A 221,425-nucleotide genomic window follows, 5' to 3' on the forward strand; every position below is an offset into this window, starting at 1 on the left:
CGTGAGTACATTCAATACAGTGCTCAAATTATGGGGAGGGGGGAATGAAATCCCACAGAAAATTTCCACGAATGGAAGGTGGAAAATGATTTCTGTGGATTTCCTTAGGAGAAGCATTGGGGAGGGGAGCAATTTGTGCTTTAATGGGGGGGGGGGCAAGGAAGTCATAGATTCTGTCTATGGATACTATTGGTGGATCAAAGTCAGCTGAGGCAACTGGGGCTCCTAAGGTGTGACAAGACACACTGAGAGAATGGGCATACGGCCAAGCAAAATGCATAGAGGGAGAGCGGCAAGCAGAAATCCCTAAAGAGAAATCCCACCTGGGTTATAACATGAGCCAAGTAAACAAAGTAATGCCATACTGGAGACCAGACTTATATCTTTTCAGCCATGTAATCAGCCATAGAGAAACATGGTGGAGAGGTCTCTTTTATAGACCTAGTTGGGCCATATCATGCCCCTGAAAGGAAAAGGAGAATAAAAAGGAGGATGAGATTGGATTTATACCCTGCCCTTCACTTGGAGTCTCAGAGCAGCTCACAATCTCCTTTCCCTCCCCACAACAAACATCCTGTTGTGTCTGTTGTGGGGGGGGGGGGATGTAAATTATATGTGGACCCCAGACTGGAAGTTTTTCTGGCCATATAAAACTGGAATCCGCAGAAACAATCAGAAGAGATAAGGGGAGGCACCCCAGCTCCCTGTAATTTACCACTCAGCATAGGCAATTGATTTTCTTTCAGGTGCCAACACCTCTGCAAGTGGAACAGTGATCTATCTGTTTTATGTGTTTCTAAATTCCTTTGTGTGAAGGAAAGTATATTGATTATGCACAATTTCAAGGGACTTTCAGAGAACAAAATGTGTTTTATAAGTAGACTGTAGGTGGCAGGTTTGTGGGAGCCTTTAAGTATACCAATATACAGACCAGCACCTCAAAGACGTTGTGTCACTTTCATCGATCAGCGCATAGAGAAAAGATTGGCAAGATTCATGCTGGGTAAGCTAATTACACTTGCTTGAAATGGTTTTAGGCCCCTTGAAATCGCTGACTAATTGAAAATACCGTGTGGTGGCTGGAAAGGTCTCTTGTGCCCCAGACTTCAGTGGAATTCTGCCAGCTTAAACCCAAGTGCTTTTAACTTTATTGGTTTGTGGCTAAGGCAGGACAGAGTAGTGGTGTGACAGAAGTATGACCGCCGCAATAAGGAAATTTATGCCAACGCTGATACAAAGCTTTGTTTTTCTAGGGCTCCTCTCCTTGACTGGTACAAAATCAACTGGTGAAACATTCCTAATTGCTAAAGAAGTTTAAGCTTTAATTTCTGTCTTCCATGTAGCTGCTATAATACCACAAAAACCTTCAGAAAAAAGAACAGAAACCTTAAAAATCACAGAAATTCAGCCTATCAGTAACCGGGGGAAGATGGAATGGGGTATCTACTGAGTTTGGTAGATAAGATGCCCATCCTAAATATCAGGGTTTCAGCAGAACAAAGGAGGAACTCAACTGGGCACAAAAAAGGAAGAAGAAATGCTAAAGAAAGGAAACAATAAGCTATGAGTCCCATAATTAAAGGGAGATCTTGGCCCATGAATAAGTACTTAGGTCTCATGCTCCTCAAGTGAACTTAGCCATTCAAGGTGGCCTTTCCAGCAGGCACCTCAATGTAAGTGCAGCCTTTGGAATCAGCAGCGCTATAGCGGTCACCTGGAAAAGGAACCCATGGCTAGGGATGGAACATCAAACAAAATGTTGTCAGGGTACATAGAGTGGGCTCCAAGTGGGCTGTGAAACAAAGTACTTTGCAAACAACTAGTATATCACAGCTTAATATAAGAATTACACACTCCACAAACATTATATCAGTGCTTGACCGCACTCAGCAGTGCATTGAGTGGTTATGTTCACGCTGTTTAAAGGGAAAGCACCACAATCAACTTTTTAACCATTACTTCTAAGAAAAACATGCAAGTTTATCAGGTTTAAACAGCGGTTACTTCTGTGTACAACATGCAAGGTTTGTGGTATACTTGACCAATAAAGCCAACAGTCCTTGAATTAAACATAGGACAGAGGTCCCCAACCCCAATCATGGACCAGTACTGGGCCGTGGCCTGTTAGCAACCAGGCCATGAGTTGTATAATTATTTCATTATATACTAGAATGTAGTAATAATAATAAGAACACATTGGATTTATATCATGCCCTCCATTCCAAATTTCAGAGTCTCAGAGCGGCTCACAATCCCCTTTACCTTCCTCTCCCACAACAGACACCCTGTGAGGTGGATGGAGATGAGAGGGCTCTCCCCAGAAGCTGCCCTTTCAAGGACAACTCTGTGAGAACTATGACCAACCCAAGGCCGTTACAGCAGCTGCAAGTGGAGGAGTGGGAAATCAAACCTGGTTCTCCTAGGTAAGAGTCCGCACACTTAACCACCACACCAAACCAATAGAAATAAAGTACACAATTGTAACATCCCAAAACCATCGCCCCTCCCCGCTCCTGGTCTGTGGAAAACTTGTCTTCCACAAAACCAGTCCCTGGGGCCAAAAAGGTTGGGGACCTCTGGCTTAGAAGAATGAATTAAAAGCTTGGTACCCAGCTCTGCAAAACACCCTACAGACTATAAATTGCAGAAAGTCTCAGAACAACCAGCAAATTCCACAGAACAATCAGCACAGTCAACAACCATCTTCCTTATCTTCAAACCCCTTCCAACCCTCCCAGCAATTAACACAAAACAATGGTCACATTCAACAGCCAGTTTCCTTATCACTACCCTTCCAGGAAGCCCCACCAAACAATGGGCACATCCACAAACCATTTGCCCTTTCATCACACCCCCTCCAGCCTACAAATAGCAGCTCTCCAGCAGCCCTGTGCACTCAATGCACAGCAGCCAAGAAGGCCTGAGCGCCTGCTCCGGCTGCAACGCCACTGAGGATGTTCTCTGCAGCTGAGAACGAAATGTCTGGAAGGAAAACTTTCTCCAGTAGAACACGGCACTGATCACGAAAGATTCTACAAACCCTAAAAGCTTTTCTGTTGATTATCCATGTGTATAGATTCAGTGATGTGGTAACACATTTCCTAGGTTTCTATCTTTGTGTGTTTTGAAGGTCGCCTTCTTTGACCATGTGATTATGTGGCTTTTCACATTCACCAAAGGAGACCAGAATGGAATCAGCATTGTGCTGCCCTGGAGTAATCCAGGGCAGGGATGGGAGTTTCAAACACAGGATTTTAGTTCTGGTATGGTTCCATGTCTGAAGCAGGCCATTTTACACTGTTCGGTTTTTATCTCGCTTCTGGGAGCGCCGGCAGTTTTTGCGCCCTTTTTTTACTGGCCAGCGCGTGTTAGCAACATCTGTCTCACCAATCACTGTTGGTCTGATCTCCCGCCTAAACGTGCTGTCCTATGTGCCTCAGAGTCACCTAGAAACACATCACATTCTCCTGACTCCCATGTGGGCATGGAAGTGTTAGCAACAGGTGACAGACCAATGCCTGGTGCCCTGATCTCCAACTTGAACTGTGTATCCAATGGGGTACTTGTTACCAAGTGTCAACAGCAGCAGTCTCAGGTGTCTCAATAGAGCCCAGGCATTCCAATGGTGGTGCTGTCCCACTGTTTTGATATATTGTTATAGCGCTATAGTGCTCTTAGCCCGGCTCCCCCCCCCCCCCAAAAAAGGTGGAGAGCACACGCTGGCTAGCAAAAAAGGGCGTGAAAATGGCTGCCACTCCCACAATTGCTACAGGGCATATCATACAGCATCCCGTAGCAATTTCAACCCAGAAGGAGAGGTTGAAACTGGAAGGAACTGCTCTTTGTGAATAATGACTGAAGCACACCTCAGTGCCGGGACAGCTGCGGGACTGTCTAAAAAGGTAAAAGTGTTCCGGTAGCAGCCAGTTACTGAAACAGGTCTGTCTGAAATGAGAGCAGAAACTGGCCAGCTGCCATACTGGAATACATAGGCTGTGTGAAAAAGCCCTATGTCTCTGGAACCAAGGTTCATACCAATATAAGGAAATAAATTCTTCTAAGCCTACATGTAATTCAAGGACAGTTGTCTTTGTTGGTTGAGTATACTGCAAACCTTGCATGTTGTACACAGAAGTAATTGCTGTTTAAACCTGGCAAAGTCTGCATGTTTTTCTTAGAAGTAATTGTTCTTGAAAAGTTGATTGTGGTGCTTTCCCTTTAAACCCCGAGAACATAAATACTCAATACACTGCAGAGTGCAGTCAAGCACTGATATAATGTTCGTGGAGAGTGTGTAATTCTTATATTAAGCTGTGATATATTAGCTGTAATTATTGTTTGCAAAGTACTTTGTTCAGGGATTTTTTTTGTAGAAGAAGCCCAGCAGGAACTGATTTGCATATTAGGCCACACCCCTGATGCCAAGCCAGCCAGAACTGCATTCCTCTGTGTTCCTGCTCCAAAAAAAAAAAGCCCTGATTTTGTTTCATAGGTCGTTTTCGCACTCAACTCCCGGCGCAAAAGCCGCTCAAACGTAAACCTCCAAAAAGCAGTTTCCGGCGCAAAAGGCTTTTGCGACAGGAGTTTCCGGCGCAAAAGGCTGCTCCGCGGCATTTAGTGGGAAATCTGCGCAGATCCTGCGTGGTGAAGAGGGGGGTCGCGCCGGCTGGAGGTGAGTGCAAGAACGACCATAGTCTCCTCACATTTTGCTCCACCTTGGCTGTGTTTCCCTTGTTTAGTTGCCAAGCCTCCAAGTGGGACCTGGAAATATCCTGAGATTTACAATTTTCCTCCAGATTACAGAGATCAGGTCTCCTTGAGAAAATGGCAGCTTTGGACAGTGGACTGGACTCTATAACATTATACCCTGCTGAGCCCCTTCTTCTCCTCCTCCTCAGTCTGTACTCCCAAATATCCAGGAAGTTGGAACTTCCCAATTTGGAGTTGGCAGCCCCAGTCAGGGAAGTCGCTGTGGAGTTTTGTTGGAGCTCTGCATTACAGCAGGTTTTATTGCCAGCCTTGTTGACAAGGGGTTTTTTGAGCAGGAAAGCACAAGAATGCGGTTTTGGCTGGCTTGGCATCAGGGGTGTGACCTAAAATGCAAATGAGTTTCTGCTGGGTTTTTTCTACAAAAAAAAAGCCCTGCTTATTGATATAAACTTAAAGGGACATCAATATTCTTACCAAAACACAAGGTTTTAGGATGGGTATGTTCTTCCAGTTCCACTAGGCCTTTATTTCATTTCATTGCAAACTGTTAATGTTACTGCAGTCATTATTTATATAATGTTTTCCCTCCCCCACTCCTGTAGTTTGGTCTGTTGTTTTAACTACTATTTTTATTTAGATAAATCAGTGTGTAAAGGTCTGAGCCCCCCAGCCCACCCCCCACCCTATTTGGAAGAGAATGGTATTCCTCACATTGCCAAATACATTGTATCTGTAAAGACACGAGATAAGCAAAGGAGGAGTTTTAAACAGAGTAGGAAGGAATGTCTGTGCTGAGCAAATGGATCTTTGGCATAGAAAAAGTGCAAAGTGAGGTGATTTAGGGTTAAGGTTGCTAGCCTCTCAGTAAATACTGGTGGTTACTTTAAACCATTCTACTTTGGTGATTTTTCACACTGACGCCTGTATATTTATATATCCCCTGGAGAAAATGGCTGTTTTGAAGGGTGAACTCTATTTAGGGTTTCCAGGTCCAACCCAGGAAATATCTGGGGACTTTGGGTATGGAGCCAGGAGCAAAACTGTGACAAGCATGATTGAACTCCAAAGGGAGTTCTGGCTATCACATTCCTTTTAAATGCCTTCCTTCAATTGGAAATAATGGAGGATGGGGGCACCTTCTTTTGGGGCTCATAGAATTGGATCCCCTGGTCCAATCTTTTTGATTTTTAAAGGCTTTTTTTAGGAGAGGCATCAAAATTAGGGTTGCCAATCCACAGTTGGGGGCAAGAGATCCCCTGGTATGGAAGCCCGCCACCTGCTTCAGGGTTATCAGAAAGCTGGGGGCGGGTATTGAATGCTGGGCTCCCCATTATACTCTATGGAGACTGGTCCTCATATGGTATAATAGAGAATTGATTCATGGCTATCTGGAGCTCTGGGGGAGGGTTTTTTGAGGTACAGACACCAAATTTTCAGCATAGCGTCTGGTGCCTCTCCTCAAACCACCCACCCCCCCCCAACTTTCAAAAAGATTGGATCGGGGGTTCAATTCTATGAGCCCCCCACCCCACCCCAAGCTGTAAGGAATAATTACTTGGATGTGCTTCAGAATTGTGATCTTGCCATACCCTGAATGAGTTGTTAAAAGCTAGATAAAGCAACTGCCTCATTGCTGCAATGACTACCATCAAGATTATGAAGCTGTCTTCAAGACTATGTAATGCTACACATCTTGAGACTCTGTTTACTTGAGGACCAGGTGATAGTAAACTGGACATTGATTTGGGACTATAAATATTTACACCAAGGTTCTCTCTTGTTGTTCCAATTTGTTAGGGTATGTTTATGAGTGTGTAATTTGATGAGAGCGTGACATTATATTTGATATATAATAGCATTGGATTATAGCATTGGAAAAAGTGCAGAAGAGGGCAACTAGAATGATTACAGGTTTGGAACACTTTCCCTATGAAGAAAGGTTAAAACTCTTGGGGCTCTTTAGCTTGGAGAAACGTTGACTGCGGGGTGACATGATTTACAAGATTATGCATGGGATGAAGAAGGTAGAGAAAGAAGCCCTTTTCTCCCTTTCTCACAATACAAGAACTCGTGGGCATTCGATGAAATTGCTGAGCAGTCGGGTTAGAACGGATAAAAGGAGGTACTTCTTCACCCAAAGGGTGATTAATATGTGGAATTCACTGCCACAGGAGGTGGCGGCGGCTACAGGCATAGCCAGCTTCAAGAGGGGGTTAGATAAAAATATAGACAAAGGTCCATCAGTGGCTATTAGCCACAGTGTGTGTATATATGTGTGTGTGTATATGTGTGTGTGTGTGTGTGTGTATATATATATATATATATATATATATATATATATATATAAATAAAAATTTTGGCCACTGTGTGATACAGAGTGTTGGACTGGATGGGCCATTGGCCTGATCCAACATGGCTTCTCTTATGTTCTTATGATATATTTGTATAATTTTGGTGATACTGATTTGTTTGAGGCTGATTTTTCATGGATACTTGCGTTTATCTCCAGTCCCCAACTGGGGATTGACAGCCCTAATTGGATCCAAGAGACAAGTACATGCTTTAACCAAGCAGGATAATTGTGGATGACTTTGCAGCATCTTTAATCATTACAGTGCTGTTTCCACATTGGTTCAATTTCAAGGGACTTAGAGCAATGTCCAGCAAGTTTAAGCTTAAAATGAAGAGCAACATTCAGAGTACCAAATGCCTCTTTTCCTCTTGTGACAAATAATCTAGCCTTTTGGTTTTCTGCTACCAGGGCTTTGCTGCTACCTTCCACAACTTCCTAAAGTAAATGCCCTCCATAAGACTGTCACCACCCTTGCTCCTGTGTGGTAAAGCTTAGCGCACACATCCTCTTTTGCTGCCTTTGACCATTCTGTAAACAATTGAAATAGGTCAGCAAGAGTTTTAAAGCATCTGGGTTCAAATGCTGTATAATTAGGCTACACCTGAAGAGTACAAATAGGGTTGCCAAGTCCAATTTAAGAAATATCTGGGGACTTTGGGGGTGGAGCCAGGAGACTTTGGGGATGGAGCCAAGATCAAGGCTGTGACAAGCAGAATTGAACTTCAAAGGGAGTTCTGGCCATCACATTTAAAGGGACGGCACACCTTTTCAATTCCTTCCTTCCATAGGAAATCATGAAGCATAGGGGCACCTTCTTTTGGGGCTCATAGAATTGGACCCCCTGGTCCAATCTTTTTGAAACTTGGGGGGTATTTTGGGGAGAGGCACTAGATGCTATACGGAAAATTTGGTGCCTCTAGCCCAAAAAACAGCCCCCCCCCAGATACCCGCGGATCAATTCTCCATGATTTTCTATGGGAATAAATCTCCATAAGGAATAATAGAGTTCCCAGCAGACATTTCCCTCCCCTCCCCCTACTTTCTGATGACCCGGAAGCAGGGGATCCCCTGCCCCCACCTGGGGATTGGCAACCCTAAGTACAAATCAGACTGTGAGGAAGCAGGCAAGGCTTGAACTGGTGTACACATTTAAATGGGTCAATGTGTACAGATCATCTTAAATGCTTCTGTGTAAACGAGAAACATTTAAGGAGACTTTATATCTTTGAAGAACACCAAGTAATTTAACTTTGGAAAGAATTCTTTCTATTTAGATGTATCTTAGCTGGGAAAAGAGAAATCCCTACCACAAGGCCAAAAAAGGCTTCCTCAGGCCTAGCCAGCAGTATGTAACTTTCTATATGAAAATCAAGTAAGTTGTGGGCAGCTGCTGGAGCTCCTTGGTCATCAGAGGTGTGACAAGAAAGGCAATCCCATAGGACAGAGAAGAAGGCTTTGCACATTTTCCATCCTGAAGGTAATCCTCAAAGGCACTCATAAGCACATCACTATATGTCCCATCACTTGACAATTTCCAGTCAAAAATGTGAACTGCTTTAAACTAGACTACCATCATTAGCAAATTCTTCAATGGCCTTTGATGAGTAGTGCCTTATTATGCATGCATGCTATCATTTGATCTCTCTACAAAACAATCATGCATTTGTGAACTCAGCTGCTACCTAGGAGCCAGGATAGGTCTGCGCATGGAACAAGGCTACAGAGAAATAGAAATCCTTTTGTCTTTTAGATAGCGGAGATAAATTTGCATGAGACAAAAAGCACAGATGCACGGGCTTATTAGTCTTGCTTTGGTTTGTGGAGGGACTCTTCTGCAGCAGTTGGAAACCCTTTGGCTCATCCACCAGGTATTGTTTATTGCGGCCAGGCACTTCCAGAAACAGTCTGATCGTTTGCTGGCTGGCTGCTCCTGCTTCAGTGATTTCAGCCAGACTAATCCAACTTCCATGGTGAAGCAGAACTCAGACAAAAAGAAGCCATGGTTTAGTGGGCAAAGTTGCTGACGGAAGCTTACTGGTACTGTCTGCCCAGCAACAAGTTTATTTCCAATATACAGCAGCCTAATTTGCCCTTAGTGCATAGGGGAGGTAGATTTAATAACTGAACAGTAGCAGTAAACAGACTTAGGTGGTATGTCTTCTCGAAGGATTTGATAATCTGTGCAAATCACAATGTTAAAAAAAAAATAGCAAAATTATACAAAAATATATTTTTAAAAATAAATAATATAGTAATGCAAAGTAGTGCCAGTCCAGTTTTCCCTAGAAACAGTAGAAGGCAGACAGAGTGCCATGGTGTCTTTCCATATGGTTCTTGTCCAGACTTCCCTCACCTATTGGTGGGAGAGGGCAGAGTTGCGTTCTGAGGAGTACCAGCGTGACCTAATCGATCTCAGTGGACAAGTCTGACATCTGGATATGAACAAAAAGGGATGCTGGTGGGATCCCTGTGCCATCCTTGGAAAGAAGGTGAATGTGGCGGTATCCTGTATGGAAGAGAGAAATGAACAACATATGAGCTTGTTTTATACCGAGTCAGACTAGTAGACCATCTAGCACAGTAAGGCTGATTTTGACTTGCAATAGTACTCTTAGGGTGCGGTCACACGTACCATCAGTGACGACACAGCTCCGTCTGGCTGACGGATTAAATGTGTTCGTTCAGACAGCCACATCTGGCAACCGAGCATCATCCGGGCTCATCCAGACTTGCTACACATGAATGGCACATTAATTTGACAGTACATAAAGTCCGGCCCTTTTTCAAAACAGCGGCACAACATCGGCTTTTTGTTGTTTGGACAGCTCACGCGCGATACTGCCTCTCACCTTTTTTTTTAAAAGAAAGCCCCAGCAGACATGCGCATTGCCAGATCATCCGGGAATCTGAGGTGATGCTTCTGCTTCTCCAATCAACACAGGATCAGAGAGTGGGGGGGGGGACGTTATCTCACTATTCAGAACAGGAAATTTTTTTTTTTTTCAATGTGGAAGATTTCAAGATATAATTGTCACTGCCAATTTCTAGGAAAATAATTCCTGGCAGTTCCGTGGTTTGGATCAGCAATGTTAATTCTGGAAACTTTCGCCCTTCCCCCCTGCCTCTGAAGAAAGTTTTGATTTCCCAGCTCCAAACAGTTGGGCGCATGTTCAATGGACCCCCTCCCCTCCCAGAAATCACCATCTGATTACGCATGCTCCAAGAAAGGAGCGTGATAGTATTGGATGTCTGATCGCGCACAACAGAATGAATCGCATTCTTGGATGCTCGTCCGAACTGCCCTGCATCGATTCAATATTCAGCAGTTCAGATTTGAGCGCTATACACCCGCTTTTAATGGTAGGTGTGACCGCACCCTTAGTATTCTGACTAGGATCTTTCTCACCCTGCTCCATGAGATGAGAAGTAAGTAAATAAAGTTATTCTGAGGCTACCACATGCAAATAATGAGCTCCATTACCCTCCACTATCATACAAGCAGAGGAAATATTTTTACTTCTTTCTGTAAATTGCTTCCTGCCTGTTGTACCCAGCCCCTTTTTGAACTTCCATAAATTGTATTCTTCTGCCCATTTCATGCATGTTTGTCTGAGCAGTTTGCGCAATTGGGGATAGGACCACAAAACTCTGCAGCTTGACCTGGGAACCACAGTAATGGACAGGATTAAATTTCAATAGTGTGCTGACAGTCTAGATACCAAGAAAAGGAATAAAAATGAGGATGGAATCACACAAAGGTTTTTCATTGCACAAGATGACTTTTAGCCATGCCGGTGACTCAGGGCGTTTTCGCACAGAGCTTAACCCCGGAGCGACGTCCCTCTTCACCACGCAGCGTCTGCACGGATTTCGCACCAACGGCGCCGCAGAACCAGGAAGAGCCGCGAAGTGCTGAGCCTTTTGCGTCGCAAATGTAAACCGCTAAAAACCAGTTTACGTTAGCGACGCAAAAGCCGTGGCTCTTCCTGGTTCTGCGGAGCAGTTGGTGCGAAATCCGCACAGACGCTGCGCGGTGAAGAGGGACGTCACTCCGGCGTTAAGCTTTGTGCGAAAACGCCCACAGACTGCAGGTTGTACAAAGGGACCGGTCTGCTTTGGAATCATGAGCAAAATGGAGTGCAGCAGCAGCTCACTGTACATACGTATGTTGTACTGCCAGAGTAATTAACACAGCAATGGTATGCAATCTAATTAAAGAGTAGATAAAGGCTTATTTAAAAACTAACATACTTGATAGGAAAGAAGAAAGATAGAGATTGATTCCTACCAATATCTCTAGCTGAGAAAGAGAGTAGACTGAGGTGTGGAACTTCCAAGAAGAGGAAATTGCTCTAAGAATAGCAATCTAGAGTCAGACAAGGAATGACACTTAACAAGAGAGAGAAGGTCTCTCCTCACTGTCCTATCTAATTATTTTCTTGCTGTCCCCTTCAGGGTCTTTTTCTCTTCTCTCCACCAGACATTGTTTTTTTCCAACACTCCTTCTCAAGGTCGAGAGTACAAAGTCCACAAGATTAATCGTCTTACATTTTCTTCTCATTTTTCTTGAGAAAGTGGCTTGATGAGCGTGTCTGCAATCATCTCATCTGTCGGACAGTAGTCCAACTCAACAAGCCCTTCTTTTTGTATGTTCCTTATTAGGTGATGCTTCACATCCATGTTTTTAGTTCTTGAGTTGATCTCTGCCTGTTGAAGTTTTATGCATCCTTGTTTGTCTTCAAGGAGTTGTACTGGTTTGGGTTCCTCTGTCCTAAAGTCTTGTATTAGTTGCAGTATCCATTACAGTTGTCTGCACACTTTTGCTGCAGATACATATCCAGCTTCATTTGAGGATACAGCTACAGTTTCTTGCTTCCTGCTGCTCCAGCTGACTCCTGTGCCATAGAATAAGTGTCCACTGATTGACTATCTGTAGTAGAGTATCTCCTGTCCAGTCTGCATCCACGTATCCCACTAGTCTGGGATTGTCACTTGTAGGCGACTTTAGTTTCAAATGTGCAGTAACATGCAGGGATTTTGCAAGTCTTTTGATAGCATTCCAGTTGAACATATGAACATATGAAGCTGCCTTATACTGAATCAGGCCCTTGGTCCATCAAAGTCAGTATTGTCTTCTCAGACTGGCAGCGGCTCTCCAGGGTCTCAAGCTGAGGTTTTTCACACCTATTTGCCTGGACCCTTTTTTGGAGATGCCAGGGATTGAACCTGGGACCTTCTGCTTCCCAAGCAGATGCTCTGCCACTGAGCCACCATCCCTCCCTTTTGCTTGGCGATTCCATCTTTCTACATAACATGCCCACAGTTCTTTTAATATTTGGACGCATCAATGTGCTTATGCACAGAAGTCTTCCAATTGCTTGTTGTCAGGCAGAAGTTCACTACCTCTTTGCTGGTTCAGATAGTTCATTTCCATAGGAGTGTTTGCTGGCTTAGCTCCTTTCATATTCATGTAGACCAAAAATTCTAGGATTTCCTGCTTCTGGTTGATTAAGACAGCTTCCATCTTCCTTTCATTCTATTTGAATTCCAACATAGTAGATGATGTTTCCTAATAGTTTCACTTCTACTTCTTGATTCATCACAGTCCTCCTTGTAATCATAACATAAAATCAGGTGAGGGGTGGTGGCTCAGTGGTAGAGCATCTGCTTGGTAAGCAGAAGGTCCCAGGTTCAATCCCCGGCATCTCCAACTAAAAGGGTCCAGGCAAATAGGTGTGAAAAACCTCAGCTTGAGACCCTGGAGAGCCGCTGCCAGTCTGAGTAGACAATACTGACTTTGATGGACCGAGGGTCTGATTCAGTATAAGGCAGCTTCATATGTTCATATGTTCTACAGGTCATCCACATAAGTTAGACTGTAAGTCCATTTGTTGTCTCTATATCTTGAGTATAGGCAACATTCTGCCTCGACTTGCTCAAATCCTTCCTTGGTTAGCATTTTGATAATATTTCTCATTCCAACATATTGCAGCCTGTTTCAGTTCATATATGGTCTTTTGCATCTCACACACAAGTTGCTTGACTTTGAACTGTTCAAATCCTGGTGTTTGTTCTAGGGAAACATGCTTTTATTTCTCCATGTAGAAAAGCCGTCTTTATGTCCAGATGCTAAGCATATTCCTTGCGGCTGCTATGTTCAAGAGCATACTTATTGAAGCATGTCTTTATCATAGTGTTCTCCATACTTTTGAAAGTATCCTTTAGCAACCAATCTGGTTTTGTATCTTTGTGTTTCCCTTCCTGCATGGTTTTAAAGACCCACTTGCATCCTACTGCCCTCTTCCCTGGAGACAGTGCTGTAAGTGTCCATGTTTGGTTCTTGATCAGAGATTCAATCTTCTCTTCTGCAGCTTTTCTCCATTTTTTGCTTCTTTTGCAAGCATTCTTGCTATGTATTCCCATGTGGAAGGCTGTGGAAGGCTGAGGTATAGCTTCTGCCTTTGCTAGATAAGAAAGTCTTCTAGGTGTGTTTGATCTGGTTGCCCGTCTGATGCTGCAGCCCCTTCTGGCTCTTTAGGTTCTGCAGGTGCGTCATGTGTGTTGTCCATAGTGCACTGTTTCTGTTTGCTGTGTTTCATTTTTCTCTGTTGGTGTAGATTCACTGATATCTACTTTCTCCATGTTGCTTGATTTCTCCTTTTCACCAGTGTAGACCACACTGAAGATCTTGACTGTTCCTGAGTAAAGGATTCTTTATAGCTGATAAAAATGCCTTATTTTGCTGTAAGATCTATCTTGGTCTGCTTTTCTTAAGTCATGTAAGCGTAGGCCTTTGATCCAGGCTGGGTTTATGCTCATACCAGTTCAAACGGTATACTACTTGCACCTTTAGTAAGAAATCTGTTTTGCAGATTTGCAAGTAAGGTAGCAGTGTTGATTTCTTCTCCCCAGTACTTTTCAGGTAGCTCTGCCTCAAGGAGCATACATCTGCACATTTCAGTGAGAGAGCAATTTTTCCTTTCTGCTACACCATTCTGCTCTGGAGTGTATGGGACTGTAAAGTGATGCTCTATTCCTTGTTCAGTCATGTCTCATGTATGTCCCTCCATTATCAGTGCAGACTGCTAGTGGCTTTCTTTGAACTTGTTATTGACCACTGCCACATATGCTATCCAGCACTTCACTTTTCTTTTTAATTAGGTAGGTCACAGTGTATCATGAGTAGTCATCAACAGAGGTTAGTGCATATTTATTCCCACTAGGGGTTTGAGTTTTCAGTGGTCCACAAATATCACTGTGTATCTACTCTAGGTGTTGCTGTGTTAGGCTTGTATCATTACTTTTTACAGCTAGGTCTCATCCCCTTTGCTCTCACACAGCACACACACTTCTTTATGGCAGCACACTTGCTCATTTGTATACCTTTAGTTCAATTCTGGCTTTCAAGTCGACTAATTTCATCAACATCCCTGTGTCCCAATCACCTATGCTGTAGCCTGGATCAATCTTTGTGTTTGCATTCCTTTGCACAGCTTGCTTTGTATGAATGAACCTCAAGAGTGTCCAAATCCTAATTCACAATTCAAATTGCAATTAATTTTTGTCTCTGTCTGATAAATCATCTCTTTCCAAAAGATGCTGTCATTCCTTGCTTTGCTGGTGCTCTTTCAGAGATAAGATTGTTCTCTAGCTTTGGGGAATAAAGACAGTTTGTAGTGAGAACCTCTTTGGGTTTCTCCATTTGGAAGCAAGACTTATTTTGTCTTGCTTTTGCTCATCTAATGTTTTAAAAAATGCTTTATCAGCACATACTTTGGCCATGGTCCTGGAATCAATAAACCATATATCATTTTTATGGCTCCTGGTGATCATATAAAACATTTATTTATTGGCTGCTGCTTGATCTGAACTTCTTTGCCTTTTCCTCCAGTTTGGTGTAGTGGTTAAGTGTGCGGACTCTTATCTGGGAGAACTGGGTTTGATTCCCCACTCCTCCACTTGCACCTGCTAGCATGGCCTTGGGTCAGCCATAGCTCTGGCAGAGGTTGTCCTTGAAAGGGCAGCTGCTGTGAGAGCCCTCTCCAGCCCCACCCACCTCACAGGGTGTCTGTTGTGGGGGAGGAAGGTAAAGGAGATTGTTAGCCGCTCTGAGCCTCTGTCCTTGAAAGGACAGCTGCTGTGAGAGCCCTCTCCAGCCCCACCCACCTCACAGGGTGTCTGTTGTGGGGGAGGAAGGTAAAGGAGATTGTGAGCCGCTCTGAGACTCTTCGGAGTGGAGGGTGGGATATAAATCCAATATCTTCTTCTTCTTCTTCTCTGGGAAAGGTTTTTCTTTGGTTAACAGTAGAACAGTGGCCTCATTCCCGTAGAGGTGACAAATTTTCTCTCCTTTGTTATTTAAAATTGAAAGCCATTTGGCTAGTCTCTGGTCTCCTTAATACTCAATCATATTCCTCCTCAAGCTGATTGATAACACTTTGGAGCAACAAGTCATTCTTAAACTCGATTTGAGACACTGTATTTTCATATGATTCTGTCAGGCTGATTAAAATTAATACAAACGTATTCTCATCTGCAATTTCTTTTCATGAACTTCTTAATTGCTCAGCTAATTCCAACATCTTGTCAAGATGCTGCCGAAGATTCCCACATTCCTGTATCCTCATGCTAAATAAGCATTTCTGAAGATAAAGCTGATTCTTTAAGAAGGATTTTACTTGCAGTCTTTTGAACTCAGCCCAAACAGGTTTCACAGTTGGCATCTTTGTCTGTTAAACCAATGATGATAGCACCTCTTGCCTGGTCATATTTGGTGTTCCATGCAGTCTGCAGGAGGTCACCACCTTTGTTCCTTTGTTTTCACCTGCTCATGCCAAAAGTCTTTAATCAGAGATGCTATTAATCCAGGCCACCATAATCCCTGTTGGCAGAGTAATTAACACAACAGTGCACAACCTGATTAAAGAGTAAATAAAGGTTTATGTGGGAACTAACATACTTGATAGGAAAGGGGAGAGACAGAGATAGCTACATCTCTAGCTGACTAACTACATCTGTAGCTTTTCCCTACCTCTCTAGCTGAGAGAGAGAGTAAACTGACGGCTGAAACTTCGGGAAAGGAGGAAATTTCCCGAAGAGTAGCAGTATAGAGACAGACAAGGAATGACACTTAACAGAAGAGAGAAGGTGATGCCTTCGCTATTCCAATTGTCTTCTTGCTGTTCTCTTTAGGGTCTTCTCTTCTTTGTACACCAGACACTGGGTGCTTTCACATGGTGGATTTGCAAGTGGATTTTGCTATTGCTACACAGTAAAAATCCAGTCGCAAAGCATGTTATTTAGTGCGTGCAAACACACCCATTGTCTTTTCCAGTACTTTGAGGAGGAGCAAGTTCTGTTGGCTTTCACTGTTGTATAGGGCAGCACTACTGTCACCCTGTGTGCTGCCACTCAATGTGGCCAAGAAACTACATTCTTTTTCTGCAGGATATAGCTTACATATACCTTCTCATCCTAAACGAGTAACATTCCCTTTTGATGCCCACTGTCTTTTTAATTGCTTATGCTCACAGAAACAAACAGATACTTAGTTAATGGTGGAACAGTCTCAAAAGGCAATGTTGTGCTAGCCTTATGTAGCCATGGTGCTGAAATGAGACACTCACCTGGTTTGACGCTAGTAAGAGGAATTGTATACTGCCCCACGAAGTCATTCCGTGATGCCTTGTCATAGTCCTCCACCACAAAGCGCAGAAGTGCCAGCTCTGGTACCCTCACTTGGAAGTGAAGAGTCTCACCCCATTGTGGGTTGAACCCTGTCCAGAGCGGGGGGAGGAAGTCTGGTATGAATGTGGCAATCTCAGTATTTCCTTGTGGCTTCCCACAAGCTTCTTTCATATACCTTCTTCCATAGTACCAGTTTTTGGACTAGGGTTGCCTGAAGAAAAATGTCCTGTCAACAGAGGCATAATAGGATTTTGTTTGCCAGGTAATGTTATTCACTTCCATTGTCATGAAAAGCTTCAGCTTCTCATTTCCATGCATTTAGCCTCTCTTAAAAGGGCCAGGACATTTTCCTCCAGGCAGTCTTACCTAACCTTTTCCCTCCAATTTCACTTTCCAAAGAACAAGAGGGGGAATTGTGGGAAAATGGCTGTCAATTTGTAACATCAATACTTGAATGTCTGTTTCCGGTGCAGGTACTTAAAACATGGATATGACTTTGCGCAGGAGTCATGGTGCTCTTGGCCCAAGGGTCACAGCCTAGAGCCGGCAGAAAGATTTCCTGGCAGACAGAGAGAGAAGGAGGAATATTTTCATTTAGAAAGCTTCTCCCTTGCTTCTCTTGTTTATTTGTACTTTATTATGCTTTTATTTCTTTTGCTGGGAGCCACTTTGGTTCTCCATTTGTGGAGAAAAGCAGTGTACAAATGAATACAGTTACATTTCCCTGGATTGTGGTCAAGGCTTGGCCCAGATGGGAATTTAAAAGAACGGGCATTTAATTGTCTTTTAATTGCTCCAGCCCGTTTACCCTGTGCTTATTCCTTGGCCTCCACTACTCTAATTCTTGCCAAAAGCCTGAATTCTACAAAATTAAAATACGGTACTAAGGTGAAAATCAAGCAAGTTTAATAAATACAAAAATTATATTTCCTTAATTTAATTTCATGGTAGAACTTACTTTTTCTCCATGTAGATTTTGGATGTCTGTGGCACAAATTAAACCAGGAATTTTATTCATCTGTTACGGACAAACAATGTTCAGTTGGCTCATGAACTGCCACATTTGTTAGGCCAACTGATAATCCCATCAACTGTCACTCAGCCTAGCTGTCATATATGGCAACTAATAGCTTACCATTGTTTTCTATGTATTTGGTCTCCCGCTTGGCACTATCAGCAGGGATTCCATGTATCTCTACCCGCACCAGTGGATCCACGATGGAACCTTCTTTGCTATTGGGCACTTTGGGGAGCTGTTGTCCACTGATCACCTGAAGAAGAAGTAGTTCATATGAGTATGAAAGAGCAAACAAAACCCCATGTGCAAGAGCTGAAATGCATCCACAACACTACATTTTTATATCCTGTGCAATACTCCCTCTAAGCTATGGAGTCTTGAGAGCAAAAATTCTACTTTGTGATTTACTGGCATTAAAGTTGTGAGCTACTGCATGTTAATTTGCTCTGGGGCCATTTTTTTCTGAGCTAAGACAAAAATGTGTGAGCCAGAGGCTAAAAAATTGAGCTACCTCACGCTAACTCAGCTTAGAGGGAACACTGATCTTGTGCCGTGGAAAATGGTGGCTTGAAGCAAAAAAGGATGGACATGAAAGCTCATACCCTGCCACATTTTTTAGTCCTTGCTACTGGATTCTTGTTCTTTTCTACTGTTACAACACAAAGGAAGTGAAAAATCACTACTTATTTGCCCAGCATTTGAAGCTCAATTTACCTAATTGCATTAGGGTTTGTAGAATCTTTCGGGCTCAAGTGCCGTGTTCTACTGGAGAAAGTTTTCTTTCCAGACGTTTCGTTCTCAGGAAGGAAAACGTCTGGAAGGAAAACTTTCTCCAGTAGAATACGGCACTTGAGCCCGAAAGATTCTACAAACCCTAATGATGTTACCAGCCATGAAAACCTGAAATCTTTGATACCTAATTGCACTTCACCCAACTGCAGTGGAGAAAGACGCTTGAGTATCTGAAATGAAATGGGCATGTGGAAGGGACAGAATCTCCATTCTGTTCATTTCAGTGGAAGGACTCCCACTACAAATCATGCACAATTTCTAAGCAAGGACATAGATAAAGTGTTGAAGCAAGGTTCCATGTAAGGGACTCAGTTTTCTGTCATGCATAGTCTATTGGTCTTTAACATGAATAATTAGTACTGCATAAATACTTAATTGCATTTTTATATTGTAATTCATCCTGAGCCCTAGAAATAAAGTAGACAAAAATGGTTTTAAAAAAACCAGGAAGGGGCCAGCGTTTACTGGTAGAGGGGGATGGGACGGTGGCTCAGTGGTAGAGCATCTGCTTGGGAAGCAGAAGGTCCCAGGTTCAATCCCTGGCATCTCCAAAAAAGGGTCCAGGCAAATAGGTGTGAAAAACCTCAGCTTGAGACCCTGGAGGGCCGCTGCCAGTCTGAGAGGACAATACTGACTTTGATGGACCAAGGGTCTGATTCAGTATAAGGCAGCTTCATATGTTCATATGTTCACACATGGATGCTTCCAGTTCAGCAAGTGCAGTTTATGATATTTTAAAGTGGTGTACAACCTAATAAAATAATGTGAATATTATTAAGAATAAAATTAGTAAAAATAATCCACAGCAATTCAATAAAATAAAATTCAGTAAACAGCAGGGTATATAACAAAAGTAAGTATCAAGAAACCAACAATGAAATGCTAGTTTATATACCGGGTCCAGTACAAAGTGTTGGTCATCACCTTTAAAGCCTTATATGGCCGAGGACCCGCCTACCTGAGGGACCGTCTTTCCCCATATGAACCCCAGAGAGCACTGAGGTCAACCAGGAAAAATCTAATGACTATCCCTGGGCCGAAAGAGATCAAATTACAGAACACCAGAGCACGGGCCTTTTCAACCGCGGCCCCTGCCCTATGGAACCAGCTCCCTGAGGAGGTGCGGGCCCTGCGGAACCTTGACCAGTTCCGCAGGGCCTGCAAGACTACCCTCTTTAAACTTGCATATTCGGACTGCTGAAGAAGGCTGTTAATTAAGGATCTTATTCTAATTAAAGAGCCCGCCTGGCGGGGAGGGCGGGATATAAAAATAAAATATTATTATTATTATTATTATTATACCGCTGTGTAAACTGTATAGAATGTATAAACTGACAGAACTAGCGTCAAACACCATCGGCACTGTCAGACCAAGCTATTTTAATTGCATTGACTGGTTTTTAATGTTGTTAAACGTAAAGTTTTATATTGTTAAATTTAAAGGTTTTATTTATTATTGTATGTTTTATGAAATGCTGTTAGCCGCCCTGAGCCTGCCTAGGTGGGGAGGGCGGGATACAAATAAAATTTATTATTATTATATTATTATAGTTATAAAGGATAATTGTGGTAGAAAGTGCCGTCAAGTCAGAGTGAACTTATGGCAACCCTGTGGAGTTTTTGAGGCTTTTGGAGATGGTTTAGCCATTGGCTGCCTCTGTGTCACAACTCTGGTACTCCTTGGAGGTCTCCCCATCCAAATACTAGCCAGGGTCAACCCTGCTTAGCTCCCAAGATTTGATGAGATCAAGCCATCCTAAGCTATCCAGGTCAGGTCAGGATAATTGAGATGGGTTAAAAATTACTGGCATTTTCAGTATAATGGGCTCAGAGAGAGAGAGAGAGAGAGAGAGATCTCAGTGATTGGGCAACTTGGGCAACACTAAGCTAAAGGAATCAGTGATCTAATATAATGAAGCTTCAACATTTCAGAAAGTCATTCTTTGAACTCCCCAAGGTATGGTTAGAAAAAGCACAAGTGACCGGTTCATATTACCTGAATGGCTAAGCTCAGAACACTGTCACCCCTACTTCGGGGGTTTTCAGGGCTGAAGGCTGTCTCTGTACCCCTCATGAACCTTGGTTTCAACACATAGCCACAGTGGCCATTTTGACTGAACAGCCCATCATACAAATCCATCTCTGTACCAGCTGTCTGAAAATTCAAGGCCACTGAAAAAGGAGAAACAGGAATGTCTTTCAGACTGGAAACAATGGAGACAGAGATAAGAACAGAGATGCCGCTAGCCCTTCCATGCGAGGCCCAAACTACTCATTATAGGGAAACGTGTGACCATTGCAAACTCATATCTCTCAGGGTTGCCAACCTCCAGGTGGTGGCTGGAGATCCCTTGCTATTACAGCTGATCTTCAGGCAACATATATCAGTTCACCTGGAGAAAATGGCCACTTTGAAAGGTAGACTCCATGGCATTGTATCCCATTGAAGTCCTTCCCTTCCCCAAACCCTGTCCTATGTCTCCACCTCCAAAATCTCCAAGTATTTCCCAAACTGGACCTGGCAACCCTCCATAGTAACATGCAGCTAAAAAGAAATACAAGCATACATATACACACACAGATGTCACTGCATCAGCATTTCCCTATTCCCCATGCCATTTCACTGGTTGCTTCTTAAACCCATAGCCCAAACCCTAGCCCATTGGGGAGGGATGGTGGCTCAGTGGTAGAGCATCTGCTTGGGAAGCAGAAGGTCCCAGGTTCAATCCCTGGCATCTCCAAAAAAGGGTCCAGGCAAATAGGTGTGAAAAACCTCAGCTTGAGACCCTGGAGAGCCTCTGCCAGTCTGAGAAGACAATACTGACTTTGATGGACCAAGAGTCTGATTCAGTATAAGGCAGCTTCATATGTTCAACCCTGATTTCCATCATCCTGTGACACTGTTTGAATGCCGGTTTTATTTGTAAATCTGCGTGCAGCAAACTCAGCCATTTTGAAAGGGGAAACTTAACTTCTTCCGCAACTTTGGCCAGCCCAGGTTTTAGTTAGGGGAATGATAAAACGTAACCTGGCAATACTAACCAATCCCCTGAAGTTGGAGTTGGAGATGTAAGTTGGCAGTGCTCATGTGTAGTCAGTTGAGGATGACTGGAATCGTTGATATTTCCCCCAGTTTAGCATTAAGAGTCCTCCCACCAGAGATGCCCCACAAAAGGTCTGAGCAGGCCAAGTGAATTGCAGGATAGGACTTTGGAGGGATGGTGGCTCAGTGAAAGAGCATCTGCTTTTGAAGCAGAAGGTCCCAGGTTCAATCCCTGGCATCTCCAAAAAAGGGTCCAGGCAAATAGGTGTGAAAAGCCTCAGCTTGAGACCCTGGAGAGCCGCTGCCAGTCTGAGAAGACAATACTGACTTTGATGGACCAAGGGTCTGATTCAGTATAAGGCAGCTTCATATGTTCATATGTTCTGCTGTACAGGAGTTTGACAAAGTGACAAAGGGGCTTAATAAAAGTCGAGAATGACTTTTGTTCTTTAATCTCCCTGGCGTTTGCACCTCATGCATACCCATTTGGCACCCCACATTCCACATGTCCTGGGGGTTATAATTGGAGGAGTCGGCTCGGATTCCGCTGGGATAGATCCGTGTCAGCTGCCAGGCGTTATGGCGGACAAAGTCGTTCCCTGCAGGAAGCACAGCAACGGTTAGGAAACGGGGAGTGTCCTATGCAGTGAACTAGGTGGGAAGGCATTTAGGCTGGGACTCAAGAGGACTTTACATTAGAACTGTCGTTCAGGATTTTCCCAACAAAGGCCTAACCCCAAACCAAATTAAGATGAATAAAATGTCAATCCCCAGAGTGACCTGAATAAGAGAGATCACTTCTTCCTTACAGAGTAGGGTTTCCAGCTCTGGGTTGGGAATTTGGGAGGAAGTGCCTAGGGAGATGGGTGACCTCAGCACGGTATAATGCCACAGAGACCACTCACCCTTGAGGAATTGGTCTATTTAGTCTGAAGACCAGTTGTAATTCCAGGAGATCTCCAGGCCCCACCTGGAGGTTACAACAGTGGGAGATTCATGGGAAACAGGGTGTGAACAATGACAACACAACCGTTAATGGAATTAACTAACGAATTTTTTCTTTCTTTATACCAAAAATTATAACTTTTTCACAGAATATAATTACATAACGAAAATCCCCTTCAGAGTGACCACCATGACAGTTCAAAAATTCCACACCAATGATAAAGGCAAATGGACTACTCTAGAGTAATCAGAGTCTTTGTTTGCACTCATAACTTCCAGAGGAGACAAATGGATCACTCTCGAGTATGCGAAGTTAAAATGTATTGGGTTCGAAGCCTGAGGACACCAGGAGATAGTGAATTCAGCTCTTTAATAAGTGATTCCGCATAGTAAGGTAAAAACAGAACTGGCTAGCAGGGCTAGCAGATCCGGCCCAATTGGCACACTATCGGCCGGTCTCAAATTTGCCCTTTTTGGGCAAACTTATTGAGAGGGCAGTGGCGATGCAGCTACAGACTTTCCTGGAGGATGCTTCCGTCCTTGACCCATTTCAGTCCGGCTTTCGCCCGGGACATGGGACGGAGACGGTGCTGGTCGCCCTAGTAGATGACCTTCAACGGCATCTGGATCGGGGCGGCTCGGCGGTGCTGATGCTGTTAGACCTGTCGGCAGCGTTCAACACGGTCGACCATCAGCTACTGAAGGGCCGCCTCGCCGACGCAGGGATTCAGGGGTTGGCCTTACAGTGGCTCTCCTCTTTCCTGGAAGGTCGGGGACAAAGGGTCGCAGTTGGGGGGGAGCTGTCCCAGAGGTGCACACTCGACTGTGGTGTACCCCAAGGGGCGGTCCTCTCCCCGATGTTATTTAACATCTATATGCGGCCTCTTGCCCAGATTGCCCGAAGGCACGGGCTAGGGTGTCACCAGTACGCTGATGACACCCAGCTCTACCTACTGATGGACGGCCAGCCGACCTGCGCCCCAGAAAATCTAGATCAGGCATTACATGCCATGGCTGAGTGGCTCAGGCTGAGCGGGCTGAAGCTTAATCCTGCGAAGACAGAGGTCCTTTGCTTGGGCCGCCGCGGCCCGGGAGGGGGAATCCCCCTACCAGCCTTTGACAGTGTGCCGCTGGTAGCGGCGGACAGGGTCAGGAGCTTGGGGGTGCTATTGGAGCCATCCTTAAAGATGGAGGCTCAGATAGCAGCCGCTGCCAAGTCCGCGTTTTTTCACCTTAGGCGGGCAAGGCAGTTGGCCCCCTTCCTGGAGCGCGACGACCTAGCAACAGTGATCCATGCTACGGTCACCTCGAGGTTGGACTACTGTAATGCCCTCTACATGGGGCTGCCCCTGTCACGAACTCGGAAATTGCAGCTGGTGCAGAATGCCACGGCCCGGCTGTTACTGGGTCTCCCAAAGTGGGGACACATTCGGCCAGGTCTTCGGACCCTGCACTGGCTTCCAGTGATATACCGAGTCCGGTACAAGGTGCTGGTTATCACCTTTAAAGCCCTATATGGCTTGGGACCTGTCTACCTGAAGGACCGTCTTTCCCCGCATGTTCCCCAGAGAGTACTGAGGTCGGGAACACAAAATCTCCTTACTGTCCCTGGGCCGAAAGAAGCCCGCTTGAAATCCACCAGAGAAAGGGCTTTCTCTGTTATGGCCCCTACATGGTGGAATCAGCTGCCGGAAGAGGTGAGGGCCCTGCAGGACCTTGTTCAGTTCCGCAGGGCCTGTAAGACAACCCTCTTCTGGCTAGCCTATACCTAGCTTGAGAACTCAATGCAACTTGCCAGATTTCTTTTATATATATTTTGAATATTTATTAATATTTATGGTTTTATCTGTTTTATCTGTTTATTCCCTTATAAGTTTAAATATTGCTTAATTTTATGCTGGATCTATTGTTGGAAGCCGCCCTGAGCCACCCGTGGGAAGGTCGGGATATAAATTCTAAATAAATAAATTAACTCCACCCAAAAACCCATTAAACACAACTATTGGTTAACAGCTGGCCCAACAATCCATGATAGGCCACCTTCTTGCATCCTGGTGGCTATTGTTCTGGGGTCTCAAGCTCAGCCAAGTCTCTGCTGGCCCTAAGGCCAAACTCCAGTCCCAATACATAACACTCCTGATGAGGTAGCGACCCAGAAACTCTTGGAACTCCTCTGAAGTGAAGGCTGTTCCATTGTCTGTGACCATCGTGTCTGGGATGCCGTGTGTGCAGAAAATCCTATGGAGTGCTCGGATTGCCGCTCAAGAGGAGGTGGAAGTGACTGGGACTACCTCCAACCACTTGGTGTATGAGTCTACCAAAATAAAGAATATTTGCTCCTGGAAGGGGCCTGCAAAGTCCAAGTGCAACCAAGACCATGGGTTGCGGGTGGACTCCCAGTGTTGCACAGGGGCGTGGGGAGGTTCTGGCCAGGTTTCCTGGCAGACCTGGCATCGCTTGACTCAGACCTCAATCTCACTGTCTATCCGTGGCCACCACACATACCTCCAGGTGAGCGCTTTCATTTTAACAATGCCCAGGTGAGTCTCGTGCAGGGCTTCCAAACTTGTTGGCGCAGGGCAAAGGGAACCACCACCTGGCTGCCCCAGAGCAGGCATCCCTTGTGTGAAGAGAGTTCATCCCGGTGTGAGGAAAAAGCCATAAATTCTTGGGCAGGTAACGGCAAGTGACTGAGGGCGTTGGCATGCTCCATTGCTTTTCCAGGCCTGTGCTGCAGGAGTATTGGTAGCCTGCGAGAAAGATAGACCAGTGTAGGACCCGGGGCGAGAGCATCTGGGGGGTTTGCTGGTCAGGAGTGAGTAGACCCAACAAGGGCTTGTGGTCCGTGGCAATGGTGTACGGTCACCCGTAAAGGTAGTTGTGGAACTTTTTTACTCCCGCAATGATGGCCAGTACCTCTTTGTCAATTTGTGCATAGTTACGTTCAGCCAAATTAAGAGTGCGGGAGTAATAAGCCACTGGTACCTCCCTGCCGTCTGGGAGGTGATGGCGGAGGACCGCCCCCACGCCATACGGGGATGCGTCACAGACAAGGACTACTGACAAGGATTCATCAAACTGTGCCAGAATCTTGTTGGTCAGCAGTTCTTTGACGGCCCGGAATGCGGAGGCTTGCTTTTTACCCCAGACCCATGGAGCATTCTTGTCGAGAAGATGGTGCAGGGGTTCCGCAAACGTGGCTTTGAGGGGCAGGAATGAATGATAAAAGTTCAGGAGCCTCAAAAATGCTTGTAGCTCCTGTTTGGATTTGGGTTCCGAGGCATTGACTATGGCGCTGATTTTGCTGGAAGCTGGATGGATGCCCTCTTTGTCGACTAAGAATCCCAGAAACTCGACCTGCAAAACTCCCAGGAAACACTTTTCCCGCTTCACTTTTAGCCCAGCCGAGTCAAAACGTTGTAGGGCGGCGCAGAGACGGTTGATGAAGTCCTCTTCCGTTGGGGTGGTGATCAGAACATCATCAAAGAAGGGCTGGACCCCAGGGATACCTTTTAAGAGCGAGTCCATTAAGTTTTGGAAGATCTTTGGGGCCACACTGCTGGTCTCTGCTGGCCCTAAGGCCAAACTCCAATCCTAATACATAACAGAAGTCTTTTTTGCATTCACAGTTTCCAGACAACACAGTTCATATACAGGTTTTTTTCTGTATGGAGTTAAAGTACTCATGCGAAGATTAAATGGTTATTCTCATAATTTTTGTTGGACGCTTTATCTACCTGTGGCAGAGCCTGCCGGCTACAATAGAAAAAAGTACAATGAGAGAGGTCACTCTGTAAGACTAACAACACGTAGATTCCAGTAGAGTCAATGTATGCAGTCATGTTCCAATGTCATCAAATCCCATGAAAAAAAATATGTGAGCGACAGAACAGCCTGCTTCTGGTCCCTTCCTTGGACTGTAATATCCACACTTTGAAGGGGATTTTTGTATGTAATTGTATTCTGTGAAAATTCTATGGGAAAAGTTATAATTTTTGGTGTAAAGAAAGAAAACATTGGTTAGTTAATTCCGTTCATGGTTGTGTTATCATTGTTTACATCCACCAGGAGGTTGGTAACTGTACTACAGAGAGCATCAAGAAAATAAGTGACCGAAAAGGTTGTAGTGTTCACTGTCCGTGAAGAGAAAGAAACTGCAAGTTCTTTTCCACAAGCGCTGCTCTGCCCATGCTAATGGACCTACCTCTTGATCTCTGGGGGAATTTCATATGCCCAGCAGTGCCTACCCCATATTTCTTGCCTGCCAACTGTTCCTCTTTCTCAAGTTTCTCACCAGCCTCTCGGATGAGTTTGCGGGCCTTGGATTCTGTGAAGGATGACATCTCGTAGGGCTTGTAGTGGGTACGGGAATACTGGAAGCTAGAAAAGGGCACACTCTTGCAGTAGATAATACAATCTGAAAGCTCCTCAGAGAGGGACTGCTTGGATTTCTGTAAAGAATGTGATCTGTAAGTTATCTGTACATGTGCAGAGTCAAAGAAGAGAAGGAAGAAGGATACACTTATTATGGTGGGAGACTGGGAATGCTCTGAGATTGCTGGCTTACAGATCCCCTGATGAAACTTTGTGTGAAATATTTAGGGATCTTCGAGTGATACCAGGGCTTTTTTGTAGCAGGAACTCCTTTGCATATTAGGCTACACCCCCTTGATGTAGCTGGTCCTCCAAGAGCTTACAGGGCTCTCAGTACAGGGCCTACTGTAAGCTCTTGGAGGATTGGCTACATCAGGGGGGTGTAGCCGAACATGCAAAGGAGTTCCTGCTACAAAAAAAGAAGCCTTGAGTGATACATAATAAAATGCCTTTTCCCACTGCACTATTTTTTCCTCCTTCTTTGATTCATTCGTGCATCCCTCTTTTTTGCACTTCCATGTGTATGCACAAATGGAAGTAACTCCCACATGGGGTTATCCTCTCCTTTTTTTCCTGGCAAGGTTCTCTAGCGTTAACTGGCACATGGCTAATGAAAATTCAAAAAGGGAATTTTTCCTGGCTCAGATATATTGCATCTGTTGAATTTCTGTCTTTAAGGTAGCTGGTGATTTAGAGTGGTATTCCAATCAAATAAAATAAAACTGGCTCAAGATAGGTAACAGGAAAGACGCAACTTTTAGTTTCCTAGACAGAATTGGTGACTCCAAATACTTTAAATATTGTATATACTGGGTTATGAGCAAGTTTGTTCTGTCTTCACAAATGGGTTTTGGTGACCTCAGGAGAATCATCAGAGGTCATCCTTTACTTTAAACTACCATGTAGGTAGGAGTCTTCAGCGGCTATTCCTCAATTGGCATTATCTAGAAAAAGTCATCTGCCCAGGATATTCACATACCTTCTCTTTCTTTTTGGCTTCATTGCGCATTGTTTCCTCCTCTGCCTCTTCCTCCTCCTCCTCCTCCTCCTCCTCAGAATCCTCTCCTTCAGGAACCAGATTTGGCTGCCCGTTGAGAGAATCTTCCAGGCATCCAATCTTTTTCCCCTTCAGAATAATCTTGCCTCTCAGTTCCTGTGTAAGGACACAGAGCCAGTAGAAAGGCAGAAATTTTCAGCATGGGGAGATTTCCTTCTTTCCAACAACTCTGTCTCAGTCCAGCAGCCATTTTCTGGTGTGTTTGCCAGCAAAGCTACAACAGCCATGTCAATCCCTCTTCTGCTTCTAGCAAACATCCTTCTGAATCAGCATGCCTGATGCATTGAAACTAGATTGTCACTGTTCTAATGCCCCTATACAGATCTGTAGTATATCCGCATTTGGAATACTTTGTTCAGTTCTGGTTACTGTACCTCAAAAAGAATACTGCAGAATGGGAAAGAGGCAGAAAGGGGCAATTAAGATGACTAAGAGGTTGGAGCACCTACCTATGAGGAAAGTGTAAAGACAGTGGGACTTTCAAGATTAGAAACTGGGACTTTCAAGTTTAGAAAAAAAGATGACTAAGGGAGACATGGTAGAGATTTATAATATAATGCATTGTACATAGAGAATGGATAGGTTCAGAACAGATAAACGGAAAAAAAATTATTCAATTACTGATTAAAATATGGAATTCACTGCCAGAGAATGTAGAGATGGCTATAAGCACATATGGCTTTAAAAGGGGAATTAGATTCATGGAATGATCTGGAATGGTCTATCATTGGCTACTAGCCGTGGTGACTAAAGGAGCCTTCACATTTAGAGGCAGTATACATCTGAATACCAATGCCAGGAGGAAACACTGGGAAAGGCCTTTGTCTCTACGCCCTATTGTTGACCCTTCACTGCAGGACAACTGGTTGGGCACTGTGTGAGATAGGATGCTAAAGTAAGTGGACCACTGGTCTGAGCCAGGAGGGCTCTTCTTAAGTTTATATGTTCTCCATCTTTCACAACAAATTTATTTACCAAACTCCTTAGCTGCTGCCAATACATCTCTCTTCTGCCTTGACATCTCCAATGTAAACCAGTCCTTCCATTTTCTTCATTGTCTCCCTGAAGTTTTTATCAAACATTCACAGAACACAAAAAACTACTTTTGGACCTACCCTAATTTTTTTTTTACGGGTCTTAACCCTAGCTCCCCTCATTTTCCTTATCTTCTACAACTACCATTATTAAAGGTTCAGGCTGATCAAGGACATCAGGGAATACAAAAGCTGTTGAGTTGGGTCTGTCTCCTGTAATTGTGATTTGGCTACCTAAGCTTAGTCTGAGATAAATCCATAAACCACACTATATCTCTACCGCAGGTGAGGGCAGCTGCACAGGGACTCGTCCATCAATGGTGGTGATGAGGAGATGCACTCCCAGAATGCTTTTCAGCTGCTGTACCATAACTTCCTGCTGCTCTATGCTGCAGTGGTTCTCGATGGAGAGGATGATGGGGTAATCAGAAACCTGCAAGACAAAGCCCACAAGATGATTGAAGCAATGATGGTCCAAGAGGTGAACACAGAGTATAGGGACAGAAAGAAGGGAAAGACAATGCTGCAAAGGCCACTGAGAACTGTAGAACATTCCAGAAGTACTGTAAGTTGCTCTTACATCCATGATATATTGATGTGGAAGAGATAATGGGGGAGGGAATTGAGCCATTGCTAGGATGTGTCAAATCATAGTATCACTGCCAGTGGGAACAAAGGAAGATGGGAAGATGGAATGGGGTAGATCCTGTGATCTGTCAGCAGCAGGAAGTACTCTCAGATGTTTACTGTATTTCCCCCTTCCCCAAGAGCTATTTCCAACCCCAGAAAAGCATATTTTCTGGATTGCAGAAACCTAGCGATCAATAGCCACATGGACGTGGGACTGCAATGTGGAGAGGGAATAAATGGTCCCTTTTGCTTTTTCTGTCAGGGCAGTACCACAGGAGAGAGGAAATGATTTCACTCCCTTCCCCATTTCCACTGCAGCCTCACAACCCACACACAGTCCTGTGACTCCATTAAATGGCTGCAGGTGGGGTGGGAGAGCAGCAATGATATGCTATTCTTGTGTGTATGGATCACAGGATCCAACTAATTGTTGTGTCCCTAAGCTCAGCTACAGCTGAAGATGTGATTGCTGGGCAAATGGAAATATACTGGGGCAGTGCTAATGTATTACTTAGCTATAGTTAAAGGGTATGTAGGAGGGCTTGGGAAAATGTCTTAATCTTTAATTTAAGAAGTCCACTAATGTTATATGAATATGTGCACTAGCTGCTGTGGCTTCAAATATGACTGTGTCCTCTGCTGTATAGTGGTTAGAGTGTTGGGCTGTGAACTGAGAGACCTGGGTTCAAGTTCCCCCCTCCCCAGTGACCTTAGGTTCTGTTACCTCATATGACTGAGGTAAGGGTAGGGTTGTCAGCTCTGTGTTGGGAAATACATAGAAATTTTGGAGGTGGAGCCTGAGGAGGGTATGACAAAGGGCAACCAAGATGATTAGGAGTTTGGAGCACTTTCCCTATGAGGAAAGGCTGAAGAGTTATCCGGGATTTTTCAGTTTAGAAAAGAGATGACTAAGGTGGCATATGATATAGGTTTATAAAATTATGTATGGGGCGAAGAGGGCTGACAAAGAGAAATTTTTCTTCCCCTTTCAAAATACTAGAACTTGAGGGCATCCAATGAAGCTGATGGACAGCAGGTTCACACACTGTGCAAATACTACTTTACACAGTGTGTGAATAAAATGTGGAATGTCCTGTGAGAGGAGGTACTGATAGCCACAGGAATAAACAGAGGGTTAGATAGACTGATGGAGGATAAGTCTATCAATTGCTACTAGCCATAGTGACTGAGAACCTCTAGGCCTCTGAATCCCAGAAATTGGAGGCAACATCAGGGGAAGGCCTCAGCCTCTATGTTCTGTTGTTGGCTGTCCAGAGGAACTGGCTGAGACAGGATGCTGGACTAGACTATTGGTCTGATCCAGCAGGACCCTTCTTATTTCCTTAAGTATTTCTTCCATAACCCATTAAGCTGTGCAGTTAGATCCATGTGAGTACACAGGGCAGGGCTTTTTTAGTTGTGGTTCCCTATATCTGGAAGCATCGTTTAAGAAACTGTGCTTCAATTTGGCATTGCAGGCATTAGGGGAAATGACACCTTTTAGTTAATTACATTTAGGTAATGTCATCTTACAAAAAAGTCCACCTTCACCTGTTACCATATTGCTTTTTCATATATGATTTTTGTAAATTGGGTTGACACACGCACAAATACAGATCATTGAACCATAGGACCCCTAGACCATAATACAGTACTGAGTATGCTAGGGATGGACAAATTACTGTTTAGGGCCTACATCAAGCTCATGAGCAATTTTCATAGGCCTTTCAGCTACTTAAAATTTTTGTAGAACATCACATCAGCTCACTGGACTCCCTGCAAATTTTTAAGAAGATGAAGAAGAAGATATTGGATTTATATCCTGCCCTCCACTCCGAAGAGTCTCAGAGTGGCTCACAATCTCCTTTACCTTCCTCCCCCACAACAGACACCCTGTGAGGTGGGTGGGGCTGGAGAGGGCTCTCACAGCAGCTGCCCTTTCAAGGACAACCTCTGCCAGAGCTATGGCTGACCCAAGGCCATGCTAGCAGGTGCAAGTGGAGGAGTGGGGAATCAAACCCGGTTCTCCCAGATAAGAGTCTGCACACTTAACCACTACACCAAACTGGCTCTCCAGTTTTAAGTAGTTAAATGGCTGACAGCATTAAGATAGCAGCAGAATAGGAAAGAGGGCCGCAACTGGTGGGGCCTAGAGATCTCCTGGAATTAAACCTCATTTTTGGACTACAGAGATCAGTTCCCCTGGAGAAAAGAGATGCTTTGGAGGATGAACTCTATGGCATTGTACTCCACTAAAGTCTTTGTCCTCCCCAGGCTCCAGCCACAAATCTCCAGGAGTTTCCCAACCTGGAGCTGGCAACTCTACCACTCCACCGCCTGCTGGTGGCCAGGGGGGACCTTGCAAACCCTAGATTTGGGTCTCTACCCCAGCAGGGAGTAGCCTCTGCTGGTTCCCCCAACACCACCACTTTGCTCAAATGGGAATGCCAGATTTAGTTATTCATTTCTCATATGGCAGAGTTTCACACAGGAAGCATATCATAATATAAAACACAAAAATCAAGTGGATACAATGGGTATATAGACCAATCGAGCAATTCCTCTAAATACTAACGTCTAAATTTTCTATCCACTCAATTGCAACTGAGAGTTCAAAGAGCTCCATCACATCTCCCTGGAAAGTATGACACTCACATTCCTATGACAGATGGAAAATAGTTTGGTGGGCTTCACCACAGTCATGTTTGGGCCCTGGTATTTTGCCCCATTCAAGCAACAAGTCTGCACGACTGCCAAAGCCTGTTCATATTCTAATGGCTATCTTCCATACGTCATGTGGCAAGTCAAATCCTGCAGGCCTCTCGTTGGTGTTTACCAGGTTATAGATATCAGGTGAAGCTTATTGCATCCATGTTCACAGCCATTCATTCCCTAGATCAAAATTTTGGGATTGCAGGATTTGTGCTGCTCATATTGCCGGGTGTCGGGATCTTAGTCTGGATGGCCCCACATTAGCCATGTCTTTGTGGGTAGGCAACTCGCTGTTTTCTTCTCCTATAGTCATATCATGAAGAAGAGCATCTTCAGAGATGCAGGGCAGTGATGTGGCACAATCTGGGTAGCCAATAGGTTATAGAGTGAGTTTAGTGCATCTGTCGATGGTTCTCATTGTTGTATTGAGTTGGACATCAAGTTTGTGAACATGGGGCTGTTGAGCCACACTGAAGCACATATGGAAGGCATATTTCATGTCAGAAGTGACAAGGGACTGCTAATGCAAAAAAAACAAGAAGAACAGGCATGCAACTAGGAGCCCTCAGAAGTGGATGGAGATCCAGATGCAGCCCTCAGGCTAAAAATGTTGTGCAGCCCTGAGGCAGATGAATGATGGAAACCTTCTACTTCAGAGTTCCCCAACCCCCGCAACATGGAAGACCTCATTTCAGTAATGGGACCATCAAGGGTCACCTGTCCATGTTCCCTCTTGACTACATACATCTCCTACCTTTTGAAACTGTACAGCTTCCCCTTCATGCACACTCTGCCATTCCATCCTAGCGATCCCTCTTCTGTAACAGATGAAAACTACTTGTGCCTAGTGACAGAAGAGTCCAATCTACCTGGAAGGCGTATTTCTCAATAGTTGACACTACTTCTCGGAAAGGAATCTTGGAGGTGAAAGTGTGGCCATGGTAGACAATAGGCTCCCCAGTAGGCCCATCCCAGCAATCCACTTCTAGGCATCGGCAGCCACGCTTGAGAGCTCTGCAGGAGGGAGAAAGCAATCCATGAGTCCTTACTGCCTTCCCAACGTATGGGAAATATTTTCAGCTGCTATCCTATAACATGGGGATTGGTCTGTACGCTCACTGCTAAATTGTTTGAAGACAAAGACCCTAGCCTTATGTCACTTTTGCTCACCTGAAAAACAGCACTCACTAGATCTGGTAGCTCAAGCTCACCACAGTTCAGCTGCCTAATACTTTAAAAAAGGGAGATGAACTGTTGGCTAAGGTTGTATAAGAACAGAGCTTTCAGTTGGTCCTTCAGCTATAGGGTGAGTCCAGCTTTTCCACAGCTTTGGCAACCATGTATGCCAACAAATCAAATGCCAGGTCAGCTATCAGTTTTGCTCCTTTCCTGTGTTTTAAGTGGCATTTCAGAATTTCCTGGGTTTTTGTAGAAATGCAGCATCAAATGTCATGCCTTTATTTGTTCACTTCCAACATCAATTTAAAACGGAAACTGTTAAAAGTACAATTTTATAAAAGGAACAGGATTTGTAGTGTTAACGTCTACGAAAAATTAGACAGTTTTATTGCATCGTTTTCTAGTTCTGCAATCTGCTTTTATTGCTTGTGGTATGCTTTTTTTATTGCACAATTTAATTTTATCAGCACTGAGTCCCGGTGAGAAAAGTGGGCTATAAATGGAGTAAGTAAAGAAATTATACCAAGTGTTGCAGATTCGGTGTGACATCACAAGAAGTTAGCCTATCAGAACCCTGCACAGCCAGCTTTTAATTTATTTATTTTTTAAAAATTAAGACCTAAATCCCACTTTTCTAATTATAAACAGCAATTCAGGGGAGCACACAATAGCTTCTGCTTGAAAGTTGCAGAACTGTTTTTCAGACTGTGATAGATGGTGAATATGGTGAAGGTGCCTACAGCTCTGTCTTTTATTTGTATTCACCCTAAATGTGGGAAGCAATCAACATCGGTATCTTTATTATACTGTCATGGCAAGATCAGTGGCCATTTTTTCACGACAGAGGCTCTTGTGCCTTTAACACTTTCATGAGGGTGAGAAATACAACTGGAACATTTCCCCCCTTGTTCTGTCCATAAAAGAAAAGCAACATCAAAGATTTCAGGTTTTCACGGCTGGTAACATCATTGGGGTTTGTAGAATCTTTCGGGATCAAGTGCCGTGTTCTACTGGAGAAAGTTTTCCTTCCAGACGTTTCGTTCTCAGCTGCGGAGAACATCCTCAGTGGCGTTGCAGCCGGAGCAGGCGTTCAGACCTTCTTGGCTGCTGTGCATTGCTGCATGCACAGCAGCACGGCACTTGATCCCGAAAGATTCTACAAACCCTAAAAGCAACATCTGTTGAACTTCTCAACATTGTGCAGCTGTTAAAGTTGCAGGAGGTTCTATTGGGAAGGAGGTGGCATTCCTGACTGTTACTTCTGCCCTGCAAGCATCCTGGATAGGCATGGCCTTACAACTGCAGGACGGACTAGTGGGAAAATGCAGAAGGCTGAAGTAGCATGAAATGGCAGGTGTTTGTGGATTGCAGGGTTTGAATAGCCACCGAATACTGTATAAATGTGCCTTCACTTGCACAGTATTCTAGGCAATTCTGTGTTATGCCATGGGCAGAGGTATTTTGTCTCCTCACAGGGACTTTGAGGATGCAAGAAGGAAATTTGATCTTGACAAGGTCATAGGGTTGCCAAGTCCAATTCAAGAAATATCTGGGGACTTTGGGGGTGGAGCCAGGAGACTTTGGGGGTGGGGCCAGGAGACATGGGGGCAGAGCCAGGAGCAAGGGTGTGACAAGCATAATTGAACTCCAAGGGAGTTCTGGCTATCATATTTAAAGGGACGGCACACCTTTTAAAATGCCTTCCTTCCATAGAAAATAATGAAGGATAGGGGCACCTTCTTTTGGGGCTTGTAGAATTGGACCCCCTGGTCCAATACTTTTGAAACTTGGGGGGTATTTTGGGAAGAGGCACTAGATGCTATACTGAAAATATGGCACCTCTGCCTCAAAAAACAGCCCCCCCAGAGCCCCCAATACCCACGGATCAATTCCCCATCATTCCTTATGGGAATTATTCATGGAGGTGCATAATGGCTGTGGGGGTGGGGCTTCCCCCGCCAGCCAGCTGGCTGGGGAAGGGGGGAAGCCTGTAAAACCGGGGGATCCCCCGCTGGGACCTGAGGATTGGGAAGCCTACAAGGTCAGGCTTTTCAGTGAAATTGTCAGGCACAATAGTATGACTGAGATGAGAGGCAAAACTGTGGGAGGAAGAGGACAACTGAAATTAATTCCAAAGGCTAGGCAGATAAGGGCCGTGCAGGCACAGAAGCAGGGAACACGGTTGTCAGGGCTAAGGCACTAAAAAGGAGCTGGCAGAGCCAGCATCAGAGGAAAAAACGGCAAGAGCAAAGAAAGAAGAGGAATCCGTTAGTCTTAAACGGTATAAAAGATGCTTTGTTGCGCAAAGTCTGTTAAGAAAAAGTTTATATAAGGGCAGGAAAGGACAATGACTGTCATAGAGGTGGACCAAGGCAAAGATCTAGTATAACTACTTGGGCTCTGGGAAGCCTCTGCTCTCCAACAGAGAATCAAAAGCTCAGGGAGACAGTTCCAGATCAGTTCCCAGAAAGTCCATAATTTGAATCTACCTATGATTGATCACTCTGAAACTCTGGCATCCTTACCATGAGGTACCACGTGAACGTGTGAGCAAAACATTTTGAGGAAAGAGATTGTATTTCATTCTGTTGTGGGAGGGGAATAAGTAATTGCAGATTTACTTTGCCCTTCAATGGTGATACCTGATATATCCCTCAATGCTGCTCTGCCCTCGCAGTTGGTCTTCCAACAGGTATGTGTTGTGGGAGGAGGATATAAAGTAATGGCAGAGGGACTGCGACATGTCCTGGAAGACTTTCCTGTGCTCAGGGTTGAAGATGGAGCCATCTGGTGAGCAGAGGTACATGAGGAATCCATCTATGCTCAGGACGTGGCGAGCCTTAGCTGCAGGGAAAGAAGGCCAATGGAGAGAGAAAACAAAATCAAGGGAATGGGTCTCCAAGCAACAATGTGAAGAAAAGGGATAGGCCTTTGAACTGGACAGAGTCAGTGAATTCATCCAAGAAAACAGGATTGTTTATTTAACCAGGAGAAAAAAACAGGCAGGGCAGAAATTTCTGCTGGAAATAGATGTTCCAAGAATTATACATGTAGTAATAACTTTTTTAAGAGATCTAGTGAGACTAAACCAAACAGGAATCAAGTGGTACTTTAAAGACCAGTAATTTTTTTTGTGTGTGTGTTATCTTGGACTAGAAAGCTTCGTTAGATGCATAACATAGTTGCTCAGCTAGTAGACATGGTTATGGAAGGAAACCGTGGGGAGGGAATCTCACACATACTTTCTCCCACTATGAATAGCCGGAAGATTTACAACGCAATCCTAAGCAGAGTTTCACCCTTTTAAATCAAATTAAGTCAATGGATGATAAATCTTGAGTTTAAGGCTTAGAATGGTATGCCTTGAGTCTAAGCAAACAAGGTGGGCTATAAATGTTTTAGATAAACAGTCTCTAGCTAAGGATTGCACTGTCAGAGTTACATTGAGTAAAATCCTAGTGGTGCTCTTTAAAGATTCCAGCACTAGCCCTCGATGCTTGTCCAGGCTATGGACCAACAGTTCTCCCTTATCTCCCCCACCTGTTTCAGATGGCTCATATCTGTCAATCAGCTCCATGGCCAGCTCCTCAATGCCTTTGCTCTCCATCTGCTCCTGCTCCAAGAAGTCCACAAACTCCAGCAGTGTCAGTTTCTTGCCATCCTTGGAGTACTCCTGGAAGATCTTGAACACCTCATCTCGCTGAGTCAATGCTTTGTAGAATAGTACAAACTCCTCCCCTTCCAGTGTCCCTGTCTCGGATTTGTCGGCCATCTGCAAGGAATGGAGGGGGTCTCACTATTGAAGTCCTTGCACAGGAAGCAGAGCAGAGGAAATCAAACGAGTGATGTCAGGGATCTGGTGCTACCGACAGAGTCTCTTTGAAACCAGTTACTTCTACAACAGCACCACTATGGGCTATGCATTAATAGAAGTAACATGGTCCTTGCCCATTCAGTCAATATTAAACGGACACAATAGATGTTAGAGGAGGAAGAAAGGAAAAGGGCAGGGAGTGACTGTATAGTTGGCAAAAGCAAGAAAGATTCAAGAAAAGCTTTGTTAAAGAAGTGGGTCTTTGAGAAGGACATGAAGATTAGAGGAGTGGCGGTTTGATGACCAGAGAGGGGAAGCGTAGCATGAGAAACACAACAAAGCAAAGCAGAAGGAATAAGAGGAAGAAGGAGGCACTGTCCATTGCCATTCTGTCTGAATACAGTAGGCTTCCCAATCCCCACCAGGGTATTCCCCAGTTTTGCAGGCTCCTTCTTGCCCCCAGTCAGCTGGCTGTCTGGGGGAGCCCTGCCCCAGCCACCATGTGCCTTTCCACTTTGGAAGGCTAGAAGAAACTTAAGAGACTGCTTGTTTTTTGGAAGGTGTGTGTGCCTTTAAATCTGAAGGAGCCATGCTGAATGGGGGCAGGGCAAGCCAGCAGAACAACATGGCTGCTCCCAGTGAACTGCTAGAAAGGATGGGGAAACCAGCACAACAAATGATGGGTTGGTTCTACATTCCTTTCAGAAGTCATTTGCACAGTAAAATAGAGAGTAAAGAGTAAACTAGAACCTTTGGTTTCCCTATGTTAGTCTGAAGAACTTGGCTGAATATGCAGCAATGGTTACGTTCAACAACTCTGTGAGTAAATTGTCCCAGTAAGATCACAAAAGTGTGAGATTGCAAACTGTTTATTTTTGCTGCTTTGTGTGTGTGTGTGTGTGTTTGAGAGAGAGAGAGGACGTGCAGCTGCTGGGGGATGAGGAAATGTATTCAGGGGAACTGCAATGCTGTATTTTTATTTATTTGTTTTAGGGAATGTGAAAATCCCTGGTTCCGCCCCCGAAGTCCCCAGATATTTTCTGAGTTAAACTTGGCAACCCTAGAATACAGTCAGTCTTGTTCAATTGCTAGGAATTGCGGTGTTGGTCCCAAGTAATAAGACAGCAGTAGGTGAAATCATATCGGCTCAGGGTAGTGCTACCTGTTACATGATCCTTTGTACTGATGTGAATGATATCCTGTGTGGGTGACTGTGTGGGTGACTGTAACTTAAGGGGAAGACCAGCTAGACATGTGTATTCCATTTAGCTTTTTTGTTCTTGTATAATTTTCCAGCTGAAAATCCCCACCCCTAGGCCCCACTGCTTTTTGTCCTATTAGGGGAATTAGATATATTATATAGAAATTACCCTCAGAGGTAGTAGTAATAATAGTAGTAATTTTCAGTGGGAAAACGGAATAAGAGGAAAAGGTGAAATAGCTCCCTTTAGGGTTGCCAAGTCCAATTTAAGAAATATCTGGGGATTTTGGGGGTGGAGCCAGGAGACTTTGGGGGTGGAGCCAAGATCAAGGCTGTGACAAGCATCATTGAACTCCAAAGGGAGTTCTGGCCATCACATTTAAAGGGACGGCACACCTTTTCAATGCCTTCCTTCCATAGGAAATAATGAAGGATAGGGGCGCCTTCTTTTGGGACTCAGAATTGGACCCCCTGGAGCCCCAGATACCTGCAGATCAATTCTCCATGATTTTCTATGGGAATAAATCTCCAAAGGGAATAAGAGTTCCCAGCAGACATTTCCCTCCCCTCCCCCCGCTTTCTGACGACCCTGAAGCGGGGGGGGGGAGGGCCTCCAAACTGGGGGATCCCCTGCCCCCACCTGGGGATTGGCAACCCTAGCTCCCTTGTTGTCATACCCAGGCTTCCCTTTTAAATTGCAGCCCCAGGAGCTGCACTGCATATTTTTCAAATTAAAAATTAGTAAGAAGGATCACTGTGCAATGTGTCATTCTATCTTTAGGCTGATCCAGGTGGTAGTCATATTTAGCTTGTTATTGAACTCAAGATTTAGGGTTGCCAATCCCCAGGTGGGGGCAGGGGATCCCCCGGTTTGGAGGCCCTCCACCTGCTTTAGGGTAATCAGAAAGCGGGGGAGGGGAGGGGAGGGAAATGTCTGCTGGGTACTCATGATTCCCTATGGAGACTTATTCCCATAGAAAATAATGGAGAATTTATCCACGGGTATCTGGGGCTCTGGGGGCCCTGTTTTTTGAGGTAGAGGCACCAGATTTTCAGTATAGTATCCAGTGGCTCTCCTCAAAATACTCCCTAAGTTTCAAAAAGATTGGACCATGGGGTCCAATTCTATGAGCCCCCAAAGAAGGTGCCCCTATCCTTCATTATTTCCTATGGAAGGAAGGCATTTAAAAGATGTGCGGTCCCTTGAAATGTGATGACCAAAACTCCCTTTTGAGTTCAATTATGCTTGTCACAGCCTTGATCTTGGCCCCATCCCCAATGTCTCCTGGCTCCACCCCCAAAGTCTCCTGGCTCCACCCCCAAAGTCCCCAGATATTTCTTGAATTGGACTTGGCAACCCTATCAAGCTTAGAAAATTTCACATACAACACAGATTCTTATTATCAGTAATGAATGAAGGTTGAGCAGAGCCAAATCTTCCCTGTGACTGTAAATTTGAGTTTGGGCAGGCTAAGAGCCCACCTCACTCCAGATATTTTGAGGTTGCACTGAACCTTATTGTTGGCCAAGTTGGGGCAGGAGGCTGGCAGCCAGCTCATGCTGACCAGGAGTGGAGAGACGGAGGAGTGTGCCACACTCATTCACATCTACCCACTGGGCTCTCCTTCACCTCTCTCACAGAGGGAGAAGGTCCCGCAGAGAAGGCAGGGGAGCAGGGGGGACACAATAACATGTCAACGCTACCCAAGTGAGTGCACTGTGGATTTAACACTTAATACCAACAGTTGTGGAATTAGGGCCTGGACCGAGCCTCGGTCCCCCGCTAAACCGGTTACTGTAATTTCTATAGTAAATTAGCCTATATAACTGAATATTTGGCTCTGTTTCCCAGGATGTTTCAGGGCTCAGCTAGTGCTTTAGCCTTTGTAATACAGATTGCCCGGTTATAATTTTTTGCCTTAGAGGGCATTTATACCCAGGGCTGGCCCTGCCACTAGGCAAATCAGGCGATTGCCTAGGATGCCAGGGGCGCCAAACTGGCTGCCATCTGCATGACTATGAATACAGTCTCGCCGGGGGCATGCTGTGGCGGCTCCCTGGGATCCTGAGGCTGGATCTGGCCACTTTCCGCTTTGGCTGCACCGAAGCAGGCAGAGCATGTGCCTTCACTCAGCCCCGGCAGCGGCAAGGCCACCACCCACCAGGTGCAGGCTGGCTGGGGTGGAAAGGAAAGAAAAACAGCTGGCGATCAGTAAGCCTCTCTGCTCACAGGCCAGGTGACAGGTCAGAGCCAGTGTCTGGCCTACAGAAAGCGGCCATGGAGAGGGGGCAGCTGAGCAGAGCCGGCAAAAACCTCCTGTGCCTGAATTTTGAAGATTCACGTTGACCCCCGCCCCGAAGGTGTTGGCAGGGTCGGAGAGAGAGATGCCTGGCGCTAGGGGTTCTGCTGCCCCAGGCAGAACACCGCCCCCCACCGCCCAGGGCTCTAATCATGTGTGCAAAGCGTGTGCGGCACGATGATGACACCTGAAAGTGACATCATCGCAATGGCATGCTCTCCCAGCCCGCTCCTCGTCCAGCCCTCTCCCCTGCTTCAGAAGGAGCTGGCTGGGCAGCGGCCGCCCACGTGCTTCTTCTTTCATCTGAATCGGAACAAAGGAAGAAGCACGCGGCAGCTGCCCAGCCAGCTCCCTCTGAAGATGAGAACACTCGGTAGGGTTGCCAATCCTCAGGTGGGGGCAGGGGATCCCCTGGTTTGGAGGCCCTCCCCCCGCTTCAGGGTCGTCAGAAAGCGGGGGGAGGGGAGGGAAATGTCTGCTGGAAACTCTATTATTCCCTAGGGAGATTTATTCCCATAAAAAATAATGGAGAATTGATCCATGGGTATTTGGGGCTCTGGGGGAAGCTGTTATTTGAGGTAGAGGCACCAAATCTAGTGCCTCTCCCCAAAATACCCCCCAAGTTTCAAAAAGATTGGACCAGGGGGTCCAATTGTATGAGCCCCAAAAGAAGGTGCCCCTATCCTTTATTATTTCCCATGGAAGGAAGGAATTGAAAAGGTGTGCCGTCCCTTTAAATGTGATGGCCAGAACTCCCTTTGGAGTTCAATTATGCTTGTCACACCCTTGATCTTGGCTCCACCCCTAATGTCTCCTGGCTGCACCCCCAAAGTCCCCAGATATTTCTTAAATTGGACTTGGCAACCCTAACACTCGGCCTGCCCCTCACCCAGAAGGAGCTGGCTGGGCAGTGGCCGCCCATGTCCTTCTTCCTTCGTTACGAATCAGAACGAAGGAAGAAGCATGCGGCTGCTGCCCAGCCAGCTCCCTCAGCATGAGCAGAGAGGGGGTGCCTGCCCCCGAGCCGAGGTGGTATCCCAGGCAGCCGCCTACCTCGCCGACTCCCATGAGCTGGCTCAGACTTCAGCATCCTGGATTTCCAAGGCCCAACAAGAGTGGGAAATGTTTCAATTTCTATGGTGCTCAGGTTTGTTTGGTTTTTTTTTGGGGGGGGGGGAAGCATAAAAACAAACGACAGCCGTCTTTGCGGGGAGCATGAAAATACAAAGTCCACCTTAATTAGGGGAGCTAGTGGAAGGCCAAACTTCCCAATGAGAGCCAGGCTTGCTGAAAGGTGGGCAGATCTACTTAAGGGATTTCGGAGAGGCACTGCTTTCCCTGGGAACTGAGCCGTGCCAGGAGCAGGGCAGGGGGGCAGTGGGAGGGAGAGATGGGGAAAGCAGAGAAGGAAGAGGGAGCCAGAGAAGGAAGGAGAGAAAGAACTAGGGAAGGAAGAGAAAGGGAGAGATAAGGAGAGAGGAAAAGACAGAGAGGGGGAGGAAGAGAAAAGGAAAGAGAGAGGGGACGGAGGAAGAGGAGGGGAAGGCTTCCTAAACAGAATTGTTTAAATTAGCTTTTAACAACTAATGGAGAATGCAACCACTATGCCACAGCACTGAACAACACTACTGTATGCAGTGTCAAATACGAATTAATAATACTGATGCCATCTTGGATTTTAGGATTGAAACTGTATTGTATTCTATGTATATAATGAATTTTAATGATTTTTATTGTAATTTATTTTAATAGTATGTATCTTAATCTGTTGTGAGCCACTCTGAGCCTGACAGAGGAGGGTGGGATATATATATAGGGAGAGAGAAAGAGGGGTGGGGGAGACAGAGGGGCTGGGAAGTGGAGCTACTGTATAAATTAGTTTGCTTTGGGGGTATTTTCCTGAGCGAAGTCAAAAATGTTTGATCCGGAGGTGAAAAAGAACTGAGTTAACTTACACTAACTCAGCTTAGAGGAAACGCTACTGATAAATATTTTAAAGGTTTTATGTCTAAACAGGTTTTGTGTGCTGGAATTATTCAGTCTTAATATGAATGTACTCTTATGATTAATGGTCCTTGACTGCAAATAAACTTTCATTCATACTCCTAAATTCCCTAGCACCAGCATTCTGTCCACTGAGAGGATTTTGGACCCCTGACTGACTATTTTAAATGCCAGTGACAGTACAATCAATTGAAATTGTGGGGATATCACCACACAAGGGTTTGGTTTGTTCTTCTATCCCCCCTCCAGTAACTGACCAGGATAGTTTGGGATGGGGATATTTGTTCCATACTGTTGTGTCCCTTGCTCTCTTGTTTCGATAGAGCAGTAAGGTCATTTTCATAAATTGTACTTATATTTGCATTTGCTGTGTTTTGATTTTATTTAAAGGTTTACATTTATAAGAGGCAAATGAAAATCCATACATGTGTTACTTGTACATTCAATTTTTAAAAAGCTCTCTGACATTCACATTGGCATGTGACACATTTCACATTAAAAGAACCTTTATTTTTTTTTCATTACTTCTGAAAATGCCTTGAATTACAGCAAAAGTGCCTTGCTGTCTTTTAGCCCAACAGAAAAAACCAAATGGATTTGGGGTTTAATTTTAGCCACAGTTCCCCCCCGCCCATGCATCTGTTTTAATATCTATGCTCAGTCCTTGAACATGTGAACTAATATAAAGACACCAGTCAACACCTTGGGTGAGGATGAAAAAATTATTAAGATGTTTTAAATATTTTAGTTTAGGAATTAAGCATTGTATAGATTTAATTGAATGGAGGAGTGACAGGGAATCCCAATGAATTATGCTTTGAAGTGATCTACAGTTGTACTACATGGTGGGAAAAGGGATAGAATAACAATAAATTTTGAAGCAACTGTAATCTGTTAATTTGGTGGCTTGAAACCCCCCAAAGGTCTGAGCCATTGAATAGGAACATGCAAAACATTCCGATGGATAGAGGTCATGGCTAGATGGGTGGGAAACAGCCAGGTTTAGATAAAACAGACATGACAAATTGTGATTAATCTGGGCTGGGGAATAAATACAGCTTGCTGCTATGCTTTGAACATTCCCTTTATACTTCTCATCTCCCTTCTGTGCTCGTGGAGCCTGATTTTAAGACTTTTTGATTTGGTGATGCTCCAGTTCATCATGGTGTCCTAATATAAGTACATCTGTACTCGGACATTTATTTATACCCCAAACACCACAATTCTAAATCATAGTTTAATCTGTTTGGAATCCTGATTTGTAGAAAATAGGCTTCCCAACCCCCCACCATGGCGGGGGGATCCCCGAATTTGCAGCCTCTGCCCCCGCTCTCCAAAAATCCGGAAGCGGGGGGGGGGAGAAACGGCACAAATTTTGGTGCCACTCGCTCTGGGCCAGTGAGAGAAAAGAACATGCGTGTAGGCTTCCCAATCCCCAGGTCCCAGCCGGGGATGCCCCAATTTTACAGGATTTTCCCCACCCCCAGCCAGCTGGCCAGTGGTGGAAGCCCCACCCCCACAGTCATCATGTAGTTGTAGAGCTCCTGCAGGTTTAGAAACCTGCAAACTGATCCGTTTGTAAAATGTGTGCCTTTAAGGCTGCGCAGGAAACAGGAAACAGGAAGGGCTTCATTGGAAAGGGTCAGTAATAGTTTCCCTGGAGAACAGCCCCTCCCTTTCTTTTGCTTTCGTTTTCACAGCAAGTAGAGTTCTGCAGGAGGAAGATCTAGTAAGTATTTGTGTGTGTGAGAGAGGGAGGGGGCAGGTGATTCCCTGGTTTGGAGGCCCTCCCCCCTTTAGAAAGTGTGGGAGGGAGGGAAATGTCTACTGGGCACTCTATTATTCCCTATGGAGAACGATTCCCATAGGGAATAATAGGGAATTGATCCATGGGTATTGGGGGCTCTGGGGGGGCTATTTTTTTGAGATAGAGGCACCAAATTTTTAGTATGGCATCTAGTGCCTCTCCCCAAAATACCCCCCCCCCCAGTTTCAAAACGATTGGACCAGAGGGTCCAATTCTATGAGCCCCAAAAGATGGTGTTCCTATCCTTAATTATTTCCTATGGAAGAAAGGCATTTAGAAAGGTGTGCTGTCCCTTTAAATGTGATGGCCAAAACTCCCTTGGAGTTCAATTATGCTTGTCACACTCTTGTTCCTGGCTCCACCCCCAATGTCTCCTGGCTCCACCCCCAAAGTCTCCTGGGTCTGCCCCCAAAGTCCCCAGATTCTTCTTTAATTGGACTTGGCAACCCTAGTAGAAAATAAACAGACTCCAGTTTACTGAGGTTCCTTCAGTTAGAAGTCGCAAACTGGAGTTTCATCAAACCAGGAAGTTTTGGACCAAGTTCAGTGCATAAAAACAAATGGGAGGAGCAAGGGAAGCACATAAACATAACAAGAATCTATGCCCAAACTGAGTTTAATAGCAGCTTGGCATGATGTCAGCTGTAACTACTGCGGGAAGAAAGCGCAGTAGCGCTGTGGCTTCTGCACTCAAATTCACCTGAAAGAGCCGGTAAGCGTGGTTTTCATTCATATCCACATTCATCATCCTGAGCAAGTGCTGCACCTCTTTGAAGTTCATGCGTCCATCCTTGTCCTTATCAGCTTTTTGGAACCAATCACAGATCCATGTGCAGCGCAAAACATAAGTTAAGGAAAACAGATTTTTTTTTTTTTGAGCTGAGCATTAGAAATCTCTTCAGTTCAGCCGGTGCAGAACACCTTTTAGCAAGGGGGAAAAAAGTTCCACCACAAGATCATGACCACCAACAGACCTATCTAGGGACGTGCAAAAGCTCTTTGAGAAGTTATACTTTTGGTTTCCCTTAAAATTCTTTAGCTGGTTAACCCAAAGTTTCTTTGAACTTGGTTTTAGACAGATTTCAGAGCCAGCTCCAGCCTACCTAAAGTGCAGAAAGGGGGAAAAGAAAAAGGGTAAAGGCAGAAATTCTCAGCATGGTGGAAATAGTATCAATGGCTGTGAATACAAAAGACTTGGGATGCAGCAAAAATGTTCAGCTGATTTTCATCGTATTCAGAATGTCTGTCTGTCTGCATCTAAAAAAACTACAGAAGACTTTCCATTCTGTTAGCCTGGTGTTTCCAAGCCAAGATACCATAGGGCCCAGTGTCTTTTGCTGACTCCTTGAGATACACCAACATATTTGGACATGGTTTGTTGCATAAATTGAATTGAATCTGCAGAAGCCTTTCATTCAAGAGGCAAAATTTTACAGGAGATGAGCTTTCCCTTCCAACAACTTGTGAGTTTTTTTGGAAAAGGCAGCTCTTCATCTTGTGTCTTGCTGCAAATTTAGCAGTTCCTTTGTGAAAAATGTGAAGTAGTTTCATAAAGGGACTGTGCAGGCATAATAGACTGCTTTCAGTTTTGCTACAGTTCCAAAGGAATAATTCAGGAGGAGCACAACCTCAGGTCATAGATAATTGCTTATTTACATGTTCTAAGATAGCCAAAATCTAGTAGATAGGGGGTTTTTGTTGATAAATATTTTAAGCAGAAATATCTTTTGTATTGTTCCTGAAACAGAGTACCCTATAATCGATTCAGAAATCACATAAACCATTTTATGTTATTTAAGGTGCCATTTACAAAATGGAGAGCAGACACTATTCATATAGCATGGAATGATGGGCAAAATGGAAAAATCAGGGAAGATATGGCTGTGAAAATGAGAGTGTCATAAGGGGTCAAATTGGAAGCAATTAATGGAGCAGAGGAAGTTGTGGAGAAGAATGCTGTATACAGGGATAAATGAGGGTCGAGAGGGAGGGAAAGGTGTAAGGGGAACAACAATGCAACTGATATAAAGATGCTGTGACATGTGTTAATGTCGGAACATGTGTTTAATATATCTTTAACATCTGAACCATTTTTGTTGGAAGGGCACTGAAACAGAGAGTGAATAGTTAAGTGAAAGGATATTGATCTATCTTTTCCTTCTGATCCATATTTGTGACCACATCTACAAGGCGTCGCAGGCCTTGGATCCAACATTGAGCTTCTTCAGCTGTGCCAGCAATTAGGTCCAGGTTGCCACGACGCCCATGGAAGACGATGGTGAAACAGAGCTCAGGTGGGAATTCCTCAGCTAGACTCTGAAGTACCTCTGATTGGTGTCCCTCCCGCACAGTCTCCACATCACTCACTGAAACTAGGACATGGACCACCAAGCAGACTTCATGTAGAGCTTAATGTTACAGAATTATTCCCTTGCCCTCCCAGGCATGACAGATAGCTGGGGCATCATTACCTGTCTACTCATCGATCCACATTTACATCTACCTATTCAGCCTGCCTGCCTAGCCAACCATCTTATATCCAACTCTAAAACAAGAAGAAAGTTTCTGTGACAGTTGGGATTCCACAGAACATAATACACTAAAGAGAAGAGAAGCAATACTTTTGGTTGCGTTAATACTGGGAATAAGAAAAGTGTTGGAAAAGGAGATGTCTGGTGTACAAAGAAGAAGAAAATAAGACTCTACAGGGGGCATAAAAAGACAGATAGGCAGAGCCGGCATGCTCATTAGGCAACCTTAGGCAATTGCCTAGGGCAGCGGCCCTGGAGTGGGTGTTGAATTGGGTGCCGCCTGGGTGCAGGGAGGCCGCCCCTCCCTCCCAGGTGATCATCCAGGAGGACCCCAGGAGCAGCCACTACCCTCCCTGCCAGTGAAAGGCAATTCAGATTGCATGGGAAGAGAGGGGATGAACACCTCCCAGTGTGATTTAAAGAGCCCACCAACCAACTGGTCCGCAGGCTCTTTCAGTTGCACGGAGAGGCTGCGGCTGCTTCTGCCAGCCCTCCCGCATTTGAACTGGGGTGGGGGGGGGGGAGCTCTCAAGTCCCTGTCCCCACTAGAAATCCAAATCACGTGGGAGAGGCAGCAGAAGCAACTGCACGCCTCCCTGTGTGATTTAAAGACCCTACCAACCAGCAGGTCGACAGGCTCTTTAAATGCCAGTGAAAGGTCCCACCAATCAGCTGATCGGTGAGAACTTTCACGGGCAGCGAGGCCAGCAGCTGCTCTTGGGGCCCTCGCATATGATTTAAATTGCCTGGGAAAGAGGGGGCGGCCCCTGCCCTCCCAGCCTAGGGCTCTAGGAAGCCTGACACCTGGCCTGAAGATAGGATAGTAAGGTCAGCACCTTCTCTCCTTTTAAATGTCATCCTTGATCTGTCTCCAGATTGCTACTCTCAGAGCAATTTCCCCCTTTGTCTCACAAGTGCCACACTCAGTCTTACCTTCTCTCTCAGCTAGAGATGTAGTTAGGAACCTGTCTCTGCCTCTCCTTTTTCCTACCAAGTATGTTAATTCCTAAATAAACCTTTATCTACTCTTTAATCAGGTTATGTACTGTTGTGGTTAATTACACTACGAACAGAGGTCATGGTGGCCCAGATTAAGTGCAGCTCTGATTAAAGGTAGAAAAGTAACCAAAGGTTCTTGGCATGAGCAGGCAAAAACAAAGGAACAAAAATGGCAACCTCCTATGGTGCACAACATAAGTTACTAGATAGATAGGCTCACAGTTATCTAATTTGGAGAGAACAAATGAAGGGTCACCTTCTTGAAACAGGATTATGGGACATTATACAGGAAGCCTGACTAAGAGATGATGACCCAGCAAAGCAGAGAACCTGGTGTACATCAATGAAAAGATAAGAGGGGCCATAATCATGGGTTTAACTGACAGAAATGTGTTAAGAGTAATTCAGATATCAACAGCCAAAGTTGCGTGGTGTGAGCTGGAAAAGCTGCATGTAAATTCCTCATTAAAGAGCCAGGTTTATCTACAAAAGAAACTTTTCAGTATTAAGATGAAAGAGGGGGGTAATTTATGTCATCATATGAATGCTTGGATTGGCTAAGCAATTGAGTTCAGGAAAGGAAATTGTTGATCAAGATCTGATTGTGTTACTACTAATAAGCCTGCCAGAGTAATATGAAAATACAGGGTCTTAGATTGAATCTAAGAGTAGTCTGTCCCTCACAGAAGTTATAAATCAGATGGAGGAATACATACAAATAAAGACAATTTGAAATATCTGACAAAGAATTTAAACCAAATGTTGATCAGATGGCTTTGAATGTAAATAGCAAAAGTGGGATCATTTGTCACCTCTTTGGGAAACGAGGCCACATTAAGAGAGATTGTTATACTGCTAAGCAGAGGAAAGCCTTTCCCAAAGCAAAGGGGGGAAATGGTGAGGAAATCCCAATCAGATTTAATGGCAACCACCAAAGAAATGTTTTCTATTAATACAAGGAGACACAACAAGTCATATAAAGTATCTGGACAGTGCCTACATAACTCACATGTGTGGTCATAAAGATTTATTTGAAATGTTAGATGAAGAAAAGAAAGACATTAAGTATTGCAGATAGATGGTCTATAATGGCAGACGGTATTGGCTCAAGGACCACAAAATGCCAACTGCCTAACAGAGAGAGCCAAAACATCCTTGTTAAAGACTGCCTCTATGTCCCAGAACTGGCAAATAAACTTATTTCTGTGAGAGTGCTCATGAAGAAAGGCATGATTATATTTTTTCAAGAAAAATGCTAAATCAGACAGGAGGGACAGTTAACTGAAACTGGCAAAGTGCATCAGGATTTATATGCTCTTGAGTATACAGAAAGCAAACTTTACCAAAGATTGTGATCACAAGAACTGCTCCTGGCTATCGCACAGATGGTTGGGCCACAGAGACAATTATGCAATTGGTCAGCTTGAAAGCCAGAATTTAACTAAAAGCATGCAGATGAGCAAATGTGCTGTTGAAGAAAAATGTACGCATTGCATTCAAGTGAATGGGGTGAGATCTAGCTTTAACAAAAGGCATGAGACAAGCCAAACACAACAACACCTAGAGCTGATACACAGTGGTATTTGTGGACCAATGAAAACTGCAACCCCTAGTGGAAATAAATATGCACTAACCTTTACTGGTGACTTTTCAACATACTGTGCTTACCTAAGTAAAGAGAAAAGTCAAGTGCTGGAAAAATTTAAAACATATGTGGCAATGGTCATTAACAGATTTCAAAGAAAGCCACTAGCAATCCACACTGATAATGGAGGAGAATATGTGGGACATGAAATGAAGAATTATTTGGCTGAACAAGGAATAGAGCATCAGCTTACAACTCCATATACTCCAGAGCAGAATGTGTAGCAGAAAGAAAAAAATCATTCTTTCACTAAAATGTGCAGACATGCTCCTTGATACATAACTACCTGACATGTATTGGGGAGAAGCAATCAACGCCGCTACCTACCTGCAAAACAGATTACCTACTAAATGTGCAAGTGGTACAACATTTGAACTGTGGTATGGGCACAAACCCAGCCTGAATCATTTAGAAGTGTTTGGATCAAAGAAACGCTAAAGAAAAATGGACCAAGATGGATCTTAGAGCAGAAGATGGCATTTTTGTTGGCTATGCATTGGGATGCAAAGGATACAGAATCCTCAATCCAGAGACAGAAACAGTCAAGATCTGCAGTGTGGTTTACATTGATGACAGGAAGACATCAAGCGACATGGAGAAATTAGAGACCAGTAAATCTATACCAACAGAGAAAAATGAAGCACAGAAAAGTGCATCTGGGTTTTGAATGAGGACAGCAATGGGTACCATCTTGGCTGGCACCTTCCTCCCCCTGCCCACAAAATGCCCATCATTCTGTAATTGGAAATCTACTCAGGATTGCATTAATGTTATCTCGTTGTTTTATCTTATGTTTGATGTTTTCATTGTTACCGTACATCACCCAAGGAAAACTGAAATATATGAAACACAGTTTTATCAAACCTAAATTTAATTTGCTCCTTTAACAACATAAAGTAGAACGAAAGTAGAAAAGATTTATTGTACATGGCCAATGGCCATCACATTGGCCGTCACAATAAACACGATATCATAAAAAGTAATCAGGCAGAAATAAAAACGGTCCAATAAACAGACCAACGGGTTACATGGGGTATAATGCAACAACTACAACTTTAAATGCATTACTAAAATGCTAAAATACAAACATTTAGGTTTAAACTGCCAAGATATTATAACACCATAATGCTGTGACAATATCTAAACAGTTAAGTTAAAAATGTCGTAAATCCAATGAACCCATTTATGGTAAATATCAATATACTATAAAATTATAGACGTCTAAAATAAAGTCAACTAATCTAAGGAGGCAGTTTTGGCTCTGATTTTTCTGGAAGCCAAGCCAAAAAGAGGCACTCTATAGGTGACAAATGGATCGGTATCAGATAACAAAAAGAACAAGTTATCGGTGTCAGAAGAAAATTTACGCCCTGCTAACAGATTATCAATAAATTTGACTCAAGCCTCTTTCTACAAGGGACAAAATAAACTATAATGGATTAAATCCTCTAAAACTGTAGCTCCTCAGATACAAGAATGCTGAGCCATTGGGACTGGAAGATATCTTCCATTAAAAAGAGCCGTTGGCATTGACTGGAAACACAAAAAATAATGTATAACTTAGCATATAAAATGGTATTCTTTGGTATATTTATGCTTACTAAGATGGAATTTTAAAATATAAATGCCTAATAATGTTCTACAAGCAACACTGCCAATACACCCAGTACTTAAGAGAGGTCTGTAAACGTCTGCACCCTATGCACCTTGGCACATCTATCTTAATTTTCACCATCTGAGAGGTAGGAAAAAATAAAGGATAATATCAGAAAACAAATTTTGTAGCAAACAAAAGAAAGATCGCTATTTGAACAGATAGGGTCAGGATTACCATCATGTTTTGTATCAAATTAAATTTTAAAACTGAACTCTTTAATAATGTCACATTAGTGCAGCTTAACTGTAGTCAAAATTATTCACATTTAAATAACCCTGAAAATGTGTTATATGTGTGTACCGTATACATAGAAATTATTGTTATCTCGTGGAGTAGATTATATAACAATTATTCATCTTAGGTGAATAAAACCTTATAGTAAAAAGCATTTCATTCCACAATAGAATATATTTCATAGGAAGTTTTTTAGGGTTCCCCCTAAATTTCTTTGGAGAAAATCAGGCTTCTCCCCACACTTTTAGGGAGCTGGGGGGGGCGGCGGGGGACAGGTCTTCACAACTTCCATAGTTGCTCCAGAGCCATGCAGCCCAGGATTTTATAGCAAACAAAATAATATTTTGCTCCAGAAAGCTGGTACTATGTATTCTGGTAGCTACTGAATTTGCCATACCTTCACATGGAAGTTTATACAATCTGCATAAATCTTTACACACATGAAAGTGTTCCTACTTTACTCTGCTGTACATTTGTTTGTCATAAAATGTAAAAGCTTGCTACATGAGAAACTAGTTTTGTCAACAGGACAGAGCAGAGAACCAAACTTACAGGCAGACTTGGCATTTCCAGCCTTTTTGGACTTGTACCAAATGGTCATGCAGTCATCCTGAAGTTTGAAGTATCGCTGCTTCTTCCAGTTCTTGGACTTCACCTTACGCATCATTGTCCCTTGCTGCATCTGTTCAAGATTGCCATCCAGATGAAGTCCTGATCAGGTGAGAAAGGAGCAGGCACTTCAGATAAGGAATATGAAGGCCAACACAGACATTTGTCCATCCTGAGTCAATCGTATATGCTCATATATGCCTGTGTTTAGCACCACCACAAGGGACCGAATCAGCAAGACAGAAGCCAATAATTATGCTGTGGGATCTCAAATGGAGATCCAGAGGGAGTCATTAATAATCCAAGTGTTTGGGGAAACGTGATGGGATTCAATAATGCTTAGGATCATACTGAATGAAAGTTACAATTCTATTTTGTTTCCAGCTCTCTTCTAGCTATGAATGGAGGTCTGATCCTTTGTGTCAAAGGTGACAGGATATAATTACCAGCATGCAGATAAATGCAAACATTGGTTGCAGTGAGGTAATTTAATTTAAAGGTGATTAATCTTCTTAAATTTCAAATTAAATTATTTTGATTTCAAAATCTGACTTCCAAACTGGATACATTTCAGATTTCAGAATAAAAACTAGACATTGGGTACATTTCAGGTTTCCGAATAAAAACTAGACATCATCATTGAATTGTCTGGATTTTATCGAAGGGAGAAGTTTTCTGATTGATAATACATGAAGTTTCTACAAATTTTGTACAAATTTTACTAAACAAGAGCATGTGAAATAGCCAGATACTGTCAAACATTGAATGACATATCAGATATTGTCAACTCTATGTTTACTGCTATGACAAAATTATTGGATGTTAAATATTGGTGCTAAGTATTCGCATATCCAGAAAGCCAGAAAATTTGTATCTGTTTTTATTAAAACAGGCTGAAATTTGTTATTCCTGACAGGCTGTGAACATATGAACATATGAAGTTGCCTTATACTGGAGTAATGTACTTTCCTGTGCACCACAGCCTTACCCTTACTAAAACATTCCTATCTAGCCTATTTCTTCTGTGGCTGGCTTCTTGGTTTGAGGAAATACTCACGAACACTGTAGAGAAGTGAAGTCATGGTTTTTCCTTTCCTGAGTTGGCACAGCTGTTACCTACAAGAAAGAGAAACAACTGAAAAAAAAAAACAGAAGAGAACTTTCAGTCGTATAGGCCAAGGATTCTTAACCCTTTTTATTAAGGAGCCCACTCAAAGAAATTTCATCTTAGTTTAGACAGATTGATAGAGCTCCACCTTCTCCCTCCCCCATTTCCTCAACTCAGTTATAAAATCCATTTAGTGCATGTGGAAGATTCCAGGTGCAGTTCTTGACATTTCCAGGCTAAAGCATCTCAGACGCCATAGCTGAGAAAGGCCCCTACCTGACGTGTCAGAGAGCTGCTGCCAGTTGAAGTAGATAGTACTGAGAGATATGAAAGTTCAGTTGTTTCACTCAAAATAAAACAGTGCCTATCCTAACTTTGAAATGAAATGCAGCTTCCTAAACTGTGCAGCATCCAACAGACTACTAGAAGTCAGGGCTTTTTTGGTAGAAAAAGCCCAGCAGGAACTCATTTGCATGTTAGGCCACACCCTCGCATCAAGCCAGCCAGAACTGCCTTTCTGTGAGTTCCTGCTAGTAACTTATCGGCTCTGTGATAATGTGGAAGGTCTTGAGTCAAAATTCTGGACTTAGGTTATTGGTATTCCTTGTGTGTGGCTGACTTAGTACATAACATTAGGAATACTATCTCTACCCTTCCTATCTAGAAATGGAATTCTTATAATAAACTCTTTTATTAGTTTGAAGTGTAAACATGAAAAACAACAAAAGACACGTGGAGATTTCTTTAACTTCAAACTAATAAAAAAGTTTATTATAAGAACTCCATTTCTAGATAGGGAAGGGTAGAGATAGTATTCCTAATGTTATGTACTAAGTTTAATATAATGACTAAGTTTGAAGCAAACAGCCATTACAGGCGATGATCCTGATGCCTACATTCTGATTGGCTGTTCTGCTAGAATCAGCCAATCAGGAAGCAAGGCATTTACAAAGAAAATGCAAATAAAGGATCCTAGAGGGCACCGTGTGATTGGTGATTGCCTGCCTTGCATGGTTTTCTATGTTCTAACTATATATTTGTTCACTGTCAGCAGCGCTGGCCCAAGGGTGTGTGGCACCCCAGGCAGGCACCCCCTGCCACCCCGCAGCACTGCAACCCCCCCCCCGAGCTCGGCATGGTGCCCGCCTGCCCCCTCCTTCCCTTCCCGTCCCATTGCCTCCCCCCCCCCCGCGCCATTACAGCGTGCTGTGCATGGACCCTGCCAGCCACAGCACGGCATGCATCTTATCTTCTGAAGAACCACTGGAGAAGACTCCCGTGGTCTTTCAAAAGGTAAGGGTCCAGTCGCGGTGTGCTATGATCATGCCGGGGGTGAGGAGGCGACATGAAGGGAAAGGAGTGGGCGGCGGCAGTGACAGCGGTGGGCACGCAGGTGGAGGAGGCAGGCAAACTAGGCGCTTGCCCGGGGCACCGGGGGGGGGGGAAGCCAAATTTGGCACCTCCACCCACCCAGCGCCCTAGGCAACTGCCTAGTTTGCCTAGTGGATGAGCCAGCCCTGTCAATTTGTAGTTGGTGACTGCTTCTCAATAAGCGCGTTCTTCCTTACAGAGAGCTGACTGAGCTGACTTTATAACAACTTAAGAGCTGGAATCTAACAGATGATAAGAACCTTTTAGTGCCTCTCTGAGGCCTTCTGGAAATCTCTCACACTTAGCCACGAGACTGTGTTAACGACCTGAAATTATTAATACTCAATAGAGATTCCTAATAATAGTGTAAACCTGTGGATCTGGCCCTCTGCTGGAGTCTAGAGGAAGAGTATTTTGTCCCTGATAGGGGGCTGTATAACTAGCCTGAGAAAAAAAATATTTCTGAGAAAAACAAATTTTTGAGAAGAGGAAGAAAGGCATGACACCTGAGGAGATTGTGTGTCCTATGCAAAGAACAAAGTAGCTTGAGAACGAGCCTCAAGAGACTGTGGCCTCTGGAAATCTGAAGCTATACTAGAAAGAAGAAGAAGATATTGGATTTATATCCCGCCCTCCACTCTGAAGAGTCTCAGAGCGGCTCACAATCTCCTTTACCTTCCTCCCCCACAACAAACACCCTGTGAGGTGGGTGGGGCTGGAGAGGGCTCTCACAGCAGCTGCCCTTTCAAGGACAACCTCTGCCAGAGCTATGGCTAACCCAAGGCCATTCCAGCAGGTACAAGTGGAAGAGTGGGGAATCAAACCCGGTTCTCCCAGATAAGAGTCTGCACACTTAACGACTACACCAAACTGGCTCTCAGTCAGCCTCGCTGTATAAAAGAAAAGATAGTAGGTGTTGCTATTAATAAGCCTGATTTAAAATTTCATAGTTGCCTGCATTTTGAACCTGTGCAGTCTCACTGTCGTTGTACTCAGACTTGGGATCTCTACTAGAAGACCCTAGGTTGTTCACTTTCTCAGTTACATCAGGAGTATAGTGAAGCTACAAAGGAGAATTATGTATCTGAGCTCCTTAGTGGATGAGTGAGAGTAAATTATATATAAAGCAGCGTTTGTATTACCATTGTTCCAGTCTGAATCATTCTCCATATGCCCGGGAATTAAGTTTCAAGAGAGGAACTCAACAAGCAGTTGTGCAGACCCAGGGAAAAGGCATGACAACTGGCTTAGCCTTTAATTCTGTAGCTGCTAACAGACTAACATGACTACCTGACTAACATGACTAACATGACTGCTAACAGACTAACAAGACTTTTCTTTGTTCTTGCTGAAGCAGCCTAACATAATTCATCTGCTAGAATGTCTCTTAGATTATGTATGCATTAAAAGTTAAACTTTTTGCAGAGTACTGCCTCCGGCTCCTTTCTTCTCCATGCAGTAGGATGTTCCAGAATAATCTTTTATTGGGCCAATTCCTTACAAGAAGGGAGCACTGGAGGCTCATAGTGCCTTTTGTAACAAACTGCTTTATTTGAGAATGAAATCAGAAAGCCAGAATACACACAGGCAGTACTCGTTCCCAAAATAACCCTCCTCATAAAGCAGTAACAGCTCCCCAGCATTGCTTCTTGCCAGCTAGTGGCAAATGCAATCTCTTTTCTGGCTAAATGCAAAGCTACAAAAATTGGTTTCTTCAACCCTCTCCCAGTCAAATAGGATGTAATAAAAGTTCCTTCAGCTAAGAGGAACCACCAACCATCCAGGGCTGCTCATCATCATCATCATCTTATTTATATCCCGCCCTCCCCGCCGAAGCAGGCTCAGGGCGGCTAACAACATAAGTCAATACATCAATTATACAATATATTTAAACAAAAATTAATTTAACAATTTAGTTAAAACCTACTAAAATTCTAAAATTGATAAAATTAATACACTGGTGCTATTATGCAGATGGTGGATTCCATTAGCAGATTCTCTCTTTAGTCAGTGAAGGCCATTCAGAAAAGGATGGTCTTGCAGGCCCTGCGGAACTGTTCAAAATCCCGCAGGGCCCACATCTCTTCTGGAAGCTGGTTCCATAAGTGAGGGGCCATAACAGAGAAGGCCTGAGCGCGGGTGCTCTGTAACTTTACCTCTTTCGGCCCGGGGATAGTCAGCAGGTTCTTCCCTGCTGATCTCAGTGCTCTCTGGGGTTAAACAAGTACTTTCCATTATCCAGCTATCAACAGCCTAGAGACAAAGCCATTGTGCCTTATCAAAAGAGCATATGATCATTATAAAGTTTTACCATCACCCAGTGATGGTAAAACTTAAGGGAACCCAAAGAAGAAGGAGATGGAGATTAAATACCCAAATACTAAAAGATAGTCTCCTGAACAGACTGGTGCCCACCATTGCAGAAGAACTCCTCCCAGAGAGCCAGTGCGGCTTCAGAGCTAACAGGAGCACCACCGACATGGTATTTGTTCTCAGGCAGCTCCAAGAGAAATGCAGGGAACAGAACAAGGCTCTGTATGTGACTTTTGTCGACCTTACCAAAGCTTTCGATACCGTTAGCAGGAAAGGCCTGTGGCAAATCTTGGAACGTTTAGGATGTCCCCCAAGGTTCCTCAGCATGATCATCCAGCTACACGAAGACCAGCGAGGCCAAGTCAGACACTGCAACGACCTCTCGGAGCCCTTCCCAATAGGCACAGGTGTAAAGCAAGGCTGCGTTCTCGCACCAACTCTCTTTACGATCTTCTTTAGCATGATGCTTCAAAGAGCTGCAGTAGATCTAGATGAGGACGATGGTGTCTACATCCGCTATCGCACCGATGGCAGCCTGTTCAACCTGAGGCGACTAAAGGCACACTCCAAGACAATGGAAAAACTCATCCGAGAGCTACTGTTTGCTGATGATGCTGCACTTGTCTCCCACTCGGTATCAGCTCTGCAGCATATGACGTCCTGCTTTGCAGAGGCTGCCAAGCTATTCGGCCTAGAAGTTAGTCTGAAGAAGACAGAAGTTCTCCACCAGCCTGCACCCCAGGAAGATTATCACCCTCCCTGCATCACTGTGGGTGAATCAGTTCTGAAGACAGTCCAGCAGTTCAGCTACCTGGGGTGCATCATCTCCTCAGATGCCAAGATCGACAAGGAGATTGACAACAGGCTGGCAAAGGCAAACCGTGCATTTGGCCGACTGCACAAAAGAGTGTGGAGCAACAAGCATCTGAAAAAAGGCACAAAGATCAATGTTTACAAAGCGGTTGTGATGACAACCCTCATCTATGGCTCCGAATCGTGGGTTTTATACCGTCATCACCTGCGACTCCTTGAGCGCTTTCATCAGCGCTGCCTTCGCACCATCCTCAACATCCACTGGAGTGACTTTGTGACCAACACTGAAGTCCTCAAGCGGGCAGAGGTTACCAGCATCGAGGCACTGCTGTTGAAGACGCAGCTGCGTTGGGCAGGGCATATTTCTAGGATGGAAAACCACCGCCTTCCCAAGATTGCCCTGTATGGCGAACTCTCCACCGGCCATCGAAATAGAGGGGCACCAAAGAAGAGGTACAAGGACTCCTTGAAGAAATCCCTTAGCACCTGTCACATCAACCATCACCAGTGGTCTGACCTAGCCTCAGATCGCAAAGCATGGAGACACACCATCCACCAGGCTGTCTCTTCCTTTGAGAACACACGCATAGCTGGTCTTGAGGACAAAAGGAGATTGAGGAAGAATCGCACTGCTACAGGACCAACCCTAAATCAGACTTTTCCCTGCAGCCGCTGTGGCCGGACCTGCCTGTCCCACATTGGTCTTGTCAGCCACCAGCGAGCCTGCAGCAAACGTGGACTATTGCACCCTTCTTAAATCTTCGTTCGCGAAGCCAAGCCGAGAGAGGGACTAAAAGATAAGAACTTTTTACAGGAAGCTAAACTGGAAATGGATTTTTTTTTTATCAAAATATAACAAGAGGTGAAAATACAAACGGTGTGGGATACAGCCAAAGCCTATTTTAGAGGACTAGCAATTAGATTTAATGCCAAGAAAAAGAAAGAACTGAAATGTTTCAAAATCTAATGAACCAAACAGAAAAGGCGGAAAAGAATTTAAAATTACAGCCCACAAAGTTGGAATTTAAGAACAAAATAAAAAAATTACAGCATCAACTTAATCTGATATAGGTGGAAGAAGTAGAGAAAAAATTAAAATTTACCAGACAAAACTACTTTGAGTTTGCTAATAAGCCAGGAAGATGGCTGGCATATAGATTAAGAAATGAAAATGCTAAAAGAAGTATAACAGGATTGAGGGATGAAAACAACATAGAGATATAAAAGACAAGAAATACATCGAATAGCGGAACAATTTTATAGGAAGTTATCTCAATCTAAACAGATGCCAGTGGAAGAAATGAAGAAGTACATCCAACAGAGCACACTGAATAAATTCACAGAAGATCAACAGAAAATTTTAAATGATTCAATAATGATACAAGAACTAGTGGAAGCAATTGCAACTAAAAAAAAATGGTAAGGCCCCAGGACCAGACGGTCTTCTGGCAGAATTTTATAAAACTTTTGAAGATAAGCTGCTGATCCCATTCAAACATCTTATAGAAAAGATTCAAAAAGGTGCAGAGATACCTAACTCATGGCAAGAGGCTACTATATCGGTGATCCCTAAGAAAGGGGCAGATCTGAAAGATATAAAAAATTACAGGACAATTTCACTGTTGAATGTGGATTATAAGATTTTTGCTTCAATTTTGGCCCAGCATATGAAGAATGTGTTATCGTTTTTTATACATCAAGATCAAGCAGGATTTCTTCCAAGAAGATACTCGAAAGACAATGTTAGAGCAATATGCAACTTATTGGAATATTATGAAAGTTACCCAGGGAAACAATTAGCATTAGTCTGTCTAGATGCTGAGAAAGCCTTTGACAATGTGAGCTGGCAGTTTATGCTACAACAGTTGAGTATGGTGGATTGCGGTGAGAGCTATTTAAAAATAATACAGGCCATATACTCTTTCCAGAATGTGAGAATTATGGTGAATGGAGAATTATCAGAAGCAATTACTATTGGAAAGGGGACCAGGCAAGGATGTCCACTATCAGCATTGCTTTTTATTTTATGTTTGGAGACAATGAATAATCAAATTAGAGAAGACTCGAATAGCAAAGGGGAACAACATAAATTGAGAGTGCTTGCAGATGATCTGGTGTTTATCCTAGATCAACCATTGGACTCTATTGACTTTTTGATGAATAAGATCAATCAGTTCAGCCAATGGGCAGGACTGAAGATAAATTACAGAAAAACGAAGTTCTTAGCCAAAAATATGAATACAGAACAAATATATCTATTTCAACAAAAATCAGGATTCACATGAGAAAAAAGTGAAGTATTTGGGAATTTATATCTCAAATAGATGTAGCAGTTTAAAAACAGATAACTATGATAAACTACTTAAAGAGGTCCAAAAAGATTTAGAGAAGTGGGAAGACTTGAACATATCGTTAATGGGAAGAATAGCCACAGTAAAAATGAATATTTTGCCAAGACTGTTGTTTCTATTTCAAACCATCCCGATTCTATTATCAAGTACCTTCTTTCAAGAATTGAACAACATGGTTTCAAGGTTTATTTGGAGGAAGAAAAGACCAAGAATCAGGGCATGGTTTAGACTGTTCAAACTGTATATAGTTCCTTGTTGTTGCCTGTTGTTTTCTGTGACTGTTCTTCCAAATAAAAAGTCTGTTGAGTAAAGAGATGACTGAACTCACTTTACAACATTGGTGATGAGGATGGGATTCTAGTTGGGGTAGAAAGTCTCCAAGACTTGATCTGAATCACTTTCTCTGGCAAGGAATTGTCACCTCGACCGACCAGCACACAGTCACCCTGTCATTCTAGTGCAACAGTCAATAAGGGCCGCATTGAAGAAGATATTGGATTTATATCCTGCCCTATACTCTGACTTTCAAAGTCTCAGAACGTTCACAATCTCCTTTACCTTCCCCCCTCCAACAGACACCCTGTGAGGTAGGTGGGGCTAAGAGAGCTCTTACAGCAGCTGCCCTTTCAAGGCCAACTCCTATGGAAGCTATGGCTGACCCAAGGCCATTTCATAGAATCATAGAGTTGGAAGGGACCTCTAGGGTCATCTAGTCCAACCCCCTGCACAATGCAGGAAACTCACAACACTTCCCCCTAAATTCACAGGATCTTTATTGCTGTCAGATAGCCATCTAGCCTCTGTTTAAAAACCTCCAAGGAAGGAAAGCCCACCACCTCCCGAGGAAGCCTGTTCCACTGAGGAATCGCTCTAACAGTCAGGAAGCTCTTCCTAATGTTGAGCCGGAAACTCTTTTGATTTAATTTCAACCCATTGGTTCTGGTCCTACCTTCTGGGGCCACAGAAAACAATTCCACACCATCCTCTATATAACAGCCCTTCAAGTACTTGAAGATGGTGATCATATCACCTCTCAGCCGCCTCCTCTCCAGGCTAAACATGCCCAGCTCCTTCAACCTTTCCTCATAGGACTTGGTCTCCAAACCCCTCACCATCTTTGTTGCCCTCCTCTGACCCGTTCCAGCTTGTCTATATCCTTCTTAAAATGTGGTGCCCAAAACTGAACACAATACTCCAGGTGAGGTCTTACCAGAACAGAGTAAAGCGATACCATCACATCATGTGATCTGGACACTATACTTCTGTTGATACAGCCCCAAATCGCGTTTGCCTTTTTAGCCACCTTATCACACTGTTGACTCATGTTCAGCGTATGATCCACTAAGACCCCTAGATCCTTTTCACACATACTACTGCTAAGACAAGTCTCCCCCATCCTAGAACCATGCATTGGATTTTTCCTACCTAAATGCAAAACTTTACATTTATCCCTGTTAAAATTCATTTTATTGATTTTAGCCCAGTTTTCCAGCCAGTCAAGGTCATCCTATTTCCTGTTTCCATCTTCTTTTGTGTTTGCAACCCCTCCCAATTTAGTATCATCTGCAAATTTAATAAGCATTCCCTCTATTCCTTCATCCAAATCATTTATAAAGATGTTGAACAATACAGGTCCCAGGACAGATCCTTGAGGCACTCCACTTGTCACTCTTCTCTAAGAGGATTAGGAACCATTCACAAGCACAAATCCTGCCACCTCAGATGATGCGCTGGTCTCTATTCCTGTCAGCCTATGACTACACCCTTCACTACAGACTTGGCAAGGCTTTGGGCCACACTAACGCCTTCAGCCACTTGCTTCTGCCTGACACAGCCGCCAATCCTTCTCCAGCTCACAACATCATGCTTCTCAAAGATCTTCCACAACCACCTCTTCATGCCTCTGATGCGGCCGCACACATGGCCAAAGACTGAACTTTGTCTAGAGTTTTGAACTGGGTGTGGAGGAGGTAGCCAGCAGGCCATTAAGATGCTCAGTTCCAACCTTTCGGTTCCTGCCAGCATGAACTGTCACTGCACAAGAGATGCCTGCTATGGGGGAACCATATTGTCATTCTGCCCAAGCTGAGACAGCAAGTCCTCAAGGCTTACATGTCAGATATCCTAGCATCATCCGCATGAAAGCTCTGGCCCACAGTTACGTGTGATGGCCAGGGTTGGACAAGGCTATTGAGAAGTGGGTCTGGTCTTGCCAGCTATGACAAGTATCTCATCCCACAATGCCACAGGCTCCAGTACAATCATGGGAGACAACTCGCACATTGTGGTTAAGGCTCCATGTTGATTTTATGGGTCCATTCCAGGGACAAGTCTTTCTAATTGTTGTGGACTCCTACTCTAAGTGGCTGGAAGTCGTTTCAGTGTCCACAATGACACCTGCTGTTGTTATCCACTCCCTGCGTTGTCTGTTCACCACTCATGGCCTGCCAGATGCTATTGTGTCAGACAATGGAGCACAATTCACTTCAGCCAAATTCCAGTGGTTCCTGGCAAGCAACATGATTCGGCATATCATAGCAGCACCATTGCACCCATCAACAAGTGGGCAAGCGGAGCAAATGGTGTGCACAACAAAAGACTCACTCTGCAGAATCATGCATGGGGATTGGCACTTGAGGCTGGCAGATTTCCTCCTTCAGCAACATATCATGTCTCACATGGCTATGGGGCAAAGCCCAGTGGAGCTTCTGATGAACAGGAGATTCCTCTCTGTCCTGGACCATCAGCAACCAGACTTGACAACAGACCACCCTCCATGCTGTGAGGTCCAGAATACCCCGTCCAGGCATTCCAGCCTGCCGATTTAGTATATGCCCAGAACTACAGGGATGGACAGGCCTGGATTCCAGCAACTGTAATCAAAGCTATGGGGCCAATGTTGTACTGGATTGCCGCTTCGGATGGCAGAATCCTGCAGTACCACATCAACCAACTCCAGGGTAGGTGGCTGGACTGGGCACCTCCTAAAGACTTGGACTCTGGGTCACAGGAAGCTATCCCTAACAATAGACCTGTTGTCAAGGACTCTGTGATTCCATTGCCAGCAGCTCCTGTACCCTCCAAGGACATCGCAGGTGTGAGCTTAGAGTTGGCCACAGTTTCCGCTCCTCCCAGTGATGCGACCCCCCACACCCAATATGGAACTTGCTGAAGAGCTGTGGCACTCCCAGTGGATATGGACTCTCCCCTGCTATCTACAGGACTACGTGAGCGCCTGGTTACAGTCCTAACTCAGGGGGGAGGGGTGTTATGTATTGAGTTCTGTATTGTCTAAGCTTAAGGTAGGCAACCATTGCCAACCAGGATCCTGATACTTACATTCTGACTGGCAACTGGGACATCAGACATTTCACCAGGAAATGCAAATGAAGGATCTTGGGGAGCAGAAGAGGATTGGTGGGTGTCTGCCTACGGGGCATGGTTTAGACTGCTCAAACTGAACATAGTTCCTCATTGTTACCTGTTGTTTTCTGTGACTGTTCTTCTGAATAAAGACTTCGTTGCGTAAAGAGCGGACTGAACTCACTTTACAACAAGCACTTTCTTCGTTCCCATTGAAAAATCACTTCCCAAACAAGAGAGAAAGGAGAGAAAAGGATTTGAACTGGACTTACATAGGCTCCTGAATTCTCTGTGCAGTATGGTGGATGACAGCTACAGCTGACCTTATTGCAGCTATATAGCGTAACATGCAGGGAATAGCAAGAAGCTGGGGCCTGTAAGTGCATATGGATGTGTTCACACTACACTAAATAATGTATTTTGCAACTGGATTTTTACTGCGTAAGAATAGCAGAAATCCAGTTGCAGAATGCATTATTTAGTGTAGTGTGAATGCACTAACTGAAGTATGTTGAATCAAAGGTGCTTTTTCTGTCATCTTCCTTGCCTTATTGATTACATTGTTTAGTTATCATTACAAGTAATCAGAATCCGTATTGCCTTTTTCAAGTGTGAAGAGATTCACGATATTTTTAAAGTAACATTTTGTTGTATTCTCCCCGCAACCATTACAATATATCAGCAATGCCTAATAAATCTAACACGGCATCCCTTTATGGATTGGAAGCATTAGCTCGGATCCAAGAAAATGCTGGGAAACTCCACTAGAGGAACCCACCACCCCTCTCCCGCCACAGCTGCCTGTGCCCACCAAAACACTGACCATAGGGGACACAGAACCCTCCCCCCCAGAAACAGAACTGAGGATTGCAGTGGGAGCAGGAATCGGTGACAATCATCCCCCTCTTCCACGTGGAAACGCCCTTCCTTGGCAGGCTTGGATCCAAACCACTGTCCTTTAGATCAAATATCCCATTGAAATATCCCTCTCCCCATTATTTTAAAATCTATCTTCCTTCCAAACAATTTTTGTTAACACATTTGGCTAACGGTAGAGGGCAGAAGAAAAGGGAGAGGGAAAGGTGGGGAGGAGGTTGCGTGGACACGAACATGAGATTTTGCAAGCAATGCGTCACACTTCTTTTTGTTTTCATCTTTGCAACCATCCTGCAGTATAGAACTTTAGTATTTTTATTGTTCAGAACGGAAACCAATATAGGGTTGCCAGGTCTCCTCTGTCTACCAGCAAGGGATGGGAGGGCAGGGTTGTCAGATTCAAGTTGGGAAATGCACGTGCATCTCCTGGAGATTTGCTGATGGAGGAGGACAGGGACTTCAGCAGGGTACAATGCCATTGAGTCCACTCTCCAAATCATCTATTTTCTCCAGGGGAACTGATCTTTGTAGTCTGGAGATGAAGTGTGATTTTGTGGGAACCCCAGGTCCCCCCTGGAAACAGGCATCCCTAAGTCTCTTCATGCCATTAGTAACATTTTAGTAATTACAGAGGGGGGGGGCTCCCTCTGGGTGTCCTGCCCCCCCCCCGGGAAAGTGTATGCGCAATACATCGCCTCTCCTTTCCCGGTGTAGTGAACGCTGCGTGGTCACTGTCTGGCTATGCCTGGCAGATGGTCACTGCAATGGCCTCTCCTACATTGCATCAACCATCACTAGTGGTCTGACCTAGCCTCAGATCGCAAAGCATGGAGGCACACCATCCACCAGGCTGTCTCTTCCTTTGAGAGCGCACGCATAGCTGGTCTTGAGGACAAAAGGAAATTGAGGAAGAGTCGCACTGCTACAGAACCAACCCCAAATCAGACTTTTCCCTGCAGCCACTGTGGCCGGACCTGCCTGTCCCACATTGGTCTTGTCAGCCACAAGCGAGCCTGCAGCAGACGTGGACTACTGCACCTTTCTTAAATCTTCGTTCGCGAAGTCAAGCCGAGAGAGAGAGAGTAATTACAGAGTAAGTCCACAATTTTTCTATTGGCATATAACTAGTACAGCAACCAGCTTTGTCAGACAGCTGCTTTCAGAAGTAGGTGGGAAGTGGCAAGAGAAAACCCCAACCCAAAGCCTCTGTAATGGATTGCTGACAAGTCAAATTGCCACAGTTGAAAATTCCTTCTTAGCCTTTTTCACTTCTGAGTTTGGGGGAGGGGGGATACATGGCACCCCTTAGGTGGTGGAGTTAACCTGGAGGCTGACCCCTAACACATAACAGGAAAATAGTCTTGCCATATCTGGCCAGTAATGTTGCTGTTCAACTTTGCGTTTGGCTTGCAGTATTAATCCTCCACAGTTGTCGTACAGCAGGGTACACCATCTAAAATAAATGCTGTAACATGAAACAAAGAATCACAGAGTAAAATGGGCACTAGGGAGGGATGTCGTCACCAATGAAATCACAGGCAATGTCATAAGTTCCCGCGATACTCACACAACAACACTCTACATGGCGACCAAAATAACAGTGGATATGATGTTAGAGTTTCCAGGACTCGGTGTTCTGTTTACTGTGCATCACTTGCTTTAGAACACTGGTTCCACTCTCTTGCTCTGCGGATGCCACCATTGTTTCCACTAGCGGTGACTATATTTAGAGTTATGCACCAAAAATGTATTCATGCTTATATTCTTTAATCACTATTAGTTTTCTTCACCGCTGTTATTTCATGTGCCTTGCTGTACTCTTTGTTTCCTGTGGCTTCCGTGGGAAACACATTTTCAGAGATGATACCTCAACCCCTGGGATCCTGCTTATCAAATTTCAGGCAGATAGAAGACATTCCTGTTTGTTGATAATTCAAGGCAATTCAATGGACTTTTTCCCTCTATTTTTTTTTTTTAATTTTGCCATCAAATTGGGTTGACATTTCCATAGATTGTACTCTTCGCTCAAGGGATCTCACCTGCCAAATTTCAGATAGGAAAAAGGTCACTGTTTTACAATTAAGTTTCCCACTTGCAATGAAAGTATGACAACACCGGTCTATGACTTTTTCTGTCTTTTCTAGGAACCACAAGGCGGGAGGGGGAGGTCTGTTTGTAAGCAAAACCGGAGCATGCAGGTGAGAAGAGAACTCAGCTTTCCTCACCCTGCCTTACCTCATTGTGCTTCAGCATTTTTATCCTGTCCTACCCTCTAACACTGGAAGTTGGCCAAGCTGCAATAAAAATGCTTCAGGCACCAGCATAAGACATGAAAAATGCTTCAAGAACTAGCACGACACCCCTCACCTATTCCCAGATGTTGTTTAACTGGAACTCCTCACAGACACCTCTATGTTCCTTTCCTTAAGCATGGATGGGAGATTTCTTGTCTTTTTTCCTGATGTCCATGCTAACAGCAGCTGGCGACTGGGGGGATTTGTATAAGAGAAATAGTACACTTGCTTTCACATGACGTTAGACATGATGACAGAGCTTAGAAATTAGATCCTCACTCAGCTCTGACATGTCCCTGCTCAGCGATACAGACACAAAACTGGATCAGACATTATTTTATATTGCCATTCTTACAAACACAGACGAAGCAGTTGTGGAAGACCTGCAGAGTGAACCTGCCTGAGTGAACCAACAACTGCATCCACAGAGGAACAGTCTTGGTCGTGGGTAAACCTAGACCCACAGGCAGCAATTCAGACCCCTTGTTTAACCCTGGATGCCTGCTACCCTCTGCCTCAGAGATCACTAAACCATAAATGCTACAGAGTCCTAGGGATGCCAAGTCCAATTCAAGAAATATCTGGGGACTTTGGGGGTGGAGCCAGGAGACTTTGGGGGTGGAGCCAGGAGACGTTGGGGTGAAGCCAAGATCAAGGCTGTGACAAGCATAATTGAACTCCAAAGGGAGTTCTGGCCATCACATTTAAAGGGACGGCACACCTTTTCAATTCCTTCCTTCCATAGAAAATAATGAAGGATAGGGGCACCTTCTTTTGGGGCTCATAGAATTGGACCCCCTGGTCCAATCGTTTTGAAACTTGGGGGGTATTTTGGGAGAGGCATTAGATGCTGTACTGAAAATTTGGTGCCTCTACCCCAATAAACAGCCCCCCCCCTGAGCCCCAGATACCCGCGGATCAATTCTCCATGATTTTCTATGGGAATAAATATAGGGAATAACAGAGTTCTAGCAGACATTTCCCTCCCCTCCCCCCGCTTTCTGACGACCCTGAAGGGATCAGGGGATCCCCTGCCCCCACCTGGGGATTGGCAACCCTAGAGGGTCCACTAGCATGCCACATAAGTGCTAAAAAACTCTTGCTCTAGAAAGGGATGAATTAGTCTCTGTTTATAGGCCAGCTCCTATATAGAAGACCTAAATCTAACTCTGGCCTCCATTGGAACAAATGGTCAGCTCTGGAGCTATCAGTTCCTGGATCTAACCAGAAAGTGGGTGAGTAATTAATGAGTAAATAATTCTGTGAGTCAGGTTATCAACAAAGTCATTCTCTCCCCGCACTGTTATCACTTGACACGACTGTGAGGAGCAGTCAGCAAAGTATCAGAATAAATGATGGTTTCCTAAAATGGTTTATTGTATGTTGTCATTTTTAAGCAACTGGAGTTGTTATATTAAAGCATATAAATGAAAACATATATGCATTCTGGAAGAAAGCTAATGATTACATTCGGCATACTAAAGAGTTGCTGGCTTTAATCGATATGCATGGAATTAATTCAGAACTACCACCCTGGGATCCTTTCACCCTCCGCTTGCCTCAGATCAAAACAGACTTGGCCAAGCCATATTTATAATGCAATTATAAACGTCTAATTTTTGTTCTGAACTTTTTTTAAAAAAAACCCCACAGCTTCCACTTGATACAAAATAGGGTTGCCAATCCCCAGTTGGGGAGGGGGCAGGGAATCCCTGGTTTGGAGGCCCTCCCCCGCTTCAGGGTTATCTGAAAGTGTGAGGGGGGGAATGTCTGCAGGGCACTCCATTATACTCTTTGAAGACCACTTCCCATAGGGTATAACGGAGAATCGATGTGTGAGTATCGGGGCTCTGGGAGGGCTGTTTTTTGCAGTAGAGGCACATTTTCAGCAGCGCATCTAGTGCCTCTCCAAAACAGCCCTCAAGTTCCAAAAAGATTGAGCCAGGAGGTCTAATTCTATGAGCCCCAAAAGAAGGTACCCCTATCCTTCATTATTTCCAAATGGAGTGAAGGCATTTAAAAGGCACACAGTCCCTTTTAATGCAATGGCCAGAACTCCCTTTGGAGTTCAACCTTGCTTGTCACAACTTTGCTCCTAGCTCCATCCCCAAGGTCTCCTGGCTTCACCCCCAAATTCTGCAGATATTTCTTGAGTTAGAGACATGGTAACCCTATATAAACCCAATCTTCAGTTTGTCACTGACTGCATCATTCAAAAGCTAGACCAAGACCACACATAATAATGCACACACACCCAACCTGAGCAAAAGCTCCATTGATCAGCGAGGGTCTTCTGAGTAAACAAGCACACTAAACCCCTGTCCTCCTTTCTACCTGGTCAGTCTAGCTGCACAGAATATGAAAATTGTCCAGGTGAAATAGTACATTCCTGCACAAAATAGGCCTCAAGACAACAAGGATATGAATAGACAATTGACTCAATATTTTTCAGGCCAGAGGAAACTGTTGGGGTACTTCTCAACAAGGAAAAGAGGGGGAATTAAGGTTATCCCCCCCCCTTTCTAAGTTCCCAGACCCAAATTCCAATTTGGTGGGTAAGTCTGGCTGGAGAGAGTTACACTAAAAAGACCAAAGATTCCTTCCTAAGTCCAGTTTATTATATCCCAAGTAGATACCAAGTAAAATAGACAGTTGCAAATTAAAAAAATCCAGAGTGCACACATCCAGTCAAATAAGGAATATATTCCAGCTACAGCATTGATCAGCGGCCCCACACATAGATTTTACAGATTTGTCCAGAAAAGGGCAGCTAGAATGATTAAAGGGTTGGAACACTTTCCCTATGAAGAAAGGTTGAAACGCTTGGGGCTCTTTAGCTTGGAGAAACGTCGACTGCGGGGTGACATGATAGAGGTTTACAAGATTATGCAAGGGACGGAGAAAGTAGAGAAAGAAGTACTTTTCTCCCTTTCTCACAATACAAGAACTCGTGGGCATTCGATGAAATTGCTGAGCAGTCAGGTTAAAACGGATAAAAGGAAGTACTTCTTCACCCAAAGGGTGATTAACATGTGGAATTCACTGCCACAGGAGGTGGCGGCAGCCACAAGCACAGCCAGCTTCAAGAGCGGGTTAGATAAAAATATGGAGCAGAGGTCCATCAGTGGCTATTAACCACAGTGTGTGTGTATGTATATAAATATATATAATTGTTTTTGGCCACTGTGTGACACAGAGTGTTGGACTGAATGGGCCATTGGCCTGATCCAACATGGCTTCTCTTATGTTCTTATGTACACCCTTTTAGACCTGTAGTTGTTAACATACCTATTGATGTGCCTCACATGGGTCTATCCTGGAGGTGATGCAGGCCAAACTAGAACTGACCCGATTAACCAATGCAAATCCCTCCCCTTCTTTCTATCTTTGTGGGCAGGAAATTCCCAGGAACTCAAGGAAGCTAGGCTCTGCTACCCTATTTAGCCTCTGATAGGCTGAGTCCGGACTAGCAGTTTAAGCCGACACAGGAACGGCTCGCAGACAAATTAAAAAATCAAGTCCAATACCGCACATCTGCCTCCCGTCCGGCTCCGATATTCACCTTGTCCTCTGGTGGCTCTGAAGCAACTAAAAAAAAAATTCTTTTGCCACATTCCATTTGCCTTTCCAGGCGTCTGAATGCCAGAGAGTGCCAGCCAGGCAGATTGGCGGTGTGAACCCACCAATCCACTCTAGGTGCTCACCAGAATTTTTTAAAAAAGAATGGCCACTAAAAAAAAGTAAGAAACTCAAACCACATGAAGGGGGTGGTGTGCAGCAACCATCTAACTCAGGGGTGGGGAACCTCTGTCCCGAGGGCCATATATGACCCTCAAGGTCACTTGGTGTGGCCCTCGGGGATTGCTGGGCCGAACCGAGCTATGTGGCAGCCTCCCTGGGGCCTGGCTGGCCAGCAAGGTTTGTGGGGCCCAGATGCACTGTGTAGCAGCCTCCCCAGGGCCAGGTAGGGATCACAGGACCTAGATGTACTGTGCGGCAGCTTCCCGGAGGCCTGGCTGGCCAGCCAGAATTGCTGCAGGGCCTGGAAAAGTTACTGTCACAGTTCAGTTTGCACTTGATTATCCCAGATGGTGTGACCTAATATGCTAATATTAGAGGATGTGGTCTAATATCTACTGAGTTCCTGCTGGGCTTTTTATACAAAAAAGCCCTGGACCGATGCATTTGCCTAGGGCGGCGGGCCGAGTGTGTGTGTGTGTGTGTGCGCGCACCAGATTAGACTTCTCACATGACTTCAAATAGAAAAACAATTATTCGCATTAATTTTGCCGGCCTGAATCGTTCTCCCTTGGCAGAGCACTGTTTTTTAAGTTGATAATTTTTTATGGCCCGCGAATGATGTTATAAATATCCATATGGCCCTTGGCAGAAAAAAGGTTCCCCACCTAGGCTTCCCAATCCCCAGGTCCCAGAGGGGGATCCCCCGGTTTTACAGACTTCCCCCCTCCTCCAGTCAGCTGGCTGGCGGGGGAAGCCCCTCCCCCACAGCCATCATGCACCTCCATGAACGATTCCCATAGGCAATGATGGGGAATTGATCCATGGGTATCGGGGGCTCTAGAGGGGCTGTTTTTTGAGGTAGAGGTGTCAAATTTTCAGTATAGCATCTAGTGCCTCCCCCCAAAATACCTTCCAAGTTTCAAAAGGATTGGATCACGGGGTCCAATTCTATGAGCCCCAAAAGAAGGTGCCCCTATCCTTCATTATTTCCTATGGAAGGAAGGCATTTTAAAAGATAAGATAGATAAGATAATTTTATTTGTATCCCGCCCTCCCCGCCGGAGCAGGCTCAGGGCGGCTAACAGCATTATATAAAAACAAGGTTACATCCAACATTTTAGATTCTAATGAGTTTAAAATTAATCAATTAATTAAATTAAATTAATAAAAGTGCTATTGCTATTCGTTCTTTTGTGGTGGCGGTTATCCTTAGCAGCTTCTTTCTTCAGCGAAGGCCAGTCTGAAGAGGAAGGTCTTACAGGCCCTGCGGAATTGTTCAAGATCCCGCAGGGCCCGCATTTCCTCTGGAAGTTGGTTCCATAGGCTCGGGGCTACAGAGGAGAAGGCCCGATTGCGGGTGCATTGCAGCTTCATCTCTCTTAGTCCGGGGGTGGTCAGCAAGTTTTTTCCAGCTGACCTCAGTGCTCTCTGGGGTTCATATGGGGAGAGGCGGTCCCTAAGGTAGACAGGTCCTCAACCATATAGGGCTTTAAAGGTAATGACCAGCACTTTGTAACGAACCCGGTAGATAACTGGCAGCCAGTGCAGCTCGCGCAGCCCAGGCTGTATGTGCTCCCATTTTGTCCCTTTAAATGTGATGGCCAGAACTCCCTTGGAATTCAATTATGCTTGTCACACCCTTGTTCCTGGCTCTGCCCCAATTTCTCCTGGCTCCACCCCCAATTTCTCCTGGCTCCACCCCCAAAATCTCCTGGCTCCATCCCCAAAGTCCCCAGATATTTCTTGATTTGGACTTGGCAACCCTAGCCCCACCTCTGATCTAACTGCACTGCAGTGCCCCTCATGTGAAATATAGGCACCTTGTGCAGGAGCTTCTGATCACTCTTTGTTCACTCCAGTTTTGGGCAGCACAATTTGGGGTGCCTCTGGTGTACCCAAAGCTGTCTGTCTGTACCCAGCCATAGTAGCACCACTGACTCCTGGAAATTATAAAGAGCCTTTAAGGCAAAAGTCAGGTACAGGCTTATCTGCACCAGGAAGGCCACTACACCAGCAGAGACCTGCAGCCGCCTGGAAAACAGAACTAAAGATTCAACTGTAGAAGCTAATTTCTGTAGTAAATTAAAATATCACAGGTTTATAGGGTTGCCAAGTCCAATTCAAGAAATATCTGGGGACTTTGGGGGTGGAGCCAGGAGACTTTGGGGGTGGAGCCAAGATCAAGGCTGTGACAAGCATAATTGCACTCCAAAGGGAGTTCTGGCCATCACATTTAAAGGGACGGCACACCTTTTCAATGCCTTCCTTCCATAGGAAATCATGAAGGATAGGGGCAGCTTCTTTTGGGGCTCATAGAATTGGACCCCCTGGTCCAATCTTTTTGAAACTTTAGAGGTATTTTGGGGAGAGGCACTAGATGCTATATTGAAAATTTGGTGCCTCTACCTCAAAAAAACACCCCCCCCCAGAGCCCCAGAAACCTGCGGATCAATTCTCCATGATTTTCTATGGGAATAAATCTCTATAGGGAATAATAGAGTTTCCAGCAGACATTTCCCTCCCCCCCCCCCCCCCCGCTTTCTGACAACCCTGAAGCGGGGGGAGGGCCTCCAAACCGGGGGATCCCCTGCCCCCACCTGGGGATTGGCAACCCTACAGGTTTAGCAGGGATTGAGGCTCAGTCCAGCCCTAATTCCAAAACAGTTTCTCCCTTCTGAGGCTCAGGGGGGAGGTGTTTTTGTCTTTCAAGTGCCAACAAGACTCCCACAATAGGTGATTCTTTAAAAATAAAAATAAAAATAAGGTATTCAGAAGTCCAACAAATGGAGGCCTGAAGATGCCCCTGGCCTGAGAAACTCTATCCTCTAGGCCAAGCCCTGCCATATGCTGTAAGTAATCTAAGAGATGATTAGTGAGGCTGAAAACACAGCGGGGTGTGTGTGTGTGTGTGTTTGGAATCTGTAAACAGAACTTATTTTAATCTCATGGATACTCCATAGATAAGAACAGTCTTACATGTATGATTATGGTCTAAAGATCTGAAGATACAGCGAAAGGTACAAAGACAAATGGGGACATTGTCACGCCAGGGCTTTGCCCACTTGTATCTATACCCCTGTCCAGGGGTCTCCTGCCATAATACTAAGGATCTGCAAGGAGCAAAAGATGATCAGGATCACAAGGATTTCAGTCTCTCATAACACAAAGTATTCTTCTCTGAGCAGATAATAAGATTCACTATGGTAAAACAACAGAGTTTTTGCTTTCTTTTCCCTATACCCTCCACGGCAAAAGGCAGAGGGAAAGGAAAGGGAGAGTTAAATAATTTCTTAAGCATTGATGGTGAGTTTTGCGAAGCCTCTAATAAGAGGGTTCCCCTATCAGAAAGGCTCTGTTCTTTTAAATGCCATTCTGCTGGTCGAGAATCTTTGTAGGCAAAACACTGACCCTTCCAGGTAGAGATTCAATCCTGCATCAGGGAGACCTGAGTTCGAATGCTTTTGAGCAGCTGAGTCCCTTGTCTAAAAGAAGGAACCGTAGTGACCCATCTCAAAGGGTGAACTAGACAGACTTAATTATAAAACTGTTAATCCTCACAATTAGGGATTCCATGCAACTTGGAAATAGGTCCCAAGTAAATCTATTTCTGATAAAACCAACATTATTGAGTGGAAATCTGAAATACAGTATTAAACACTTTGCAGATTAAAAGCGAGGGAATTGTACTCTTCTTTCCCACCATTTTTTTTTCCTTCAGAGAACTTGAACATCACCTAGCTCTCTTTTTCAAAAAGTTTGAAAAGCTGTGGTTGAGTTTCTTGAGTGCTTTTCCCTCTCCATTTAGACTTCACTTCTCAAAGACAATTCAGTCATTTTTTCCATTTTCTCACAGCTCCTGCTCTCCTTGACCCCTTTAAAACCAGTTCCTTTTTGGTTTCGCTTTTTTTGTTGAAAAGAGCCAGCAGGATAATGATACTTGGGAGCAACCACCTGGACAAAGTGCAACTTTAAACTTCATGTTTCGCTCATAATATTTTCAGGAATACAATTTCCTAAATAATTGTCATCTTTTTTGATACAATATTCCAATGATGGGGGCTCAGACTTTTGCCCTAGAAAACCAAACAAATATGTTCATGCTTATCTTCACTTGAGAACTCAGAAGCCATGCACATAAATGCACCCATTAATGGAGGAAGAGGGAAACCAGACACATTGCTGCCCTATCCCTTGTCGTCATTAAGTGAAATTAATAGAAATTAACTGAATTGTCCTCTTGAGACTTGCTTTTTTATCTTAGAGAGTAATCCTGAGCACTGTATTCAGAATCCTACTCAGATATATTCAGTGGTGCTAACTCCTAGGAAAATGTTTTTAGGATTTGCACAGACATCCTCTCCGATATATTAACACCCAGGTTTAAAGTACTTTGTTTCAGTACTCCCCTATCAGATACATGACCGCCTGAGCTTTGTTGTGTCCAATTTTGGCTCTCAGAGTCAGAAATCTAACATGCATACATGAACACACACATGAAGCTGCCTTGCATTGAATCAAACCACCGTTCTGTCAAAGTCAGAATTGCCTACTGAGCCATGACCCCTACTCAAATATAAACAACTCTGCCCTATTGAATACAGATCATTGTGCCCTGTCAAACACTGAGCACAATACACGCATACATATGGACCATGTAAACAGAGCATAACTCTTATCTCCATCTGAATACCTTGAGTTCACAATTTCAGTGCTACCTCGCTACTGTACGTGCTTGTGAGTTCCAGTTTATCAATAATTCCCCCTTCCCACCTCATTGTCTTAGTAGGTCCCACCTGCATTGTGTGATGTGGTTCCATCATGGAAAACAGTCTTAAGAAAATACCTCTGAACAAATGGCTAGCTCCTTCCCCTCACCAATGAGTAACCATAATTTAACTTGCACTCTTAAATGCACATCTTAGCTCGCAAACGCCTAAGACTTCCCTGCATGCCTGAGACCCAGCCAGCACCTCTCATTCCAGACATTAAGTACTGCCTCTCCTAATCCTCCTTCAAGAGCTTGTTCTGTCTTCCCCCCCTCTGCCTCCGGTGAGCACTGCAGCAAAAGTCACTCTCTTCTCTAAATGCACCCAGTCTTTTTTGATTCAGCTCTCTTACCAGTGAACAGAGAATTCCAGGGATGGGGGGGTACTCTCTCAGAACATCTCTGGCTTTTGAGGTGACATGGTAGCTCCTGTTCCAGGTCCCCTGACTTTGCACTACCACCTCATGCCGTTGGCACTGGAGGCTGCTCTGATGCAGCCGATGAGCTTGCACTGAGGGGGGGGGGGGAGGAATGAGCGCACAGCAGCTGAGCCCTACCCAATGCATTGCTTAAAGGCACAAAGCCAAGAGCTCACTTGTCATCCAGCCACCTGGCAAAGCTGATTGGCCTTGCACAGGAGGCCAGATGCTGATCAGGCATAGACAGTTTATTTATGTCCTGAAGCTAATCCTGAGGTGGCATCGTTTCAGTCAGTCCTGCTTTCTTGGTGCTGTTCTGGTACTCAAGCAGAAGTCCAGTTACTTCTACCCACACTGACTTAGTCCTTACGTATCAAGCATGTTGAGCATGAAGAATGCCCCATAGCTCCTGGTAGTCCTGGTGTTACCCAGTGGCAGGGTACCAATTAGGCTTCCCAATCCCTAGGTCCCAGCGGGGGATCCCCCAGTTTTACAGGCTTCCCCCCTCCCCCAGCCAGCTGGCCGGTGGGGGAAGCCCCACCCCCACAGCCATTATGCACCTCCATGAACGATTCCCATAGAGAATTGTGGGGAATTAATCCGTGGGTATTGGGGGCTCTGGGGGGGCTGTTTTTTGAGGTAGATGCGCCAAATTTTCAGTATAGCAGCTAGTTCCTTTCCCCAAAATACCTCCCAAGTTTAAAAAGGATTGGACCAGGGGATCCAATTCTATGAGCCCCAAAAGAAGGCGCCCCTATCCTTCATGTATTTTCTATGGAAGGAAGGCATTTTAAAAGGTGTGCTGTCCCTTTAAATGTGATGGTAATAACTCCCTTTAGAGTTCAATTATGCTTGTCACACCCTTGCTCCTGGCTCTGCCCCAATGTCTCCTGGCTCCACCACCAAAGTCCCCAGATATTTCTTGAATTGGACTTGGCAACCCTAGTACCAATAAACCCAAGGGCCCCGACCTCTCTTTCCACAGTCCTCAGAAGTTGGCATTGTTGTAACGTTCCCACCTCAGCTGTTTTGGGGATCATATCGTTAACTTAATTTATATATAAATTAGTAGCAACCAAGGTTTATTTCCTCTGTAAAAGGCAATGATGCATTGATTCTGAGATTCAAATGCTGAATTTGCTAAATTTTGTAAAGATACTTGCTTGAGGAAGGGAATTTTAGTTTTAGTTTAAACTAAAAACAATGATGTCTGTAAGAGAGAGTCATTTTAGAGTAGTAGATAACATATTAGCTAATTAGACTGAGGAGGTTTAACCCAGGTTTGCCATAATGCTCACTGACTGTTCTTGGACCTCTCTTCCGCCCCTCCACCAGAAAGGGCTGTTGTGAGGCTAAAGAGCCTTAAACACCATCTTGACCTGCTTGGATGCAATAAAAAGATGCAGAGTAACCTATCTGTTCCATACATTTAAAGAGCTATTTCTGTGAACTATTGTTCATAAAAATAAGCCATCAGTCTTCCCCACTGCAGATCTCTAGACAACCAAATTAGTGGGAATGTTTTCTGAGGAACCCTATATTAAAGGTTAGTGTCAAGGTTAAAAGCTCACATCCTAATTACTTTCTTCTTGTTCATACGTGTTGAGTAACTCTGTTTGCTGAATCCCAGGCTGATGCTTCCATTGTTACCACTGTCTATCCGCGTAACTAAATCACTTTCCTTTCAAAAAAAATTTTTTTAGTAACCACATGACATGATGGGGCAGAACTACACATTCTGTGGAGTTCTGTGATTCGTTTATATGGCTTTTTACAGAACACAACCACTGGAGTGCAATTTAAAGTGGGGAAGTATTGGGGAGGGCCTCCGTTCCCCTCTTCCAAATTGCTCCCTCCCAAAATGTTTTGGCTGCAATAGGTAAACAATGTGAGAATCTATGAGGAATGGCCAGAAGAAACATGGTTTTTATGCAGTAACAGTCCCATACCCTCATTTGTTTCCTTTAAAAAGAAATGTAAACAGGTACTTCTTATCATTCAGTTGAATGTAAAGCCTGAAGTCTATGCAAACCACGGATGCGGGATTAGATGAGGAGTTGTCTTGAACTCTAAGTCAGAGCCAGTATAGTGTAATAGGTTACAGTACCAGGCAAGCCCACATGGAGACCCAGAATCAAATCCTCACTCTGCCATGATTTGACCTTGGACTAGTCATTCTCTCTCACCCTAACATACCTGTCAGGTAACCTTGGACTAGTCATTTTCTCCTAGCCAAACTTACCTGTCTGGTCATTAAGAGGGGGGCAATGAAGGTGGTAAGAACCATGTATGATCCTTGGAGAGAGGGCAGGATAAAAATGCAGTTAATAGTTGGATATGGTTTGCAAAATTTCTTCAGAGTCTATAGTACTTTTACTTTAGGACCATCTAAATTAACTTTTATACTTTGTGATTGCTTTCTCATTGCGTGTGTCTAATGATTTTTTCTTAATCAGCCATTTTATAATGACCGCTGTGGATTTTGATTAATATCTCTAGATATCTGACTTTTGTACTAGTGATGTAATATGCTACATGATTAAATTCTATCTGCATAACGGAGAAGGGGGGGAACTGAGGACCCTCCTACAGCCCAGAGGAGGGAACGCTTCACTGTCTCAGGCACTTACCCTTTATGACCTGGTGCAGTGCTACCTGATCCATGGGCTGTGGTCTTCATATGGTTTATGGAGCCTCAACTGCTGTATCACAAGCCCTTTTTTGCTGATTTTGGGAGGACTTCCTGCTGGTGCACATGCACAGAGAGCAAGAACATCAGAAGAGCAGCAAGATGAAGAGACAAGGTCATTGTAGAAGATTCCTTTTTATCATAGGAAGGTACAGACTCACCCAAACCATGCAAAAGCTTTCTCTTGCCTACTTTTTCTTCCTACCATCTGGCCTCGGCTGCAGTCCTAAAAAGCACTTTCCTAAGAAGAAGCCCTGATGAATAGAATGGTACTTCTAAGTAGATCTGCTTAGGATTGGTCCCATAATCACTTCCTTCCCACCAGTAAGCCCTCCAATGTTTTGTGCATGTGCTTTCGGCACAGAAGACAATCCTTGAAAAACCTGGTCTTTCATGGGTATTGGAGGGTCTCAAACATGCACACTGAGGTGGTTGTGGCTACGCCATGCCACGCAAGGAGAGGGTGTGCAAAAGACACCTTTTCCAAGGTACATGAATGTCTGAATCCGGGCCAATGGTGGCTCAGTCAGTCAGTCATTCATATTTATTACAGTCATTGGACCATCCAGGTACAGAAGAAAAAAATATGAAACAAAAGTTAAAAATTAAAAGTTGAAAAGTATGCATTCTTATAAACAAGCAGAGAGGAGAGATATTCAGTATACCAATTATTCAAGTCCTCTATTCAAACCTAGTTAATGTACATTTTCTGCAGCCTCATAATCAACAAAACCTGGCAACTTGATAGGTGATTTTAGTCAGATAGGATTAGCCTAGCTTGGCTTTACTTGTGAGACCAGGAATCTTGTCTAACAAGGGAGTAATAATCTCTGATCATGGCGCCTTATACAATTTCTCAGTGTAGTACATCTCCTAGTACTCGGTTTGTGTTCCTGATCTGGGCTCTCTTCTCTACAGCCTAGGGTTCTAGCTTTGATAGTGGTGAAATATGAGAGAAGAGGGTCACACTCAAGACAGAGAAGACATTCAAGTCATTCCTTATACCTCTCCTCTAACTTTAGAACATAACATAAGAGAAGCCATGTTGGATCAGGCCAATGGCCCATCCAGTCCAACACTCTGTGTCACATAAGAACATAAGAGAAGCCATGTTAGATCAGGCCAATGGCCCATCCAGTCCAACACTCTGTGTCACATAAGAACATAAGAGAAGCCCTGTTGGATCAGGCCAATGGCCCATCCAGTCCAACACTCTGTGTCACATAAGAACATAAGAGAAGCCATGTTAGATCAGGCCAATGGCCCATCCAGTCCAACACTCTGTGTCACATAAGAACTTAAGAGAAGCCCAGTTGGATCAGGCCAAGGGCCCATCCAGTCCAACACTCTGTGTCACATAAGAACATAAGAGAAGCCATGTTAGATCAGGCCAATGGCCCATCCAGTCCAACACTCTGTGTCACATAAGAACATAAGAGAAGCCCTGTTGGATCAGGCCAAGGGCCCATCCAGTCCAACACTCTGTGTCACATAAGAACACAAGAGAAGCCATGTTAGATCAGGCCAATGGCCCATCCAGTCCAACACTCTGTGTCACATAAGAACATAAGAGAAGCCATGTTGGATCAAGCCAGTGGCCCCTCCAGTTCAACACTCTGTGTCACATAAGAACATAAGAGAAGCCATGTTGGATCAGGCCAATGGCCCATCCAGTCCAACACTCTGTGTCACACAGTGGCAAATTTTTTTATATATACACACACACTGTGGCTAATAGCCACTGCTGGACCTCTGCTCCATATTTTTATCTAAACCCCTCTTGAAGGTGGCTATGCTTGTGGCCGCCACCACCTCCTGTATAAGAACTTTATAGAAGAGGAGAAATTTAAAGTTCCTTATAGAAAGATTTAGGGCAAGCAAAATAGAGGGGATACTCTATTTAGATTGTTATTTCAGTATAAAGGAGAGAAGTATTTGTTGGAGATGGTTTGAGAAGGTGAAGAGCTTGTAAAATTACCTTTTAGATCAAGCTCTGAAGATCAAAATCAGCATGTATTTATATCTGAAAAATATAGAAATTAAAAGAATTTTGATAGTACATTTTTTTATTATTTCGGCTACATATATGAGAGAGCACAAAACAAACAGACTATGGTATAGTGGAAAAATAATTGTTTAATTCAGTTTAACTGGGGGAGTATAACTGACTAAATTATTTTTTTCCACTGCACCATTTTTTGTTCTTCTGCTTTGACTCCTCCTCTTCTTGGCATGTTCCTGTTACACCATATGAATAATAGTTATTATTATATCTGTTTGTTTTGTACTTTTCTCCCTTTCTCACAATATGAGAACTCGTGGACATTCAATGACATTGCTGAGCAGTCAGGTTAGAACTGATAAAAGGAAGTACTTCGTCACCCAAAGGGTGATTAACACATGGAATTCACTGCCACAGGAGGTGGTGGCAGCTGCAAGCATAGACAGCTTCAAGAGGGGATTGGATAAACATACTGTATGGAACAGAGGTCCACCAGTGGCTATTAGCCACAGGGTATTGTTGAAGCTCTCTGTCTGGAGCAGTGATGCTCTGTTTTCTTGGTGCTTGAGGGGGGGCACAGTGGGATGGCTTCTAGTGTCCTGGCCCCACTGATGGACCTCCTGATGGCACCTGAGGTTTTTTTGGCCACTGTGTGACACAGAGTGTTGGACTGAATGGGCCATTGGCCTGATCCAACTTGGCTTCTCTTATGTTCATATGATTTCCTGTCGTGTGGAGATTAATTGTGGATTCAAGGTCTGGAAAGACCTCTGGTCTAATATGTTTCCAGGAATACCTACATGGCAAGGAAAACTGAAGACCCCTTGAGATGAGCTTCCCTCATACCTGGGGCATATACACTGCCACAGCCAAATCAGAGTCTGGGGTTATAATACTCTTAGATCAAGTACCCTTTCTCTATGACAAAAACTATTCATGAATTTCCAACTTTATTGTAGTGTTCAGGTATTAATTCACTTGTTCAATGAACAGTTCCTTATTTAAGATTGCAACAAATAGTTTGCCGGTAGAGCAAGTTCTTTCATGTTTGACCACTTGAGATGTGGGGTCAATAGTTTGCAAATCTTAATGTAATGGAAGGTACAGCCAGAAATACATAGCAAGCAACAGCACAGAGAAGCAAGTTGAACTGGCTTCTTAGGTCCTGCACCCGTCTCAACGGTTGCAAGCTTAGTGAAGGAGATTATAGAACTAGGCTGAAGCACATGATTATTAGCTCAGAGGTCAGTCAGGAACATCTGAGATGCATCAGGTTCTGTGTGCAGTTTATGTTACATCTGAACATGTGTCCTGTGGCCTATCGCAGCTGTGGAAGTTGGATGTGATTCTTTAGAGAGCAGCTGTTATGTGAGACTTGCTTTAAAAAGGAGATCAATAGGCAATTAAATATAAAATACGTCATTTTTATATTCACATCACATATTGACCATAAATGAATGGTTTTTAAGGAAAGAAGAGGAAAATAAACTGGGGAAATTTATGACTGTTTTCGCACACAGCTTACCTCGCAGTCGCAATCCTGTTCCCTCCGCAGCATCCAGTCGGATTTCCCACCATCTGCGCCGAAGTTACAGGAAGTGCCACGGCTTTTGCGTAGCAAACGTAAACCGCTAAAACCCAGTTTACGTTTGCTATGCAAAACCCGCAGCACTTCCTGTAACTTCGGCGCAGATGGTGGGAGATCCGACCGGACGCTGCGGAGGGAACAGGATTGTGACTGCGAGGTAAGCTGTGTGCGAAAACAGTATATAAGAATTGCTGCCACGAACTGCTGTGGTATTGTGCAAGGCAATGGATGGAGAATTAATGAAGGACTCAGGGCTGGTATCAGCATACCCTGAGTTGGGGCAGCTGCCAGGCCCCAGAGCTTCTGGCAGGGCCCACTGCTGTTGATCCTCCCTCACCTATTTGCTCCACCATGCTCTCAGCTACATGCACTGGCCAGTGTACTGATAAAAGGCCTGTAGGCTGTGGTGAACAGAGCAGCGGGAGAGCTCACAGGTGCACAGGGGAGGGACACATAGACAGATGAGAGGCATGTGTGTGGGAGAATGGAAAGGAAGGTGTGGGGGATGGAAGAGGGGAAGTGGCCCTGGGAACTTTCTGCCTGGGGCTCTTCAAACCTGGAACCAGCCCTGGATGAACTTACTGAAAAGATCTGGGTTCAAGTGCTGATTTCTTTTTGACCTTAACCTGCTGTACAAGACAGTTAAAGGGACTCATATAATCTGTTCTAAGAAGCCTCAAGGAAAAGCAGGGTACAAATGTGATTTATTGGTTTTCATTTCCTTTTGCTATGTATAAACATTTTACTGGAATTTAAAAGGCCTGTGGCCTTCTGACTTCATCTGACCTAAAGCTTTGTTGTGTCCAAGGTTGTGTGCGCCCAATTGCTCCTGCGGTGGCTCATTGGAGCTGACAGACTGAGCTTGGAACTCTCATAACAATGGAAGCAGGATCCTAGTTCCTGTGGTTCCCTGACCAATCGCAGGTACCCCTGCTGGTTCAAATGGGCCTATGGCATGCCAGTGCGGGAAGCCAATGTGTATATAGTTGGTCGTATTGGCCCTTTGCCAGTTCAGTTCACTCCTAGTTATCATGGTGTAATCACAATAAAGATGCTGATCACTCCACTAAGCATCCTCTTCTATATCGAACCCAGTATTTAACACTGGTGACGAAGGTGGGATCCTGTTGAGCGAGGCCCTGGTCCACCGCATCGCTCATCATGACTCTACAGTCCCATTTCACGCTGCGCACCTCATCACCGCTGGACCGAGATGGCTGCCACTCCAGGATTATTTGATGTGTTTGACCCCTCAACCAAGGACTAGGACTCCTACAGCTCCTGGTTCGAGTTCTTCCTGGAGGCATCAGGCATCACCAAGGAGGACATGAAGTGTGTGACCTTCTTTTGATTATATGGAAGAATGACCTTCGAGATTGCTCGATCACTGCTGGCACCTGCAGAACTCTGAGCAACCACATACTCTACCATCGTGGACAAGCTGCAGAGCCATTTCATGCCACAGCCGTCCATCATTGCTGCCCGCCATGTGTTCTTCAACAGGACTGCCAAGGTCCGCCAGGCAAGAACTCCCAAAATGGCTGCCACCACGTCTGCTCATCAAATCATCCCATCATCCGCCTCTGAGGACTCTGACAGTGAAGAAGCACTCAAGTTATACCATGTAGCACTGAGACGCTCAACACCATGCTCAGCCAACGCCACAGTTTCCCAAGCATGTGCCAGCTGCAGAGAGGCACATGAGTGCCACACACGCAGTTTCTGCAATGCTTTCTTCCACCATTGCAGGAAATTGGGGCACCTGGCTTGTGTATGCTGCTCGAAGTCGGTCAGGGCATCGTGTGGCAGAGGACTCAACTGGACCCAAGGCAGGCGACGTGGGTTCGCACACCAGGAGGAGCTTCACATCATCTCTACTGCCCTGTTGCAGGTATTTCAGCTGCCTGTGCCATCACCCAAGAAAGTAAAGGCCACCGTGTTGATTGAAGAGGTTCCCTGTTCAATGGAACTGGACACGGGGTTGGCCTTTTCCGTCATCTCAGCCAAGATCCTCCAAATACAGTCATCTCAGCCAAGATCCTCCCACCTCAGACAGGCCCCTGTGATCCTAAAGGACTTCCAAAAGCTGGTGGTTGCTGTTAAAGGAATTGGCTCCTTTCAGGTCAAATATGGACATTTTGAGGCCCCCCTGGACTTGTTGGTGCTGGAGGGCCCTTTTGCTAGCTTGTTTGGGTGGGTTTGGTTCCAACCACTGGGATTCCGAGTCACAGGCATTCATCAAGCAATAGGAAAGGGGTCACTCACATGCTGTTAAAAAGGGGAACAAATAAAATCCAGGAGTCCAAACCAGGGATGAACCAATGGGCAAGCTCCTGCTAAGTCAGCACAGCTATCGGTTCTGAGGCTAGCAATTCTAATTGGGGACAAGCATTCTTAATTACTTACTTCCATCCATGTGAGGGGGGTTTTTTTTAGAGGGGGGGACCCTGAATTGAAAGCAAGTGCTAGAGCTGAATCTGGCTTAGAGTTGGGGTATGGCAGAGAGAGGAGGGGAAGATTTTTAAGTGTGCAGTGCCCAAACTGGTTCTGGCTGTGTTATGTGCTCCTCCAATTCCCTACTACTTCCATCTTTTCCCTTCTTGAGTGACTAACACTCTCTCTATAACTATTGGATGGCATTAAGTCAAGTAGCAGACTGATTGGTCTGTCTGCAGATACTTGGGGTAGCAGAAAGTGCTTTCTTGCTCCGTTGGGAGTTGAATACCTATAGAGAGTATTCTCCTGAGGTTCTTGAATTGCTCCTGGAAGATCCTTTTAGTTTCCAGTCACTACTTAATGTTTCAAATCTAATCAAACAAACCTGCTAGGACACAACTCATTCCAGACCAGCAACTATAACATGCATAATCTCAGCCCTTCATCAGGTTTGAATTGCTGCCACCTACTTCTTTCTAAGCATTTGTGTTGAACCCCAGACTCTTCATTATCTCTTTTGCTCAGCTGTTCACTGTCGCATGACTTGTCACTCAGTAATCCATTATTATGTGAACGATCGCCAGTGAAAAATGCTATAATATTAAGAAGTTATCTTATATCAAAGCAGATCAAACAGCCACTCAGTTCAGTATCTCTCGTTTATAAACAAATTTTTATTAGTAACATATGGTAGCAGAACTATATCTACAACTTATAAAAAGCTTAAAATGAAAGAAAGATCTTTCTACCCCATATCTTACTTCCCCCCCACCCCTCCCTCCGTTACTTGACCCCCGCCAGTGTTATTTTCTTTAAAAAAACAAATATTAAAGGTACCCTTAACTATTAAGAAAAAACAAAAAAAACCCCAAAAGTTATATTCTTATTTTAAAAATCTTATTCATCATCAAAGATTGTCCAATGTCCTTTTATTTTCCACTCTTTTTCTACGTACCTTCTGAATTTCTTCCACTCCAACTTAAAAAGTTCCAAATCATAGTCTCTTAGTTTTCTTGTTAATTTGTCCATTTCACTCCATGACATAACTTTTGTAATCCAATCCCATTTCTCGGGTATTTTTTCTTGCTTCCACAGCTGCGCATACAATGTCCTAGCAGCTGAGAGCAAGTACCATATTAAAGTTCTATCTTCTTTTGGAAATTTTTCCATTTGTAATCCCAGCAGAAAAGTCTCTGCCACTTTGTTAAATTCATATCCCAAAATCTCAGAAATCTCTTGCTGAATCATCTGCCAAAACATTTTAGCCCTTCCACAAGTCCACCACATATGGTAGAAAGAGCCTTCATGCTTTTTGCATTTCCAACACCTATCTGGCATCTTGTTGTTCATCTTTGGAGTCATATACCATCTATACATCATCTTAAAGCAGTTTTCTTTAATATTATGACATGTTCCGAGTTTCATAGAGTTCTTCCACAGAGTTCTTCCACAGATATTCCCAAGATTCCATCTTTATTTCTTTGTTTACATTAATTGCCCATTTTATCATTTGAGATTTCACTACTTCATCTTCTGTAGACCATTGTAAAAGTAATTTGTATACTTTTGAAATTAGTTTCTCATTATCTCCAAGCAGAACTCTTTCCATTTCTGTTTGCTCTTTCCTTATTCCTTCAGTTTTAATATGGTTCTCCACCAAACTTTTTATTTGTTGCATTTGAAACCAATCAGTTCTTCTGCAGTTTTCAGTTCTATTTTCCCACTTTGTATTTTTAGTAACTGGTTGTATGATAGCTGTTTTTCTTTGGCTGTTTTAGCCGTTAACTTTATCACTTCAGCTGGCACTATCCACAAAGGTCTCCTCTCATCACCATATTTCTTATACTTTATCCATACATTTAGTAGACTACTTCTTATATAATGGTGAGAGAAAAGGCCATCCATCTTCTTTTTTCCGTAATACAAGTATGCATGCCAGCCGAATTTTTTTCCATGGCCTTCCAGTACTAAAAGTTTTTTATTTAACAACGTTATCCATTCTTTCATCCATACTAAACAAACTGCTTCATGATACAATTTCAAATCTGGTAGTTGGAATCCACCTCTCTCCTTTGCATCAGTCAAAATTTTCATTTTAATTCTTGGTTTCTTCCCGGCCCACACAAATTCTGAAATTTTCCTTCACCATTTATCAAACTGTTTAGCATCTTTCACAATAGGATAGTTTGAAACAGATACATAATCCTTGGTAGAATATTCATTTTTATTGCACCAAAAAGATGCATCTCAGATCTACACATCACTATTGAGCCCATTTCGTAACTGTGGATAGGAACCGGGGAGGGACGGTGGCTCAGTGGTAGAGCATCTGCTTGGGAAGCAAAAGGTCCCAGGTTCAATCCCTGGCATCTCCAAAAAAGGGTCCAGGCAAATAGGTGTGAAAAACCTCAGCTTGGGACCCTGGAGAGCCGCTGCCAGTCTGAGAAGACAATACTGACTTTGGTGTAGTGGTTAAGTGTGCGGACTCTTATCTGGGAGAACCGGGTTTGATTCCCCACTCCTCCACTTGCACCTGCTGGAATGGCCTTGGGTCAGCCATAGCTCTGGCAGAGGTTGTCCTTGAAAGGGCAGCTGCTGTGAGAGCCCTCTCCAGCCCCACCCACCTCACAGGGTGTCTGTTGTGGGGGAGGAAGGTAAAGGAGATTGTGAGCCGCTCTGAGCCTCTGTCCTTGAAAGGGCAGCTGCTGTGAGAGCCCTCTCCAGCCCCACCCACCTCACAGGGTGTTTGTTGTGGGGGAGGAAGGTAAAGGAGATTGTGAGCCGCTCTGAGACTCTTCGGAGTGGAGGGCGGGATATAAATCCAATATCTTCTTCTTCTTCTTCTAATGGACCAAGGGTCTGATTCAGTATAAGGCAGCTTCATATGTTCAACAGTCGCCACCCAAATTAACCAACACAACCGCTTCCATCTCAGCTATGAAGAGGACCCAGCCTGTACAAAACACACTACAACTCCTCTTTCTGCACAGAGGCTACATTGCCACTCAGTGGTGAAAGAAAGGTTCCTTATAGTGTCTCTTACAATAATGTTGCCACCCTCCTCCTTCCAAGACATTAAGTCAAAGAGGATCCAGATTCATTTGGCTTATTTTTTTTATTTAAGTTACAAAACAGAAGCAGTTGGCAAAGTCCACTCAAGGAAGGGATGGAAAGACGAAGCTGTTATAAAACTGGGACCCGCTGCAAAAGCAAAAGCAGTTCATGAAGAGAGGAAAGTGTTAAGACACTCTTGGCATGGTCTGGCCAGCTACCAGCAACGTTTTTAAAAGGTAAGATATGTTCCCACCCAAAACAGCAGCAGGTGCTGAGGCCAAGAATTCTGGCAAGGGCCCAGAAGCCACCTGCTTCCAATGCTGTTGAGCAACTGACAGACAGCCTGGGTTATTTCTTCTCCGTACACCCTCCCCCCCCCTTCTTTTATTTTGCTTCTATTCTTTAGAGGGCAGGCAAAAGGCTGCCTTTGCAGACTGCTTAATGGCTCCTCAGCCAAGGCAGAGACGCCAACAAATGGGGTTAGGTTCAATGAATTGGATGCACTTAGCCTGGCAGCGCGGTAAAAACAGGATAGGGAGCACGAGAGCCCTTGAGTTTTGCAGCCATTACACTTTCCATTGCCAGCCAGCGAGACTAAAATACCTCCAGCCTTTTCTGTCTGAAATGCCTCTTGGTCCCTGTGCTGTCTGCTCACTCGTAGCATTAACTCTATACTAACCAGAGGCATTGGCTGCAACGTAGTGAAGGCCTTATGACTTGGTGGTGGCTGAGCCATGGCACACATGCAGTAACTTCTCCCCTCTGACGCAGCTTGAACCGTAGAGGAATGTTTGGGCAGCGTTCTGGATCTTATCAATGAGGAAGGGAGTGGAGGTGGAATATTTGACACCAGATCATATACAGTCAGAGGCAGGGGCTGCTCTAACGTTTGGCCAAAGGAATACAGTCCAGGAAATCATTGCCTTCCAACCTACCAGGGAAATTTTTAAAAAGATGAGCATATATTATACTGTCCTACTCCCCCTGCGAGTTAAAACTCAAAGGTTCCCAAACCGCAACAGCTGTCCTAAGGAATAATGGGGGTCTCTTCTATTAAAAGCATTTTCCCAGTTGGAAAGAGGTAAACACGCCTTCTCTGTTTAGAGCTACGTGCAGCTCAAAAGGTACTCCTAAGGTCCAATGACCAGACCGACCTTTATTGAACTCACATGTAAACACTGAATAACAAAAAAACTGAGGGACACTTCCCAAGCCTGCCACACTGAACCAGACAGGGAGACATGCCATTGGCAGAGGTTCCGCCAAAACTGCTGCACAACTGATTACTGCAATGAAGCCCGCACCCAATAAAGGGCTTCTCTGTCCCAACTGTGTTTGCTGGTGTCATAATCCTCAAGAGGCATGGTGAAAAGCTGCTATAGAACGGGCTGCAGTCCGGGTGGCTATCGACAGTCCGAGGAGCTGCCCATGCATGCCTGACAGGATCTGGAAGAGGTCATTGGTTCCTGGCTCTCTGTAAACCTGAGCTGTTTTCCTCCTGGGTTCGGTCACTTTCTTGGCTGTCACTGTGGAGGAAGGGGAATGCCCCTGGGGTCGGTGACTTGGCCTTCCTGCAGATTCTTGACCAGCTGCGCCAGCCAACGCTTGGTGGTGGTGTCATCTTTCAGAACCTGGGCAAAAGTGGTGTCTTTCAGCTGATCAGGAAGGCACTGCCTGAGGGCTTCCCGTGCCCTACATCAGGAGACAAGAAAGAAAGAAGCCAACAAATAAACTCACACGGACAACAGGGGAGCTAGTCCCCCCTCCTGAATACTGTAGGTTGTAGGCTATGGCAGTAGGAGTTCTTAATGTTAGAACCCACCTATGCTAATCAACAGCATCCTCTTCCGCATCCTTCCCAAGCTATCTACTGGAACATTAGAAATAGGGATGGGCATGAATCTCCCTATGACCCAAAAAAAGTCACAAAAATTACTGGGCCATGATTTGCAAACCGAGGTTTGTGCCTGTCCCTATTCATGACCCTCCACGTGGTTTTTCAGGTTTGTGGGGCTCATGGTGAGAAGTGGGGAGTGAGAAGGATCACTGAAATGGCTGCAACACACATCAGCTGTTAGGCTGAAATAGATGCAAGCCATTTCAACAATGCCTTTTGCTCCACCCTGCTTCCAAGGGATCACTGAAATGAACTGTGGGCTCTGTTGGGCTGTCCAGCTGAGTCCCCACTGAGACTGCATGAAGAGTTCTCCCTGCTGGACTGTCTCCTCTGCGGGCTCTGTTGGACAACAGAGCCCCAGCCAAGGCTACAGCAGTGCACCTTGCAAAAAGCCATTTAAAGGGATGCTCCTTTAAATGGCTTTTGCAAGGTGCACCATGCGAGAGGGATGGCCAAGCAGCAAGTTCACTTGGAAGTTCCTGAACTGGCTGCTTGGACTTCAGCCATGTGTGGCACATCTTGCATAAGCCATTTAAAGGGAATGTCCCTTTAAATGGCTTACGCAAAGCGTTGCATGCATCAGTGAAGTCCAAGCGGCAAGTTCACCCAGCCACAAACCTCACAAAATAAACCAGTTCAGTAACAGGAGACTCATGAAGGAGAGCCAGTTTGGTGTAGTGGTTAAGTGTGCAGACTCTTATCTGGGAGAACCGGGTTTGATTCCCCACTCCTCCACTTGCACCAGCTGGAATGGCCTTGGGTCAGCCGTAGCTCTGGCAGAGGTTGTTCTTGAAAGGGCAGCTGCTGTGAGAGCCCTCTCCAGCCCCACCCACCTCACAGGGTGTCTGTTGTGGGGGAGGAAGGTAAAGGAGATTGTGAGCCACTCTGAGACTCTTCAGAGTGGAGGGCGGGATATAAATCCAATATCTTCTTCTTCATGCAGCCCCACGAGCTGAAATGGGGCTCTATTTTCCTGGTTTGTGCCCATCCCTAATTAGAACTATACTCGCAGACAAAAGCCAACAGTCTTTCTGTAAGAACCAAGTGATTAGAAGAAAAAAGGACTAATGGTTGCCTAAATAAATGCAGAAATGTTTAGAATTTGGAGTGGAGGGGAGAAAGAGCACAGTTATTCCCTACAATATTGTGAGTGATGTGAAACTAGGAAGGGAGTTTTATTGAACTTGTGTGTGTAAACTGTACAACCAATTACAGAACCAGGCCCCAATTCAACTTATTTCAGTGTGCATTATAATAAAGCAATTTGGGGATTATTAGGCAACTGTAGGAAAACCACCAGAAATATATTTTCTCTGGATATGTAGGAATTGGGCCTACTGCTCTCTGCCAGGTACCACCAAATGCTTCTGGCTAGAAGAAAACACTGATTCCTCCATCCCTGCCAAAAGACTTCTAGAAACTTCTAAGGTGTCTACCTTGGATTATCAGAAAGGCGAAGGTAACAACGGACCACATGTTTCAGCAGCCTGGCAGAAGGCTCCTTGGAAAGTTGCAGGACCATTTTACCCTGGGGGAAGGGAAACCATGAAAGAAACATTGGAACAAGGGAATGTATGGAAGACTAAATGCATTTGCTTGCAAATTTGCTAATTGCACTCCACCCCCTGGAATAATTTAGCTCCTTGCTGGCATTGCATAAATAAACTTATTGAGGGATACATGCTTCTGCCTGTACAATTTTTACTTCCCTTGCAACAATCACTGGTAATAGCAAAAACAGAGGTAGGACCCTAGGATTTCTGTTCTAGCCCAACTCGGAAAACAAAAAAGCTACCATTGCAATTAATAATAATAAATTTATTAGGAGTCCTATTAAAATAATTAGAAGTCCTATTTCAAATCTGGAAGGGTAGAATTAATTTCCTGGGTAATTAATGATCATTTAAATCTCTCCAACCAATTTAGTCTCATTTACAAGAGCTCTGCTTAAATGCAGATTGAGAGCGCTGCCTTAACTCTGCAGACTACTTGACCAATATTTTTTGATACAGCAAGCTCTGACTTCAATTGAATCATGGCGCTAGCTGCTGGGACCATGGAGGAACTATTGTCCAGATAATCACCAAACCTCTCTCTGTGAAAGCACAATAATCAAAATTTAACAATTTAACAATTATAGGTATTTACTCACAAATGCAAACAGTACTAAATTCCAAAGTAATATACAATAAATAATACAGGAAAAGGTCTTGTACACTGTATCCGATTGACCAGTGGAGATGGAAAAAACTTTGATACATGTTTTTACAGAGAAATTATACATAACGAAGAGTAGCAATTGAATTTCAGCACTACTTACCTACTGCATTTATTATTTGAGAAGACGGTCCCTGGAAGAAGAGCTATTTGGTCCGAAATGATTTTTGGACTGGTTCTCCAGTCATTGGACTTTTCACAAATAAACTTTATTATACTTGGACGTTGGTCACAGAAAGTACAGTAGGAGTGGCGTGCGTTGTGGATGGATCTTTTCTTGTATGATTTTTTGTATATTACTTTGGAATTTAGTGCTGTTTGGATTTGTGAGTAAATACCTATAATTGTTCAATTTTGATTACTGTGCTTTCAATTGAATCACAGCACTCTACTACCCCAAAACCCAACACTAAATTATTCAGCACATAATTCTAGTTACTCAAATTCTCTGGCATGTTTTAAAAAACTACAACCCCAAGAGGTACCAAAACCCACTTATTTCCATTTGACCTTAATTCCTTTCAAGGTCTTTATTAAATAGTGCTTAGACCACAAGTAAACAATATGAAGTGTTTCAATTGGATAAGGAAGCAACAGTGCAATGAAGTACACCCAACTATCTAAGGCAGGGTTGTCAAACATGCACCCAGGGGCCAAATCAGGCCACCAGAAGGCTCCAATCAGGCCCCTGAACAACTGGCTGTCATCTGCTTCCTTCTCCCTTTCTCTTGCTTCCTTCTGCATAACAGCTTGCTTTGCAAGGCTTGCTCAATCACACAGGAGCTACAGAGCAAAACCCCTATTTTCTCCATTGGTTGAGGCTCCTCCCTTGGGGAGGGAGGGAAAGCTTGCTTTGCCAGGCTCTCTCAATCACACAGCAGAGTTACTGAGCCAAGCCCCTGGTTGCCTGGAGAAGGAAGTAAAGAGCCAGAGCTTCCTTTGCCCAGTTTTCTGGATCCAATGGGAGAAAAAGAAAGCACTTTTAAGACCAACAAGTGCTAATGTTTTAAGCATGTTTTATTTTAAGTTTTTTTAAATTAAAAAAAGCTTTAATTTTGTTTGTGTTCTTTATAAAGTTTATATCTCTGCTACCTAATCTTCAATAGGTACCTAAGCTCTAATCTTCAATAGGTACCTAAGCTCTAATTTAGGTCAGATCTGGCCCTCATAGCAAATGAGTTTGACACCCCAATCTAAGGAATCTATATGCTTGTGTAAGCAAATAATGCATACCCAGCTGAAAAGGCTAGAAATTTTAAACATCAGTAAGCCTGGCTGTTAGCAGCAGCAGCAAGAACGTCAAAGAAACAGTGTGTAGGTTTGTTATAATTTCTTCGAACTGTTGCACTAGTCTAATTATGTTAGGACCTCTACGAGTTAAAATGCTGTGCACTACATCTCGCCCAAGAGACCAATTAGTTCCCCCAAACAACTTTACAAGCAGAGCAGCCTACCAGTATCATTGCAACATGAGAAAATCGCTCATAAGTCTGACAGATGTAAGCCAGCCCCGTATCATCTAGCAAGATCTTCTGTAGAATAAAAGTTGCAACCTGAAAGACAGAAGAAGGTAGGGATGAACAAGTACTTGAATTGCTTCAGTATACAATATCTGGATGGGCCGTCACATCCTAAATACATAAAAAACTTGGGGTCAAGCTAGAAGCTAGAAAGGATTGGTCAAAGAACATTTTAGCCTAGGAAAAGAAGTCTTAGCCATTATGATATTAAGTACAAACTTCATGCTGCCTGGTGCACAACAGCAACAAAGAGCGGTGGAGCTAAACGTCTTACCTGATACCACAGATAAGGAAATTTAAATCTTTTGATTGCTTTAACTATACGGAACAAAAACCAAACCATGGTGAGGTGAGACATGAGCTTCAATGGTATAGACTGGTTAGCAACTGTTCTACTGTCACTAAAATCAGTTACCTAATATAAGGATAAAAAAAAAATAGAGAAGGTAATGAAGAACATGAAATGGGGCATGAAGATTGCCCAGGAAGCACACATGGCCACATAACTCATGTAATGCTGAAACGTGGACTGCACTTAAACAATGATTTCTTTCCTAATAGATCCTGAGAATAATTTGGACTTAAGGTGCATTGCGCTGAGGTGCTGTGGCAAGCATAAAAGTATGTTGGATGAAAACAGAGCACAAAACGGGAAAGAAGGCATCATCATGACAATCTGAAGAGGATACATCTGCAATTGCTCCCCAGAGGAAAACAGCCAACTAATCTTGTGCGGCAAACAGGTCTGCTACATGTAGGAACATGATGTACATGATGAACTGGAAAGTAAAGAGAAAGCAGCCAAGAACCTACAATCAGCTCATTACACTAAAAGCAATACCGTTTTGGAAAGTTCGCTGCCAGACTCCATAATGCGTAAGCACAAAGGGATAATTTCCGTTGTCAGTAAAAAGTTGATTACTTCTTGCTCATCTGTCTTCACCAAGGCCCCTACAAAAAAAATACATATTTTTAATATTTCTATCCTACCCTTCCTCTAAAGAGGAAGCATACATGGCTCTCTCACTTCATTTTATCCTCACAACAACCCCATTAGGCATGTTGGGGATTAGCCCGACGTCACTCAGTGAGCTTCACGGCAGAATAAGGCTTTAAACCCTGGTTTCCCCACATGCCATTCATATTTTAATCATTATCCTCATACAAGGAAAATTATAGGAAACAAGCTAATGAAATCCAAGCTAATGAAATGGAGGGATGGTGGCTCAGTGGTAGAGCATCTGCTTGGGAAGCAGAAGGTCCCAGGTTCAGTCCCCGGCATCTCCAAAAAAGGGTCCAGGCAAATAGGTGTGAAAAACCTCAGCTTGAGACCCTGGAGAGCCGCTGCCAGTCTTAGAAGACAATACTGACTTTGATGGACCCAGGGTCTGATTCAGTATAAGGCAGCTTCATATGTTCAAGCCTTGTTCTATTTAAATACTGGTATAATTTTGTAACAAAAAGACGATGGAAATGGTGCAAGACTGCTGTTCTTGGTTCTCATGTAGCTAATGTTATTAGTCTAAATAGATAACTGGCCATTGTCTGGGCCACAAAGGGAATTATTAACAGATTAGAAAAAAGTTTGAGACCAGTGGCACCTCTAAGACCAACAAAATTTTATTCAAAGTATAAGCTTTCATGTGCATGCACACTTCTTCAGAGACAGACATCTTCCTCCAAAAAGATTTACTCAACATTTCATTCTCTCGGTATAGAACAGAATCTGGAGGATAGAAGATGAACCAACGGGACCAAACTACTGCCAATCTAGGACCTGAAAGCAAATACAGAACTTTTTCTATTAAGATCTTGCAGGCCTTTCTTCATCTTTGTGTGAACAATTCCCTCAATCACTGAAATACTTGAAACACAGACCCCGCCCCCCAACTATAGAACATAAGAACTTTCCTGCACATTAAGCCATTCTGTAACTGTTTGGGATTCAGGATGTTTTCTGTGAACTCTCCAATGACTGGCAACTACATTTGTTTATTTTAATTCATTTATTCAATTTATATCCTGTCCTCCCTATGAGTGGACTCAGGGTAGGTTACAAGCCATACAAACCATGACATAGAAACAATAAAACATTGAAGATATCACTTAAGATTAAAAGTTAAAACAGGGTTAATAAAAATGCTATAGGACACTGCCTTGGTAGTGACACTATAATGTATTCTTCTAAGTGGTGTCATGATGTTGGCCACAGGCAACTTGAGGGGAAGCCAAAAGAAAGAAAAATTTGGATGCCCACTGCCTCAACTGAAAGTCTGATGGAACAGCTCAGTCATATAGGCCCTGTGGAATTTCAACAGCTCCTGCAGGGCTGTGATCTCTGTTGGTAGCTTGTCCCACCAAGCTAAAGCCAGGGCTGAAAGGCCTTGGGCCTAGTTGAGGCTAGTCAGATGTCGTTCGGGCCAGGGACAACTAGAAGATGTTGATCCACTGAATGCAAAGCTCTTCAGGGCACGTATGGTGAGAGACGGTCCCTGAGATAGGCAGATCCTTGGCTGTATAGGGCTTTAAAGGCCAACACTAACTTGAACTGAAGCTGGTACTCTATAGGCAGCCAGTGCAGTTGGCAGAGCACTGGCTAAATGCAAGCCCTCACAAGCGTCACTGTCAGAAACCGTACTGTCACATTCTTCACCAGCTGCAGATTCCGGGTCAAGTTCAAAGGCAGCCCCACTTTTACCTTGATCTGTTTTAAATGACTGAGATCTGTGGAATTTATGTATCTATGGAAAGCTAATCACCCAACATTTGTCAAAATATTACTAAACCAGTGACAGGAGCTTGGGAGCACCCTTCCCCAATGTATCTCCACACCCTGTTCCAGGAAAGCAAGCAAGGCCATTGCACGGTAGGGCTTTTGGTTAGCAAGTAGTTACCACCTTGAAACAATTCCTGCCAGAGGGACTGAAAGATGGGTATGCTGTGAGTTTCCTTGAATGGTGGGCCTTGTGCAAAGGATAAAGTAAAGGACCCATCTTCTCTAACAATCCCCTGCCCTTTACTCACAGCCTCTGCTCTCTCATCCCAGCCCCTGTCTAATGAATTTTTCAGTCCCTGTCTAATGAATTTTATACCAGCTGAAGTCTCCAAATATTCTTCAAAGCTAGTCCAACACCAAGAGTATTACAACACGCTATTCTTGAGGCTATAAATCAATGCAAGATTCTTAATTTTTAGGAAGTACTGCATATTGTTTTTGAATTTACGAAGTTCATTTAAGTGCACGCTTGGGCTGAGTTTAGTAATCAGAAGTTTCAAGCTCCTCTAAACACCAGATTTCCATCCTGAAGCAGCTTGTACCCTGTCACAAGTGCCCTTCTGACAATTTTAATGGATCCCCTCTCCCTCTGTAAAAATTCCACCTTGTTTCTGAAGGTCCAAGGGACTCAGTGGGTTGCAGCAGAAGGAGGAAGACTTCCAGATTCTTCACACCAATCATGGTTTAATGCAGGGGTCCTCAACCTATGGCCCGCGGGCCAGATGCGGCCCGCTGAGGACGTTTATGCGGCCCGCCGGGTTATGGCAAAATCAGACCGGAAGTGACGTTCGACCTAAACTCGCGTTAGCAACGCACACTTCCGGCACTGGGCTGAGGCGGCGGAGACAGAGTGTGAGGTGATACCGAGGTGAGGTGAGTTCCCAGGCCGGGGTGTGTGGTGTGGGGAAGGGAGAGAGATGCAGAAGACGGAGAACTGACGGCCCACGGCCTTGTACAGTAACGGCAGTCCGGCCCTCCAACAGTCTGAGGGACAGTGAACTGGCCCCCTATTTAAAAAGGTTGAGGACCCCTGGTTTAATGGATACAAACCATACATTCTATATTTTCCCAACTTAATTTGGAAAATAATCCTGGAGGAAAACTAAAGGGAAGAACTAGTCAATTAAAAGTGGAATGGAAACTTGCAGGCATTCTAACTCTTGATCCCACTCCATTCCTGTCTGAATTGTCACATTGCGACAATGTTTCTGGAAAGTATATGTGGCAAACTACTGAACCACAATGCAGAAGTTCTTTCTGGCACTGACAGCTTGCTATATAGTTTCACATGATTTGTCCAATAAGCATCTCTCACAAGAGTTCACCCCAGGTCAAGGGGATACTGTTTTTTGTGCTTCTAACTGAAGAAACCAAGCTACTGAGTTTCTCAAAAGAAAGCCAACAGTATTCTCAGCATCAGAGTAGCTACTTACCAATGACTCCAAGGCTGGTGAGTCGCAGATACTCAAAGGGGCGAGTCTTGCTAACAGTATGCAAGAAGGGATACAAGAAAAGGGGTATGTGAGCAGAAAGAAAGGCTGACCTAGAGAAGGGGGAAAAAAATGGCTTCTGAGCAAAACACAAATACTGAACAGACATATCTACCAACACAGCAGCCTAGATCTATACAAGGTCTAACACAGACAATATGAGAAACTACTCCTGGATTTTGGTTGACACTTTAAAACTTCCCAAGGCAGTTTTGAATAACAAAAACATTATGATGGGCTGGGTTCACCACCTACCTGTGCAAGCAAGAGCTACAAAATGGGGAAAATCCAATCTCTTTTGCAGTTTTTTCTTTTTTGCAAAATTCAGAGAAATGGCTACCGTATTTGCCGACGTATAAGACGACTGGGCGTATAAGACGACTCCCCAACATTTCCACTCAAAATATAGAGTTTGTTATATACTCGCTGCATAAGACTACCCCCTCTTCCGCACACCTTCCACACACCAAATAAAAGGTAAAAGAACATCCGGCCCGCCCCTGCATCTCCCTGTGACCGGCACTAGTGTGCAAGTGCGCATGTGCAAGCTCTGTGCAGACAAGGGGCGGGCCGGAGCGCGCTGCTTCCCGCCGAGCAGAACGGGCCGGTCACGCCGAAAAGGCTGGCACCCCTGTCTCGCTGCTGATGCTCGCTGCAGCCACGCTGATGACCCGCAGCGGCCGTGCTGGATACCACGTGATACTGGACGGTATGTAGAATGAGGTGGGCGGGCATCGGGAGGCCACTATGGGCACCGGGCGAGCATCGGAAGGCCACTATGGGCAGCTATGTCTATCCCAACTGAAGTGCACCCGGTGTATAAGATGACCACCCCACTTGGAGGCATGTTTTTCAGGGCAAAAAAGTAGTCTTATACGCCAGCAAATATGGTATATGTTTTTGTCCTTCTGGGAAGAGACTCTGGCACACTGGTAAACAATCTAACTGTAGCCAATTACCACTTAGCTTTCTTTCTGTACAGCAATACTGCTTTCACTGCTGCGGTCCCTTTTTATCCCAACCAATGTAATGGGCTAGAACGAAAAATGTCCTATGATTTCTGCAAAGAAAAACCGACCCATGGAAGCCCTGAAGAGAAATGTTATCGTGTCAGACGGCTGGCACAAACAGTGAGCTTTCTCTGCAGAACATTTACCTCATCATATAGAGACATGTTCTTGGGAAAGAAAATAACCCAAGAATGTGTTTAATAACAATGCCTTTCTTCATAGTGTGTTCATTTTCTACCATCTTCTATTCAAGAGTGTTTGTTTCAGATATAAAATAAAATTACAGTTTTATAAGCAACAAAGTTGAAGTGTGTTAATATGGATACAGTCTACTTAAAAATGAACATTTCACCTTATGTATTTACAGTCCAATGCCTCCACTGAAAGGGGGAGGGGTTGGTTACATTTTATTACCCCCACAACACATGGGATTTGACCTGGGATAATGAATACACCCCCAAATTAATCTTTGTAAGTTTTTCATGTTCCTGTGCAAGGCTTTGATTCTACCTAATTTAGAAGTACACTCCTATAACACACGGCTTGCTATGCAGTACAAGGGTCTGCTAGTTTTAAAAGATAACAATCAAAAGTTCCACTGGGAACCAATTGTACAGTTTGTAACTAATTAGCCTACTGAAGCGGAACCCACATTATGAGACAGCCATACTTGCAGACAATAGGGAAATCTGTGGGGCTACTCTTTAAGATCTGTTATTTGCTCTGTCAGATGAAAGTGATCATAGCCTCCACTGCATTCTCTTTCCCCTAATCTCAGTTTTAAAAATTTGTTTGTAAAATAACTGTTTTTCCAGAGAACCAGCACATGGAATACACTTACCTAGTTTCTGGATGTGATGCAACACACTGCAGAAGAGCCAGAGCATTGCAGACTCTGTTGGACTGATGAGCTGTCAAAGTTGGTGGATTTATAGATGGATAGATATTTACAATTTCCTGGCATGGGGGGGATAGAAGAGAAAACATATTTGCATGAAAATAATTCTATCCTCTTATGCATCCTTCAATATCCATGAGCTGTAAAATCCTCACGCTGCCTTTATGACTAAACTTTCATTTTGATGAAGAATTTCAAGTAAGCTGCCCACACAAACTGTGAAGATCTAGAACAGAGTTTTAAGCCCAGGGGCACCTTTAAGATAGGCAAAGTTTCATTGAATGTATAAGCTTTCTTGTACATGTGCACTTCTTCAGAACTCGTTGTGGGAGCTCAAAAGACTCTGCACAGTAGCTGCAACACAAATGCATCCAACCATTCCCCTATGAATACAAATTTACTGTACAAAATGTTACTGCTTAAGCTGGCTGAAGTTCTTCACTGCCATCCTCCAGGACAGCGGATATATACATGTTTAATGAGTCAATCAACATTATGCATTTAAATAGCACTATCAGGATTCAAAGTTGCATATGCCAGTAGTGCCCCACATTGTGGGGGCTGAAAGAAAGTAAGAGTAAGATCTGAACCTCCTGAATCATAGTTAATTCACTTGGTTAAGAATACTAGCTTCCAAACCATATGGGAGACATAATAGAGGCTGTTGCCCAATAAATTGTTCATAATGTAATATGGCATGCTATTTCTGTCAAAGGAGGCATCTTACTCACCTGTAAGAGTGCTGCAATTGTGCCGAATGAGTGCCACAGCATTGGGGCAAGATCAGGTACTGACTCTCGCTTCTTACTAAGCTCCAGTAGTGCATTCTCACGAGTCTCAGGGCTGGAAAGCTCATTAATCCATTGATAAATCTTCTCTCGGTCAACTTGGGCCAGCGCTGTTGGCACAGGCTTTGAATGAAGGAAAAAATGTAAGATCAATAAAAAACAAGTTGTTAGAAGAAGAGTTGTTTTTTTTATATCTCTCTTTTTCACTACCCAAAGGATTTTCAGAGCAGGTTACACACCCTTTCCCCTCCTCTCCCTACAACAGACACCCTGTGAGGTAGGTGGAGCTGAGAGAGCTCTTAAGAGAATGACTGACCCAAGGTCACCCAGCTGGCTTCATGGGGAGGAGTCAAACCTGGGTCTCCAAATTAGATTCCACCACTACACCACACTGGCTCCATGTAAATACTGTCTCATGGAAAGCTTCAAGGACAAACAAGAGTAATCAGGAGATGCTTCCATGTAAACTCAGAAGTGACTGTACAATGGGGCTTCCTTCTCAGCGAGTGCACACATAGATTTAAGGTAAACAAAATATCAGCACACACAAAAAAGACTGTCTGGACTTGGGGGAGAAGCACGGAATATTTTGCTGTGAAAGAAAAACAGGCTTCCAAATACTTCGCTGCCAGATAGCAGTCCTGACTACCTAACACCACAGTTAATCATTTTGCTTTATATAAACTGACAGTGTGCAATAAGAAGTTTTCCTTATCCCTTGGTAGGAAAGGAAAGGTCCCCTGTGCAAGCACCAGTCGTTTCCGACTCTGGGGTGACGTTGCTTTCACAGCGTTTTCACGGCAGACTTTTTACAGGATGGTTTGCTATTGCCTTCCCCAGTCATCTATGCTTTCCCCACAGCTAGCTGGGTCCTCATTTTACCAACCTTGGAAGGACAGAAAGCTGAGTCAACTTCGAGCCAGCTACCTGAAAACCCAGCTTCCACTGGGGATCGAACTCAGGTTGTGAGCAGAGCTTAAAGCTGCAGTACTGCAGTCCTAAACTCTGCTCACGACCTGAGTTTGATCCCCGGCAGTAGCTGGGTTTTCAGGTAGCCGGCTCAAGGTTGACTCAGCCTTCCATTCTTCCGAGGTCGGTAAAATGAGTACCCAGCTTGCTGGGGGGAAAGCGTAGATGACTGGGGAAGGCAATTACAAACCACCCCGTAAAAAGTCTGCCGTGAAAACGCTGTGAAAGCAACGTCACCCCAGAGTCGGAAACGACTGGTGCTTGCACAGGGGACCTTTCCTACCCCTTGGTACACTGACACAAAAGACCAAAATTTCTTTGGAGAGTTTGGCCATCATGGGCTCAGTGTTCTGCATGGGATTTTGAGTAGCATTCTTGCATGACCTATATCAGTCATTAACTCTGCCTCACCTTCTGATGGGATAGCCTCTGGCACTCAAGCGGAAAGGAACTTTTACCTCACCTAAAAGCAGGGTCTCATTAATTATGGGGAATGGAAGTGGCAACTCTTCCTGATTATTAAACAGACATGAGTAAAACTCTGGAAAATTGGAGCAGGTTAGGAACCAGATTAAACAAATTTTTATCATACTATAAATTTTAGTCTGGTGAAAGTGAGCACTGAGGAAGCAGGTTAAACCTGCCATCACCTAGTGGTTAACAATGCTTCAGCATACTCTGTATCCCTTATCAGCTTCCACTCTGCTGCAGGTTAGACCTATGCCCAAAGCAGCAGAGCTACATTTCTATTGATCTGGATCTACTCTTCCTACTCTGGGGTCCTTGTATATTTGACTATTGTTTCAGATGCCAAATTCTATTTTAGCTTTGAGGATTAATGCTGTACAGGTCTTGTTTAGGAAGGACGTTCACTAGCTGACTTCCAGTCAGAGCAACAGGCTCACAAACTCAGACACAGATAAAGGGGTGGGCAGCGAAATCAAAAGAAGCAGCAAAAGCTACAGTTGTTTCTCTTTTCTTCATTCCTTTCAGAAGTAAAGGAAACCAGATGAAGACAATAAGATCATAAGAAACTGTTCTTGCAAGGTAATTGCTACTTTTATTCACAGCATTGTCTTTGTAAGACAAACTTCACTAGTTGCAGCCATTTAATGCTGCTCTTAAGAAATAAAGAGGTACTTTGCTAGAGAAATTTTTACGGCCACTTCAAAGAGGACTCATTTTATAATTATATTCTATGGAAATGGAAACATTTATTTTTCCAGTGGCATAAACTGTATCATCCTACTCATTACGCAACTTCCAGAACTCCAAGAGTGAACAACTAAAAATGAATGCAATAACTAAACTAATTCCTGTTTTAACTGCTGAATGAAATCTAGCTGTCCACTCTTTGAGGTAGTATGGCTTCAAGTCTGCTAAGTCTCACACAAGTAACAAAATGCTAAAACATAAGTGTGGAGAAAATACATCGCTACATATAGGCACACTGTTGTAGAGATGGCAAAGAAAATAGGGCTGCCATCTGTGATGCAACATTTTATTATTTTTCTGTGGGGAAAAATAGTTCCACCTCCATATATGCAAAAACAGCCTCTGTTCATCTCTAGTTGCCAATATTGTTGGGTTACAAATCAATCAGGTTAGATGGACTAAATGTAGGCCATAGCATGGATAAACCACAGTACTGGTACATGGAGTATTGGTTTTCTTTTGCTAACACTGTTTAAGTTTGTATCCAAAAATTTTCCAACTCAATTTTTTCCAGAAAACCACCTCATTGGTTGAAACCAAACATAGCAAACCTATGTGTGGTTCCCTCTCCTCTTAACATTGAGTAAAAGAAACATGCAATGCTGTAACATTATGCTGCACTACTATTTTATGACGTTATTATATGTTATGAGATGGCAAAGGTGCAATACCACGGGGCTACTTTTTTTTTTGTAATGTCTAATTCTGCCCAGAAGTTGACACACTCTCTGCCATTAATCAGTAGAGATCACTACAACCAGCAGAGATCACTAATTTCCTGACTTTTACAACAGAAAGCAGATTCACTAAACTGGTCTTACTGGGCAAAATAGAAGCCTATTAGCCTCTCCTGGGTTGATAGATTAGTGCTATAAATCAAATCTCATTAATTTTTGGAGAGCCATGGGTTTTACATTACACATGGAACACCAAATGTTAGATGCTCCTCTGCAAGAAAATTTGCCTCAGTGACAAAAGCAAGTAAATACCCCATGAAGAGCACCAATTTCCTGTATTTTTACTCTCCAGTGCACTCTGAATTTTTTTTTTAAAAAAAGGAAGGTCTGACATAATTCATTTATGCTTTGATCTCCGGCATAAAAATTCATCTTCTGCTACTACTAAGGTGATGCCTGAATAGCACACACTGGCCTGTAATCTTGGAAACATAATTCCCAATGGGCAGCTTTCTTGCAAGTAACATTGCCTTGCAAAAACAGTGCCATCGGCTCTCTTTCCTCAAAGCAAACAAAAGTCCTTGCAGGGAGGGATGAAAAAAAAGTGTGTGTGGGGGGGAAGCATTCCCTAATTTGCGGGAAATGTGTAATAACCTGTTCTCTGCCAATACCCCCTCCCCAATTTCACCAGCCAATGAGAAAGAGAGAACCCGCGCTGGAGAGACTTCTGTATTATCAGGCGGGCCCCTTCCTCTGCCCCCAGCGGAGAAAACAACAACAGGCCTAGTCTTACCGCAGTCGTCGCTAAACTGTGCATGGTCGAAAACTTCTACACAAGAGCTCAAGAAGCCACTTCTATCTCAGCCGCCGCCATGATGGATCCACCTACAGGCCGCCGCCTCTTTCTTCTCTGGATGCTCCTGCCACTGCCGTGACCTCTGACCTCTCTCCGGGCACAAGCAGTAGGCCCGAGGAGACCCGACGAGCGCATGCGCAGAGAAATCTCTGAACCAATGTTTAAAAAAAAAAACCCCGCACACGCAACAAATTCAAGATCGCGCATGCGTAGAGGCACGAGCGTCTAGGCCTGCGTCCTATCTAACTTCGTTTTCTGGACGCGTTTTCTAAAAGCGCGTCGCCGTGATGACGCAACGACTCCGTTGATTTCCCTCACCTTTCCCCCTTAGCGCGGTAGGTGTTGTTTTCGCGTGCGTGGTTGCGTCAGAAGGGCGGCCGCGCGGGTGATCTGGTTCCCGCCATCTGCCCTTTTTAGTAAGCGAAAGGGAGGCCGGGTTGGGTCAGGCCGAATCTAGGCCGGTGCGTGGCTGCTGAGGGGGGGAAGGCAGCGGCAGGGAGAAGAGCTCGCAGCAGCGTGGCGGGAAAGTGGATCCTCCCTCCGCCGCCGCCATCATCCTAATCAGTGAGTAGCCGGGGTTGGGGTCGGGCTGGATCCCGGCGGGAGACTGAGGGAGGGCGAGGGAGACCTTCCGCTTGGGCTGCGGTGTGGCTGGAGAAGCGGGGGTGAGGGAGGCGGGCAGTGGCCTTCAGGTGACCCTCTTCGGCTTCAGCCTGCTCCTTTCCCGTCCCGCCGTTTATCGTGGTCCCGTCACTCTTCTTCGTCTCTGGTTATGTTCACTTCTTTGGAGGGATCCATTTTGCAAGTTAACCTTTCTGATTAGTCTTGTCATCAGATGATATGTTTATTGTAGCTTCCAGTGGAGATATGTTAGACCTTGTATATGGGGATATTCCGTGAAATAACCAAAAAGGGTCATTGACATGCTTTAGACTGCACTTATGGAATATCTGCCTTTCACAGGTATAGAGATATTCTGTGAAATAACCAAAGATGGTTATTGTCATGCTTTAGACTGCACTTATGGAATATCTGCCTTTCACAGGTATAGAGATATTCTGTGAAATAACCAAAAATGGTCATTGACATGCTTTAGACTGCACTTACGGAATATCTGCCTTTCACAGGTATAGGGATATTCCGTGAAATAACCAAAAATGGTTATTGACATGCTTTAGACTGCACTTATGGAATATCTGCCTTTCACAGGTATAGAGATATTCTGTGAAATAACCAAAAATGGTTATTGACATGCTTTAGACTGCACTTATGGAATATCTGCCTTTCACAGGTATAGAGATATTCTGTGAAATAACCAAAAATGGTTATTGACATGCTTTAGACTGCACTTATGGAATATCTGCCTTTCACAGGTATAGAGATATTCCGTGAAATAACCAAAAATGGTTATTGACATGCTTTAGACTGCACTTATGGAATATCTGCCTTTCACAGGTATAGAGATATTCTGTGAAATAACCAAAAATGGTTATTGACATGCTTTAGACTGCACTTATGGAATATCTGCCTTTCACAGATATAGGGATATTCTGTGAAATAACCAAAAATGGTTATTGACATGCTTTAGACTGCACTTATGGAATATCTGCCTTTCACAGGTATAGCGATATTCCGTGAAATAACCAAAAATGGTTATTGGCATGCTTTAGACTGCACTTATGGAATATCTGCCTTTCACAGGTATAGCGATATTCCGTGAAATAACCAAAAATGGTTATTGACATGCTTTAGACTGCACTTATGGAATATCTGCCTTTCACAGGTATAGAGATATTCTGTGAAATAACCAAAAATGGTTATTGACATGCTTTAGACTGCACTTATGGAATATTTGCCTTTCACAGATATAGGGATATTCCGTGAAATAACCAGAAATGGTCATTGACATGCTTTAGACTGCACTTATGGAATATCTGCCTTTCACAGGTATAGAGATATTCCGTGAAATAACCAGAAATGGTCATTGACATGCTTTAGACTGCACTTATGGAATATCTGCCTTTCACAGGTATAGAGATACTCCGCGAAATAACCAAAAATGGTTATTGACATGCTTTAGACTGCACTTATGGAATATCTGCCTTTCACAGGTATAGAGATATTCTGTGAAATAACCAAAAATGGTTATTGACATGCTTTAGACTGCACTTATGGAATATCTGCCTTTCACAGGTATAGAGATATTCTGTGAAATAACCAAAAATGGTTATTGTCATGCTTTAGACTGCACTTATGGAATATCTGCCTTTCACAGGTATAGAGATATTCTGTGAAATAACCAAAAATGGTTATTGTCATGCTTTAGACTGCACTTATGGAATATCTGCCTTTCACAGGTATAGAGATATTCTGTGAAATAACCAAAAATGGTCATTGACATGCTTTAGACTGCACTTACGGAATATCTGCCTTTCACAGGTATAGCGATATTCTGTGAAATAACCAAAAATGGTTATTGTCATGCTTTAGACTGCACTTATGGAATATCTGCCTTTCACGGAATATCCCTATATACAAGGTCTAACATATCTTCACTGGAAGCTACAATAAATATACCACTACAATCTTGTAGCAGTATATTTGTCGTTTCTAGATTGTTGGGGGATATCGCATGGCATTGAAGCACTTTTTGAATACAGTGGGTTATAAACATTTTTAATATTCTACTAGTTCTAGACTGAGTAAGTAGATGTTGTATATTTTTAAAAGTTTTGTTAAAAAGCAACTGTATTCTGAGTTGACTAACATTTAGTAGTGACTGGGGGGGGGCATATGTTCAGAGCATTACACTTGCTCCAGAAATGTCTTCCACATGTTGTAGTGTCTCTGGATTTTACTTTAGCATCCTTTTGAATTAATCAAACTTTCATTCTTCATTCAGAATTTGATCCTTTTTAAAATCTCACATTGTTAAAAAAAACGTTTTTTCATCATTTTTAATCCATCCATCTGCATGCACATCATACATCAGATGAAATATGCTCTTGCATCCTTTGTTAATGTGCCACAGTAATCTATTTCACCCCTTTCTGAGTCTTATAAAAAGTATGATTTTTACTCTTAATCTGTCATTCATTCATTTATTTAGCATTATAGCCCATTTCATTCCACAGGTCTAGAGTTTAATCTTGCAAAATAATGTATCTAATTTAAAACAAAATAACATTGAGTCAGGTTAAAATAAATGTATAATTGGAATGCTGGCAGTAAAAGAAATGTTAGAAGCTGCTGCATTAGTAAAATGAGAGTCAAGGGCTTGAGGACATTATTGCTGTCCAGTGGGCGGCACCCCCGCTGAATTTGGGGTTAGCGGCCTGATCATCTGTTGGGCAAGGGATGGTTCTTTATTTGCATTATGTGGCATAACTACCTTGATTTCGTACTGCCGCAATCTAGAAATCTAGAAATTTCCTTTTTTAAATTATTAATTATTTTATAAAATTAATAACAAATAGCTACCACTGCCGGTACACTGCTGGCCAGCATAGCAGTGAACGTTGTAGCTAAAGTTTTCCAATCGATTGGGTTCTGTGAGAGAAAGGCTTCTGTAAAAGAAAATATGTACGTTTTATTCATGTTGAGGGCGTGATAACTATAAATATAGCTAACATTCCTAATAAAAGTGCGTTATGAATATACCTACAAGTTAAATAAAAACCAAAGCTAAAAATTTACTTATGTGTCTCTTATCAAACGGTGGAAGGGATGTTGTTTGTTTACTTATGTGAAGCCTGCCTTTCTCATTGACCTTCAAGGTGGGTTACGACTCACTATATGTGTAAGTAAGTAAGTAAAATTTTATTTATATCCCGCCCTCCCCCGCCACGCAGGCTCAGGGCGGCTAACAACAGCAAAACAACAATACATTTAACAAAACATTAAATTAACCCCAAACCGATTAATACATTAGTTAAAACAGTTACTAAATCTAAAAACATTAAGTTAGATCTGACAGTACCGTTATTAATCGACGCTATGCCTGTCAGTTTGTGAATGATGGCGGATCTCCAGACTGGACCATTTTGATGTTTCTCTGTGGACTTGGTCAGCCGTTCATGAATGCCTGTTTGAAAAGGGTGGTCTTGCAGGCCCTGCAGAACTGATCAAGGTTCCGCAGGGCCCGCACCTCCTCTGGGAGTTGATTCCACAAGGAAGGGGCCGCGGTAGAGAAGGCCCGTGCATAGGTAGTCCGAAGTTTAACTGCGGTCAAACTGCATAAGATATCCAATACATAATGCAAAAGAACTAGGATCACAGAATTATAAGACAATGCAAGCAAATCCATTCTTTAAAAGGGTATACCATAAACAATACAGAAAATGATTTGCAAATGCTGTAAGAACAAGATGAAACTTACACTAATCAGTGCAGTAGGTTGCAATTCTATCCACTTATGGAAGCATCCTGAACATTTCAGTATGGAGCTAGCAAATAGTACAAATGATGTTGTGAGAAGTAACTGTAAAACTGATGTTTCTCAATGATCGCTGTAGAAGATGGTTAAATATTGTTGACATAGGAGAATAGACAACTTGCAGTTCTTTGAATGTGCTAAAAGGCCAACAATTTTCAGTATTGTTTTTTTCTTAAATTTAGCATATTGTTTGCAGGTGGTATTTATATACATATAATCAGGAGTTGTTCTGTAGAAAAATAGGTGGTGGAGCTCATCCAGGGATTGTTATGCAGCTGCACATACTATTCATTGGACAAGGAGGTGGAACTCTCAGAAAGGTTCAGGAGCTATGCTCCTGTGAGCTCCCACTGAATCTGAGGCCTGCATGTAATTTTCACATAGAGCTTAGAAATAGATTGACCACAGCTTTTAAACCATGCTTTATTGATTTTTTGCCCCCTATTCAGATATTTGAATTCAAGTGAGTGTTGTTATAGGGTCATAAAATGAACATAGGACACTTAACATTTTGTTCCCTAAATACAAGTCAAACTATATTTGCTAAGTCAGATTGTGCTTCAATTAGGGCACAGGAAATTTTTCAACAAAAGTTTTCCTTTCTCCCAGGAATTGCATACCACTGCTGCATTCAGACACTCTCATCTTACAGAAATACCTTCTGTAGTACACTCTGGTTTCTTCTTTGTTTAACTCATGGCACATTGACTACTGATTTTAAGATCTGTATTATCGTTTTGGAAAGGTGTTTCCCTATTTCCTTGTTACAATGGAAGCAGGAGTATGGACGGAATGCATGTTTTTAATGGTACTTCCAACTGTTCAGTACTGTGATTACTGTCTTATTTTACCCAGACGTTGGAATGCTGTGATGCTGTGTTTCAGGATTAATAGAAGAATAATAGTTTTTTTCTCTGTCTTGAATTTTTGAACTTGAAAGTTATGGAATTGAAGTAAGTCTGGGATAGCTAAAAGGAACGGAAAAAAAATCATAGGGAGTGGATCAAAATTTTATTTTTTTATTTTGGAACTAGACATTTGATCAGTAGATCAGATTTTTTTGACCCGTTGATGTTCAACAAATGTGGGTTGTGGATTTCTATTTAGTATGTTCAGGACATTTTTAGTCTATCTTCCTAATAGCTCAGGGTATTGTACATAGTTATCCCTTCTTTTTCATTTTATCCTCAAAATAACCCTGTTGTCACGCTGACAGATACATTTCAAAGCATTAATTTTATTAGAAAAACAGTACCTTAATAATAATATAATTTAGTATTTGTGCTCTTGCTGTTATTGTGAAACAAAGAGATAATCTTTAAAAATTTGTAATGACTTCAATTTGCATGTGCAGTTGTATGTAGTTACACTTGCCGGTGGCTGCTTGTGTTTCTGTTTGGAGTTTAAAGCAGGTGGCTAGTAGGAGTAGTTTTGCTATTACGTTGCTAAACCTGTTACTCACTTTTATGGCACTAGAATGAGCAGCTCTCACTCCTGTCTTTATTAATGAACCGTGAAAAAGATGCCACTTGCATACCAGCATTGTTGACTTCACGGTAGTCAGCTGACATATTTTCCTCATTTGCCAATCTAAGAATTCAGTTATCAGTTTTATTTGTACGTAATTTCATTCCAGAAGTATTGGAGTGTTAAACTGATGATTATATTCATCATCCCATCAAATTCAGTCATTTGAGTTGTTCACATAATGTTAATGAATTCTACTACATTTTGTAATGCCTGTATTGAGTTAGCTTCTTTAGAAGTCAATAACATTGAGAAGATGATAATGTTGGATTTATACCCTGCCCTTCACTCTGAATTTCAGAGCGGCTTACAATCTCCTTTACTTTCCTCCCCCACAATACACACCCTGTGAGGTAGGTGGGGCTGAGAGAGCTCTAACAGAAGAGCAGCTCTGCAAGAGCTATGACTCACCCAAGGCCATTCTAGTAACTGCAGGTGGAGCAGTGGGGAATCAAACCTGGTTCTCCCAGATAACCACTGAACGACTTAACCACTGCACCAAACTGGCTCTTTAGAATCTTTGAGTTATAGATTTCGGCATTTCAGAGTGTTGATGCAATAGCTGTCTTTGATTTATTAGTTATATGATTGTAATGTTATTGACTAGCTACTAATTGTAACTTTCTTAAACAGATTTGCATTTAAAACATAAAACTGCTTTAAAAACTACATGAAAACATGGCTCCACTGAAGTTACATGGACCCATTCGCATGCGCAGCCTACAAACTGGGACCACAAAATGGAAAGAAGGGACGTTTGAAGTTGTGGATAGTGATAGCAAAGTGACTCTGGTGGTTCGCTACAGTACTGGAGGAATTCCAAAGATATTTCAGGTAACTCAGAATTTCAAAAGCTTTTTGTTTAAGTAACACATGAACTGTGCTTTTGTGGACAACTGGTTTTTTTGAAGTCCATTTAGCTGTCACTTGAACTTTCCTTAGAGATTCATTTTTGCTTCTCCTTTCCAGAACACTGGTTCTATTGTCCTGTGAATCATTCAGGTATACAGCTCAATAGATTTGAATAGCTTGGAGGAAATGAAAATTACAGAATGCTTTAGACATTGGGAGAAAATAAGTCTCAGCCATCTTAATTATCAGAGTTCTGTGAATGATGGCCCTGATAAAGAGGCAATGAATAAGATTTGTGTATGTCCTTACGATATTGTTGCAATTACTGCAGATGCATTGTTAGATCCTGCTCTAGGGTGGCAAAGCGTTTATGCAGTGTTTGTACCCAGTTTAATTTGTCCGCTTGATAGTGTTATTAGGTGTGGTTAGGAAGACATGTGCACCCTAGATATAGATCTACAAGCTGAATCATAATTTTATCATATAGGTGGATTAGCTCAGACTTGGGATGGCTTTCTTGACAATGATATATATCCATGTTAATGGAGGCAAGTTAGAACATAAGAACATAAGAGAAGCCATGTTGGATCAGGCCAACGGCCCATCAAGTCCAACACTCTGTGTCACACAGTGGCAAAAAATGTTATATACACACATACACTGTGGCTAATAGCCACTGATGGACCTCTGCTCCATATTTTTATCTAAACCCCTCTTGAAGGTGGCTATACTTGTGGCCGCCACCACCTCCTGTGGCAGTGAATTCCACATGTTAATCACCCTTTGGGTGAAGAAGTACTTCCTTTTATCCGTTTTAACCTGTCTGCTCAGCAATTTCATCGAATGCCCACGAGTTCTTGTATTGTGAGAAAGGGAGAAAAGTACTTCTTTCTCTACTTTCTCCATCCCATGCATTATCTTGTAAACCTCTATCATGTCACCCCGCAGTCGACGTTTCTCCAAGCTAAAGAGTCCCAAGCGTTTCAACCTTTCTTCATAGGGAAAGTGCTCCAGCCCTTTAATCATTCTAGTTGCCCTTCTCTGCACCTTCTCTAAAGCTATAATATCCTTTTTGAGGTGCGGCGACCAGAACTGCACACAGTACTCCAAATGAGACCGCACCATCGATTTATACAGGGGCATTATGATACTGGCTGATTTGTTTTCAGTTCCAATTTGGTCCCAGCTGCACATTAGAGTAGCCTTACCTCCATTAGTTTCTAGGAGCTGGTGGCTTAAAGGAATGTGCCTGTATTGAGCAGTGACACAAACTAAAAGGTCTTGTAACAAAGCAATGAAGCTCTGAAGGTTCTGAAGTTTGAAAGAAGGTTCTGAGGTGTAGAGTATAGTGAAATGCAGTATAGTTTCAGGAGCGGTTGCATATCAAATGAATAACTAAATTATCAAATACTTCCATGCCCACTTTAGGATGCAAATATGCTTATGTGGATGTCAGTTCTTTTAAGGCTAAAGTGCTAAGGAGGCCAGATTCCTTTAATTAAAGTTCTCTGATTAATTACTAATTAAGTAAATTAACTAATTATTGATTAATAGTATCAGGGTTATACCAAGGGAGAGACTGGTTTCTCTATGAAGCCAGTTATTGTGATGGCACTGTAGAATTACATCTGATCTTGTCCTTTCTCTGCTGGCGCTCAGATTTTGTATACTAGATGGCCTGAAATGTGTCTTTTGCTTTTCATGTGACCTGCAGAGAAAAGCTGGCCTCAGCTGCCAAGCCTGGGGGTGAAGAAGAAAGAGACCAGCAAAATACAGGATTAATGACCATAATAAAATCAGCACTTAAATCCATTGTAGTTTGTAAAAGCTATCCGGGAATGTTGCTATTATTTATGAGAAATAATTCTGTAAGCTAATGGATAATTCAGTGTGATTCATAGATGGAATCTAAAAAGTTTTCTGGTTGTTGTCCTTAATATACACTCACGTATCATAAATTTAGCAAGAACTCAAAGCCATATGCTTGCGTGATTGGGCTTAATTGCGCCTACAGATACTTTTTAAAAAGGTTTCTGAATACAGAGAGACCCTTTGGATACTGCAAGCAGAAGTTGGAGATTTGGGGTGAGATAGTTTGTAGAGGTGAAAAAGTAAAATATAATGTTAATTAAAGCTCTGTGTTCGTTTTCATACCATATATTGTTACCAGACTTAAAAATTTGGTGCTGCTGAGTTTGCAGATATTTAATATTCTGCATTTAATATAAACTGGTTGTAACTTATACCAGGATGTGCCATGTCAACTCACATATCCTGGGTCACTGAGAAGCATATTTAAATACTTTATTATTACAATGAGGGAAGAAAAAAAAATCCTTCAATATTTCCCCCGCCCCCCCTTAAACTATTTTGCACTTAAATGCTCTCCATTTTCTTTCCAGCTAAACCATAATATTAAAAATGTAGTGGTACGACCAAATAGAGGGAAATTAAGTTGCTTGATGGTAACACTGAAGGATTCCAGTTTCTTGACAGTGGATAAAATACCATCAAAAGATGCAGATGAAATGAAGCTGTATTTGGAGGCTGTTCAAAATGGGTTTCATGCAGGTGAGTGCAAAACATAATTTGCTTTGTCTCTTGTCAGGAGAACGTATCTAGAACTGGTCTCAGGTGCTTATGTATAATAATTTATATGCTGGAGGAATATAAACTATAAATTTTCAGAGACGTTGAAGTTATAGAAGAAGAAGCACGTAGTTCAAATGTGTTATATATGTCTATAGTAAGCAAAGGACTTGGCAGTATCTAATTCTGGATATTTCCGCATAAAAACCTTCATACTACAGATTTTAAGTAAAATCTTGTCTCAAAAGGCATTTTGCTGATTGCAAAAAGGGAAATATCTTAAGTGATTTTAATTCTATGCAAACTTTAAGACCAAAGTAGACATAAGGGAGATCTGTATATATTCATTTATAGATGTTCAGGCATAAAGTAAGGTAGAGTGCAGCTTTGCAGAAAACAGTATGTGAGTGAAGGAGCTAAACCTAGTTCTCTATCCCACTCCTCAACGTTCTGTGCTGTTTTAAGCATTTTCCTTTCAGCACAACTCACTTTGGGCAGTGACGATGGACTTCAAACCATGGAGTAAAGTGAAGTTAAAGGTGGAGGGGCCTAGTTTAATTTCTTTCCCATGTGTTTTTTTCATGTAAAAAACAACAGCCCCCATCTGTTTACCACATGACTAAGCAGATGTGAATAAATACACATCTTTTGTGATTGATCTCTTTCATCCATCATCTTTTAGCTGTTGCAGGTGATGTGGGATCTAGAACTGCATGAGCCAGGGGGCAGTGGGGAACCTTGCAAAAACCGTAGACTGGGCTGTACTCCTGCATAGTGGTTGAATTAATGTGGCAACTCAACTGCTAGTCTTCTGATTTGTCCCCTTTACCCGTTGTGTTAGAAGGCTAAGGGGCATGATTTGGCCCATCTTTCCCCCATGTTTCTTTACGGCTTGCGTTCCTGGCTGATCAGGCAAGTCTTCAGCACTACATTACTTTGCTCAGATCTTCCCCATGTGGGATCCCTCTTTTAGCCTGCTGCCTGCCTGCTCAGCCTTCTCCCTCCACACATATGGCTTTGTCATATGCCCCATCCTGTCACAGTGCCTTGCAAAACCCTAACAGCCCCAGCTGCCTCAGTCAACTACATATATCAGTTCAAGAAATTTGAACTTGGGGCCATATGTGTTCTTGAAAGCCAGCGGAGAAGTGAACAGTAGGGGGCTGGTCTTCAGCAACAATGCAGAGGAGGACTGGATTTTGTTGTTGGTCTTGAGGCCCCTGCTAGGGAAGGTAGAGAATCCATTACAGAAGAGATACGTAGGCCTAACTGGTTACTTTTCTTTGTGAGCTGTAACAATGTGGGGGAGGGGAAGAAGTTTCTCCTCTCGAAGGGAAAGAGGATTATTGCTGCAATTAAGAAGAAGAAGAAGAAGATATTGGATTTATATCCCGCCCTCCACTCCGAAGAGTCTCAGAGCGGCTCACAATCTCCTTTACCTTCCTCCCCCACAACAGACACCCTGTGAGATGGGTGGGGCTGGAGAGGGCTCAGAGCGGCCTACAATCTCCTTTACCTTCCTCCCCCACAACAGACACCCTGTGAGGTGGGTGGGGCTGAGAGGGCTCTCACAGCAGCTGCCCTTTCAAGGACAGAGGCTCAGAGCGGCCTACAATCTCTTTTATCTCCCTCCCCCACAACAGACACCCTGTGAGGTGGGTGGGGCTGGAGAGGGCTCTCACAGCAGCTGCCCTTTCAAGGACAGAGGCTCAGAGCAGCCTACAATCTCCTTTCCCTTCCTCCCCACAACAGACACCCTGTGAGGTGGGTGGGGCTGGAGAGGGCTCTCACAGCAGCTGCCCTTTCAAGGACAGAGGCTCAGAGCAGCCTACAATCTCCTTTCCCTTCCTCCCCCACAACAGACACCCTGTGAGGTGGGTGGGGCTGGAGAGAGCTCTCACAGCAGCTGCCCTTTCAAGGACAACCTCTGCCAGAGCTATGGCTGACCCAAGGCCATGCTAGCAGGTGCAAGTGGAGGAGTGGGGAATCAAACCCGGTTCTCCCAGATAAGAGTCCGCACACTTAACCACTACACCAAACCGGCTGTGTGGGGTTTTTTTTGCTTTAATGAAGATTGTTCTGTGTGTGTAATCTTTTTTCACATCTGCGTGTAGGGATGGCTGTCATTGCCCGGCTTTTGTAGGTGTTTCATACAATGGTAGCACCATGCGTTGCCTCCGGTTTGGTGTAGTGGTTGAAAACCGGTTTGGGGTAGTGGTTTACTGTGCAAGACTCTAATCTGGAGAACTGGGTTTGATTCCCTGCTCCTCCACATGCAGCTGCTGGGTGACCTTGGGTCAGTCACAAATTCTCAGAGCTGTTCCCTCCAGTTCTCGAGAGCTCTTTCAGCCCCACCTATCTCACAGGATGTCTGTTGTGGGAAGAGAAAGGGAAGGAGATTGTAAGCTGCTCTGAGACTCCCAAGTGAATGGTGGGGTTTAAATCCAATCTCTTCTTCCTGAGCTCACTGGCATTGTGCCGTAGTGGTGGCATGATCCAGAAACGGGCTCAGGAAGCATCAAAATGGCTCACTGACTGAGTGCACTTTCGGGTCCCCTAGACCTCACAAACCATGAACTGGTTTGTAAACCAGAAAACTCTGTGGGAGTTCATGGTTTGTGAAATTCATGAACATCCAAAGACCTCAGATTTTTCTGGTCTGTCCATGCCCATCCCTAAATGTTACCAGCGGTATGTGATGCAATTGTAGCTATATCTATGGGACAAATTCTTCAAGAAAAATAAAAAGTTTCTTTTACAAGTAAAATCTGTATACATTTTTTGTGCTTTTATTAAGTGATCTGACCTAGGAGGAAATGAAATAAAAAATAAACTTTGAAAAATTTATGTTGGAACTTTAGACTATTTTCTTTTAGGTGCAAAACCTACCCAAGGATCCAGCAGTTTTGGAGGTATCTTGGGTAATAGAACCACGCAGAAGGATTCTAACAGGCAGCTTCAGTACATTGAGAACCAGGTATTTCAATTCTGTCCACTTCCTTTTTTACATTCCTTCCTTCTGTCTTGTCTTTGGTACAGTAAACATTATGATAGTCTAGTTGGGAATTTTATGATCTATTCCAAGCCATATGAATTAGCAGGAAGTTCTAATGGCATGACAATATTTGAGCCTTTTATATTGGATTTAAGGCATGTACTCTGTATGTGCTTTCTAAACCAGCTGTTGGGAGATGTTTATGATTTCTTGATCAAATTGTTCATTTTAATTTGGAGGACACATATCCAGTGCTTCCCAAAGATTGTCAGGTGGCTGCAGTTGGCCTTTACTTGCTTTAGGTAATATGCCACATGTGCCCTTTCTGAGACAGAAAGGGTCTAGCCATAATTAATCATACTTGGTGATTGCAAATTGATTAATATAGCAAGCTGAATACAAGGAGCTGCCTTTTCAGAACAGGGATACTGTAGCAGAATGTATCTGTTGGGATGTTAATATGGCATGGCGTTTGGAGCAAATAATTCTTTACAGCTTCTGGTTCAATTCCAGGCCTATTGCAAAGTTTTGACCCTTGAAGCCATAAATATCCTAGGTCTAGGATAGCTTAAGCATCACCATCTTACATACACGTGGGCACTTAAATAATCTTCAGAAGTTCTTCTGCCTGCTTTTCTCACTGTCCAAAAAGTGATTGGTGTGTATATGAGAAGATCTTTTCCATAGCAGTATTGGTTTTCTTGATGGAGGTTCCCTTTGTCCCGTTAGTGTCTTTTGTGCGAAGCTGAAGTAGTACTTTCTTCAGATAGTGACCTGCAGCTGTTACTTTTGTTGGCTTTTTGGGAAGTAGCTCACATATGCTAACAGTTGGGCTTCTTTCTTAAAAATTACTACTTTAAATTTTGTTATAAACTGCCCACAGGTTCATTTTTATATAGTTGGGGCAATTATTTAATTAAATGAGCGCATAAGCTGGCCAGAGGGCAAATCCAAAATGTGTGTACACACACACCATTTGTGCATTTCTTTTCACACTTCCATAGTGGAATAGAGCAGAAGAAAATCCTCTGATTCTCCATCATGTAGGATGAGCAGGAAAGGAAAGTACACCTTTGCTCAGAAGTAGCTTTCTTCTTGGGATACATAGCTTTAGGAAGCACACACCTCAACTGAAGGAGATTCTGCATAGAGCAGTATCATTTGCAGGGTCACAGAGCCAACCTAGCAGTCTTAAAGTTTGCTTAACAGCATATGCTGCCATGCCATAAGAAATTCTGTTTGGCCGTTTGTTCATCTGTTCTTTGAAGTTTCTCAGATCAAAGCAAGGCCAAGTTTAAGGGAGCATTGGAGAGTCATGATGGAAATGAGGCATCATTTTTATATTAGAGGCAGACATGTAGAGATGATCTGTCTTCACTGATGGGACTTCTAGGGATTTAGGGATTTAGAGAGCCAGTTTGGTGTAGTGGTTAAGTGTGCGGACTCTTATCTGGGAGAACCGGGTTTGATTCCCCACTCCTCCACTTGCACTTGCTGGAATGGCCTTGGGTTAGCCATAGCTCTGGCAGAGGTTGTCCTTGAAAGGGCAGCTGCTGTGAGAGCCCTTTCCAGCCCCACCCACCTCACAGGGTGTCTGTTGTGGGGGAGGAAGGTAAAGGAGATTGTGAGCCGCTCTGAGCCTCTGTCCTTGAAAGGGCAGCTGCTGTGAGAGCCCTCTCCAGCCCCACCCACCTCACAGGGTGTCTGTTGTGGGGGAGGAAGGGAAAGGAGATTGTAGGCCGCTCTGAGCCTCTGTCTTTGAAAGGGCAGCTGCTGTGAGAGCCCTCTCCAGCCCCACCCACCTCACAGGGTGTCTGTTGTGGGGGAGGAAGGGAAAGGAGATTGTGAGCCGCTCTGAGACTCTTTGGAGTGGAGGGCGGGATATAAATCCAATATCATTATCATCATTATCATTGTGAGATTAATTCTGACAATAGATGAGGGAGTCACTGAATCTTTCTTTACCAATTAAGTCAAAAAGACACAGGCGCTATATAATGTTCAGATGTTTGGGAAGCAAATCATTATCATGACTTCAAGTTACGTATGTTTAGTATGAACTATCTAGGTAGCTGTTCTGTGATGTTCCATGTGTTTATTTAGTTACGTATACTGCTTGTGACTTCATAACACATGCAACCTGGTCAGCAGCCAGTCAGAAGCAAAGCACCTGGACTTAAGGGCTAAATTGCCTTGGAATCCTAACTTGGTTTGAATGAGAAGAAATTTGCCAAGGTCAATAAAAAGATACTATTTGGTGTAGTGGTTAAGAACAGCAGACTCTAATCTGGAGAACCAGGTTTGATTCCCCACTTCCCCAGCTGGGGTGATCTTAGATCAGTCCCAGCTCTGAGACACACCTACCTCACGGGATGTCTGTTGTAGGGGAAGGAAGGGAAGGTGATTGTAAGCCGCTCTAAGACTCCTTTGAGTAGCGAAGGGCAAGGTATAAAAACTTTGTCTTAGTTGAGTGAACCAGTGCCTCCAGTCATATTTATGGTTTGAGAAGCTAAAGAGTATGTACGGCCCATGTAGTATAAATAGGCCAGCTGTGCTGCATGGAAACAATAATTCATACCATTTGTCCATACAGCAGTCTGCAGTTCCTTGCATCAGGACTACAGAGTAAATTGGGCCTGTAATGTAAAACAGAAACAATCACTTTTTTTGTTTGTTTTGTAGACGCCTCCCAAAAAGGGAATTGCGGAAAATAAAGATGACGCTCCGCTTCGTAAGGTGCTTGCCAGCCCAGGAAGAGCATCCATGAAGAATTCTGTGGGAACTGGAATGTCTGGCAACAGGGTTAACATGGTGGTCACTCCTGCTACTTCAACACCTCACAGGAGTGGATTGTTGGAAAATCGGTATGGAAGCAAACTTTTAAAGACATCTGCATCTTTAGCGGGCATGCATTTCTTTATGGTCTTGAAAACAATTAGTCGATTGCTTCTCAGATTATATATAATTTGCTTTTACATGTGAGCTCTCTGGAAAATGCCTCTGGAGCTTGCGTGCTAAACAAGCTGGAAAACAGTGACGCTAATACTGTTTTCAAATTTAAAACTTTTGGGAGAATGTCTTAAAATGTTTAACAGGAAAGAATGGGCTTCTCTGTTTTCTTGCGGATTGAATGGATGTGTGTGTTTTAACAAAACAGTGAAAGAAGGAAAAGGATACAGCCTGCTTCAGAAATGAATGAAGATTACCCTAAAGAGAATGATTCATCAAGGTGAAGTTTTTTATATTAAGTCTTTCTACATTATCTCTGCCATCTCTTTGTTCCTTCCCCACAGTTGCCCCTGCTGAAAATAACTCCTACGTCCTTTCTTTAAAAAAAAAAGGTAGCTTTGTTGTAAAAACCCAGTGTTGGTATACTTGAAAACTGTACGTATTTGGTAATAGTGTGTTGTGTATCATCATCATCATCATCATCATTGTTTTATTTATATCCCGCCCTCCCCGTCGAAGCAGGCTCAGGGCGGCTAACAACACAATCAATTCATTATACAGTAATTGACAAGACTAATTTAACAATTTAATTAAAATTCTATAAAATTCTAAAACGATAAAATTAATGTTAGTATACTGGTGCTATTATACAGATGGTAAGTTTACTTAGCAGTCTCTCTCTTTAGTCGGTGAAGGCCGTTCGAAAAAGGATGGTCTTGCAGGCCCTGCGGAACTGTTCAAAATCCCGCAGGGCCCGCATCTCCTCCGGAAGCTGGTTCCACAGGTGTATGTACGTTAACTGTGTGTACCATTGCGATACTGAACAGAATTTACACCCCGCTTAGTGCCCTGTCCAGGGTATCCCAGGCTAACCTGATTTCATCAGATCTCAGGAGCTTAACAGGATCAGCCCTGGTTGGTATTTGGATGGAGAACCACCAAGGAAGTCCAGGGTTGCAAAGCCAGAGGCAGGCAATGACAAACCACCCCTGAATGTCTCTTGAAATCCCCGCAGGGTCGCCATACATAGCTGTAACCTGATGGCGATAAAATAAATAAAACAAAATTAGATGGGTGTTCTAGTAGGGTGGTCCCCTTGACGTTTCCATGGTGTAACTAACTGAATGGTTAATAATGATAGCCAGCGTGGTGTAGTAGTTAAGAGCAGTGGATTTTTAATTTCGACAAGTGGATTAAGTGTGCGGACTCTTATCTGGGAGAACCGGGTTTGATTCCCCACTCCTCCACTTGCACCTGCTAGCATGGCCTTGGTTCAGCCATAGCTCTGGCAGGAGTTGTCCTTGAAAGGGCAGCTGCTGTGAAAGCCCTCTCCAGCCCCACGCACCTCACAGGGTGTCTGTTGTGGGGGAGGAAGGTAAAGGAGATTGTGAGCCGCTCTGAGACTCTTTGGAGTGGAGGGCGGGATATAAATACAATATCTTCTTCTTCCCCATTCCTTTACATAAAGCCTGCTGAGTGACCTTGGGCTAGTTACAGTTCTCTTAGCCCCACTACCTCACAGTGTGCCTATTGTGGGGAGAAGAAGCGAAAGGCAATTGTAAGCCACTTTGAGGCTCCTTAAAGTAGGCAGAAGTGGGGCATAAAGCTCTTCTAAGCTTAAGAATGCACAAGGATAGTCTTTCAAATATAGGTATGATGTGTTTACATGACGGTGCGGTATTTTGCAAAGAACGGGGGAAATATAGGGGTACCAAGTATATGTAGACAGTAATGTAGTATTGTACATTAACGTCAGGTAAATTGTATGTATTATCTGCAGCAATAACAAAGTTATGACTGATCCAGCACGGAAGTTTTTATGTAGCAGCAGAGAAAAGCAGCTGAACTTGAAACAGGCTGAGGAGAACAGAACATCAGGTAGAAAAGTTCAATGCCTACTGTTTTTGACAAATTGATCATTGATTGTGCCAACTAACTAATAAAACTGAACATGGGAGATGGATCCAAAATACCGTGAACAGGACTTTCTTGCCTTACACTTCACTCTCTTAAAATTGGGTGTGAGGGACTATCTGACTGTGACATCCGTCACCCCATGGATTGCTAGGATTGATTTGGCTGATCTGGCTGGCTAGGCGGGTATCCCTTGCCTCCCTCAGCTCTCCATGTGCATCCCTCCCAAAGCAGCACACTGGATGGAAGAGGATGACCATCCCAGATAGGAGTGTACCATTCTTTTGTCAACGGTGTGCGATAGCTGCGCTCCCCTTCAAATTCTGTTTCTGGGATCAGGGGAACCCTTGCAGGCAGGGTGGGAAGGAGAAATTTGTGAATTCACACACACCTGTGCTGAAGAATACTACCTTTGAACTCAATTCTTTTGTTGGTATCCATACTTAATTTAATGGAATGATCTTGCATTCAGGTTGAGAAATCTTGGGGGAGGGAGATAAATGTAAACCATATGTTTAGAAAATAATTCAGAAGAAAGAATAAGAAACTCCCAACAAGATAATTTTAATGAAAATTTATATGAAGGATTAGAAGACATGAGCTGCTACATGTCCTGATAGAAATTGTTCTGCCAGTGTTTTTCTGCCTCCAGACTGGTTTTCCGTTCAGTTCACCCTCAGCAGGCAACTTCAGCAGACATGCTGGGCAAAAGTTTGGTGGCACGCATCTGTACGTTATAATTGGTGCAAGTAAATTGGTTACCGTGACACCATGTTGAGCATTTGGTAGTATGTTGTTAATCCTCTGAGGTGTTGTTGTTTGTTGGGGTTTTTTTGCTTTTAACAAGTGTTTCTGTTCCTTTTCAAGGGGTTTTGCCTTTACAGACCTCCTCGTTTTACGGTGGTAGATCATCCACAAAGGACTATTCAGCCAGCAATTCTAATCTGGACAGGTAGGTATGATTAAAAAAAAAATGTTTCATAATTAGAGCACTGCATTCATCAAATGATGTCTGTGCATTCTCATATTATTCCACTGTCAGAAGAATGTTTGCTAAATTTTTATGAAACAGTATAGGCAAACTGTACCAGTAACAGAATGGTGGATTGAATTTATCTAGGTCACAAAAGGAAACTATCAGAAAGATAACATACATGAAATTCTAACAGTCATTCTGACCTGAGGAAGAAATTCTTCCTATCAGTGTGATGATCTGACACTGAAGGAGTATTTGAACACCACAGTCCTCTTGTTTTCTCCTGATGCATAAAGCACTATTAAAGGTTTCTGCGTTTGGGAAGGCTATTAATGTATCCCGATGCAAGAGCCTATGTATCTTATTTATTGAAATATTTATATCCTGCGTTTGCTCTTGGTTCAAGGTAGCTTACAGCAATAGTTAAAACCTCCCCAGTTAAAAAACAGACAAAATAGCAAGCCTCAAATCTCTCCCCCTGCCTTCCTTAAAAGACGCCTACCATTTAAGCCCCCTAAAAAAGCCCTGGCAGACAAGCAGGTCTTGCAATACCTCCTGAAGATCTCCGGAGGGGGGCTTTCTCCTCTTCACAGAGCCCATTCCAGAGAGCTGGGGCCATGATGGGAAAAGGTCCAGGCTCTGGTCTGTGCCAGGTGGCCACCCTAAGTGATGGGATACCCACCATCCTAACGCCATCCCTTTATGTACATCTGCCTTAAATATAACTGCAGTCAGGGTTATCACTTAGTTCTTTTATTTATGCGGAGTCAATATTTCATAGTAATTAGAAGTTATGCTCTGGCCTGCCTTTAGGACAGTAAACTGGGGACAGGAAAATACTTTATACTGTAAATTCAGGCACTCATGCTGTTAACATTTTGAATAACTCTTGAAGAAACGCATCTTCCCTGAAAATGTGGATTCTAAACTGAGGTTAAACCAATGGTCGTGGCAAAATAGGAGTTGGCTGCTAATCTAGCGAGCTTTCTGTGGCTCTATAAATATGATCTGTTGTAACGTATTTCCCTGCTTCTATGAAAATAAAAAGAAATGTATGTACAAAAATGGGAGGTTGATTATCATGTAATACCTTTCTTCTGATGTATACTTATTATATTTAACGGTTTTTATAAGGTAAAATGGTTTTGCTAAAAAATTTTGGGATGAAAATCCTGTTATTTTGCCCATCTCACTTTTCTAGATCAAATGTGTTGAATCAGACTTCTTCTGCCAAAAGAAGCTTGGGGTTTCTCTCTCAGCCAGCCCCTCTTTCTGTTAAAAAAATGAGATTGAATCATGATTATATGGGGTGGAATAAACCACGAGTCCTCCTTTCCACTCACCCGCAACAGCAGCTGCAAGGGTAAGCTTTTGTATATGTATGTAGGTGCATGTAAATGTGCTTCTGCTCTTTTATGTGTACATAGAAACAATGGACCTCACTTACTAGCAAACAAGGTAGAGCAGGGGTGGCCAATGGTAGTTCTCCAGATGTTTTTGCTTACAACTCCCATCAGCCCCAGCCAGCATGGCCAGTGGCTGGGGCTGATGGGAGTTGTAGGCAAAAAAAAATCTGGAGAGCTACCATTGGCCGCCCCGGAGGTAGAGCTTTTCCTTGTTCACTATAGTCTCTTCTTCAGCACTTTTTATTGCCATTTACTCACCCACCATCCTAACTCCATTCCTTTATGTACATCTGCCTTAAATATAACTCCAGTCTGGGCTATCACTTAGTGGTCACTATTTATGCAAAATCAATATTTTATAGTAATTAGAAGTTTTGCTCTGGCCTCCCTTTAGGACAATAAACTGGGGACGGGAAAATACTTTATACTGTAAATTCAGGCACTCATGCTGTTAACATTTTGAATAACTCTTTCTGCATCTCTACTTGTTATCTTTTTTGGCACGTAAATTAAATTGTTGAAATAATCCCTAGTTTTTTAATGTAATTAATTACTAGACAGGATTCTGGAAATATTCCATTATAGCAGGGAGCCTCCGTTCTATGTGGCAAATCCATTAGCTTACGTCTCTTCCTCCCTCTCGTATTGTTTCAGGAGTGATTTGAAAGGGTGCCAATTTTGCTACATAAACCCTTTATTACATTTGAAGAAAATTAACAACTTTATAAATGGTTGCCATGAGTCTCCCCTGAATAGCTTGAACAGTAGCCAAATTTACTTCCATGTGGCTTCTGAAGTCACACTGCATAAAGCTTTCAGGTGCAGTTGATACAGCTCTACTGTTTGCAGAGCTGGAGGCTTATAGCCTGGTCCTGATTAGACATAGGCTGTCTCTTCCTTTGAGAACACACGCATAGCTGGTCTTGAGGACAAAAGGAGACTGAGGAAGAATCGCACTGCTACAGGACCAACCCTAAATCAGACTTTTCCCTGCAGCCGCTGTGGCCGGACCTGCCTGTCCCACATTGGTCTTGTCAGCCACCAGCGAGCCTGCAGCAAACGTGGACTATTGCACCCTTCTTAAATCTTCGTTCGCGAAGCCAAGCCGAGAGAGAGAGAGAGAGAGAGATTAGACATATCTGATGAGATATTAGGAAAAACCTTTAACAGTAAGAGTTGTTCAACAGTGGAATCAGCTACCAAGTGAGGTGGTGAGCTCCGCATCACTGGCAATCTTTAAGCAGCAGCTGGACAAACACTGATCAGGGATGCTCTAGGCTGACCCTTCATTGAGCAGGGGGTTGGACTAGATGGCCTGTATGGCCCCTTTCAATTCTATTTTGGTTTTAAACTGCTACTATAGATAGAAAATGTGCTGTCCTCCATCCGTCTCCAGTACCTGGAGCATGATGGATGAATGGCTATTAGAAGGAGGACTTCCTTGACAAAAGCATGTTGAACATGAAATCAACTCAAGGGAAATCTTTCTGGCTGCTTTCTTGTTGGTGTAACAAATAATAACAAACCGGTCTTTTATGATGATGTTATAGTTGTGGTTTTTGTGGAAGTAGAAGGCTGCTCTGGCTTATTTTTCAATTTTTTTCAAATTCAAACCTGTCCTATGGATCCATTTTTAGCTGGAAGAACTGTGCGTTTGTACACAAATGGAGGGCTTCTAAGCGATTGCGGGAGACATTTTAGTTTCCTCTGTATGTCCTCCCCCACTATTTCCTCTTTTGCTTCCCAATATCCTCGCCTTTTCCTGCTTCCATCTCTTCTCAGCTACAGCCAGAGCTGAGATCCAGTGCAGTGTAGTGTTAAGAGCAGCAGACTCTAATCTGGAGAACTGAGTTTGATTCCCCACTCCTGCACATTAGGGAGGGACGGTGGCTCAGTGGTAGAGCATCTGCTTGGGAAGCAGAAGGTCCCAGGTTCAATCCCTGGCATCTCCCAAAAAGGGTCCAGGCAAGTAGGCGTGAAAAACCTCCGCTTGAGACCCTGGAGAGCCGCTGCCGGTCTGAGAAGACAATACTGACTTTGATGGACCAAGGGTCTGATTCAGTAGAAGGCAGCTTCATATGTTCATGTGTTCAAGCCAGCTGGGTGACCTATTGGGTCAGTCACAGTTTTCTCTGAGCTTTCTTGCTTTCTGGGAAGGTTCTGTTTAAATACAAGGCATTTATTTCCAAAGAAATTTCTGTGTTCTGCAATAACTGTATCAGCTGTATCATCAGTGAAATTCTTATAACAAGACCGTGCTGTTGATTTAAAAAAAAAAAAAAACAATTACAACATATCGGTGTCAACCTTATGTACGATTTAAACACTTGCAGTATTCACTTAACCCTCAGTTGCTTTCAGGTGAAGTAATAAAACTAAATGAGTTAACTATGTAGTATTTCTACACGATAGAGCTACTATCATATTGGCCAGGTTTTATTTCAAGGTTACTTGCTTTAATTTAAGTGAGCCATTATATTTTCTGACAGTAATGATGTAGCATCACATCACTGGTGTAACGTATGTTTGTGGCTCTTTTTAAAAATTGTGTACATTTCTTGAAATGATAGCTTTTTGTAAACTGAAGTGTATTGTAAGTTCAGTCAGGGGAAACCCTGTTCAATCAGAATGCCGCTGTCTGTCTTGCTGTGGTTAAAAAAATAATATAGTTTAATGGGAGAAGCTTAAATTATTTGCACCACATTTCTTATTAGTGGGTCCATTGAGTTCAGCGACACATTTCCAATATTATAGTTGGCTGCTGAGTTGGCAGCCAACTATAATTGACATCTCACATGAATACACACATGAAGCTGCCTTATACCAAACTGGTTATGTCACGGGGTGTGGCCTAATATGCAAATGAGTCCCTGCTGGGCTTTTTCTACAAAAAAAAAGGCCTGGGTGTGACTTTGTTTATATCAACTGAGAGGACCCACACAGCCTCCTACAATTTGGGGGAATCAGGTTTATGTTAGACTATAAACCATCTGCTCAGTTACCAGGTATTCTAAAGGTAGAAAGTTACAGGCTTTGAGTTTGCTGCTGTGAGGTAAGTTTTGTGGTGCACAAGTAGAATATAGAGGTCACTGAGGCAGGATTTATATTTTAACCACAAAGAAGATTTATTTAAAGAGATGTTTCCCAGAACAAATCAGCACAAGACTCCCAATAGACAAAAGAGAAACCTGGCTGAGGCACATTAATTAATTAATTTTATTTGGTCAATTTATATTCCACCCTTTCCCATGCAGGCTCAGGGCGTATCACAGTCAAACTATTTAGAGAGTAGTTTCAATTTTATTTAATACTGTGACAGATTGCACTGTAAAATCTTAATGCTATGTAAACAGGTAATGGAGTGTGAAAGGTTAATTTCACACAGAGCCAGAGAGCCTTGAGTGACAGGCTGCTCCAAGAGATCTGCTTGGTTAGCATCAGTTGAGCAGGGAAAGATTTACTGAGGAGAATTCAGTCTAAATCTAGCTTTGACAGAGAAGAATTTGGTGCTGCCAGAGTCTGAATTCAGCCCTGATTGAATAAAGTCTAGTACTGATGAGTCTGTCTAGCCCTGACAGAGAAGGGTTTAGTACTGAAAGGGTTTGTGCTTAGACCTGACTTGAGAACAGTATAACACAGAGTACTGGGAAGGTTGACAGGAGGAGTAGGTAATTAGGTGAAGTCTCTGGTTCAGAAAAGGAGATAGATCTTCCAGTGATAGAAGAATTTTCCAACCCAGTTAAAACAGGGAGATAGCTCTGAAGAGTGGAGAGATCCATGGTCTAGTTTGCTTAGAACCTGCCTTTTAAATCTTGAAGAGTTAGTTAAAACTCAAGAGTATTGGTGTGTTTTAGTGAAAGAGTTTGGGTACTAGACAGTAACCCTGCCTCCTGGAAACCAAAAGAGTCAAATATGCTCAAGAGTGTGTTTGGGAACCAGTAAAACAAAACCTCTCATCTTAAAGATTCTAAATCACTGTGAAAAGCATAAGAAACTCTCAGTTGCTTGAAACATATGGACTATAGTCTATGCCTATATTGATTTACACCAGAAATTTTATCCCTGATTTCACCTGACCTTTCCTCTGTATTTTGTATAAGATATTTTGTTATTCTTTGAACTTTTAAAAAGCCTTGAGTGCCATTTCAGTAGCTTATGTTTAAGGGGTATCTTGACCCTTCCCTAAGGTTCCTGGGCTGAGCCAGCAGCAAAATTTCATACCTAGGCAGAGTGGGACAGACATAGTTCTTCAGAAAAGAAAAAAGATAGAGCTGCTCAGTCAGAAGGGGAGGGAAAATCTTGCCTCTGAAGGAGGGAAGTGGGCGTGGGACACTTCTTTAGTTGAGAAGGCCACAAGCATGCTTAAGTAATATCCTTTTTTATGAATTGTATAATTGATCATGGTATACCATGTCCTGTTAGCCGCCCTGAGCCTGCTCCGGCGGGGAGGGCGGGATACAAATAAAACTTATTATTATTATTAAGAGTTAATATACAGCTAGGCCAGACTGAGGAAACCCCCCCCCCCCAAAAAAAAAGTTATCAACATTCCAGTCTTATCTGTAACAGAAACATGTACTATGCCTTACTGCATTTTTACTGTTCCTAAACAATAGTAGGGAGCTCTTAGAGCCCAAACTGAATTTATCTGGTCAAGGCACACATGAAGTAGGATTTTTTGCTGCGCCACAGTAGTGAGCTGTTGCTAGCCTGGCAAGGTGTATCAGTAGTGTGTAACTGGCTCTCACGATGAAATTGTGCTGAATGTTGCAGCCGATGAGTATGTGTATATGCTAATATGTGCCAGTGTGTCAGCAAGAGTGTATAAGATTGTGACAGTCTTGAAAAAAGGTAGAGCAGCTTGGTATTGCAGGTTTTTGCCTAGCTCTGCTCTTAATTCATTGCAATAAACTTTTTCCCTTCCTCTTTCACATGGACCCTGGCTGGCTGTCTTTTATTGGCCAAAGACATTCAGATTTGTACAACATGGGCGAGGTCACCATAAATACTTTTGAGCATAAACAGACTTTGGCCAATTAGCCACAAGGTTGGATCCTAACACACACACATGATTCCACCCACACCAGCCAGCCCTTTCTCAAAAGCCAGACTAAATATCATACCGTCTGCTCACTGCCAAAGACAGGCCTAACAATTGGGTACTGTATTCTCTGTCAGAAGTAGAGCCAAACCGCTCTCCCACACTTCCCTTTATTCTGTTTTTCTTTTCCTGGGCTAGACCTGAGCTCTCACTCCTGCTTGTGTTTCCTTCCAACATTCCATTCCCCACCTCAAAGGTGATTGGATGCTGGAGTAGCACTCCCATAGGCTCAAGTGAATGGCTGTTTTTCTCTTGGGGTAGGAAAACTTTCTTTCTGTTACAGCTGGGTCCAGTTGTGCTGTGGTTGGTGAGTTCTCCTCTCTCCAGACATGACAGGAGATAGGGATGGTGCCATTTCAAGTGCTTTTTTGTTCAAGTCTACTCCTGCTTCCCCCTCCATCCACCAGCTTTGCTTTACAGAAATCAAGACTTGAAAGGTTGTGGTTGCCTGGCAACTTCCAAGAGGAAGACTGAGAACTCAGTGGGCATTATTTTCTTCAAACTATAGGAAGTGTTTCCATTCTTTTGAGGAGTTTTAATCCCTTGATGTATTTTTTAATTTTTTAGATTTTTTTTTTTTTTGCAAACTAAGGACTTTAAATTTATAGAGAAATCTCCCCTAATCCCACTAGAACATTCCCTAGCAGGCGTAGTTCACACTCCCAATTTGAGGGAACTGGAGGGAGCCATGTTAACATGACAGTTCGTATCTGTGTTAGAATTATTTCATTTTTATGTAATATAATCCTGTTACTCTTTACAGATTTACAAACCTGGGAAATACCTGTTATATGAACGCTATTTTACAGTCTCTGTTTTCAATTCAGTCATTTGCGAATGATCTTTTGAAGCAAAATATCCCATGGAAAAAAATTCCGGTCAATGCACTTATCAGGTAAGCTCTAGGGGTTTAATTTTTTTCCCTACTGATAAAGGCGCTCGGGTTAGGAATTGTTAGCTGAAGCATGTGAATCTGTGCTTCTGTAAAAGAGCTTTTCTGTGAAGCGTCTTCAAGGATGTTTTTTTAATCCTGTTGACTTGATTGAATTCATCCATTACTGACGTTGCAGCATCAAGGACTGATCGCTGACCTAGCCACATAAAACAGTCTTGTGAAAATGCAAGGAAATCTAAACATAGGTTATCATGAAACCACCTGTACAGAAAGATTCTAGTTACACACTCTTGATCTCTTTTCTGATATTTGAAGGATCTCAGCTCTTAGAGAACTGCAAACTAAGGCAACAGCCTTCAAAAAACTGCCATGTTTGCTTTGGCTTATCGTAATTACTGATAATTAACTGAATATTTAGCAAAAGTATTAGCTGTAAGCTTTCTGTTTATGTAAAGTGAGATGTATTAACATTTGTGTAATACTCAGAGCCAGTTTGGTGTAGTGGTTAAGTGTGCGGACTCTTATCTGGGAGAACCGGGTTTGATTCCCCACTCCTCCACTTGCACCTGCTAGCATGGCCTTGGGTCAGCCATAGCTCTGGCAGAGGTTGTCCTTGAAAGGGCAGCTGCTGTGAGAGCCCTCTCCAGCCCCACCCACCTCACAGGGTATCTGTTGTGGGGGAGGAAGGTAAAGGAGATTGTGAGCCACTCAGACTCTTCGGAGTGGAGGGCGGGATATAAATCCAATATCTTCTTCATCTTCTTCTTCATTTTGTAGAGCGGTTACTTGGACCACTTATCTATGCTACTGATTTTGTCTCAGTATTATGCAGTAGGTTCTCTCATGTGTTTATGTGCATGCCGTATAGGGATGGAATATGAATTACTGTTGAGTTTTGCTTTACTTCTTAATCTTTTCCATGTTATAATGGGAGTAAGTAATGTTTAGGGAGAGGATATGCAACAGTACTTTCCAGATATTTTTACCATTGAAATCATGGCTACATTTATTTTTCTAGACGCTTTGCTCATCTGCTTGCTAAAAAGGATGTTTGTAGCCCTGAGGTAAAGAAAGATTTACTCAAGAAGGTAAAAAATGCCATTTCAGCCACTGCAGAGAGATTCTCTGGTTACATGCAAAATGTGAGTACTATATCTTTAAGCAAACAGGACGTTTTAGTGCTTTATTGTTGAGGCCATCCATAATAATACTTGTGCAGTCCCATTTTCTCCCCCCCACCCAGTAACCCTGAATTCTACATGGTTTTCTGAAATGTGCAGCTAGTGGCAAATATTGCAAGCAAGGAAGCTTGGATGCATTTTCCAGTTATCACTTTTTGATAGTTACTTTATTCTGCTGTGTCACGGGCATGTGTCTTACTATTCATAGATTATAAAGAGATCTTTCAGGGGAGAAGGCATCTCACTCCCCCACCTCTTGTTTCTTCCCTGTTGTTTACCCCCACCCTCTTATTGCTGCTTTCTCTCCCCTCCCCCAGTGTTTTCTTAGTGGACAGATGCTTGGAACAGGTTTACAGAATATGGAGTGAAAAATGTGTTCTGTGCTCCAGACTGCTGCTGTTGCAGTTCTGCTGTCTCGACTGGCTGGAAAAGAAAGCAGGTGAAAGGAGAAAGAGGCTTGGAGATGGAAGTGGGAGAGAAAGCAGGGAAGGGAGTAAGAGTAGAGACTTTTTCCTCAGCAGCCCTACTGCCGCCTCTCTATTGGAGCTCGGTGTGTGTCTTTTTCCTCCCCCATCTCACCACACCCCCTTCTGTCTTGCCAGCGTGGGTGATTTCTTGATAAATCTTCTGTCAGCTCACTACAGCCTCCTCTTTGAGATGCTGGTTTCAAGCTGTGATACTGCTTTCGAGGGCTTAAGAAGAGGTCTGCTGGACCAGACCAGTGGTCCATCTAGTCCAGCATCCTGTCTCACACAATGGCTAACCAGTTCCTCTGGACAGCCAACAACAGGGCATATAGAGGCCAATATCTTCCCCTGATGTTGCCTCCTGGAACTGGGATTCAGAAGTTGACTACTGCTGAACTAGGAGGTTCCCCTAAGTCACCACAGCTAGTAGTCACTGATAGGCTTATTCTCCATGAATCTTTCTAATCCTCTTTTAAAGCTGTCTGTGCCTATTGCCATCACTATTTCCTCTGACAGTGAATGCTACATTTTAATAATTCTCTGTGTAAAGAAGTATTTCCTTTTTTGTCCATCCTGAATCTGCTGCCCATTAGCCAGTTTGGTATAGTGGTTAAGCGTGCGGACTCTTATCCGGGAGAACCGGGTTTGATTCCCCTCTCCTCCACTTGCAGCTGCTGGAATGGCCTTGGGTCAGCCATAGCTATCACAGGGCAGCTTCTGAGAGAGCTCTCTCAGCCCCACCTACCTCACAGTGTGTTTGTTGTGGGGGAGGAAGATAAAGGAGATTGTGAGCTGCTCTGAGACACTGAGTAGAGGGCAGAATATAAATCCAATGTTGTCTTCTTAATTGGATGTCCTCAAGCTCTAGTGTTTTTGAAGAGGGAGAAAAATTTCTCAAACCAGTATCATGTGCCCTCTGCCATTTCCTTCTCATAGGGAAGATGTTCCAACCCTCTAATAATCTTGATTGCCCTCTTCTGCACTTCTCCCAAATCTGCGGTGTCCTTTTTGAGATAAGGTGATCAGAACTGTATGTTGTATTCAAAATGAGGCTGCACCATAGATCTATATAGGAGTGTTATGATATCATGTATTTTATGTTCAATCCCCTTTCTAATAATGCTTAACATAGAATTTGCCTTGTTCACTGTTGCAGTACAACAGGTTGACACTTTCATTGAGCCACTTACTATGACCAATGCTGCAGTCTTGTGAGCAAAAATTCTACTTTGTGAGCTACTGGCGTTAAAGTTGTGAGCCACTGCATAAATTACTGTGCTCTGGGGTCATCCTTCCTGAGCTAAGACAAAAATGTGTAAGCTGGAAGCTAAAAATCTGTGAGCTAGCTCATGCTAACTCCTCTTAGAGGGAACACACTATGACCCCAAGATCTTTTTCCCTTTCAGTCTTAGCAACTTAAGTCTTAGCTACCCCATTAGCCTATGTTTGAAGCTGGGATTTTTTGTCTTAATGTACATCCCTTTGCACTTACAAAGAGTAAACTTCATTTGCCACATTGTCACCAACTCACCCAATTTGTGCAGATCCTATTGAAATTCTTCACAGTCAGCTTTGGTTTTCACCATCCTGAATATTTTGTGTCATCTGCAAACCTGGCCACTACACTACTCCTAGTTCCAGATCATTTGTGAACAAATTACATAGCATCGGCCCTGATACTGATCCTTGTTGGTTCCCATGATTTCTATCTTCCCTCCATTGTAAGAACTGTTCATTTATTCCTACTCTTTGCTTCTGGTCAGTTAAGCAATTTTTAATCCATAAGAGAACCCATCCTCCTATCTCATGACTGCTAAGTTTACTCAGATCTAGGAGTCTTTGGTGAGGTACCTTGTTAATAGCCTTTTGAAAGTCCAAGTATCTAATGTCTATGGTGTCACTATTACCTACATGCTTTTTCACTTTCTCAAAGAAGTGATTGCTTAGTAAACTCCAGAATGGTAGCTGAAGTCTTCTGACATTGTTGCAGGATCACTTTTAAAACTTTCATGTTCCCTTGTACTTTTTTCCTACAACCCTGAAATTTTCCCTGAGTTTGTTATGGGGGAAAGCGCATTCTGTACATAGTCCCATTTATGTGGATTTTTTAGTCTGCATTCTAGGGCTTTGTCTATGATTGTATTCAGTTTTCTGAAGTGTTATATTTGTATGTTGATGTGATTATTTTTACATCACAAGCAAAAATAAACATTAATGCAGTCTTTGAAGTCCCTGTGTTTATAATTTTGGATGTAATTTTCTTCCTGTGCTGATAGGTGTCAATAATGTTTGCAGTCTTGTTTTCTGATTTAGTTATCCCCACTATTTAACAGCTGTGATTTTTTTAAAAAATGTACTGATCCAATTTAGTGGCATAGGTGAGTTACATATATGATTTGACTGTAAAGTAGCCAAATGTTTAAAATCTTGATAATCATGAACATTAGAAATTCTGTTTCATATTTTCATTTTACTTTTGATATTAACATTTTTATTAATTTTTGAAGTATCAATATTAATATAGGTATACAATTAATCTTATTAAAAGCAAGTTATAAACTAGCACAAATACTTAAATACATATAATATCGAGGAAGGATATTAAGTTACATAAATGTAACTAGACATGCTAACCATTCTCTATTCAAGAAGAGAGGTCAAGATGAGTATCAAGATACAATCAAGCCAAAAATATATTATTTTTTAAAAATTATAAGTCATATATATTAATTCCTAACTGCCTAAATATATTCTATACGTACTATGCAGGTTATTCCAAACAATTATTATTAGGCAATTACCATTAGGTGTGATCCACGACTAGCGCTGAAAGAGAAAATGAAGGTAAAGAACAAAAGAAAAGAGAAAATAATAATAAAAATAGTAATAACTGATAAGTAGAGAAGATCAAGAAATTCTGGTTTGTGTGGTTGAATGTCGTTTGCTGTAATGAATTCCATAAAAGGAAACCATTTCTCTGTGAATTTTGCGTGTACGTTGTCTGAGTTTGATTGCTGGATATATTCAGTAATCTTTTCTATGATGAGAATGTCCCAAACTTTGGATAACCAATTGGAGATTGATGGAACTTGAGGAGATTGCCATTTTGAAGCAATTAGAGTTTTTGCCGCTACCAACATGTTTGTTATCAGGGTTCGTCTAAACTGAGGTACTGTTGGATCCTGCCAAATGTCCAAGAAGATCAAATGAGGAAGAAAAGGAATTTCATATCCTGTTATAATTTTGATTTGTTGCAAAATCTCATGCCAGAATGAAGCAATTCGGGGGCACCTCCACCAGCAATGGGCAAAGTCACCTACTTCACCACAATTTTTCCAACATAATGGAGAATGGTTAGATGATATTAAGGATAGCTTTTCAGGTGTAAAATACCAATGAGTTATGATTTTGTAAGACAGTTTTGAGCTGATCAGTTTAGTACTAAATAGGTTAGATGACCAGATTTGAGCGTTATCCCATAGTCATGTTGCCATTTAGATTGGCACGGTAAACATTGAACACTATCCAGGGAAATCAATATGACATAGGATTTAGAAATTATGATATTTTCATTTTAGACATGTTCACAGATGTTTCAATAAAATACAATAAGACATTTTTACAATCAGGACATAAAATGTTTTCAAAAACTGCCCGTTTGGTGTAGCGAGCCAGTTTGGTGTAGTGGTTAAGTGTGTGGACTCTGATCTGGGAGAACCGGGTTTGATTCCCCACTCCAACACTTGCACCTGCTGGAATGGCCTTTGGTTAGCTGTAGCTCTTGCAGAGTTGTCCTTGAAAGGGCAGCTGCTGTGAGATCTCTCAGCTCCACTCACCTCACAGGGTGTCTGTTGTGGGGGGAGAAGATACAGGAGATTGTAAGCCGCTCTGAGTCTGATTCAGAGAGAAGGGCAGAATATAAATCTGCAGTCGTTGTCTTCTTCCAAGCTGAGTTGTCAGATTGGCTTCTTGCATGGGTTTGGGGTTGGGAGCCTGCCTAAAGTAACTAGCTGTAGTTTTGTGCAAACGTAGTCCAGTTTAAAATGGAGTAACTCTGCTTAGGACTGCACTGTGAATTTGTTATGTATGCTTTACATAGTATAGTACATGATATGCATACATAGAGGCACTGTTCTAGTAAATGTATTCTTCACTTTAGGATGCCCATGAATTTTTAAGTCAGTGCTTGGATCAACTGAAGGAAGACATGGAGAAGCTGAACAAGACGTGGAAGAGTGAGCCAGTTTCTAGTGAAGACAGCTCAGCAGGACGAATGTCCGACGACTTAACAGCTGCCAAAGTTTATACTTGTCCAGTTGTTACAAACCTGGAGTTTGAGGTTCAGCATTCTATCATATGTAAAATGTAAGTGTTTAAATAACTTCTGTCAATCTCAGTATTCTTGTACAAGTACTTCTAGAAATGCCGTTACTCTCCAAATCAAGTACGTGCTCGCAATAGCTCTCGTTCAGTTTTACCCATGCAGTGTGCTCTTTAAAAATCTGAGCGTGTATGTGTAACTATGAATTTTTATATGACAAAATAAAAAAAATAAACATACGCAAAAACGGAATAATCGAGACTCTCCTGCAAATAAAATAATTCATGTAAATAAAAGCACTAAAGTATTGATGAGTAAATGCAAAATACAATACTAAGGATAAATCTTAATTTAAAATTCGACATTAACAAGAGTATTATAGGTTTAATTTTCTGAATTTTGCATGGTTCTACATAATGTCTTTTCTTAGATGCTTTTGAGATTTGTTTTTGAGCGCCGACCTGGATAGTCCAGGCAAGCCCAACCTCGTCAGATCTCGGCAGCTAAGCAGGGTTGTCTTCCTTGAAATAGCCAGTCAAGAGGGGCAGGTTCTATTCAGCCACCTCTCTGAATATCCTCCAGGCCCCCAGTAGGGGTCAGGCATCAGAAGTCAACATGACTTCCAGGGGCAGACAAACACACACACGCTAAAATATACAAAAATACCAAAAAAAGAAAGAGAACAGATCTGTTTTTGACTTTTAGATTCTGTGGTTTTCATTTAACACAGGTACACAAATGACATCACTCTGAAAATCAGTTTCTTGAAACCCCTGTGTGTACAATTATTTTGGTTATTTTTACCTATTCTCTTCTTCCACCCCCCACCTCCCCCTTTCCATAGCATGTTTTCTTCCCTACGAACCTCCAATTTCTGTACATAGTAATATTTGCTTTCTTTCTCAATACCATAGGTCTGCATCCTCTTTTTCCCTGCTAACTGTTTTTTGTCCTTTCATATTTATTTCAAAAAATTATTACTCCGCCTTCATAAGAGTTGCCAAGGTGATACCTTCTGTTTTCCTTCTTCAGCCCTGTTACCGTTTTGTTTTCTCTGGAGTTCACTGTACTGCTGCCTTTACCAAGCCCTGTCTCTCCCATTCCACATTTCTTTCTTTCACAGCATTCTGGTCACCATGCATCTCGCTGCTCTTCATTCTGCTCCTCCTTTTACTTCTGCACCCCCAGGTTGTCTTTGTTCTCCTGTTTTTACATAAGCTTTTTTTCTCTTTATCTCCTCACTGAGTTTGGCAGCAGTAGCACATAGGGCTTTCATGTTCCCAACAGTTAACATACTGAAGAAATTTCCAGTGTAAGTGAACACCAAGCAATGTTCTTGACATCTGGAAAACTCCGCCATGGACATCTCCTCTCTAGATTCAGGAGAAGTAATGCAGGCATAGTGACTTCAGGATTCTCCAGCCCCTATCTCCACTTCTGTAGTAGCTTTGGGTACCTGTGAAGAATTCCTTGGAAAAGGTCTGCAAGAATGGATACTTGGAATTGTTCCATAGGCCACAAAGAGTCAGAAAAGCCTGATTTTAGAGCACCTGAACTTTATGTCCAGGGATGATATTAAAAGTTTTGATTACTTTGACAAAATACTTGGCCTTGCAAAACAAATGTTTTGAGTTCATATAGTTTTGTCCATTTCAGTGAATCAGACTGGCTTATACTGTGGGTGGATTAAAATAAACCAGAACTTCTTTCACTGCAGGTGTGGTGAGACAGTCACCAAACGGGAACAGTTTAATGACCTTTCCATTGACTTGCCACGAAGGAAAAAACTTCTTCCATCTCGCTCAATCCAGGATTCATTGGATCTCTTTTTCAGGGTATGTAATATACATAGATCTTCCCTTATTAACACACATTCTTTTTTTTTTCTGTTTATAAACACTTTCAGTTGCAAACTCCTTATTTGGTTGGTCAAAAGCTTGATGGATAACTTTGAAATGTAGACACTTCCCAAAAAGACTGACATGAACAGATTTTCCCATCACTTGCTGTGCAGCCAGCTCATAGCGAAAGCTTGTGTTAAGTTCTAGCCAGGTGATGCTTATTCTTACTTGACAAGAGGAATTTATTCACACTCAAAATATGTGGTGGTACTTGAGAAATGTGAATTGTAATCTATTTACTTTGGAGAGTAGCATGAAAAACCAACAACAAAAGAACAGATTTTGAGTCCAGTGGCACCTTTAAGACCGACAAAAGGCGCACGAAAGCTCACACCTTGAATAAACTTTTTTTTTTTGCCTTAAAGGTGCCACTGGACTCAAAGTTTGTTCTACTGCTTCAGACCTACACGGCTACCCAACCTGAATCTAAAAAAACAGCTGTGTTCTTTAGGTCAGTGTTTCTCAATTTTTGTTTGAAGTAGTCAATGACCATGCTTTTGAGGCACTGCTGGCCAAGCAACTATATGCTTCTTCCTCCCCCCCCCCCCCCCCCCCCCGTGTAGGAGTTTCTCATCAGTTATCGGTGAACAAGTTTTTGTTTTTATTTTTTCCATGCTTGTGTCTTTAAATAGCAGTACCGATTAACTGCAATGCCATTTTGTGCATTATGCAGAAGCAAACCTCAATTTGCCATTAAGCCTCCCAGAGTCGTCTTTCTCAGCTCATCCCTTTCTTTCTTCCTCTTGGCCTCACAGTTTTAAAATCATGGGTCTCTCAACCCTAAGTTAAGGAACCATGGCTCTGGATAACTATCACATGGCTTTAGCATCCAGTATCCAGTGTTTTAACTAATAGTGTGAAATGACAGTCACAATATAGAACTTATGAGTGCTTGTCTGAAAGTGTTTCACAGCACCTCTGAAAGTGTTTCACAGCACCTCCTAAGGCATGTATTTCAGTAGTAATTCCCAGAAGGATGGGATCATCAAGAGAAGGTACAGCACTAGGCAAAAATCTGCTTTTTGTAGAAAACCAATAATGGATGTGAAGGTTATCTCTCATTTACTGATTTCCTTTGTCTGCTATCTTGTCTTCAGCCTGTGTGCTATCTGCTATTCTTTTTAGGCATTAAACACATTCTACAGCGTGAGTGAGGGTGGATCATTCCCCTGCTGAGACAGATAGATACCTAATATTAAAAGAGGTTTTGGTGGATTGCAATCTTTGTATTATGCTCATTGCTTGTGTTATGTCTCATAGGCAGAAGAGATAGAATATTCCTGTGAGAAGTGCAATGGGAAATCTGCTCTTGTTACACACAAATTCAGTAGGTTTCCCAGGTAAGTGCATGCTCTTAAAACTAACTGAATGAAATTAGGAGTAACTTTTAGGACATGTAATAGGAGACTGAGTAGAAAAGGATTTACACCAGGAATCAGCTATTTGCATGCTATATGGGAATACTGGCCTTTCGCTGAGTACAGTGTAGAGCAAGGTAACATTAACACACAAGAGAGGGAAAGCTCAGCAGATGTTCTTTAGAGTACTTAAATCTTTCCTGCTTGTCAGAAGGTACTTTTCTGTTTGTCAGAAAGTATAGTTGCAGCTATAGAAATCTTGCACAAACACCCAAGGCATATTTTTGATACTATATGTGGAGCTATACACTTGCATGTTAGAAATCTGTAGCCCCTCTAACCTTCAGGCTAATTTGTAGCCACTAAGATAGATTGTCACTTTCGTTGTATAATGAGAGCCGTGAAGGTAGTACTCTTAACTGGAAATAAAGAGCACTTTATGATGCAATCCTGTGTATGATAGGGTAAGTACATGTGCAAAGAATTGCAGCCTTAATTGAAGGTGACAGTATTTTTACTGCGTTTCCAATTATTGTGTCTTGAAGGGTCTTGATTCTTCATCTGAAACGATACAGCTTCAATGTAGCACTCTCTCTTAACCACAAAGTTGGGCAGCAAGTGATTATACCAAGATTTTTAACCCTACAGTCTCACTGTACAGAAAGCACAAGGCCCCCGTTTATTCTTGGCTGGAGTGCACACTCTGCAATGTAAGCTCCTTCGTTTATTCCAATACTGATATTACTAGTAATAAAATAAATTTAAACATTATTAAAGATAACATCCTTTGTTTTCTTAAAACAGCAGTTGTCAAAATAATCCCGTGAAACTTTCTGGAAGCTAAGTTGAGTCCTCTTTACGTGCAAACCTATGAACATTCCCAAAATATTCTGCTGGATGATTGGGTTTTTTTTTTTTTTAGAACGTCGTTGATATTTTTGTTACATAGTGTTAGAATTTAAATCTGCAGGTATTTTTGTGCTTCAGAGCTGACAATGGATAGGGGAATGGGTGTGAAGAAAAAAAGATAGGAAGAAGTAGCAGCAACTGTCCTAGCGGCATGGCAAAATGATAAAAGACTAAACGTTTTTCGCAAATATTGTAGCATAGCTTTGTTAGTCTATTTCAAGCATGTTTCTCATGGTGTCTTTGCCATGGACTGATGGCTGTAATCACAATCAAAATTGTCATTTACTAGCAGGGCTCAGAGATGGTCAGTAACCACCTGCTTTCCCCAATTTTTTAAATCAGTTCTCGGCCACTGAAAGTATCCCAGATGGTGAATTCCTGTTCTATAACCACTTCCACACCCTGTCGGTGAGTTGTGATTGTTACAATTTTTAAGATTGTTTTGAAAATGTGTGGATAAATCTGCAACATTAGTTCTGTTTCCAGTTTCCTTTTTTGCTTGCTCTATTGCCCACTTGCTTTTATTCTTATATTAATGATATCCTTGCTTTTTATCATTCTCCACAATTAAACTAAGACTCATATTTTGCGATTCCTGTTGTAGCTGGAAATTGTTGCCTTTTTTTTATTCTGCATTCAGTTATAGTAGCTGGCCTCTCTTTTGATTACATCAGAGAGCAAAGAAACCATATTTTAATCTAAGTAACTTTAGTAGTGCAACTGTTAAGCGTAACTTACCAAGCCATAAAAAGTTTTTATAGAAAAGCCTCTTCTAGCTTTTGTATGATCAGTTGTAGCGTTATGCACATCATTTTGGCAGGGTTCATCACAGCTGAGGAATTAAGGTGTTGCGTTTACTTTTCAGGAAGTATTCATTCAAGTTTAAAGGCCCCGTTCTAAATTCTTTGGATTCAGACAGTGAAGACGAACCATTGAAACGGCCTGTTGCAAACATCCAAAAACAGTGTGATGTTCCATTCAGGGAACAGCAGCGAGAGGAACCAGAGAAAGTAAGGAAAGATTTGCTAGTGTGTTTTTGTCATCCACACCCGGCTGATAGAGTAATTCATTTGTTACATTCAGACAACTGGATCTTGTTTTAAAAGTGAGCCTCTACGTTTTTGGAGGGCTTGCACACAGTCTGCCCCTCCCCAGAAGTGCACAGAATAAAATATTCCATTCAGAATAAACTGCAGTTTGTTGTGATGGCTGAACTCAATGAAAAAAAGGAGGGTTTTTTTTTTCTTTCCTACAAACCACTATCTCAATTCAAGATTCAGTCCTGGAATGGAAGAATTCTGAAATGTTTTTTCAGACATTTTCTCTGTGTAGACAATCTCTAGGTTTGCTATTAGGAATATAAATTTGTTAATCTGTTTAGCAGGGTTGCAGACACAGGCTTGGTTCAAAGCTTTGGAACTGCATTTTATACAATGGCAGAAAGCCATTGGAGCTGAATGTGCCCCCACAAATCATAAAAGGATCCAAGTCACTTGTCAGGGCAAACAGTTGCTGCAGCCCTAGCAGCAGTTGATTGAAGTGTAAGTGTATGAACAAATTCTTAACTTGCTTAACTGAAGCAGGAGTACAAAAAGGGAAAGGTGGGTAGGGGCTGACTGTAAGTTGCACCTTGTCACATTTAGTCAGGGTCTAATGAAAAGAAATGTCTGATGAAAGCCCTTGAGAAGGGAGCACTTCAAAGTAGTCTCTTTGGGACAGGCATACCTGTTACAGTATAGAAATGCCTGGTTCTGTAGAACATGTGATTGGGAGGTGTAGGAAGTAAGGAAGTAGTCTGAGCATAAAGACAACTGTATACGAGAGGCCAGAAATGTAGCCTGGTCAGAGTGAATAGCACGAAAGTCTGAAAAAAATTAAATCCTAGAGCATCATAAAAAGAAATCAACTTACCATCAACTGTGTAAGTCCCACTGGCCCCTTTAAACTGTACAAAGCCTGCCTTAGTGAGGTTGCCCAGTGCTGTGTGTGTTCGGCTGATTTCTGTGGAAGGAAAAGGGCTGGGCAGGTTCACAGCACTTCAGCAGTCCATTGGTTGCTCTTGGCATCCAAGCCACAGTTTGGATGTATCTTGTGTGTGCAACATCAGGAGATGGTGACGAAGTGGTCTTCATTTATTTTAAATCCTCAGAATGCTTCTTTGATATTTTCAAAACCACACTTCAGAGGTCAGAGACAACCCAGGACATTTGAGTAATGTTGCTTGGGAGGCTGTGAGTTCAGAGCTGTTTACTCATTTTTATTTCCACAAGAATAACTGTGAATAATTTATTCAGAATGTAAGTTTTCATGTGCATGCACACGTCTTCAAACGAGGAATCAGGTACAGTGAGCAGAGGTATATATAGCTGGTAGGCAGTGGTTTAGAATGCAAAATGGTACACATTTAAAATCCAATGACAGAATAGTAAAATTGACAAATTGAGCAAACCTTTGTTCTGGGTAGCATAAGCGTGAGAAACCAATAAAACAGTAATATGTCAAAATAAGAGAATGTCTGCTAATCACTCTATTTATAAGCCTGGGCCAAAATGAGGGCATTTCTTTCTCAGAAGCTTTTCCCATCCAACTAATTTACCTTTTAACATGTAACATACATATAGTTTGCCATTAGAAGAAGAATCCATTAAAATATAGTGGAAGATTGGTTTAGTATATGTAATGAGATAAATACCCAATATCCCTTATTTGAGTATGTCATTACAGCTAAAAGAAAAATACATTGGATAGTGATGTTCTTGTCCACCTAATTTACTTTTTAACATGTAAACACCATTCTAGTTTGCAATTAGAAAAAAAGAATACAATAAAATATAGTGTAAATGGGTTAACTATATGTAATGAGATAAACAGCCAATATCCCTTATTTGAATATGTCAATACAAAAAATTATTCTGATAGACTATTTTAACAGAGAAATACATTTGGAATATTGTGGATGCATAGCTATACTCAATGAGGATTTAGCATATGTAATGAGATAAAAAATAAGTGTTTCTGTTCAGTCCTGGGAAGGTGTTTGTTCCAATAATAATTTGTAATTCAGTTTCTCTCTCCATTCTGTTCTTGAAGTTCCTTTGCAGTAAAACAGCTACTTTGAGGTCACCCATTGAATGCTCTTGAGTGTTCCCCCACAGGTTTCTCAGTTCTGTAAGTCCTGATGTCAGATTTGTGTCCATTGATCCTTTGGCGTAGGGAGGAATGTGCATCATCCGATATACCCAACTTTTATTATTCACCTGCAGGGTTCAAAGAAAGTTAAAACAGAGAATGATAAAACTTCAGAGCTGGTGAATGCTGAGTTGGATGGAATAAATGAGGATGAGCTTTTTGCTGCAGTCCTGGAAATTAGTAAGAGGGAAGCATCACTGTCACTGAGCCATGACGAAGACAAACCAACAAATAGTCCGGATACTGGCTTTGGAGATGATGAAATGCAGGAGTTGCCAGAGAATCTGGAACCTATGGATGTTGAAAAGCCTAAAGCAGCTACAGACTCAGGTGAGAGTCGGAAGGTTGAGTCTTTGAGCAGCTTTTACAGAAGGTTGAAATGCAAGGCTGGTATTGCAAGGAGAAGGGAAGAAGAAAAAATGATTTCTTTTAAAGTTATAAATTCACACAAGAAATTAACGATGTAAACTTTAAAAGAATCAGACTTTCCCCAGGATATTCATGGCAAAAGGTCTCGTTTCAAAATACACAAGAGCCGTTTTGTTGACCCTTATTGACTGTAAAATATGGTGTGGATCAACACTCCCTCTAAGCTGTGGAGTCTTGTGAGCAAAAATTTTACTTCATGAGCTACTGGCATTGAAGTTGTGAGGGAGCAATTTGGCTGTTACATAAATTAGTTTGCTCTGGGGCCATCCTTCCCGAGCTAAGACAAAAAATGTGTGAGCCAGAGGCTAAAAAATTGTGAGCTAGATTGTACTAACTCAGAGGGAACACTGATATGGAATCTCCCTAAGAATCTCTGCAGGTGCAAGAGGAGGCAATCTTCACTGATCCCGCTTCCATGGGAGCTGTTCTTGGGTGGGTGGGATCAGGATCAGCATGTGGGAGAGAAGGCATTTTGGGCTGGTGGAATTTGAAAAAATTGCCCTTTTCCCTTGTTCATGTGGTGATTCTAGGTGGGAACCAAGGGTATGTTCATCTTTAGTCAGATGGGGGAAATTTCACTACTGCTGGAACTTTTTTTTTTTTTATAGCATCTGTGTTTAGGTGGTTCCAGACCAGTAGGTGTCACTCTACATTAAAATCTGAGTGAATAGGACTTAACTGGTAGCTTTCAAGAGAAGTTCCTATCCCCACCTCCAGCAGAACATGAGTGATGTGTTTGTTTCCATAGGATTTGCCAACTTCACTGAGATAACTAAAGATTTTGATGAGAACAAGGAAAATAAAACTCCGGAAGGTACTCAGGGGGAGGTCGATTGGCTGCAGCAATATGACATGGAGCGAGAGAGAGAGGAACAGGAACTCCAGCAGGCTTTAGCTCAGAGCCTCCAAGAACAAGTAAGAGCTATGGTCTCCTTCTCAAGTACAGTAAACCAATCAAGTATTCCTCCCCTGGTGCTAGGAAGTTACTTAACATTCTGTGTGTCTGATTTGGAAGAACTGTTTGGGAAAGGGTTCTTTTAAGAACACTACTTCTGTTTTGCTAATCAGGTATTTAGAAATTCTTGGAAGTTTTGATATAAGCTTTTTATAGAGAGTGAGATACACTAGGAGAGTCAGTTTGATGTAGTGGTTAAGTGTGCGGACTCTTATCTGGGAGAACCGGGTTTGATTCCCCACTCCTCCACTTGCACCTGCTGGAATGGCCTTGGGTCAGCCATAGCTCTGGCAGAGGTTGTCCTTGGAAGGGCAGCTGCTGTGGGAGCCCTCTCCAGCCCCACCCACCTCACAGGGTGTCTGTTGTGGGGGAGGAAGGTAAAGGAGACTGTGAGCTGCTCTGAGACTCTTCAGAGTGGAGGGCGGGATATAAATCCAATATCTTCTTCTAATGAATTTGACATGTTTTTGAGTAGTGTGGTCAGCAAAACTGTGTTGCAACTGTCGAATGGAAACCTTGGAGTCTTTGACTCAGGTCTATACCACCATTTTTCTCACATAGAATCATTGTTTTCACTGGTTCATTTCACTGGTTTTCACTAGTTCATTAGTGCCCCAAGGCTCCTGTTTATTTTTGCTGCAACAAACCAACATGGCGGCCTCTGGAATTCCTATCTGCTCTTGTTGGTAAACCATCTAGAATCATGAATCTTTCTCGTAATTTGGATATTGGAAAACAACCTCCGGAGTAGAAGGCTGCTCTTTTGTTGTTTTTCCCATTAAACCAGGACCCTAGTAACTTTCCTGCTGTACTCTGGGGGAAATGCCTAATTATTAGACCTTTTAACCTTTTTTTTTTTTTGTGAAAATGAAAATACTTGAAAGGAAAGCTTTAAATGGCTTGTTCATTAATGTAGTGGGGTTGTAATTTCCTGAAATGGCCACAAGTGATCCAAAATCTAATCTCTGAGGTGGCAAAACTACTGCAGAATTTGAACTGGGCTGGCCTTTTGAATACAGGGGTTGATCAGTAAAATGTGGTGCAGAATTACTTACTTAAAAACCCCAATATTATTATAAGGTTATGCTCTCTCAACATAACCATAATTGTTACTAGTGTAGGATTACCGCTTTTGCTTGCAGTGGAGATAGTATGGTTCCCCAACACTGCCACCTGAAATCTCTTTCCGTGGTTGCTGTAGTGAAAGTTGACTATGGGAATAACTGGAAACTGATTCAGATTATCTTTCAAAGAAAAGTCATTCCTTTTAGCTGAATAAACACACATTGAGAAGAAAACCTTCAGTGTTTCCTTGATTATATTATCCATGCTACCCCTATCCATCTGTGCACTTAATAGCCACACAGTAAGATCTCATTCAGTAACCTTTTGAGGTGTTGTGCATGATGGAGGTGGAGAGTATGTGTGTGTACCTAGCCTGGTTTCTGTTAAGCTGCAAGCACTGCTGTTTTGCTTTTTAAATTCAGTGTGGGAGGGCTTGTGAGGCTTGTGTCCTCCGTTGGCTTTAGGTGTGGAGTAGCATCCATTTGCAGGGTTGTACGAGAGTTTGTTTCAGTGCTTTGCTTTGCAACTAATTCACATTCATGTCAGTGCTTTTCAAAAGGAAAGCTGCAGAGAGCATTTTGTGACACTAGGGACTTGCCGCTATGCATACCAATCTTGAACAGCCTTTTATTTAAAACTTGTCCTTTGGAACATTTGGGCTGTCGCTAGTCACAGACATTCCTGCACAGGGAATATGTTTTGTTATAGAAACCGAGGCAGCATAGCTTTATGTGGCAGGAGAGGGAAACTTGCCCCAGGAACAGGAAGTTTCTCAGTAAACTAAGTTTGCTTCTCTCTCCCAGCAGGAGGCACGGGAACAAAAAGAAGATGATGACCTTAAGAGAGCCACTGAATTAAGTCTGCAAGGTAGATACATAAAAGCAAATATCATTTTTTAAAATATTGTACTTGAACGATATGGAGATGTGCTTGTAGACGATAGAGAAATGGCTGGGAAGCTGAATGCATTTTTTGCCTTTGTCTTCACTGTGGAGGATGAGAAGTGTTTGGCCGCTCCAGAACCGCTGATATTGGGAGGGGTGTTGAAAGACCTGAGTCAGATTGAGGTGATAAGAGAGGAGGTCCTACGACTGATAGTTTAAAAACTGATAAGTCACTAGGCCCAGATGGCATACATCCTAGAGTTCTGAAAGAACTCAACTGTGAACTTGTGGATCTCCTGACAAAAATATATAATCTTTCACTGAAATCTGCCTCCGTTCCTGAAGACTGTAAGGTAGCATATGTCACCCCCATCTTTAAAAAGGGTTCCAGAGGAGATCCAGGAAATTACAGGCCAGTCAATCTGACTTCAATACTAGGAAAGTTGGTGGAAACCCTTATTAAAGAGAGAATTAGTAGGCATATTGATGAACAAGTTATTGAGGAAGACTCAGCATAGGTTCTGTAAGGGAAGATCTTGTCTCACTAACCTGTTAAGAGTTCGTTGAGTAAGCTCAATAGTCATGGAGTAAAAGGACAAGTCCTCTTGTGGATCAAAAACTGGCTAATTAATAGGAAGCAGAGAGTGAGTATAAATGGGCAATTTTCACAGTGGAGGGTGGTAAGCAGTGGGGTAACACAGGGCTCAGTACTGGGTCCGATGCTTTTTAACTTGTTAATTAATGATTTGGAGTTAGGAGTAAGCAGTGAAGTGGCTAAGCTTGCAGATGACACTAACAGTGCAATCCTAAGGAGAGTTACTCCAGTCTGCCCATTGAAATGAATGGGCTTAGACTGGAGTAACTCTCCTTTGGATTGCATTGTAAATTGTTCAGAGTGGTGAGAACTAGAGAGGATTGTGAGGCACTCCAAAGGGATTTGTTGAGGCTGGGCAAGTGGGCTTCAGCATGGCAAATGAGGTTCAGCGTGACCAAGTGCAAAGTAATGCACATTGGGGCCCCAAATCCTAACTATTAATACAACTTGATGGGGTGTGAGCTGGCAGAGATTGACCAAGAGAAGAGATCTTGGGGTTGTGGTAGATAACTCACTGAAAATGTTGAGACAGTGTGCGACTGCAATAAAAAAGACCCAACACCATGCTGGGAATTATTAGGAAGGGAATTGAAAAATCAGCCAGTATCATAATGCCTCTGTATAAATCGATGGTGCGGCCTCATTTGGAGTACTGTGTACAATTCTGGTCACCGCACCAGAAATCATAGCATTGGAAAAAGTGCAGAAAAGGGCAACCAGAATGATTAAAGGGTTGGAACACTTTCCCTATGAAGAAAGGTTAAAACACTTGGGGCTCTTTAGCTTGGAGAAACGTCCACTGAGGGGTGACATGATAGAGGTTTACAAGATTATGCATGGGATGGAGAAAGTAGAGAAAGAAGTACTTTTCTCCCTTTCTCACAATATGAGACCTCATGGACATGTCAATGAAATTGCTGAGCAGTCAGGTTAGAACTGATAAAAGGAAGTACTTCTTTATCCAAAGGGTGATTAACACATGGGATTCACTGCCACAGGAGGTGGTTACAGCTGCAAGCATAGACAGCTTCAAAAGGGATTGGATATGGAGCAGAGGTCCATCAGTGGCTATTAGCCATAGCGTATTGTTGGAACTCTGGGGCAGTGATGCTCTGTATTCTTGGTGCTTGGGGGGGGGGAGCCGCAGTGGAAGGGCTTCTAGTGTTCTGGCCCCACTGATGGACCTCCTGATGGCGCTTGTGTTTTTTTGCCACTGTGTGACACAGAGTGTTGGACTAGATGGGCCATTGGCCTGATCCAACATAGTTTCTCTTATGAACACTCAGTGCACTTCAAAGGAGGTAAGAAAGTTTTGTTCAGAAATCTCAAGAGACAACAAGCAGCAGTTCACCTGTTTAGAATTCCCCTTCCTGAAATGTTTTGCTTATTTAACTGAAACGTCTTACCTTCCCATGGCATTCCCCAAGATAATTCCTAAGATCTCCAAACTCATTTCAGATCTCATTTTATGCAAAATGTTGGAGATTATTCTATTAAAGCTTTTTGCAAAGCATGAATAGATTGATTGAGTTCTCCTGAAAGTGAGCTTTCTATAGAAAGTACTAGTACATATAGAAAGTACATTCATCTCTGAATTGTTGGTTACTTCGCATATGCCACCACTTAGCACTGCTTCTTCAGATATTTGCTACTTATAGACAGTTATCTACACACAGCAAAAATTACAGTAAATAATTTGTATGGCAGCATGTGAGAAGCCACTGGCAGTTCGAAGATGGAATTTATTCATCTAGCAGTGAATTTGGCATAGGGAAGGCTTCTGCAAATTCTTGTTATTGAAGCTATGGGTGCTATAAACTATAGGAAGCAAAACTGTATATATTCTGCTCAGCCCAAGTGGGCATTAAATTTGAATTGTTATGAGTGAATCATGTCATGAGGGAACCATGAAGAGGCAAGATGCTGCCAGGGCCAACACTTCAGTGGTGTGCCACCTTCAAGCGGAGCACCAACATTTGAGATATAAACTTTATCAGCTTAATGAAGTTGTCTTTCATAAATGAGGTTATTTGCATTTTTAAATCTAATTGTAACATTGAAAATGTAGATGTTTCCTATGCCTCTGTATTTTTTGTAGATAATCAGATTTATTCCTTGAAATTCCTTTTATTTCTTTGGCAAAAGAGAGTTGGATTGTTTGGACTTTGCAGTGAACTTGTTTTGTCTACTCTTCTTTAAAGTGTTCTTAAAGTATCTTTTATCAAAGATTTCAGGTTTTCACGGCTGGTAACATCATTAGGGTTTGTAGAATCTTTTGGGCTCAAGTGCCGTGTTCTACTGGAGAAAGTTTTCTTTCCAGACGTTTCGTTCTCAGCTGTGGAGAACATCCTCAGTGGCGTTGCAGCCGGAGCAGGCGCTCTGACCTTCTTGGCTGCTGTGCATTGAGTGCACAGGTTCTGAGTGCACAGGTTTTGAGTGCGAAAGATTCTACAAACCCTAATAAAGTATCTTTGTTTCATACATGAGGTCAGGAGTCTTACACATTATTTTTTTCATGCTATTTAGAATTTAACAGCTCTCTTCTGGACAGCATTGGCTCTGATGAGGACTCTGGGAATGAGGATGTCTTAGATTTGGAGTACTCAGAAGCAGAGGCTGAAGAACTGAAAAGAAATGCTGAGGTAATAATCTGTGATTTTTGGAGCACTGCACTGAGGGGCTTCCCGTTACTCCTTGTGGAACAAGATCATGTTTTAAAAAGTCTCCTGTTTTCATAGTATAGGTTGCACTGTATAATATATTTGGCTGTCTCTTCGGTTGTCTTTGAAGTTCTCACTGTGGCTATGCAGGATCACTGAGAGGCAGTGGTTTTCATAGAGCCTTGGAGTCTCAGAATTCTTGCCTTGTCATGTATTCACTTGGGCAGATTTATATAAGTTACTTTCCTCTTCGAAACTGGGAAATAAGTGATTTGTATGTGGGGAGGATGTGAAAAAACTAGAGTACTTAACTAGAGTTCAGTGGTTCATTCATTAGTATTTACATAGGAGTTAATCATACGTTGTCAGGAATTGGGTTGCTTTATAGTCAGGAAGATCAATCTAAAAAAAAAAAAAACTACGTCATTTCAGATACAGTGCCACTACCTTTTCAGGATTTGGGACCCTATGACAGATATAATCAATCCGACCTCGGAGACGGGGGCTGTACTGCTCTTGAAGAAAAAACACCTTTGGACCTTTAGATCCAGCCAATTACTGTCCAGTTTCAAATTTGCTATTTCTGGGCCAAGGTAGTTGAGAGAGCAATCGCCAAGCAGCTTCAGTTTCCTGGATGACACATTGGTGCTCGACTTCTGCCCTGGCCATTGGACAGACTGTGTTGGTTGCCCTGACAGATGATTTCTGTAGAAATCTGTAGAAACGCTGCTCTCGCTGCTTGACCTCACAGTGGTATTTGAATTGATTACGATCTCGAGTCTTGCTGTCAGAGTTTGTGGGGTAGCCTTCGGTGGCTCTCATTTCTCTTTGACTGGGGACAAAGGATATTATTATGATTGAGGCCTAGGTCATGGATATTGTCAAAGTGGCGTTTTTCCATCTTCAGCGAGCTTGGCAACAGGCTCCCTTCCTGTCACACCCTGACCTAGCCACAGTAATCCATCCAACAGTCACCACCAGTTTAGGCTACTATAAGTCGCTCTACTCTGGCTTACCCTCAAGACTGACAGGGAAACTCCAGCAGGTCCAGAATGTGACAACATTTTTCCTAATGGCAACACCACAGACAGCACATATTCAGCCAGCGTTGCGCTGAGTCAGATTCAATGTGTTGGTTGTGACCATTGGGGTTTGGGACCAATGTATTAGTGGGACTGTCTGACAGAGAATTTATACGCAGTTCTCTGAAGGGGCTGCTAAAGAACAGGAATTGGGAACACAGGAATTAGCAGACAAGAGACACAACTGTAATTACAGTGGAATATATTTACCAGGGCAGCATCCAATATTCAAACTCGTTGCCGAGCCAGGGTCATACACAGTCTCCCCATCGTGTCCCTGAAACAGCATTGCGTTTTAACGGTGACAACTTTCTAGTGACCCCTGGCTCTAGGGAAGTCCAGCTGTCCTTGGGCAGGGCTTTTTCAGTCTTGGCCCCAACCTGGTGGAACTCTCTGCCTGATGACATTAGGGCCCTGCAGGACCTTATGCAATTCTGCAGGGCGTGTAAGGCAGAGATGTTCTATGGGGTGAGGACAGCAGTGGTTTGTTATTCAGCTGGCACCTCCCCTTTTCCCATACACCCCCCCCCCCCAGATGCTTTGTAAGTTCTCTTCCCCCTCCGCCCTGTATGATGCTCTTGTAGTCCAGAACATAGACAGAAACTCATGGGGCATAATCTGGAACTTCAGATTTTTTTAAACTTAAATTGTGTTGTCTTTTAACTTGTATAGTGTTTATGATATATGTTGCACATCACCCAGAGCCCACCATAAACTGGGATGGGGCAGTTAAATTTAAATATCTGTCTTTCTGTCTTATATCCTGCCCTCCCCACAGAAGCAGGCTCAGGACAGCTTGCATATTCATAAACGTCACGTAAAAACCCGTTACTCGGTATACTCCTAACACAATAACATATAAAAATATATAAAACAATTTCTGGTGCTATGATAATCTTAAAATGTTGGTATATTTAATGATGGCGGATAGCCGCCTATCTATTCTGTGTCTAATTTTGCTGTCAGCTATTACTACTAGATGTTCCTTAAAGAAAAACTGATTTTAGGGTCATGCATAGCCAGCTTCAAGAGGGAGTTAGATAAAAACGTGGAGCAGAGGTTCATCAATGGCTGTTAGCCACAGTGTGTGTGTGTGTATGTATGTGTGTGTGTATAAAATTTTTTTGGCCACTGTGTGACACAGAGTGTTGGACTGGATGGGTCATTGGCCTGATCCAACATGGCTTCTCTTATGTTCCCCTATCGCCACCCTTCGTCCCCAACCTTTGGACTATCTTCTTTAATAGGCCTATAACATGCTTTCATTCCTGCTAAAATTGTGCTGTTAACCACTGGCCATTGTAACCTTTAGAGTGGTTGGGATTTTTTTGTGTTTCACTTTGCCCTTCTGATGTGCGTGTGCCTTTCAGGGCATCTTCCGGTATGTGGGGTATGTGATTTCAGGAGCATATGATGAAGTCGAGTTTCCTTATGGAGAGCCAGTTTGGTGTAGTGGTTAAGTGTGCGGACTCTTATCTGGGAGAACCGGGTTTGATTCCCCACTCCTCCACCTGCACCTGCTAGCATGGCCTTGGCTCAGCCATAGCTCTGGCAGAGGTTGTCCTTGAAAGGGCAGCTGCTGTGAGAGCCCTCTCCAGCCCCACCCACCTCACAGGGTGTCTGTTGTGGGGGAGGAAGGTAAAGGAGATTGTGAGCCGCTCTGAGACTCTTCGGAGTGGAGGGCGGCATATAAATCCAATATCTTCTTCTTCTTCTTCTTCTGGATCCTTAGACTGGCACAACAAGAGTTTGCCAGTTTTCAGGACATTAACAAATAGCGCTAATTCCAAAAATACAGGGACTCTGAATACATTGTTTTCCTTAGTCAAGTCTCTAGTAAAATGGAAAATTGATTTATTAATTCATTCTTTGATTATACTATACTTCGAAATATCTTAATATGTTGAACACAGATGATGTGTTCTTGCTGTTTTATTTGTTCTGTTTTCATGGGTTGAATTCAACAATCCATTGTGGAAAGTGTTGGCAGATGAGAATTTTGACGTTACTCCCCTCCCTCCTCCTCGGCTATCCTTTCCAACTTGAAAAAAATTGATTCTTGGGGTTGCAGGATCCTTGTGGAATGAAATTACCCTTCCTCTCACTTTTTTCAACAGCTGCACTTATGGAAGAGTGATGAAGGGCAGTTTCTCCTCCAGACTCTTGTGGCTATTTCACACAGGTCCTCAAACCTCAACTTATAAAGATTCAGAAAGAATTGGGTGGGAGGTGGCAAAGAGTTATGCTCCTTATGCCGGTGATTCTACTGAATCCATTATTCCGTGAAGTAGTTACGAGGATGAGTGGTTTGTATAAAATGTCACTATCGTAAATTTGAAGGGAAAACTTTTCAATGTTTTATTACCCTGTCATCCACAGGCATATAGGGAAATCATTTATGTTCCAGTTTAGAGATGGAGATATTATTGTTCACTTTTAGGAAAAGCTACAATGGATTTTATTTCTGTTGCAAGGTCTGGTGATCCGATCTGAGCTCAATAGCCAGACTCAAGAAGGTTGACCTTAGTGTGTGGCATAGCTGCTGATTTGCTGTAAAATCTGTAATCTGCCTGAATTGAAGTAGAAAACACAAAGCAAAGCTAATAGTTGGGTTTCTGTTTCTGCAGACAGGAGAGCTTCCTAATTCCTATCGCCTTATTAGTATTGTCAGCCATATTGGAGATTCATCCTCCTCAGGTAAGATGAGGATCGCAGCTCTGCTCTGTGCATGAATGATATGTCTTTGGTAGGCCTTTTCAGGCAACCCAAAACTCTTGGAGAGAAGGAAAAATGTCAAGTGTTTGGGAAGCTTGAAAATTTCAGTTTGCTCAGAACAAATTTATTACTTGTGAGTGCATTGCTTGTACAGTATATTCCCAAAACTAGAAAGGGCTGTGGTATTATCCTTCAACTGGAAGGGCTGGAAGGGCTGTGGTATTATCCTTCAACTTTTAAAGAAAGTAATTAAAATCGTTTAAATTGTCTCTTGAGAATACTAAGAGGTTTGTCTTGGTGACTTGTATAAGATGCTGCCATTTCATAGATCTCTCTGTTTTTACCTTTAGGGTGACTTATAAAAGTAGCTCAGGAAGGGACTTGTTGATCCTTAGTGTAGCCTGGAAATCCATTTTTGTTGTCCCTTCTTTTTAAAGGTCACTATATTAGTGATGTATATGACAACCGCAAACAGGCATGGTTCACATACAATGACCTGGAAGTATCCAGAACTCAAGAAGCTTCTGTGCAGAGTGACAGGGACCGGAGTGGTTACATTTTCTTTTATATGCACAAGTAAGTATCTTTTATCTGTTATCTCCACACAAACACAATGTTTTCTTGGACTTGCTTCCTTGCCTTTTAAAATCTCAATAGCTTTAAGAAACGTACTTTTGTTTTTTTACCTGATAGTTCATGAACCACACTTGAGAGTTATTAGAGCCACAGTTTTGCAGTCCTTGTTAGTAAAGATGTAAGATTGCAAGGTGGTCATTTAGGACTTTGGATTCGTACTGAGCCTGACTTTTGCACCCCCATACAGGCATTCTTCTGTTTACTAAAATAGACCATTTTCATCTTCCCAGGGAGATATTTGATGAATTGCTAGAAACAGAAAAGAGTATGCAGCTGCCTTGCACAGAGTTGGGAAAGCCGGTTCGGCAGCCCCAGTGAAGAATGTCTCCTCTTTCCTGAGCACAAAGGATTCTGAACTTGCAGGAGCCACAGACCCCCAAAACTCAGGTAGAGCTGAGACAAACGCATTGGAATAGGAGGAATGGACTGTTTCGCACCTGTGCAGTCTTAAGCTGCTGTTACCCACTTCCTCGCTGGGGGACTTTTTCTCATTTTCTTTTTAAGTAACTGCCAGCAGTGGAATTAATCAGGCTGGGCAACTTCTTCAGAAACCCATCAAGGGATAGCGTGAGAAGAGACTGCAAATTCATACATTCTTCTACAACCAGGGGACAGAGTATATGCCACATAATGTGGCTCTCTCCCTCTTTACCACAAAAGAGCAAAAACAGCAATAGCAAGTGATCTGCCATGCATTAATTGGAAAGCTGAGATGGTTGACTTCCTGCGTCCATCTGCCTTCTTAGACGGGGTGATCAGGCACTGCTAAAACAGATGAACTTTTGACATCCAGGGATTAGTAAATACAGCGTCATACAGGTCCAGAAAGCGTTGGTGCTCAGGAACACGTTGCATAAGTCATTTTTACCCAGATCGTCATCCTTGTTTAAAAACGATATCTATATATCTCTCTCTATATATATATATATATATTTTAACTTGAAAAGTTTTTATTCTTTATGACTGCATTCTTTTCTAAGTATTGCCATTTGCAGGACAACTTTATTTCTGAGTTTGTGTGAGTGTAGATATATATATATTTATATATAGCTGTGTTTCACTGAAGACTGTCCCGGTTGGGCCGAGACAGAGGCAGCTAATAACGGGAAGCACAAGTTGTAGCCTTTGGAGGTCCTTTTTGGACTACCTACAGCCGGCGCTAATCAGCAAATGGAATATGAACAACAGTTCCACATTCCCTGTGTTTATGCAGCCTTGAGCCTGAAATAACTGCATGGGTTCTAGGGGTGGAGGGTTTCTTTTGCAAGAGTGGTGTGTTGAACAAGATTAAAATGCTGATGGGAAAAATGTTAAAATATACCTGGCTTTATTTTATTTGTGTGATAGAGTTAAACCAGTTGGAGGCGGGGGAAATCAAACATTCTCAAACTGTTATATATTCATAAGACGTTTTGTTCTTTCTTTAGAAATTTCATGACCCTCAGTAGTTTTGGATAGCAAGGTTTTGTTATCCAAAATATGTTTGGATAATGTGATGGTCATTTTTAGCTGGTTTGGACAAAAGGGAAGAAGAAAAAATTATTCAGGATTAAATTCTCATTTTAGTTCTGGACATGAGTGTTACCTTGCATTTTGTGTTTGTTTTTTAAATTTGCAATGAAATTGCTAATAATGTAGGTGCTTTTTGGTTTTGCTCCTAGCTCAGGGTTTTCCTTTGAAAAGGATGTTAACCAGTGTTGAGAATTTGGAGGGTTTTTTCACTTATTTGCGGGGAGATGTATATTTTATGACAATTAAAGACTTTCTAAGAAATAAAATCTGGGATTCAAAGGCACAGACCCATGGAAGCTACCAGACAACAGGCTTTACCTGTTGGAGAACGGTTTTCTTGCCATACTTATAGAATGATTGGCTCTGTTAAGCAAGCCTACATGGTCCCTGCTATGTGCAGATACCTTAATTAGTTGATCTGTTAATTAGTTGGCCTGTTAAACAAGGCAAAATTTCCACAATCACACTCCCAGCAGTAGATTGGACTAATTTAATCTGACATTAGATATATTGTTGCTGTTGGTAGTCAGTTACTTTTCATTTTAGCAAAGGGATTTTCTTTCAGTGAAAAAGAGAATCTCAAAATTATGCTCATGATCCTGGTATAGAGGTGCTTTTCTTTCTAGCATACAAATGCTGTAATTAAATGGTTATATTTAAGTAACTGCACCATATTTGATCAATGTTGAGGACAAAATAAGTCATATTCAAAGGCAGAACATCCTAGAGCGATGTCTGCATTTCAGATGTCTAGTACAGCTGTTTGTTTCTTCAAGAGTTTTCTGGAGGGACAACTTAACGCTTCTTCTAATGGAAGCATGGTTCGTTAGAAATTGCATCTGACAAGCCTTTATAACAAGCAACACTGAATACTGCACTGAAAACAGTGTTCTCAATCAGTTTTTTTTCTGTAATGTGAAAAGCAATGGCAAAGAAGGAATTAGTGCTTTTTTTTCAGAGATACGAGGATTTAAGTTTACAGTGTTCTGTATTTCATGGTCTGAATTCAAAATCTGTGGGATATGGTTCACCAGACGGCATCTCTTTACCACGCTTATCTCATTCAGTGGTTTGACACGGTGAAGCTCTTGCAGTTTTTGTATAGCCATTCATCTGCATCTAAAACCAAATATTAAGGCAGGTGGTTTTTAACACCTCTTATTATAGATACTTTTGAGAAATTTACAGAAGTGTTGACTGCCTCAGGGAACCCTGGTAGCTGGTGTTATTTAGGATACTGTAGTCTATTGAAGATTATATAGAGTTTTCTTTTAGAGTTTAGAGCAGTGTGCTCTGAAACATCCTTGTACATCTTCTCAAGGGCACTGTTTGTAGTTTCTGAAGAACGTAATAACTAAGTATCCGTCTCCCCAACAGCACATCTAGTTTGAGCCATCACATTATAAGGTTGAATTTCTTCATTGGTCTTACTGTGCTGTATTTACTTTCTGGTAAAGAGAAATAGTCATATGTGTGTTTGTGCTAAGTAACTAAATTCTCCATCACTGTTGTCCTCCAGATTCTGTACATACATGAAGGCGGCTCAGGCTAGCTTGATAAACAAAACCTCGGAAATCATCAAGCATCTATTTTCTGCAAAAAGCCATGAGCCTATAAACCCTTATGGCACTTCTAGACACACAGTTATATAGCACTGGACATCATTGTTCCACTCAAAGTTCAGTCTATGCATTACATTTTCTTTGTCCCAACTGGAACCTGAGTTTTGAGTATCCCATAAGATCAAGGCATAAAGCTTAGGGACGACAACACTGTAGTAATTATGTGTTGCAGAATCTTTAAGATCCTGAATAGGTTAATAAAAAGCTGTTTGCATGGCAACTAAGTCCAGGACAAAGTAGTTATCTAGCGTTAAATGAATTAATATTGCACTCCAAATTCATGGATGCTTATCTGATGCCAGTAACAGGAGTTTTGGGATAAGATTTGGAGAGATTAAAGTTTTCTGGAAAATAATAGGCATGTTTTTAAATCACTGAAGCATATGAGTTGAATTGCCTAAGGATGAAAGTTGGGTGAGGGAGGGTCAGCCTCCAAAGTCAGCCTCCTACACTCTCTTGTTTCCCAAGTGACTTATTTGTAAAAATGGGGGGAGGGTGTGAATGAGCTGGATGGAATGTTTCTGGACATGTGTGTTGAAAGAAGATGCCATGGTATTTATATCAGTCACCTTGTGTCTCTTGACACTAAATGTGGAGCAGCACTTTTCTGTGTTATAGCAGATATGTTCTTATGTATTCTTTACAATTCTGCCTTTTTTTTCTTTAAATGATGTGTAGATAGATTTCAGAGAAATTAAACACTGTTTATAAACACCGATGTCCTGATTCCTCTTTCTAAGAAAATGCAAGTGTAATCATACTACAGTTTTTGTATTGCTTCTTTTCTGTAGTAGTTAGCACTAAGTGTCCTCTCCCCCCTCCCCCCATGGTTCTTAGAAACACTTTATGCCTTCTAGGATATGAGATTTTTTCTAAAAAAGCATACACCTTGAATTAGTATACTTACACATTTTCGTTTTTAAATTTATGACTGAGAGACAGACATGCATTTATGTTTTAAAAGCTAACTTTAGGGAACAAACTTCTGTTCCTCATTCAGCCCAGGCCACATAACTTGCTCTTGCATTTTGTCCCTGAAAATCTCACAATAGCAGGAGACCATTTGACCATTTGTTCTGTGATACACCTGTTATCAAGCTCTAACATGTTTTAATTTATTAAAAATAGACATCCATATCTGCAGGGGCTTAACATTTAGAAGAGTCCTTTTTCTTTCTTGAGAGCCTGTTGTTTCCACTGGGGCAGTGTAGCATAGTCCTGTCGAGATACTCCAAAGACAGTAATGAAATCTTCCTCTGACAAGTAATCCTATAGAAGGGAGAAAGCTGGGATCATCAAACTGAGCATGCTGCGGTGAGGAAGACTCAGCACCCAGCAACACCTATATTCTTGGGAGAAGAGGCCAATCTGTGGGCAAGATGAAGTGAAGTAAGAATCCTAATGAGCACTTTCTCTAAACTCAGCTTTTAGAACCCAAATAAATGGAACATTTAAAAACAGATTTAAATATAGTTTGTCTTCATTTAATTGCTTTATTAAGGCAGCAATGGCAGAATAAAAGATGTATTGAAGACAGTTGGGAGATTAACAGGACCGGGTTTACATGCTTTTTTGAGGAGGGGGACAAAATTAAAAAACGATTGCCCCCCCTTATGTGGGCCCATTCTATCTTATGGGCCCATAGAATAGAATGGACTCCAAACCCAGTTTGGCACCCTCACTCCGGCGGCACCCAGAGCAAGCGCCCCCCCTCTGCTTCCCCCTAGATCCAGCCCTGGGGATTATAGAAAGGACAGATAAGTTGTACAGTAGTCGTGGCTTGTATAAATTTAATATAGGTTGCCTTTGGAAGACATTTCACTCCATGAACAACTGTACTGTTGCCTGCTCCCCGGTCTCTCCCACAGTTCATATTTTCAACACAAAATGGCTTGTCCGCTCTGGCGCAGCAGTACCTTAGTTAAAAGTTCTGTTCACTTATTTTTAGAATAGACAAAAGTATATTAACCTCACAAGAACTGTGGTAAGAATGAACATTCCTGAATCTGCCTTCTCCTGAATCAGACCCTTGGCCCATCAAGGTCAGTATTATCTACTCGGACTAAAAGCAGCTCTCCAGAGTCTCAGATGGAGGTCTTTGACATCACCTACTGCCTAGACGTTTTAACTGGAGATGCTGGAGATTGAACCTGGGGCCTTCTGAATGCAAAGCCAGAGGCTCTGCCACTGAGCCACAGCTCCCCTCCCCAGCAGGGGAGGGGGGGGCACGCTACTTGCTCCAGCGCACTCATGTTTCGTGGAGGTGTGTATTGGTTTCAGGCTGAGTTTTCCACATCCCGATACAATAATCCAGCAGGTACTTCACATGCTGCTCTGGGAACCTGGGAGGTTCCAACCCATGGGAGAATTCAGAACACAGTCATCTGATACCTTACCTCCTTCCTGCTGGGATTCACATCCTTGGGTAGCTCTTCTGCAGGCATGTTCACCAATTGCTCTGGTGGGTATGTACCGACTGATAGCTTGGCAAAAGTAGTGTTGGCAGTGAAAATCTCTTTAGCCTCAACAATTTCCTAAGAAAGAAAAAAGGCTTTTCACATTAGAAACATGTCTGCGTGTATCCTCGGTCCTTAAATGATTAATGAGATTTCTTTAACTGGTTGAATGAGATTCCAAATGAATTTAAAGTGTCTGGCGCAGTGTTTTGTGAGTGTCTTTTATTTAGTTATTTTGATTTTATTAGGCCACCCTTCCTTGCAAGCACAGCTCAGGACAGCTTACAGCAAAGGCACGTACAATAAGTAATTCAGGATAAAAACCAGCATTAAAATACACAGAACATAGACCAACAAATAAGATGGTGGGGAGAAATAATTTCAGCTTTCACAAGCCTCCAGGGGCGGGGATGGTAGTGGTTAATGCAGAGTGGATGGGGATGAGGGTGCCGGATGTCCTTTCTCTACTCTCAACCAAACATCTGGTGGAATATCTCTGCCTTGCATGTCCTGTAGAAAGGTAGCAAATCCCACAGAGCGCGAATGTTCTCTGGTAGAAAATCACAGTTGGAAAGATCCACCAAGGTCATCTTGTCCAACCCCCTGCACGATGCAGGGAATTCACAGATACCTCCCCCTAAATTCACAGGATCAATATAGCAGTCAGATGGCCATAGAGCTGTGTTTTAAAAACCTCCAAGGAAGGAGAGCCCACCTCCTCCCGAGGAAGCCTGTTCCACTGAGGAACTGCTCACCATGCTCCACTCAAAAACTCCTAGCCCTAGTTGAGGACAGACCTCCCTCAAGCTGGAGACCACCAGAAGGTTCTTGCTCTTCCAGGGGCATACTAAGAGACACAACCCCAAAGGTATAGGGATCCCTGACTGTTAAGAGCTTTAAATTGAGCTGCAGCTGCATTACAGTTTGTACATTTAGACTGGCTTAAATATTACTTAATTACTCCTTTCCTGTTAGGGCTTGACTCCTCTGTTGCTTACAGCAAAGGTTTTTAAAATAACTGCCGGAAATCCAGCTGCCCCAGTTTTGTAGACCCCTGTAGAACTCCCAGCCATGACAAGATGCTTGCGGTGATCGACCTAGAAAACAACCTTGCTGGGTTTATGTTAGCAACTGCCCTATTGAAGGAGCTAGATTTGTGGGGCTGTAGGATGAAGAGGGGGGAGGCTATAGGGTAGCAGAAAGGGGTGTCTAAAGAGCCTTAGTTGAGGCCCCATGACCAGCAAGTAGGATGCAAGGTTAAGAGTTGGTGTGTCTATAATGCCCTGTTTCGTCTTCAAGAAGGCAGCAGCTTGAAGGCTTCTAAGAATCAAATTCTCCTTGCCAATCATGAGCTGGAAGGAGGGCCTACCTCTGGAGATGAAGCGGAATAACAAAATTTGGCTACGGCATGCTATCTCTTGCCCTCTCGTGATCAGGAGAGAGAAATAAGGGGCCTCTGAAAGAGTATCTAAGATGGCGTCATGTATCATTGAAGACAGGAGCAGATTTTTTTGTTGCAGCAATGAACAATGGCTGTAGAAAGATTAACACACTCTGTCTCCTTAGAAGCTGCTGGCCATAATCTGTGGACTTTGCAAAAAGATAGCCAGAGTTTTGGGGGAACAGGCCACAGCACCTCAAAAAGGATATTATAGCACTGGAAAAAGTCCAGAGAAGGGCAACTAGAATGATTAAAGGGCTGGAGCACTTTCCCTATGAAGAAAGGTTGAAACGCTTGGGGCTCTTGAGCTTGGAGAAACGTCGACTGCGGGGTGACATGATAGAGGTTTACAAGATAAAGCATGGGATGGAGAAAGTAGAGAAAGAAGTACTTTTCTCCCTTTCTCACAATACAAGAACTCGTGGGCATTCGATGAAATTGCTGAGCAGACAGGTTAAAACGGATAAAAGGAAGTACTTCTTCACCCAAAGGGTGATTAACATGTGGAATTCACTGCCACAGGAGGTGGTGGCGGCCACAAGTATAGCCACCTTCAAGAAGGGTTTAGATAAAAATATGGAGCACAGGTCCATCAGTGGCTATTAGCCACAGTGTATGTGTGTATATAAAAATTTTTGCCACTGTGTGACACAGAGTGTTGGACTTGATGGGCCGTTGGCCTGATCCAACATGGCTTCTCTTATGTTCTTAGGATGGAAGCTAATCTTGTTGACATGACAGGTAAAAAGGCTGCTGCTAAGTGTTCCTGTCTTTCCTAAATAACATTGTCATTGGTGAGCAGAATAATATTAAAGGAGGGAGTTGTATTACCCACACAAGCAGATCGCATGCTTTGTATGCAGAAAGACCCAGCTTCTGTTCCTAGCGTCCCTACTTGAAAGGCTCTTATATATCAGGTACTGGATAAGAGATGTTCTCTGCCTGACATCCTGAAGAGCTTCTGCCAGTCAGAGTAAGCAGTCCTCAGTAAGATCTATCAGTGGTCTGACTTGATGTAAGACAGCTTCATCTGCTTACTACAAGCAGGGGAGTTGCATTTGTATTTAAGGTAGAGTCCATGTTTTTACTACCTCTTCGCACTTCTGAAGTTATATGGAAATAACTACAAAGATGGCCTTTCTCTAATAATGGTTCAAACAACAGTGAAGCATGGTCCAGCGGTCTGCGGTGACAGGAGAGCTGGTCTCCACTTGCTTCTGTAACACTTACAGAAGTGAGCTCACTGAGACTACTGTCATCTCCAAGTTCAGCCTTCAGTTCCTCATAGGTTTTCTTATCCTGTGGGAAGAATAACCAAAGCACTGGTGAGCTTGTTTGCAGTTACTGGAGATTTAAGTAAACAAGTTCTACGCAACCCCAAAAGTGGTTTCCAGGCTCTGGGGGCAAAGAAGCTCTTACAAGAAGCTCCACTGATTATCATGCCTGAGTCTTCCTCACCGCAGCACGCTCAGTTTGTTCATCCCAGCTTTCTCCCTTCTATAGGATTACTTGTCAGAGGAAGGTTTCATTACTGTCTTTGGAGTATCTCGACAGGACTATGCTCCACTGCCCCAGTGGAAACAACAGGCTCTCAAGAAAGAAAAAGGACTCTTCTAAATGTTAAGCCCCTGCAGATATGGATGTCTGTTTTTAATAAATTAAAACCTACTCATGGGCAAATCATAGCAGGCAAACCAGCTGTAGTTCTGCACAAATTGTAGGAAAGATCAGCGAGCAGAGGCAAGGGCTATGGAAGCCGTAGCCTCTACACAAGTTTCTCACCATCCTAATACTTGGACAGTAGCTGCAGAAGAGTTAATCTGGTACAATACGTCCATAGCTGCCTTTTGTTGGGCACAAGAAAGCAAGCTTTGCTATGTCACTCACAGTCCATTTGAGGGGGTCCCATGCCAGGAACCAGCCTGTAAATGTGGGAGGTTCACAGCCTTGTTTCACAATGACTATAGGGGTATCAAGGTCACGGCCACTTGGGTGGCTACGCAGATACTCTTGAGCAGTAATAGCTGCTGCTTCCTTCTCCACCTCATTTGCCTCTTTACCAATCCAGAAGAAGACCTAGGAGTGAAGCAGTCCGAGTTAATGGAAAACAGGATTCTGTTGTGAACGGCAGGTATATTCAAAATCAATTTTTCTATCTTAGTAAGTGCAATATTTCTTAATTTATACTTTTTTCAGTCATGGGTTTTTAATGCTACTGTGCCTGGTGCTTTCTTCCAACCTGATCACAGCCTGCGCCCTGGACTTTGCTGCTGTTACTCCGCACCGGTGTTTCTCTCTCGCGATCAATTATCAGATCTTGTAAAGGAGTGACAGCATAATTCACTGCATAACTTGAGTCACCATGTAGTAGACCTACCGGTATTTTATATCTTATTTGGCCTACCTCTCAGCAGTTGATTGGTGTATTGATTGGCTGCTGCCTTGAACTGGCCTTTTGCTGTGTTTAGTTTTCACTATAAAAGCTTCTGCTTCATGGATGAACACTTCACACGTCTGATGAAGCAAGTACCGCCTTATGAAGGTTTACGTAGGGGTACATTTTAAGTCTTCACATTGCCCCCGTTTTATTTGCTGCTGCGTGTTCATGAATCTACCCAACTGGAATCAACAACACAGAGGCTGCTGGTTCCTTGAAAGATTCAACCCATTTAACAAGCAGACACATTTGATAGGGTAACAGCGACCTACTGTCCTTGTACAAGCATCGAAACGCCTGTCTTCCGGGAAACTGGGAGACATTAGTTTTAGTGGCAGAAAGAACATTTTATGTGCAAATAGTAAAGAGGAGCAAATGTTTTCTCTTGACTGATGCATCTGCTACCCCACTTGGACCCACCTGATCCCAGACATCCAGCAAGAAGACATCATCATCTTCTAAGTCGTCTTGAGTAAAATTTGGAATTTCTGTAGCAAGGAAAGTGCCTGTCTTATTGGAGCATTCAAAAAGTCGAGGCATGATGGAGAGGGTTTCTTCCTGTAACCTGCATGGAAAGGTAGAGGAGTGGACCAGGTACGAGAGCAGGCTTATCTTCATGTTACATTATCAAAGCTAGGTATGTGGGAACCCTTTTTGGCCTTGTGTGCAAGGAGCCCTTTTTGGCCTTCCTGCTTTCTTGTGGAAATACTGCTTCAGATTGCCCCTTAATTGTCATTGCAGTGGAAAAACCAGACTTGAAACCTTAGAAAGTTAGCAGAGGTCCCTGTGTGATGAGATAAATTCATGCTAGGCTTTGGCATGGTGAGGTCTTCTCTAACTATGCTCAAGAGGCTCCCATAGACCTAGGAGGCTCTGCATGGGCAATCTAATTTTGGGGAGTGACTAGTGTGCTCAGGGAAAGGATCTAAAGAGAACATGAACTTTCATATTGCACGGGGGTGTATTTAGCATTGCTCCTCACGCAAAGAGTTGGGGCCCTTTGTCTCAAGAGTCCTGTGAAGATGTTACCTTTTGTTGTTGGCATATTGAGTCTTTCCACCCAGTGCGAGCCAGAATTCAGTAGGCTCTTGGCCTTCTGCTATCACCACCTTTTCTGTCCTGGAGAGGAGGTCAGCTACACTCTTGGCCATCTCCCTCTCATCCCCACTGCAACCCTGTGAGATGGAAACAAGACTGAGCATATTAACCTGTATCAGTTCAAAATCTTCCCTGTCCACTAAGTCATACTTCCCCCAACATGGACATGTAACAGGTAAGTCCTTACTTGCTTCCTGTCCTTTGATTGGCTAACCCCCCTTTCTTGCCAAGATAGGCTGGGCATCTCATTTTCTATGTCCCTGAGACTACAAATATATTTATTAAATAATGCAAATAGAGGAGAAGAGAATACAAATTATTTGTTTACATCATTTATACCCTGCCTTTCTCTGCAGTGGGGACCCAAAGCAGCTAACATTTTCCTTTGCTCCATTTTACCATCACAGCAACCCTGTGTGAGAGAGTGAGTGGTCCAAGGTTATCTGGAAAGCTTCCATGGCAAGGAATTTGAACCTGGATCTTGCAGATCCTGGTCCAACACTAACCACTGCGGCACATGTCATGCACCATGCCAGGAGAGGATACCTACCTTCCCATACCAGAGGTAGCAGCAAGTCTGAGATTTGAGAATAAAGACATCATTAGAGTTGAGGGAGATGGCACGGGGAGGCACTTCAAAGGCCTTGGTGTTGTATTCATTAGTTCCATGAACTTGGAAAAGGCGGATGGAAGGCACTGGATCTGTGTTGCCAGCTCGTGAAGTACCACCCTGGCCAAAGACAGGGAAATTCAGAAAATTTTATGTTTTTGGCACTGGTCCTGAGGAGTCCTAGTTCCTTTCTAGGACAAATTGTACAGGGATATGCACATCTGTAGCGTTTTTGATTGCTTGAGGAAGGGTACATACTCTTGGTAGTAACCAAAACTCACAACTGACTTTGAGAAGACACAGCAAGCAGACTCAATATCACTGTATAATGAAATAGAATGTATAATATTTGGTCTTCAACCCAAACAAACTTGGAAGGCCATGGAAGAGGACTGGATGAGAACAATACTATTCCCATGAGTGAAATTTTAAATGTTTGTGAAACCTCCTACTTATCCAGTATTCCATTAAAGTAATACCGAGCTAGGCCCAGCAGGTCACAGAGTATTATTTCCTGCCATGGGACTGTCTGAAGTCCCAGATTGTCCAAGTGTCTGGACTTCCAAGAGAAGAGATTCTATGACTTCTCTAGGTAAGCTGTTTTGTATTCCTCTGATAGGAATGACCGCATGTCTGGAATGTAAACCTCTGGTTTCTTTTATTCTCTGAGCATGGAGGGAACAATTGTCTTCTCTCCACCAATAATCTAAGGAGAGAGTTAACAGCCCACCAACAGACAGCAACAAAGTGATAAAAACACTATCCCATTTTGAAGGAAACAATAAAGCCAGTCATACAATTCTTGCTTAAACAGTTGAAGAATTTCCTGATGATGTGGAGCCCAGATATGTCTTAGTGTGTGGGAGAATGGCAATCTGAATCAGCTAGGTCCTACTTACCATGTATACTACCATGCGCCCCTTGAAAATGGCCATGAGGTGGGCAGGCTCCTTGCCCATGGTCACTCTCACCTGCACAGGCTCATTATTATACTGTTGGTCCAAAATAACAGCCTGGTAAGCGGAGGCAGTGATTTCATCTTGGCTGGCATGGCGGCCCTGGAAAACAGCAAACAGCAGGCTGATTTGGAAAGAGAGGATATAGTTACCGCAGCATAATACAGAGGACTAGATTGTTTAAAAACAAGCTATACAGTTATGACTGTATTATATATTATGGGATTCAGGTTTCTGCAGTCTAGTGTTAATCTTCAGAATCGGCAACCTCAGCTTCTGGGTTTTAAATAATAAAGGTCAGGTTTCTAGTCCTCATGACTGCATAGAAGATACAAGCAGTTTCTATTATTAGGGATGAAGAAGCTGACTTAGAGGTTTGCATAATTGAGATTTTTGCCTCCTGTATTTCATCTCTCCCCGCCAGGAGTGCCATGTAGGGCACTGCGTCAACCAATCCCATCCACTGTTTATATTTCAGAACACATGAGCAGCCTCAGGAGCACTTCTATCTTTAGCCAAGTTGCTGATTCTTAAAGCAATCAATGCGTGTGTGCATGTCTGCATGCACTAGTATGCATGCCAATAATAGAAATCTGTCTCAATAAATAAAAAAGAGGGATGAGTATTTGCTTGCCCTATAGTGAAAATATTACTTTAGTTTCTGTGCAAACACCCCAAATGCTCTCTAGGTGCACTGAAATCTCCCCTTACATAAAATTTGCCATCCCTTCCTCATTTAACAATTTACTGTCCCGCAGGAAGGACTTTGCACACATTTTCATGTATATGAAGACCACAGAAGTGCTGCATTTGGAGCCCAAAAACTTCTCCTCTCTCCACCTGCCTCTATTCAGTACCCAGATGGTATCTATCTATTTTCATTCATGGAGTAACAGTAATTTTGAAGGGAGATTGTTTAATTAATAAAATGGTATAAAGTTAACTCCATCCCCTACACACACACACACACCCAGTGCTGTGGACTCAGCCCAACCTCATCCCCCACAGCTGCTTTTAACATCTGGCTCGGCTAGTTTGGCACTTGCTTTCCTTTGCCTGATCCCAATGCTCACCTGCCAAATATAGATGATGTAGTGGATCTTATTGTAAATTTGATACGTGTAGAGGACGAGGTAGCAGTCACCACTGTAGAAATGCCCAAGCCAGCGACTCTCCACTGGCACCAGTTCCAAGTTCTCAATTCGCCAGACCTGCCAAGGTGAGCATTGTATGAAGAGCTCAGTCTAGACATTCCAAGCAGGTAGTGACAGCCCTGTCCAAAGACACTCTCCATGCTTGGGTCAGACTAAGATTCTAAAATAACAAGGCTGGTCTCACCAGAACGCCACTCCCTCCACCCAGCAAGTCGCAGCAACCCCAGCAAGGTCCTTCAAGGCAAGGGAGAAGCAGAGATGCTGTACGTCTGCAGAGTCTTGACAATCTCTCAAGCAGCAACATTGTTTAGCTTCTAACATCTGATATTCCATTCCACCTCAACCTCGACAACCACAGTATCCTCCCCACCCTACTCCTTTTTTTATAAGGCTATTTTGCATTCTCCAAAGGCTTGCAGAGCCAAGACGAAGAAGAAATCTCTGACCTCTAGATGCGTTCTGACCCTAGTGTCTCAAGTCATCCAACTAGTCTCAAATCCAGTTTAGAGGCTTACAACAGGACGGATTGTTCAGGTTTCCTCCTTACCTGCACCTCTCCAGAGCCATCATCCACCATCCTGTGCTGGGCAGCCATCTCAGGCTTGGCATGCAAAGTGGTGGCATCAAACTTCACCTGTTCCACTTTGGCTGTTTGAGAGATGACAGGTAAGTACATAGGTAGGATGGGGGTTACCAGCAAAGCTGTGTCTTAGGCCATGTTGTATTAAGCGTGGGCAGCGACAGGAAGGGGAATTTTTTGGTTGGTATTTTTGTATTTGTGTGTACATGGAAGTCATGGCAACCTCTTGTCAAGTGCGCTCATTTCTGGACTGCATTTTTCTAGGCAGAGAGCAGGTCATCAGCTCTCCATCTCTCCCCCCCTTATTTACAGCCAGCCAGCAAGTAGTAAACCATCTGGCCCTGAGATGTTTATGTTACAGACTGGCTGTTAGTATCTTCACGTCGCCTCTCCCAAGGTTTCACACAGACGGTCCTTATCTCTCCCCAAAGAAGTGTGAGAAGGTTTGATGTTTCCAATAGACTAAAATTCCTTAGTAATAAAATAGATCAGGGGTGACCAACGGTAGCTCTCCAGATGCTTTTTGCCTACAACACCCATCAGCCCCAGCCAGCATGGCCAATGGCTGGGGCTGATGGGAGTTGTAGGCAAAAAACATCTGGAGAGCTACCGTTGGTCACCCCTGAAATAGATAGTTGCTTAGTAACCTTTGAACCCGTGACTCAAGTAGGCATCTGTAGTGTAACCTTTGATGATATCCTATATAGCAACTGTGTAACTGTTTGTACCCCATTACTCCCAAGGCTTGTGTCCTTGGTACAGCTCCTGAGTTTCTAACAATAAACCAACTTTTGATTCAAAACAAAGGACTTGGTTATTGAGAAATATCGGCACTTGACACCTCTGCTGACTGACCACTACTGAGGGCCTGGAGGATATTCAGAGAGGTGACTGAATAAAGCCTGCCCCTGCCTCCTGACTTCTGGTATTTCAAGGTGGTTTCCCATCAAAGTACTTGCCAGAGTTGACCCTGATTAGCTTCTGAGATCTGAGAAGATCAGGCTTGCCTGGGCTATCCAGTCAAGGCTCTAGGAAGGGACTTTGATGGAAAAGACACATTGACAGGTACGTGGCAGACCAGTTCTGCAAGCATAATAGCCATGACATCAGCAGAATTTTTTTTTTTTGAGCTGCAGTATATTTGTTGTGCTAAAAACTCCACCAACCCTATTGTAGCCGAAGGAGCTTTTTTGCACAAGGCAATGTGCTAGCATTAGAATGCTGGTCTGATTTCTTGAATAACGCAGTTAAAGGATAGTGTTTCAAAGCAGAAAGCAGGAAATGTTCATGATTATGCCATGTACAATGCTACCATTTGTTCATTAATCCTTGTATTAACAAAACACCATTCAGGTTGTGATGAATTCCACTGACATATGTGGTTATTCTCCCCAAAAGTGATCCAAACAAGTATGATCCCCAAATCTGCAGGGAAAGACTGACAATTCATATCCTCACAAAACCCAACAATACTCATTTCTAGAATCGTGTTTGCTCACAGATTCAGCATAAGCCCTCTGCTGCTCACAAAACTTATGTTCTGTAATCCCCCCACCCCCAATCAAGTTGCAGCTGACTTATTGTGACCCTGTAGGGTTTTCAGGGCAAAGAATGTCCAGAAGTTGTTTTCCATTGCCTTCCTCCACATAACTGGTAAATAATAAATGACCTGGAACTAGGATTGAGTAGTGCAGTGGCCAAGTTTGCAGATGACACAGAATTATTCAGGATGGTGAAAAACAGGGCTAACTGTGAAGAGCTCCAAGAGGACCTCCACCAACTGGGTGAGTGAGTTGACAATGTGGCAAATGAAGTTCAGTGTTGGTAAGTGTAAGATGTTGCACATTGGGACAAAAAGTCCCAGCTTCAAGTATAGGGTCTGAACTTGCTGAAACTGAGATGGGAAAGTTATTGGATAGTTCAGTGGAAGTGTCAACCAGTGTGCTGCAGCGGTGAAAAAGGCAAACTCTATTTTAGGAATTATTAGGAAAGAGATTGAGAATTAAATGGCTGAAATTGTAATGCCCCTGTATGGTGCAGTCTCATTTGGAATACTGTGCACAGTTCTGATCCCTGTATCTCCAAACAGACATTGCAGAGCTGGAAACAGTGCAGAGGTGGGCAACCAAGATGATAAGGCGCCTTCCCTATGAGGAAAGGCTGAAGAGCTCGGAACTGTTCAGTTTAGAAAAGAGACAAACTAAGGGGAGACATGATAGAGGTTTAAATTACTCATTAGGTGTAGAAAGCTGACAAAGATAAATTTTTCTCCTTCTCCCAAAACACTAGAACTCGAGGGCATCCAATGAAGCTGATGGGCCATAGGTGCAGGATAGATAAAAGGAAATACTACATTGTTGCCAGAGGATGTAGGGATGGCCACAGGAATAAACAGCTTTAAAAGAGGGTTAGATAGATTCACGGAGAATAAGTCTTTCAATGGCTACTAGCCATGGTAACAATATTATCATATGGCAGTGTGTGCTGTATAGTCAGGAGATCCTAAGATTGTTCTTGATCCTAAGAAGTTCTAGCTCTTTTAGTGTTAAACTGCCACAGGAGGTGGTGGCTGCCACAGGTATAGCCACCTTCAAGAAGGGTTTAGATAAAAATATAAAGCACAGGTCCATCAGTGGCTATTAGCCACAGTGTATGTGTGTATATAAATTTTTTTGCCACTGTGTGACACAGAGTGTTGGACTGGATGGGCCATTGGCCTGATCCAACATGGCTTCTCTTATGTTCTTATGTGACACAGAGTGTTGGACTGGATGGGCCACTGGCCTGATCCAACAGGGCTTCTCTTATGTTCTTATGTGACACAGAGTGTTGGACTGGATGGGCCATTGGTCTGATCCAACAGGGCTTCTCTTATGTTCTTATGTGACAAGAGTGTTGGACTGGAGAGGCCACTGGCCTGATCCAACAGGGCTTCTCTTATGTTCTTATGTGACACAGAGTGTTGGACTTGATGGGCCATTGGCCTGATCCAACAGGGCTTCTCTTATGTTCTTAAACACCACTAGGCGGCTAGCTAGACTTGTTTTTAAGGTAAGCGACATTTCAGACGTGGTTTGCCATTTTCTGCCTCTGCGTCACGACCTTGGTATTCTAAGCCAGGGCCAACCCTGCTTAGCTTCAAAGAACTGGATAGCCTGGACTATTCAGGTCAAGATACTGGCTATGGTGGCTGAGGGGAACCTCCACATTCAGTGGCACTAATTCTTTGAATCCAAAGGCCAGGAGGCAACTTCAAGGGAAGGCCTCAGTCTCTGTGCCCTGTTTTTGGCTGTCCAGAGGAACTGGTTGGCCACCGTGGGAGACAGGATGCTGGACTAGATAGACTGCTGGTCTGATCCAGCAGGGCTCTTCTTGTGTTCTTATAACAACCTAGATGGTCTCTCAGTCAAGTATGAACGAGGACCAACCTTGCTTAGCTTCTGAGATCTGCCAAGATTGGTCTGGGGATATCCAGGACTGTAACTAATATCACAATAATCAAGAAACAAGGTGGATTATAACACCTGCTTCCTCCAACCAGCATTCTGGGCCTCCATAGTACTATGTATGCTAAGCAGAATAGAAATGCCATGCTTCCACATCAGAATCTCTTTGGGGAAAGCAACAGAGCTGTTACAGGCTGACAGAGGAGATCCATCCCCCCCCCACCCCGTCCTCTTCCTAAACTTATAAGCGGGCAGGAAGGTCATAAAAGCTTTCTGCATCTTCTCCATTGTGAGGTCCATATCAATCAGAAGTAGCCTATGTGTACATCAGGTCTCCTAGTCAGGTGTTAGCACTTACCCACTTTACCAACTGAGCTGGTCTTGCCAAAGCCAACAGTTTGGTTGGGAACTGTCCATTTTTGAAAGAGCTGCTTGAACACAGCAGATTCAGAACCATCATTTTCAGTCTCCACCCCAGTGGTAGGTGGATAGTTCTTTGCTTTGATGAAACCCTGGGGCAGGGAAGAAAACAACGCCACAAGTGGGAGAATATAATAAAGGAACTACTGTGACTATAAACAGTTCTCTATCTATCTCTGCTCATCTCATGTTTGAGAGCCACAAGACATGAATGCAGCTGGGTTCAATCTGGCCTGCCAACTTGCAAGACACTGACCACACCCCTGTCCAATTCACTGTGAAATTACATATCATTATACATACAGCAAGAGAGAGAGCATCAGGCAAGAATAAAGAAGCATTGGACTGCATAAATCAGCAGTGATTTGTGGCACTTCCCACTACCGTCAGTTGGAAGAAGAAGAAGATATTGGATTTATATCCCGCCCTCCACTCCGAAGAGTCTCAGAGCGGCTCACAATCTCCTTTACCTTCCTCCCCCACAACAGACACCCTGTGAGGTGGGTGGGGCTGGAGAGGGCTCTCACAGCAGCTGCCCTTTCAAGGACAACCTCTGCCAGAGCTATGGCTGACCCAAGGCCATGCTAGCAGGTGCAAGTGGAGGAGTGGGGAATCAAACCCGGTTCTCCCAGATAAGAGTCCGCACACTTAACCACTACACCAAACCGGCCAAAGATGAATTCTAGGGTATTATATGTATGTCTTCATTTTATGATGATATTCTGCTTGAGAGAGAGAGAGAGAAATATTACCTTGTTCTGCCTACCAAGATTGCAGACATGCTTACTCAACATAAAAAGTAGGCTTGAGATTTTAGATGGTCACTGTAACCCTGACTTTGGAACAGCACATTACGCTAGTTCTTGTTGCAAGTCTACTGTTGGGCAAGGACTCAACTATACGAGATACTGAAAGCTCCATGGAAAAAAATTCTTGCAAAATTAGGCGACTGGAGTACAATTCCAATTGGGACTGTTGCATGAGGGGTTGGGGTGTTGAAGCCTCCCCCTACACCATTTTCCTGACCTGAAATGTTACATAGAAGTACCCCTATCAGTACTTTTCCCAGTATCCAGATGTCCAGGAAAAAACGCTGCTTGTATATGACGCTGCTTTATATTGAATCGGCATATGACGCTGCTTTATATTGAATCAGACAATTCGCTCATCAAGGTTGGTATTGTCTATTGAGAATGGCAGTGGCTGACCACAGGCTGAGGTCATTCATATCAGCTACCACTTGGTCCTTTTAACTGGAGATGCTGGGGATTGAACCTGGGACATTATGCATGAAACACTAAGCCACAGAGTTAGTGATTCATAGGTTGTTATTCCCGTGGATAATACAATATCGCCATTTTTGTTTCTCTTTAATTCTTTATTTTATTATATTATTTATTAATTCTTTATTTTGTCATGGGAATCAGCTGGTCTGTCTCATTTTTGTCTGTCTGTCATTGATGATTCTTTTGTTCGTTTTGCAGAATTTGTATGCCATTTACATGTACACACTTTGCATGCAATTTGCATGCAATTGATACACCGCGTATGCATTTTAATGAGAAAAATGTAGTACGCAGATACAGAAACTTGTACGAAACTGAAGACTCAATGTTTAGCTTCTGACAAAGAGCAAAACCAAAAAAGCCCTGCCTAGAAGCGCGACATGCAGTGTCCCTTTCAAGCAACAGACTGCAAGGAATGCAGAGACTCTCCCCAAAGCTCCAAAGGGTTCTCTTGTCCTGCAATTATTCCTTGCCAAGTACAAAACTGAATGGGTCAAGCTTTTCCTCCACCCCAAAGCAAAGGACAATGCTTCCATACCCCTCTGCCAAGCTCTCACTTACCAGGGCCCGTGTCATGGCTTCCTGTTTCTCTTCCTTGCTACAGTTCCTGCCCTTCCAGACATAGATCCTTACACCGCACTGGTCTAAGATGTAGCACTCCTGCGAAGAAGGAAACCGATCCAGAAAAGGTTTTGTTAGAAAGCAGCTGTCAGACTAGGCTTCCCAACCCTCTCGCCCTGGCGGGGGACCCCAGGATTTCCAGCCTCTTCCCCCGCTCCCCAAAAAAATGGAAGCGGGGGGAGGGGGGAAATGGCACCAAGGAGCGTGGCGAGCCGCCCCATCTTGGAGCGGGCGACGCCGCTGCGCAGCTGCCGCCTCATCTCTGCTTCACCGTGGCTGCTCCTCCAAGATGGACTCAGGTTGGGCCCATCTCGGAAGAGCGGCTGCGGTGGGGCGGGGAAGAGGCGGCAGCAGTGCAGCAGCATCGCCCGCTCCGCCTCTGGGGTGGAATCGGAGAAGGGGAGAGTGGAGGGAAGGAAGGCATTTAAAAAGTTGTGAGGTCCCTTTAATTGTGATGGACAGAACTCCCTTTGGAGTTCAATTGTGCTTGTCACACCCTTGCTCCTAGCTCCACCCCAGTGTCTCCTGGCTCCACCCCCAAAGTCCCCAGATATTTCTGGAATTGGACTTGGCAACCCTATGTCAGACTGTCTTAAACAACCCCTTGCCACTGCCATTCCTTTGTGCTTCTCATTTTAGGGTGGCAATGGGAAAATGGGACACAATTGTGTAGATTGAGTTATGGTTTGCTGTTCCTCTTCTCCTTGATCCTCCTACCCACCCTGTGCAAAATTTTGTCTGCTGGATTGCAGCAGCGGAGCCCTTTCTTGAAGGAAGCCACTTGCCTCATGGTTCAGGAGGTCCTGGGTAAGGGGCCGGGTAGCAACTTCCTGGATGAGCAGGTTCCCCTCTACATCAGACACACTGTGAGGAACAGACAGGACAGTATCAGGGACATAGTTCCAAAGTGATGTTAAAGTTCTCATTTCATTGAGATGTTGATCAAAAAAGCTGCATTGTAGAGACTGAGACTGTGCACAGTGAGTATATACACACCGTGGTTCAGATTTGGTCTTCCTCTCAGGAAGTTCTCAAGAAGTTGTCATATGATTAAATTATACCAGGGAATGTGAATAAATGACTTGTACTTCTTTAACTTCCTCCTGTTCTTGTGTGAAGAAATTCTGCATCACACTTGCAGTCAATAGTGGTAAACCCCAGTTTGCCTGTTCGCTATTTTGAAAGGTCTGGAGTGGAAAAGCATGAAACCAAAACACTTGGTTCCAACTTTGTTGAATGTAAAGTGCCAGGGGAAAACATATCTACCAGTTTTTTGTTGAATCGGAGAAGGCATGCAGCAAGTCACGAGTTCTATCCCTGGCATCTCCAACTAAAGGATCAGGTAGGAGGGACCTCAGCCTAAGACCCTGGAGAGCTGCTGCCAGTCTGAATAAACATTACTGGCCTCAATGGGCTGATGATCTGATTCAGTGTAAGGCAGCTTCGTGTTTTCACATGTATGCGTGTGTGTTCTCCCTGCTTTTTGCCCTCTTGATCCCAAACAAATCTTTAATTCTTGATTATTTTTACAATCTTCTTGATTATTTTTACAATTTGTATTTATTTTTCCTTTTACCAAATAACAAAACAGTGAACAGAAGACCTAAGATAAGCTATTTCCATCTTCAGTATCCAAGATGGCAGAAGAGAAGGGAAAAGGGAGAGAAAACAGTGAGAGAAGAGAGATCAGAGAAAATAAGAGTCAAAGAGAAAATATCACGTCAAAAGTGGAGAGTAAGAACATATCTCATACAGCACCAAAAAGACCCCTTCTGGTCTTAAAATTTGATTCCATATCTCTTTTAGCGTAAATTGGTGTTTCCTGTAGAACTAGATAAAGAAGATCTTCCAATCGTATCAAGATTTGGTGATGTAAAGGCCTTCTCTTAAGTATGGGATTTTTACCTATTGCAGTACCTCTCAGTACCCAAAATTTGTGATTCAGCTAAAGTTTCCAGGAATTAGGGGGACAGCCCAATAGTTTGGGCTACATTATTTAATTGAATCTTATATTGCTTTTAATGAGCTGCATTTTATGTAGTGTTCAAGCTGCTGTTTAATTTTATTTTTAAACTTCTAATCTATTTATTTTTACTTGGATTATTGGAATCTGACTGAAGTACTGGGTATAAATGCTTTGATGAACTGATTGATTGATTTTGTGCTTGCGGAGAAATACTTATAGGAGAAAACCAAGGAGTCAATCATTAGGGTTTCTTCCCTTTTGAGTTTTTTTGGTGTTTTGTTTTTGCATCCACAGTACCCGTACCCAGGGCTTTTTGGTAGAAAAAGCCCAGCGGGAACTCATTTGCATATTAGGCCACACACCCTGACACCAAGTCAGCCTGAACTGCGTTCCTGCTCAAAAAAAAGCCCTGCCTGAACCTTTCTCCTTGGTCCCCAATCCTTTCTATTGTGCAGTCTGCCATCAGAGTCCTTGTCAAATCATTCCAAGTTCACACACAAGTAACAACCATCCCACACTCAAATATATAGGGTTGCCAATCTACAGGTAGGTCCTAGAGATCTCCTGGAATCACAGATGATCTCCAGAAGATGAAAATTAGCTCCCCTGGGAAAAAATGGCTGGCTTGGAGAGTGGGCTGTATGGCATTATGGTCCCTCCCCTCCCTAAACCCTGCCCTTCCAGGCTCCACTTTCAAATCCTCAGGGATTTCTAAGCCCAAAGCTGGCAACCCTATCAAATGCCATAATCAAAATTGCACCAATTAAGGAATTCACTACAAATGTCTTGTTTGCTTAATGTATTCTAACAACAGAAATGGAGTTTCCTTTACACAGAACTTTTGTTCGCTTAACCAATATATACACCTAACAGGACTGGATCTGCATGTTTTTTGAGGGGGGGGGGCAAAATTAAGAAATGACACCCCCTATGGGTCATTCTATCTTATGGTCCCATAGAATACAATGGACTCCATACCCAATCTGGCGCCCCCCCCCCTTCGTTGGCGCATGGGGCAAGCACCCTCTTCTGTCCCCACCCCTAGATCCGGCCTTGACACCTAGCAGTTGTCTGGATGTCTAAAGATTTTCCAACCTACCAATCTCCCTGCTTTTCACAGATATTTGCTCCTCTCCCTTGCAACTGTGCTCTCAGCTCTCCAAACAGCCTCCTGGCCTCATTTTAGTCCCCAGTACCACAGAGCCAACATAAGAGAAGCCATGTTGGATCAGGCCAATGGCCCATCCAAACACTCTGTGTCACACAGTGGCCTGTGTGTGTGTGTATACACACACACACACACATATATATATACACACACACACCATGGCTAATAGCCACTGATGGACCTCTGCTCCATATATTTATCCAATCCCCTCTTAAAGCCGGCTATGCTTGTAGCTGCCACCACCTCCTGTGGCAGTGAATTCCACATGTTAATCACCCTTTGGGTGAAGAAGTACTTCCTTTTATCCATTTTAACCCGACTGCTCAGCAATTTCATCGAATGCCCACGACTTCTTGTATTGTGAGAAAGGGAGAAAAAGTACTTCTTTCTCTACTTTCTCCATCCCTTGCATAATCTCGTAAACCTCTATCATGTCGCCCCGCAGTCGATGTTTCTCCAAGCTAAAGAGCCCCAAGCGTTTTAACCTTTCTTCATAGGGAAAGTGTTCCAAACCTTTAATCATTCTAGTTGCCCTTTTCTGCACTTTTTTGAAAGCTATAATATTTTTTTTGAGGTGCGGTGACCAGAATTGTACACAGTATTCCAAATGAGACCACACCATTGATTTATACAGGGGGATTATGATACCAGCTGATTTGTTTTCAATTCCCTTCCTAATAATTCCCAGCATGGCGTTGGCCTTTTTTATTGCAATCACACACTGTCTTGACATTTTCAGTGAGTTATCTACCATGACCCCAAGATCTCTCTCTTGGTCAGTCTCTGCCAGTTCACAACCCATCAACTTGTATTTGTAGCCTGGATTCTTGGCCCCAATGTGCATTACTTAGTACTTGGCCACATTGAACCTCATCTGCCACGCTAACGCCCACTCACCCAGTCTTAATAGATCCCTTTGGAATGCCTCACAATCCTTTCTGGTTCTCACCACCCTGAACAATTTAGTGTTCTGCAAATTTATTATCTGCAAACTTGGCCACTTCACTGCTTACTCCCAACTCCAGATAATTAATGAACAAGTTAAAGAGCATGGACCCAGTACTGAGCCCTGCGGCACCCCACTGCTTACCGTCCTCCACTGTGAAGACTGCCCATTTATACTCAGTCTCTGCTTCCTATTAATTAGCCAGTTTTTGATCCACAAGAGGACCTGTCCTTTTCCTCCATGACTCTCGAGCTTACTAAGGAGCCTTCGATGAGGAACTTTATCAAAAGCTTTCTGAAAGTCAAGGAAAACAACATCTATTGGGTCCCCTTTGTCCACATGTTTGTTCACCCCCTCAAAGAACTGTTACAGGTTAGTGAAGCAAGATCTTCCCTTACAGAACCCATGCTGAGACTTCCTCAATAACTTGTGTTCATCAATGTGCCTACTCATTCTGTCCTTGATAATGCTTTCTACCAACTTTCCCGGTATTGAAGTCAGACTGACTGGCCTGTAATTTCCTGGATCTCCTCTGGAACTCTTTTTAAAGATGGGAGTGACATTTGCTACCTTCCAGTCCTCAGGAACGGAGGCAGATTTCAATGAAAGATTACATATTTTTTTCAAGAGATCCACAAGTTCAATTTTGATTTTTTTCAGAACTCTTGGATGTATATCCGGACCTGGTGACATTAGTTTTAATTCGTCAATCAGTTGTAGGACCTCCTCTCTTGTCACCTCAATTTGACTCAGGTCTTTCAACACCCCTTCCAAAATTAGTGGTTCTGGAGTGGGCAAACACTTCTCATCTTCCACAGTGACGACTGAGGCAAAAAATGTATTCAGCTTCTTAGCCATTTCCCTATCCTCCTTCAGTAATCCTTTTACCCCTTGGTCATCCAAGGGCCCCACTTCCTCCCTGGCTGGTTTTCTGCTTCTAATATATTTGAAGAAATTTTCATCGTTGGTCTTTATGTTTTTTGCAGTATGCTCCTCATAGTCCCTTTTTGCCTGCCTGATCACAGTCTTGCATTTGATTTGCCATTGCCTGTGTTCCCTTTTATTAATCTCACTTGGACTAGCTTTCCACCGCTTAAAGGAGTCCTCCTTACCTTTTACAGCTTCCATTACTTTGTTTGTTAACCAGGCAGGCCTTTTCTTATACCTGTTTGTGCCTTTCCTAACTTGTGGTATATATTTTATCTGAGCTTCTAGGATTGTAGTTTTAAATAGCCTCCAAGCTTCCCCAAGGGTTTTGACTGTATTTACCGTTTCTTTCAGTTTCCTCTTCACATGCCTCCTCATCTCAGAGAATTTACCCCTTTTAAAGTTAAACGTGGTTGTGCTGGTCTTTTGGGGTAACTCCTTATTTATACAAATAAATCACTCACTGGTAGAGCTTCAGAGAAGTTTTCAGCTTCTGGTCCACCACAGCATCTGGGATGGATGGCTGGATTTCCTTCTTCGGCCCCAGCACATAGGTCAAGACTTTCATCAGCCCAGGTGAAGCTGCTTCAGCCTCGCCATCCACCACACCTATCTGTGCTCGCCCTCCACGCTCATGATCCCGGATATCCTTGGCTACATTCATCCCCTGTGATGAACAGGCCACAACCATAAATTAGTGTCAGAAGGTTGCTAGTAGATTGGCTTAACTTTGGAGGGTCCACAGATCAGAGAACATAATGACTATATTTAGGCCTTCTGGTGAGAGGGTTTGCACTGTGAATACCTGTGAGTTTAGCACTGCTGTCCTAAACACACCCTTCGAAGCACATCTCCTTCATTGAACTTAGAAGGGTGTAATTCTGTTTAGGATTTCACTGCAGGTTTGCCAACAAGGACAGTTGCAGTTATTGGTGGGTTTTCAGGTGCAAGGCTTCCATACTCCCCACCCCATCACAGCACCCTTCCTTTTTCCCTTCCCCCATTTCATAGCTCCTTCTCCTCCATCCCTCCATTTTGCAGCTCTCTTCCCTCCCTGCCAGAGAAGCAATTGCCCATGTGCTGAATGGAAGAGCACACCTGAAGGAGACAGCAGAACATGGCTACCATGCTCTCTGTTTCCTGCATTGCTTGGTACATAGTCCTGCAACTGAAAGATGAGCCAAGTGTCAGTAGTAACCCCTCATGCCTGACCATTTGGTGTGGAGAGCCAGTTTGGTGTAGTGGTTAAGTGTGCGGACTCTTATCTGGGAGAACCGGGTTTGATTCCCCACTCCTCCACTTGCACCTGTTGGCATGGCCTTGGGTCAGCCATAGCTCTGGCAGAGGCTGTCCTTGAAAGGGCAGCTGCTGGGAGAGCCCTCTCCAGCCCCACCCACCTCACAGGGTGTCTGTTGTGGGGGAGGAAGGGAAAGGAGATTGTGAGCCGCTCTGAGACTCTTTGGAGTGGAGGGCGGGATATAAATCCAATATCATCATCATCTTCTTCTTCATTCCAGTGATCTTAATGACAAACCTCTCTGACAAGTTTTTAATTGTTGAAAAGAGAGTGAATGTCTCCTTCCATTTCCTTGCAGAACTTGCCCTTTTCCCCTTTAAGAATCCTGTTCTATATAGAATGCGGCAGCCTTCTTGTTTTAGTCACCACTAGGATCAGACAACCGCTTTTGTATGTCTTTGATGTGTCCTGCTCCAAGGTGCTCAGGGCATTTAACCCATCCTCAATTTAATCCTTAAAGCAACCCTGTGAAGTAAATTAGACTCAGAATGACTACCACAAGGCCACTTGGTTTTCCGCATGAACAAATGAGGAACTAAACCCAGTCCTACCCTAACTACAGTACCTCTTGGTCTCAGTATGGGATGCTCTGTTCTGTCACTACCACCCAACAGGAGGACAAATGACAACAACTGTTGCTACTATGCTGCAGGGGTCATGGATTGTTGGTGAGCTTTCTTGAGACTCTTGGACCTCAGTAACCACCAACAATTTGCTGATGCTGGCTTTGACAGCAGGATGGATGCTAGAAGGAGACTTTGTCCCATTATAGAAAGTGGGTATTCCAAAACCTTCATTCTCTGGATGATGGACTTCACCACTTCCAGCACTGCTCAAGTGTACCCAGTTTTTGTAACTCCTCTCTGCCCCTAGCATCCTCTCCTACCTTCAGACGCTCCATTCGGTTGCTCTCAGGACCATTCCATTGGATGATGAGCTTCCCCAGGTCCAGCAGAAACACATCACCTTGGTTGAAACTGCTCCAGCTCATCTCTACCTATGAGGAGAAGCAGAATGACTGGGGTAAATGGTGTCTCTCTCTTTAAATACAGGGCATCTATTCTATGTGCAGTACTGAAAAGGGGTAGAATCACATGGTGGGGAATAGGATGCATATTGCATCAGTGCCGCTAGAAAACAAATGCTTTTACATCTCTCAAAATGCAAGATAGTTCTGCAAGTAATAATCTGGACAGAGTATTTGGCTAAATCTGTGGCTTTACAAATCAGCTGTAAGTGCTAAATGCATCTCAGAGCTCCGTCTGGAATGACCAGATATGGTTGCCAAGCTCCAGGGAGATATCCTAGAATTACAGCTGATATCTAGGCTACAGAGATCAATTCCCCTGGAGAAAATGGCCACTTTGGAGGAGAAACTCTGTGACATTATAACCCTTCCCCCAAACTCCACCCTCCCCAGACTCTACCACAAAATCTTCAGGAATTTCTCAGCCTAGAGTTGGCAACCTTACCAGCAGATTTTGTGAAGAGTTAAATCGCTACCCTTCTCTTCCACCTGTGACCCACCTCTGCAGCCACCACGTTCTTCTTGCCCTTGACCATCAGCAGCCGTTGCACATTGTACGTATTGGTCTCCACGTGTTTCATTCCTGAGGCCACTCCCCCTTTCTTATATCTGCAGAAGGAAAACAGTGCCAAAGCTTGCACAGTAGTGGGGAGCACGAACTTTCCAACATAGGGTTGCCAAGTCCAATTCAAGAAATATCTGGGGACTTTGGGGGTGGAGCCAGGAGACATTAGGGGTGGAGCCAAGATCAAGGCTGTGACAAGCATCATTGAACTCCAAAGGGAGTTCCGGCCATCACATTTAAAGGGACGGCACACCTTTTCAATGCCTTTCTTCCATAGGAAATAATGAAGGATAGGGGCACCTTCTTTTGGGGCTCATAGAATTGGACCCCCTGGTCCAATCTTTTTGAAACTTGGGGGGTATTTTGGGAAGAGGCACTAGATGCTATACTGAAAATTTGGTGCCTCTACTCCAAAGAACAGGCCCCCCCAGAGCCCCAGATACCCGCGGATCAATTCTCCGTGATTTCCTATGGGAATAAATCTCCATAGGGAATAACAGAGTTCCCAGCAGACATTTCCCTCCCCTCCCCTTGCTTTCTGATGACCCTGAAGCGGGGGGGAGGGCCTCCAAACCGGGGGGTCCCCTGCCCCCACCTGGGGATTGGCAACCTTATTCCAGCAGTCAAAGTTCCTCCTACCCCAGAAAGTGTTTCCCTCCCACCCCACCCAGCAGAGCTTGCATTTTGCCTTCCCGGACCACCTAACTAGGCCTAAAAAGCCCTCAGTGTTTAAAGATAGCTTTGGTTGGCAGTCAGACTCTTGTAAGGCCCCCAAATGGCCAAGCTAGCCCCATCCAATGCAGTACCAACTTCAGACATTGATGAACTGCTTATTTTATGACATATTTAGGATTGCCAATCCCCAGGTGGGGGCAGGGGATCCCCCGGTTTGGAGGCCTTCCCCCCCGCTTCAGGGTCATCAGAAAGCGGGGGGAGGGGAGGGAAATGTCTGCAGGGAACTCTATTATTCCCAATGAGATTTATTCTCATAGAAAATAATGGAGAATTGATCCGTGGGTATCTGGGACCCTGGGGGGGGTGTTTTTTGGGGTAGAGGCACCAAATTTTCAGTATAGCATCTAGTACCTCCCCCCAAAATACCCCCAAAGTTTCAAAAAGATTGGACCAGGGGGTCCAATTCTATGAGCCCCAAAAGAAGGTGCCCCTATCCTTCATTATTTCCTATGGAAGGAAGGAATTGAAAAGGTGTGCTGTCCCTTTAAATGTGATGGCCAGCACTCCCTTTGGAGTTCAATGATGCTTGTCACAGCCTTGATCTTGGCTCCACCCCCAAAGTCTCCTGGCTCCACCCCCAAAGTCCCCAGATATTTCTTGAATTGGAGTTGGCAGCCCTAGACATATTTAATGTAATGCACCCTGTTTCCTAAATATGCTGCTCAAAGTAGGGCTGCCAGCTCCCCACTAGTCACCATTGGGGGTAGGGGGGTAGGGTGGGCAAGATGGCTGTGTGTCCAGAGGCCATTACTGTTTAGATGCCAAGAAGATAGCACTTGTTTCCTGTACTGTAGTGTGAATGGTAGGACATGAGTTTCTATACATACATGCAACAGAGAGTCACAGCTAAGGGCTTCCTGGTGTGTTTCTCTGAGTATTTATAGCACACAATTGCTAAATAAAAAATGTGAGCTCGTTCTTGGAAGAAAAACGATGCTATGATTTTGCTCAGATCAATAAGTTAATTTGCACAGCAGCCTTACTTACATGAGACCATTTCTGAAGTAGCCCCGGAAGACCTCACTTTCATAGCCTTGGACCTCCCGGTGCTGTACTGCTACCCCACCTAGGTGATCATCCATCTGGGTACTGTAGATGGCAGCTGCACCCTGCTCATCCAGAGATGATGAGTTGCCCAGCCAGTAGTGGATGTCATAGGAGAAGCTGCTCCCAGTCTTACGTGTCTGTGTCGGAAAAAGAAGGCACTTAGCAGGCCAGAGCCATGCTTGTCCCCAGTACTCCAGACTTATCCTTGCTCTACTGTGCTCAGTAAAAGTAGGGCTACTTGACTGATTTACCCATACAGCTAGCCTGGTCACAATCATCTATTATTATCCATTCAAAGAATATATCTGTGCCGACCCCCAGTTCGACCTTAAAAAAATTATTTCCTTGTACACCATTAAAGTCAACATCAGTAGCCCTAGAAGTCTTGGATGTCTGATCTTGGCTGAAAATAAAGGTAATCTGATTGCCAAAAAGCAGAGGAGATCGAGAAAATTAGCACTGCCATATTTCGAGGCTATCTGGTACCTTTTTCTTTTATTGATCTACACCAATTTGCAAGCTTGCAGCAATTATCCTGTTTACAAGATGCAGAAGAGCAGGGCTCTTTAGGCTTCCCAACCCTCCCGCCCTGGCGGGGGACCCCAGGATTTCCAGCCTCTTCCCCCGCTCCCCAAAAAAACGGAAGCGGGGGGAGGGGGAAACGGCGCCAAGGAGCATGGCGAGCCGCCCCATCCTGGAGCGGGCGACGACGACGCGCTGCTGCCGCCCCCTCCCTGCCCACCGCAGCTGCTCCTCCAAGATGGGCCCAGGCTGAGCCCATCTCGGAGGAGCAGCCACGGCGAGCGGAGAAGAGGCGGCAGCTGTGCAGCGGCATCGCCCGCCCTGCCTCCGAGGCAAAACCAGAGAAGGGGAGGGTGGAGGCAGGCCAGGAGCATGGCGAGCCGCAAATCTGGGCCCTTCTAGGACCTGGACTCGCGGCTCGCCACGCCCCCGGCCCGCCTCCACCCCCCCGCTCCGATTCCATCGCAGCTGCTCCTCCGAGATGGGCCCAGCCTAAGCCCATCTCGGAAGAGCAGCCACGGCGAGCGGCGAAGAGGCGGCAGCTGCGCAGCGGCGTCGCCTGCTCCGAGACGGGGCGGCTCGCCACACTCCCCGGCGCTATTTCCCCCCCTCCCCCTTGCTCCACCCCAGTGTCTCCTGGCTCCACCCCCAAAGTCCCCAGATATTTCTGGAGTTGGACTTGGCAACCCGAGGGCTCTTGCAAGGACTTCTGTTTTGATCTAACAATTCCGCTCACTCATTTTCTTTTATCCATTCCTTACAAAGCAATCTCTAATCTGTATGCCGGTTTCCAGATATATAAAACTTGTAAAATGCAACAAGATAAAGGCTCAATGCAGATAGGAAGTATGTACAGAGTGCAGTATGAAATATTTATTGTTAGATTTCTACGTTACCTTTTGATCAAATAAAGCCTTCACGCAGCTTCCAATAAACATTAAATGCAAAAACAGTAATTAAAAAAATAAAAACAACAGGTATATTAGAATATAAAAAGACTTCTGAAATGTAACAAAATTCAAAAATACATAACCAGAAAAATAAAAATGCTTAGGATTTATCTAGTACTGGAGCATTCAAAGCACTTCTCATACATTATCTTGTTTATTATTATTACAATAAGGCAGGTAGGTCAGGATTTAGGATTATTATCCCTGCATTGCAGATGGTGGTTTTAGAGAGAGAGAGTTGCTTGCCTAAGACCACCTGAAGAATTCACGGCAGAAGCAAAATTTGAACTAACAACTTCCTGATGAACTGATCCATTTCTTAGCTGCTACAATAGATCTGTTCTCAAAAGAGCGACAATAAATCAGTTCTACCCATTCAGCTATCAAAATAGGTTTTATCCCGAATAAAACAAGCATCTAGTCAATATCAGGTGACATGAGCCAATATTAAATCAATACAATTATTAATAAAAATGCAAAATGTCACATCCTAATTGTCAATGACAACTGTTTAGGAAATCTAGATTTAAAAACATATGAAGCTGCCTTATACTGAATCAGAACTTTGGTCCATCAAAATCAGTATTGTCTTCTCAGACTGGCAGCGGCTCTCCAGGGTCTCAAGCTGAGGTTTTCTTTTCACACCTATTTGCCTGGACCCTTTTTTGGAGATGCCAGGGATTGAACCTGGGACCTTCTGCTTCCCAAGCAGATGCTCTACCACTGAGCCACCATCCCTCCCTTGTAATATACAGGGACATGATGTGATTCTATTGCTGAAGGAAACATAGGCCTGTAAGCTGTCTACCTGGCAGCCATATATAAGATAGTCAGAACTACTGGGAAGAAGTATTGGTTGTGATAAGCAATAGACACAAGTTATAAAACCAAAGTATTGCAGGTAAGACTCTGGTCTCTAGAGTCATAGCCATCCATTTAAGGAGGCAATGTGGGCAGCTTGAGAAATATTCCCATTCGTGTCTTTGTTCCTAGTCAAACACAAATGTTCCTAGTAGTTCAAGAGAACTGTCTTCTTCAGCTGTGAACACCGCACCCACCCCCACCCCCAATACAACCCACCAACCCATGAGACAGGAAATCCTTCAATGGCTGTTTTGCCAGGCTGCCAAGATTTTTTTTTTCTGTGCAGTTGTCCTATCCCATCAATAACTGGAGTCCTACCCCCACCCCCATTCTAAACTCCCTTTACCGAGAGAAGCACATAAGCATCCCCTTCATAGAAGTTCCCATATGCTTTGGGTGGTACAGGCACCATCTCCATGTTCTGGAAGGGAAGGTGAGAAAACATTAGTAGGCTACATGCAGATGATCCATCACTTACATAAAGAGCCTGCCACATCTCTTTTCATCTTTCAAAATCTGTCCTCATCTATAAATGGTGGTTTCTTCCACCCTGAGCATTACAGACAGACACGCGAATGGTGCCTACCTCAATTCTCCATATCTGGAGTCCAGGTGTGGTTTTGTTCAGTGTCTTGGTGACTTTTGCATTGAGTTCTGGCATAGTGATCAGCCCTTTATGAAGGGATCTGGCACTAGGGATGGAAGAGGTCATAACAGCATTATTACAAGCAATACCTAACAGCCAGCAACTGAAAAACCCTGGAATAACAGAGCTCTAGGTTACTGCCCCAGCCTCTTGAAAGCTTACAACCCGAAAGTCTTGTTGGTTGGTCTTTAAGATGTTACTGGACACAAATCTAACTGTTTCCCCAGTCTTTTTCCCTGCCCCCATTCCTGCTATCTGAGCACCACTAAGAAAATGGGAATATTTTACTATTTGCATTCATTGCAATAATATTCTTAAATATATGCAAAAGAGGGAATGGTTGATAGCTCTTACTGCTATGGTTTAGAACTCTGCTAAATCTAGTCTGCAAGAGAAGACTGTGCAAGGACGTCTTAACATAAGAACATAAGAAGAGTCCTGCTAGATCAGACCAGCAGCCTGTTTCATGCTGTGGCCCAACCAGATATCCCTGTAGGACTTTAGGGTTGTTTTGTGTGTGTGTGCGTGTGCACCTGGAAGTCATGGTGACCTCTCGTGACTGACCCTTACTGGGGGTCTGGAGGATATTCAGGGAGATAGCTGAATAAATACGGCCCCTGCCTCCCAGCTGCTGGTATTACAAGGAAGTCTCCCATCCAAGTAATTGCTAGAACTCACCCTGCTTAGATCTGCTTAGATCTGGCTTGCCTGGGCTGTCCAGGTGAGGGTATAGCTCTTGAGTCTCAATTAGCTGAGGCTGAACTGGCTTAATCGGACTGCTTGGCTCCCCGTGAGTGGTCCAAAAGTTTCTACCCAGTATGAGATTTAATAATGGGCTACTGGTTGAGAGTTAGAACTTTTCAAACACTTTCTTGACTGTTTGCATTAAATTTAAAGGTGCTTTGTTTGCTAAAAATCTTAGCTACTATTATCACATGCCGTAAACAAAATCCATGGCAAAACTGTGCTGGGTTCTTTTTATAGAAATAAAGGAGATACCATGAATCCTTTACACTTGTGCAAGAAAAGTTAACACAGTGAATAAACTACAGACAGATGCTCAGGAAAGGATTTATCTGCGCAGGAGAAATAACTCATGTCTCTGCTTGGCATCTATGAAACATAGGGCTACTAGGGCAAGAAGGCAGCACATTCATAACAGGGGGAGGGAGAAATTCCTGGGAAAGAGAATGGGACAAAAGAAATAAACTGAGAAAGGGAAGAAGCATGGGAACAATGAGAGAGAAAGACAATTTCTTTAACTTTTTTCTTTCATAGCTGCACTCTCATATTTATATTGGACCAACTTGTATAGTTATTTTGCCTGTCCTTCTACTTCAAGTGTTGGAAAGTTTGGAATCAGTTCCCTTTTAACAATACATTACCAAAGGTTTTTTTTAAAATATATATGTCTTTTTGTTCACAAATATTCCAGGTTGTCAGGAGCCAAAGTGTCCAAGCTCCAGTGTCTGGAACAAGGGAATGAACAGGTGAGTTTAGCAGATGTGTAAGTTCAGCAGCAGGAGGAGGAAGCCAGGGCACAAGTCTCTCCACACTCCTAAAAGAGTAAGCACACTTTCCACAAACAGATTGACATAAATAGGAAATTTATTTTTTAAAAGGGATTTAAAAAAGGAAAAAAATATGAAGGTAGAGTGCCAGCAGAGGACTGTATACCCTCTCTGAGCAGAGGATTGGAGGCTATTCACGGAATGCAACACGTATGATTATCGGCCAGCTGGACAGAAGTCATGGATGTGTGCTAGGTGCAAGGAGTTCCTGGCTCTCAGGGAACATGTTTGCACCCTTGAGACCAAGGTGACTGACCTAGGGAAGCAGAGATAGTTAGACACATGGATAAGACTCTTGGGGACATGTTACATGTGTTGGACTCCAAGAATGGCAGCAAAAGTCCAACACAACTCCTTTCCTGATTCCTGGGCTTCTGTTAACTGGGGACTGAACTTGAGATCTTTGGTTTGTAAAGCATTTGTCCATCCATAGATATCTTTCCCTGCAAAGTACCTTTTGGCTGCCATAACGATCAGGGAGCAAAAGATTAGCTTTCTTTGATGTTTGACTGATTTTATAACTGAAATTCTCTGTCAGTTTGGCATGTTGTACTTTTATTTTTATGCCAATAAAGGTATTTGGACACGGACTTATGCTGGAGCACCCAGAGGACCACTGCCCATCAGAGTAGGCAATATTGGGCCAGATGAACCAAAGGACTGACTTGGTACAATATGGTTTCATTTATCCGACTCATTCACAAAAATACTGCTTTTAGTTTGTTAAAAATTGTAGAATTGAAGAACAAAGAAATATTCTGCCAGCTTTCTCACCCTTCTCTAACCCAGGATCGTGTGTGAGGCAGAATAATTATTATTAAATACAAATCTTGCATTTCTCAGGTTTGTAGACATAGATTATGAAAGAGAAAGAGAATGTCTACAAGTATCTGAATTGCATTTTTTTTTCCTTTTAATGTTTCTATAGTGAAAACTCCCCATATGGGAACAGAAGGAAACAAGTTTCGCATGGTGATTTGGCTCAAGTTAAATAAACATCTATTTGATGCGATCACAACTGGAACACATGTCCCTGCCTGATTGTGACAAGGTGGGAGGATAGGATTTGAGGCTACATGAGACTTAGCACTGACCACTGATCTGGGACACACCGAGGGCTGTTGAGCTGAGGCTGTGATGCCACGTAAGTGAGGCTGCAGGGAGCCTGTGATCCATTGACAGTTGAATGCCCAGAGGGCCAAGATAGTAAGTGGGGCTGCCTGAAAGTGCAGTCAGGTGCTGGGATGGGGGGGACGTGCATAAATGCAGGGTTGTCCTTTGAAGATCAGCAGTGCGCTATCATACTAAACACAATGGTAGGGGAAAAGGATGCCCAGCTATGACATTTCCAATTGAAGAGGAATGTCATCACTTCTCGTTGCTCCATCTAATGCTCTGGCAATTCCTTTTAATCAGAAGACTGGCAGCCCTCGGAGTGGTTTTCCTTAGGGCTCTGGCGACAGCTCAGTTTGAAGAATGCCTTGTTCATTCATTCCTCCTGAGTTTAGCTATTCTCTCCAGCCTGCTTGGATTTCCCCTTTGCAATGTCTCAATTTCCCTTCCTGAATCAATCTCTGCCCTGCAGCTGCCGAAAGCATTTGTTGGTTCCGCAAACTTTACGGTGGGGCATTTCTGTTAAGCCAGCAGCTTTCACTGAGCAGTCAAGGTCAAGAATCAAGCAGACGACAACAGGTGATTTTGCTTCGCTCTGGCTTAGGAAGAGTAGAAAAAAACCCTAACCAAACAACATGAAAATCTACACAAGGGTAAAGCTGGAAACAAAGAGTATTTGTACCAGCGCAGCCTCAGGAACAAGATCCCGTCTTCACTAGAGTTATGAAGACTCTCCTCATCCCCCGCATTTTGAAATAACATCCAGACCGTTTTATAACAGCCACCTTGGCTTATTGTGAGGAGGAAGCATATTATTTGCCTTCACATAGGAGAAGATAGCCTTGAGTGTTTAGCCCTGGGCTATAGCAAGAAGAAGCATAGATCTGTGCCAAGATGCCACCCTCCCCTTCCATCATACAAAATGATTTAGTGCCAGAGGCAAGTTCTGAAGACCTCCCAAAACCAACTGCTTACCTTATTTGAGGCGTCTGCTTGGTAGGTACACAGCACCTCAGAGACAGACCGTACCTGAATAAAGCAAGTTCAGGGATGACCTTTGTTCCCTCCTTCCCTCTGTGCTGAATGCCACCTGCCTTCTCCATATAAGGGCAGAAGTATCTAGGAAGGGAAGACCAGGCAGAATAAACTGAGGTTCCCCTGCTCACTCAAGGGCACATTACCCATATCAGTTGATGCCACTCTGTGTGCACCTGAGTTGTGCCCTTGGGTAGAAAAATGCCTGGCATGCAGTCGGAGTGCAGTCTCATAACAAAGGCTTGCACGATTCATCACTCACCATTCCATATGGAGACAGGGACATGTGCGCAGTTCTATCCTGAATATAATTACTACAGTTCTAAGCCTATATATTTCTGTGGACTTGGACTAGAATAACATTACATAGGATTGGACTGTGTATATTATTATATATTTATATATATTTCCAACTGATTTTCCCAATCTAAAAGCAGAGGGAGACCAGCGAAGATGGTGTGAACTAGAGTGTAGCTGTAGTGGTGAAATGGCTGCCGCATCATTTCTCTCAACAAAAATGCCCCCAACTTTTAACCAGTTCAGAAAAAGACGGGCGCAAACGCAGACACCAGATCTTTTCTGTCTTAGGAACTAAGAGCAGCATGATCAAAAACTATTGGAGACATGATAAGCTTTCGCATGGAGGGAAATCCCACCTTCTCCAGCTCTATGGGCCTGATCCATATCAACAGTCCAGCAGATGATTTTGCAGATAAATAACACATTAGGGCTTTGAACATGGACCTCAAATATCAGTTACAAAAACAAGGGGATTGTCACAACAATATGCAATGGCATATGGAATGATGGGCCTGGCTTCCCGTGATGGAGGTGACAAAGGATCCCACACAGGAAGAAATAGCAAGAAAACCTGCAGAAGAAGCAGAAACATGCAGAAAAGCTGCTTCAATAAGAATGCTTTTGAGCATAGCAGCAGCAAGGAAGATGCATGTGGAGCATCTGGACATAAAGACTGTTTTTCTACATGTCTTTGCAAATGTGCTGTGTGTCCGCTTTTCTTTAGGAATGTAACTGCAGGCCTTTGATCCAAACACTTTGAGATGATTCAGTCTGGGTTTGTGCCCATACCACAGTTCAAATAGTGTACTACTTGCACCTTTAGAAGGTGTGGCGGAACCGGCCCGATTCTGCCTTGAGACCCGGTCCCGTCAGCTCCCTATTGAGTCGCCAACTCCTGGAGGGAGCTATTTCTCCTCCTGCCCCTTGGGCGCGCTGCCACCACCTGCTCAGTCCCGGGGTTCAGATTGAGAGGAACAGGACTCCCAATCCCCCTCTCCCGCTATGAGGCCAGGCCTCCAGGTCCTCTGCCACCCTGCACTTGGGTTTCACAGAGACCTCAGCGCTTCTTTGGGGCACCCCTGGAGGATTGGCACCTTATCCAACTGCATGCCTTCCCCCTTCCCCGGGGCCCCCTTCTTAACACAGCGTGGTCTAAAGCGGTTTGGGGATCTATGTGGTACAGAGATTGACTGCCAGCATTTAAAACAGAAAAACTATTTATTTACAAGAAAAAAAGATAGGAAAAGAAAAACAAACCAAAAACAGTTGCATTTACAAAATTAGCACAGCACAGCACCCGTACAGCAACCAGTATAACAAAGAAAAGTTGATTATAAACGCCTCCTGCTGGCCCTGATCTAAACATGCCCTGCCCTTTTGGATGACTTACTTTGTCTTACTGCCTGGAGGCCTCATTCTCTTTTGAATAGGCCGCACGCACAGGCAGGAGCTCTCCCACTGGCAACCTCTCCCTTCGAGCTGCAGCTGAGAACTGAAAAACTCCTCCTCCTAGCACATGCCAAGAACAAAAGAACTTCCTGCCTCTCTAGGAGGCTTTCCCCCTAGAGTTGTTGGTTTGGCTCTGGAAGGGAGGGGGGGTTGGAGGGAGGCTACAAAGCCTGCTGGGGAATTTACTGATCCCTGCCAATGAAGCACCAACACTCTAAGATGGTGTTTCTCCACAGAAGGTAATCTGTTTTGCAGGTAGGTAGCAATGTTGATTGCTTCTCCCCAATACTTGTCAGGTAGCTCTGCCTCAAGGAGCATACATCTGTACAATTCAGTGAGAGAGTGATGTTTCCTTTCTGCTACACCACTCTACTCTGGAGAGTATGGGAATGTAAGCTGAGGCTCTATTCCTTGTTCAACCAAATAATTCTTCATTTCGTGTCCCACGTATTCTCCTCCATTATCAGTGTGGATTGCTAGTGGCTTTCTTTGAAATCTGTTACTGACCATTGCCACATAAGCTTTAAAGTTTCCCAGCACTTGACTTTTCTCTTTAATTAGGTAGGTCACAGTATATCTTGAAAAGTCATTGTCATCATCCTGGGCCTAGTGAGGCCTGCAGGCCCCAGGGAAGCCTGCTTAGGAGTTACTGGGAAAAGCCTATATCTCCCAGGATCCCTTCTGTCCCTCTGATGGCGTAGCGAGGGTTTTGGAGGGAAACAGGCCCAGAGAGGGGTGGGGCATGGGAAGAGAATATATAAAGGCCAAGGCCAGGAAATGGGTGTTCTTTCCCTGGAAGGCTGAGCTGGAGGAAGGCTTAGCTGGGAAGGGGTGAGTGCTGGTTAGTAGTTTAGGGACTATAAGTTCAGACGCATTAGGACTTTTGTTTATTTTCCCTTCACCTTTTACTGTTTTCTGCACCTTGGTTGTTTATATGGCACTGACTTTAAAATAAACCTCTTTGTTGTTGTTCATTCTGCCTGGTCCTCACGCCTATTATTTGGCCTATGTTACAAGAGGCCCGAAGGGCTTGGGAGGGTACTCTGGGCCTTCTCAAGGGAGACCCTTAACCCAGAGTGGTGGCAGCAATTGGTAAGACCCCCCTGAGTCGTGACAGTCATCAATAAAAGTCAGTTCATATTTATCCCCACTTGGGGTTGAGTTTTCCTTTGTCCACAAACATCACTGTATATCAGCTGTAGGGGTTGCTGTGTCTAGTTTGTCTCAGCCTTTTGTTAAAGATAAGTCTCGCCCCATTCACTTTTCCTTCAACAGCATTTGCTCATCTGCATGCCTTTAGTTAAATTCTGGCTTTCAAGTTGGCCAATTGCACAATTGTCTCCGTGGCCCAACCATCTGTGCCATAGCCATGTGCAATTCTTGTGATCACAATGTTTGGTAAAGTTTGCTTTCTGCAAGCAAGTCTTAGGAGCAATACTCCCTCTAAGCTATGGAGTCTTGTGAGCAAAAGTTCTGCTTTGTAAGCTACTGGCATTGAAGTTGTGAGTGAGCAATATGGCTGCTTCATAAATTAGCTTGCTTTGGGGCCATCCTTCCTGAGCTAAGACAAAAATATATGAGCTAGAGGCTAAAAAATTGTGGGCTAGCTCACACTAACTCACCTTAGAGGAAACATTGCTCAAGAGCATATAAATCCTGATGCACTTCTGCCAGTTGCAATTAACTGTCCCTTCTGTCTGATATAGCATTTTTCTCCAAAAGATGGAATCATGCCTTTCTTTGCGAGTACTCTCACAGAAATAAGATTATTTGCCAATTCTGGAACACAGAGGCGGTCTTTAACGAGAATGTCTTAGCTCTCTCTGCAAGGGAGTTTACATTTTATGATTCCTGAGCCAATAACTTCCATTTATCTGCAACACTTAATGACTCTTTCTTTTCTTCATATCACGTTTTGAAGAAATCTTTATGAGCACACATGTAGGTTATGCTGGCACTGTCCAGATACCAAATATGACTTTTTGTGGCTTCTTGGGTTAATATAAAACATTTCTTTAATGACAGCTGTTTGGAGTTTCCCCTTTTTCTTTCTCTGAGAAAGGTATCTCTTTGTTTAAAGGCATTCCTCTTAATGTGGCCTGGCTTCCCAGAGAGGTGACAAAAGATCCCACCTTTGTTATTTACATGCAAAGCTATTTACATTCAAAGCTTTTTTTCTACAAAAAAGCCCAGCAGGAACTCATTTGCATATTAGGCCACACCCCCTGACACCAAACCAGCCAGAACTGCATTCCTGTGCATTCCTGCTCAAAAAAAGCCCTGAAGCCATCTCATCAGCATTTGGTTTAAATTCTGTCAGACTTTTCACATTGTCTGTATTTGGATGTTTCCTCCAGCTGATTTATAACTACTGTGAGGGACAGACTACTCTTAGATTAAATCAGAGACATTATATTTTGATATGACTTTGGCTGGCTTATTAATAGTAACACAATCAGATCTTGATCAACCATTTCCTTTCCTAAACTCCTCAACTACTCAGCCAATCCAAGAATCTCATCCAGATAATGACATAAACTACCGCCTTCTTTCATCTTAGTACTGAAATGTTTCTTTTGTAGATAAAGCTGGCTCTTTAATGAGGAATTTACATGCAGCCTTTCCAGCTCACACCACACAGCTTTGACTGTTGGCATCTGCATTAACACATTTCTATCAGCTGCCAAACCATTGATTTTGGCCCCTCTTTCCTTTTCATTGCTGAAGTCCCAGATTCTCTGCTTTGCTGGGTTATCTTCCCCTGGTTGGGCATCCTGGATAATGTCCCATAATCCTGTTGCTATATGTTAAGTTTTTATTGAGAAAATAAAAGAGAGATAAAAGAAAAATACATAAAATAGAAGGCTTCCAGTTTTCTATACAACAAATATAAGTTTGATTACAAAGCTTCCCTTGCTCTATATGTAGAATAATTAACTCTTTTTTGGATGTTAATATCTTATGCATCAAAACCACAAACCATCAACATCCTGCAAAAAGTCTATAATGGTTTTTAAATCTGTAATAAGCAAGCTAATTGTCTTTTCTCTAACCAACACAGTAAGGTCCTGTTCAGACGCACAGTATAATCAGGTGTCGCTGCTGTTTCCTTCCGGATTTAAAGTGGCTGATCAGACAGCAACATCTGCCTCCCGGTAGCCCCCCCCCCCCAATCCTTCTCGGAACCAGATTATTTTGTTACCTGCTCCTTTGCAGTGTTTTTTGAGTTCTCCGGTTTCACCTCGTAGTTTTCTCTGTCTGGATAGTTCTGCTGCGATATTAACCAACTTCCGGATGTCTGAAGGCTGTCCCAGAGCAAAAGGAGCCTCAGACATCCGGTTTACAGTCGCCATTTTTTTTTACTGCTTAGCGATATGCGCATAACCACATAATATTTTAACCTATGTGCATGTGGACATATGCACATCGTGCGCACATGTTCATAATGCACGCATGCGCATAATGCACGCATGTGCACAATAGTGGAGAAAAAAAGAACTGCATGGTGCCGTCGTGTGGACGGCAGAAGATGGTTTCACCACGGAGTGATTCGAATTGCAGTATGGCAGTCTGATCGATAATATCCAGAACAAAGATATTCGGAACAGAACCTGGTCAGCTTAATACGGACTCAACATGCTGTGTGAACAGGGCCTAAGTTTAGCTATTGCTGCAAGGTCCAGCATCTCAACTATTCTTCTATTGTAGGTATAATCAGACATTTTCATTTCTGTGTATAATATTCTTGCTGCCATAGTCATACATAGAAATAGAGTTCCATGGTTTCTTTCCAATCATTAGTCCTAACAAGAGGGTCTCTAGTTCCAGTTATGTCTTAGTTTATATTCATATAATATTTAATTAATTAATTAATATATTAATATTTGTGTTCAAATTTTTTTGGCTTTCTTACAAGTTACCACATGTGATAAAATGCCCCTTCCTGACAATTACATTTTCAACATAAACTATAAATACCTTTGTACATTCTAGATAATTTCTTTGGAGAAATATACCAACAATACTTAATTTAATTTAATTTGTGATTTATACCCTGCCCTATCCTGCTAGGCGGGCTCAGGGTGGCTTACAACTTGCTGCTCTTCTTAAGATTATAGCTTAAAGTAAACTTCAAACCCTTTGTCCACATATGATAGCCAGTTTGATGTAGTGGTTAAGTGCATGGACTCTTATCTGGGAGAACCGTGTTTGATTCCCCACTCCTCCAAATGCACCTGCTGGAGTGACTTTGGGTCAGTCATAACTCTCTCAGAGTTGTTCTGCTCAAGAGCAGTTCTTGGAGAGTTCTCTCAGACCCACTTATCTCACAGGGTGTCTGTTGTGGGGATGGGAAGGGAAAGGAGATTGTAAGCCTCTCTGAGACTTCTTCAGGTAGTGAAGGGCAGGTATACAATTTCTTTTTCTTCTTCTCCTCCTTTCTCAATTTCAAATTTCAACAAGAGTTTATACATTTCAGCAATAACATGTTCATCATTTGTAACATAATTCTATCTCAAATTCAGACTTTGCTCAAAATCATGATACTTTTTATCATCTTTCAAGTGACCATGCTGTGCACTACAGGAGGTTGCCATCTTTGTTCCTTTGTTCATGCCAATCTTTCCACCTTTAATCAGAGATACACTTAATCTGGGTCACCATAGCCCCTGTTCACGGAGTAATTAACGCAGCAATAGTGCACAACCTGATTAATGGGCAAAGAAAGGCTTATTTAGGAATTAACAAACTTGATAGGAAAGAGGAGAGACAAAGATAGGTTCTTAACTACATCGCTGAGAAAGAGGGTGAGACTGAATGTGGCGCTTCCAAGAAGGGGGAAATTACCCTCAGAGTAGCAATCTGGAGACAGACAAGGAATAACACTTAAAAGGAGAGAAGGACCTCACTATCCACCAGTACACTGATGACACCCAGCTCTATCTGTTGATGAGTGGCCGGCCAGTCGCCACCCCTGACCAGTTGTCCGAGGCATTGGGAGCCGTGGCTGGGTGGTTACAACAGAGCCGACTAAAGCTGAATCCATACGGAGGTCCTGTACCTGAATTAGGGGGGGCGGGTATGGGCATCCAGCTCCCAGCTTTGGACGGTACCACATTGGTGCCTGCCCAACAGGTGAAGAGCTTGGGAGTGACCTTGGATGCCTGCCTTTCCATGGAGGCCCAGATCACAATGGTTGCCAGATCTGCCTTTTGTTATCTTTGGGAGATCAGGCGGCTAGCACCATATCTATCCCCCAGGTGTCAGACGTGTAACTTGCTGAAACTGAATTGTAGAATAGAGTTACTTGACATGACTAACGCCATGATGTACTTTGATGTAGCCTCTGCTTTACTAACCCTGAGAAATGTAGCAAGTGCCTTTCCCCAAGCATATTGTAACCACAAGGAGTAAAATATCACACTCGGTCGAGAAAGCCAGCTGCGGCTTTGAAGTTAACATCTCCAAGGTCCCTCTTCCCTGAGAAAGAGAGATAAGGCCCTGGGAAGACCGGATTGTCTCCGGGGGTGTGAAAAGGGCTGTATTGTTTCCTACTTTCGAATTGTAGAAAAGGCCAGCTTCAGTCTTGGCCCAGTATCAAACTCAATCTGCCTTTCTGCTTGACTGTTCGTTCTCAAATAAATGGATTAATTTTGCAACAGAATGATCCGTCTCTATTTGAAGTTCCACGTCTTGACACCAGGACCTGCCTACATTGATCCATGCAATGGTCACTTCCAGACTAGACTATTGTAACTCGCTCTATGCTGGCTTATCCTTGAGGCTGATCCGGAAACTGTAGTGGGTGCAGAATGTGGCGGCTCGCCTGCTGACTGCACCACCTTTACGGGTGGGCATTGAGCTGGTGCTCCACAGTCTGCACTGGCTGCCTATTGAGTACTGGATCCGCTTCAAGGTTTTAGTTTTAATGTTTAAAGCCTTACACGGCCTGGGACCAACATACTCGCAGGACTGTCTCCTTCCATATATGCCCAGGAGGTTGTTACATTCGGCCTCCCAACATCTGTTGGCCATCTCCAGCCCAAGAGACACCCGCTTTGCCTCAACTAGGGCCAGGGCTTTTTCAGTCCTGGCTTCGACCTGGTGGAATCAGCTCCCTACAGAGATCCGGGTCCTATCTGGCTTATTAGCCTTCCATAGGGCCTGTAAATCAGAGCTGTTCCGCCAGGCTTTTAGTTGAGGCTGCAGGCGTCTATTCTTGATCTGGTTGGCCTCCCCTATCGGCACTGTCCCCTGTGCTATAAAACGGAATAATATCTGCCATCTGTATGAGAGATCATCATGTGAGATGGCCAGGCTGGGCGATATATGATGATATGGTAAAGTTTTCTGAGTGCTGCTGAGTTGTTTGTTTCTAAAATATTGTTTTATTATATGTTGTACTCCGCCCTGAGCCCTACGGGGAATGGGCGGGATAGAAATATACTAAAATAAATTAAAAAAAAAAAATATATCCTATCATATTGTCTTCTTGCTGCCCCCTGCAGGGCCTTATTCTCTTTCCCTTTGTATATCAGACATTGCCTTTTCCAACAATAAATGAGGGTGCTTGCTTTTTGCAAAAAAAAAAAAAAATTGCTTTCCCCCAGAAAATGTTCATTAGCTCACTTTCTCAAGCAATCTGAAGACATTGCTCTCTAAGTACCATTCTGTATTCTCAGCTTCTGCCACATTGTGAAGAACTAAACAGATAAATGGCCCTGTTTTTTTAAAAGGGGGGGTTGGTGGATCGGCACTTGTGCACATGAATACACACATACACAATTGAGAGCATTTATAGAGATGGAAGAGGCTATTTGGAAATTGTTTTACGCAGAATAGGACTTGTCAAGTGTTCAATGCTCCTTTGTTAAGCAGGCACAGTTTACCCCATTTCTCCTTTTGAGCCTATTGACACATAGCCACTGGTCTTGTTCAACAGAACCAGCTCAGTCAGGAAGCACCAATACTCTATTGATGCACTCATTTTCTATTGCAAAGGGAAGCACCGTTCTTGTGGAGAAACACGTAAATGTGCATATATTCACGGATCAGTTCTTACAGCACTGAATTTGAAGTTTAGTGGGATTCAGCCCAGGGACTAGAAGCAGCATCATTCTTTGCTTTTCCTCCTGTCTTGAACACTGGGCTTAGATACCTCACAATCAGTTACAACCATGTACTACTCAACTCTTTAGTGACTCCTGTGTGGGGGCGAAGGCCTTGTATTGCTCTGCCTTTCTCTCTTTATGGTTGCAGGGAGAGCTCTGATTTATCTTATCTTTCCTGCTGAGCTAGCAGAAAGAAAGCCTGGTCAATAGAATTCCTTTCTCGATCCTCTCTTTCATTGATCGTGCTGGTGGAATGGAGTTGCGGGAAATAATCGCAAGTAGGAAAGGGGAAGAAGAAAGGATAAAATAAAGGAAGGTAACCTCTTCCCAGTGGGAGCTCTATGACACATTTGCACAGGCGGCCCTGACCTTGCAGACAAATCTTAGCAACCATAGCAACATTTTCAGAGGGGGACTGATTTGCACGGATGCCCCTCCCGGTGCAATGGTCACACACAGACATGAGCAACAGGAAACCCCAGCAGCAGCAGCACCCTGTCATGTGTGTGATGGGCTGTACAGACATGTGTGAGGGCTGTGCAATAAGTAATCAGATACAGAAGAAGGCAGGGATCTGATCGCTTTTAGGACTGTCACCCTGGGGTGAGAAAATCTGGATCTGCTTGACCTCAGCATACAGAGCCATTTCCCCCCTCCCCAAAAGATTATCCCATCTCTACTCTTAAATACTGGCACCCCTCAGGGATGTGTTTTGAGTCCACTTCTTTTCACTATTTACACGTCTGATTGTGTTTCTAGCAGTCTGAGTAACAAAATCATTAAGTATGCAGATGATACAACGTTGGTAGGGCTCATCTCTGAGAATGATGAGTCTGCGTACAGGAGGGAAGTTCAACAGCTGTCCCTTTGGTGTAAAGCAAATAATCTCATTTTTAATATAAATAAGACGAAGGAAATTATAGTGGATTACAGGAAGAGTAGTTTGGACATCCAGCCGTTGTTTATTGATGGTGTTATGGTAGAACAGGTGACAGAATGGAAGTTTCTGGGAATTACCATGAAACAGGATCTAACATGGGGGGCAAATACTTTAGCTCTAGAGAAAAAGGCCCAGCAACGACTATACTACTTAAGACTCTTAAGATCACTACAACTGTCAGGGAGTCTGCTGGTTGCCTTTTATCGTAGTTCCATTGAGAGCATTTTATCTTATTGCCTCTGCGTGTCGTTTGGGAGCTGCACGGAAGCAGAGAGAAGGGTGCTCCAAAGAGTGACGAGAAGAGCACAAAAGATTTGTGGATGTTCTCTCCCCTCATTGGTGGATCTGTATAATATGGGATGTAAAAGGAAGATACAAATGATCCTAAGGGACCCTTCACATCTGGGCCATTTGCTATTTGAGATCTTACCGTCAGGTAGACTATATAGAGTGTTGAAGGCTAGGACAAACAGATTTAAGGACAGTTTCTATCCAAGTGCTGTGGTTAGGTTAAATGCAGGGTTATGAATGATTATTTGTTTTAGATGTATTTAAATGGTTTTAATGGTTTTAATGGTTTAAATGGTTTTAGATGTATTTAAATAGTTTATGAATATGTGTGTTTGATGTGTTGGTATGTTTGTGGAAGAGCACCTCATTTCGTTGCTCTCTTTTTGTTGAGAACAATGACAATAAATTTATCTATCTATCTATCTATCTATCTATCTATCTATCTATCTATCTATCTATCTATCTATCTATCTATCTATCTATCTATCTATCTATCTATCTATCTATCTATCTATCTATCTACTCCTCTGCCTCTATCTACTCCTCTGCCTCTTTCAGTGTTTCCTTTTACCATTATTAGGAACTCTCTGCTATGCTGCAGCTGGAGACAATGGCATGTTTTCCCCAAGCTTTGAGTTGTCACATAATCTGCTGTAGATCCTACTGTTCTCTATCATGATCAGCCCTGCTTCTGGATGCCCTTTGACAGAGAGTGTTTACTTCCTTGACAGCCAGGCCTGAGGTTTCTGTGCTCCCTCTAAAACACAGCAACTTCAAAAGGCACAGGTTTACTTGCCCCTTGTAAAACAGTGACTTCAAAAGACAATTATCATATTTGTTGCAGATTTTTCTCTTCATGTACTACAGCATTACAATCCAATGTAGTGCCCACCAGTGTGTTTCTACTTTCTTGGCACCTACTTTGTAGCTGCCCAGGGCATTTGTCCCTCAAAGCAAAGAGACAAGCCCAGCTCTCTTGTACCTCATTGGAGCAGTAGGTGCTTCAGAAGACTCCAGAAGGCATCGTGTTTGAATCTGCATGGAATACCCATTCAGAAATTATTGCTTGCGTCATAAGAAGGTGCTAGGTGTGGGACCTCTTTACCTTGTGTGATTGTCTCTCATAGCAACCATTTTGGCGTGGCAGCTTATACCTTTCGTCAACATTCCAAAAGTACGGGCTCGACAATGCTGGGGAGCCCTGCTTTAAGTATTGGTGCAGGACTATAGAATTTGGGTACTGTAGAAAGCTTGAATTCTTTTCTGAAATACTGAGGGCTGAGATCAGATGCTTGTTAGTTGATATCATAGCAATTACAGTACCTTTTAAAAAAAAAAAAAAAAAAAGCCTTTCTGGAAGAACAGCAGGGGGAAAAAAAACTTTGGGCGTTTTCGCACTCACCTTCAAGTGGCGCGACCACCCTCTTCACGCCGGAGGATTTGCAGGGATTTCGCATAAGAAGCGCCGGAGCAGCCAAAAGAGCCGGAAAGTTCCGTCGCGAAACCCGCTCAAACGGAAACCGCCAAGAAGCAGGAAAACGTTTGAGCGGCTTTTGCGACGGAAGTCGCCGGCTCTTTTGGCTGCTCCGGAGCTTCTTATGCGAAATCCCTGCAGATCCTCCGGCGTGAAGAGGGTGGTCGCGCCACTTGAAGGTGAGTGGGAAATGATGGCTGACGGAAGAAAGAGCACAGAAAGCTCCTGTGTGGTGCTCGATTGCCAGGGCAAATGCCTCTGCATTTGTTGCAGTAATAAATGTTAAAAACTGTGTTGTTGAGATACAGCCTTTTATGCATTGGGATGGATCTAACCAGCTTGTCCACTGATGAAAAAGGGAGGAAGGGTCCCCTTTGACTATCCAAAAAGATCATGCTAAGGTCTGTGAGACTCGCAGAGACAAAAGCCATGTGAGATAGGGGCTGTAGGAAGGAGGGGAATTAGACAAGACTTAAGTGGGAAAACTGGTTGTATCTACTCCAGCAATATTTTTCTTGATCAATGACTTCAGACTGTCATCAAGAGTAACTATGTTCTGAGTTTTTCTGATAGTGAAATTGATTATAGAGGCTTCATGAGTGTTTACAGTATCTTCTGATTACTTCCTGAGAGTAGACTATGTGTTGGATGGATATGGTAGCATCTCTCTCTATATCCAGGATCTCCCCATAGATATTGATTCTGGACCACTGGAACAAGGGCTGAAGCTAGGCATTACTGAAACTAGGCATTACTGAAACTTGGTGGGGTTACACTCATAGTTGGAATATTACAACTTGTTTAAAAGGGATAGGCAAATAAGGAGGCGGGGAGGAGTAGCATTATATGTAAAGGAGGTCTATACATGAAATACATGAATCTGAGTGTGGAAGTTCAGTTGAGGTCCAAATACATTATATATATAAATACACAGTATATATGTGTGTATTTATATATATAATGTATTTGTTTACCTGAAATTTTTATGTTGCCCATTGCTACCAGGTTTAGGGTGGCTTACAGTCATATTAAAACCACAATTTCAGTTACAATTTTAAAACAATACAACTTAATAATAACAATTTAAAAAGTATTTGGTGCTATGCAAGAATTTCACCATAGACGGATCAGATTGCTTGTGATGTCACAGTTCTTCCGATTGTCTGTTAGTGGTCCTTTTGATAGTATAGCTCAGCAGCATAGAAGAGGCAGCCGTCGCCCACATTAGTTTTTACAGGCCTTACGGAATTGGGAGAGATCCCATAGTATCTCAGCAGTTTACCATCTCATTCTCCTACACATGCACACCCGGCTTAAATCAAATGCTCTTTCCACTGTTGCACTCAGATTTGCCAACTTTTAACATCATATTAAAATAGGGTTGCCAGATCTGTGTTGGAAAATGCCTGGGGATCTTCGGGGTGGATTTGGGAGAGGGTGGGGTTTGGGAAGGGGAGCTGATCTCCAGCTTGTAAAAGTGGGAGATCTCCAGGCGGCCCCACCTGGAGGCTGGCAACCCTATGTCTCAGCATCAGTTGTGAAACTGGCTGCAGGGCAGAGAAGCAGTTGCTGTTGCATTAAGGGCCATGAAGTATAAACCAGTCTAGATTTAGGGCTCTATTGTGGGATGTACTGGAACAGCCCCACTGAGCCATGGGTGTCACTGTGCCCTGCTTTCCAAGCATCTAGGCATCAGTGGTCACCTGACTCTCTGCCCAGCGACACACCACTTTCCCGCCTTTCCAGACTCTCTGGCCGCGGTCAGACGTACATTTTTATCCGACACAGCAGCGCATGCTCTTCAGATTGAAAGTGCACGTCCATACAACAACATCTGGGAGTAGTCGGTGAGTTGTGGGTATCCCGTCATGCTGTGACTTACTGTCGGACTTTTTTGATAGTGGATAAAATCCGGTTCTAAATGCTTGACGACGAGCCAAAAACAGATTTCCCCTGTCTGATCGTGCCAGCGTTAGCGAGTCGTCTCAACTTGCATTCCAGATCAGCACCATTTTTTTAAAATCTTAGCGATACATGGATAACCGCAAAAGGATCAGCAAAAGGCGGAAGGCGGAAGGGCTCCTGGGTGCTTTAAGCACCACAACAGATGAATTCCAAGCAACTGCAAATGTTTCTTTTTAATTTTGTTGGGGTTGAATTTTGTGACACTATCATTGTTTAGTCCATATTTCTAGAAAATAGTCCCTGAGGTTGAGCCAATCAGCGGCATTGTTTATGCACATGCACAAAGGCCGGGCCATCTGATCAGTCAATGACGGGACAGTCACTCGGCAAGGTGGATTATGTTTGGGATGTCTGATCGGGCAACAACGTTTCAAATAAGGATGGACAAAACAGGAACGCCTTGCTGATGGATTTGATGGTGCATCTTACCGCGGCCTCTGAGTGGTTTTATCTCCCCTTTTTGGTACCACTGCCACCACCTGGCCTGCGTAGGAATGAACAGAGGACCAGTGCTCTCAGCTTCCCTTCCCTGTGTTGCTGTCCTAAGGTCCCATCCTGTGCCTCCAACTACCTGCGACTGGTTATCATGGGAACAGCTTGCTATACTTGCTGGGTAAGGTTTGAGAGCACCAGGGAGTTAGCAGTTTGGTATAGTGGTTAAGAGTGGTGGACTGTAATCTGGGAGAACTGTGTTTGATTCCCCACTCCTCCGCATACAGCTGGGTCAGTCACTGTTCTCTCAAGAGCAGTTCTCAAAGAGCTCTCTTAGCCCCACCTGGTGTCTGTTGTGGGGAGAGGAAGGGAAGAAAGATTGTAAGCCACTCTGAGTGTAGGGTGCAGTATAAATCCAATCTCTTCTTCAGTTTGCCAACTGACCGCCACACTTCCCCGAGCACCCTTTTAAAACAGAGTGTTTGAATTGTGGAGTTCTGTGTGGTACAAAGAACAAGTACCAGCATTCCAAATTATAAAGCATTTATTAAACATAAAATGTCCACACAGGGCAGGTCACAACATAGACATAAACAATAAAACAATTTCTTAAAATCACAACAATAAGAATCCTGAGTAAAAAAACAGATGATAGGCCAGCAGCTTGTGCATCTTGTGCAGCTTGTGTTGAAGACCATACAATGAAAACACAACCCTAAGGTTATAGAGACAAATTGACATGTAATGCAAAACAAGAACAAGAAAGTCCAACCTTAACACTACATGTAAAAGGTTATAATGGATGGAAGTCCAGTCTCATCGTGTTCCTTAAAGAGGAAGTAATCTTAAATGCCATATGTTAGAAAAAGCTTCCTATATCGATGTATTCACTGTGTAAATGTCTCAAAAGTGGAAGGAAAAATCCCTGGACAGGTCGTTGACTTCTGCCAACCTGTTTCAAGTTCTTTATCAATAAGGGATATCCCACAGTATCAAATGATAATAATTATCAAATATTCAACTCTACTATGCGTAGGGACAAAACAGTCTCTGAAGACATTATCTCATAAGCAGCTCATGCTCACCGCTGGCTCAAGGTGGCTTTTTCCAACGTTTGGCATTTAAGATTATTTCCTCTTGAAGGAACATGATGAGACTGGACTTCCATGCATTATAATCTTTTACATGTAGTGTTAAGGTTGGACTTTCACTTGGGACTTAATATTGTTCTTGTTCTTGCTTTGCATTACATGTCAGTTTGACACTAACCTTAGGGTTGCGTTTTCATTGTATGGTCTTCAACACAAGCTGCACAGTTGATTATTGCTGGCCTACCATCTGTTTTTTTTTACTCAGGATCAGGGGCTGTTTCGTAGAAAAAATAGGTGGTGGAGCTCATCCAGGGATGGTCATGCAGCTGCACCTACTATTCGATGGACAAGGTGGGAAGGAGGAAGTTGAACTGCGTTAGGCAAATTGCCCTAAAAATAGGGTTCTGGGGAATCTAGCGTGGTGGGCAATCAGCCTTTTAGCGAGATCTTGAGAACCTATATATACAGAAGGCGTCTGCTTTGGAAATCACCCAAATCACGAGGAGATTTGGTCTAATAATAATAGGGGTTTTATTATAAAATAAAGGCAAACATACAAGGGTATAAAATCATACAACATACCATCTGTACTTCTGGCTAGCACTCTTCCAGAGATAGAGTGCTGTTGTAACGCTGAGGCTGTTAGTATTCACATAAGTCTCTTATAAAATGGTAGATAAAACCCACGTTTCACAGCAGATGTGTGTGAGTTGAATCTCCAGGCACCCTGGCAACCAAACGGGTGATTACAATGTCCGTATATAACTGAAATTAGGGGTCTCTTGCTCACAACTGTCAGAAAGGTTCAGGAGCTGTGCTCCTGTGAGCTCCTGCTGAATCCGAGGGCTGGTCAGGATTCTTATTGTTATAGTTTTAAGATATTGTTTTATTGCTTATATCCGTGACCTGTCCTGAGCTCACTTGTAGGGAAGGGAAGGATACAAGTCTAATAAAGTCAATAAATAAATACTTTCAGCAGAGCTACAGGTTGAGCAGTGGATCCAAAAGAAAGGGATAAACATGCAATTCCTTTTCCCTCACTTTGTAAATGCCTTAAATTAGGGGTCCCCAACCCCTGGGCCATGGGCCGGTACCGGTCCATGGCCTGTTAGCAACTGGGCCGTGGAGTGAGGCAGAGACCTTTGCCTACTCTTCATTTAAAGACCCCCATGGGGGGCAGGGACAGGGTGTGGGCATGGGAGCAGCCCAGGGCAGCAAAATCCCCAGCACCCCGACTGGTCCATGGAAAAATTGTCTACCACAAAATAGGTCCCTGATGCCAAAAAGGTTGGGGGCCACTGCTGCTGAAATGACCTTTTTCAAAGGCAAGCTCTTTAACTTAGAAGTGATAGTGTTCTAAAAGCTTTCCATTGCATTAGGGTCTTTGTTCAGGCAGTCAGCCCTTTATCACCTCTACAAGGTAATGGTGGCCTTTGGCTGGATCTCAGGCATGAGAACTCCTTCTCCCTAGATGGAATCAGTCAAAAGCCCCCACCCTCTACTCCCCCATGACTGAAAGAAGCCTTTTTTGAAGTCTCCAGGAAAGAAATATTCTAGCCTCTCTCACCACTCAAGTGTCTGTTCCTTTCTAGATGTCGGCTTCTAGCTGGGGGTGCAAGCTGACCATTGGACTGACTCTGTCCAGGGTGACATTAGCATTTCTAAAGCATTGTTGGGTGAGACTTGAGACCAATTGATTTCCCTCCTCGAGCCTGTTCTCTGCTAAGAGGGAAAAAAAATTGTTTGAAACTAAAGGTGCAGGTTTTGTATAGCTCAGCCTCCAAAGTACAATGCATTTCTCCACATGGGAGATATGTCCTTGCAGAAACTGCAGTGGGACAACTGCAGTGGCTTGAAGAGAAAGACCAGCAGGACCAGTGTTTTAGGGCTGATATAATCAAGTCCATTACTGAAGAATTCAGGTTTTCACGGCTGGTAACATCATTAGGGTTTGTAGAATCTTTCGGGATCAAGTGCCGTGTTCTACTGGAGAAAGTTTTCCTTCCAGACGTTTCGTTCTCAGCTGCAGAGAACATCCTCAGTGGTGTTGCAGCCGGAGCAGGCGCTCAGACCTTCTTGGCTGCTGTGCATTGAGTGGGGCCAGGGCTGCTGGAGAGCTGCTATTTGTAGGCTGGAGGGGGTGTGATGAAAGGGCAATTGTTTTGTGGATGTGCCCATTGTTTGATGGGGCTTCCTGGAAGGGTAGTGATAAGGAAACTGGCTGTTGAATGTGACCATTGTTCTGTGTTAATTGCTGGGAAGGTTGGAAGGGGTTTGAAAATAAGGAAGATGGTTGTTGACTGTGCTGATTGTCTGTGGAATTATCTGGCAGCAAATTCCACAGAACACACCCTCCAGCCTACAAATAGCAGCTCTCCAGCAGCCCTGGCCCCACTCAATGCACAGCAGCCAAGAAGGTCTGAGCGCCTGCTCCGGCTGCAACGCCACTGAGGATGTTCTCCGCAGCTGAGAACGAAACGTCTGGAAGGAAAACTTTCTCCAGTAGAACACGGCACTTGATCCCGAAAGATTCTACAAACCCTAATCAAGTCCATTACTGATTGCTGGTACATCCTGGGCTTGTTGGCTCCGTCACTGTTCCTGCCTGGTTGCCCACCCTGTACAAGCAAAGTGCAGTGATGGGACTGAGAAGGAGGAGCAGCTGTCACTCATCTCTTTCTCCCCAGCCTGATTGGTGATGCGGACTAAGTGCAAAGAGCGAGGGAAAGTGTATGACAACGAAGGCAACAAGGTGACTCCGCTGAGGTCATGTTGCCCAAGGGCCTGCCAAAAGCTGGAGCCACCCCCTGGAAACAGAGCTGCTCCCCATTACCTGGTTGGTAATCCTAGCAACATATTCAAATATTAACCAGCTATTTCCTCCTTTATGATTTTTATGGCTGTAGAAAAAGCAAACAGTATATGGGGCAGAAAGATTATTTATGATATTGACTCTGCCCTGGACTTTCTACCATTCTTTGTAATTCCACAGAGTGAGAAGGGAATCTGAGAATAGAGATGCCTTTTTTTCAGCCAGGGTTTTATGGAAGCCTCATGCCCAGTTGATAATATTCAGTGACAGAACAGCCAGGACATTCAACCTCTCCTCTCACTAGGGTTGCCAATCCCCAGGTGGGGGTCAGGGGATCCCCTGGTTTGGAGGCCCTCCCCCCGCTTCATGGTCATCAGAAAGCGGGGGTGGGTGGGTGGGAGGGAAATGTCTGCTGGGCACTCCATTATTCCCTGTAGAGACAGATTCAATAGGGTATAGTGGATAATTGATCTGCGGGTATCTGGGGCTCTGGGAAGGTTGTTTTTTTGAGGTAGAGGCACCAAAATTGCAGCATAGCATCCAGTGCCTCTCCTCAAAACACCCTCCAAGTGTTAAAAAGATTGGACCAGGGGGTCCAATTCTATGAGCCCCAAAGGAAAGTGCCCGTATCCTTCATTATTTCCAATGAAGGAAAGGCATTTAAAAGGCATGCAATCCCTTTAAATGTGATGGCCAGGACTCCCTTTGGAATTCAGTTATGCTTGTCGCAACCTTGCTCCTGGCTCCACCCCCAAATCCCCCAGATATATCTTGAATTGGACTTGGCATTCCTACCCCTAACCCGCCCCTGAATACCCTTTTTCCTAGTGCTTCTGACTCAGTTTGGTTATTAGGATCCAGGGAACTCCTGCCCTTTCACCCCCATTGCCAGACTGGGGAAGATATCTGAAAACTCAGAGCAATTGAAATAAGAGTGTATTGTGCTGGATCTGGAGTACACGTGCACTAGGCCCTGAAGGAAGTTGGGCTTTAGGAAAAACAGCTTTCCTCTCCAGGTCTGTCTCAGCTTCTATCAGAATGGCAAATTCACATACATACAAAAATTGTCTACTATCCTCTGAACTATCCTATGATCTTTTTTTTGTTACATAATTATCGTTATTAATTTATCTGTTTCCCCCCATGTTTCTCATTCACTAACATGCAAATGCAAACAAAAAAAATCACAAACAAAAAAAACGTAGAAACACCTTAAAAACTAACAAGATTTTATTGCAGCTTATGTTTTTGTGCTGGAATAAAACCCTGTTGCTCTTTTATGGCAGGTCTTTTTTTGTAGCAGGAATTCCTTTGCATATTAGGCCAAACCCCTTTGATGTAGCCAATCCTCCAAGAGCTTACAGGGCTCTTAGTACAGGGCCTACTGTAAGCTCCAGGAGGATTGGCTATATCTTATCTGGAAGAACCGGGTTTGATTCCCCAGACTCTTATCTGGAAGAACCGGGTTTGATTCCCCACTCCTCCACTTGCACCTGCTAGCATGGCCTTGGGTCAGCCATAGCTCTGGCAGAGGCTGTCCTTGAAAGGGCAGCTGCTGTGAGAGTTCTCTCCAGCCCCACCCACCTCACAGGGTGTCTGTTGTGGGGGAGGAAGGTAGAGGAGATGGTGAGCCGCTCTGAGACTCTTCGGAGTGGAGGGCGGGATATAAATCCAATATCATCATCTACCTCACAGGGTGTCTGTTGTGGGGGAGGAAGGGAAAGGAGATTGTGAGCCGCTCTGAGACTCTTCGGAGTGGAGGGCGGGATATAAATCCAATATCTTCATCTACCTCACAGGGTGTCTGTTGTGGGGGAGGAAGGGAAAGGAGATTGTGAGCCGCTCTGAGACTCTTCGGAGTGGAGGGCGGGATATAAATCCAATATCTTCATCTACCTCACAGGGTGTCTGTTGTGGGGGAGGAAGGGAAAGGAGATTGTGAGCCGCTCTGAGACTCTTCGGAGTGGAGGGCGGGATATAAATCCAATATCTTCATCTACCTCACAGGGTGTCTGTTGTGGGGGAGGAAGGGAAAGGAGATTGTGAGCCGCTCTGAGACTCTTCGGAGTGGAGGGCGGGATATAAATCCAATATCTTCTTCTTCTTCTTCTTCTTCTTCTTCTTCTTCATCAGGGGAGTGTATCCTAATATGCAAAGGAGTTCCTGCTAAAAAAAAAAGCCTTGTTGTATGGTGCCAGTAGACTCTTGTTTATTTTTGCTGCAACAGACTAACATGGCTACTTCTCTGGAATTTTAATCACAAATCATCATGTGAATGCCAAGGCAACTTCATCAGCCAATAACCTAACAGCTCCTTCTCCCATCCATGTGAACTGGCCTGTTTACTGTTACAGTTATCAAGCTTCAGAACAATAAATGTCAACAATCAGTTGTACTAGGTGGAAGACCAACAATAGGGCATAGAGGTTGAGACTACCCGCTGACACTGCCTCCAGTTTTAAAGCCATCTATACCTGTGGCCATTTCTACAACCTGAGAGAAGAAACTGAGGCTGAATCCAGCAAAGACATTGGCAACACTGCTGCAGAAAGTTGTTCTAGAAGGAATTGACTTACTGGTCTTGAATGAGAAAAGTTGACATAGTCTGACTAAATAAAGGGCCACCGAGGGCGCTAACCATTAAAAACAGACATGACATGATAATATCACACATTAAAACCAATAAAATAACCCCCTCAAACACATCATTAAAACAATTAAGAAACAAAGTTAAAATACATACAAAGCATAAAAACAACACTGGTTAGGTAGGAGGGATCACTGAGGGAATAAGAACATAAAAGAAGCCATGTTGGATCAAGCCAAAGGCTCATCCAGTCCAACACTCTGTCACACAGTGCCCAAAAAACCAGGTGCCATCAGGAGGTCCACCAGTGGGGCCAGGACACTAGAAGCCCTCCCACTGTTCCTCCCCCCCCAAGCACCAAGAATACAGAGCATCACTTACCCTAGACAGAGAGTTCCATCTATACCTTGTGGCTAATAGCCACTGATGGACCTCTGCTCCATATGTTTATCCAATCCCCTCTTGAAGCCATCTGTGTTTGTAGCTGCCACCACCTCTTGTTGCAGTGAATTCCGTGTGTTAATCACTTTTTGGGTGAATAAGTATGTCTTTTTATCCATTCTAATCCAACTGCTCAGCAATTTCATTGAGTGCTCACAAGTTCTTGTATTGTGAGAAAGGGCGAAAAGTACTTCTTTCTCTACCTTCTCTATCCCATGCATAATCTTGTAAACTTCTAACATGTCACCCCTCAGCTGTCGTTTCTCCAAGCTAAAGAGCCCCAAACACTTTAACATTTCTTCAGAGGGAAAGAGTTCCAACCCTTTAATAATTCTAGTTGCACTTTTCTCAATGCTATAATATCTTTTTGTAGGTGTGGTGACCAGAATTGTACACAGTATTCCAAATAATGCTGCACCATCAATGTATACACGATCATTATGATCCTGACTGATTTGTTTTCAATTCCCTTCCTAATAATCCCCAGCATAACATCGGCCTTTTTTATTGCAGCCGCACACTGTCTTGACATTTTGACATAATGCTCTTTAACTTGTTCATTAATGATCTGGAGTTAGGAGTAAGCGATGAAGTGGCCAAGTTTGCAGATGACACTAAATTGTTCAGGGTGGTGAGAACCAGAGAGGATTGTGAGCCACTCCAAAGGGATCTGTTGAGGCTGGGTGAGTGGGCGTCAATGTGGCAGATGGGGTTCAATGTGGCCAAGTGCAAAGTAATGCACATTGGGGCCAAGAATCCAGGCTACAAATACAAGTTGATGGGTTGTGAACTGGCAGAGACTGACCAAGAGAGAGATCTTGGGGTCGTGGTAGATAACTCACTGAAAATGTCAAGACAGTGTGTGATTGCAATAAAAAAGGCCAACATCATGCTGGGAATTATTAGGAAGGGAATTGAAAACAAATCAGCCGGTATCATAATGCCCCTGTATAAATCGATGGTGCGGTCTCATTTGGAATACTGTGTACAATTCTGGTCACTGCACCTCAAAAAGGATATTATAGCATTGGAAAAAGTGCAGAAAAGGGCAACTAGAATGATTAAAGGTTTGGAACACTTTCCCTATGAAGAAAGGTTAAAACGCTTGGGGCTCTTTAGCTTGGAGAAACGTCGACTGCGGGGTGACAAGATAGAGGTTTACAAGATTATGCATGGGATAGAGAAAGTACTTTTCTCCCTTTCTCACAATACAAGAACTCGTGGGCATTCAATGAAATTGCTGAGCAGTCGGGTTAAAACGGATAAAAGGAAGTACTTCTTCACCCAAAGGGTGATTAACATGTGGGATTCGCTGCCACAGGAGGTGGTGGTGGTGGCTACAAGCATAGCTGGCTTTAAGAGGGGATTGGATAAAAATATGGAGCAGAGGTCCATCAGTGGCTATTAGCCACAGTATGTTTGTGTATGTGTGTGTGTATATATATATATATATATATATATATATATATATATATATATATATATATATATATATATATGTGTGTGTGTGTGTGTGTGTGTGTGTGTGTATACATATATTGGCCACTCTGTGACACAGAGTGTTTGACAGGATGGGCCATTGGCCTGATCCAACATGGCTTCTCTTATGTTCTTATGTTCTGGAAATCAAGGTAAACATCTATTGGGTCCCCCTTGTTCACATGTTTGTTCACCCCCTCAAAGAACACTAACAGGCTAGTGAGACAAGATCTTCCCTTAGAGATTTTAATGAAAGATTACATATTTTTGTCAGGAGATCCATAAGTTCATAGTTGAGTTCTTTCAGAGCTCTTGGATGTATGCCATCTGGGCATGGTGACATCAGTTTTTAACTTGTCTATCAGTCGTAGGACCTCTTCTTTCACCAGCTCAATCTGACTCAGGTCAGATTGACAAATGAAACAAAAAAAGTCCTCACCCACTGGTGGAGATTGGCAACAGATGGCAAGAGCAATATGCCCTTGGACAAGGACCCTAAAATTGTCAAAAATGCTGCAGCTTGGCTACTTAAAGACAGTAAGCCCTGCATGCAGGGAAGGGCAGGATAAAAATCTAATGAAATTAATAAATGTATGCATGTGTGCATGTGTTGGTCAGTGCATTCATATTTTTAAAAACACCTTCATTGACTTCCAGACTCAATTCCAAATTCTAGTGCCTATCTTTAAAGCCATTTAAAGGACCCAAATACCTGAAGGACAGCCCACATCTGCTGCCTATTTGGGCCTCACAACAACAACAACAAAAGCCTTTATTGGCATATATCAAATTATAAAATAGATAAACAGTTACAGGAATAACAAAAACAATCATATGCAGCTATACATGTCAAGCTTGGCTAGTTCTGGTCAATAACTGATGGGTTTATGGCCTGACAACAGCAGGCCTGTGGAAGATTCCAGAGAACCAAATGCTGCTATGTTTGTTATTCTTTCTTTCTTTCCTGGCTCCCCTTTGCTTTATGATTGTTAATTAGAGGGAACAAGACAATCAGCACCTTCCCATGAATCCTTCCAAGGGAGGATGGACCATCTGGGCAATGCAAGGCCAAATGCCTGATAACGCTCTGGGAATGTATGTAGTTTTGATATTCTATGTGTGAATGCTCCTCTGCTTCCCCTCCCCGTAGGAATCCCTTTGAAGTGTATCTTAAAAGTTGTGTATCAATCTATTGGTTTCATTCTTCTCAAGCACCAGCTTGAGCCAAGTATCGGTCTGTCGATAAACGTAGTCTTTGTATCAATACGGACTCGTCATTGAACCCGCCTGCTTGACAATACATTGGACAGTCGATCCTTGGTTACCAAACTCAAGAATAAAGCAACCTTTTCAGTTATTTCAGATGAAAAATCATTCAGAAGATGACAAACCTTTACAGCGTCTGAGCAACCTGTCATATTGGACAAAATTGGATCCAGAAACCTAAGGCATATAATATCATATAGGGAACAATAAAGGAGAGCATGGGACAATGAGTCAACTTGTTAGGGCCTCACAACACACTTGGGTTGCCAGCTCTGAGGTGGGAAATACCTGGAGATTTTAGTGGTAGAGCCTGAGGAGGGGAGGGGAAGGGAGGGACTTAAATGTAGTATAATGCCATAGAGTTCACCTTACCAAGTGGCCATTTTCTCCAGGTGAATTGAACTCTGTCACCTGGAGATCAGTTGTAATAGCAGGAGATCACCAGCCGCCACCTGGAGGCTGGCAAGCTTACAATATGCCCCTCCATTTGATCATCCCCTCCATTTGCCAGGCCAGCATTTTATTGGCAAGATCTCATGTGTGCTGGTTCTTTCTGCTAAAAAATACAGGATTAGAACCTCACTGCATTTAAGACTGCACTGCTAACCATGGCCTATTTGTTTCCAAATGCTTGCCAGTTGCTACACTTTTACCTGGCAGTCTCAGACTGATTCCCCACTAGTCTTACCCCGCTCTCACACTCCTCCTCTCTTCTCTCTCTCTTTTAGAACACTGTATCAGAATAATGGTTTTTTTTCTTGTATTGATATACTCAAATAAGGGATATGAGCTTTTTATCTCATTACATATACTAACCCACCTCCCACTATATTTTAAGGCAACTTTTTTTTCTAATGGCAAACTAGAATGTATTTCTTTTTTAGAACAGTGTATCAGAATATTTTGATTTTTTGTATTGATATACTCATATAAGAGATATGCGCTGTTTATCTCATTATATATACTAACCCATCTCCCATTATATTTTGATGTACCCTTTTTTTTCAAATGGCAAACTAGAATGTATTTCTCTTTTAGAACAATGTATCAGAATATTTTGGTTTTTTGTATTGACATATTCAAATTAGGGATATTGGCTGTTTAACATTACATATACTAACCCATCTTCCACTATATTTTAATGTATTATTTTCTTCTAATGCAAACTATAACCTCTTGAGATACTAATGCCCTCCATTTAAACCCACAACTAAGAAGCCAGAATGACACCCAGATTTATGGCAATTCACACCTATGACATGTCTGCTTTTTATCACCCTCCACTGCTGTTACAGCCCAGTTAACAATACCAAACAAACACAGACCCCAATTTGTGATTCTTTTAATCTGCTAAAAACATTCCCATGATTCTACGTACCAACTCACTGCCCACTTTCTCTATACTTAAAGATGGCTTGCCATTCCAGTTTTGTCTGATGAAGTCTGCTTAAGAGCATACTAAAGCTTACAGTCTGAATAAAACTTAGTTGGTCTTAAAGGTGCAAGTTGTCTACTGCTTTGTTCTATTGCTTCAGACCAACACAGCTGCCCACTTGGATCTATCCTCTTCTCTGTGGGGCTTCCGTGGGATTTTCCACAAGCTGCCCCAAGGCTGCAACTCACTCTGCCTCTTTCGCGCAGCAAGCAAGATCCTCTAAAAACCATTGCGAAGAGGAGAGTGAGAGCAGTGTAGGGCTAGTGGGGAATTGGTCTCATTTGCTTCTCAAACACCCAAGACTCATAGCTTTAACTTTCACAGTTACTGCCTTCTAATCCATCTCTCCCATTCAGATTTTTTTTAAAAAAAAACATTGATGAAATTATGCATGATCACTCAGTTGGTTAGTCTCTTTATGAACTTGTCCACAGGCTGAGTATTAAATCAGAGAGAGCTCTAGAACTGATCTTAGAGCTATTCTCTGGCACCTCTCTTTTAAAAGCCCTTTTTCAAAAAGAGAGAGTCCCACATTTACCCAGGGCTCTTTCTGCCAGAGCCTTGATTGCGATTTCTCATGCAACATCACTCATTACCAACCCCTCTGGTTGCCAACAAAGGAAAATAAAAAAAACCAACTCAGCTTGCTGTTGGAGTCTTTCACAGCAATGGGATATGAAACAATCAGGAAGTGAAGTTTTCCCATCATAAAGAGAAACATTGCCGATTCCTGCCACTGTTTTGGGGGGCACAGTGCTCAGTAGAAAGCTTGACAACTATACCTAATAATATTTTGGCATCCCACCTATTAATGCAAATAAGACATGCTTACCTGGTGCAGCTGGTGCTGGAATGGGTAATTATGGCCCCCCAATGATGTATTTGTTTCTGTAGTTTGTTGCTAGTTTTTGTTGCTATGATCCAGCTTCAGCGAGGGAGTTAAGACAGTGTTGAGTGAGGGAGGGGGATACAGCTAGCAATCCAGGCTTGGATTATTCCTGCTCTGCTAGACAGCTACCCCCCCCCCTTTCCTGGCCCCTAATGAGCTAAATTCCAGCAAACACTTTCTAAAAGGCAATGGTGACTTGAGAAGACAGAAGCTCATTAATAAGGGGAGGGGGGGGGAGGACAAGTCAAGCATAACCAGGAAAATGCAGCCATAAAAAAAATATGGGCCAAGATCAGAAGACTGAGCAGCAAACAAACAGGATGAAAAAATACCTGCCATTTTGTTATCAGAACGGAATGAATAGTTTCCTTTCAGATCCTAGCGGAAGAGAAGAAACAACACACAGAGGAATGTAAGAACCCAAGAGTTCTGCTGGATTACTTCAACGATCCATCCAATCATCCAGCATCCTGTTTCCCACAGAGCCAAACAGCTGTCCCAGAATGATCACATACAGGGGAGGGAGGCCAAGTATCTCTCTGTTGTGGCTCCCTCCCCAATAACTGGCATTCAGAGACCTCCAAATGCAGGTGGTTGTGTTAGCTATCATGGTTAACAGCATGAAAACAGAAGGAATGTGTCTAATGCCTGCTTAAAGCCATCAACACTAATGGTCACCACTACATCCTGAAGCAGTAAGTTTCACAAATTAATAGAGTGTGATGTTAAGGCCTTCTTTTTGGTCGGAATTGCTGCAGAAGCCAGATACCATGTGGCATCACTCACTAGCAGGCCCAAGCCCCAGAAGAAGTTCCCTCACCTTATTTCCAGCATCCCCACACCAAGGACAGCCATGGACATCTCCATGCTGCCGCCCCTAGGAGAAACCTGCTCAAGAACAGTCAGTGCAGCAGTGATGATACTGGCAGGGCTGGTGACAGGGGATGCTGGCGACAGGGGTTTCTGTCTCCCTAGGGCCCCCCACCCCTGCATTGGCAGACCCAGGAAGGCAACCTGGGAAGGCGAGAGTAGCGGGGCTGGGCGCACATGTGCTCCTCGGAGCCTGCCTTCCCTGGCTCCGAGGAGCACACATGCCACTGCACCACTCCCACCTTCCTGGTCTGTGCATATCCGGGAAGGTGAGAATGATGGGGTGGGGGTGGCGTGTGTGCTCAGAGCCTGCCCTCTCTTGCCACAGAAGACTTACGCAGCAAGGGAAGGCAGGCTTGAGCGCACACTCAGCGGGAGGGGGCACCTGACCCTCTTGCCAGGTGGTAGCTTAGGTGGCTACCTACCTGGCCTACTGGGACGCGCCAGACCTGCTGGCCTGGCCAGTGGGCCATGCTAGAGATCTGGAAGTACCAGAAGGGAACCAACCTGCTGTACCAGAAGCTGCCCTTTGCCCATGTGTCGCATGAGATATGTCTGGAGTTCACTTGGAAGGGTTGACATGAGCTGGCGGGCAATGGCTATGCTTGCCTTGCAGGAGGCTGCTGAAGCATTTCTCATACACCGGATGGAGGACGCCTACCTGTGTGCCAAACAGGTCACCCTCTTCCCCAAGGATATACAGCTGGCTCGACAGATCTGCGGCTATCACAAAGGATTGGGTTACAGCCCTTTCCTCTGTCTCCCAAGACTGAAAGTTGAGAAATTGCCCTGGGTAGGGAAAAGCTCCGAGAAGTCCCTAATTTGGGCTTAAAGCTTTCTTTGGGCTGGAGGACTAAATTGTTCCACTTGATAATCAAGGTCATATTGGAGGCCCTGATCCAGCTAAGAGTTTGGCCTCAATATTTTAAATAGGAATGTTTTTATCTTTCTCGCTTATTTTTTTTTAATAAATTGTACTGAAGACACGGCCGGGTTATGCTCATGGTGTTAATTTTTTTTCCACCATTTTTAAGATATTTTAGTATGTTTCCATATTCTGCTCTGTTTTCTCTCTGCAGACATACAGATTTTAAAATCTTCCTTTTGTTTTTAAATTTTCCTCCATTCTTACCTTCATATTTTTTACCTCAGAAATGAGAATGATGGGTGAGAGGTGGTTGACACTCCAAACATGTTCAGGGGTGTGTGAAACAGTGTAAATTCTCTGCGGAAGCCTGTTCCTTGCCTGACAATGGGATACAAATCCAGTCAGAAATGTAGTCTCTGTGGTGATGTGACCTGAAAATCTCACTCAAGCTCCTTCCTAAATGCCACATTCATTCCTGAGAAGACTCTTGGGCTGAACAAGATGTAGATGGAAGGATATGACAATGAAGGAATTGTTCCAGTCTAATTATTATACAGAATGTTGAATAAAGTAGGTTTCATTTTTAAAAGTCCTTTTTTTTTTTTTGTCTGTCCTGAATCTACTGTGCATTGCCTTCATTGCTACCAATGAAGAAATAATCTTTCCTTAACCTCTAGTATTTTGGGAGGGGGAAAGCTATCTTTCCATGTCATGCATATGCTTCGAAGCTTCTGTGATGACCTTAGTCATTTTTACCCACATCTGAAAAGCCCCAAATTCTTGGGAATCTGTAGGATGGGCTATCTCCTTCAGCAGAAGAGCCTATCAAGAGCCCACAGGTCCCAACATGAGAATTTGTGATAAAAAATAGGAAAGGACATCAAAACAGGTTGCATTGTCAGATCCAGACCCTGAGAAGGCTTCTGAGAGTTAGCTGCACAGGAGGAAAAATTACACCTAGTATGAAGCTGTCAGCGTGTGTGCTTGGAGACCAATCAGACTCCTCGAAACAAAAGCCTGGATTATAACAATTAAATTCTGGTTACATTTTAGGAGTAGCCCCAATAGTCTTATTGCATACATGCTATCTGAACCCCAGTTATCCTCATGGCTACCCAATATAGGCAAAAAAATCCATAACTGGGTACCGTTTTGATGATTTTGTCTCCCTCCCTGAGGGACTGTATTTGCTTTGATTAAACAAAGACTTGTACATAATGAAATGCAAGAACTCAGAAGCCTTGCCTGTTTGTGGTTCGAGGGATATAGAAAGTACTGAACAGGTTCTCCTGCACTGTACATTTTACGTCGATATTCATGCTATTTATTTAGACCCTCTTTTTCAAAATCATGAGGGACAATTTGATGGTGGTAAGACTTTTCCTATTGTCCACTCATAACCCTGAGATTATTGAGACTGTGGCTAAATATCTGTGCTATGCTTCTAGGAGGAGAAGAATGTTTCCAGGGTTTTTTTTTTGTAGCAGGGACTCCTTTACATATTAGGCCACATACTCCTGATGTAGCCAATCCTCCAGAAGCTTACAGGGCTCTTCTTATAGGGCCTACTGTAAGCTCTTGGAGGATTGGCTACATCAGGGGGGTATGGCCTAATATGCAAAGGTGGTCCTGCTACAAAAAAAGCCCTGAATGTTTCAAATGTTGGGGTAATATACTGAATATTTTCTCCCTTGCTGATTGTGCACATCTACGTTGTTGTTCCAATAAAGGTTGTTGTTCCTCACAAGCCAGTCTACACCTAGTATGATTCAACAGATGACACCAGCAAATTTGTGATCTGTATTGAAGTAGAGGGAAGAATACCTGACCTGCGCTAAGGGTGACCAGTCAAGAAACGTGGGGAAACAGGCTGCAAAGGCCTTCTTGTGCAGAAAGGAAGGGGAAAAATAGACCAACTACTGCCCTAGAATTGCCAGTTCACTTACCTTGTGGAATTTTTACAAATACTTCTGAAGTATTCTGACAGTCTGTGCTGCTTCTTACAATTGTTAGAGTTGCTTAAAGTTTGACAATATTAGTGCAATGGATAAAAGTGCCATCTATTATATAAAGGGGAGGGGGCAGCTGTGTTTTGGAGATTCTGGTGTCTGCATGCACAGTACGGAGGACAACTGGAGCATTTGAAAGCAATGAGCAGTAAAGTGGAATGATACAAGTTGGAGGAGAAAATGACCCTGCTTGCTGCTTCACCTTCTCATCACGTGTTTGTAAGAATAATACACCTCAGTGTCTTTAGGACTGCAACAATAATGGGATTTGCTCACTGGTCCCCCCCATAATTCTTGGCATTTAGATTGTAAAAATTGCTTATGGGATTATACCAAGCGCCACATGCTGGAATGGTACAATATGAAAACAAAATTTAAAGAGATGCACATGCTAACAGTAACCCCAACCGCCTTTCAGAACTAATTCCTTTTCTTTCCCTTATTCCTGAGATTTTGCTGCTAGCAAGTAAGTTAATTTGAAAGCCTTTCAAATGTGGTAGCAGGTTTTTTTTTTTTGTTTGTTTCTTATAGCCTGAACTTATTCTAATTCACTCAGAAGTCTATCCCACTGAACAATGCTAGATTTAAATTTGATTAACCAAGCATCATTTGCATTGTTTAAGAGCACCAGTGCAAGGAACTATGAGTCCTGCTTCAGAGGCGATATGTTGTCTCCTAGACGTGTGGAGCTTTGAAATCGATGTTGCTTACAAGTACTTGGTCAAGTTGAAGTCAGACAAATATTTGTTACTCAATGAATGCAACATCAAATGATCACTTCCATGTGGCATTTGATCCATGAATGCAGTTTTGTGCAGAGCTTTTTTGTTACTCTACATTTCTTTCAACTCAATACTTGCCAGTGGAAGCGGTTCACATATTCTACTGCAAGTCATTGGGCAATGTGCAAAAAGTGTATATCTATAAACTCAGGTTGTGGCAGGTTTTAAATAAACTAAGTCATATCATTGGCAGGAGTTTTGCTACAGTTCTGTTTTGCTTTGTGAAATTTAAAGCTGCTTGCTGACTGGCATTTTTTTTTTTAAAAAAAAGTTTAAATTCATATATGCCAAGGAGAAACAGCCATTATGTTTTCCTCCCCTCCAGAAAAAAGTTAGCACCAAGTCTGTCAATAGAATAAATTCATAATAGTTACGGTGAAGTAAAGTGACCTGGAAAGATGGCACACTAGCTGTTCTCAGCTCTTACAGTTCAATTCAACCAGTACCACCTTTCTTCTTCCTTTGTAGAAGGAAGACACGTGTTGAGTCTAGATGAAACATAAGCCTTGGGTGCCACTGTCCCAGCTGCTGAGGTAACTCAACCCATGACCAGGAGAAGCTGAGGTACTACATGCAAGCCACCATATTCTCCATCCCTTCCAATTAGAGGAAGAGTGCCTTCTAGAGGCACAAACTGTTATTAACCTCCATTTAAAAGCCCAGACAGGAAGTAGGACACTTTGCTAAACCACCAGACTCCCTTGCACAATTCTGTATTTTTAAGCAAACATGGGATTTGTAAATGCACCTCCAAGTACTGATACTAATGTCTACTAAGGTGAACCGGACAAGCTACAAGCAGTTAAGCAATTAACAACTCCCATAATCAATAGGAGAGTGAAATTCTTATTCCTTAGCTGCCAGCTATTGGACAATATAATGTTAGCACTCCCCATTTGTAGGATATTCAGCACACCTCCACCTCCTCACTTATTCCTGTGTCCTAGAATACTAGGCAGTCAGTTGTTTCTGGGGTCTCCACCAAGGAGGTAGAGGAATACCAGGATTGACTCTTTATTTGGGGGAAGACATGCTTTGGACAATAGATAGGTACCAGGAAACCCACTGGCCATGGTGCCCACAGGTACCATTCTGGGGATC

General features: G+C 43.3%; 4 protein-coding genes and 1 non-coding gene across 7 annotated transcripts; 2 read left to right on the forward strand and 3 right to left on the reverse strand.

Annotated features, from left to right (window-relative positions):
- Positions 1-9,415: 9,415 nt before the first annotated feature.
- On the reverse strand, positions 9,416-75,850 carry PLCD4 (phospholipase C delta 4). The gene is made up of 16 exons (XM_060263294.1): positions 75,684-75,850; positions 53,393-53,451; positions 52,279-52,437; positions 46,804-47,032; positions 45,361-45,490; positions 37,075-37,306; positions 36,177-36,378; positions 33,225-33,369; positions 29,294-29,446; positions 27,902-28,075; positions 26,843-26,999; positions 22,086-22,202; positions 20,557-20,732; positions 17,886-18,021; positions 16,690-16,839; positions 9,416-9,569 (listed from the first exon to the last, which is right to left on the reverse strand). Exons 2-16 carry the CDS (start codon positions 53,415-53,417, stop codon positions 9,466-9,468), a joined length of 2,289 nt encoding a protein of 762 aa, XP_060119277.1. The 5' UTR covers positions 53,418-53,451; positions 75,684-75,850; the 3' UTR covers positions 9,416-9,465.
- TRNAQ-UUG (transfer RNA glutamine (anticodon UUG)) lies at positions 21,773-21,847 on the forward strand. The gene has a single exon. It is a non-coding gene; the product is annotated as a tRNA-Gln (tRNA).
- Positions 75,851-87,564: 11,714 nt separating the features above from the next.
- CNOT9 (CCR4-NOT transcription complex subunit 9) lies at positions 87,565-104,046 on the reverse strand. Of its 2 annotated transcripts, none has more exons than XM_060263044.1 (8): positions 103,769-104,046; positions 100,058-100,237; positions 99,270-99,385; positions 97,362-97,471; positions 93,994-94,103; positions 93,087-93,185; positions 90,852-90,943; positions 87,565-89,210 (listed from the first exon to the last, which is right to left on the reverse strand). In XM_060263044.1, the coding sequence occupies exons 1-8, from the start codon at positions 103,790-103,792 to the stop codon at positions 89,042-89,044; spliced, it is 900 nt and encodes a 299-aa protein (XP_060119027.1). In that variant the 5' UTR covers positions 103,793-104,046; the 3' UTR covers positions 87,565-89,041. The 2 variants fall into 2 exon arrangements, with proteins under 2 accessions (XP_060119027.1, XP_060119026.1); XM_060263043.1 differs by having other exon boundaries at positions 87,565-89,216.
- A 119-nt stretch (positions 104,047-104,165) lies between these two features.
- Positions 104,166-157,665, forward strand: USP37 (ubiquitin specific peptidase 37). Of its 2 annotated transcripts, none has more exons than XM_060263041.1 (24): positions 104,166-104,247; positions 110,427-110,627; positions 113,048-113,216; positions 116,111-116,211; positions 118,912-119,093; positions 119,387-119,458; positions 120,959-121,056; positions 121,960-122,044; positions 123,270-123,431; positions 129,339-129,470; positions 130,489-130,612; positions 135,278-135,483; positions 137,157-137,274; positions 138,601-138,680; positions 139,244-139,408; positions 139,950-140,015; positions 140,473-140,617; positions 142,871-143,126; positions 143,974-144,140; positions 146,049-146,112; positions 149,251-149,366; positions 153,094-153,163; positions 153,619-153,757; positions 154,048-157,665. In XM_060263041.1, exons 2-24 carry the CDS (start codon positions 110,472-110,474, stop codon positions 154,133-154,135), a joined length of 2,961 nt encoding a protein of 986 aa, XP_060119024.1. In that variant the 5' UTR covers positions 104,166-104,247; positions 110,427-110,471; the 3' UTR covers positions 154,136-157,665. The 2 variants fall into 2 exon arrangements, with proteins under 2 accessions (XP_060119024.1, XP_060119025.1); XM_060263042.1 differs by having other exon boundaries at positions 104,174-104,395; positions 146,052-146,112.
- A 432-nt stretch (positions 157,666-158,097) lies between these two features.
- On the reverse strand, positions 158,098-215,856 carry VIL1 (villin 1). Its single transcript, XM_060262549.1, has 21 exons — positions 215,739-215,856; positions 189,776-189,919; positions 186,057-186,162; positions 185,817-185,891; positions 183,075-183,271; positions 181,284-181,396; positions 180,647-180,753; positions 178,928-179,130; positions 174,242-174,320; positions 173,397-173,495; positions 171,488-171,641; positions 167,651-167,751; positions 167,023-167,160; positions 165,893-166,051; positions 164,934-165,113; positions 164,315-164,460; positions 163,706-163,850; positions 162,736-162,924; positions 162,079-162,147; positions 159,348-159,485; positions 158,098-158,220 (listed from the first exon to the last, which is right to left on the reverse strand). Exons 2-21 carry the CDS (start codon positions 189,901-189,903, stop codon positions 158,107-158,109), a joined length of 2,640 nt encoding a protein of 879 aa, XP_060118532.1. The 5' UTR covers positions 189,904-189,919; positions 215,739-215,856; the 3' UTR covers positions 158,098-158,106.
- Between the last annotated feature and the right edge of the window lie 5,569 nt (positions 215,857-221,425).

Source organism: Heteronotia binoei, chromosome 21 (genome assembly GCF_032191835.1).
Source record: "Heteronotia binoei isolate CCM8104 ecotype False Entrance Well chromosome 21, APGP_CSIRO_Hbin_v1, whole genome shotgun sequence".
Classification (NCBI taxonomy): domain Eukaryota; kingdom Metazoa; phylum Chordata; class Lepidosauria; order Squamata; family Gekkonidae; genus Heteronotia; species Heteronotia binoei.

Coding starts and splice junctions, on each gene's coding strand:
- USP37 (XM_060263041.1), top strand. CDS start 110,472: ATGGCTCCACTGAAGTTACATGGACCCATTCGCATGCGCAGCCTACAA. Junction 137,275..138,600: donor CATTGGATCTCTTTTTCAGG/GTATGTAATATA, acceptor TATGTCTCATAG/GCAGAAGAGATAGAATATTC. Junction 140,016..140,472: donor ACCACTTCCACACCCTGTCG/GTGAGTTGTGAT, acceptor TTTACTTTTCAG/GAAGTATTCATTCAAGTTTA.
- VIL1 (XM_060262549.1), bottom strand. CDS start 189,903: ATGGAGAAGGCAGGTGGCATTCAGCACAGAGGGAAGGAGGGAACAAAG. Junction 163,851..164,314: donor CAATATGCCAACAACAAAAG/GTAACATCTTCA, acceptor CTTTCCATGCAG/GTTACAGGAAGAAACCCTCT. Junction 158,221..159,347: donor TGAATCCCAGCAGGAAGGAG/GTAAGGTATCAG, acceptor TCCCTTCTATAG/GATTACTTGTCAGAGGAAGA.
- PLCD4 (XM_060263294.1), bottom strand. CDS start 53,417: ATGACTTCACTTCTCTACAGTGTTC. Junction 37,307..45,360: donor ACGCTTACCGGCTCTTTCAG/GTGAATTTGAGT, acceptor CATTCCTTGCAG/ATGGCCGACAAATCCGAGAC. Junction 18,022..20,556: donor TTCTGAGCTTAGCCATTCAG/GTAATATGAACC, acceptor CTTCTTCTTCAG/GTGATCAGTGGACAACAGCT.
- CNOT9 (XM_060263043.1), bottom strand. CDS start 103,792: ATGCACAGTTTAGCGACGACTGCG. Junction 94,104..97,361: donor CACCAGCCTTGGAGTCATTG/GTAAGTAGCTAC, acceptor TTTTTTTTGTAG/GGGCCTTGGTGAAGACAGAT. Junction 90,944..93,086: donor CTCATGTTGCAATGATACTG/GTAGGCTGCTCT, acceptor CCCTTCCCCCAG/GGTAAAATGGTCCTGCAACT.